General features: G+C 41.5%; 1 protein-coding gene across 1 annotated transcript; it reads right to left on the bottom strand.

Moving 5' to 3' along the window:
• Window positions 1–40384: 40384 nt before the first annotated feature.
• CACHD1 (cache domain containing 1) lies at window positions 40385–249864 on the bottom strand. The gene is made up of 27 exons (XM_042952006.1): window positions 249619–249864; window positions 162859–162921; window positions 136847–136995; window positions 115713–115819; window positions 98058–98184; window positions 95045–95189; window positions 93940–94156; window positions 87066–87215; window positions 82714–82947; window positions 78324–78473; window positions 77063–77186; window positions 76129–76246; window positions 71324–71492; window positions 68027–68169; window positions 67149–67330; window positions 66564–66674; window positions 61009–61131; window positions 59524–59623; window positions 59315–59431; window positions 56843–57003; window positions 56409–56495; window positions 55382–55498; window positions 53791–53942; window positions 52313–52474; window positions 50922–50999; window positions 50166–50267; window positions 40385–42134 (listed from the first exon to the last, which is right to left on the bottom strand). Exons 1-27 carry the CDS (start codon window positions 249862–249864, stop codon window positions 41896–41898), a joined length of 3873 nt encoding a protein of 1290 aa, XP_042807940.1. The 3' UTR covers window positions 40385–41895.
• Window positions 249865–283897: the final 34033 nt, after the last annotated feature.

Genomic DNA, 283897 nt, shown 5'->3' with positions numbered 1-283897 from the left:
ACCGAGAAAGCATGAAACAGGAAAAGGCAATGTGAGAGACAGAGAGAGAGAGTCAGTTTGAGCACTTTCTTGGAAAGTGGGATTTAGCACCATCGCAAGGACTACCCCCTACCTCATAGGATGGGGCAAACTCACTGTAGGGTGGCTCTTAGAAACCTAGAAAAGCTGATAACTCAGGCTGAAGTTGAACTGCCTGTGTTCCCATGGCAGATGGAAGAGGAAGGAATAAATGGGCTACAGGAAGGAGTCCGTTATAACAGCTGCATACTGTGAGACCAGAGGGTCCACCAGATTATGTTCCACAGCAGGGTCTGGAGAACACATACCCCACAGCTGTATACTGGTGACAGGGGCACCAGCACCAGTAAGAAGTCTTGTGGTGGCACTCCTTGTGGCCCAGAGATAAAGCTGTCACAGATTTGGGCTCCTTCATAACATCCGGGATGCTAGCACTACAAAATAATAGAAGCCCCATAATAAAACTTAACTATCAGAAGCCGGGGTCGGGGAGGGGGGCACCATCACTATAACTCCCAACAAGACTGGAATAGCTACTGTCAAAGGAGCAAGTCCCATAGAAAGCTGTGGAAATGGTTAATAGAATCTGGTGTCCCTAGGGGCAAAGTAAAAGGACAACCAATGAGAGTGCCATTTAACATCTATAATCAGAAACAGGCAAGAACAGAGAAGCAGGAAGATATGGGTAGTAGCCCCAATAAAAATTCATTCTCAGCTCTTGGACCTGAGACAAAATTTCAAATAATTACTGTAATTTATTAAGGGATATAATTTTGGATGTAATGATGGATATAATTTTTTTAATCTCTTGAGGTGACCACGAGGTGTCCCCCCTTTTTTTAACTCTACATTTTTCCACTTTGAGAAAGAATTGACATACATCACCCTTTAAGTTTAAGGCATACAGCATGGTGGTTTGATTTACATACATGAAATGTCTACCACAACAGGTTCAGCTGACATCCATCTTCTCATATGGATACAATAAAGAAGAAAAAAAAAAGAAAGAAAAAAAGGGAACCATTTTTTTCCTTGTGATGAGAACTCTTAGGATTTATTCTGTGAGTAACTTTCCTATAAATCCTACAGCAATTTTAGCTATGATCATCATGCTGTATGACACATCCCCAGTGCTCATTATCTTGTAACTGGAAGTTTGTATCTTTTGATCAACTTCCTGCAATTGCCCCTCCCCAACCCTCCACCTCTGATACCCACAAGTGTGATCTCTTTTTCTATGAGTTTGTTTTTCTTTTTACATTCCACATATAAGTGAGATCATACAGTATCATTTCACTTTGCATGATGTCTTCCAGGTCCATTGATGTCACAAATGGTAGGGCTTCCTCATTTTTTATGGCTGAATAATAGTCCGTTGTATATGTGTGTATAATACCACAACTTCTTCATCCACTTACCTATCGAAGGACATTTAGATCACTGCCATGTCTTGGTTATCGTATTTAATGCTGCTATGAACATGGGGGTGCAGATATCGTTTCAAGTTAGTGTTTTCATTTCCTATGGATATATTCCCAGGGTGCAATTGCTGGATTGTATGGTAACTCTATTTTTAATTTTTTGAAGATCCTCCATACTGCTTTCATAGTGGCTGCACCAATTTTGAAATGATTTTCAGATGGAGAATTCAGTGACTGAGAGATGGTTGTGTCCCATGGTGAAGGACCCCTGCCTACAACACCAGGATAGGTATTAACTGTGATGATTTCCCCAGTGCTGCCCCACAGGGATCTTCAGCCATTAAGTCAGGTGACTATGCACTGGACAAAGGAGGATAATGGTGCCTATTGAGCACTTCTGACATACTTCCAGAACTGACATTGATAACTGAAAACCTCAAGTGTCATCATGACCATCAAGGGCTTTGGGACCCAGTTAATAAATGTAGCCTGAGTCCACTGGGCTCATGAACCTAACTAGTGGACATTTCATTCCCCCTTGGTGAAGAATTTGGATTAACATTCATGTCAGTTCGACTCCTACTCCTGGTTAGTAGGATAAGAACCATCATATTGGGGAAGGCCAAGAGGAAGCCTCTGAAGCCACCACTTTCCCAAGCCATGGTAGTAAATGAAAAATAATAAGGATCCCAAAAATGATGGCAGAGATTAGTTCTGTTGTGATAGTTAACTTTATGTGTCAACTTGGCCAGGCCAGGGTGCCTGGATATTTAGTTACACATTATTTTTGATAATTCTGTGGGGTATTTTTGGATGAAATTTCCATTTAGACTGGTGGACTTAAGGGAAGCATATTGTTGTGAGCCTCACCCAATCAGCTGAGAGCCCAGATAGAACAAAAACCTTATCTCCCCTGAACAAGGGGTAATTATGTCTTCAGACTTCAGCTGTGACATCTGCTCTTCTTGGTTCACCAGCAGACTGCCTTTGGACTTGAGTTACAACTTGAGCCATCTGGTCTCCCTCATCAGATTTTTGGACTTGTCAAGCCTCCACAATCATATGAGCCAAATGAATATCTTTAAAAAAATGCTTTTATTTTTTAAAAATAAATTTATTTATTAAAACACACACACACACACACATCCTATTGGTTCTGTTATTTTGAAGAACCCACACTGATACAACCACCATTGAAGATTTAAAGGATGCATGGGTGGTGGTCTTTATCTTATTTCCATTCACTTCACCAGTCTGACACATATAGAAACCACAATGGACCCTGCACAATGATTAAAGATTTCTGCAGGCTCAACCAAGTAGTAGCCACCATTGCAGTTGCTATGCCAAACAGGATGTTGGTGGTAAAGCAGATCAGTAAGGCTTCAGCTCTGTAGCATGTAGACATTGATTTGATGATTCTATTCTATTCTATTCTATTCTATTCTATTCTATTCCAATCAGAAAAGAGGATCAGAAAAAAAAAGAACAGAAAATGAAAAGAGGATCAAAAACAGTTCACACTGACATGGAATGGATAACAAGATTCATTTACAGTTTCACCCCAGAGCTGTGTTAACTCTCCACACTCTGTCATAATATAGTTCAAAGAGTCTGAATCATCACATCAATCCAAAATGTTAATGATATAATGCTGATCAGGCAGGATAAGCAAGAGTTGGTCTGTATACTGGAGGCCTTGGCACATGAGCTCCAGAAGGTAGGAGATGAAACCTATGTAGCTTCAGGGACCTACCACTTCAAGAAAGTTTTTAGGAGTAAAAGACAAATTGATGCGTCTTGTATTTCCTGCCAAAAACAAAAAAGCATAATACCTGGTGAATTTCTTTGGGTTCTGGAGGCAACCAAATCTACACCTAATAGGGGAACTATAGTCCAGCCTATTAACCTGGTGACATGGAAACCTACCAGCTCTGAATACAAACTGGAGCTGAAAAGAGACTTGCAGGAGGTGTAAGCTGTAGCTCAAACAATCATACCACTGGAAGATGAGAGATGAGAAAGTCTGCATGTGGATAAACATATGGACATGAAGTGTGAAGATTTTTGTATAACATGTTAATGCCCACAAAAAAGCATCTACGTTGGAAAAGGCATTGAAAAAACAATTAGTCAAAATTACTCAATGAGTCAATGTTAGCTAGTTTTCATCATTGGTCATCCCAGAATTGCCACAAGAGGCACATAAATGACATGGCCATGGTGTCAAAAATGGCATCTATATATGGGCCCCACTGCATGAATAACTACTTACAGAGACCAATCTAACTACTGATGCCTCAGAATATCCAGCTTACCAGCAATAGAGACCAACACTGAGACCTGATAGGTACTTTTCCTCATGGGGACTAATAACCACTTGGTGTCATTGGGCTCTTCTGTCCTGGAAGGACCAGCAGTTCATTCTCACAGTGACAGATACCTACTCTAGGTCTGAATTTTCCTTTTCTGCCTAGAGAGCCTCAGTTAGCGTCACTATCCAGGAGTTTATACAATGGTTGATTCATGGACATGAAACACTGCATAGCATCTGACTAGAAATGCCATGTTACAGTGAAGGAGGTCCAAGATTGGGTCCTTGACCATGGAATCCAGTGATCCCTCACTATCCTAAGGTAGCCATCTAACAGAATGTTGGAACAGCTTACTATCCAGCTGAAATGCCATCTTGGAAGCAATACTCTGCAAGCACAGGATGACATCATTCAGGATACAGTATATACATTAACTCAAAGACCTCTTTATAGCACCCCGTCTCCAAATGAAAGAATACCTGGGCACAAAAACCCAAGGGTAGAAGCAGTTATGGCCCACTTACCATCACTGCTAATGATCCAATGGAGGACATTTTCCTTCTCATCCCTACAACTCTGAGCTCAGAGTGGGTGAGGTTCTCATCCCCAAAAGGAACATACTCTTGCTAGGGGTCAGCAAAGCTTCCATTTAACTCAAACTAGGGCTGCTGCTTGAGCATTCTGGACTCCTCGTATCCATAACCAGCAGCAGGAAGAGAAGTCACCATCATTGTTAGGGTAACAGACCCAGAACAGCAGGAGGAGGCAAGGTTGCATTTCCACACGTGATCCTTTGGGGTATCTCTTAGTACTCCCTCGACCAATTTAACCATGAATGGACCCATGTAGCAATGTTGGCCTGAAAAAGGATGAGTACCAAGGAATCTGGTCTGTCAGGAATGAAGGTTTGGGTCGTTACCTGGGTCGCACCACCCAGGTAAGCCAAGAGGTACAACAGAGGTGATTGGTAAGGGTGAGGGGAATTTAGAAGGGACAGAGCAGGAGGGAAACAATGCATACCCACCATTTATAGTTCTGAGACCAACTCTAGCATCTGGAGATGTAGTTTCGTTTCCCATTAATCCCCCTCTTTGAGGTTTCCTCTCAGCAACAGAGGCTCCCAGGAACTGTGGAAGAGCTGCTCCCCAGATGTATGTGGAGAAGTATATCTGTGTGGCATTAAGAGTGCACTGTAGCAGCCATACAGGTATGCTACTCAGATTTCTCTTCTAAAGAACTTGCTGTGAGAAGTATAGTTGGCTGACCATCTCCAACTGCTGCCTTTTGTGATCCAACACATCATTCATCACTGAGGCCAGGCTGCCCCCAAACTGCTTCCAGTTAATGACTGAGCACAGTGGTACTCTCAGAGCTGGGCCATTTCTCCCCAGTGCATAAGTGGTCCGGAGTGGAGGTGGGAGAGGGGGGGATCGTTCCTAGGGCACTTACCACTGACCTTGCTGCCATACAGTTCTTTATACAAGATTCCCCTTCCTTTCCTCTCTCTTTTCACAGAGGTCAGAGCTCTACTGTGGCCTGAGAGCCCACCTCACCCACTCCTGCCTCCTTCCCCCTTTATCCTTCATAGATATTTCCCTAAATGAATTTCTTGCCTATCTCATTCTATCTTGGTATCTTGCTTCTGAGAGGACCCAAAATGAGACAAATTGTTTTCTGAATTTTGATATTTAGAATTCCCCACAAGCTTTGACATATGCTCATTGTTCTCGTTTAGTCTTCTGCCATTTTGCATAATTCCCTCAGTCTCATCCCTTTAGTCTTCAGCCCCTGGCACATTTCCGTGTTATGTTTGTCAATCTTTACTAGAATCTGGCATTTGAGCACATTTTTAAGACCATATCTAATTAGCACAGTCCTGACAACAGTCTTATCACTAATTAGTAATGTATTGCAGTCCTTGGACAATTACTGCTTTTGAAGCCAAATTAACAGGTGCTTCACATCATCAATGCATAAATTATCTGATCTCACTTAGCAGACAGTTAAAAAAAACATATTAAACTCCCCTTCACAGATTCTACATTCCTACCTCTCCTCTGAGCCAACCGAGGTATGGGTTTTCAAGCTAATTCCCCTGGTTCCTTGGCAAATATATTGCTGGATCTAAATTCCTAGGATTCTCTAGTTAAAGGCTAAATTTCTTGTAGAATCATTAGCATTTGAGCGGCCCACTCAAAAGGAGCCTTCCTACAACTGCCTCTGTTTTCAGCTAATTTTACATCCCTCCATTTTGCTGTATTCCAATTCTCTTGCCAGGGCTTCCATTTCTTTTTCAGTTGCAATATTCCATCACCCCTTCTGCTTTTGCACTCAGTTGTCCATTTATGGGCGGAATTTTGCTTTTCTTCATCCAGTAACAGAAACCCAACCTTTGAAGTTGTACTATTCTAGAATAGTTTTCACATGAGCACAGATCTTTTTCCTAATGCACTTTGCAGCTGGTGAACTTATTCTTTACAAAGAAAAAGATCCCAAGATAAGGCATGCTAAAGAAAACCTTAGTAAAGTAGGTTAGTGCTAATTCCATTCATACTGTTGAACGCTTCCCAGGTACCCATAATCACAGGAACCTGTATGTTTGGTGCACATTTAATGCAATGATAAATACTTCACTTACAGAATGTCCATTCAGAAAGCTCATCAAGTGTCCGCTGAATTGTGTCTAACATAATACAGGTGTATCTATGCCAGCTTCACACTGACCATCTTACAGAGTCATACGCCTAAAGAAGTTTTACAAAGGGGCTCTGTTGTAGTCGGGCAGAATTGTTCATAAATAACCAAGATATGAATGACAAGCACCCAAGAAAGCGTTAATAACCAGTTAACTCTAGTTTAACAATGAGCAGTCAGGAGTTGCTTCTTTGAATACTAAAAATCTGTTATAGCTTAAATCCATTTTTTAATTATATGCCTTATATAGAGTTTAAAAAACACACATGATTTCTTTTTAAAGAATGAGTAATATATGCCCCAAGTTGTAATTGTTTATTTCTTGTAGTATACACTTTCATGTAAATGACCACTCTTTTTTTTAAATAGTGGGTTTTTTTTAAGTTTTTTTTTATTTATTTTGAGAAAGAGGGAGAGATGGAACGAAAGAGAGTAAGAGCAAGGGAGGGGCAGAGAGAGAGATAACTCTAATCAGGCTCCATGCTGTCAGCACAGAGCCCGCCATGGGGCTTGAACACACGAACCGTGAGATCACGACTTGAGTCAAAATCAAGAGTCGGATGCTTAAGCGACTGAGCCACCCAGGTACCCAGTAAATGACCACTTTCTATTTTAATCAAAGTACAACTCATTCATTCATTCAATAAATAAATACTTCTGAATCTCAAATCATCCTTTTGGCAATATTTTAAATCCCTTATGCCCTTTGTAAATTACCACAGACTCAGGTCTCCTTTGACAGACTCATCTTCCAATTATTGTGATCATTTTTTTTAAACATTTTTTTAAATTTTTTTTTAATGTTTATTTATTTTTGAGACAGAGAGAGACAGAGCATGACCGGGGGAGGGTCAGAGAGAGAGGGAGACACAGAATCTGAAACAGGCTCCAGGCTCTGAGCAGTCAGCACAGAGCCCGACGCGGGGCTCGAACTCACATACCGTGAGATCGTGACCTGAGCCGAAGTCGGACGCTTAACCGACTGAGCCACCCAGGCTCAGTGATCATTTTTAATGATCACTTTTGTGATCATTTTTAATATCAAATTTGTCACCTTTGTCCAGTGACTACTCTCCCTTGCCAGGACTGTATCTAACATTTATTTAGGCATTTGCAAAAACATCTTTAGTTTTTGGGGGGGCATCTGGCTAGCTCAGTCAGAAGAGCACATGACTCGATCTTGGGGTCATGAGTTTGAGCCCCACACTGGGTGTAGAGATCACTAAAAATAAATAAACTTAAAACACACTTTAGTTTCTGACTAAAGATGTCTCAGACTCTTCTTGCTTGCCTCTCCCCTAAGATGTATTACCACATACTTTCCAAGGAGCCCTACTTCTTTACTGAAGAATTTTATAAGGAGAGAAACTATGGACACCAGGGGCTCACGTTCTATTTTTCCTCATTACTAATGTAATCTGAGCTAAGACTGGTAGGATAAGTAGGAGTTCGCCAGAGGAAGTAGAGAGGCAAGTATGCTTTAGGCAGCAAGGAAAGATCTAATAACAACAATTAAACAAGAAGTAAAATCATGTATACTAGTTGAAATGAAAAAAGGTTGTATAGGCACAATGGAAGCATATCAAACCAACAGCTTACCTAGAAGTGGCAAGTGTTGTTGAAGAAAGGCTTTCTGAACAAAGCGACTTTGATTTATGTAGTAGACATTACCAATATCCACTTCTCCTTTCCTTCCTCAGCATATGGAAAGCTTCACTTAAAAAAAAAGAAAGGAAAAGCTTCACTTCCTGGATCTCCTTTAAATAATATAGGCCATCTGTGGGGTGGCTGGGTGGCTCAACTGGTTAAGTGCCCAACTTCGGCTCAGGTCATGATGTCACTGCTCATGGGTTCGAGCCCCACATCGGGCCCTGTGCTGACAGCTCAGAGCCTGGAGCCTGCTTCAGATTCTGTGTCTCCCTCTCTCTGCCCCTCCCCTGCTCACACTCTGTTTCTCTCTCTCAAAAATAAATAAACATTAAAAAAATTAAAAAAAAATAAATAATATAGTCCATCTAGCTAATATAAGCTAATGCAATGTGAGCAGAAGTAATGTTTGTCACTTCCTGGCTGAGGCAGCTGAAAATTCTCCAATAGCTTTCTCTTCCCGTGGCAAGCTGGCCAACAACATTCTAAATGGTGGAATCCCACTACCCGGGTCCGTGAATGACTATGTGGAACGGAACACCTCTTTCTCAGCCTACAACAGCATTGGTGTGAGTGACAAATAATCTGTTAAGTATTGAGTCACCGATATTTGGAGAATGTCGGCTGTTGGTTGCTGTACAGTGGCTAACACAACCTCGTATCTTCCTTACTTCCCTTGGGGAAGTTTGACACTTCTTGGGTTGCCACCAGCAGGCAGAGCAATCAGGCATCAAGATACAATTTACAAGTGAAGCTAATTCACAAAGCCATCAGGAATGTAAGGTTTTGTGTGACCTAATCCAAGGTTCCTTCTAGGAAGTGATGCTACTAGGCAAATCAGTAGATTTAAAAAACACCTAGTCTGTTTATACTAGTTATGATCAAATCTGCGGGAAACAAAATAGGTCTTCAATTCCCAGAAACTTCTGGAGATAACTCCACTCTAATTATATTCTAATTCATTTGAACGTGGCTCTTCTCACTATGATATCATTAATCTGAGGTAAGGAGAAGGGAGAAATATGAGGACTGTAACAGAGGCAAATGGAAACGGTCCCAACACCATCGAGCTTCAGCAGACTTCTCGTTCCACATTGTCAAATTCCCACTCTTAGTTTGTCTCCCTTGTGTGGTTGCCAAAGTGTGGACAATTGATAGTCTATTAATCTTGTCTGGTCCAAACATATTCTCCTAGACCCACTAAACTGTTATCATTCTCTTAGTGTAACACACACATAATATATAGACAAGTTCCTAGTATACTTAACTGCGTAATTACAGCTTTTAAAATCCTTTGTTGACCACTGTTATAGGTCACTTTGCTTGTTTAATATTTACCTTCCTCCCATGAAACATAAAGTCTCCACAAAGGAAAGACTCTGACTATATTGGGCTCTGCTGCTATCCCCAGAGCCTGGCACAGGTCCTGGCACATGGTAGACATGCAATACATAATTGTTGAATGAATGCCTTCTTTTGTAAGGATCATTTTAGCATGATAAAAAGAATACATTGGAATTCAATGAGACTAGAAGCAGGGAGGCCACATGGAGGCCACTGTGGCTCTTCAGATGAGAGGTGAAGATGCTTCAGACCGACACAGTTGCAGAGGACGTGGAAAGAAATGAACAGATTTAAGACATATTGAGAAGACAGAGAGGACAGGACTTGGTGGCGGATTGGATATTAGGAGCTGTGCGGGGGGAAAAGTCAAGCTTTCCACCATGGCAATGAAATGAGCAATGGAAACCTGAGGAGGAATGGGTTAGGAGAGCATAAGGCAGATGGTGATGAGGTCAGGTAGTATAGGTTCTTATAAGCTATCTGAGTGTCAGTGCCTAGTGAGCAATCATGTATCTCAGTTTTATAACTCAGGAGAGTAGCTTCTATCTGAAAAACAGGTTTGGGGAAAAAGCATAGCCATAGAATTTTTCAGCCATGTAAATATATGAAAGTAGAGTATGAGAACAGGACTTAGAATAAAACCCTGAGAATTACCCGCAATTAAGATCATTTAAGATTTTTTTAAAAAAGGAATCCGAGTGTGTTCAGGGAGCCTGGGTGGCTCAGTGGGTTGAGCATCTGACTTTGGCTCAGGTCATGATCTCACGGTTTGTGAGTTCGAGCCCTGCATTGGGCTCTGTGCTGACAGCTCAGAGCCTGTAGCCTGCTTTGGATTCTCTCTGCCTCTTCCCCTCTTGCTCTCTCTCTCTCTCTCTCTCTCTCTCAAAAATGAATAAACATTAAAAAAAATTTTTTAAGGAATCTGAGTGTTTATTGAATTAGTTGGACTGGGTAAAATGCACTCAGATAATAGCTTCATTTTCCCCCCATCATTACTTTTAAGCCATTCTACTCAGGGGCACCTGGGGGGCTCAGAGAGTTAGGCATCCAACTCTTAATTTTGTCTCAGGTCATGATTTCAAGGTTCTTGTGTTGGGTTCTGCCCCATGTTGGGTTCTGCATTGGCAGCATGGAGCCTGCTTGGGGTTCTCTCTCTCTCTCTCTCTCTCTCTCTCTCTCTCTCTCTCCCACCCCCCCTTCCCTTCTCCCACTCATGCTCTCTCTCAAAATAAACACTAAAAAAAACCCTGTTCTACTCTGGACAATATCTTGAGCATCTTCCATTAGTTTTTGTTAAATTCTTAGTATCCAAATAGTCCTATTTTCATATACTAAAATGCTCAGACCAATCTAAATGATAACTTCCATCTAAAAGCTTCCACCAGTTCAAGCTTGCCTCTTTCCTCCAATTCTAGCTTCACACAGGTTCCTAGTCATGGAGTTGAGAAAGAGTTTTGTCTGTTCTTTTGCTCTTTTTGTGCCATATTTGCCCTATTCCTTCTCTGGCTTTTGGTTCCTTCTAGGTTAATGTAATAAGGTGGAATAAGAACAAAAAGTGGCAAAAATATCTCTTTTGTAGTTGGCTGTCAAGTGCCCTCTCCCATGACAGGTGTTAAAATGCTCTTCCTGCTGCATGGAACTTTGTGAACTCTCTAAAGGCCATTATCCCTCATCTCCCCCCAAACATCTGGGGGCCTCTACAGAGTACTGTTCCTTGACTCAGAAAATGCATTATCCAACTAACCTCTCACAATTCCTCTTCATGTTCATCTTTTTTTCTGCTGGGATAATCAACCCACCACTTCTTGAGTTGGATCCTTGCAAGATCATGCTGCCCTCCCATATTAGTCAAGATAGGTAGTTTATGCTACAGCAGCTTCTAAATCTCAGTAGAAATGTGCTCCTACCCATGTGACGTGTCCATTGTGAGTTAGTAGGGGGCTCTGCTTGTCAGAGCCATTCAGGAGCCCAGAGTGATAAAGACTCCCTCTTGATTCATGCTTCTATGACCACCACAACAAGAGGAAAAAAACATGGCAAATTCTGGGCTGACTCTTCAAGCTCCCCCCTAGAAGGGACACCTCTCTTCTGTCCATATTTCTTGGGCCAAAGCAAGGTATATACCCAAGTCTCACTTGAAGGAGAATGAGGATATACAGTCCACATGCCCAGATGGAGAGAAGAACAGGAATATTTTTAACCAGCACTAATGACTACCACATCTTCACATGGTCCAGTTGGCCTGGTGGAAATATTCCAAACCCTGGTAGCGTAGGCTGCTCCCACTGTCTCTCCCCATCTTTCCCACTCCCTCTGCTGATGAAGTCTTTCTGCTAGCCAGCTCCTGTTTTATCATGTAGGATCTTAAACTCTTTGAAGCCTATGTCAGGCTCTCAAAAAAAAAAAAAAAAAAAAAAAAAAAAAAAGAAAGAAAAGAAAAGAAAAGAAAAGAAAACTGTGCTTGGCTCTGCTATTGAGACTGGAAGTGGAACATCCATTGAGCATCCAGTGGAGAACATGAGGCCAGTGTTCGTTTCTGGGAATATTCACTCTGCATTTCTCTCAGTGTTCACTTACTGCCTCCCCGCATGTCCCTCACCTCCTTCATGGGAGGAGAAAAACTGTTGCCACATTCTCCAGTTGGCCAGCAACTTCGAAGACATCCTCTTCCTCTAGTGAATCCCTAGATGAGTTAAGGGGCACAGGACAAGGTCTGTCCACTCTTAGCAGGTTATAATACTTGTGTTTTGAATAGGGGGTGCATGTCATTTGTTTTCAGCTTTGGGTTTCAGCTGAAATTTGAGACATTAAGGACAGTCCCATTTAGCATATTATTCCATCTGTAAGTGGACAAGGGACAAACCACCAAAGAGATAGGAGAAAACCAAGAGAATGTATAGTTCTGGTAGCCAAAGGTTGTTCAAAAAGGAAGAAGTGCTCAACGGTTTTGAATCTGTTGAGAAACCAAGAAAAATAAGGACATAAAAATGTCCATTGGATACGAGAGGAAGTGTGATGACCTCACCAAGGATGGTTTGTGAAGGGCGGGGAAGGAGTCACCTAACAGTGACTGAGGAAGGAGAGGGAAGTGAGGAGGTGGGAACAGTCCTCACAGCAAGCACACATCAAAAAGTGTGGCTGTGGGGTGCCTGGGTGGCTCAGTCGGTTAAGCGTCCGACTTCAGCTCAGGTCACGATCTCGCGGTCCGTGAGTTCGAGCCCCGCGTCAGGCTCTGGGCTGATGGCTCGGAGCCTGGAGCCTGCTTCTGATTCTGTGTCCCTCTCTCTCTGCCCCTCCCCCATTCATGCTCTGTCTCCCTCTGTCTCAAAAATAAATAAACGTTAAAAAAAATTAAAAAAAAAAAGTGTGGCTGTGGAGGGAAGAGAGGGGTAAGGTGGTGTTTGGTGGGGGAACACGGGTGTAGGAGGAAGGTTCATTTTCTAAAATGAAAGACTTGGTCATGTTTAAGTGCTAATAAAAAAGGAACTAGTTGAGAATGGAGAACGAGACATTAGGGGTCCCTGGGTGGCTCAGTGGTAAGTGCTGGACTCCTCATTTCAGCTCAGGTCATGATCCCAGGATCATGGGATCGATCCCCGTATCAGGTTCCATGCTGAGCGTGGAGCCTGCTTGAGATTTTCTCCCTCTCTCTACCTCTGCCCCTCCCTGGCTTGGGCGTGCATTCTACCTCTCAAAAACAAACAAACAAACCAGCACAATCTTTAAAAGAGAGAGAGAGAGAGAGTGAGAAACTAAATGGATGGTGAAATGGTTTTCGATCAGTAATTTTTCATCTTCAAAGGAAAATAAATCCGCATCACGGATATTATAATTCATTGTAGAGATGCTGAGAGGCAGTGGGATGCTGTTCTATGTCTTGGTGGTGGTGGCAGGGAAAAGACAAGAAGAACTGGAATGTTTTTTCAGGGTGAATAATAATGGTACTTGGGCAGCTGTAGTTTTTCATTCAACAGAATAGGTATGTTCACAGGGCTCTAAAATGTTTTAAACTTCTCTGCATCCTCAAATACATACTTTTATTCTCTTGGGGTTGAACAAGAGTCTTAACTTGCTCCTCTGGTGCTGTTTACACAACTCATTAAAGTAAATTTTTATTTATGTCATTGTTTATAATAGGAAACCCCCTTAAGGGTTAGCATTTGTAAGGAACTAATCTGCTAAGTGCTTTTATGTCTTCCAGCTCCCACTCAAGTACTTTGCTACAGCAACAACCATCTCTCCCTTCTGGATGTGTAAATCTTTTGATTTCTACACATTTTAAATTATTCATTTGGGATGAGTTAAAAAAAAAAAAACAACCAACTTCCTATGGTATGTGTAAAAAAGAAGTGTTTCCACAGCTCCGTTTCAAACGTTTCCAAATTTAGTTATGTGGATTACTAAGTTTTATGTGGAAGTGTTCATAGATCATAATTAAAAACCAGGTCATTACTTTCATCTCAGCCCCTGATATGCCTGTACCACAACCATCTAGTACCTTGCCTGGAAACAGGAGTTCAATCAGTGTCAGATGAAAGAACAAATGAATAGATGAGTGGAAGAATAGATGACAGAATAAGTGAATATTGTGCGAGCCACGGATAATGTAGACCATCTCACTTGATTCCATTCCAATCCCTTTGTAAAGTATCTTGATGGGCAATCGAGGCTAGGAAGCTCAAAACTACATGAACCAGACTTCCTCGCAGCTCATTTTCCACATATAACCTCACTTTCACCGTGTAGAAACTTCTATGTAAACATCAGGAGATGGAGGTGACCATTGTGAGATGGAAAGCATGTGTCTGCCAATTCTTTCTGAAGGCTTTAATTTTCCTATGGCAAAGGTACCTGAGGTTCTAATATCTGGTCCTTAACTCTGAGAGTATTTAGAGGTTAAGGATGTGCCTTGAAAGCCCAAGAAAGAGGGTGTTTCAAAAAGAGTCTGGCTGAGGGAGTGTGGTCCTAGAGTCAGCTGTCATGGATAAAGCTTCCCAATCTTGTCAGAGGCAACAGCACTCTCGACTGATAGGTTCTGCAGTGTTTTTCTGAGAGTCATTTGTGGAAGCTCACCTTAGATCCCCCTCCCCCAGTCCTTCCAGTGATTGAGCAATCAAGGAAGTCAGTGCTGTTTACCAAATACATTTCTAGTTTTCTGCTTTCTGGGCATGACTGTTCTACCCCACCCTCTTGGAGTTGGGTTTGACTGTGTGACTTGCTTGAGGTGATGCATTAAGAATATTCTTATTAGTATACGAAACTAATAACCATCCCATAATGTTTCACTAAATTATTAACTAATATATTTATAATGACAACAAGACCCTGAGAGGAAAGGCTGATTACTCGGGACCACCAAAACTTTTATTAAAATGCTTAATACAATTCTGATTTCTTATTCTAAGGTTTTAAACCTCAAATCCATCATATGTGAGAAGACAGATGGTGTACTTGCCAGGATTAGGTCCAGCTATCTGTAGCAGAGAAATCTCAAATAACATGGACTTATGCAAGACAGAAATTTGTTCCTCTTTTACACAAAAATTCAAAAAGAAATAGTCCAAAGTAGAGCAGCTTCATGAAACTGTCAGGGCTCTGGGCTCTTATCATCCTCCACATGAGTCCACCATGTTATAATCCAAAATGGCTGCTCTGATCAAGTCACCATGTCTACTTTCCAGGAAGCAAGAAGGAGAAACAGGGGAGAAGAACATGTTCCTGCCCTTTAACTTCACCCTGTACTTCTGATTATATCTTATTGGCCAGAACTCAGTCACAAGAGTAGACTCAGCTGTGAGACTAGGAAATGAAGCCTTTATTCTGGACAGTCCTGTGTCTAAAACTTGGATTTTATGTTAAGGAAGAAAGAAAGAAGAGATTTGGGGGATGTTTAGCAATCTATACAAAATCGGTATCAGAACCTCAGAATATGACCTTCTTTGGAAATATAGTCTCTGCAAATGCAGTTAGTTAAGAATCTTGGAATGAAATCATCCTGAGTTTAGGATGGGCCCTAAATCCAATGACTGGACAGAGACACACAGCGGAAGGCTACGTGAAGGCAGAGATTGGAGTTTTGCTACCACAAGCCAAGAAGCACCAGGAGACACCAGAAGCTCAAGGAAGCTCACCAAAAGGCATAGAAGATATCCCCCCGAGAGCTTTCAGAGGATGAGTGGCCCTGCAAACACCTTCATTTCAGATATCCAGCCTCCAGAACTGTGAGAGAATACATTTCTGTTGTTTCAAGAGAGTAAGTTTTCAGTAATTTGTTACGGCAGCCCTAGGAAACTAATTTGAAATGTTGTAGCTATTACTGAAGTCAAGGGCTAACAGAGCATAGCTGTAATAGTAATGGTAGTAGGTCCCAAGTGCTCCACAGTCAGGCTGGACTTGTGCTTTGGCAAACAATCCATGGTTCAGTAGGTGGTCTCTTGCTATTCACATCACAGAACCATGATTTTTAGCCCCACACAGAAGAAAATAAAGATGCAGGATAAGCAATTTACATTTATTTAGCACTTCCCATGTAGCAAGCACCTAAGACACATTTTTCTGATTTAATCCTCACAAATATCCTAGATGGTTGGTATCGTACCTATTTAACACATGAAGACACAGGATGCTAGATTTTGTATATATATTTATATATATATTATATATAATATGCATTATATAATATATATAATTTCTATATAATATACAATTATGTAAATATATAGATATATAGATAGATATATATAAAGAGCAGAGCCAATGCTTATACCCAGGTCTGTGTGCTTCTCACGGACAGGCTCAAAGCAGTGATGAGGCTGGGGAAGATCTGACTCACGTGCCTCACAGAACGTTTTGTGCCAAAGGCCAATTAATTTGTACAGGAGATAAAGCTTTCCAGTGACTATGTGTTCACTTCCAGGCATGAGTTCCCACGTCAAAGCAATTCAACTCAAACTCAACAAATCTCATGTGCTGGGGCACTGAAGGGGATATAATGATAGGTAAGACAATCCTTCTTCTCAAGTTGCCTACAATTTTAGCAGTGGCTAAGGACTGGGAGTCTATAATAGGACTATACGAATGTCTTTGTGCACTGCCTTTTATACATGGTTAAACATCAGAAGCAGTTGGGCGTACTTTTAGAAATCCAGATTCCTAGGTCCCACCCTGGCCTGTGGAAGCAGAATATTTGAGAGTAGGCCCTGGAACCCTACATTTAAAAAAAAAGCTCTTTGGGTTTATCTAGCCATTCCAGTCCTTGTTTTAGGAATAAATACTTTCCTTGTATAGTACCTTAAATACCAGTGGTAAATAAAAACACGAGCTATATCTAATATTAAATTTTTTTTAATGTTTATTTATTTATTTATAAAATTTTATTTATTTATTTTGAAAGAGCGAGAGATAGAGAACTCTGAAGGGGCAGAGAGAGAGAGAAAGAGACAGGGAAAGAGAGAGATTGCCAAGCAGTCTCTGCACCATCAGCACAGAGCCCGATGCGGGGCTCGAACTCACAAACTGTGAGATCATGACCTGAGCCGAAATCAAGAGTTGGTCGCTTAACCGACTGAGCCACCCAGGTGCCCCAATGTTCATTTATTTTTGAGAGAAAGAGAGAGAGAGACAGAGTATGAGCGGGGAAGGGGCAGAGAGAGAGGGAGACACAGAATCTGAAGCAGGCTCGAGGCTCTGAGCTGTCAGCACAGAGCCTGACACAGGGCTCGAACCCACAAATCGTGAGATCATGACCTGAGCCAAAGTCAGACACTCAACCGACTGAGCCACCCAGGTGCCCCTAATATATTTTATAATTGTCTTAGTAGTAATTGCATACCACTTATATATCTGAGGAACTCTAATATAGAAGCACTATTTAGGCAATTCCTACATACATGTACTGTGCCTCTCTGGAGAAAGAACAGTGTTTCTAACTACCTTGATAGATATGAAAATAGATTACAAAGAGGTTGTAGGATCTTATTTACATACCCTCAAAAACATCAAGCAATAACCTAGCTCTGTGACATCTAGATATTCCTCATGGATTAAGTATTGAAGTAAGGGAGTTTTTCACTTTCAGCCGGCCTGTGGTGAGTTCAGAATTTGGAGAGGCGCAAAGATCGGCACATCAACTGCTGTCTCACTTGGATTCTCCACAGAAGAAATTTGAATCACAAAGTTATAATTAGACTTGAAGTTCTTCCTTACTACAATAATATCTATTCACAATGACTCCACAGCATCTTAACTTTCACTTGAATATGTGTAACCTCCTCACTCCCCAGGAGGTTAGATTAGTTTTCTTTAAAATTCTTTCCACTTAGCAGTGAATGGAACGCTCTAAAGATGCACTCTATTTAATAGGCACAACAGCTGCCAAACAAGGCTACTGGCAAACTTATCTAAATTTTTAATCATCTTGGAAGATGAACGCAGAAGGAAAGAACTATATAAATTCTCCCACTTGTGTAGCAATGAAAATATCTGAACAGCACTGGAAAGACCAATTTCCATTTTGTGGAAATAAGTTTTGCTGGGCACACTGTACCCCTTTTTCCTCAAAGTCAAAAAATACTTCCAAGGCATATATATTCAATTAGGTATCACAGGATATATATTCAATTGGGTATTCTTATTAACAAAAATATCCATTTTCTTTTAAAAGCCATGTTCCCAGGGGTGCCTGGGTGGCTCAGTTGGTTAAGCCACTGACTCTTGATTTCAATTCAGCTCATGATCTCAAGGTTGTGACATCGAGCCCCATGTTAGGCTCCATGCTGAGCGTGGAACCTGCTTGGGATTTTCTCTCTCCCTCTCTTTCTGCTCCTCCCCAACTTGTATGTGCATGCTCTAAATAAAAAACAAACAAACAAACATAAAAAATCCATGTTCCAATTAATGCAAAAATTATTAAACTGAAGCAAGAATGGGGTGCCTGGGTGGCTCAGTTGGTTAAGTGTCCGAGTTCCGCTCAGGTCATGATCTCACAGCTCGTGAGTTCGAGCCCTGCGTCGGGCTCTGTGCTGACAGCTCAGAGTCTGGAGCCTGCTTCAGATTCTGTGTCTCCCTCTCTGAACGTCTCCAGCTTGCACTCTCTCTGTCTCTCCCAAACATAAATAAACATTAAAAAATTAAAAAAAACAAACTGAAGCAAAAATTTGACTTGGGAAAACAATATATTAAAGAAAATATGTGAATAATAGATGGATACTGAAAAAAATAGTTTCTCCCTTCCATCACTAAGATAAAGCAAGGAAATGTTAAAATATAGAAATAAATCTTTACTAACTTGATCTTTTAAAATTTTACAAATGGAAATAAATTCTGATCGATCTCTTAATATTTGGGGGCTGATTTCAAAAGGAGGCCATTTCCACCTTCAGCAAATATTGTTCATGCTACACCTAGCATCGAAAATCGTGGACAGGCTCTCTTCCCTCAATGCATGCATTCCTGAGAGATGTAGAGAAAAGCTGTGAAGACCACACATTCTGGTTCTAGATTCTTTGGGTTCAAGTGCTAACTCTTCCTCTCAGAAGCTGTGTCACACTAAACAGCATCCCTAACCCTCTGTTCCTCAGCTTCCTCCTCTATAATGAGGACAATGATACATCCACCCTAATGGGTTGAAGTGAGAATCCAATGATCTATTGCTGTGATGCCCTTAGAGCCATGTCTGACCCAGGGGTGCCTGGGTGGCTCAGTTGGTTAAGTGCCAACTCTTGGTTTTGGCTCAGGTCACGATCTCATGGTTTCATGGGTTTGAGCCCTGTGTTGGGCTCTGTGCTGGCACTGCTTTGGATTCTCTCTCTCCCTCTCTGCCTCTCCCCTACTTGCGCTGTCTCTCTCTCTCTCTCTCTCTCTCATAATAAATAAACTTAAAAAAATTCTTTTTGGGGCGCCTGGGTGGCTCAGTCGGTTAAACGTCTGACTTCAGCTCTGGTCACGATCTCGCGGTCTGTGAGTTCGAGTCCCGCGTCGGGCTCTGGGCTGATGGCTCAGAGCCTGGAGCCTGCTTCCGATTCTGTGTCTCCCTCTCTCTCTCTGCCCCTCCCCCATTCATGCTCTGTCTCTGTCTCAAAAATAGATAAAACGTTAAAAAAAAAAATTAAAAAAAATTCTTTTTTAAAAGAACAGTGTCTGGCCCAGAGTAAGCACTCAGTAAATCTTCGCTGTTATCGTTACCCTAACTTACTTGAGGGTTATTATCTTTTTCCGTGTACCAGAAGAACAGGGGTCAGCATGTCGTTGACAAGTTGCTAGGGGGTGTGTATAAAATGCACCCTATCGTAATGAGGTAATTCAACAATAGATATTTACTACAAGCTAGCACCATTCTACGTACCTGGAATATGTCAGCGAACAAAAATAAAAATCTCTGCCCTCACCGAGTTTATATTCCAAGAGGTGCAGGTAGAAAAGAAATAATAAACATAGCAAATAAAGAAATTACATAGTATGTTAGAAGATGACAGATGTTTGGTAAGACAAAATAGAGCAGGATACAGGGAATTAAGAGTTTGGAAGGAGGGGCCAGGTGCATTGAGAAGGTGATATGTGAGCAGACATGAAGTGCATAAGCAGAGTTGACATTGCCGGGTATCAGAAGGAAAGATGTTCAGCAGAGGGACCGGCCAGTGTCAAGACCCCAAGGTAGAAAGCATAGAGCATGCCTGGCGTGTTCAAGCCACAGCAAGGCCAGTATGGCTGAAGGAGAGTGAGTGAGACAGGGAGTAATTGGCCATGAATGATATCAAAGGCTTACCTGGGGGTAGGGTGGTAGCATGTGTGTGGGGAAATAGATTGTGTAGGGTCAGAAAGACACGTCAGGACTTTGCCTTTCGCTCAGTGTGATGGGAGTTACCACAGGGTTTGAGGCTGAAGAGGGCCCTCATCTGAGCTGTTTTACACACCCTGGATGCAACACAGGAAATCAACAGGGAAACAAGGAGAGCAGTGAGCAGTTTGTTCAAGTAATCCAGACCAGAAATGATGGTGACTTTGACTCAAGAGAGGGGAAGTGATGAGACGTGATCACATCTGGATGTGCTCTGAAAGCAGAGCCAACAGAACTTCCTGATGAAATGGAAATGGAATGTGAGAGAAAGAGAGAGCAAAGACTTATTTTTGGCCAGAAGATCAAGAAGACTGGAGTAGTCAGCACAGTAATGAAGAAGGACTCCTGATGAAGTAAGTTTTAGGTGGCAGATGAGTAGAAGTGCTGCATAATCAATTATTTCACAGTTTTGCTAGGGCAAGATTTGCCACCAAAAGTTCATGTTCAAAGAAAGACACATGCTTGATTTCATTAAAAGATCCACTATAGTGAATTATTGACAAATGATCTGTAAACACACTAAATTAACCCAGAGGTATCCTAGTTTATTTAAAAAATTGTTTAAGGGGCGCCTGGGTGGCTCAGTCAGTTAAGCGTCGGACTTCAGTTCAGGTCATGATCTCATGGTTCGTGGGTTTGAGCCCCGTGTCGGGCTCTGTGCTGACAGCTCAGAGCCTGGAGCCTGTTTCGGATTCTGTGTCTCCCTCTCTCTCTGCCCCTCCCCCACTCACGCTCTGTCTTTCTCTCTGTCTCAAAAATAAATAAACATTAAAAAAAGAAAAAAAATTTTAAAAAAATAAATAAAAAATTGTTTAAAAATATGGTTGCTATAGAAAAGTGACACTTTTATTACTTCTGAATATAAGAAAACATGATTTTTAAAACCTTTTCCCTGATTATAAATAGAATGTATATTCATGACAATAAACTAGGAAGTAGGGAGAGTAACCTGTAGTTTTACCACTCAGTTTTGTACATCTTTTCCCTTTCTCTTCCTCATAAATTCATCCACATAGCTATCGACAAATGCATATCTACACACCTATTACAACAATGGAGTCATATTTACACATAATTTTATATACTGCTTTGTTTCCGTGCCAGTAAACAATTCTTTTATATTCTGTGGGCTCTCAACATTTTTAGATGGGTTCATACTATCTCTTCACCTGGATAACCATGATTTCCTTGTTTCAATCACTTAATTTTCATCACAAATGAGGATTCTTCTCCCCAGCACTGAGTCCTTGATCATTTCTTCTTTATCTCCTGTTACTCTGAACTGCTCTCATGACTTTAATTATCTATGTGCTGACAGCACTCCAATTTATATTACCAACAGGAGCTTCTCTCTCCTGACCACACTGTACACCCAACTGTCTCCTCATCACAGTCTTTTTCATCTTGGTTGATGACAACTCCATCCTTCTAGTTGTTCAGCCAACATGTTGACACTCTTCTCTTTCACACTTCATGTCCAGTTTGCCAAGAAATTCTGTTGACTCAACCATTCAGATATATCCAAACTCTGATCACCTCTTGCCATCTTCACTGCCATCATCTTAGTCTGAGTGGCCATCATCTTTTGCCTGGATTATTAAATAGTTGTCCCAATGGCTCCCTTCTTCTACTCTTGTACTCTCTTATGTGTCCTCACCATGGATCCAGAGTTATCCTTTAAAAATCTAACTAAGGTCATGTCATTCCTCTGCTCAAAATCCTCCAATGGCTCTCCATTTCACTCACAATAAAAGCCAAAGTCCTTAAAATGGGGTGCAAGACCTGACACAGTCTGCCCTTCCCCCACCTCCAACTTCTTACCTTTCTGTCCTTGTCACTCCCTAAACTTATCAATCTTTCTCCTTCATTCTTCTGCTCCAGCTACACTATTCTAGTCTTGCTCTTTCTTGAACAGCTGCACAAGATCTCATCTTAGAGCCTTTCACTGGCTATACCTCCACCTAGAAGGTTCTTCCCTTAGATACCCACATAACCCTCCTTCACCTTCAAGTCTTAGATCAAATCTCACCTTCTCAATGAGTCCCACTGGACCAGCCCATTCTTGCAACATTTTTTCCCCTTCATACTATGTTTTTATATCTACATACTTCATGTTTAAAAAATTTTTTAATTACATTTATTTATTTTTGATAGAGAGAGACAGAGCACAAGTTGGGGAGGGGCAGAGAGAGAAGGAGACACAGAATCTGAAGCAGGCTCCAGGCTCTGAGCCATCAGCACAGAGCCCGACTCGGGGCTTGAACTCACAAACCGCGAGATCATGACCTGAGCCGAAGTCAGACGCTTAACCGACTGAGCCACCCAGGTGCCCCTATACTTCGCGGATTTAAAAAAAAAATTTTTTTTCTCTTTCCCACTAGAATATAAGCTCTACAGCTATAGAACTGAGATGTTTTGTTTACAATTGTATTCAAGTACCAGCACACTGCCTGACACATGGCATGCTCAACAAATGTGTGCCACTCTATTATGTATGACATTTTTACAAGAAACGTTTTTCAGTGTTTCAAAATATTTTAGACTGTTCTTTTTTCCTAATGCAGCCAAAATATTTTAGTAGCGTGTATATTAATATTTCTCTGGGCAGTATTTATCCTGCCCAAATTTTTAAATTTTGATTATTCCATGACATGTGAGTTAAGTGCTGCTTTAAAATGTACCGAAGATTTTGTTTTTATTCAGGTTTGGTGAGGCCAACAGATCAAGAGATGACTGCCATTTCAAAGGTAATTTGATGGATGTTAACATATTGTAGTAATCATTTTGCAATATGTACATATATCAAATCATCATTTAGTTGTATACCTAAAACTAATAACAGTGTTATTTGTCAATTATATCTCGGTAAAACGGGGGGAAGGAGGGGAGAAAGTCTGTTGCAGTTCCCAAGAGAGGGGGCTTGCCACAAGGTGACTTGGGGAAACACCAAGGTGGGTCAGGAGGCCAAAGGAATGTGGGGAAGAAATGGGCATGAATCTTTATTTTCGTTTCTGTGGAAAGGCAAGGAAAGGCAGGGTAAGCAGATTTAGGATTGGCTAGTTTGAATAATTTCACAGGCACTAGGCTACAGGGGTGATCCTCAATTGTTCCATGACCTTGGGGGGTTAGGCCAGGATGCCTGGACTGCAGGAGCCTCATAAAAGCAGGTGGGTGGAGATAAGGAAGGACTCAGGATTGGTGGTTTACATATGAAAAGTCATGTTTGCAATCTCTAGGAATTAGCTAATCCTGGGAGTGGCAGTCCCTTCCTGTGTCTGCAAGGCCTCAAGATACCAAAACATCATAAAATACAGAAAATAAATGGGGCACCTGGGTGGCTATGATGGGGCACCTGGGTGGCTCAGTCAATTAAGCGGTTAAGCAACTGACTCTTGGTTTCGGCTCAGGTCATGATCTCACGGTTTCATTGGTTTGAGCCTCCCATCAGGCTCTGCACTGTCAGCACTGAGCCTGCTTGGGATTCTCTGTCTTTCTCCCACTCTGCCCCTCCCCCACTTGCACTGTCTCTCACTCAAAATAAGTTTTAAAAAATCTACTCTAAAAAAAAACAATGAAAACTATGATTAATACAGGTACTTTTTTTTTTTAAACATTTTACTTCTAAGGAATCTCTACACCCAACATGGGGCTTGAACTCACAACCCTGAGACTAAGAGCCACATGCTCTACCAACTGAGTCAGCCAGGAGCCCCAACACAGGTACATTTTTAAAACTATAACTTCGGTTTCATTCAAGCCTTCTAATATGCTCCTTCCTTGCCTGAACACCTTCCCTTTCCTTGTTCACATGACTATTACTCACCCTTCAGATTCTAACTTGAAGGTCATTTGTCAGGTTGGCCTTATAAGAGCAGAAGTTGTTCTTTTCATTCCTCACCACATCCCCAGTGTTCAGCACAGTGCCTGGCATGTGGTGGAGGCTCCTTGAACATCTTCATGCTTCTAGAGAGGAATTTAACACAAAGTATTAGCCCTCAAATTATATAAGGCTCTGTTTGAGTGAAAATTACAAGTCTATTTCCCAAAGAGTCAAAGCAGAGGCATTTGAAATATTTGGATGGCTGGGATTCAGCTTCTTTTTTCTTGCTGTTGACCCTACCAACTCTTGCCTTCTGGGGTACCAGCCTATAGAAGCCACAGATGTGGAAGAGTTTTAAATTAGCATTTGAATACGTCAATTAACCGTCTGACGTTGCAATGTGAGGGTAGTGCGTTACACAATTTCCAGAACCTTTTAAACCTCCTGTTTAAATTTAGTAGGTCAGGCAACTTCTTAAAGACTTCACACTGGTAACAACATTCAGTAGGTGCTATTAATGCAAGTGCTTTCTCAGCTTTGAAACATATGCTCCTATTTCCAAAGTAAGATTTTGGAGTTGGTAGAAACTTCAGAAATTTGACCTGGTTTCATGATTTCAAAAAACCCCAAACTTTACAAGTCACACTATTTATATACCATACATATTTTGTCCTATTAACTTGGGAGAAAAGACTCAATTCAAATGATTCTGTACTTTCTCCCTCTAACTCACCATAATGTTTAAAATAGAGAATGGCCTGGCAGGAAGTTGCACACTGTGGCTGGTCTTAAATGTCTGTCCAAGGAATAATAAATTGTGAAAAGTGCCATTTGATTACATCATACATCAGTTTGCCTTCTTTTCCTTCGATGAGAAACTTTCTGTATTTTCCAAATGAAGCTTTTTGCCCCTGAGCAAGGAAGGAGAGGTTTTCACCTATGCCTAGCCTGGACTTACAAGTGACTTTGAATGCCAATAGAATTATTGTGGAATTTAATAAAAGATGACATTTCCTATACCACATATATTTAGCATTTTTCCCATAGAAAGGAGGGGAGGGGGACTCAGAAATGTCCTTTTCATGACCCCCAATACATTTTGCCAATTATTAAATAGGAATGTGGGGTGAGCGGGAGTAATGAAAGGCAGAGCACATCATTCATTCTTCTAGGCCGCCAGTCAGGAAGCACGCATGCCCAGTGGGCTCAGTGATGGAAACCTGAGCTGAGAAGTGCAGTCCCTGACCTCACAGAAGAGAAGCATCATGAAGCTCTCTTAGAAGCTTGGCTTCTCTTATGCTCTCAAAGATATTTGTTTAGACAGACCTCTAAGTTTCAAGAAACAAAAGATTAAGCAAAAAAGGAAAACATTCTTATAAAGCATATGGATATCTCATGGATATCTCATGGAATTTAAGGTACTGAGGACCTCAGGAAGGATGGGAAGTGGGACCAGCTCTGTCACGGGAATCAGACAACACCTCTTCCATCTCTTCCTTTCTGCACCTTGCCAAGGTTCTCTTTTTCTCTGAGACTATTTTTCTCTACTCCTGAGTACAAAAAGTTGAAAAGATGGTCACTTCCCCAGCTCTCAAGTTGATACTTTTTCCATTCAAAAGGACTTGATTTGGGAATCTTTTTAATCTCTAAATTTTTAGAGAATGTATTCTGATTGGACTAGCCTGGGCCAGATGCCCATCCATGGACCAATTGACTGTAGCCAAGAGGACAGGATTATTTTGTACACTCTTGTATGATAGGGAAAAATAGGACAAAATAGTCGGAGAGGGAAAAGTTAGGACCTGAGGTCCCTGTGTAGGGAAAAACACATATTTTGGAACAATGCTTTGAGTGTCTGACCACAGCAAACTCTCTTGGGGCGTAAGATTCCTCCTAAGAGGAGGTGTCCTAACAGACACCACCTACTCCCCCTCAGGTTTCCCTCAGGAATTTGACAAAATACTTGACTAAAAATAAGTAGTAGACCATAAAATGTAAGACCCACAAGGAAGAGTATGGCCACAGACCACCCCTCATACAATGGAATCTAGCCAGTCAGGAATAGACAACCTAGCACCTAGATTATCCAGCCAGTAAGGGTGGAGCCTGAGAAGGAACGAGGGGGAAGGGAAGGGAAGGACTGACCAGAACCTTATAAAACAAGGACCCTTGCTTATTGTCATCGGCATTCACTTTATAATGTCCCCTCTCTGCAAAGAGAGATTTCATACTGTTCTTACTTTATAATTTTATACTCTAATAAACTTTTGCCTGCTGTTCATTTTGTGTCCACCTCTTCATTCTTCAAAGCAGGGAGACAAGGAATCCTGGGTATTGAGGTAAAAAATCCTGCAATATAGAGTCACCTGTATATATAACTTTGTGGATTTAGAACAGGAGTTTGGGGACATTTCCCAGACAAGTATGGCTGTACAAATAACTCAATATGTGTCATAGAAACAGACACTCAGATCAAGGGAACAGAATAAAGAACCCAGAAATGGACCCACAAACATATGGCCAACTAATCTCTGAAAAAGCGGGAAAGATTATCCAATGGAATAAAGACAGTCTCTTCAGCAAATGGTGCTGGGAAAACTGGACAGCGACATGCAGAAGAATCAACCTGGACCACTTTGTTACACCAGACACAAAAATAAACAAAATGGATGAAAGACCTAAATGTAAGACAGGAAGCCATCAAAATCCTCGAGGAGAAAGCAGGCAACAACCTCTTTGACCTCGGCCACAGCAACTTCTTACTCAACACATCTCCAGATGCAAGGGAAACAAAAGCAAAAATGAACTATTGGGACCTCATCAAAATAAAAAGCTTCTGCACAGCAAAGGAAACAATCAACAAAACTAAAAGGCAACCAACAGAATGGGAGGAGATATTTGCAAATGACATATCAGATAAAGGGTTAGTATCCAAAGTCTATAAAGAACTTATCAAACTCAACACCCAAAAAACAAATAATCCAGTGAAGAAATGGGCAAAAGACATGAATAGACACTTCTCCAAAGAAAACATCCAGATGGCCAACTGACACATGAAAAAATGCTCAACATCACTCATCATCAGGGAATTACTCAAAACCACAATGAGATACCACCTTATACCTGTCAAAATGGCTAACATTAACAACTCAGGCAACAAAAGATGTTGGCGAGGATGCGGAGAAAGAGGATCTCTTTTGCATTGCTGGTGGGAATGCAAGCTGGTACAGCCACTCTGAAAAACAGTATGGAGGTTCCTCAAAATATTAAAAATAGAACTACCCTACGACCCAGCAATTGCACTACTAGGTATTTATCCAAGGGATTCAGGTATGCTGTTTCGAAGGGACACTGCACCTCAATGTTTATAGCAGCACTATCAACAATAGCCAAAGTATGGAAAGAGCCCAAATGTCATCAATGGATGAATGGATAAAGAAGATGTGGTATGTATATACAATGGGGTATTACTCAGCAATCAAAAAGAATGAAATCATGCCATTTGCAACTACGTGGATGGAACTGGAGGGTATTACTCTAAGTGAAATTAGTCACAGAAAGACAAACATCTCATGACTTCACTCATATGAGGACTTTAAGATACAGGACAGATGAACACAAGGGAAGGGAAGCAAAAATAATATAAAAACAGGGAGGGGGATGAAACATAAGAGACTCTTAAATATGGAGCACAAACAGAGGGCTACTGGAGGGGTTGTGGGAGGGGGGATGGGGTAAATGGGTAAGAGGCATTAAGGAATCTACTTCTGAAATCATTGTTGCACTATATGCTAACTAACTCGGATGTAAATTAAAAAAAAATTAAATGAAATGAAAAAAACACAACTCAATATGTATCCAAAATAACATTACAACCTAATTATTATTATTTTGTAGCCAAGAAAGTAGTAGTCATTGTTAAAAGTTTGGGAAATAAATACAGAGAAAAAATGTAAATATCTGTCATTGTGACATTAAAAAAATCCACAAATAATATCTTGGTATATTTACTTTAACTCTTTTGTCTATGCAAACTAATCTCTCTATTTTTAAATCTGGTATTAAACACACAATTTTGTATTTTTTCAAAACATAATACTATTACATTTTGTATATTTATCCACGAAATAATATATTCTTGGGGCACCTGGCTGGCTCAGTCAGTGGACCATGCACTCTTGATGTTGGGGTTGTGAGTTCAAGCCCCACGCTGGGTGTAGTCTACTTAAAAATAAAATCTTAAAAAAGAAATTATATATTGTTAAAATGATTTTAAATGACTGCAAGGTATTCTATTGCATAATGTCTTTGATTCTCTATGATTTTTTCACTTCCAATTTTTTTACTACTTAAAAAAAATGAGGTAATACAGTAGTAAATATCCTTGTAAATAAACTTTGATGTACTTCTATAGTTATTACTTTTAGTCATTAAAAAGGGGACACAACATAAGGTTTTAAAGATATCTGTAGTTTTAGGCAAGTGTAGTAAAAGGTTAATTGAGCAACGAGGCTCATCACCAATCCTGAGCAGCATTGCTAATATAGACAAGAGGAGGGTAGAATTGTAGAGTAATAATCATCATCTACCCAACCACTTCCTTCTTTTGCATCCTTTGTTTGTAATCTGTTACTGGTAAACTAGTTTTTTCTAGCACCTGTACCTTTCCCCTGAGCCTGTCAACACTCTCTGCCTGTGTCCTTGGGTTTCACTTGCACTCAGCACCATCCTTCCATAACAGTTACAACACTGTATTTTAGTTGTTGACATGAGCTTGTGAGCTCCTGGAGGTCAAAGGCTGTGTATTCCTATTCTTTGTACGTCCAATATCTAGCACAGAGCCTGGTACACAATACACAGCAATGAGTTTGTGAATCGGTAGGGCAATGAATAAGTAAAAACGTGATTTGATTGGTCAGTTTCCTAACTTCCCACAAAACACAAGAATTTTTTCTATAGGCTTTTCTTGAATATCTCCAGTGTTCTAGCCCGTGGAGAAAATGTGGTGGAGTGAATTCATTTATTCACATATTTATTCATGAATCCAATAAAAATCTATCCAGTGTCTATTACATGATCCTGGGGGCTCATATTTCTTGGTGATTCTTACACAGCACACCTGGATTTCTGGAAGTACAGAGGTCTGAATAATGACTATGGCTTCCAAACATATTTTTCCCCATATAATGTTAAGACATTTTACATACAAATTTAACTCTAAATCTAAAAACTGACAATCTCTATAGAAATAATGTTAAAGCTGGCTGCCTTAATTTAGATGGGAAGATTTATTAACTTCTTCAGGTTGTCAGATTTATTAATCTCCGTACCCAAGAAACACCTACTGAATGTTTATCTTGAGCCTATAGGTGATATTATGACCTCTGCAATAGACTAATCAGGGTAGCTAGAAATAATAGAAATAGAATAAATAGGGTGGATGGTAGTAACAACTCCCTGGGGACTGAGCTCCTAAGAATCAAGAAATTGGGTTTGAGTTCAAGCCCTGCCATCTTCTGGCTTTGCAGCCTTGAATAACACGTTTATCAGTGTTGATTTCCCCATCTATACAAATGAGACGATTGGAGATAATGCCCAAGGTCCTTCTAGCCCTAATATTGAATTATAGAATTATCATTTCACAATTCAGGGGAGGTAAAAAGTATCCACATACTGGTGTAATGAAAAGTTTTGGAAATAGATCATAGTGATGATGGTTGTACAACATTATAGATGTACTTAATGTCACTGAATTTTATGCTTACTGTGGTTAAAATGGCAGATTTTATATGTATTTTATCATAATAAAAATACCTTTACATAAAAATAGCCAAAAACATGTATATCAATTGGGCCCAGTCCTCCAATGTTGAAGATCAGCCAGTCCATCCATTAGTGTATGAGATTCATGAAGCATTGAGGAGTGGGGAGAAGAACCTGTAATTCAGCTTTGGCTTAACATTTAGATGGTTCTGGTGCAAAGGTGCTTTGGTCTCCATGCTTCCCTCAGCCTCTTCCCTCTGTGCTGCTTCACCATGTGCCCCAGTCTCCCGCACATCAGGGACTGGTTGAGTCTCCAGGCTGTCCACACCCTCCATTTCTAGCCCAAAGGAGGAAACTACCACATCCCCTGTCAATCTGGACCAACTTGTAAAAATGTTCTATTTTCTCTCTTGGCTTTTTTCTTCCAACTGAGATAGGTTGAAGTTCTTAAAACTAAAATTAACTAAGACATACTTGCAAAAAAGCCAAAATGGTCTGAATTTCAGTTTGCTTCATATTATTACTGCTGCAGCTGCTGCTGTTCTCTCTAGATAACATTTATGACTGCTCTTAATGCCAGGAATTGTTCCTGATGCAACCATTCATTTAATCCTCACAACAACTCCCAAGGATTTTACTTTTTAAATCTTTCATTCGTTCATTTTGTTGGAAGTATGCCTTCCTTGTCAGGAATCCCAGTCAGCAGCCTGGGAGGAGGGTCTGGCCCCCTCCTTCCCAACCTTCCAGCATAGAGTCCCCTCTTTGCTGCAATTCCACATTTGTGTCCCCCTGCTCATAAGATCTGAGGAGAAGGTCCTTTAGGGGCCAGCAGAGAACAGCCACTCTAACGCCACACCTTTCTCTCTCAGGAGCACATGCCCATTTGCTTTGTTTCTTTCCCCTTTCCAACGTTTCCATAATTAAAAGGCTGAACTGGTATCCTTTTCCTACTCATCTGTTCTGCTTCCCATCTCTTGTAAACTGATTCCCAAACACGAAACACATGCTGATCAGGTAGCACAGTAGATGGCTCGTGATTCTTCTCCTCTGTCCCCTCCATGGAGTGGCCACGCTGCACTCACAACACACATTCTTCACAAATAAAACACCTGCCCACTCCTACATGTCACAAATGGAACACATTCTTCTCCTCTTCAAACCAGGCTCCTATGGGGGGTCAGAGTCACCTGGCCATCCTCTTGTGGAGTCTGAGCTGAGCTTGGATGACATAACAGGAGGATGGCAGAGATGGGAAAGAGGATGAGTGTGTTTCAGGAAGAATGCATTAGTGTAACGTGGGGCAAGATGAAAATTTCAGACATTGTATCATGACAATTTTATTAACTTCATTACCTTGAGGTCAACACACACTGAAATGCACTGATCGCAACTGTCCAGTTTTAACAGTGGATTCACCCACATGAGCCCCATCTTTCCCTCATCCCACTACCCCTCACCAGTTTGTCTCCACCACCCTCAGAAGAACCACAGCATTGATTTTTTTCCACTGTAGAATAATTTTGCCTGTTCTTCATTTTCATGGATTTCATCCACGGAGAACTTCATCTCCCTGGATTTACTCAGAGCGCACTCTTTAGTGTCTGGCTTCTTTTGGTTAGTGTATCACTAGCTCCTTTCTTCTTATTGCCCAGTAGTGTCTTCCCATTAAGCATTTAATTTCAAATTATGGTAAAATACAAACAGTATGCAATTATATTTGTCTTGCAAAATTTGGGAACATTATACATAAGAAGTCTAATATTTTTGGGGCGCCTGGCTGGCTCAGTCAGTTAAGCATCTGACTTCGGCTTGGGTCATGATCTCGGGCTGGAGGGTTCGAGCCCTGCTTCCAGCTCTGTGCTGACAGCTCAGAGCCTGGGGCCTGCTTTGCATTCTGTGTCTCCCTCTCTCTCTGCCCCTCCCCTGCTCACACTCTTTCTTTCTCTCAAAAAGTAAAAAAAAAAAAAAAAAGGCTAATATTTTTTGGCCACTGTGCCACCCCTTTCTACTTCCAGCTGGAGATAATTTGTTGGAATCTGTTGTGGTTTTTAAACAGGTGTAACATTGTATGTATTTATCTGCAACTTGCCTTTTTTACTCAGTATGTCTTGTAGATACAACCATGTTCATGCACGGAGATCTACCTTATTTTTAAAAGAGCTTCCGGGGTGCCTGGGTGGCTCAGGCAGTTAAGTATTCAACTTCGTCTCAGGTCATGATCTTGTGGTCTGTGGGTTTGAGCCCCACATGGGGCTCTGTGCTGTGGGCTCAGAGCCTGGAGCCTGCTTCGAATACTGTGTCTCCCTCTCTCTCTGCCCCTGCCCCACCCACACTCTGTGTGTGTGTGTGTGTGTGTGTGTGTGTGTGTGTGTCTCTCTCTCTCAAAAATAAACATTAAAAAATTAAAAAAAAGAGCTGCATAGTATTTCATAATACACTTATTCCACACTTTATTTATTCATTCCTGAGATGCTTTCCAATTCTTTCCATTTTAACAAATGCTTCAGTAAACATATTTGTCATGTTTCTTTGTGCACACATGTTTCTGTAGGATATATGTGGAGAAGTGAAGTCAGAATGTACATTTAAATTTCAATAGATTTACCAAAGTGTCTATACCAATTTGCATGCTCCCACCAATGCTTCAGAGTGTTACACAACTTTGAAAGCTTTGCAATCTATGGATGAAAAAAACTTACCTCATTTTAATTTGTATTTTATTAATTCTAGAAACGTTGAACATTTCTTCATATGATTACTGGCTACTTGTACCTTTTTTTCACCGGAGAGGGTCTGGCTTAAGTTTGTACTGGGTTAATTTCTTATTTCATAGGTTATTCATTATTATTATTAATACATGAATTTTAATACATATTATTGTCAGAACCTTTTGTTCTATTTTCTTTTTTTAAGATTTTAAGTAATCTCTATACCCAACATGGGGCTTGAACTTACAACCCTGAGATCAAAAGTCACATGCCACACCGACTGAGCCAGCCAGGCGCCCCACCTTTGTTCTATTTTTGCAGTTAAGTTTTTTTGGTTATTTTTGTAGCATAGAGATTTTAAATTACATCAACCTTTGAGTTATGGCTTTTGCTTTTTTCAGCAGGTCCTATTTAAGAAAGTCTTCCCTACGGGGGCGCCTGGGTGGTTTAGTCACTTAAGCGTCTGACTCCAGATTTCAGCTTGGGTCATGGTCTTGCGGTGTGTGGAATTGAGCTCTGTGTTGTCAACAGGGAGCCCGCTTGGGATTCTCTCTCTCCCTCTCTCTGTCCCTCCCCTGCTTGTGCTCTCTCAAAATAAATAAATAAACTTAAAAACATGAAAAATCAAGAGAAAGTCTTCCTTACTCCAAGGTCATAAGCACAAGGTTTTATTTCCTTCTGATATTTTTATAGTTGGCAGGTTGATTTTGATGTGTGTATTGGACATTTTGATAAGGCAATTCCAATCTCTTCCAATCGTTTAGCAAGTAAACTTATTCCTATAATTTTAGGCATCTTAAATTTTCAACTATTTTTTCACTCTATTTCCAGTTCAGGGGAGAGAAATAAAAAATATGAAATTACCCCATTTTACTATATTTTGTTCCTTTCTTAATCCACCTCAAATTCTGGTCAGTACAAAGTTTATTCACTCAGCAAATATCTTTCTGTGCCTGCTTGAGAGAGGCACCAGGACGCAGTGCACAGACAGACGGATGCTCCCCGACAGCACCGGGCTCAGTGTGGTGGGAAGGCAGACATAAATAACTAGGCGTGATGACAGCAAAGAAGGACACGTCTCACGTGGGGCAATGTGATAGACCCCCGTGCCGCTGAGGTCAAACTGTGCTGGGGAATTGAAATAAAAGTGGCTTGGAGCTTTCATCCCATGCCCTGTAGTAAATCCAGTGACCTTCCCAAGACTCCTGTGAATTCCTTGGAGCTTTTGTGGCCTCCGGCCCAGGCATCTGCGTCCCTGGCCTCTTACCCTGGCAACATTACAGTCCTCATCTCTCTGCTCTGTCCTGGCCCATCGCCCTTGGTTTACTCCCCTTGATTGCCTCTGAAGTCACTCACCCAGGGCATGTGTTTGTGAATCTTCAGTTTGTGAAGCTGGGGGAGGCATGGCTGCACATGTAGCAGCCAGACAAGTGGATATCTGACACTCCTCTAGCCTCCTTGCCACCTGATGCCTGGCACATTCTCACTGGTCACCTTTCTCTGTGGGTCCAGGCCTTTATGTCTGGACTCTTCCTTTTGCCTGGAGACTCCCCACACAAGTCCCCAGCTGCCTGCTTTCCAAGCCCCTTCAGAAGCGTCATCTACCCCTGTTTCTTATGCAGATCAGTTTCACAGGATGAAAAGTCTTATCCTTTCATAGCACAGAAAAACTGGCAGGGGATTCAGAGTCTCAGTCTATTTTTCCCTCTGTGAGTATAAGGGCCAGTATAAAGATGGATTTTCCCATTAAGGATCATGCTACCTTCTCTGTTACCAGGCAGAAGCAGCTACAGCCAGTTTGGGGTGTAAATAACCCTGCAACAGTGGAATTTAATGCCAGTGGGTGGTCTCCGAGGAAGTGGAGTTGAAGTTGAGATCTGATGCAGGGGGGGCAGTAGTTACCCAGGGGAGGGATGGGGCTGGGAGGAGCAGGCTTGGAGGAGAAGTGCTCTAGGCAGTGAGCAGAGAATGCAAAGCATATTCGAAAAATGAAGAGAAGACGGCAGCAATGAAGAGAGGGGGGTAAAATGGAGTTAGGTTGACTTTATCCTAAGGGCAGAATGAGGGTGGGGCAATGGCAAAACATTAAAGTGTGTTAAGCAAGGAGCAGGGTTTTAATTTTACATTGAAAAAAAAAACTGCTCTGCTACCATGAGATATTACTTCATACCCATGGGGATGATTATACTTCTTTTTTGAAGGAAAATAAGTGTTGGAAGGAAATAGAGAAATTGGAACTCTTGCGCGCGGCTGGTAGGAATGTAAAATGGTGCAGCCACTCCAGAAAACAGTCTGGTGGTTCTTCAACACGTTTAACAGAAACACCATGTGACCGAGCAATACAACCCCCAGGGATATATCCAGAAGAATTAAAAATTAGTATTCCAACAAGCACTTGTACACAAACACTCAAAACAGCACTATATGCAATTGTCAGAAGATGGAAACTACCTAAATGTCCATCAAATGATGAATGATAAACACGATGCAGGGTATCCATATAATGGAACAGTACTCAGCCACACAAAGGGATCAATTACTCATTCTTGCTACAATACAGAAGGACCTCAAAAGCATTGTGTCAAGTGAAGGAAGCCACACACACAAGGTCATCTATTGTATTCATATGAAATGGCCATATTAGGTAAATTCACAGAAATCCATAGAAAGTAGATTGGTGGTTGCTAAGGGAAAGGGGAAATGGGGAATAAGGTTTCTCCTTGGCCGGCCAAAATACTTCAGAACTAAAGGGAGGTGATGGATGGTTGCATAACATTCTGAATGCACAAAACGTCACTGAACTGTCTACTACAAAATGACTCATTTTACAGTAGGTGACATTTCCCTCAAAGTGAGGAGTAGGTGGTCTTCTGCCTAGAGGACGAATTGGGTGGGGCAGAAGGGAGATGGGACAACAGCCCGGCAGCTGTCGCAGTAGCCCAGGGGAGAAAGGACAGGGAAGGGATGGTGGGTAACTGATGCTGGAATGGCCTGCGAAGCCCCCACGCAACTGGACAGGGGATCAAGATTTCAGGGAAAAGAGTGGGAGCGTGGAGGGTCGGTGCAGCCTGTGGGGAGGCGGGTGCCTTTGTAGCTTCTGGATGAAGTCACAGCAACTAATGAGTGCACGGTGTGGGGCGGGGTTGCAGCAGGGGCCCAGCAGGAGAGGCCGCTGAGGGCTTGAGTGAACACTGCAGCTTTGTAAGGTGGCCCAGAAAGACAGGGGGAATGTCTAAGAGTCATTGGAGGGGAGAGCCAGGGGAAGGTTTGCATTTGTAGGTGAGGGGGTAATGGAGTATGCTTCAGGCTCAGAGCAAAGGAGCACTCACTAGGGCAGTGGAGCTGAGGATATGCAGATGTGGTGCAGCTTGATTTCCCGCTGGCTCTGGGAAGGAGCTGGAACATTCCTTCCTCTGAGAACAGAGAGGGTGACGTCTGAGAGCCATTTTGACATGAAAGGTGTAAAAGTTGTGGGATTTCTACCCAAAATGCCAGGGCAGAATGCAGGCAGCTGCAGAGAGGCTGTGGCATGGGGTGAGAAGACTTTCTGGCACAGTTTTGAGGAGAATGTACTAGAGAACAAACTGGGTCTGGACAAAGGATTGCCAAGGAGCCCTGAAAGTCAGGGACATACTTTTGTACGAGAGCCAAGCTTCTTGTTACATAATTTTTTTTTCCCCAAAAGCACTAGGCTGAAGTAGGAACTAAGGCAGTAATCCTGGTGGGTATATTGTTACATAAAACACTTTAATCAAGTAGCACCCCAAAATAGAATGGGAATAGTGTGAAGGAAACACGAGAAGTCTTACAAGAAGTAGGATTTGGAAAACTTCCATATTTACGTGGCTCCTTCTTCAAAATAAATGCCATTTAAAACTATATTGGATATTGGATAACTATACATTTATTTTTGAGGGAGCCATCATTGATCTGGATAACTATATATTTAAGTTACGCAATAGTAATTTTTTTCCACGTAGATGTATGTATATGTCACACGAATTAAAATAGAGGTAGTATTTTAAAGGCATATATATATACACACACACACACACACACATATACAGAAACTGTTTCAGAAAATTGAGGATTTTTGTATCAGAGCTAACATTAAAAAGCTGTTAAACATGTAACATTGTGCTAATTCTTAGTACAATGTACTAAAAAGCTGTTGCACAAAAAAATTCGAAACAGAGTTCACGGTTATAGAGAACAGATTGGTGGTTGTCTGAGGAAGGTGGCAGGGTGGGCAAAATGAAGGTGGTCAAAAGGTACAAATTTCCAGTCACGAGAAAGTAATGTACAGTGTAACGACTATCGTTAACAATACTGTACTGTACATTTGAATGTAACTAGGAGACCAGATCTTTTAAGTTCTCATCATGAGAAAAAAACTTGCAACTGCGATGGTGATGAATATTCACGGGACTTACTGACGTGATCAGTTTGCAATTTATACAAATACTGAGTCATTACCTTATATACCTGAAATATGTTATGCCAATTATACCTCAATTTAAAAAAAAGTACTAATTGCTTAAGGAAGTATTTTGGAGAAATAAATTTGCTTCATCTACTACTTTAAGTCGTGTAATATTATCCATTGTAACTAATCACAGTTGACCCTTGAACACCAGTTTGAACTGCATGGGTCGGTCCACTTATACAGATTTTTAAAAAATACAGTACTATAAATGTATTTTCTCTTAAGGTTTTTAATATTTTTTCTCTAGCCTACTTTATTGTAATAACAGTAATACATACAAAAAATGTGTTCATCAACGGCTTACATTATTGGTAAGACTTCTTGGCCCACAATAGACTATTAGAAGTTTTGGGGGGAGTCAAAAGACTGTGGGGAGTCTGGGCCCTTTACCCCTGTGATTTTCAAGGGTCAGCTGTAATTATGACCGCAGCTGACACTCTAGACGTTTAATCTTTTCAACAAACATCGAAGGCCCTCCCTGCAAAGTACAGGGTATGGTACCATGAACACTACAAAGACAATAAGAAACAGTCCTTGCCTCAGGAAGGTAGGATCTAGTTAAGGCTATAAAAAAGCTCATATAGGGGCACCAGGGTGGCTCAGTCGGCTAAGCATCCGACTTCAGTTCAGGTCATGATCTCGAGGTTCGTGGGTTTGAGGCCCGGGTCGGGTTCTGTGCTAATGGCTGAGCCTGGATCCTGCTTCGGATTCTGTCTCCCTCTCTCTCTGCCCCTCCCCCGCTCACACTCACTGTCTCTCTCTCAAAAATAAACATTAAAATTTTTTTTAAAAAAACTCACACTCCTAGAAACAGAAAAGTGGCTGCCAGGGGCTACCAGGGAGGGAGAAAGGGAGACGTTGGTAAAAGGGGATAAACTTTCACTCTAAGATGAACAGGTCTGAGGATCCAAGGTTGACAGTACTATATTGTACAACTGAAATCTAAGAGAACTTAAATGTTCTTACCAAAGATAATTCAGTGAAGTGTTAATGGGGGATATCTTTTCACAATGAATACATGTATCAAATCACCATGACGTAAGTTTTAAATATCTTACAATGTATATGGCACTTAAACCTCAATAAACCACACACACACATCCAAAGCATGAATAAAAAGATATAGAAGAAACTGATTTTTGTGTAGCCCTCCAAAGCTCCAACCCATCTAACAAAATCTGATCTGCTAATATCTAACTTGTTAGGGTGAATATAAATCAAAATTTTCTCCTTAGGAGGGTAGTAATGAATTTTAAGAAGACGAGGAAACACTGTAATAAGGGATGGAGAGGCCCTAATTAGCAGTATAGGACAATGAGGGAGGTTAGAAGGAAGCCTAAAAAATGTCAGATGTGTATCTATCTATATATACTGTTATATACACCTTAGCTATTAGACTATCTATCTTATAATAGCCATAGAAACAGATCTTTCAACATAGTGTTCCTTACTGAAAAATCAGAAAAAAATTTGAATACAGCATTGTATTTCAGCCAGGAAAATCACTACTTCTGTGTTCAGAAATAGACCAAAGACAACACAGATGAGAATGCGCTGACGCATTTTGATTTGATTATTCTACCAGAAATAGGTTTTTTGTTTGTTTTTTCCTGAAAGTGTAACCATTACAGCAGTCCATCCCCACAGGGAAACGAGCTCAAGTGATCTTCCACAATTTCTCTCCACGTACCAGTCACGCTGACGTGCAAAATAAGCCTGAGTCAATTTGAAAACATTTTTCACATAAAAATATTAATAAGGCTTCGTTGAGCATTCAAATTAAATCAAGAAGCAGAGGAAAAATAAACAAACAACAACAACAACGTTTTCTGAAGTATCTATGGGGTGCCTGGGTGGCTCAGTCCCTGGTTAAGCGTCTGCCTTTATCTCAGGTCACGATATCACAGTTTGTGAGTTCAGGCCCTGAATCAGGCTCTGTGCTGATAGCTCGGAGCCTGGAGCCGGCTTCGGATTCTGTGTCTCCTTCTCTCTCTACCCCTCCTGGGCTCACGCTCTGTCTCCTTCTCTCTCAAAAATGAATAAACACACACACAAAAATCAAAATATCTAAAATAAACATATTAGAAACGCAGATGAATGTACTCAGAGCTACGTGGGTCTGAACCAGTGTTGTTTGGGCCCCAAATAGCAAACTCCCTTTCCTAGAGGTATCAAGTGACCTGGGACACCCTTAGCTGTTGAAACTTGTCAACACTGATGTAAGTATTTGTTATAAGCATTAAGAGGTCTTAGTGAATGGGAAGGCATTGCTAGGACCTCCCCCTCTAGGATTTCAGGGAAGACTCGTGTTTAACAAGCAATGGTATCTGAGGGACAAGAAGAACCAACATCGGTCACCAGGATAAAAAAGTTCCTAAGCACTTAATTTTCCTTTGAAACAAGAACACGAACAACAAATGTTCAAACAACACTATATGCAATGTCTAGGGAACAAAAGGGAGCTTAGAAGGGCAAAACCTCACAAACCTGTGTGCCATGTTCTACAGGGGGCGTAAAATAGTTCTGTGCTCTTATTCAGCTAGAAGGATTCAATCCCTGCCCCCCTCTCCACCTGTCCCCGTCCCCCCAAGTTCAGGACAGGGGAGATACTTAGCACAAAAGACACAAGGTGCATTTCTGTTTTTACCTTCGAGTAGGCTCTAACATGTTATTAAGCTGTTTTGTAATTCTTTCCCTGAAAATACCCAGGTTTTCTCCCATCTAGTAGGAATCCCACAAAGCTAGTGCCACCACACAAAGGTTCTCAACTTCGGCAAACAAAATGGAGAGGCTTAATTTTCTGGGAAGACAGGGAAGTCCCCATTCTCTCCAGCAGTTAGAGAATTATTTATTATTAATTGCATGAATGTAGATGCTCAGGAAGAGGGACCTATGTTCCGCACATTTTTTAATATTTGTTATGTTTTTTTTCAATTTTTTAAATTTTTGAGGGAGATGCAGAGCACGAGCAGGGGAGGGGCAAAGAGAGAGGGAGACACAGAATCAGAAGCAGGCTCCAGGCTGTGAGCTGTAAGCACAGAGCCCAATGAGGGGCTCGAACCCATGAGCTGTGAGATCATGACCTGAACCGAAGTTGGATGCTTAAGTGACTTGAGCCACCTAGGCACCCCTTAACATTTGTTCCTAATGTTATCCCCTTATATTCTTCAATTTTTTTTGCATCTTCAAGATGTCAAGAACCCCCTGACGTCGACAGTAGCACTGAGAGGAGGCCCACTAAGTTTGGTAACTGATCTGCTGGGTTACAAAGTGAACAGAATCTCCACGAGGCACAAGCAGCAGCACGTGAACACATCACTATAAACACTAAGACTGTCCGTTCATACAGTTTATTTCACTAGACTGCAAATTTATACACAGTACGAAGGGGTTTCCTGATAGCACGCATACAGTTTACTTTCTGTACTGCTGAAGAACCAATTGTTTTTTTTTTTTTTTACATTATGTCGTGATACCCTATCGTTAAAACGTTATTCAGTGAATTTTTTCCAACTACATATAAACGGAGATTTACCACACACACGGTGCAAGAATGTCTTTATAACATATTTGAATCACAAGATGTGAATCTAAAATACATCACTGTAATTAGAACACTACTTTAAAAATACAATGCCCCACGTTATATTAGCCAGATCGGATTAATCTCTGTATACGTCACAAAGCAGTTCAGTGGATAGCTTCTCGGATAACTGGCAGCAGCTTTGAACTAGGATATCAAAAGAAATCTTTAAGAATCAATTTTGAAGTTTAAAAACATCTTCCTTTATGTACTCAATATTTTCAGAATCAAAATGGGACACTTAAAAATTTATAGTCTCTAACACAAGAAGAAATCCATCCCTCCCTTAGCTGAAAGGCTGGGGTTGTAATACTAGGTTTTGTAAGACATCTGAGAAAAGCATCGTACGGGGAGTGGAAATGAGTGAAAAAGAGACATAACATTTCTTGGAAAGCATTTTGGATTCCTCTGTCTTCCCTGCCTCTGTCAAACATAAAGAATACTGCATTACAAAAAAAGATAGGTTTCCATAAGATGACGTTCTAAAGAAAATGTATGTAAACAAGTCAGAGAGAAGGATTTCTTCATTTTCCCATTTTGTAGAGTGGGGCAGTGGGAGGATATCAGTTAAATAATAGAACTCCGTAGTCAACCACTTCACACACAAAACAGCTAGGGATAATTGCTGACAATTTCTTATGTGTTTCCTTTTCTTTCCCCCAAAGTTTGAGAATGTTTGAAAGTTCAATAAATAGTAGAAAAATAATCCTTTACTTAGAAATTTTGAGATGCATCATTTAGAGCTTAACAGGAGTTCCATACAGCAACTGTGGTATCTAGGTACCGCCAGAAACAAAGCGAGATCTTCCGAAAGCACACATTTCTGTCTGGATGTGCCACATTCCCAGTCTCCGGCTGGGCACACTTGTCTCTCTTCCAGTTAAGGAGAGCCGAATGTTTCTGGCTCCTTGGGACATTCCTCTGGCTCAGCTTAACGAAGGTTCCCAATGTTTCGTTTATGGGTCTCGCCTCTGTGTTTGGAGGTTTGCCTTCTGCTCCATCCCATTGGTGTTATGGCAGGTTCGTTAATCAGGCTTACTTCCCCTCCATTTCAGAACCAGCTTCGCACTTTCACAAAAGTGATTTTGTTGTTGTTTCTCATTCCGAAACACATTTGACAGGCAGCAAGTGAGTTAAACCACTCTGGACAAAGCACGAACACAAGGGGTCTCTTGCTGTGGATTATCCGATGCTGGTTCTTCTTCCCTCCAGAACATTCTGTACCTCCCAGCTCCCATCTTCTCATGGAGGTCAGGAGAGTGTTAGCACTCTGCATCGACGGTGTGTACTGTCACGGCCGCCTGCAAGTGGTGGCTGTGGTGCGGCGTGGGGTGGTGGGAACGGTAGTGGTGGAATTTGTGACTTAGCAGGGCGGCCGTCTGGGGCGGGGCGTCCAGATCCAAGTCCTCGTCGTGGTTCCCCACATCCACCCCAGCTGACAAGGGGTCATTGTTGCATGGGGGGTTTTCACTATCTTCCTGTGGGCTCATGGTGCTGTAACCTAGAAAATGAACAGAACAAGCAGCTGAGAGCTTCCAGACACAGGGAGATGTGACTGAAGATTTCTAGGGCACGGGGAGATGTTCCTATCTTTGTGTTACATGGGTGCAAACGTCCGCAGGCTGCCAGCAGACGTCAAAGTGGCTTATTTTTGAAGAGATCTTTTGTTAGCTGTTTCTCCTCTGCGCCACCGCCCCCCCCAACAATTACACAATAAAAAATTTTACACACCTGAGAAAGTACAGATAAGAAAAAAAAAATATATATAGGAAGCTTTTTCCCAAATCCCCAAATCAACACAACAAAAACTAAAATCATCGCTCTTCCCACCTGATCCACAGATAACTACCATTGACATTTGGGACTATCCTCCTACACTTTTCCCTGAGGTAAGATTAACTTTATTTGAATGAATGAATGAATGAATGAATGAATGAAAGAAAAAAGAGAGAGAGAAAGAAAGAAGGGAGAAAGGGAGAAAAAGAAAAAGTAGGGAGAAAGAAAAATAAAAAAGGCAGCTTCAAAAAAAAAAGGAAGAAAAGAAAGAAAGAAAAGAAAAGAGAAAAGGAAAACAAAGTCCTAATAGGATTCAAGTCAAGTTGGGGGCTGGTGGAGAAAGCTGGGCTGCACGTGATCTCACAGCAAGGACAAAAACAAGCGTCTCCATTGTGTGTATATCTGTTCTACGACACACACTGGTGTCCTGGAATTCCTACACACAAATTATACAAGTGAGGGAAATGATGATCAGAGAGGTTAATGAACTTGCCCAAAGTTCCAGTACCTGATGAGATACGAACTCCACATATACCCATAGCAACTAGCAAAGGAATCAACTATTCTCTGTGTAAGCTGGCTCACTGTATTTAAAGATTAATTTCTTTTGGTATTCTAAGTAATACACGTTTCAAAAGAAAATGCCCTTGCTGATCAAAGGATTCCATTCCAAGAACTCTGGCATGTTTTTAAATATTGCAAAAATCCCCTTTAAAATTTTTGAGAAGTGACAGCTCATTAATATTTCCACTGCATCTACGGTTAGCATCAATCAGAGCTCACCCATGGGTAGTGCTAGTCACATTTGTGGTGCAAAATTGATGTGCTTGCATACAGCCAAGCAGGAATGGGATATGGTTGAAAATGTATGCTGGGTGCAAAAATTAGAAAGGCAATTCTCTGTCCTCAATGAACCATTTTGCAAATGACAGAATTATTTAAGTCAGTCTAACTCCAGAAATATTTATTGTGCACCTACTATGTACAAGATACTGTGTTAGGCATTGCAGGAGACACCAAGGTGAAAATCTCCCTGCACAAGGAGCTTAAAAGCTAGAGTTTGAGAAATAAAATGAATACAAGCATAGATCCGTTCAATTATTCATTCATTGAAGACCATTATGCAGCCAGAGGGGGAGGCTACAAAACATGAATAAGAGATGTCTCTTTTCCTTAAGGATTTCACAACCGAACAGGAGACTTATTTGTGAAGCTGGGTTTATTCTAATGCAGATGATGGTAAGTGCTATAGTTGAGGTATAACTGGTATCGAGAACATGGAATAACTAATTCCGGCTGGAAGAATGAGAAAGCTCCACAGAAAAACTCCTATTTCAGTTGGGCTTAAAAGGATATGTAGGAGTTTGGTAAGTGGATATGAGCAAGGGAACGGGAGCACAGCCTAGAGGTGTGGAAAGCCAAGGCCACTGCTGTACCACGTGGCTAGGACAGGTGCAGGTAGGCAGTTGGAGAACGTGGCAGGAGAGAGGTGGAAAGGTGAGTTACAGTCAGATTATAAAGGCCAAAGCAGAGAAAATGGAGGAACAATACATTTTGAACAGACTGGAAAAAAAAAATAGCATGACAGTTTCTGTGTTTCAGAGAGAGTTCTCGTGGCAGTTTGGAAGATGAATAAAAAGGAAATAGAGGGGACAGTTGGGAGGTTATTGCAACAGCCCAGATGACAGACTAAGAATTAAAACTAGGGGTATGGGATTAAGCGGATTTAAAAGTATCTCAGAGGTGGAAACAATAGAAGTTGGTAAGCAGTTAAAAGTTAGGGGGGTTTGGGGGTGATGACTTTGAGTCAGGATGAAAAGACTCGGAGATCCCAAGTGTCAGGGATGAAGGGGGCAGAAGAGGGTGAAGTTGATGGACATAGGCGTCTATCATCACTGAGAGTCTCCTTGGTGCCAGGTGGGGGGCTCAATCAAAAAAGGGGTAAGGGGGAAGCTCCAGCTCCCAAGAAGCCCACAGTCAAGAAGGGAAAACAAAGGTATTCAAACAGAGGCACATGGAGAGGGATACCAAAGCTGATTAACTTGGCTTAGGACACCTTACGAGGACACTTAAAGTGGCCCTCATGGGAGAGAAGGGGTTCATTAGGTAAAGAGCGGGTTGGAAAGGTACTGCAGGCTGGGAGATGAGCAAATGCCAAGACACAACAGCCCGAGAGCCTCTAGGGGCTTTGGGGATGATAACAAGCTCGGTATGGGGGAGAAAGCAGCAGGAGAGGAGACTGAATATGTGGGCTCAGACCAGATCAGGAAGGCTGGCTGAGCTAGGAGCTGGGATTTAGCAACAGGCCAGAGGTAGGGGAGGGTGCAAGGACGTAACATGTGCTTGAAGATGATCACTTGTGGCAGTGAGGCGGCTGGAAAGAAGGTGGGACTGAGGCTCAGAGGACAGGAGGCTGTGGTGCTGGCCCAAGGAGATGATGAGGACCTCAAGTGGGCCAGCGGCTGTGTTACGTAGGGCAAGCGGCCGGCTTCAAGACACTGTTCGAGCTCAGAGTAGGTTGCCTTTGGTGGCCCAACTGACTTCCCTGGGGGGAAGATCCAGGTTGACATCCTTGGATAAGGTTGAGGTTTCTAGGTTCAGGGCTGGGGAAACAGTGATGCCTTTCCTCAAGAATCAGGAGCCAGAATGGGATTCTCAGCGTCAGCAGGGCTCGGTCTGGAACGTGAGACTGGATGGTAGACGCTGAAGCCCCAGTTACAGAGTGCTGCGTGTGCTTAAGCTGCCATGTGCTTCACACGTAGGGGACTCAAGTAGAAGACACACTTTTAGCAAAATCTCAGCATCTATGTTGATGATTGTTGGCCAACCTTTAGTGCTAGGCTGTCTTTATCTTGCCTCCAAGTACCTCCTGAAGGGTTTCCCATCTCCACTCATTTACAAGCACCCACAGAAACTGTTAACTCATTTTCACATTCCTGGTGTAAAATTCATGACAGGCCTTCTGCCGGGCTCACCCTCCCACCTTCCATCATCCGGCTATTGTCCTTCATGCTTCAGTTTTTAAAGGTCTTCTCTGGGAAGCAACCCAAACCCCCAGCACCCCATCCTGCCAGCCCACGTGGGGTCTGTTGCCCCTTCTGTGAATTTAAATGGCATTCTGTACACATCTCTAGCTTAGATTTTTACTATGCAATAAAACTTAGGGCCGTCGTGGCCATTAGTGAATTTCCATTTATTTTTGTACTCCTAATATTCAACGCAATGCCTCACACAGAGCAGGCACTTCATTTTTCAAAATCACATTACTATGCTCCCAAAGCAATGTTATTAAGAGTTTTTTGGGTATCTGTGGTTTTATCTGGTGTGACATTCTCATCTAACAATGAAGACATTCCAGGATTCACTGGGCCCTGCCCAGGGGTTCTGACTTAACACGCCAGGGGTGCTCTGGACCTGGCTGATCATAGGCTCAAGGGTGGTTTTAATGATGGAGCTGTTCCCACAGCACCTCAGGGGCACCCCCATTTCTCCTGCTCTTGCTTTCTGATGAGAACCCAAGCACAGGGTCTTCCAAAGTGAACCCCTTGCTCTGGGACATTCTGTTTAATTTTCTCAGTGTGGCAGTATTGCTCAGCCCCTCTGTAACTTACTCAAGCTTCCTCTTATCTCAATAATTAATGAAAATCTGGAGAGAGGGATAGCAAGCTGTGGAGAAGAGGGAGAAAGCCAAACACATGCTCTCACTTAACAAATTGAGTGTTTACTTAGCACCAGACAATTCTGTTGGGTGCTGGGAACAGTGATGAATAAGACAGATTCAGTATGACTCAAGGCAGAAGAAGCACTATTGAAAACACAAAGCTATCAGCCAATACTTTCAAAGGAAAAGTTTCTTACTATCCAAAGGTGTGTGCAGTATAGTCTCTGAAAAGGCGACCTCAAGCAAAAAGTAGGCTCAGGAAGGAGACCAGGCGACCATTGAGAACAGGAGTCAAGATCAGGCTTTTTGGTATTGTGCTTACATATTTAGCTGATGGTTCCTGAAGAAACCTCTCTGGATGGGTGGGGAGGTTAGGTCACTCTGGGGACTCACTCTCCACCTTGTGGTCACAGAGAGTAACTGTGGGAGAATATCCACGCGCCTCCAAAAAACAATGGCCCTAAGTTACACTCTACAGTTTTTGACCAGGTTTTCAAGGCTCACCATTCACCTTTTAAGCTTTTTGGAATTTGCTTTACTAGGAGGAGGTCTCCCTTTTACAAAGAAAAAAATGTTGCTTAAATACATTTATATCCAGTTTCTAATGAGTTGGTAACTAACACGCAGATTCAAAAGGGACAAATACACATTGGTGGTTTTTAACCTAAAGATAAGCCAGTTGATGAATGGACAGAACATGAGATTTTCAGAAGAAAAAAATGGGCAGACATATAGAATTAAAGCATAAATAGGTAGTAATTGTTTTTAATTGCTACTTGCGAGTGTAACAGTAAATCGTCAAGGGCTGAAAAACAGTCATTCTAAGTGGTCTTAGAATATTGACGAAAATAATTCTACCTTTCAAAAACTATTCTTATTTTAGCATTTTTAAGGTGCAAAATTAAAATAAGATTCCTTTGAAATACAAAACTCTCTTGGCCACATGAAATACCACTGACCCCTGAGTAACCTTGAACTACATGGGTCTACTCGCAGGCTAGTTTTCCATAAATACAGGACAGGGCTGTAAATGTATTTTCTCTTATGATTTTAACATTTTCTTTTCTCTAGCTTCCTTTAAGAAAACATTATATAATACATGTAACATACAAAATGTAGACTAATCCACTGTTCATGTTCTTGGTAAGGCTTCCAGTCAACAGATTATTAGTAGTAAAGTTTTTCTTTTGGCGGGGGTGAGAAGTTATATGTGGATTTTTTTAAAATATTTTTTTTTAATGTTTTATTTTTGAGAGTGAGAGAGAGTGGGAGAGGGGCAGTGAGAGAGGGAGACACAGAATCTGAAGCAGGCTCTAGGCTCTGAGCTGTCAGCACAGAGCCCCGTGCAGGGCTCAAACCCACGAACCGTGAGATCATGACCTGGGCCGAAGTCAGCCGCTTAACCAACTGAGCCAACCAGGCACCCCTAGATGTGGATTTTTGATTGAGCAAGGGTGGGGGCTGGTGTCCCTAATGCCCATGATGTTCAAAGGTCAACTGTATTTCTAAATAAAAATACAGCTTTAAGTCTACAAGTTTGGCCTGGTGACATTCAGTTTTAATTCTAGGTATATCACAATTCTGAACCACATCCTGAAAATCTAATCTGTTCAGTACTCATATATTTATGTGTTTTATTCCTTTGAGTTTCCTTTTGTGGAACAGACCCAAGGTAAAAATGCTCACCGGGTTGCAAACAACCACGGTGCTACAATTTTACCCCGTCAAGGGCCAGCACCAACAGCACCAAGGCCACCTTCCCCCAGGGGACTTCCATGATTCTCATGCAGATAAAAGTGAACTAGCTCCCTATCTTCTTTGTTCTGGTCCTTTAAGGAAGCTGTCCTATTCAGTCTTTTATCAGTCTTATGAGTACATGCATTCATTTACAGTTTTCTGCTAGATTGTACATTCCTTGAGGGCAGAGTGGGTATGGAGGTGGATAAGTCACCCTGACCTCCCACCTGCCATATGCTATTTCATTTGGTGCTCACAACTTCACCAGGGAGACATTTCTAATCTCATTTTAATTATTAGGAAACTAAGGTCCAAAGTAGCTTCACTAAGATCTCATTACCTGTTGAGGGGGAGAGGTGGGTTCCAAGTGAGCTGTGCTTGGCCCTATCTTATAAGCTCTTCCATAATCACTCGGCCTCACAGAAATGAGGCTGCCCCTTCACAAGGTCCCCCCACTGTGCCTAGCAAACAGCATAAAAGAACACAGAGCTGAGAAAGAAGGGTACTGACAAAACAACGAGATTAGATTTCCTTGTTTTCATGCGAACCTACCCATGGCCTATTCTTGGCATCACAGGGACATTAACCTGATGCCACCACTTTTAGTGACCCACCATTCAGGTTCAGGGATATGACAACATGCAGTTAAATGCTATTGATTTTTGTGGTACATTTGGAATTATGTGGAATGTCAATGTCTTCCATTTCTTTTGGTGTTGCATTCTATCTGCACGAGGAACTATTTTTCATTCCTCGGGGATAACAGGGATCCAATTATTGTGAAAAATGAAAGAAAGCAAGCCCTTAGCTAGATTCCTTAGCTTTCAGATACTGACACTGCATTACTGCTTTCATCTAAGCTGTTGCTTCATACACCATTTTACTAAGACAATGGGAGAGCTAATGGAACATTGGAAATGTCACTCAGAATTCCAATTTCGTATTGAAGCAATTTCTATCCGGGGAGAAGGAAAGAGAGAGAAAGGATTCAGTATTTCTGCTGAATAAGAAATTATTTCTGTTGAACTTTAGTAGCCTCAAACCTGTTTTATTATTCAAAGGAGAAGAGGCACAGAACTGCCTGGCAGAATGAATTTATGCAGGTTCAAAGGTTTTTAGGGGGAAAAAACCCCAGAAAGTCAAACTGAAAAATTTAAGTTGTGCTTTGACTCTGCATAGAAACCTGAAGTTTCTACTTAGTTGGTGAGAACAATGTCATTCAAAGCTCAAATTAGGAACCTCCAATTTCAAATCAGAGTTTTGGCTTCTGTTTTCCAAAGGGAGTTTGAATACCTGGCTGTCATGTAAAAGGCAACACTGGTTGCCTTGACGAATATCCACTCCTTGCATGTTTTAGCACAGGGCTGGGAGCTCACTGTTTGTAGACTTCCTTTTTTTTTTTTTTTTTTTTTTTCCTAGGGTAGATGTGGAGAAAGAGTCAAAAAGGTATAAATGCATTATTTATGCATTAAAAAAAGATCTGATTCTGGGAAGAAAATAAAGTTTTCTAGCAAATTAAACAAGCACACGAAAAACAAAAAGATCTTACAATTACAAAAAGTTCTTACAAGGCCCCACACTCCTGTCATGTTGCGGAACACTGGCAGTGATGGCTACAGGGCGGGACATGTCTGCTCTTCCCTGTGACGACAAGCCATCCGGATGTTGGCAAGGTAAGAAGCTAGGTGGTGGCCAAGTCTTTGGTACAGCATGTGGACTTGATAATTCACAGCCCGCTCAGCCTTAGTGCCGACCCTTTTCTGAGCATCTTAGAGGCATCTTCTATAACCTCCGTGACTATATACACCAGTCCGCTTGCCTCTGAATCTCCTTTGCCCCAACTTTTCTTTCATCAGCCTTTAAGCCCAGTGCAAATGTTGTCTCTTTGGTGAAGGCTTCTCTGAACCTTCCAGGCAAGGCTGGAGGTCAGGATGGGGAATGCCAGAAGGAAGCATGAACTCTTGTCATGTCCAAAGTGTATACGTGGCTGAGAGAGCCCTTGAGGATGCTGGTGTTGGCCAGCTAACAACAGTGGGTAGCAGAACTGATGTGGATGCCAATTACCAAGGATCACGTGGAATGGTAAGCGGGTTCCATTCAGACAATGTGAACCTTTATGCATGGAGAACACTTAGATGCAATCTGTGTGCCCAAGGGTCATCTCTCTTATTCCTGCAAGTGCCGAGACAAAAATCAAAACTACCCTTGGGCTCCTAGAAATGTGCCATGTTGGAATATGTCCTTTGGAAAACTATGCCAAAGTAATGAATTTGAGCACAGAACAGGAGGGAGAAGAGGGGATGTGAACACTGGCCCACAGGGAGCCCACCAGACTCTTCAGAAGGAGCTAGACCTTACCATGATCACTTTCTGTTCCTGATCGACCCCAGTAGCGACGCCTCCTCTCTGGACTGTGTGCATGTCGTTCGATGACTGCAGCTATAAACCTAGTATTGCTGACTGTGGGGAGAAGACAGTTAATCACTCTTGTGCCATTATCCTTACTGTATAGAGTACATTTGCTCTGGGCAGGTTGATTCACACACTGGGGGGAGCTGTTCTTTGGAGAAATAGAAGAAGTAAATTATTATTATTATTATAATTTTTTTTTTAATTTTGAGGATTAAGGGCAGTGAGAAGTTCCTCATCACAGGTCTCCAACATGCATTAAGAAGACATGTTCTACACAGTTGTAGGCCAAGGTATGTATCTCACGCTAATTGAATTCTTTTTTGATAAAGAAATGCTCTTCCCCCCTGCAACTGAATTATATACATTTAATCCCCGGAGGGATTAAAACAATGTATATCACCTGATGATTCTCTTTCTGAAATACTATGCTGGAAAGCAATGAGGAGGAGAAAGAAAAGGTAGGGTGAGGTGTTAGGACAAAGCACTTAACGAGAAAAGGAACATCAAGACTCCTTTTAAGATTTTCTAAAACAAAGCAAACACCTACACTTATTTATTCCTAATGAAAATGGGGGAGGAAAAACCCTCGCCACATTAAGATTCTTAAATCGTAATATACGCCAAAAGGATAGAAGACAGAACATTTATTCTGGTTTAGCCTCCTGCTGACACGTTCCGCAACGAGGCAGCTTGAATACTCACTGATGCCTCTGTCCTCATGGCTGTCATCGTCCCTTTCATCTCTGTCATTCTCCAGGTTGGACATACGCACTGACATTTCTACCCATCATTAAAGAGAAAGAAACATGACTATTTAATCAAACAAAATCACCCACTTTAATACCCTGTGGAGGCCTCATTTTGATGGCTGGGTGACAGCATTCCATCAAGAACGAGTCCAAACTTGGAAAAGAATAAACTGATGTCCCATGTCCCATCCATTTTTTTTTTTTAAAGGAGGAGGTAGCAGGAATCAAAACAGGGAGGACCAGAAATGAATAATCAAGAGAGGCACCTGAAATTAACTTCTGAAGAAAGGAGAGCAAAGAAGTTGATAGAGGCTAATGGATCTTTAGTCCTCTACCAATGTACCTCAAACAGAAGGAAGGGGTCTAAAGCCATGGCTGAGTGTGCCAAGAAAATGGTGTCACAAAACCCTATAAAAGGCCAGGTATAAGGTAACACTGGATGACTGTCACATACTTACCAAGGGGAAATCTGGGTATCCAAATCTTACCACGGGGAAGGAGCTTTGTGATTAGTCCTGTTACTAAATCAGGCAGCATTATCCCAAGATGCCCCCCACACCCACCCCACTGCCCCATCAGGATTGCGGCCACAGTGAACTATTCCAGCATCACTCTGTCCTTACTGCTGCAAGGATGAGCAAAGTGGCCCTGACCAAGTCCAGAACGATGAGTGAACCTTATCTCCATAAAGGTCAGGTTAATAAATCCCTGGGGCCTTTTACAAAACATGGGGAAGCCCATTAAATGGTTTCGTCCTTGCAAACGAGCACCGATATCCCATTTAACTCTTGGTATGGAAGCCATGATTGCAGATTAATCATTTTGTATCTGGCTCCAATGAATTCTCCTCTTCAAGAGCTGTGATTATTGCTTTGCACGTGTTCCTTCACACCACGGGATAACAGCTGCAATAGAACAGACTCATGGTCTTGCCAACAGGGACCCAGGCTATCTTTGCCTCACCTGTCTGGAACAGCAAAGACAGCACATCTGAGTTGAGGGAAGAACGAAATTTCCCACTAAGCATCCCAGCTCCCCTGCCTGGCTTATTCAAGAGGCATGCCGTGGGCGGCTAATGTGTGTAAGATGAGAGAGCATTGGGGGATTTTCTGGGGAATCAAAATGAAGCTCACAGGGTTGAGACACTAAAGAATGAGCCACGGGCTAAAGGTAGCAAGTAGGCTTTGGGGACTTCCGAATCACACTCCATGAAAACGGAAAAGGTAGTGCTGTTCTTAGAATTACTTAGGGGCTTACACGACTGGCCACTGTCTTTTCAGCTCTGGAAGGATGCAAGGGAGGCTGCTGCCTCCCAGAGGAGCTTTGGATTCATTTGGGGCTCACCTTGGGCAGCAAGAGGAGACATGTGCTGGTGACTCCGGCGATGAATCTGATGGCGGTAGGCATACACTGCAAGGACGAGGACCATGATGCATCCCATGATGCCTCCGGCCACGGGGCCCACGGGGGCACTTTTAATCATGTTCAACGTGACCACCTCGTCACCTTTATTAAAGCAAACAAATAGATGTCCTTTGTCAAGATTTCCCAAGTGTGGTAGGAAGTAGGGATGGGGGTGGTAAGATGGAGGGACTAGAGTGGGGTGGGGTGTGTTGAAGAGAAGAGCAGGTGCTTTAAGTTTTGAAAACCTCAAAGGAGATCCACCAGAATGTGGGACGAGTGGCTTCTGTTAATCCCTGGTTCTCAAATTAAATGTCGGCTGCTCGGCAGAGCAAGAGTACATTTGGCAAGGACTACTAAAACAAGTGAGTAGATGAGAATCACTTAAATATATGCTGCCCAGTGCTAAGAGCCTAGCTCCCCGGGGTGTGGGCTACTCTTGGAAGAGAAGTCATGTAGCACAGAGGTAAGGGCAGCGTGGGCCTCTTGGCACAAATTTATTGTACCTGGTGTCCTTTATGGCAACGAGTGAGTTGCAGGACTCCTAAACAGGATCACACTTCAAAGCTTATAGGTTCCCTTTAAAACACTATTAGCACAGTCACGTAGGAAACTGCAGGTGGGTATATAAAGTGATGTTTTAGAACAAGGTCACTTCAACTACATCCTAAGCTGGTTCAGTAATAATATGTGAGCTCAGGATCCTTCCTCACATAGGAGGAGTTTTTCTTCTATAGACGGGCTAATGTGGGGAGGTGTTTAAAAAAATAAATAAGGGTTTAAATATCTCACCTCCCAGGGAAGCTTTGGGACCTTGTACTAGCTCCAGAAAGACACCAAGAAAATCTCAGAGGAGGGATGCAGGTAGTAAGTATATTTGAGGTCTTGGGGCCTGATCCCAGACACGTTCCTCCCTCCAGTGTCCCTGTCCCCGACCCTAAGCTACCCATTAGATAGCTCTGGCTTCTGCTGACTCCAGGACCTGAAGTACTGACTTGTAGCCACAGAACTTCTGCCTTGCAAATATCATGAGGCAACGTTGCAGCAGGAGAGACCAATGTGCAGTGGTCACTCCACCCATCGCTGGCCCTGTTCTCCCGACAGCTGGGACTCAAATTCAAACAAACTCCATGGTTCAGCCACGCAGAAACCAGGCCTGACATTTCTCAGAACTAGCTTTATGGGAATGAATTCCAGGCTTGTAAACTTTGGCAGGATACATGGCTGCTTACTCTGCATAGAATATCTAAGCCAGCTTTGAAGGTAATTATCTGCCTTGGATTTGTAACTAAAAAACTACTGGCAAAGGAAGGAAACGGGAAACTAGGGTAGAGGATCATTTGAAGATTTTTGTCCTCGCGTAGAGGCAAAAAAAATTCGTATTCAAGAATCCAAATATTCTGGGTTCCCAACAAACATACCTATTGCTCCCAGGTCATCCACATAAGGACTTTTGGCTCCCACGATCCCCCCAAAGCATTCTTTCTGGGGTGCACAGTAGGATTTGTCCAGGTGAGTCTTTCCATCGCTGTCTACCATGCACCATTCACAATCCAGCACACCGAAGCAGTCCCTGCCAGAGAGATGATGCTGAGTGTTCCGGGAAGCTGTGCTGGGCAGGGGACAGCATATGGACTTGGGCATCAGACAGCTCTCAGGAGCTCCATTACTTGCTGGTGCCGTAAGTCCTTGAGCTCTAGTTTCCTTTCCTTATACAAAGAAGAATAGCAACCATCTGCCAAGGCATAGCTGTTTTATGTCTCTCAACAACATGGAAATGAGAGAAATAAAACAGTTCTGTGGATCACACCATAAAATCCACACATCACAGATTAGAAGAGGATTATTCCAAATCATCTCAAAAGACCAAGTGGCCCCAAGGTTCATTAGATTTTGGCCTGACATCCCCCAAGTGTAGGGTCATTTAAAAAAAAAGGGTGGGGGAGGAAGGAAACCTGGTCAAATCAATTTGGGAAACATGAGGCAAGTTAAACAGCTTTCTTTCCTGCCAATTTCTCAGAACTGTTAATATGTTAAGTGCATTAAGACTCTCTAAGAGGATGTGTGCAGTGTTCCTCAAATTTAGTTTTGGGGGCACCTGGGTGGCTCAGTTGGTTGAGCGTCCAACTTCGGCTCAGGTCACGATTTTGCAGTTCGTGAGTTTGAGCCCTGTGTCGGGCTCTGTGCTGACAGCTCAGAGCCTGGAGCCTGCTTCAGATTCTCTGTCTCCTTCTCTCTCTCTGCCCCTTCCCTGCTCACACTCTGTCTCTCTCTGTCTCTCAAAAATGAATAAACGTTAAAAAAAAATTTAGTTTTGAGTTAGTGCCTAATATTCCAAATTAATCTATCTGATACCCTCTCATTCCTTTGCTAAAATATGCACTAAAAGCAGACTGGCTGCCTGTTCTACCCGCTGACCGTACAACCAAATGGCAATTGGCAGCTGTAATACACAGATCACCCCCACTCCCACCACCCCTACAGCCCACCACAGCCACTGCTCCCATGATGGCTAAGCCCAAACATCCTAGAGTGGAGGGAGACGCAGCAGGGGACATGTAGTTGTTGGTTTTTTGATTCTCAAAGCTACCATGAAACCTATCTGCTTTCTAAAAAAGCAGAACTGATCAGCTATAACCCATAGAGCTGGGTTCTGTTTCAGGAACCCAAAAGCCCCTGCCCCTTGCCCTTGGCTTCTGTGTGCCATGTCCCCTCTCATTCCTTTTATCTAAAGAGTAACTTTCCCATCCACAGAGGAGGTGACTAATATATGGTACCAATGCCAAGCAGCTATAAATAGTGAAAACTGGACAACATTACAACCAGTGGATAAAAGGCATACAGAAATCAATTTTGGGTCTGAAAAATTGGTACATATTTAGAAAACATCAAGAATGAGAGTAATAAATAACAGCTGGCAAAGCTCAATGAGGCTCCAGGTTGCCGTTCCTTACTAGACTCTACGCCTGCAGTATCGTGTTGATACCAAGGCAAGCAATGGGCAATGCTTACCCACTTTCCATCCTCTGACTGCACCTGCTGTTGACACACTGGTGAAGGGCATCTTGTAGGCCAGGGTCAATAGCTGTGTATGTTACCGGTTCCTGGTGGACCTCGCAGCTTGGGTTTCTATGTAGGAACAAGTCTGGAGGTTAGGACCAATACCACTCATGTTCTAAACTCATCATGCCTCTGGTCCCCGACTGCCTCAGACAGATCTGGGTTTGAATTCTCGCCACCTATATGTAACCACTCTGGGCTTCAATTTGTTTGTCTTTATGTACACTTAACCACTTAACCACTCTGGGCTTCAATTTGTTTGTCTTTATGTACACTTAACCACTTAACCACTCTGGGCTTCAATTTGTTTGTTTTTATGTACAATAGAAACAATATATGTATAAAAAGAAAATCATAAATATTCAACAAAACGGGAATGTATACAAGAGAAGTGAATGTTACCTCCCCTGACTCACCACTCTAAATCTTACTTTTCAGAGGTAACCACTATTAACAGTTTAATGAAGGTCCCTTTTGACATTTTCTCTATGACTAAACGAACATTTACTAGTATATCAGCATACACAGGATTCTTTCATTTAAGTTCTAGAGAAGGGACTTACCCCAGTTTATTTAGCTGTCGTCTTAAAACTTGTCGCTAATATAAATAATGCCATATTATGTGTAAGCACATGTGTGTATAAAAGGTACCTATAGATTTATCACAAGGTTAATTTGAAAACCAAGTGACTCAATGTGCATAAAGTATCTGACACATGGCAGACACTTCGCGAATGCTTGTTAACAGTCCCCTACTTTATATGTACAGAGCACATATACTTTGAACATTTTCACAGCGTTTAAATTTAAACCTGAAAGAGGACTTCATTGGAAGGCTTGAAATCTGGCTCAGTGAACAGTTACATCATCAGAATGAATCACTTCTTATACCACAACCCAAAACAAATCTATAAATGAGGCTCCCAGGGTGCATGTATCTGTGTATGCCACATACATTTATGTAATATGTATATTTTACCGGTTCTCTGCATTGGTGAGGTTGCCAGTGCACTCATTGACCTCTAGAGGGCACTCACAGGGACATTCACATTCATTTTGTTCCATTCTGAAAGGCAATAAGAAAATTACTATGCAGAGGGTCAATAACAAACTATATGCTGTACATGGACCAGAAGAAAATTAAAAAAAAAAAAAAATCTGAGCTAGTTAAAAGGGAGAGTTAAAAGGAAGTTATGACCAAAGGTTTACACTATGATTGGCTTCCATCCATTACTTTTGGACAAGGATGCTGCGAACCACACAGCTGTCGATGCCTCTGCTACCCGGCCTTTCCTTTTCTACATGACACGCCCCTGTGCTTTCTACTTTGCAGATACCACTTCAAAATGACTAGCACCAGTGAGGATATTTAACAGTGTAGTAAACAGAGAATAGGACCCATGGCATTTTTACCGGTGACAGTTGAGACAGAGACGATCGACCATGCTACAAGCACAGAAGGCAAGAGAGTCGCAGGTTTCGTTGACAATGCCAACAAACGCGTTGGTTCCTGGGATCCTCGCCAGTCTGTACTTAGAACAGTGGCTGCCGTGCACAAGGTTCGTCAAATCTCCCTGGAGACGATGCAGGGGTCAGAAGTGACAGACAACAATGCAAAGAGTCAGCCCTATCATGGTGAAAACAACCCTTCAACCACCTGCTGGAAACAGTGTACATTAAAACCTAATTTAAAAAAAAATTTATTTATTGTCTAATTTACATCTAAGTTAGCATATGGTGCAACAATGATTTCAGGAATAGATTCCTTAATGCCCCTTACCCGTTTAGCCCATCCCCCCTCCCACAACCCCTCCAGCAACCCTCTATTTGTTCTCTGTATTTAAGAGTCTCTTGTGTTTTGTCCCCCTCCCTGTTTTTATATTATTTTTGCTTTCCTTCCTTTATTAAAACTTTATCTGGCTACAAAATATATAGTTACTGTTGACAACTGGAAAAACAATTTTTTCCTTTTTTTTTTTTTTTTTTTAGTTTATTTATTTTGAGAGAGAGCAAGAGTGAAAGCCCGAGCAGTGGAGGGGCAGAGCGAGAGGGTGAGAGAGAATCCCGAGTAGGCTCCCTCGCATCAGCACAGAGCCTGACGCAGGGCTCCATCTCACGAACCATGGGATCATGACTTGAGCCGAAATCAAGAGTTGGGCACTTAACCTACTGAGCTACCCTGGCACCCCTAAACAGAATATTTAAATAACTAAAGCAAGCATCCTTTTCTTCATTCTTTACCAAGAAAATGTGATAGCCAGCTTCTTGAAATGCCAGATTTGTCTACCACATATAAAACCAAAGATTCAAAAGCAGCATTGTAAAGCATGCTCATTCTTTTTTGCATGTGTGTCCAATGTAGTAGGCCAACTATGAAATCCCTTGCTTGTTACTGTGCCAGTCGTCCCCCTCCATGTGTATGGTGAGGATAACCTACCTCTGAGACTTGTGGCACTGAATGGATTCTTAGGGGTCTGGATGGATTTTCCAGAGCCTGGAAGATGCCCAAGCAATAATATAAGCTTATCATCCCATTATAGCTCTAATACCCAGAAATGCTCCAGGTTCCATTTTGGAATAACTTGAGCTGTTAAGAAATTATCCTAATTCATATTCCACTAAAATTTGCGTTTCTGAAAAATTTCTCCCAGAGTATGCTGGCTTTGTCTGCCGAAGACTCAGGAAATCATCGTACAAGTGGTAGAAGACACACAGTAAATCAGATTTTCATAGAACAACCTTACCCAGCAGCTTCCTTTGGATTATACTCAAGTGTGTCATTATCTGCTTTAAAGAGAGTATTCCTCAGAAGGGTGTGAAGTCTAAAGAGAGTAATAATGACTTCTTTTGCTTTGAATATACTGTGCTATTAATGTATTCAATTTTAAACTCTTCTATTACCCAATTTTTTTTTTTGAGAGGATTTTCTTTTTTTAAAACATATTTGAGAGTGAGAGACAGAGAGAGAGAGAGAGAGAGAGAGAGAGAGAGAGAGAGAGAACATGTGAGTGTAGGAGTGTAGGAGGGGCAGAGAGACAGAATCCCAAGCAGGCTCCATGTTGTCAGTGAGGAGGCTGATGCAGGGCTCGAACTCGTGAACCATGAGATTGTGATCTGAGCCAAAATCAAGAGTCAGACAGATGCTTAACCACTGAGCACCCCCAGGCGCCCCGAGTAGGATTTTCAATCAACCAATACATCTTGAAAATTTTTAACTATACATTTAATGATATACGTAACTATTCTAAGTAAAAAGCTTACTTCTTGTGAATAACTTTTTCAACATTGGTTCTGTCACTACCCATTTGAGGTTTCCCAGCTAAGATTATTTACAATTTAATAAGAATATTAAGACCTTTGTTTTTTCTTAAGATCTTTAATCTTACCTAGGTAAGTTTGCAGTTAAATCAAATACTTAAGAGTATTCTAAGCTACAAAAAAAGAAATTATTTTTGGATGATCTACATGAAAGCTCCCATGTAACTGGGTGGATGACCAAGAAATGACCTAATTTGGCCTTAGGAATTTAAGGAGGCTGCAGGATCTCTAGAAGACAGGAAGAGGGGAACACAGGGCACCATGCGTATTTATATAAGACTGTGGGAAAGGACTTCAGCAGACATTTCAAAGGGTTTCGACTGGGTGAGTCTTTAAACAAACAAAACCAAAACAAAATACCAAGTGTGAGACCTTAAAACATTCACTGCTCCACTCTGGGCTTTATAGCCCACAATGGTCAGGCTGGTGAGCTGGACTAAAGTCCTGTCCTCTCATTCTATAATTCTCAGGCAATGAAAGAGCCAGGAATACCGTTCAGATATTAACTATTATTTCATTTCATATTCCACAGTGGGATGAGATATGAGAACGTAAGGATCCACTTACCACAAGGCTAGTGTTGAATTTATAAAACCTTTGGACTGTTCGGTCACTGAAGCTGTTGCACAGGTTTTTCTTTACAAAGTTGGGGTGGTTCAGGATATCGTTTGCTACCAAGGGCTCCTAACAAGGCCAAGTGGACAGAAAACATAGGCCACATAATTAATGAGGCATAGGCTGTGGGCGCACTGCGCTATTGGCTTTGCAACAAGTACCTTGTGGGTAATATGCTGTTGTTCCACAGGTGCATGTCCTTTGGGGTCAATGAGGGTTGGATGTGCCACCAGATAACCCCGGTCCTCCATTATGAAGCACCTGTGTCAAAACACGGGACATCCTTCAGTAATATGAGTGGTTTTTCTATACTGTCAGCATTTATCTTGCTAGCCTTGAAACAAATTGCATTTATCTCAGTGAATAGTCCCTGAGACAAATTCACTGAATCTCAGTAAACGGTCCCTGAGAAAATTCACTGAAGGCAGGCTGGCAAACAGGTAGATAGATCCGTTCTTCTTCTTCTAAGTTTATTTATTAATTTGAGAGCGAGCGAGCGGGACAGAGGCAGAGAAAGACAGAGAGGGAGAATCTCAAGAGGCTCGGCACCATCAGCAGCGCAGAGCCTGATGTGGGGCTCGAACCCACGAACCGTGAGATCATGACCTGAGCCGAAGTTGGGTACTTAACCAACCGAGCCACCCAGGCGCCCCAACAGATACATTATTCTTGAGGTGGTAGGTTATCTGGTATACAGTTTATGGTAAGAAAGTTACACCTGACTCTGAGGCTACCTACATAGTTCAGACGGAATGTGTCCACTTAGCCAAAGATGGACTCAAAAATCTTTTGCAAGGATATGTAAGGGGCAAGTTTATTCTTTCTTCAGAGGAGGGAGACTCTGAAGGAAGTGGCCTTGGCTATTTAGAGGCACAACGTTTAAGCAAACCATACGATTTCTTCTTTTCATGTTAAATATACATAAAATACAACCTGCAGGGACATACAAAAAATATATTTGATGGAAACACTAAATAAGCAAAGCTGGAATTGCTCTAATCAAGGCTATGTACTGCTCTATTTTACTCTGCATTTGTTGTAACAGTTTGCTATTACAACATTTCTCATTCCTCATTAAGGGCCAATGTGAAATTTAGCAGTGATGTGAAGCATGGACCATGAGAGTGAAATAAGAAAGCTATTTTTAAAAGTGGCCTGCATTAAATCAAGGGAATACCCTTGCTTTGATGAGACATGTTCTTTTGAAATTAGGAGGTGAAGGCTTTCTTTAGTTCCACGAGCCTCTTTCCGGGGAAATGTAAAAGGGAAAAGTCTAAGTGTCTGAAATCCCCACAAAGACTTTGGCTTAATAACTAAGTTAACATCAAAAGTACCCTCTGGTCTTTCTAGCACCCAAGATATGGGAAACCTTTAATTACGGACTCTGAGAGAAACAAGAGCTTTCAGGGAATTCTGTGCCACAGTCTTTCTCCTTGTTATGAGATGAATCTGTTTGTCTAAATCCTAAATGGCATGCATCTTAGAAAACAAAAAGAACAAAAACCTTCTTAATAGAACACCCAGGCGACGGAGTCCATTTCTGGTCTTGACCATGACAATGTGGTTGCCATTCAACTAGAGATGTCTGACAGCACTGTCTTTGTATTTTGTGGCTAAACAGGAAATGGTGTTCCCAAAGGGCTTACCTTATTTTGTTGCCACCATCTTGGTTACAGACTGGCAGTAAGTCCATCAGAACCTTGTAGAAGTATCTAAGTGTGAAGTCAATCCCCATCACAGCCACGGTGTGCCCGGAAGACAGCTGGGTACTTCACGTGAAGAGGATCAGTGAGAACAAGAGGCACACATCTTATTTAAAGGAAAGCTATGTTCCATCACGAGGACGTTGTATGATATTAGAAACATATGCCCACTGTCCTGCCACATTTTTCATCCCTATAAAAATGATCAACTAAATGGCTCATTTAGCATAATGGAGATTTGATAGGAGAAAACTTAAGGATAAAGGTATAACTTTCTAATAAGATGAGCCCCAAACCCAGGCAGCTGTGGAATATGGCTAGCCCTGGCTTTAGATGTTCAGACAGTGACTGGACTATTCTTTGGCAAGAATATGGGGATGGCAGGAAGAGGCATCAGGTGGGAGGTTGGAAGCATGACTACCATAGTTCCTCCCAACAAGGAACCTGAGTGATCCCTTTAATTATTTCCCTCATTTCATAGATAAGGAAAGTGAGATCTCATGAAAGTTAACTGACTAGTGTAAGGTCAGACAAAACTACGCCTCATTTTCTTTCTAGAAAACTAAGTTTGGCTCTATTCCAAACATAGCTCGGATTCTAGAACAAAACTCACTTGGTTCACAGGCCAGCTCCTTCTCCAGTCTAAAATGCTACTCTCAGAAAGAGGAGCACCCAAGAGGATACAGTTGGGTACTATATGGTGCTTGCTAACTCTTTAGCTCTGGAATCAGGCAGATCTGGAGTCAAATTCTGGCCCTCTTTGTTCCCATCTCTGTGGTTCCTGGGAGGCTACTTAACCTTTCCAAGACCCAGTTTTCTTATGTGAAAATGGGGATAGTCTTACCTACCTTGCAAAGGCTTAAATGAGACAGTGTTTACAATGCTTAGCAAGCTGCCCAACCTATCCAAAATACCCAATAAAAAGAAGTTACTCAAAAGAAAACCCATCAGGGCTTAAAGCTCAGGGCTGGACAGAGAGTGAACTTACTATTCTTCCAGACAAATGCTAGCTATAGAAGAAGCATGGACTTTTCACTTGAAGCCTAGGTTCTTTCTAATCTGTGATCATGGGCAGTTATGGGGTTTGGGTTACTTGGCCAATGAGCTCCGGGACCTTTGTGGCTGGGAATTGGGTTTACCCAACTTGGGACATTACAGGTGCCCATCATTACCATCATCCACCCATCCACCCAAACACTGATGTGTTTATAAAAGAAAAATGGTGTTGTTATTGACAAAAATCTTAGAAATTTTAAATGGAAAGCTCAGAAGAAAATTCCCAAAGTAAAATCACCTTTTGGAAAATCAAAACCTGGGAGTGAAATCAGCTTTGCTACGTAGGCAACTGTCCCCCTTCTGGTTACTGTCAACATTGATACTAACTTATATAATCTCCAACTCTCTCCCCCGAAAAAACCACTAGCAAAAGGGACAGTGAAATTTGTCAGAGCTTTGCTGTCAAAACTGTGTTTGGCATGAGATGAAGGAGGGCCATGCTGTGCGATTATTTGAGAGGCTACTGCCTCAGTAAGAGCCTGGAGTATTGTTACCGAAGTAACTTAAATTCTACCATGGGAGAAATCCAAGACTCAGTTGCCTTACACAGGATTTATGTTTTGTAGCAAATCATGTTTTGAAGTATCAGTCAAAAGAAGTTTAAGTCTCTCTTACTTTTCCAGGAGAGAGTGAGGGATCCAAACCATAGGTACCATTATGATAATATTTACTGAGTGGTCAGAACTGATAGGCACTCTGGTGGGCGTTTCAATACGTCATTTCAATTATTTCTCACAAAAACTTTATGAGGCATTATCATTTCCAGAGAACTGAAGCTTGGAAACAAAGTATTTGGCCAAAGTCACACAGTGAATAACTAGTGGAAGCAAGAATGGAAGCTCAGTGTCCTCAACTTCAGAGCACACGCTCCTAACTGGTGTGTTAATACTGCTTCCTTAGAGATGCAGTACATTCAAGAGTTTCCAAGCAATTTCACATGACGTACTCCATTTCCTGTGACAACATCAGAAAGGAATTACAGCTCCCATTCTATAAATGAAAAATTAAGCTTAGAATGGCTAAAAGACTTAAAAAGATTGACCACCGTTTACTTATGACACAGAGACCAGTATGCGATTCTGGTTCGTTCTACAATACTATACCTGACTCAGTGAAAAATACAACTCAGGTTTTTCGGGACAAGTTGATTTTGTTCCTAAACTTCCCCTATATGATTACCATCGGCTCCGACATGATCAACGTGCTGAAGGACAAGCAAGCATGTTGCCCATGTAAGTCTGGTATTCATATTTTTACCTGCATTTCAAAACTGTACAGTTACCATAGCAACACATAAAGAATGCCATAGAAAAATCAAACCAAGCCTACATTTCAAGGTTCAAAGGACCATGCTGTTTGCAGCACTTCCAGGAGATTTTCACTGCCAAAGACTCACCTGACCAGTCCTTTAATCCCTGACTATACTTCATCATCTCTGCTAGCATTACCATTCTCCAAAGAATGCACGAGTAGATTCTCAGGCCGCTAATAATGCTCATGGAAGAATCCCCAGTGCAGTTACTGTGAGTAACCGATGAGTGAACGCTGAGCTAGAAAAACCCCTCCCCAAATTATCAGCCAAACCAGTTCTGAAAACCAAGGCTGAAGGAGATTGCTTCCTGGCTAGTTGAATACTACCTTAAATTCTCTTTTCTGACCTATTAAAATGCCAGAAGTTTAAAGCTGGAAGAGGACATTACAAGTAACTGTCATTTATTTGGGACTGCCCATGGTCAAGTGCAGTGCTAGACAGTTCACAGTCATCAACTGCAATTTCTCATTATATCAGTTCAACCCTGGCATCATCACCCGTTTCATAAGTGAGGCTTTGAGAACTCATGGAACGTAGTAATATTACAAGTATTTAACATTTATTGAGGCCTTACCATGTGCCAGGCACCATTCTAAGGGCTTTACATATATTATTTCACATAATCCCTAATCATCTGAGATAGGCCTTAATATTCTTTTTATTTTTGTTATTTTTAAATCTTTTTTTTTAAGTTTATTTATTTTGAAAGAGAGAGAGACAGTGTGAGGGGGGAAAGGGGGCAGAGAGAGGGAGGGCAGAGAATCCCAAGCAGGCTCCATACTGTCAGTGCAGAGCCTGAGGCGGGGCTTGAACTCACGATCGTGAGATCGTGACCTGAGCAGAAACCAAGAGTCAGACACTTAACCAACTGAGTCACCCAGGCACCCCAACCTTAATAACCTTTTTAAAAATATATTTATCGAGAGTGAGCAAGAGACTATGCGTGTGCATGAACAGGGGACGGGCAGAGGGACAGGGAGAGAGAGAATCCCAAGCAGGTTCCAAAACGGGACTTGATTTACAACCACCAGATCATGACCTGAGCCGAAATGAAGAGTCTGATGCTTAACCAACTGCGACACCCAGGCTACCCTATCCTTCTTTCAGAAATGAGGGAACCAAGGCAAAAAGGAACTCGTTTATAGTCATAGAAGTAGTAAATGGCAAACACACATTACCAGAGTGGAATCACATCTTAGGAGGAGGTTAGGTTCTCAAGTTGGCCCATGAGACCAAAATCACCGGTAATCACCTGAACAAAGTACATCCATTAAAGCTACAGTTGCTTTAGTTGAGAACCAGAAGTGGTAGTTGCCCTGTGTTCTCAACTAGGCGGAGTGAAAAATACACAGCTTTAAGTCATAAAAGCATGCTCAGCTAAGGAAGATGTTCAAATGATCAAGTCCACGGGACTGCATATTGATCAAAGCAAGAGCAGATGCTCATTCCTGGAATACACTCTCAGTGAATGACTGGTGGGCAGGACCCAGGATTTCAATGGCCACTTTTCACTCTTGTTAAAGTCGAAGAACTAACCTTGGATAGGTTAAGCACATTGTGAAAAGTAGCCAATTAAGGGAATTGAAGGTTTTTCTAACTTGAAATCCCATCATATTTCCATCATGCTTCATTTGGGCTGACATCATAAATATTTATACATTAGCTAAATGAAGCTTCTTTAACCCATTCAAATTTCAACAAAAACATGTCCACAAATGTAAAAGAGCACTAAAATCTGCACCTCTCTGTGGCCACCCCCTCCCCCCGACACACACGAGAATACTGTATAGAAGAGATAATGGCATAACGAGCAGCAGGTAGCAGAGTCCGATGGAACAGATACCAAGAAAGACACACACAGGCAGTCATTCTCTTCCTGCCACCCCTACCCCCAACATCTGAAGCCCAGTGCTGGCCCATTGTCATTGTCATCAAAGACCAAGGTGATTGCTGTCTCCTCAAGCCACCTTGTTTACTTTTTCCCAACTGATTAGAATATATGGGAGATGTCAAGTCTCATTATTCAGACAATAGTAGGGTATGCCTGACAGATGGTCTGTTAAGGAAAACATTGAAAAGTTCTGTTCTAAATAGGTGTTTACTTGTTCATATGTGACAGAGCCAAAAAGATACCATGCCCTGCAAAACAATCACTGTTTGGCTGGCGGCAGGACCCTGCTTTCCATGGAGACACAGGTCATGATATTGAAATTCCAACACAGTACTGCTTTCCCAATTCTTGCTCCCAATGAACTTGCGTTAGAAGAATTCTCCTGAATGTCAATCATCTGATACATAATGAGCACCAGCGAAAAGCATAAAGTTAAGCAAGAAAAATCTGTCTCCCATAAATTTTAAGGCATCATTATAGGTACCAGTCAAAATATGGGCTTTCTTGGTTGCTAGGGAAAAACATCTATTTGTATAATGAAGGGATTAAAACAATGTATGTGACCTGCCTTTCTACCCAATGTTTCACTGACATTTGTCGCTTAAATACTGAAACCTCAAAAGTCTGAAATACAAAGCACCCGGAATGTATTTACAGTCATGCTGACATTTAATAGCACTGTTGGAAAGTCAGTTTTCAAAATGCTTTTTCATTTTTCAAGAGACAGTATAAGGACAAATTAACAATAACAAAAATAACAAACTCCTATATAATTCTAAGAAGTTAGAATAAAAGAGGTAATAAAATTGGGGTCTTGATACTTTTTTTTTCCTTCACTACACATGCTCCTTTGCTTGGGAAAGTATTCTCTGGTAATAACGGTCAGGCTCTTGTTGGGATTTCTTCAATTGGTTAAGATTGGTATTTCTACAAACTGCCCTACGGATTCTATCTTTTTCTTCTTCTAAAGGATCTTCTTCATAATAGGACTAAGAGCTTTTCATTGACTCAATCACATGATGATCTTGTGAAGTAGGTATTATCCCCATTTTACAGAGAACAGGAGGAAGCTCAGGAAATCCATGAGGACACTGCTAGAGAAGATATTCAAACCCCAGACTGCTCACATCAAAGATCATGCTTTTGCCACTAATCCTTGGTTGTCTACTCTACTTCCAAATTTTCAAAATATTCTTGAGGTGTTTAAAAAAATGACTAAAATATTAATTAAAATATTACCTGGATGAATGTATCGTGTGACTGATGGTTACTACATAACCAGCTCCTCCAACATCCAAATAAGGGCCAGTCAGAGAAATCAAGCCTGGATTAGCCACCGCATGGAGATACCTAACAGACAAGACAAAGTCGTGTTATCTTTAGGGTATGAAAAAACTCTCTAAATTTCAAAGAAAAGTGAACTTGTAAAAAAAAGTTTCTGAATTTATATATGTTCATTTTTTCATAGGTCATATATGAGCTATAATTTGATGCCATGATCATGTGCAGTGACATTAAATATCCCCACTATGGGCATATTACATACAAGGTAAGACTGAAACAAAATACCCAAAGGAATAGAAATGGCCAAGTATAAAACATCTCAGTCTCAAAATTTCAGTAAGAGATGAAAACACTGTAGACAGAGGAAACCCACAAATCTGTTAATACTGCATTAAAAAAAAAAGATTCAAAAACATGTTTTCACTGCCATAAAAGTATCTTCTTTAATGTGACTGCCTGAAGTTGCTTTATTGTATGTACTTATCATGTCTCTCCAGGATTTGGGGGGAACCTTTGATAATGGAAGCTCCTAAAACTCACCATTGTCTCCTAGTGGGATCAAATGCTTTGTCCATGAGGGAACCAGGATAAATTCTGAGGACGCCATTGGGTGTTGCTATGTAACGGCGGACAATGTACGTGTTCAGGCTACTCATTTCCATTTGTGTCATCCATTCATCTGTGACGTGGCTGGTGGCCATTACTTCATTCCTGACAGAGAACTGGGAAACAAAGGAAGACATGGCAGGGATCCTTTAAGACTCACATGAAAAGAGAGTGGGCTGCTGGCAGGGCTTCCTAAAGCTCTCTTGCAGAGAAGCCAAGCCCAATTACTTCTTAAAAATCTTTCCACAGCAGATGGATACAGCCAAACTTGGTGAAAACAAAAGCTCCCTGAAACATAGTCAGTGGATGTGTGATTTACTCAATTGTTCATCCTAGTGAGGCTTTCTGCATTTAAGAAGAAAGATCCTATAGTGAAGCATCAAACACACACACACACACACACACACACGCACACGCACGCGCACGCACACGCACATCCCAGCTAAATCTCTGCTCTTTAAACTTCGTCATGTTTATGTCAACAGACCATAGGGGAACTTTACTTCTTTCCCCTGGGAAAAATGGGGCTGGGAAAGTTCCACTGATCTCTAAGTCACACCCCCCTACCTAGAAAACTCCTAGTGCATCTAAGGCCTGAAAGAGATTCTTCATCTGGCCCACAGGGCTTCTTAATCCCTCGGTAGGGTCATCGCCGACCAGCCTCCCGGGGGCCACACGCTGTCTTTCTGGCTCTCCAGCTGAGAGGCACAGATCCAGAGCTGGGCTTCCCGCTTCAAAGGTTCACTGACAGTGCCCCCTCCCAGGCCTGTGGAGGGGGTACGGCAGAAGTGGGGCCCCAGGCCAGCACTCACTTTGAGCCCTGGGTTAGCAATGAGGCGGGTGTTGTCACTGAGATAGGCCGTGTAGTGTTCCACCATTCGCTTTGTCTCTGGCTGGCTGAGGTGTTCGTATGGGGAGGAAAAGCTGCCAGCAGACAGCATGACAGTTGGACTTTCTGAAAGAGAAGCAAACAAAGCCAGGCCTGAGAACACGGAGACTTCATCTCAGGCCCAAACAAAAGCATCGCTAAGGCTCTGCCAATCTGTTAGCTATGGTGGCCTCAAGTCTTCCACAGGGAGAGCAAACAACTCAACACTAAGAGCTTAGAAGGAAAAAGCCCTCATTCTCTCCCCTCAGGGAGTTTATAGTCATGAGTGAACCATAAGAGATACATGTACAAACAGATACAAGTGCCTAAAATGCAAATGCTCAAAATCTTTTAAGTCTACACATAGTATCTCACACTTACTAGGATTAAGGAACAGCATAGCACATGGAGCCAGACTAGGTTGAGTCTCAGCTCGACCATTTCCTGGCCACGTGATGGGGGGTAAGTTGTAATGTATGTGATGCTTTTGTCATCTGCAAAGTAGGCAATTATAGCACCAATACATCAGTGAATTTATGTAAAGCAAATGAGTTGATAAATGTAAAGCTTGTAGAATGGTGCCAGAGCATGTGACAAATGCCTTGTGAGTGTTAACTACGACTGTCCATATTGGTACTAATATTTCAAAGGAAGGAAAAATGGAATTGTGGAGTCAATGCAAAAAATCAAATAAAAAAATTCTTCGCACAGACAGGGATAGCCAAACTTGGCATAAACAAAAGTTTATAGACTGGTTACTGTAGGTATGATTTAATTGTTGGTCCTAAGAGGAAAACCCAGTTTGATCTATTTAAGCCCCAAATCCTCACAGTGAATTACATTATGAAACAAAAACTGACATTTCTGTGAAATTTCTTACTTCAATTTTACATTTTTAGACTCTTTAGGAAAGCACCAGTCATATGTCCAATCTCAAATCTGTAGGTCATTTTCCATTCTTTTTGTTAGTTCTCACTCATGGTATCTTGTTTCCTTGTGGCCTGGCTACCTCTGATGCAGGACATGGCATTTAAAAATAAATTTCTGGAAAGAGTTGAATCCTAACAGGATGAGGGAGTCCTTTCTACAGAGAGGACTGTTGTTTGATTCTGCCAGGTGCCACACCCCAAGATGAGGCAGGGTGGGTAGATGGAGACAGTTCTCAATAAGATGACAGGGTACCAGTCTAAGAGCTGCATTATGGAGCTTTGGTGTTCAACATTCAACTAGTCCATGACTAGTTAATGTGTGAGTTTCCTTAGACCACTCAGATGGTAGGAATCAAGTCAAGGGCTTCTTTAGTTTCAATTCACACATACCCTAAAGATGGAGGGTAACAGAGGAGGGGCAGAGAGAGAGAGGGAGACACAGAATCTGAAGCAGGCTTCAGGCTCTGAGCTGTCAGCACAGAGCCTGATGCAGGGTTTGAACTCACAAGCTGTGAGATCATGACCTGCACCGAAGTCAGATGCTTAACTAAGACACCCAGGCACCCCCCCCTAAAGCACAGCTTAATTTCACAGTTGTTTCTCCTGGATTGGTAAATAGGTGCATTGCAAATGTGGCTTTAACAGTGGCCTCCTTCTCTGGGTTCTTCTTTTCTCCTAGACTTGGATCCAATTCCTAGCTACCATGTTAGTTCTTTGATACTTTTCAGGAAGATTTTTTTTTCCCCTCAAGTTGCTATCCATTTTCGGTTATCCTCAGTAGGACAGGTCAGAATTATGTAGTCTGCTAATATCAAAAGATACTGCTTCCAGTAATGCTAATTCTCATGATACCACCATGGCATAGCCTGGGAGATTAGTGTTATATTCCTATCGAGGAGAAGAAAACAAAAGCTTAAAAAGGTAAGTCTGCCTAGCAGTGTGCTGTGGATTCATGTGCATATGCTCATGAGGTCTTCCGGGCACAGATGTGCCAGAGAGGGAGGACAGTCCTTGAACTCAAAGAACTTAGGAGCCGGTTGGAGAGACCAGAAATTTTTTTAAAAAAGAAAAACAACAAAATAAGAATTATACAATAATATAAAAAACACCAAAATGCTTCAGGGACAAAAGAGTAGGGCCAAAGGAGAGACAATGAAAGTGGGCCTTTCTTGTAGTGACAGAGACTGGCCATTTGCGCAAAGGCTGACGCACTTTGAGGGAGAAATGCGGATTGAGAGAGAAAACTTAAAAAAGTCCTCTTTGTGTACCGAGAAAGACAATGTCCCTCCTTCAGCCCTCTTGATGGGGGTTCTGACATATATTTAACACTTTGCCTCAAAATCCCTATCATCGATAGGGATTTGCCAGTTATCTAAGGAGTCTTAGTCACCTTTCTGAATCCAAACAATTTCCAACAGTGAAGAAGAGAGTGCTTGTTTCGCAGTACTAGGAGTCCTGCACGAATGTCCAGTATGTGCCTGGCACATGGTGGCATGCAATAAAAGGTGGCACCATGGCACAGAAGGAGCGGGAGTCACATTTCAGCCTTGCTACTTTCTGAGGGAGCTTGGGAAAATTTTGAATTCTGATAAATCCATATGTCCTCATCTACAGGAGCTAATCGCTTCCTTTGAATTATCTGCCTATTTCCTACGCTCTTTTGGAGACAGGGGCCCGCGACAGAAACAGGTATGCTATGTAGATATATGGGCGTGCTACCCTTGAATCCCATTTACTATTTCTCCACGTCTTACCCTGTAGCCCTATATCTCCTTGTCTCCATATCTTTGGGCTGGCCTCTAATGGGCCAGACTGGTGACTATCTGACGGACTGCCTTTGGGCTACGAAAACCTCTCTGCCTAGCATTAGCAGAAAGCTGAAAGATACAAAGGAATATGAAAGTCCAGCTCCCTCTCCTCAGTCTGGGCAAACTCTGCAGTGTAATTTACACTCCAAAGCCCCGCTACGGGATTAGGCTGAGGCTGGGACTTCACCGAAAATCCAACTCTTGCTTGCTTTCTCCTCCTTCGCTATCCTGTTTCCCTCACTTCTTCCCTAGTTTCTTCTTAGAGCCCATCCTTAATAAATCACCAACACACAAATCCTCATCTGCCAGAGAACCGGACCCAAGGCAAGGCCTCATACGGTTTTCACATTTGTATCCCCAAACTAGCACTGCTGCCATTCAACATCCAGGTGTTTTTTCGTTTTTGTTGTTTTAGTTTTTTTCCCTCTAAATTCAAGCAGGTATTTATCGTGAGCTGCTATGAGTAAGCCCACAAAGGAAACTGCAAAGTGCAAAGGGCCTCACCTAGAGTCGCCAGCTGTTTGAAGTGAAGGCAGGCGCTAGGCTGGCCCAGGAGGTCCAGCCGGTGGTAGAGCAGCTTGCTGCTGGGGACGGTGTTGAGGTTTTTCAGTTGTTTGACGGGTATTTCCGGTTGTATCACCACAATACAGAGAATAAAGGAAGTGTCTTGTACCTGGAAAAATCAGTAAAGAATTTCTAATCCAGAAAACACAGGTTCCTAGAGGTAGTGACTTCACCTACATTATTTTCTGCTATCTCTGTCTCTATCCCACACAGAAAAATATTTGATGAGTGAATGAAAGCTGCGAGGATGGGGTGAGAGAACATATCTCTGGCAAATGACTACATGTTCTATTTTCCTTTCTGATGGAGGGAAAAGAACGTATGTAACAGAAAATCATGGAGCTAATGAAGGGATTACAGAATAGTCCCTTTGGAACAGCAACCCTATGGCCTTTTTGCTTATTTAAGCTGACAAATACAAGTTGGAGCACGGCACGAAAATACAGCACTTACTTCTGTTTGGATTTGAAATGTATTTCAAAATATATAGTTGGTTTTGCAATGAGTATTCCAAGAATTGACTACTTCAAAAGCCAATTCTAAATTTATGTACACAGCCCATACAGAATCTGGTTTATTCATTGTATTCCTGACTAATGCTTTCTCCTTTCCTGGTTGGAGATGGACAGGATCTCAGACTCGTGAAAAGTACAAATCCCATGGCTGCCTCACAAAGCCTGCCTGACTTATCATTTCAGACCAGAATAGGCAAATGTACCGTAGCTCAGCCTAATTTATCAAGCTCCTATGTACAAATAGGAATACTTCCAAACCCATTTGGCTCTCAGAAATGGACACATAAGTAAAGTTCTTGGGAAAAACCGTCTACCAATGAATCAAAACCGAGGCAAGCTACTTAATTCTAGTTTCTTAAAGTTAAAAATACAAGACAGCCAAACTTCTGTAAGTCCATTAAAGAAGGAGCAGGCCGAATCTATCTGAAAGATGGTTTGTCAACAAATGGAAAGGGTAATAGCCAGAACTAAGTTAAAACCATAGGACAATGAGAAGTAATGCAGCCCAAAGGATTAATTTCATAATCAAGGAGAAATTTAAGTAGGCAGGTTAGAGTTAAGTATAATTTAGGGTTTACGAAGATGGCTGCAGAATCTCTTTAAACATGGGAGAAATTTGCATCTTCCTGGAACTGCTGTCAAGGATATTCAGTTAGATTAGCAAATTTAATTCTCTTCCTCCACCCACAAATTAGAAAATAATAGTGTTCTCAAGTGGCATTTACTATTTCCCCTCTTCCCAACGCACGCAGTCACCTTTGTGTGCTGTGTTACATGTTCCAAGGAACCAAAAGACAGAACACTTCGTCAGAAGGACCAGAATTGTAGGTTCGGGTCTGTTCTATAAGAGAACAATTGGAAGTTGCCCTAAGCATCTACACCTGGGTGGCTCAGTTGGTTGAGTGTCCAACTTTGGCTCAGGTCATGATCTCACGGCTCATGAGTTTGAGCCCCATGTCGGGCTCTGTGCTGACAGCTCAGAGCCTGGAGCTTGCTTCAGATTCTGTGTCTCCCTCTCTCTCTCTGCCCCTCTCCCACTCACTCTCTCTTTCAAAAATAAATAAAAATGTTTAAAAAAAATTTAAAAAGTTACCCTAAGCATCTAAAAGAAACACTTCAATAGTTCTTAGTTGGAAAGGAAAACTGATTCCAGTACAGGTCTTCTTATTGTGTTCTTAGCTGAAACAGTCTTTGCATTAAGGAACCATAATGTATCTAGAAGGGCTCTCCAGCACCGGGGAGTATTTTTTTTCACTGATTGCCCACGGGACTCACGTTTTAAAGTGAGCCATTCCTGTGTCACACAGGAACACTGTAATATCTTCTGAAGTCAGTACTTTCTTCTGTCTCGGTATGCAGTCTCCTCAAATGCTCAAAGATGGACTTGAGCTGCACAGTGACAGAGTAGTAATCTCTTAATGCTGCTAACATAATCTCTCACATTCTATTTAAATTAAGTCAGTGAAATATAATCCATAAGTATCTGCTGTATCTATGGATGCTAAGCAGTTCAAATAATTATTCTCAATATAAGCTGAATCTATTTGAATTACATTTAGTAGAAGGATCCATTTTATTCCTGAAGACGGGGGGAGTATATGTTCCCCCCCACCCCGCACAAAGATAACTTAAAATTATATGCTCTTTTGGCCGGGTAACCTGGCAAGCCTCTTTAACTTCAATCTCATTATTTATTATCTCTTTACTTTTTCACTTCATAGCGATGTTCTTGACAGTTTCAGAATTCTGAGAGAGCTAACACTTCTACCTGAAGTGATTACACGATTGTATCCATTTGGCTACATAGAATGGCCAGAATTTCTTGGTATCACTGAAGTAAAACTATCTTAAGATGATACTTCTTCCCAAAATGTTAACATTGGGTTTATCTACTGTGTAAAAAGGGTCTTAAAAATGCCTGTATCTCCTTTCTCTTTCTAATAAAAAATTCATTTTCTTAAAGATTTTGTTTGTAAGTAATACCCACACATGGGTCTTGAACTCATAATCCCAAGAGCAAGAGTCACACGCTCCACCGACTGAGATGGTCAGGTGCCCATCCACCTTTCTCTTAATGCCAGCAAAATAAGGTAGAGATTTTCTCAGGATGCAATGGAGCTGCTTTCGATTAGGATATATTAGTGGTACATAATCTCCGATTTCAAATATAAAAGTATTTTTCAGTGGAGTATTCTGGTGTATGGCTTACTCTTTCTTTTAAAAAAATTTTTTTTGATGTTTATTTATTTTTGAGAGAGACAGACACAGCACGAGCAGGGGAGGGACAGAGAGAGACACACACACACAGAACCTGAAGCAAGCTCCAGGCTCCGAGCTGTCAGCACAGAGCCCAGTACGGGACTGGAACTCATGAGCTGTGAGTTCATGACCTGAGCCAAAGTTGGATGCTTAACTGACTGAGCTATCCAGGTGCCCCATAACTTACCCTTTCTGATGTGAAAATTAAGCCATTCATTCTTATTTACAAATGATGTAACAATAAGGGCATGTGATGCAATCATTCTCAAAAAAAATCCTGAAAATGAGCTAAGAGAATTTCAAAATACTTTGACTATCCTGAACTCTGTATTATCAAACAGTAAAATACCAGAAGAGGGGCCTGGGTGGCTTAGTCAGTTAAGCATCCGACTTCGGCTCAGGTCATGATCTCACAGTTCAAGGGTTCAAGCCCCACATCGGGCTCTGTGCTGACAGCTCAGAGCTGGGAGCCTGCTTCATATTCTGTCTCCCTCTCTCTCTGTCCCCATCCCTGCTCATGCTCTTTCTCTCTCTCTCTCTCAAAAATAAACACTAAAACAAAAAAAACAAAAAACCAGTAGAATCAGGCTTGCAAACTGCGAGTTTCTCAAAAGATTTCATTTATTATTTTGTTTGCTTTTACTTCCGTCATAGAAATCATTGTTGCCACAATGATCCTTTAAGAACGGAACAAGAAGGTCGGAGGACAGTCCTGTCTAAAGGCATGTTGGCTACTTCCAATTCCTGTCATTCCTATACCAGACAGAGATGCTGGGTCAAGCTGTCTGTCTGCATCCACCACTGGGCTGGATGCTCTATGAGGGCAGAGAGAGGAGCATTCCTCTATTTCCTTCTTAGCTCACAGTTAGATATTCAGTAAGTCATTCTTAAAGAGATGAATATGTAGATCCATTTAGAGTCGATGGGTTAAACACCAGATATGGCCATGTAAGGGAATTAAAGGTGGTTAAAAAAATGAAAGTCCACTCTACTTTTGGCCAACTGCAATGTCAAGAACCCCATAACAGCATTGATTCTCTGCAGGGAAGAGGGAGTAAAGGGCAGTGACAAGAGTACTGTGGGCACTGTGTGCTTGAACGCCTGACTGAGGGCCTGCTATCTGAATGAAGCTAGTCAAAGGAAGCTGAAGTGGGGGCCACAGGCGATCACTTCACTGTCCATCTGCTGGTGGTGAACATTCTAATCCAAAAGTTTCTTTGCCTTGGAAAATGTCAGTAGAGGGCATTTATGCTTTCATATCTTTTCTAAGTTTATTTACTTATTTTGAGTGAGAGAGAGCATGCACAGGATGGGCAGAGAGAGAGAGAATCCCAAGCAGGATCCACAATGCCAGTGCAAGGAGCCCGATATGGGGCTCGAACCCACAAACCCATGACATCATGACCTAAGCCGAAATCAAGAGTCAGATGCTTAACCGACTGAGTCGCCTATATGCCCCTCATATCTCTTTTTCAACTCCTAACTTCCACAACCCGAGTTTAAAATGATTAAACACACACACACACACACACACACACACACACACACCTCACTGGATATAATCTAAATGTATATTGATGGACTTATTTAAAGAAATTTGGTCCATCAATTCAACATTACACTACACAGCCACTAAACGTGCATGCACATGCCCAGATATAGATGCCTGTATGTGAACATTTTCTGGAAGCTGATCAAAGTGGTGACTTCTGGGGGAATGGTAGGTCAAGGGCAGGAGAGAGGGAAGGGCAAAGTTTACTTTTTACTTTATATCCTTTTGTACGGTTTGAGTCATTCAACATGAAAAATGATTGCTTTTACAAACAAAAAAGAGGACACCTGTGGAATCTGCTCTTTTTCCAACCCCTTTAAAATTGGTGAGTAACATTATGGGATCTAAGTTCCCTGGAGTTGCTGCATCAGTAGCAATGTAACCCCCAGTTCCCCTGCCAAGACGTCCTGTTAACTCACCATCTTCCAGGCGTAGCTGACATTGTAGGCCTCCTTTCCGGTGGCTCGCAGCTTGTTTATGTGCCAGGACAGGGATGAGTTCACAGGGACAGTGATTATCTGGCTGCCCAGAGGGAGGCTGTGTTGGCAACAGAATGAAATACTTCAGGCAAAAGATAAAATTAAGCTCTTAATTAAAGGCAGAGAAGAAGCTGTGAGTCAATGACCACCTCCTGATTTTGAAAAGCAATGAAGCTCATCACTTTGGAAAGAGATAATGTGAAATTTTCAATTTTGTAAAAGCATGATGTCAGCTCAGCACTAAAAATATTCCTTATGCTCTACCCCTGCCGTCCCCGCTCCCATTCTAATTCTTTCCAGAGACAAACTTGTCTCGAATCACTCAGTCATTAATTTACAGCCAATGAGCACAAAGACCCGTTTCTCTATAGGTTACCATCTGCCAAAATAATGTATCACGGTTGGAAAAAATCCAATCTGTTCTTTATTTCAAAAGAAAATGTTGTATATGATTGTGCTGTCAATGGAATGGATGCTGCTTTGCCAAGCTATTTTTTGGCATGCTCTAAAGCTGGTCCTCAACTTAACCTTCTATTTTACCGTTTTTTTTTTTCATTTTAGTACAATTGGGAGTTTTTTTTTTTTAAATGAGATAACATACCTGATTTTATAAATTAATGGCAATGTGAACAAAGAATCTGATTTACAAGACATTTTCCCTAATAGTTTTAAGAGGCTATCTGTTGTTCTACAAAGTTTTACCTACTATTCTTATGAAAAATTCACGGAGGATACTTTTAATAACATTAATTTTTATACTTGTTTTATATCCTATAATACACACTCGTATTGGACCTCAAAAGGTCCTATTTTTTTTCAGGGAAAAAACCAAAAAACAAAAAAACAACTACTATAACTTTCACCTTTTCCTTACCTTAGGATATTCTGCCGAACCAGCTCAAATTTGGGGATATTTTCGTAATGAATGATGTCAGTATGAAGTGGGGGTTCTGAGAGTAAATATGGCCTGGTGAGAGATGGGTGCATAAGTGTATACCCTGAAATAAAAAAACAAAGACATGAGCTACGGGAAACATGCTGGAAGAAGTGCTGATTCTAATATAAGTGACTATCACACATTTGAAATGTGGGATACCCCGGGATGACTGCCAATACTCAACATCCCAGTGTGTAACTCGCCAGTCCAATAGAAACGGAACTTGTTTTACGTGTTCTTGCGTAAAACTTGAAGTGTAGAAAGATGCCTTAAGTTATGGAACAAGAGTCTAATCGAGAATATCTTGGAGGTACTAGTCACTGGGTTTTCGTTTTTATAAAGACAAAACTATCGGGGCGCTGATAGTTCTATCGGGGCGCCTGGGTGGCTCAGTCGGTTGAGCGTCCGACTTCAGCTCAGGTCACTATCTCGCGGTCCATGAGTTTGAGCCCTGTGTCGGGCTCTGGGCTGATGGCTCGGAGCCTGGAGCCTGCTTCTGATTCTGTGTCTCCCTCTCTCTCTGCCCCTCCCCCGTTCATGCTCTGTCTCTGTCTCACAAATAAATAAACGTTAAAAAAAAAAAAATAAAGATGTTCTATCACCTAAACCTTAACACGAGTGAATTTATTTTTTTTTTTAAACTTTTTTTTTTAACGTTTATTTATTTTTGAGACAGAGAGAGACAGAGCATGAACGGGGGAGGGGCAGAGAGAGAGGGAGACACAGAATCAGAAGCAGGCTCCAGGCTCTGAGCCATCAGCCCAGGGCCCGACGCGGGGCTTGAACTCACTGACCGCAAGATCGTGACCTGAGCTGAAGTCGGGCGCTTAACCGACTGAGCCACCCAGGCGCCCCAACACGAGTGAATTTAAAGATAAGGATATAGAAAAAATCCAAAGGATCACATTCTATGTGTTACTCAGTCCTGGAGTCTAATTTCCTGATGTTTCAAATAACTGTTACCTACCCCTCAGTGCAATATAGAAACAAATGTGTGTCATTTTCAGGTTCACTCTGCCATCTTCATGGTGTTCCACAAAGAATTTGTTCCACTACAAATGAGCAGTTCTAGGCACACTATTTTTCTGTAAATACTATGATTTTCCTACTTTGTTAGTATCAGAATATCTACAGATCATTTTCTTCAGGTTACAAAAAACAAATCATTCTTCCCTCTGATTAATTTTTAGCCGATTACCTTTGTCATCTATGAGAAAAGTATAGGAAGCCAAAGAATCTTGGTAATACGTCACGTCTTCGAGGATGTAAGCCAGGTTCACGTCCACACCTACAATTCCCAGAAGTAGGTTTCCAAAATAACAGGGTTTACTCACAGTCATTATCAAACCTATGGTTTAAAAACAAAACAAATCCAAGGGATAGCAGAGAATGTACCGAACAAAGACTGGAGTTGTGTGCTAGTGAATCCCAAAGGCTAATATCTGCCCTCTAGCATCTTCTCATCTTGAAGTGACCTGTGTGATCCAGTACCCAACCACTGCCTCCACAGATGGCATAAGTGAGCAAGACTTCAGGAGAAAGAGTCTTCTGTGGGGTTCAGACACCCCAAGTTAATTTCAGAGGCAATTTGTACATTTCCCATTATTTCCTCGCCTGACCAGCCATTCCAGATCAGTGCAAATTATCAGCAGCACTTACTACATCATTCTATTTCCTCAAGTGGGGAAGATTCAACTGTATGTGAAAGACCACTAGCCAAGGAACTGAAAAATGCAGGTTCTAGCCTAGCTGTGCCCCTTCTGCATTTTCCATATGACATCGGACATAACTTCTCTGGGTCCCGCTTTCCACATTTGCTTAAGTGACACAGTGGTAACTGCTTTACTGATTTTTAGGGATTGTTAGACGAAAAGAGATTACAAAGGAATGCTTATAAGGTACTTTATTTCATTAACATAACCTATCAAAAGACTAGAAAATGAGGTGAAAAACCTCAGAAAGATACAGAATCTAGTAAGATCTGACCACTGAGAACTCTGAGCAGCTAAAGAAGACAGTGGGTTTCCAAAGTAATATATTTCTAGTTGTTCGGGTTAGGAGCTCCTCTACTGTTATGTAAAGGGCTAGACAGTCAGTATTTTAGGCTTTGTGGGCCATAAGTTCTCTGTTGCATATTCTGTATTTATTTTTTTAAAAAAGTTTTGAGGGCACCTGGGTGGCTCAATTAAGTATCTGACTCTTGATTTCAGCTCAGGTGATGACCTAACAGTTTGTGAGTTTGAGCCCCATGTTGGGCTCCAAAACAGCATTGGGATTCTCCTTCTCTCTGCCCTTCCCCCACTCTCTCACTCAAAATAACAAACTTAAAAAAAGCTTTAGGGGTGCTTGGGTGGCTCAGTCAGCTGAGTGTCTGACTCTGGCTCAGGTCATGATCTTGCGGTTTGTGAGTTCGAGCCCCACATCAGCCTTGGAGCCTGGAGCCTACTTCAGATTCCATGTCTCTCTCTCTCTCTCTCTGCTCCTCCCCCACTCATGCTCTTTAATTATAAAAGCCACTCGCAGCTCCAGGCCATATAAAAGCAACAGGATAATCAGGAGAGGGAAAAGCAAAGGCAAAGACCACGTACACGTGTTGGGGGTCAGCGCGTGGCCCTGAGCATCGAACAGCCAGGAGAGCTCCTCCCAGCTCTCCTACTGAGCTGGGTTAAGTGGCGCCACCTCTGTTCATGTGTTGGAGACAAAATGATCTCTAGCACCCCTAGCAGTTCTACAATCCTATGGTTCCAAGTAAAACTCAAAACAAAAAGACGCATAGTGTCTCTCCATCTTACTCCTGTATTTTCCTGCACTTAATGGCAAGTTCATGCCTTAGCAGCACATCAAAAAACTATTCTTCTATAAACACCCAGGAAAGGGAATTGGATACTTCAAGTCTTCTACAAAGAATAGACTCCCACATATAGAAACCCGTGTGAGGTCCCTCAAAGTATTAGTGACTTACTTGTGGTCGCAAAGGCCAATTAAATGCATCACCTGGTAGGAGGAAGGGAACAGAACACTGAAAAATGTGAGAAGTTGTGCCCAGACGTAAGATAAATAAGTTCTGGGGATGTAATATATAGCATGGTGACTCTAGTTAACAATGCTGTATTGTAGATTTGAAAGTTGCTAAGAGAATAGATCTTTGAAGTTCTCACTACAAGAAAAAAGTCTTAACTATGTGGGGTGATGAATGTTAACTAAGCTTATTACAGTGGTCATTTCACAATATATACACACACACCAAATCATTTTGTTGTATACCTAAAATGAATGCAATGTTATATGTCAATTATAAATCAATAAAACAGGAAAAAAGAAAAGTTATGCACTATTATAATTTCCAAAGCAGTCAACAGAAGGTTTTAGCAATGTATCTTAAGGAGATTTTTTGCTTAGGGATCCCTGGACAAAGGGGTTATAAATGATGGGAGCAGTGCATGAGGGCTAGCATGGAGACACAGGTCATAACCTGCACGCCATGCTCCCCTGGGCTTGTGTCTAAGATTAAAAGCATCTTCATAGAGCAGCAAAGTGCAACAAATATTCTGAGACCATACGCTCCCTTCAGAATTCTATCCTCCTCTGGCTATGTTGAGAGCAAGCCTGAAAAAAGAAACACCATCTTACTTTTCAATTATCATCTTGGACAGAAGACTCTTCATCCCATTGTGGCAAATAAAGTATGCTAAGCTCTCGCTATACTTAATGAAATCCCCAAATGCCCTCTCTACTTTAACCTAAAGTACATAGATTTACTTGTTAAAAGAAATATGTCCAGTAACCGATATTTTAATCTGTGGAGGTTTTGAATTAGAGCCAAGTAAACATGGGATTTCCTAGGCTCAGCATCCCCATGTTGTGGAGTTAGCAGAGATGTCACCCAATAATTCTAGGGACTGAAAATATAAACATGAAAGGCACGTTCTAGGAGGGGAATGCAACAGACCAGTAACCCAGTCACTGAAACCCACGGTAGAGGATTCAGTAAACAGGCCCTGAGGACTAAACTTTGGAAAGCATCAGCCAGCACGGAACCAAAGAACTGCCCACAATTTGATTTACAGCCTTTGCATAGCTCTCTGGGTTGTACAGGTGAATTTTAGGAAGGGTCTTACTCTGCCTGATATCACTAACAGTCAAAGGATTTGACTGCATAAACCTCCGTGCTTGTTCAGGACTCGGTTTCCACATCTGTCTTTGTTCCTCTGACACAGTATTAAGATGATTCATCGATCTGTCTTTCTCTTATCAGACTTACATGCTTGCTGAGGGTGGGATGTGTGCCTTACCCATCACTGCCTGACACAAGGCTTGGCCAGCACTCAATACTGTGGGTTAGATGCATCAAAAGTCACTTGCATTTAACACTTGACATTTCCCTATAAAAGGAAATAACTTTATCTAAAGGTGGGAGTTTCTATAGTCTACATATCTGTGGGCCCTGCCAGAAAGAGGAAGGATTAAAAAAAACACAAAAAAACCTGATGTATAGCAGAGGCTACTACATTTCTTCCTTATAGAAAAAACATGTTTACCTAATTTCTAGAAAACATACTCTATTGGCCTGTTACTTTTTATACGTGGGTTTTCTCTAGATGTATTTGTGAGAGTTATTGGAACGTAAAAATAAGATCTCATGTGGTCATGGTGTCTGGCTAGTCATTAGATTCTTCTTCCATCCTCTCTGTCAGAGAAGAATGGGGGACAGGTGGGGGAAAGGATAAACAATATGCAGAGGGAATGAAAAAGGTTGTACTTTTAATGAGCATATACTGTCGGCTAGGCGTTATTCTAAGTGCTTCACATATATTAGTGCATGTAATCCTCACAACAGCCTTGACGGAAATATTTTTCCCATTTCGTAGACCAAGAAAGTTAATCATGTGAAGGTTAAACACTTTACCTAATATCACACTGTGGGTAACTTGAGACATCAGGATGATGACAACGATAATGGTAATAATAACAAAAGTAAAATAATAAAGCGACAAGAGCAGTAATTATTACTGAGAGGTACGCCAGGCACCAATAAATCTTCTAATCCTAACAACCTGAAAGATTTATTATGTGGAAGACATTATTACATTTTTAACAGGTGACCAAATGGGAACTAATGAGATTAAATAAATTGTCAAGGACAACAACTTAAGGGGTGGAGTGGGCCTAAAATCCTCTAATGCCAAACCTGTCTTTGTTTGACTATACCATGTTGCTTTACCTCTCAGGCTAAGTCCTAAACACATCTGAGATTTACCACCTGCTATGCAAAGTTACTCTTTTGTTCCAACTCAACATACTGGGGAATCCTTAGTAATCCTCCCCAATAGATCCATTATGCTGACTGAGGCTAGGGCAATGTGGAAAAAGTAGGGCTGGGATTTCTGTTTAAAATACAGTGCTACCAGACTGATGGAAGAGACCTACACCACCCTCTGACCAGAGAAAGGGAGGACCACTCCCTTGCCTGTCCAGACCTTCTAATGCTCACAGATGGGTGTTGGGTGACATTTAAAAGTGACTGTTTTGGTGGACCCATGTCTGTTTCTTTTCCCCTTCCTTTAGTAGGAAGTTGTCCCCAGACTCACCATCTCCCATCTCATCAGAGAAGGGAAGGCTAAAGACAGCTTCATCAATCATCCGGTTGGGAAGGTTGGTATAGAATCTGCCAACTGTGGTCTCTAGGTTACTCAGCTGGTTCAGCACCATCATGCTCCCTTTAATCACAGGCAATGCTGTCCGGTCCAGCACACCATACTTCCCGGAGTTCTGCTCAGCCAGATCTCTCAGAAAAGCTAGCTCTTTCAAACCAGTCACCCCATCTGAAACGGAAAGCCAAAGGTAGGCAGTGTAAACCAAAATGGTGTATAGCCATACAATAACCTTGCCATTTAGATTTAAGAAGGGCATGGATGAAATCTTGCCATGTCTAAGAGGTCTTGCAGAGACAACAGACCCAGGACACTGTTACCAACTCTTGCTGAGGAACAAAGCATGAGGCAGTGTCTTTCCTCAAACAGCCAAGAGGGCAAACGGATTCTTCAAAAGGCAGCTATGAGAAACACATGAGTAAATAAAGGAGCCCCATTTGGCTTGATGTTTTCCCCTAAAAGTTTAAGCTTTATGCATTTAATATTTGAAAACAAAAGTAATGATTAACAAGTCGGCATTTAAATAGTAGATAAAGCTTAAGAGTTTTAAAGGATAGTGATATACCATTTCATTTCTTACTTCTTTGCCTATTAAACACTTGCCAAAGTCTCATGCAACTCAATGGAAGCATTATGGACTACATTTAGTGATGCCTCCAAACCCGGTGTCTTTAAGCTCATTTTAATTACAAATGTTTTCATGCTTGATACTGTTAGGACAGTACTGGATTTGATTTATTGAATGTATATTTTGTACATCGAGAGGGTTTTAAAAATTTTGTAAAAGATTTAGACATACTGGGATGTACTGTTCTTTAACATCTGTAATCTATAGCATAAAAATAAATTTAATAAGCCTTTTTAAAAAAATTTTGGTTTGCTATTGTTGTTGGAACATAGTCAAAAGGATTAGTAACTGATCCCATATGGGTGCCATTGTAAACAAATTCAAATGATTTCAGTCACTACTGAGATTCAACCAATGAGTCTTAAAAAGGCTTTGCCTCATGTTCAGCTATTTCGTCTTAAACAACAACAACAACAGCTGAAAAGTTCATGGTTCATCTGTCTTATGTGACTTTATCACTTCTAACTAAAGAGTATGTATACTTCTAGCCTTGAAGTCCATTTCTAAAATCACACAAGGATCTAACGGATATAATTTTCTTAACACATTGTATTTAAATAACTTGGAGTTTGTTCTACTCGAGCAACAATAGTAAAAAGGCAGAAGCAAATTATTGTTATCTTTCCTTGACATCAAGTTGAGATAGGGGAGATGAGAGGTACGCTCCAAAGTGAAAAAATAACATGAAAGGCGTGATTAATCCCTGGCCTTACATCCTTGAGAAGCTCACAGAAATGAATGATAAAAGGAGACAAAGGCAAAAAATACATTTCCTTTCTTTGTCATGTACTGTTTGACTCAAACATAAAAGCAAAGTAACAAACAGGAGCATCTACTAGGCAAAAAAGAACAGTGTGGGCTGGAAGGTGATCCAAGCTTGGGTATTATATGTACTACATCATGAAATGAGAAGCTAAGGTAGCAGTAGAGTGACAGACTGGTAGGTATGGTAGACGGTTCTATCACCAACAATGGCCATCCTGGAGACTATATTTCCCAGAATCCTTTTCCTGTATGTTTCTAGGTTAATGGTGGCCCAAAAGTGAAGTGTTGCTGATTGGAGAGGTGGAACAGACACAGAGGGACCAGAATGTTGCAGTTTGTTGTAACCTTCCCTGATCTGCATTCAGTTCCCTTTCTCAGCTGCAGGCTAGCTTGCTCAACAAGGGCAACCCTAGGTTCAGTCCAGATGCTTCACTGAGAACTCACACGGGTAGAGCAGCCACAGAGGGCCAACAACCTCTCATAGGCTTCTATGCAGACCTCCCAAGTGATCTTCGATGTTCCTAGCTTTCAGACATCCCCACAAGCTCCAACCTATTCACCCACGCCAGGGCTGGTTACTAAACGCTGAGTTGTTCATTTCTCTTTCTGGATCTTTACTTTTCCAGGTTTCCCCTTAATTGCATATACTTTAATTCTGATGATAAATTCATTTTACCAAAATTCTCATAGCGGCTCTGCTTCCCTATCTGAAGCCTGATTGGTAGAGGAAGGGCATGTGTCAATCTTAATGAACAAAGCTCAGAGATGGCATTTGGAGGACGGAAACCTGGCAGTGACGATGTTGTGTCCAGTTAGATTACAGGGAGAAAAAAGAAGAGTTGAGGTTGATTAGAGGGAAGTAACCAGAGGTTTTTAAAGAGTGGGATTATCAGGGGTATAGCAGGTGCACAAAATACTCTAGTGGGAAGATTTAGCACCACTGAAGAGAAGGGTGATAGCGAGGAAGCTTCTTTACTCAGTATCTGCCTGGGCAGACCTTCGAATCTAATGGAAAGTAAGTGATCACTTCCTTGTAAGTTTTCTTACCATTGCATTTAATTCATCTGCCTTGTCTGTCGTCTTTCTCAAGAAGTCACAAGCTTCTTGAGGACAGGCACTTTGTACAATACATCTCCAAAACCTCAGTGCACTATGTTATATGTTGTAGGCCCAACCACCTTTATTCTCTTCCCTTCCTCTGTCTCTTCCTTCCTCGCACGAGTCAAGGAAGCTAAACCATAGGAAAAAAGAGTAAATGGCACCCAGAGATAACACTGAAAGATATGTGTCCCAGGCAAAAACAGGCCATCCTTGCCCACCTCGGCAGTGCCCAGCCCTGTGCCTGATGCTCAGAATACATAGAAAACTAAGACACGGCTCATGGCTGAGCAGCTCATTCTTCTGGAAAGTGGAAGGAGACAGGTGAGCACATCATTCAGCGTAATGGACAACATGTTTAACAGAAGCAAGCACAACACTCTGGTGACAAGGAATACTGAAATACTGAACAGAGAGCTGACCCTGAGCCAGAGTGAGACAGAGGCTCCTTGGCCTTTGAGCTATAACAAGCCAGAAAAAAAATTACACAAACTTTAATTCACTCCTACAACTGGCTTTGAGGACCTGTTATTTATCAGGTACCTGTGTCGGGAACTTTTAACACACTGTATCTTGTTTATTTATTATCACAGCACCTCTAGGCAGATCTTATTATTTTCATTTTACAGATATAACTGAAGCCTAAAAAGATTAAGTAACTTGCCACACGCCACCAGCTAATAAATGGAGACTGGAACTCAGAACCTTTAGACCTCACACCCTGAGTTCTTCCATGTAGAGTCCACAAAATATCTGGGAAGGAATCATGCTCACCCACACAGATTCCTGCATTCTGCCTAGGAGGGTCTGAATAAAAATCTGAGGGCACTGCCTGGGAATCTGCATTTAAACAGTAACCTCCAAGTAATCCTTAGCATGTTAAAATGAGAACCACTGTCCCTAAAGCCACGTGGTTCTGCACGGAAATCTGGAAATGGATGGGAGGGATGAAAGACCATATGGATCAAGACATGGCTTTGCGAATATGGTCGCCATGAACACTGAGGGTAAGGGGTCTGGAGAAGATACTCTGGGGGAAGGGCAATATGCATTAACAGGTGAAGAGACAGGACAGAGCAGAAAAGTTAGAAAACTGGGCTGAACTCAGACTGGAGGACGCGTTGGAGAGAAGGAAAAATATTATCTCCTCAGACTGGCCGATTTATGAAACCCTTTCACATACTGATCTAATAGCAACAAAATCAACCTTCATGAGTACCTGGAAAGTGACACTCTCCAGGTGTTTACTGTACATTAGAGCTAATCTTCCCAACAACCCTGTCACGTAGCTAATTCTTATCTCCATTATATAGTTAAGGAAGCCGCGGTGGAGAAAGTAGCAGAAGAGGCTGTAGGTGGGGATTCTGCAGGGAAACGTGATGCTCACTGACTTGGTTATAGAGATGAATCAAGGTCAGTATTTTGGCTTCCTGAAGCTTAAATCAATGAGCTCAGTTAATAACGCAGTATCAAAATCCAAGAATATGAAGGAGAACTGAAAAAAATGGAGCTATACAGAATCATTTGCAAGCCCACATAACTGGACAAGGTTTAGAAAGGAGCAGCTGGTTGGACAGAACGCTGAAGAGAGAGAGGGACATCCTAACACATGCCCTGAATACCAACGTTAGGGAGAGAAAGGCTTGTGCAGGAAGCTGCTTAGCTGTCTCTCCTCATACCCTTCATCAAAGTGCACGCTGTTAGGGCTCTTTTTTACTTTTTTTTTTTTTTTTTTTGAAAGCAGCATGCACTTAGAGAGAACTTTCATCTGAAAGAAAAATCTCGAAATACTACCTACCATTCATGAGGGCATAGGTGAGAATCATTACAGAGTTGTTTAGAAAGCTATTTTCTTCATTGATGACGCGGAGAGTTGCCTTTTTATCTTCTTCCGAAGAGTCCTTTGATGTGATGCCAGCTGACAGGTAAATTATGACCATGTCTGTATCTAAACAAAAACATACAAATTGAATGTTACGTTGGATTCTAGCTAAAGGCAGCAGTTCTGTTTCTTTTTCATTTCCTTTGGACTTTCCCACCTCAAGGACCTGCCTGGCCGGGTATTCAGCCTCCTTCCCTGCCTCTGCTTCCCTTCCATCCTGCCCTTTGTGGGCCAGGAGGCCTCATTTACCCAGTGTCAGCTGAAGAGAAGTTCCTAATAAATTTACCAGATAAAAGGTGATTTCCTTCAGGCATTCATGGTGTGGTAATTTAGCCATCCCAGATGGAGATCTCTCTTACCTTCTGAAACAGAGGATTCAGGACCCGATATATCCTTTCCTCAGTGACTCAGGGGCTTTACCAGGAACAGTTTAAGGGTGACGAGGCTTTAAAATGGATGGTAGTTCTTCCACAGGCTCTTAAAATGTAAGGTTATTTGTCCCTACACTAAGTAGCTCCAGAAAACATTTTTGTTTTTATTTTTATTTTATTTTTTTGAGACAGAGAAAGCACAGGTTGGGGAGGGGCAGAGAGACAGAGGGCGGGGGGGGGGGGGGGGGGGGGGGGGGGAGAGAGAGAGGGAATCCCAAGCAGGCTCCACACTGTCAGCGTAGAGCACAATCTGGGGCTTGAACCCATGTGATCTGAGCTGAAACCAAGAGTTGGACGCTTAACTGAGCCACCCAAGCGCCCCAAAACATTTTTGTTTTTTAAAACTTATCAGCGTAGAAGAGTAGTAGAAACATCAAGATGAGAGCCAGTAAAAACATTTCACCTGTGTTGAAATCCTAGCTCTGTAACTTATAAGTTGTGCCTGGGTAATTTTAGGCAGATTTTCTAACCTCTCTACACTCACTCTCTTAGCCTGTCTACAAAATGGGGATAATGATGGTACTTTCCTTGCAGGATTGTTGTGAGGACTAACTGGTTAATTCAAGAGACGATCGAACCAAAGGCTGATGGCAAACAGAGTAAAAGAGAAAGAAACCTTAACACCCCCCTCCCCCAAACAAAACCCTCCTATCAGTCTGAAGCAGCACCTATCACTCAAGATTAAATTACTCCCCAACTAGGGCTTGTGGGTAGAGTGGTTGAGGAGGTCATTTTAACTCAGTGTGAAGAATTTCCTTCAAGTGGATTTACTACAAAATAAAAGTAGTGAATTTCCTACCACTGGAGATAAGTAAACAGAGGCTGAATACTGAATGGAGGGAGGGAATTAAGTGAGCTGGACTTCTGCACAGTTTTTCCAATCTGAGATTCTTTGGCTCACTATACATTTTTTTTTTTAAACGTTTATTTATTTTTGAGACAGAGAGAGACAGAGCATGAACGGGGGAGGGTCAGAGAGAGAGGGAGACACAGAATCTGAAACAGGCTCCAGGCTCTGAGCAGTCAGCACAGAGCCCGACGCGGGGCTCGAACTCACGGACCGCGAGATCATAACCTGAGCCGAAGTCGGACGCTTAACCGACTGAGCCACCCAGGCGCCCCGGCTCACTATACATTTTTATTGAGATATCCTATGTGGGAGTTTACCTTTCTATTGAGAAATAAATATTTATATAGTATGTCATATGCTTATTTCTTCAGGTCCTTATTCTTGTCATTTAAGTGAGGTTACTTTATAGGTACTGTGGTAGGCAACCTCCAAGTTGGTCTGCCAGTGATCCTATTTCCTGATAGCCATACCCTCGTGTAACTGTCTCCCTCTGAGTGTGGGCTGCATTTCAAGACTTGCTTCTCGGGAATAGAATGCAGGAGAGGTAATGGGGGTGGGGAGGTATTAAGAAATCGATTCGGTTACAAAAAGCCAGTGGCTTCCACTGTGCAGGCTCTCTCACTCTGAGTCAGACACTATGCTATGGGCCATAGCATATGGCTCATAGAAGCCTCGTTAGAAGCCAGGCACCGAGGCCCTCAGAATTGAGTCCCTCCAGCAACCACGTGAATGAACTTGGAAGCTGGCCCTTCCCAAGTTGAACTCTGAAATGATATCAACTCTGGCCAACAGTGAGACTAACCTCATGAGATATCTTAAGCCAGAGGCACCCAACTATGATGTATCTAGATTCCTGACCTACAAACACTGAGATAGTAAATGTTTAATGTTTTTTAAGTGACTGAGTGTTGGGGGAATTTGTTACCCAGCAATAGGTAATTGAATACCGTTAGTTACCCTTTTAAAAAATTATCCTAACAATGATGAGGATACAAAGATTAGGTTTCCTTCAGTTTATAGATTTCCATTTTAAACTTGGAAGCATTCTTTTTTTTAAATATTTAAATCTTTTAAAGATTTAAAAATCTTTATTTTTAAGAGAGAGAGAGAGAGAGAGAGAGAGAGAACAAGCAGGGGAGGGGCAGAGAGAGAGGGAGACACAGAATCGGAAGCAGGCTTCAGGCTCTGAGCTGTCAGCACAGAGCCCAATGCGGGGCTCAAACTCACAGACTGTGAGATCACGACCTGAGACGAAGTCAGATGCTTAACTGACAGAGCCACCCAAGCGCCCTGCATTCTTTATTATACAGAATTGAATAATTAATGTTGTATCAATGTTGTACATTGAACTGAACGGAGTTTAATAAAATTGACTCAAAGAAGTAAATGCAATCTAAGTTGTTGTTTCTTATTTACTACCAAAACTTAATACACAAATAAGTGTATTATGATTGTTGAATAATTCTCTAATACTAACTGCAAGTTAAGAAAAAATTAATGTTTATTTATTTTTGAGAGACAGAGCGAGACAGAGCATGATAGGGGAGGGGCAGAGAGAGAGAGAGAGAGAGAGAGAGAGAGAGGGAGGGAGGGAGACACAGAATCTAAAGCAGGCTATAGGCTCTGAGCTGTCAGCACAGAGCCCGATGTGGGGCTTGAACCCGCCCAGGCGCCCCACTAACTGCAAATTTAATTGTACTATTTATTCATCAGAAATTAAGAAGTGAAGGCTGACACACACAAAAAAGATCTCTAAGCTTAGAAATATCCATCTTAAACTTGATGTCAATATTTTTCCAATGATGTAAATACTGTCCTATGAAATACTGTTAGTCCCCAAACTTCTCACTTAAACTTGAGACTGGAAAAAAAATACTACTTGATTCCCTAGTTGGGGGAGTATAGATATACCATGAGGCTGATCTGAAGTATGAGGCAAACAAACCATCACCCCACGGCAAAGGTACCATATGTGATAAATGCCTGGACACACGTAAGACGGACCTAAAAGAGAACTCTCTGAGTTTCCTTACTTAGTTAGCTTTATGACTCTAGATAAAATATGCTGTCACTGAGAGCTGGTGTTAAGGCACAGGCCCACATTTGGAAAGCCAGAAGGCCAGCAGCCTGCAGCCCCTCCTTTAGTAGTCAAGTATTTTTCCTTCCCATTCCAACAGTAAGACATCCACCCTATAAACATCCTCATTGTCTCTGCCCAGCCTCTCTCCTAGTCCTATCATTTTTAGATATCGGATCTGCCAAATTTGATATATTATGTTTTTACTTATTTGGATATTCCTTCCCTAGGCACTCAGAGGAATTAAACCTTATAATTAGTAATGTCATGGATGAGTAATTATAAGGGCTTGGGGCGGAGCAAAGACATAGCATGTGCCTGGAAGAAAACACAATAGCTTCCATTTGACAAGTCCCTGTCTGAGCCTTGATACAAGCATGTGTTGAGGTCAATATCAAAGAGGAAAGAGCAACTCAAATTTGGACTTCGCCCAAGCCATTGGATTCCCCACTCCTACCTCACCATTGTATTCCTTCTGCTACAAAATGACCTACCAACCAATCCCACCCTCAACAGGCAACCCAAATATGTCGATGGTATCAGTTACAGATTTGCCATGGGACTGAAAAAGAGCCAGCAATGGGTAAAAGTTTTGGATGTTCTGATTAGTGCAGAACAAATTGGTACAAAGCCACCATGATTTATGGCAGATAGCCTGTGTTCATATAGCTACTCACCTGGGGCAGATACTTTATTATCATGCACAGACTAATCCTTACAACAATCTTACAGGGTAGGTCTTACTCATTAGAACCACCCCCCCCCCCCCAACCCTGGGGCTTTAAAACAGTATTAGGCATTCAGCAGAAGCTAAATAATTATCTAGGAAGCAGAACAGAAGTAATGAGATAGAGCGAGCTCCTAAGATGAGTTCATCCCTCCCTATGCTGTAGCCAAGTCTATAAAGTGTAGTCCTCAGCCTAATCTAGGCTTGAGGTCAACTTAGATGTTTGAGGCGTCTGCTCTAGTTTAGCCAGAGCTAGAAGTCCTACGGGAAACTGAATATCATAATAACCACGGGTAATATTCATTTAATATTTATGATGGAATCCTCGATCTTATTATCACCCTCAGTTTGCAGAAGAGGAAATTAGGCCTGGAGAGATCAAATAATTTACACGAGTTCGCAAGTTTATAAAAATTTCAGAGTAGGAATTTGAACTCACATTGGTTAAAGTCCAAAACCCACATACTTAACCACTATGCTAAATTGCTTGAAAACACCTCAACTCTCTCCCTAATGAGCAGGACAATTCTAATTTCTGATGTGTTTCCTTATGCAATTCACTCTGAGTTCTTTTTCCTCTCAACTGCCAGTAGAAGCTGTCAAGTGAATGCCCGTGAGCAAAAATTTAGGAACATCCTACTTGGCTTAAAAAGGACTCCAGTGAGTATTTAAGTAACAGTGCCATCAAAATTCCTCCAAGGCTGTGATGGTCACTCTTCTTGCCATGTTTTTGTTTGCCAACATTAAGAAAAACCAAAAAACCCAGAGGAGAAATGCCTCCCATTAAAGCAGCCTTCTGTTAATGTGTAGTGCAGGGAAGTTTGTAAGAAGAGGTTTAATGAGGTCTCAGTTTTAAAGCTGAAACAAATGTCAACATTTGAAAACCAAGGGGGTTCACATAAAAATCCAGATTTCTGGCTTCTCTTAAAATAGGAGATCTGGCAACCCTGGGCAGGCCCTCCTACGTGGCAATCACAGGCTGCATAGAAAAACAGCTGCCTTCTCCATGGGCCATGTGCCCTCTAGTTTACCATGCTCCCCAAAATGATCCTAATTAACTTACTTTGGGCTCCCTTGACTCACAATCACTGCCAGGCCACAGCCGAATATTTCTCTCCATTATTTGAATACCATAATAATAAAAAATGGACTTAAACTCTGAACATGGCTTAATGACCGAGAAATCAAGTAGAAAAGTCTGGTGAGGAGTGTGGATAGGTAAACAGCAGCTGATAAATGGCATTGACCAACTAGCCAATCTGTCTTGAATACTTGGGAGTCAACCTTGTTCCACTGGCCTTACTGAATTGTGGGGAACTTTACTCTCAGCCGTCCTGTAATATTGGTCTGTGGCTAGTTGATGCTTGACAGGACTGCTAGGCAAAATTCTAAGATGATCCCAATGGCCCACACCCTCACTTCTGTGATTGTACTACATACAGTACATCCATCCAAAGATGGAGAGATTTTGCAGATGTAATTGAGGTTTCTAATAAGTTAATCACAAGGGAGAGAAAACGGATTAATTCAAAAGGGGATGGGTCTGATTAGAACAAATGAGCCCTTTAAAACAGGGTACAAGCCGTCCCTGAAGTCAGGGGCTCAAAGAAGAGACACTCTCCAGAAGAGACACTTGAAGAAACAAGTACATGGGAGTTTTACAGTTGCAAGGGAATGAATTCTGCCAACAGCTGAGCTTGGAAGAAGACTCCAAACTTCAGAGGAGACCACAGACCTAGGTGATGTCTAGACTGAGTCTTGTGCAACCCTAAATAAATCCTTTCAACTAGAACGCAGGTAAGCCATGTCTGAACTCCTGACCCACGGAATGATCTGTGTGATAATAAATGTACATTGTTTTAAGCTGTTATTAAATTCGTGGTAATTTGTTATATACAAACATAAACCAAATATGGCATCCGCCATCATTAGTTGTAATAATTCCAGTAGCCTCCACCTTTTAAGGGACCACCAGGTGCCAGTTACTATGCTTTGCATTTCTCAATACTATCTTAGTTTTAATGCAGACATACGGAACAACTTGAAAATATATTCTTTAAGTTTATCTCAATAGGATATATTCATTAAAAAAAATCCAACAAATAGATATTAGAATATAAAAGGGAAAATGACATAAGATTCCTTTCAGTAGTTTCAAAGCATGTGTCTTATTTCAAATATCTTTTCCTTCAGTTTAGCATGCATCCTAATTCCAGATTTTCTTTAATACATGAAAATTAAATTAGAGTGCCTTTGTACATTTGAAGGGCCGTGCTCATCTAAATGACAGCTGGTTACAAGAAGGAAGGATCAAGGCAAGAATCCTGCAGCCTGTTTATGTGCACATGCGCACAAGCAGACATCCACTCTTAAGTCCACGAGAGGCAAGGCTGACAATTAGCATTAAAAAGGACGTGGATATTCCCCTGGGAAATAAATGGGGCTGTGTTCTTAATAAAGGGGCAGGAAGAAGAGACTCTGTGAAGGAAGAAATCGTGCAGGCTGAGTACCTTTGATTGGAAAAGATGAGAAAACTGAATTAAGATCTTAGTCCTAGATGACAAATAGGACAACACATGAAAATTTTATCCCAGGTCGGTTTTTTAAAAATCCCTCTCGACACATCTGTGTGATCAATTTACAATGTATTCCTATTGCCATCCTTGATCTATTAGTTTCTAAGTCCTCTGAGAGAGCACACTTACTCGCTTGGAACTTTGTGTTATTGTTTGTGCTTCGAATCAGCTGAAATGCCTTTTGAAATCCCACTGCATGCTGGGTAGGACTGTCCAAAGACTTGACGCTGCTGACGAAGGTGGACATTTTCCTTTTTGTCTCACTGGTGGCTGGAGACAGGAATGTCTTATAGCACTGGTCGAGTGAGCACGTCCTGACCGTGTCGGCCACAGTCAGCACAGAGATCTGGAGGGCAGAAAAAGAAATCTTGTTATCTTATCATTTGAAAGTTTTTGTTTGTTTCTTTGTTTTTTTTTCCTAATTCTGGAAAAGCCCAAGAACTGAGAAGGCCTACAGAACAGTTTCTGAGAGTTTAAAAAATAAATGTTTGGAGGCATAAATCTATCCAATTTGAAAAGGATTAGTTAAGGATTGGTAATGGGGAGGGACTCTAGAGTTTGTTTTTTTGTTGGTTTGTTTGTTTCAAGATGAAGTCAGCAGTATGGTGTTGTCCTATAACATTAAGAATAAATGTTGCATGCAGGGAAAAATCTTAGCAAGTACTAACCGTCTTGGTTTTCCAATTGGAGGTGGGGTGAGGGTAAAGCCACAGAGTGTTTTAAGCAACTAGATTAGTCAGTAAAACCTTAGGAGCTGAAAAAGTCAAAATGATGAAGCACAAAATGTCCACACGCAACAGATTATCATTAGCTATAAACACACCTGTCTCTGAGGTATCCTAGAGATTAGGACACCTCTAGAAGCCTTCCCTTATCCCACACTTCTCATAAATGTTGAGATAAAGTTCAGCCATCCACCAGCATCAAGCCCTTGTCCTTTTCCCCCCTCAGCACACAACTTCCAGTGTGAAAGTCACAGCTTATTGGATATCTTACCAGAAGCCATGAAGGAAGAAGCACAAGACTTGGCTTGGTGGGGGCGATTGTAAAAGAGATTTGGAAACCAGAGTCGGTAGCTGCTTGCTCAAACAAGAATAAAAACCAAACCAACTCTCTTTTCCCAAAGTCATTTTAAATATGGATTTAAAAATATAGATCATAAAACATAAAGTACTTTTTGAAGGGCATTGAAGGAAGATTCAGTTGCCACAGGGGTCACTGGGGTAATGGTCACCTTATCATGTTCATCGATGGCGCTGAGGATGACCCGGGCAGCATCCTTGGCGATCTGAAGCTGGGTGTCCGTGACAGAAGCCCCATGGTCCAGGATCACTACTATGTGCTTTGACTGTGGCCGGACCGTGGAGACGTAGATAGGTCTAGAAGGGGGAGAAGCTCTCTGGGGTCAGTCCTGGTTTAGGTAAAAAGACCTCAACCTACACAGCTGTGAACACTACAGATGCGCAGGCATTTGATGTCCATGTGTTTTTCCAGGGATGGCACAAGGATGGAGAGATCAGCTGGCAAGGAGAAATGGTATTGGTGCACTGAAACACTACCTTGAGACAATAGTAAACATAGAACAGGGACTGGTAACTTAGGTCTTCCAAAGATTAAAGCAACTGGGAGGAGATCTTAAGAAGCAAATTCAGTTGGTGGAGCATGTGACTCTTGATCTTGGGGTTGTGGGTTCGAAGCCCACAATTGGGTATAGAGATTACATAAAAAATAAACTTGAAAAAAGGGGGGGCAGCAAATACTTTGGGGGCTGGCCTTTTCAACATACTTGAAAGGCAATGCTCTCAGCTGTGTGTGGTGATACTGCTCAAGGTTACCCAATAGTCAGCTACAGAAAATGGAACTGGTGGCCCTTCGGGCTGCAGAGACCGCCCAAGAGGGAGAGGACGGTCCACTCGCCCATGCCACGTCCTCCTCTGCAGACGTACAGAGTGGGGCTGTGCTAAAAGTGAGGCAGACTGGGATCCGTGAGCACACTGGGCAGCCTTCAATAGCAGGTTTGGTTTGTCTCCACCAGACAAAGCTAACCGCTTAAGAGGGCCCTTTCCTTTCTGTACTAAAGCAATTCACACAGGTCAGCCACCAAAAGGCCCCTTATCTGAGCATTTAAAACCATGCCATCAAATTTGTCCAAGCCTGTGATAGCAGCTCTCCTTGCCAGGTTTTTGTTTGCCAACATTAAGAAAAGGGGGTGGAGGGAGGGTGGGGAAGGTCCAAAGGAGAAATGCCTCCCATCAAAAGCAGGCTTCGGCTAATGTGCAGTACAGGAAGGCTTGTGAGAGAGGTTTAATGAGGTCTCTATTCACAGTTTTAAAGCTGGAACAAATTAGGGGGAGCTTAAGAAAGCAAGTCAGCCTCAAGAGAATTGTTTAGTGACACCCCTAAAACCTAGATTTTTCCATGAAATGTCAGATGCCAGTTGAGTCACAAAAGCCTGGGCACAAATTAAGAAATATAGGCAAAGTTCAAAAAAAAAAAAAAAAAAAAAAAAAAAGAATCTTTCAAAATCTGGCCAAGTTTACACTTTTGTTCTCAAGCCAAACGTCCTACATTAACCCTGAAGTACCACCGTACTTTCACTAGTCAGTAACATTAAGCCAGTAGGGAAACGGAATAAAAGAATCCAGGAGAGATGGCTACAGAAATGAAAGAGAAACCAGAAAGGAAGCAAATCTGACTATCCCAACACGGACAACCATGTCAAATACTGAACTCTGCACATCTTCCAGGCAAGGTGAGTGAATTAAAAAAACAAGAAACAAAAAACAAAAACAAAAACAAACCTAGCATATCTCCTTTCCAACTCAACCCATATGAAATGAAAAGCAGAATGTGTTCACACTGTCACAATAAGTTGTTAAAAAACTGTTTTAGAGGGATGTGTAAATAGTAACATTAAATGTAAAATCAGGGAATCAGTCCCCACAGCATGATTTGTATCCACGGGTTCCTTTCTTGTGAGCTCTGAAAACCCATTCCACATTTCAAAGGATGTAGAGAACTTGCAACAGTTAAGTCAAGTAAAGAGCTGGGAACAGCAATCTATGAGGGGAGGAACCTGGATTACTACTTGGCCAAGGGAAGACAGCCTTGAGGGTTGGTTTAATGCAGATTCAGAGTGGATATGCATGAAACCTTCCAAGTGGAGGTGAGTGCTGATGATTTGTGACAAGGCCCTGCTTGTCCTTCTGGACTTTCCCTCATGGGTGATTCATTAACAGCAGCATGCCAGTCAAACTATCTTCTTAGAAGTAAATGCAAATTAGATGGTTCATGGGGTCTCTGGCCTCTCCTTAGATGAGCCAGACTAGACCCAAGGTCATGGCTTCTGGTCTAGTCTCTAAGACACTGAAGTCTTCAATCAGGATGTCTAGAGAGGGAACAGAAGAGACCATACCAACAACACAAAGATCTTTCTAGGAAAAGCACAGGAGAGGTATTTTCCCTGGGGACAATTTTAGACACAATTTAAAGTAAAGATAAAGAGAGGCTAAAGGGATGGCTAATTCAGACTCCGAAAAATGGCATGAAAAACGAACATCTTGCACTAGCTCCCGATTTTCTGGCATCAAACATCTGACACTGTGAAGGGAAGCTGTAGGGATTCAAAAGGGAAGTACCTTTGCCTAAGGGGTTCTGTAAATTGATGAGTCTTGTCATACAAATGAGCTCACCATTACCACCCTTCTGGCTAAACGGTACACACTCCACTCATTTCCGTGAGAAGAGCAGGGATGTTAACCATCTTCAATCCAATGTGTTCTGGACAACCTTAAAACTTCTAGTAGCTCAGATTGCATGTAAATTTCAAAAAGATGGCTAAGCGCATTGTCACAGAAAGGAAGGCTGGGAATCACAAAGTCCACTCTGAGACAGGCTATGAAGTCATGTAGGGTGGCACTTTAGAGAAAGGATTATCATTTCTGTCTCATCAAAGATGCCTGAAGCTCAAAACAACCTGGGCGCCTCCAACAATTTAATTTCTTTAGTGAATATTTTGTTTTCTTTGGCTTGTTAGACAGCTTATAGACAAACTCTGGGCTTTATCATTTGCCCTTCCTAGCGTTTCCATAGCCACACATGCTCAGTGGTGAAATCATTTCAGAACAAGTTCCTGAAATCACAGCTTCGAGGCAGAACCATGTATGTAAATGAGGAGTCTCTATTTCACACAGATGACTCTTAAGTAGTAATTAAAACCTTAGCATTTAGCAAGCAAGTCAACATACCTACTCCGATGCTCATAGCTGCCCTTACACCGGAACTTGTGTGCTGGGAAAACAGTGAAAATTCCTTCTTCCGAACTGAAATATTGCCACTTAATTCCAGGGTTGGATTTCAGGTTGTCTGCAAGAACTGGAGTGGGGAAAATGAAATATAACCACCAAATCCACAGGTGCAGGCAGGCACTGCTCCTTGGGCATCTGTTTTGCATAAACTGCTTGTAGTATGAAGAAATCCCACTAGATCTAAGGCTGTAAATTTTCCACTAAACATTTTCTTTCTGCTCCTTAAAAAACACCCATGAATAGAAAAATGTAATGAATGCTTCAGTCAAGCGAAGCTATTATTCTTAACACTGCATGGTGACACTCTATGTCCTGGAATATTTTCCCAGCATGAATGATTCATTTGCACTAGCCTCTCCCCTCAGTAGGTTCGTCCCTGTTGGACCAGCATACACTTGCTGGCTTGGGGTACATTCTCTAATTGTGGAAAAGAGTGACATTAAAGGGCTAGTCTCTAGAGGGACTAGACCCATGACCTTGACCCCATTCACTCCACAATGAGGAAAATAGCACAGATGGTACTTGAAAGGTCAGAACCACCATCATTCAGTAATCGCTTATAGAGTGATTCTAATGTGCCAGTACTGGGATCCAGGCTTTCCTTCATGTTATCTCATTTAACCCCTAAAACAGCTGTATGATGAAGGCAGTATTATTATTCCCTACTTTGGACTTTAGAACATATGCCTAGAGGGGCGCCTGGGTGGCTCAGTTGGTTAAGCATCCAACTTTGGCTCAGGTCATGATCTTGAGGTTCATGTGTTTGAGCCCCGCATCGGGCTCTGCACTGGTGTTGCAGAGTCTGCTTGGGATTCTCCCTCTCTGCCCATTCCCCACTTGCACACTGTCTCTCCCTGTCTCAAAATAAATTAAAAAACTAAAAAGAAAAAAAAAAAGAAAATGCGCTTAGAGAGCTTAAGTGATTTGTCTAAAGTCTCATCAGTAAAGGATCATGTCGGGATTCAAGCCTGGGTGTCCTGGTTCCTATGTTCTTACCACGCGGTATCGCCTCCCTTCCTATGTACACTGTATCCCGCCGATGCCACTGACGTGCAGCAGGAATGACAGCTACCTTACCGCATGCAGACCTGTCCCCAAACCTCCATGAAGCCTTGCTTATCCTCTCCCTTCTCTGATGCCCTTCTGACTCTCTTCCCCACTAAATCAGTTACAAATTATACACTCACTATGTGTACGTTACTGCTTTATGTGCTGCAGGATACACACAGTTGAGCAAAAACCAAGCCCTGTTTCAGTAACTGATCCACCAGAAGACTTACATAGCAGGTCATGGGGCTGAAAGCAAGGGGAGGAGGAGTCTGGGCAAGGGCAAAGGCAAAGAGAAAGCGCGAGGCGCATTTGACAAGAATGTATAGAAGCTCTGACCGCCACGCGGCCACCCTGGAGTCTGGTTCAGAGGTCGGCAAACTCTTGCAAAGATTCGCAGAGTCAAGAACTCTGGCTTTGCAGACCGAGCAGTCTCTGTTGCAATGCATCCGACTCAGCAGCTGTAATGCCATAGCAGCCAGGACACGGACAGCCGTAAGTGTGAGGGTGTGCCAATTAGAGTTTATTTACAAACAATCAGCGGCGAGCTGGATTTGGTCAGTGGGCCTTCAGTTATAGTGCTGGTCCCCTGACTGCACTGTGTGTGATATGCACTCCACGGAGGGCCTAAAGCATGGTCAGTGCCTCACGCTTTCAGCGATTACCCCACCAAACATACACTGAGAAAGTGCAGCGTATTTTATCCTCACAAAAATTCTAGGAGTAACAAATTATTATCCTCAAGTTACAGACCAAGAAGCCCTCTCAGAGTTTCCTGGCCTCCCTGAGGGCTCCCCTCGGACAAGACGGCAGTCAAGCACGCGTGACCACAATGCCGGTGCCCGTCCTACTCTGCCAGGCAGAGGTCAAGGTCAACACCTGGACTCAGGCGACCACGCTCTCCCTGGAGACCCATGGCTGAGGTGAGTGCATGTCAACATGGAGGCGGCTCTTTCTCTGGGGGTCTGAAGCGTTCGCCTTGATCTCATGTTAGCACTGGTCTTGAGGCAGCCCTGCCGAGCCGGCAATAGAAAGGCAAACACTGCCTTTGGAAGTAAAGCTCAATGACCTCATTTAAAAGTAACATCTGTAACAATAAACAGGCTACAGTGAGACTATTAAAAGGGGAGCCAAGGAGAGCGAGAATGTTTTAAAAATAAATCAGAATTCATACAGTGCATGATACATTTAGTCTCCCCACAAAAGATCATTTTGGTTCCTTATAATCATTCCGCCACTAGAGCGTAAGTATCAGGCAAGGTTCCTCAAACCCTCCTGCTGAGAACTCCTTTGGCATCTGATTAAATTTCATCCATTATTCGGTACTAGCAGAAGATGATGGATATGATGGTAATGAGGACCCCAGGGCCCAGCAGCAATCTATCACTGTGGTGTGAACCCCAAATGGGCCCCTCTCTGACCTAGATGTGGAGGTGACTAGAGGCCTATTTTCCACACAGGCAACCCAGAGGCAGCTTCCCCCATTCCTAGAAGTTAGTGAGGTGTTGGGGCCACTGGATAACTTGGGCCGGGGTGCTGCATGCTCGCTCTTTCCTCAGAAATGCTGGACACTGTCCAGGAAAAGGCTGGGCATACGTCCAACCTGCCGGCCCACGATGCACAGTGTTAGGTTTTAGGCTATCAACGGGTAGGACCTGTATTCGTCTCAACTGCTCTGCACACCTAACTCAGACAGACACATGTGAAGGTGGCAGTAAATGGTTTCTTCTTCCCTGGAGCTTCTGCCCAATTGGAAGCTACTACAGTCTCTGAGATCCTCCCGCATCTTACCTCTCCCACCTTCTGGTTAGAGTAATTACTTTTCCGGGTAACTTTTCGCTCCTCCATCCCCAGAGTCGGAGATCCTTGAGGACAAGTTCTGTATCAGAGTCACCTCTGTGCCTTGAGCAGAGATGCCCAGTTCTCTTCACATCAAGGTGCTCCCTCCGTGAGAGCTGCAGGGTTGAAGTGTGCAGCATACAGGCTGGGAGCCTCTGCTCAGAAGTACTCTTTCTCAGCCATCTGTGACACGTTTGTTTTAACCAACTCTCTTCTAATGCCAAATCCAATTAAAGATCGATATCGTGACTCAATCAATATAGAGCAAGGATAACGATAACAGTGGACGCTCTGTTCTCCCAACACCACTGCCAGCGTGACAGGCACAGAAATAGGTAATTAGAGAGAGAAAAAGCCTGCTTGTCTGATGATTTCGGGAGATGATACATGTCAAAATATATCAATTGTATGTTCCACTTGTGAAGTTTATGGCCTGTCAATTATGTCTCAATAAGGCTGATTTGATAAGACAGTGAAAGTTTACTGAGCATCGTACAGACCAGTTTTACACACAGTGTGCCGATTTTCATAATTACTTTAGGAATTTGTTATCATATCCGTTTTACAGATGCTGAATGAACTTGCTCAAGGGCAGAGTCATGATTTGATCTAGGTGTGTCTGCCTCCAAAGCCACATGCTCTTTCCAGAGCACGACAGTGCCTCTACGAGGTCAGTGAATAGATGCTGAATGCATTGGCAATCAGCAGATTGAAAAGTCTCTTGAGAGGCAGAATATACAAATGTTGGTGTTTCTCAATCAAAATAACCAGCTGCATTAGTGTGTAAATATACAATGTGAATAAATTGCAATTAAGAAGGCACGTGACAGAAAGGATAGGACAATGGCAAGAAGACTTAAGCTAATGTGAGCATTTAATCTTGTGAGAAAAAAACAAATGGCTGAGCTGCTAAAACTGGCCCACGCCAGCTGAGCAGTCCAATGTCACGGGGTTCACCACTGACCCCACAGGCTGGCTTAGCTGGAAAAGGGCACAGACACATACTGTAGCTCAGAAGGCAGAGTCAAGCTAATTATAACACTCAGGACTCTGAGTGACACTAAGCCATTAAAAGCATATTTTAGAGAATAGAGTTTTTATGCAGCTGAGAAACTATATCACTGAGACCTCTTAATTATTCTGTAGGTGTTCAACAGATTGGAGGGGTCTTTCACTGTCAATTTGAATAAACATAAGAAAGCCCGTTGGACACAGGCCCAATGCTATTTTGCACTATTTAATTTGGGTTGGCACTTAGGAACTAGAAGAAAGATGCTGATAAATCAGAATGGACTGGGAATAGGAAGCCACGGATTTTGGTCCCATCTCTAAGACTGGCAAACTCTCTGACCTTAAATCTACTCAACTGTACAGCATCCAAAGGCATCTTTCTAAAATGCAAATCAAATCCCAACATGGCTTTGCTGAAAACCCTCCCAAGTTTCCAACTGTGCTACAACTCACATTGCACCCAAAACTGATAAGGCCCTGCACCATCTGGCCCCTTCCTACTCTCCATACTCACTTTATATATACATATATACACGTATATGTATATATATGGAGAGTACGTATATATATAAAGAGAGAGAGAGAGAGGAGAGAGAGAGAAAATGAATCTTAAGCAGGCTCCAGGCTCAGCGTGGCTTCAGTCCCATGACCCTGGGATCATGACCTTAGCCGAAATCAAGAGTCAGACACTCAACTGACCCCACTCCAGGCGCCCCGCTCTAACCTCACTTTTACCCTCTTCAACTCACTACACTGTATGTCAAGAGCTACATCTCTCAGTTCGGCAAATGTGCCAAACTCTCCACACAAGGTGATCCTTAGCCCGGAAGAACTCTTTTACCGTCTCAGAGAGACCTTCCCTGACCGCCCCCCGCCCCCGCCCCCCACCGCAATTATCCTCTCTCATAGCTCCCTGTATTTTCCTTATACCAAAAGTTAGTAATGGTCAGTGTACTGATTTTGTGGCTATGTTTCAGGTCTCTCAGGCAGACTTGCCATAAGCTCTGTGAGGGCAGGAGCAGAGTCTGGAGCCAAGTTCATCACAGAGCCTGGTGCCTGCCTCGTTTTAGGAAGCACTGAGTCGCTAACTGCTAGATGAACCAGTGAATGATGGCATTGGCCAAGGCTCTTCACCTCTGCCCCCAATGAACTCTCACAATGTCCTCTTCTCTAGTCTCTATGTGATGGATCTGGATGAGGTTATTTCCATAGATCCTTTAGAAACCAAAGAGAAGTAAGAAGGGTAACGAATGAGGGTCAATAGGAAGGAAGGAAGAGCAAAGATTTACAATTAGAAAGAGCAAATTTCTAACGGACTTTGATCAAGTTTATGCAAAAAAAAAAAAAAAAAGGAGGAAAAAATTAGTATTCTTACTTCCTAGTAACTTAGAATAACTTGGTAGTCAGTACTAAGAGATGATTATTATTGACCCAAGAGTAAGGAAAATGTCCAAATAGGACCAAGAAACATTTAGACAGAATGAGAGAGAAAATTCATATTGGCCTTTAACAAACGAGGGGGTTCCCGTGACAACTCCTTGTTCTTTAAAGGAAAGCTCTGTTCCCCAGGTCACTTTCTGCATAGCTTTCAACAAATTTACTGTTTTTCTCTCATAGTTCCTATGTTAATTCTAGCAAAGACAAATTCAAAATACCTAATGGCTTATTTTTCTTGAATCACAACACACAAATTGTTGTCGGAAAAGCAGCTAAAAAATGTTCCTTTCTGAGGTGTCTGGCAGGCTCAGTCGCACAGCACGCGATTCTTGATGTCAGGGTCGTGAGTTTGAGCCTCACGTTAGAGGTAGCGTTTACTTTAAGAAAAATGTGCCATTCCCCTTTATAGGCGTTCTTTATTTCCCATTTATTGAGTCTCAAGATTTGTCTGCATTCAGTGTAGTATGCTGTCTGTGGAGAATTCTAACATATGGGCTCCAGATCCCATGGCCCCCAAATATTTCCCTTCCAATTTCACCATCTACATCTGACCAATTCTTCCATCAGCTTCTCTAGTCAAAATGAAACCATGTCCCCAAACTCCTTGACTGCCCTTTTTACTGCTTAAACCACCAGGCTGATGAGAAATAGATGGATTACAAACTGCTTGTAGTTGGGCTGTGACTTTGGTTTTTCCTGATGGTATTATCCACCAAAGGTAGAAACACAAAGAAATTGCTCTGTAGTAGAAAGCTTGCCTCCCACCTCAAGGAACTCTGGCCTTTCTGATGCCCAGCCCAACACTACTCAGCTAAACACACAAAGCTATCTACCTCCCACAGCTTGCCAAATATAAGATACAAGAGCTGTCCTAAATACACAGAATGGCAGGCAGGCAGGCAGGCAGGCAGGCACGCACACACACACACACACACACACACACACACACACACACACACTTCCCCAAAAGACCAGAAATACAGAGCACATTTCAATAATATTCTGTGCAACAGCAATCATTTTGGAGGGGAATAAAACAAACATTTTTAGGACTCCAAACCAAATTTGTGGCATTATACCCTGTATCACACCTTCCAGTTCCTACTCCTAGCTCCCTTCTAGAGCATCATTTTACCACATATTCTGGAGGAGCCATATTTCATGGACCCTCAGACACTGTTTATATGTTCAGGAGTGGTAGGCATATTGAGTATTTGGTCATGTACCAGGCACTTTGCTAAGTCTTTTATACAGATTATCCCAGTTAATTCTCATTACAACCTTTTGAGGTAGGTTTAATTTAGCATTCAGGTAACCAAGGCATATAGAGGTTAATCTTTCAAGTGTCTGACAGCTAAGCAAGAGCCAAACAAGAGTTGAAGGCTTCCTGTGGAGCTTTACCAAAGAGATATTATTATTCCCATTTTAAGCTAAGCATATTCTGCCTCAGGAATGGAAGAGTGACCCTAAGCTCTGACCCCTGAATGGGCTCCAGGCCATGTAGCCCAGTGATTCTTCCACCACAATGACCATGCTAGTAAAAGGCCACTGCCAAACTTAATGACAGCTGACCCAGCTAATCCCACTGTATTTACTTCAGTCTAATATGAAGGAGAGAACATCCTCAAATCTCTGGTTCTGCTCCAAACTCACAGTTCCTTGTATCCATTCTAGGTTATCTACATAATGCAAAACTCACCATTCCATTCTGTCCTTGATTCGGTTAAGACAGCCTGGTCATGGGCTCAGAGAATCCAGAATAAACTTCTGGGGCAATCTAGGATCAGTGTAGGACTTACTACTCTATCCCCTTCCTTTTAATAGACCACACCCAGAGGACCCAAAGGACCAGGTGATCTCCAAACATTCATGGAAAGGGTAGGAGAAACTTTGAACAGAGTTCTCAAAGCCTAGCTGATTGTCACAATCAGCTCTTGCAACCTACGGATTCCCAAGCTTTACCAAGCACCATTTTGAGTGGCCAGGTCTGGGCTGGGTTTTTTGACAAAGCACTCCAGGTGACTCTGATGACTGGAACAAATGGACCAAGACATTTAACTCCATTGTCCCATCTGTTTCCTTAGTTCTACTTTCTTCCTAGACTGACTGTCCTCAGCATATAAACATTTTCAAGTTTCCCTAACTTAAATGATTAGCAATAGCAGAAACAATAGAACACTTCCTTCATGCTATCTCTTCCCTAAGTTATCAGGGACCTTTCCCCTTGTTCGCAGCCAAACAACTTGGAAGAGTGGTCTACAAAGATTCTCTGTTTCTTGCCATCTCATTTATCCCTCATCTAGCCATTTTGCTTATGCCATGGCCATCTCTCGACTGCCCCCTCCCACTTTTGGAAAACATGTAATAGTCTAGCCCGGTTTTTCTTTTTCTTCCAGGCTAACTACACTTCCGTCCACTCTCCACAAAGCTCTCTGGCTTATGCTGCTTAAAAGTCTGTCAGCTTGTTGACTCCAAGCTAAAAAACAAATCAAAACCAAACCCAACCAAAACCCAACTCCTCAGAGTAATATACAAGTGGTTAAAAATGAGCTTAGTGTTATCTTCATTTCCTGTTACTTACTCCCTCTTATACAAGGATACCGATTGTGCTGGCTGCACTTTTTATAGATTTCTAAATGGGAAATGTACTTACCACATGCATATCACCAGGATGATTCCCGTTGTCTTTTGAGACTCAGCTCAATCTTAGAATCTGGGCTCAAGTGCTCCAGGGTACCTTTATCATTATAGCACTTAGCTGTATGGTAACTGTATTGTCTGTTGATCTTCTCCTTCCCTTCACTCCCCTCAATAAATACATATATACAACTGTTTTTAAGCTTTGAGAGTAAAAATTCTGTCTTGATTATTTTGGTGTCTGCCACAGAAACTAGCATATATAGATGCTACCTGAGAGAAGCTCTTTAGGAGGAAGTACAAGGAATGAGTCATAGGTTGGTTCTGGATCTCACGCTTCAGTGACATGTAAAATGAAGCTGCTGTTAACTGACACAAGGAACATGGAGAGGGAAGAGGTTGGCTTGGAAGAGTCTAAGACTATGGGTTTGATTTTAGACATAAAGAGTTTGAAATGTCAGTAGGCAGATTACAGGGATGGAAAAATCTCATCTTAAGCTGTCTGTGGTAGGAAGCCCATTGGATTAGGAGTCAGGACACATAATGTTTAGTCATCTCAATACCAACAATTTGTTTGACTTTACGTAGATCAATTGGGCCTGTTTCTCATCTATAAAATGGACTGGATACTTGTCTTTGGTATCCATGGTAAGAATAAGATGAAAACATGAGATGGTTTATGAGGTACTAAGAAGCAGAGCAGATTGATTTTCTTGTGTACATTGTGTGTTTGGACTCACCATAGTTAGTATCATGCAAATGTAGGATGATATTATTCATGCCCATAGTCTGTGTCATTCTATATACCTGGGATATTTATGTCTGATTTGCTGTGAAGCTAAAGAAACCAGCGCTACCTTGCAAGCAAATTACAACCACATTCTTTTCTTCACTAAGGTTCTTCAAAAGGCTTGGCTCTTCCATTATAAAAACAAAAGCACAAAGCAAATCCTAGTCTCTCCCTCTCTCTTCCTTCCTTCCTTCCTTTCATTCATTCATTCATTCATCCATCAAAAAGCATTTACTGTGTACCTGCTATGGGCAGGTCACTAGATCGGGAACTCAACGAATAAAAACTAAATGAAAAGGAGCAGAGGATCAGGTAGATATTCAAGATAAAAAATTCAATTTCTAAGAATGTACTGTAGAGTAAAATAATAAAGAAGAGTTGTAGCTGGGCCAACATGACTCTGAATGACAGCCCCCCAGCCTGCAAGCTCCCCCTGAGGTGGCTGAGGACTCCACTGAGACTGTATCTCAGCCCAACTTCTCCCACCGCTCAATCCCACTTCTTTCCTTTTCCCGCAGGCTGCCAGTCTCCATGAAGCATGCCCCTAGTGAACCCAACCTGTACAACCGACAAGGAATTCTACCTATAAGAGTGAGGAAAGATGACAGAGAAGTTGGGCCCCGAGGAATGAGCAATATTTTACAAGTCAGAGAAGGCAGGCACTGTATTTTAGGATCAAAACAATAACATAAGCTAAAGTATGGAAGAGTGAGAGAGATTGGGGATTTGAAGAAATGAAAGTGATTCCCTGAGGGTAGAGGGAAGAGGAGGAGGAGAAAATGGAGATGAAAGGCCTCTACTTTATCTTACAGGTGAGTCATCAGAGGTTTTTGAGAAATGGAGTTACAGCGCAGATGTTTGCAAAATATCTATGGTGTACAGAATATATTGAAAAAGAGAATAAAAGCAGAGAAACCTAATGGGAGGTTTTTTATATTAATTCTGTATTTAATTCTATATTCTATATTAATTTCTATATTAACAGAAAGGTCTATGAAGATCTAAGTTTATTGTCATTAGCAGTGGAGAAGACAAAGGGATTCAAGACATATCTTTGAACTACGGATTCTGAGCCAGGTTGCCCCTTCAGTGCAAAGGGGACAATGAGAACTACATCACAAGTCAGCATAATACCCAGGAAGAAGCACACATAGTAAATGCCTAGTGAGGGGTCTTGTACATAGTAAATGCTTAACAATATCCACTCACTCACACTCTCATTTGATCACCAACTCAAGAGAAATCTGTTAAAACCTGGAGAAGTACTAGGGGGAAAAAGGTGAGGAAGAATTCCCAGTGTGACCAGGATGGAGGTGGAACTAATCGTGATAGTGAGCCCAGACTGGGGAGAAGTATAGAGAAAAGTGAGCGGTCTGTTTAATTTTTGAGGTAGCAGGGTGCCTGGGTGGCTCAGTTGGTTAAACATCTGACTCTGTTTCGGCTCAGGTCACAATCTCATGGTTTATGAGTTCGAGCCCCACGTCCGGCTCCAGGCTGACAGTGCAGAGTCTGCTTGAGGTTCTGTCTCTCCCTCTCCTTCTCTCTGCCCCTCCCCCTCTCACTCTGTCTCTCAAAAATAAATAAATAAACTTAAAAAAAAATAATTTTTGAGGTAGCTACAGAATAATCACAGAGACATGTGTGTCTTAAATTTGGTTACTCAGTAAAAAAAAAAAAACTCAAATAGGCCACAGCTGGAATGAGAGATTTGGAATATTTCATAGCATGTGGTAGGAGCCAAGGTGCTGGCTAAATTGAGAACATTTGGGGAGATAACATTTAGAAGTGAGGAAGGTGAGTAAGAGAGGACATGTGGGGAAAGGAGCTTAATAAGAAAAATGAAAAGGACTCAGAAGTAAACAGGTAAATGGTACAGAGTAATTTTATAGAAACCAAAGGATGACAGACCTTCAAAAAAGAAGTTTACCTGTCAACTACTACACAGGGGTCAAGGAAAACTGAAGAGGGGTCACCTGAAATCTCTCCAGGGGAACAATGATACAGTTAAAAAAAAATTGGGACATTCTAAATGTTAAACTGGGGCAGACTGGTTAATTCAGGGATTTTTTTTAAGTTTATTTATTTTATTTTGAGAGAGAGATAAAGAGGGGCAGAGAGGGAGAGAGAGAGGGAGAGAGAGAGGGAGAGAGAGGGAGGGAGAGAGAGAGAGAGAGAGAGAGAGAGAGAGAAAATCCCAAGCAGGCCCTGCACTGTCAACACAGATCCCAATGCGAAGCTTTATCTCACAAACCATGAGATCATGACTTGAGCCAAAATCAAGGGTTGGACACTTAACCGACTGAGCCACCCAGGTGTCCCTACTTCAAGGATGTTATACAATCATTACCACCATGATCTAGAAGTATATTTATTCACATATATACAAAGAAATGTTCAGGATATATTTGTTAACTAAAACAAAAACAAAACCAGGCTGTATCCATTATGATACGTATTATGAGAGAAGATGCATATGAGAATATATGCAACTAATAAAATCTTCTGCAATCAGTATAAAAGGGTTGCTGTGACAAACTATAAGAAAGACTATCTTTGCAGTAGCACCCATTATAGGGCTGGAACTTGAAGGGGAATCAGTGAAGAAAAGAGGCCTCTGTATACTTAATTTTGTATATACGTGTACACACACATGTAAACTGAATCGCATAGCCTCAACAATCTAGATTTCTAAGTGACTGAATAGTTTTTTAATAGTATTTAATTTTTAATGTTTGCTTACTTTTGAGAGAGAGATAGAGAGAGAGCGGGGTAGGGGCAGAGAGAGAGGGAGACAGATGATCCAAAGTGGGCTGTGCACTGACAGCAGTGAGCCCGATGCGGGGCTTGACCCCACGAACCATGAAATCAGGACCCGAGCTGAAACTGGACGCTCAACCGACTGAGCCACCCAGGCACCTCTAGATTTCTAAGTGACTGAATAGTTTTTAGATGTTATATGAATAATTATCACATCGCTTGTGACGCTAATGCAATCATGAAGCTCGGACAGTTAGGCATAAAAAGAAACGAGAAATTCCTAGTTTGATTTTTATTCTCTTATTTTAGGTTTTTAGATAGAACACAAGCTTTTCATTGCATTGGCATTAGCATACTGAACAGATAATTCCCATGACATTTTAAAGAAGAGAGAGAAGCCTACAACACACAATCTTTGGCATTCACAGAAGGATGCAGTGAAGCCCCTGAAAGTGGCAACACAGGCCCCGGTGCCCACCTGTGCCTCCGGCAGCATGTACCGCTGTAACCTGACTTACAGATGCCCTTACGCCCCGTGAATCCCGTTTCTCGATGGAGACTGCGACGCTACCAAGATCGAAGTTTGCAACTTCAAATGAGGTCTTTAAATCAAACACAATATAAAAAAAGTCCAGGCACTTTTTCTTTTGGCAAGAAAGACTAACTCCCCCTCTGCTCACACCTCAATTGCATAACTCAAGGGAGCAAGAGGCAACTTTCCTTGGACTCTTCAAATAAACTCTCTTTAGGGATCAGGCTACACACAAGAAAATAGCTCAGCAGGAATTTAAAAAAAGAGGGAGGGAGGGAGGGAGGGAGGGAAACTAGGGATAAAAGCAAGGAATCTGAGCAAAACATTACCAGCACCATAATGTAACGCATGAACTGTCAAATGCTGGTTGCCTGAATGGAATCAGGGACAAGGAGTCAGTTTAGAAAGCAGAGATCTGGCAGGGGTAGGTTTAAGAAAAAGAATATACATGTGTGTCGGATGGATGGACACATGACCTAGTTTTGGCTAAATAAAGCTAAGAATGGTTTACAATTTTTGCGAGTCTGTTTCCAGCTAGTCTGAAAGGCAATCTGAAACTGTGTTATCAATTAGGGACCCATTGATGGATTATATACAGTCTGAAAGGGCCCGAGGCTGGACATCTTACAGATGTAAATATCAGACATGCGATAGCCTATGAAGTCCATTAATTCTGCTCTGAAAAGGGGCATGAGCTGTAGAGGAGGAAAGGGGGGGCCTCTGAGGTCACCCTCCACCATCTACCACTCCTCTTAAATTACAAATGACTGCTCAAGAATGTGGACTTTGGGATGCAGCCACTGCTTGGTGGAATGTCACAAAACTTCAAATACAAGCAAGTCAGTTTTCAAATACCTGAATATTGCCAAAAACTGCTTGTAAATCTAGCTATGTCAACGGTGCCGAGAACAACTCTCCTTAGGGTAGTATGTTACACTTGAGTCATGCTTTTAGAAATATCAGAATTCAAGATCTGATCTTTAACCATACACCTCTGTCCTCACCATCTTCTTCCTCCCCTTCCTGATTTTTTAAACTCCCTCTCCCCTCACTAATAACTACTGTAATGAAACAGAACTCTGTCAGGATTCCCAATTATGTGTTCAGAGGAGTTCTACTCTAAAACCTCAGTTACAGAAGATAATCTCAACATAACGAAGAGGTCTTCAATACTGCTTCCTCTGGCCTTGCTCTTGGCCAATGATCTTGCTTCCTAAGTCTCTTGAGAAAACAATATCACGAAGAATGGAATGTCCACTACCTTGATCATTATAAGCATCTCTGCACACTTGCTCTTCCTTCCCTCCTCTTATTAAGAATAAACACTGTGCTTTTGGACCCTCTCCTTGGAATCCCACTATCTCTTGCCTAATCAAGGAAAAGGCTCCAGCAATTGTCACTCCTCTTGCTTCTGGGTCTTTAGCTTTCCTCTACTGGATCCTCCTCTTTGGCACACAACCATGCTATAACTCCTTTCAATTTAACACTCTCTTGACTCCACATGGCACTCCAGCTTTCCTTCCTTTCAGCAGACCCTGGCAGTTCATGTACTTACTGTTTCCAGCTCCTCTCCATTTTTAAGAGCTCGAACTAACCAGGATCATCCTATCATTCTAGTCTACTGATCTACCAAACAGCCCTCATTCAAGTTCATTGATGAGCCCCCCCCTCCGTTGCTAAATCCAAGGTCAGGTTTCTTAGCCTTCATCTTACGGGGCCTACTTAACCCAGTTGACCTCTCCTTGCTTCTTGAAATACTTTGTTCACTTGGCTTCAAGGAGATGGCTCTCTTGGTCTTCTACCAGATTGACTTCCTTTTCAAATTCCTTTACTGCTTCCTCTTCATTTCAGTGACCTTTAAGCAGTAAAGTATCCCAAGACTCAGTCCTGGACTTCTTTTCCATTTTATCCACGGCTTATTGCTAGATGACCTTTTTGGGTCTCATGATTTAAGTATTACCTATACACAATGAATCTCAAATTTCAGTCTCTAGTCTGACCCATTCCCCAGACTCCAGACTTGTATATCCAACTGCCTAGACAACATTTCTATGTGGATATTCTATTCTTTAATTAAAAAAAATTTTTTTTAGGGATGCCTGGGTGGCTCAGTCAGTTAAGTGGCCGACTTTGGCTCAGGTCATGCTTTTGCCATTTGTGGGTTCATGCCCTGCATCAGGCTCTGTGCTTACAGCTCAGAGCCTGGAACCTGCTTCAGATTCTGTGTCTCCCTCTCTCTGCTCCTCCTCTGCTTGCACTCTATCTCTCTCTCAAAAAATAAACACTAAAAATTTTCAAAAAAATAAAACGAAAAAATTTTAAAAATATTCGTTTTTGAGAGAGACAGAGAAAGAGAGAGAGAGAGAGAGAGAGAGAATCTGAAGTGAGCAGGAGAGATGCAGAAGAGAGAGGGAGACAAAGAATCTGAAGCAGGCTCCAAGTTCTGAGCTGTCAGCACAGAGCCCGATGCAAGGCTCAAACCCAGGAACTGTGAGATCGTGACCTGAGCCGAAGTTGGACGCTTGACTGAGCCACTCAGGCACCTCTCCATGTGGATATCTAATGCACATTTCAAACCCCACTTTTTTCAAACTGAAATGTTGATTTCTTGACTGTCACCAGTATTCTCTATCATAAAAAATGGCAACTGTCATTCTCATTGATAAGGCCAAATACCTTGGAAGTCCTTGCCAGCTCTTCTCTTACTCTCTCACACATTCCCCACCCCATCTAATTAATCAGCAAATCCTAATGGTTCTATCTGCAAAACACATTCAGAATCCAACCACTTCTCACCACCTTCACTGTTACTGCACTATTAATGCTATGGCCACCTGCCACCTGGATTTTGGGATAACCTCTTAAATGGTCTCCCTGCTTCCACTTTTGCCTTGCTATTATGTATTCTTGCCACAGCAGTGATAAACCTTTTAACCTAAGCCAAGTCATGACTCTGCATAAATCCTTTGTTCCTTGCCCTCACCTCTCTCCACCAGGACCTCCTATCTTATTCGCAGCAAAATCTGAAGTCCTTATAAGGGCCAGTAAAGTAAGGTCCTTGGTGATCTGGCCCCCAATTGCCTCTTTGGTCTCATCTTCTACTGTCAATCCTCACCCACTGAATCACACTTAGAGTGGCCTTCTTGCTGTTACTGAGCACACTAAACATTCTCCTAACTCACACCCTTTGCCTGGGATACGTTTCCTCCAGTTATTCTTATGGTTTTTCAAGCCCACTTATTCAGATCTCACTGATGAGCACTTTTATAAAATAAGAAGACTCCTCCCTCCTCCCCCCCTCCCCTCCCCTCCCCAGCCCAAAGTACCACTGTGTCTCATCCTTACATTGCTTTTCCTCCATAACATTCATCATCAGACATGTATATTTCCTTGTCCTTTTAAGATTTATGTCCCCCAGCTCCCAGAATATAAGCTTTTTGCTTCATTTATAGCTGACCTAATACAAAGGAAAAGTGTTTACCTATAGAAGGTGCTCAATAGGTACATACTAGGACTATTAATGATGGAGATACATCTTAACAATACACTCATTATTAGAAACAATGAAAACATATAAAATAAGGCAATGAGGATGGAGCCCTGGCTGCAGCAGCTTCCAGATCCTCCAAGGTCTGGCCCACTGAGGTGAGAGATCCTGGCAGAAGAGTGTTGTTCTGGCTCCCAAGTGAGCATGCACCACCCTCAGCCTGGCCCCAGCCTGCACTTTCTCAAGTCCCAGTCACCTAGTCAGGAGGGTAATGGAGTTTTGTTTAGAACCTTAGCACCATACTGAGGATCTACTATCAGATATGTATTATGAAAGGTACTCTCTACCAGAAAGGACTGAAAATAACACCGGAAAATAGTGTGTAATTCCTTATTGCTTTATTTTTTCCCTTGTTATACAAAGCAACGCATGCTTAATTTAAAATTAAGAAAATTAATAAGGAAGTAAACATATCCCACTATTCCAGCACTAAGAGGTAAGTATTAACATTTATGTGTGAGCCCTTCTGTATCTTATGTATATAAAGAAGTAATGGACTATATTTTTTCCTTATTAATTCAAACAGCCCACAAGTTAACATATATTGTAAAAATTTTTAACAAGATGTGTATTTCTGGGACACATTTATATCCGATCCTATTCAAAAAGTGCTAATTCAAACTCAAGTCTTCAGACCCAGCAACATGTCTTGTGTTACTGAGCATATGGGAGGTAAAGAGGTAAGGAGTGAATCTGGAAACTAGAAAATTCAAGTTCCAGCTCTGTGCCCTGTGCCAGCTATGGAATCTTCCATAATTCATTTTCTCTGTCCACACTATGCTCTTCCCTACTCTTTTTTTTTTTTATGGAAAATATTTTCAGTAAACTTTTCTAAGAATTAACCCCACTTGCTCCAAAAGGCCTCTGACCAAAAAAACCCAAAAAACCAAAAAACCAAAAAAATAAGACAAAAAACCCAAAAACAAAACAAAAAACAAAAACAAACAACAACAAAAACCAAATCCATTATATATTGCTCTAGACAATATGTGCTTAGCATATTTAGGTTGATCACTTAATTTAGCCAGAAGCTGGAGTTTTAATATCCTTAAGCAAGAGAAGGCTTATAGTTCTTCCTTTCCAGGCTTACTTAGATTACTTGGTTTGTGTATACAACAACTCCCAAAGACCACAACTCTCCCCACGGACCATGACTGGATGGGGTCCTAAAAGTAAATATTCTGTTCCTCTATCTTCTCTAGAGTTTTACATATCTGCAAGAGACCTGGAATTTCGGAAATACAGTTCTTCATGTTTAAGGATTAGATCCTTCATCTATCCAATAATAAGGGAAGTCTTAGGATCTCCTGAGCCTCAGATTTTTCTTTGGCAAAATCTGAGGATTGAAGCTGGTAGGTGATGTCTAAATTTTATTTCTAACTCTTAAAAGGGAAGCATTTAGGTTCTGAAGCCCATCAACAAATGTACATAACAAGACAAATAGGGTGAGAAATATAGACTGGAATGCCAGGACAAGATAGCAGAGACACTATGTGCCTTTGGAACTATATATAACTATATACGCACAGGTACCCTAATAGTTATTACCACTGCATTTGAACAAAGTGCAACTTCAGTATGTAACATCCTGGCACCATTTCTTAGAAATGCTTCCTCATCATCCTTTCCAAAACACCAAAACAAATTAAAAATTGTAAATAGGGAATATAAATTCAGCACGTTCTAATGCAAAGATGGGTCTCTAAAATAACCTTTAAAATAACGAGTGTAAAACTCCTAATAAATGAGACAATGGATTCAAGAGTCTAGCAAGGTATATGCCATATATATACTATACAGTAAACACTCAATACAGTTCAGCTGGATTTTCTTTTTCCTTTCCCTCTTCCAAGTGTCAACTTCCAGAAAGAAATATCCAATTTTAAGTATATGATATTTTCTGTTCAAATCTTAAGGGATAACATCTAAAGCAATACATTTATTCAATGTGAATGTGGTGAAATACAGTTCACCTTTATAAGCCAAGAGATTACTGACCTGAATTTAAATCTCGTCCTGGATTGAAGGCCCGGCTATTAACAGTAGTAGAAAGTCGATCACAACTAATTGTTCTAGATACATTGGTGTTAAAGTTCCCATCAAATCTGAAACAATAGAATTAGCAATATTTACTTAGTGGTTATTAAATTCAGAAAAACCAACAAGATAATTCATACTGCATATGAACAGTAATAAACAGTATATTGTTTATTGTATTGTATTTATTATATATATCCAGCTCATAAACAGTAAATTGTGATTTAGATTTTAAATATTAAAAAATATCATTTCAGAACAATATGGGAAAAAACATCTGCTTCTAGGAGGCTTTAGAAGTCAAGTTCAATTCTAAGGAGATTAAAAAATAACAATCCTTTGACCCAATTCTCTCCCTAATGAATTTGAGTGAGGCATTATTGATAAAATCATACAGAAAACAGATTTGACAAAATCAGACAATAATTTTAAAAATGCAGACTTAAGCTCTGATGTAATATATGAAACAATTCTTTAAATTATCTTATCTGAAAACCAGTGATCAAGAACAAAAATAGTGAGTAATGAAGGAGAAAGAACGTTTGGGGCTTAGGCAACATCTAGACCTGAATCCCTGCTCTGTTCAATTTTCCTGAACCTTGGTTTTCTTATCCAGGGAAGAAAATTAATAAAAAAAAAAAAAAAAAAAAAAAAAAAAAGAGAGAGAGAGAGAAAGAGAGAGAGAGAGAACGAGAACAAAGTTCCTCTCCTGGTATAGAACACATAGTTTGTACCTTCTGGACTATAATATAAATAAAGTCAAAGCCTTTTTGATTTCCAGTGGTAGTTCAATGTTAGGGTTAGAGCTAGAACAATGTAAGTACTCTGGCTAGTTGCTGATCAATAAACACTAGTGTAATCAATGACTCATTTGCTACAGCAAACAGCAATCTGCAAGAAAATAAGAGGAAAATGTACCATCTCATTCACATACACTCCCTACAAGTTTTTATTCCCCCCATGAGTATTTTTAAGTGAACTTAATCCAGAAGTAACAAAAGCAAAAAACTTTGAATTTCTAAATAACTCATTTAGGATTTCATATACTGATAAGACTCATGAAATTTCTAAGAGTCCCCCCTCCAAACTAACTTAATCTGAAATTAGAGTTTTTAAAATTAATGTTAAAATGTGTACGTACATCAATTTATAAATGCCATTAATGAAATTCCATGAACACAGGTAGAAAAACTATATGACCCGGAAGAAACACTCCTAAAAAATCAAGATCCACTCAATTATTCATGTGAACTTTGATGATCTGTCGATCCCATTTCACAATATATAAGAATTATTACGTTAAACTGATTGTATAAGCAAGGGGACTAGGTCTTCACATGGTGTGTTGGGTTCTAAAACAAAAGTTAAACAGTTTTGTTTGGATACATATCATCTCAAAGGAGAAAGTAACTGGATTTTAAGAGACCTTTAGTTCAGCCTCCAACCCAGTAAAGAATTATATCTTCTATCAACATTGTCAACTGTGGCTCCAAGGACACAGTTGCTTCACCAACGTGGTTGCTCTTCCTTGGACCTGCTCCAATTTGTCTAGACAAGAGATTGCTGCCTCAAAAGCCACAGATGGAGAGGAAAGAAGAAATTAATACATCGGCAGCTGTCTGTGTGCATGCGGGCAAAGCAACATAATCTCACTAGCCCTCTCTCGTAGCATTTCAACATCTGTGCCGCAGGAGTGGCACTATACAAGGAACTCACCTGCTTGCCTTGCTCTAGATAGCCACATAAAATCTATTCCCTCACAAACTTTTTAATAAAAGACACGATAACGTTTTGGGCTCATGGGCTGGCTATACAGTCTCCATCACAACTGCTAAAACTCTGTCACTGTAGTGTGAAAGCAGCCAAAGAGCATTCACAAAGAAGGAGTATGGCTGTGTTCCAAAATACCTTAATTTTCAAAAACAGGCAGGGTGCCAGACTTGTTTCACCCCTGGCCCAGATCAGGGCAGTCCAGGAGAATTCTCTGTAATGATGACAATGTATTATTTTTGCAGTGTCCCGTATGGTAGCTACATGCGGTTGCTGAGCATTTGAAATGTGCCTAATGTAACTTAAACACTAAATTTTTAAAGAGTTTTTTAATTCCAGTTAGCATATGAAATTTTCTATTGTATAATTTTAACTTAAATGTAAATCATCACTGAGTAGTGGCTACCATTTTGGACAAGTGCAATTATCGAAGTTTCTCTTGATTATTTACCCAGTCTTCCTTCAAGTCTTTATTCACTTATTATTTTCCCAGAAAGTCCTGTCCTAACTGTGGATGGTTTCTCATTCTATGCCAACTGCCTCCATCTTATCTCAAAGCATTTGCCATAATTTTAAAAAATATTTTATTTCAGAGAAAGAGAGAGGGCACAAGCTCATTATAACGAGCAAATTATCTTATTTTTAATTTTTATGTTTTTGCCTTTTCCATATATCAAATAAAGACAGGTCAAGTTAGAGGTGAGATGCCAAAGGTTTTGGTATGGAAGGCTTCTTGTGTAAATCCTACCACATGGCACTTGAACTCCCAATTCTTTCTAAAACCTTTTCACATATCTGAGAAGTCTTAGTTCCCCCAATGGGACTCTAAGTTACTTGAGGATTTGTATTTCTCTCTCAGGTCTAACACTCTGTTGGTAATGTGTGGTATTCCATAGATTCTTATTGGTGACAAATGAGGAAGGGCAGAGAGCTAGTCACTGGAAAGCTCTGGGTATTTTACCCAGTCATATTCATGGAACATCTATGATGAACAAGGCACTGCCACTGTGGCAAAGCATGGTTATGTCATGGTCAGTAGCATGGACTTGAGCAGTAACCAGACCTGCACTGGACTTTGCATTTAAATTCCATCTTGCATATAACTTACGTTTTCTAAGCCTCTGTTTTTCTCATCTGTAAAATGGTGATAACAATAGCACCTATTTCATAAGTTGTATTAAGAATTAAATCAGAAAATGGCTCTTAAAAGCCTGTCACATAGTAAGCATTTAATAAGTAATAAGAACTACGAATGGATGGGTTAGTAATGGTAACAGCAGCTACTAAGTGTTCATCATATGTCAGGCATATTCCAAGTATTTCACACGGATAAACTCAATGTGATCCTCACAAAGCCTAAGAAAAGTACTATTATCATCTCCATTTGAATGCCTGGAAACCGAGGCACGGCAATGTTAAATCAAGAAGCCCAAGGTCGCAGCTGGGAAGCAAACAGAACCAAGATGTAAACATACACTTGAGCTCTCCTTCATAATGAATACGTTACAACATATCTCAATAAATCAACAAATAAATCATCCTTAACATTATCTAAAATAGCTGAAGTAGAATTCAATTCTCTCAGAGGAAAAGGTTACTCTGAAAGATTGTAGGGCATAGGGGAAATCTTTGCTTTTTACTTAATAGAAAATGACAGTGGCTAAACATAAGGCTTCACAATGCATAGCTACAGAGAAAGAGTTCTCTACTCACAAAGATAAGGATTTAGAGGAAAAGGAAGAAAATATTAAAAGCAGGTGTTCTTTACTAATTGTTGATAAAGTGAATGCTCACTACTGGCATAGCTATGAAATTGGCCATTAGGGAGTTGTTTTTTATTATTTCATTCTAGAAAAGCCTCAAGTTCCCCTCCCAAATCCGAGGGGTTTCAAGAGAGTCAGTGGATAGGAGAGCCAGCATGTACATTCCTTGCACAGAGAAGAGATACAGCAGACCTGGTGCCAGCTCAAACCAGTTTTCTCCTTTTCCTGGTACTAAACTCCTCTGAAAGAAAGACCCTGGCATTCTGAGAACCTTGAACAAATGGCTTATGTACAACAAAGGTAATAGAATGAAGACAATACCAAGAAAAAAGACTGCACCAAATTCTGAAAATTCTCAGGGCAGTTAACATAGGATGCACAATGCCACAACTGTAGTTTTACTGTAAATGTGGACAAGATGTAACACTGAAACACAGCTCAGGAAAGCCCCAACTGATGTGTGCAAACACACAGGCTTCCAGAGACCAAACCTGATCCAGACCTGATCCAAAAATAAAATGTAAAATACCTGAAGAAGTTCTTTTCTCTGAAGGAATCCTTAGAACAATCCTGATGTCTTAGCATTAAATAACCACCTTGCAGGAGAACCCCAGCCAGAGGGCAATCTGACTTGTGTCTTGTTCACTCAAGGACAAGAGGGTTCTGAAAGTTTAGCAGGAAGGGATGAACAGGTTGTTACCTCATTTTGGAACGTGATTTAATTCTTGCTCCCTGGGTAACCTGAATGAAGTGAATGCTGGTGGTTTTAAGTTAATTTTCTCCTAGTAAGCCCCCATATTCTGATATTTAAAGAATTCAGAGACCTGTCAACCACTCTCTTTCCTCCTGCTTCCTGCTGGATGCTATTCTTTAAGTGGTAACAGTCTCTCAGTAGTCTCAGTTGTCTTGAGTTCCTTCACATGTGCTGAACCTCAGCCATAGAGCATGCACTCCCCAGCTGGGTTAACACTGAAGTGCCCAGAAATAAACCTCACTCTGCTTCTGTCTCTGCCTAGACTGCTGACCTGCCAGTCAGGTAAGGAAGCAGGTGTCAACAGGGGGCTTAGAGATGCAGGAGAACAGTGTGTCCCAAGCTGCTGAGCCAGCTAGGAGAAATCGTTACAAGAGCAAAAACCCTGTGATTATCTCTTCACCCTCCACTTGCCCACACTCACTAGTATCTTCTCTTCTGGACTCTAAACACAGGAGTAAAACATGCTTGGCCGTTATATTAGCCACCTCCAGATCCCAGAGAAACAGTTGCCTTGACTACGATGGGAATGCATTTTATGCACCTGTGACTCTTCTTTTTTTTTTTCAATGTTTTTTTTTTTTTTTTATTTATTTTTGGGACAGAGAGAGACAGAGCATGAACGGGGGAGGGTCAGAGAGAGAGGGAGACACAGAACCGGAAACAGGCTCCAGGCTCCGAGCCATCAGCCCAGAGCCTGACGCGGGGCTCGAACTCACGGACCGCGAGATCGTCGCGGGGCTCGAACTCACGGACCACGAGATCGTGACCTGGCTGAAGTCGGACGCTTAACCGACTGCGCCACCCAGGCGCCCCGCACCTGTGACTCTTCTAAATACTATTTATAAAAAGAAACATACTACTCACCCTGATTTGGGGACTATGAGAAACATAAAGTTACTGCTTACAATACTTTATAGAAACATGTCAGTTATGCTTAAGGGTTACCTACAAGATTTTTCATTGAGAAGTATATTAGCTGCCAGTCACATTTATAGTATTCCAGCTTTATGGAAAAGGTCAAGTACTGGTAAAATCATAGATTTTTGTATAAAATGAGCAGGGCAATTCAACTTTATATCTGTACTTTAAAAAAGGAATTTATAATAAGAGAATGATCCTATCTAAATCTCCTATACACCCTCACTTGAAAAAAAAGGAGATATTGGATTATGACTGCTTTCTATACTTATTTTCATAAGATAAAACCAGCGCCTGAAATTTAGTTTCAAATAATTCTATCTTTCCTATGCCTGTAAGTTTGAAAAGGGAAAAAAAAAAAAAAAAAAAACTTCCTTCTGGATTTACTTTCATGAACAACTGATCGAAACTGCATCCCGAGGGAGAAAACAGAACTGTGACTCCCACTTTGATCTCTTCCCCATGGAGAAATTCACTCCCTGCCTGGCTTGCAAGATGTTCATTTGATTGACGTTTGCTCTGATGTGCAAACTGCTTTGAACTTCAGACATTTAATTCCCATCAGGCTGCAGTCATTTTTATTCTCCTTCAACAGGATTTACAAGCAGGAGATCAGCAAATGTAGAAGATAAAATAAATTTGCAGAAGCTTTGAATCTTACATCAAAACAGTGTTCAAGTGAGTTCCAATTGGATTTCATTCAGCCACGATTCACAGTGTAAATCAACTTTTCAGTGGAGTCCCAGTTTAGAAAGAAAAAGATATAAAGGAGAGAGACACATACACCAGTTGGGATTTACTTCCTGAGTCTCTTTTTTGGTCTTTGTTTAAATTTCCTATGGAAGGTGATTTGCCAGGCAAATCACTCAGAACCCTGGGTTTTCCTCAACATTTCCAAGGAAGCCTGCCCAATTTATCACTTTGCACACAAAAACCACACCCACAGTGTGGATTCCCAGGGCGGTGGTGAAATGCGGTATTGCTCATGGACACATTTTTAAGGCAGTAATTGAAAAAGCAAATCCCCGAGGATCTCTCAGAAGAGCCAGGCTCAAACTGCCAGTTGAGTCCATTAACAAAGCAACTATGATGACAGCTAATGGGCTAGGGAATGTTTTTTACTTGTTTGCTTGTTTTTAATCACTGCTAAAATGCCGAGACAGGTGCAAAAGGTTAAAAACAAAAAATCCCACTATTTCTTCCTGAAGTAGAATCTGGTATTGGATCAGAAGCTGGTGGAACAGATGCAGTGAGGCCACCAATGAAATTGACAACACAAGGCTGGCCCTTGCTGCTAGGGCTGTTCAACTACCAAGCTCCACTTTAGGAAGAGCACACATCTTTCTGGTAAGCACGGGAGGCAAAATCCCTTGACCGGTAAGCAGCTGTCAGAGTCTCTCAAAGACTGTCTGGACCCTGGGAAGTGACCATCTCTGCCAGACCCCTTGGTCCTAGTAACAACCTAACAGTGTCTGGTCTGCCATGATAGGGAGACATCATTTCGCCTCCATCCAAACAGGTTCCTGCTCATTCTTTCTGGGAAGTGTCTGCTCTCCAAATATTTGAGCAACACCAGTTGAAAAGAATTAAACAAGAGCCCCCTTATCTTCCACTTAACCACCCATGAGAATAAAGTTAAACAAAGAGAGAGCTAAGATAAAAATCAAACATCTGCACTGGCAAATATTTAAACTCTATGAATGGTAGAAGAAAGGGGTAAGAGTAGGATCACTTCAAAAAGGAACTATCACATTTATAAAGTAAATGATACTTGAACGCCCCCAACCGAGTTTACTTATTCAAACACCTAAATTAATGGGCAAACTGAAAAGCTGTCAAATAACGTGTAATCATGGTCCGAGAAATGGTTTTTCCTTCCATCTCTGCAGAGATTGGGGAGATAAGTCACATTCTTTTTGTTCTTATCAGTATTAAGGATTAAACCTTCAGGTTTCAGCAACTCAGCCACAGCAGAAACATGGCCAGTGTCAAACACCCTTGCAAGGTAAGGCTTGCAGAGCAACAAAGTCTCTCTTTCTCTATGAAAGTCTAAGTATCATACAAACCAGGCCCATTTCTTTTTCACCATTTTCCCACCACAACAGATCGCTGAGAGAAGGCCCTGCTGTGATTGTATGTCTCATGGCTAGATTCAAAATGGCAGTATTATTCATTTAATCCACTTTCTCACGCAAGCTTGAAAAATTGCACAGGTGACATCTAGGGGAATTGGAAGTGGATCCATGACCACATTAAACATTTATCCTTATCTTCCTCATCACCAGGTTGTTGCAGGGGTGCATGAAGAAGAAAGAAGGGAACCTGGAGGAAAAAAAAAACAAACCCCCCCCCCAAAAAAAAACCCAAAACACAAGCAGGTGGACACAGGCCTGGTGGGACCCAAAGGTTCCCTTCGTGCTATTCTGTAGCCCATGTCCATCCTGCCAACTTGACCTCCAAGAAGGGCTTAAGTTGCTGTACATTTATTTATACACTTCCCTCCCTTGCTAAGAAAACACAAAGAGAGATCCTTTCCTGTGTTTATCCCCAGAGCCTGTGGCCCAGAGTTGGCTGTGAAGAGCAAGATATTAGTTAATAAATGTCTGCTGGATGAATAAATGCAGGAAACCTAAGAGGTGGAGACTTCCTGGGACTAGAGATTGGAAATTTGTGTGCTTTCTTCCTTCGTAAATAGCAGACAACTGTGAGTGGTAGGACACAGACATCAAAGAGAAGCACTAAGAATCTCCAAGTTAGCAGATGACCTTGTAGATGAACTGGCCTAATCTCGCAGGCACATGAGCCCTGAAGAGGGAAGAGGCCTGTCCAAATCTCCCTGTAAAAGAAACAGGAAATGTAAGATGTGGAATACTTAGGACTATGTCCTCAAAAAGAATTACTGCCATGATATCAATAAGTTAATAAAGCTATGTGTGTGCATCACCTTATTAGGAAAGTAGGGTCCCCCCAAACAGATTTTAGAATGGTTTTTAAATCTTGGCATTCTTTGAAGACACGGTGATATTTTTGCACAATAAACATATAAAAAGCCCAAGGAAAACTTCTAGTCCTTTGTTATCACAGGGTTGATTTCTTAAAGCTGGTAGAGTCCACTAGCTAGTTTCTTTTAGAGACGAGATTTTCTAAAAAGGAAGGAGAGAAGGAAGAAAAGAAAATCACAGGACCAACTCTCTCCCTAAAATCCGCAGAAGGCCACTGGTGAAGGTCAGTATTCTAAGCAGTGGCAGGTCTCCCTTCTTTTAGTAAAGGTCACACAAGGAAAACTCCAGAAAGCAGGACTTTCAGCAGACCCAGATGCAGGTGTGCTTTCTGCTGGGAGGATGTTCATCAATAGTCCTAAATGTACAGGTACCTATCCCCCTGCCGCCACCACCACCACCACACACATGGACGGAAAGGACATAAATTACTGCAGGAACACGGTTTTAACACTGAGAAATAAACTAACCAGACTATGGGAGATTTACATTCAGCCAATTTAGAAACTTCAGAGGGTCATACAACAGCCTCTAGTGAAATTCTAAGAAGGAAAACATAGTTTAGCATTTCAATTGGCAGCTAAGCCATTCCAATTTTACCACAGGTCAAAATATTGTCATTAAAAAAAATGATGTCAGGGGCGCCTGGGTGGCTCAGTCAGTTAAGCATCTGACTTTGGTTCAGGTCATGGTTTCACGGTTCCTGAGTTCGAGCCCTGCATTGGAGACTCTGCTGTCAGTGCAGAGCCCACTTTGGATCCTTGGTCTCTCTCTCTCTCTCAAAAATAAACATTTAAAAAAAATGATTTGAAATCAGGCAACCCAGATTCTAAATCCTGCTCCCTGAGCCTGGATACAACCTCTGAGGCTGCTTCTTCATGGGCACAATGGGGGTGGGGAGGAGCAGATAGCTGTTAAGAAGATCATTTGAATAATCTAAGTAAAATAACATTCATTTTTTAATGTTTATTTTTGAGAGAGAAAGAGACAGAATGCAAGTGGGGGAGGGGCGGAGAGAGACAGAGAGAGAGACACAGAATCTGAATCAGGCTCCAGGCTCTGAGCTGTCAGCATAGAGCCCGACTGACACAGGGTTCAAACCCATGAACTATAACATCATGACCTGTGAAGTCGGAAGCCCCACCTACTGAGCCACCCAGGCTCCCCAGTAGAACAACACTTATAAGAGTAAAACCCAAGAAAGTATTTTACTGAAGTATAAGCATATGTAACTCTTACATAAGTTAAATAGTGTCACTTAGTTGGCCTTCTGAAATGTAAAACATTCTGTAAAATCTTTGTTGAATTCTGAGCTCAAGTGAAGTCTTTCTGTGCTAATATTCATAAAGACAGTTATCTGTAACATTTCACCTGCCTGCAGGTAGTAATCATTTTTAAAAGGACTGGAGATGAAAGTTTGAGATAAGGGAGAACAACTTGAAAGGCTAAGATGGGTCATATAGCACTTTAAGGGCAAAAACACAAAACACACCTTCTTGGGGGAAAGAACAAGATCTGCAATAAAAATTAAACTCAGTTTGTTAAGGACCATGCTTGTCACGTTATTTGACCTTGTGACATGGAAAGAACAAAACAGCAAGAGTCATAAATGGAAAAGCACCTGGCTAAGTCACAATGTTTTATTTTTCTTAAGAACATAATAATTCTTATTATAAGAAAATGTGTACAGGGTTAGATACTTTACATCATTTTTTTTCATGTGTACTACCTTAAAACAAGTGGGGAAAAATAGGAGTTGCACACATGTGGTCAGCTACTATGCTTAATCTTATTTTAAACAAAACTTAACTATGTATCAGCACGACATTAAAACTATACAATTTGGAGCACCTGGGTGGCTCAGTCGCTTAAGCATCTGACTTCAGCTCAGGTCATGAAGCATCAGCTTCAGCTCATGAGTTTCAGTCCAGTGTCAGGCTCTGTGCCAACAGCTCAGAGCCTGGAGCCCGCTTCGGATTCTGTGTCTACCCCTCCTCCGGCCGGCTCTCTCCCCTTCCCTCACTCACGCTCTCTCTTTCCTTCAAAAATAAACATTAAAAAAAAATCACATACAACTACACATTTCAACCTGGCCCTCTCTCCTGAACTGCCATGGCATATAACATAGTTGTGGGTGGAGGGGGATATTTGTGGGATGAAAATAAAATGATGCTACAGGAGAATCTCAACTCCTCACCAAACACCTCCCCAGAATGATCTGTGTGCAACTCAAAAATCAAAATCAGCATGTTCCAACTGAATTCATCTTCCTCTTGAAAATCTTTTGCTGGGGCACCTGGCTGGCTCAGTCAGTAAAGCATGCTACACTTGATCTCAGGGTCTGGAGATCAAGCCCCACATTAGGCATAGAGCCTACCTATTAAAAAAAAAAATCTTTTGCTCTTATTTTCACTTTTTAATAACAGATTTCTATCCGCTGAGATGCTCGATTTAAAATTTAAAACCGTCTTTTAAAATCTTTCTCTGCACCTAAATCTCCAGTGAAATCTAGCTGACATCTTGAAGTGTCATTACTTTTCTCCTGGATTAGGATGGCCCAACTTGACCAGCAACTTACCTCTCCACCCCAACTTATCCTTCCTTTGCCAACTAATTAACCTGCCCAAGTCTCAGACTGACAATAGCCTTTCTTTTCTTTAAAATCTACTGTTTACAGAGAAAAAATTTGTCCAGTCAGCCAAGGATTTTGAGCCCAGCCCAGCACAGCTCTTATCCATTACTCCAGCTCTGTCCTCCACTTCTGCATGCTCGGTTCTTTATGATGCTTGCTCTTTTTTTCATCTGCAGCATTCTTTCCTAGATCTGTAGGAGTTCCACTCTTCAGGGCCTCAACTACCACCTCTCTACTGAGACTGAGTGCTCACAGGCCTCTGTTCATAATCTCTTTTTCTTCTAAAGGAGACTTTAGATTTTTCATGGCACTTGACACAGTCTGCTTAGCTTACTCTAATGGCCTGTGAGTTCCTGAAAGTACGGACTGTTTTTATTCATCTTTGTCTATCGGACAGTTTCTAGTACAATGTCTTGCACATTAGCTGCCTTGAACGGGATCCAGATGAGGTGAAAATGATATATATGGGTATTTGGAAAATTCACGTTTTTAAATTTACCTTACATACAACCAGTTATTTTTATATAATTATTCATATCCATTATTACTATATTAATGATTAACTCTAACTGGCCAACATCAACTTAAATTTTCTAACAGAGCTTCTAACAATCGAGTAACACTCAGATGAAAACAACTATTATAAATGGGCATAAAGGTACTTGAATTTCCTGTCTAGAGGTAAAGTAGCTCAATAACTCTGTTATCATCATTACTACCAGTACTCAAAAACTAAAGACGAAATCAGGCTTGCTGCCATGCACTAACTCCTTCAGCAGATATTTAATGGAGACTTGTTCAAGCAAGGTGTTGAATCTGACTGGGTCCCTGAACTCAAATGTAACTAAAAAGAAAGATGAGAGAGCATACGATGTACAAATATAACTTAGAATCTGGAATCAACCACTCTCACAGTTACTAGAATCAACTTCAGTTGATTGCCTTTAGTTCCTCCCTCTTTCAACGCCCAAGAGAGTGGGTGCCGATAGCCATATTCATGCCCCCACTTGTTCCTTGCCTATATAAATGCAATCAAACTAGGTCTTCTACTTGCTACATGGTCGACAGGTAAAATCCCCTTAAAGGGGATCTTCATTTCGTTCCCTTTCTCAAAAATACTTAATTCTCTTAAAAAACTGTTATTTACTGAGCATCTACCCTGTGTCAGACAGTAAAGATAAACACAAGAAGAATTGTCCTTGACTTCATTTACAGTGCCTATGGTCTCCTGAATAAAGTTTAATTCTTCAGTCTAGCCTTTGAGAATCTCTATTATCTGATACTAACCAACTTCTCAGATGGCCCTTGCATCACTTTCCAGACACTAGGTACTCTTCAGTGCTCTTGGCCATTTTCAGATGGTCCTTTCTTTCCTGGAAAGCTCTTCTTCCATATTCCTATATGTTCAAATCCCCTTCTTACTTCAATACTAGGCTGAAATGCTTCTTCCATAAATCATTCCATAAATGTTTATTTTTTAAATGATTTAATGAATGAATAATTTAACCTTTATAAGCCTGGCTACATAATACCACCTTATTTCCCCTAAGTAGTTCTCAAAAAGATGAAAACAAATTCTCTCATGAAATCTAGAATTTACTAATTTGGGCAGTAGGAAAAGTTGCCTATAATGTCAAATGGCTCCAGTTAAAAACAAACCTTCTAAGAAGGCTGAGGGAAATTAATCAATCTTGAGAGCGAGGCCTCTGGAGTATAGTCTGAACTGCTCCTTTTACAGCTGAGGAAAACTGTAAACTAAAAAAGTTACATGAACTTTGTAAGATGATACAGCAAAGAAGAGCAAAAGTCCATCCAGTCTTAGTACTGTACTACAGTGATATAACTGCCTCACAACTTAACTTTAAGGAAAACTGTCTTCACTGTTTAAGGTGTTTCAAGGCAGATTATTTTAAAAATTAACAATTTAAAAAGAGGCTTGCCTCCTTTTAAAAATTAAAAAGGCTCATGTCTGAGTTCAGCTTAAAAAAAAAAAAAAGGCAGGGGCGCCTGGGTGGCTCAGTTGGTTAAGCGGCCGACTTCAGCTCAGGTCATGATCTCACGGTCCATGGGTTTGAGCCCCGCGTCGGGCTCTGTGCTGACAGCTCAGAGCCTGAAGCCTGTTTCGGATTCTGTGTCTCCCTCTCTCTGACCCTCCCCCATCCATGCTCTGTCTCTGTCTCAAAAATAAATAAACGTTTTAAAAAAAATTAAAAAAAAAAAAGGCAAACACAAACCTTGACCTGAAACTAGTAAGTCCCTAAAGAATCCAAAGGATCCTAGCTTAGGAGTCTGAACATTATGGGTCAGCATGTTAACCATCAAAATTAAAAACAACTCTCTAAGTAGCTTATTTCTGGTTCCTATAGTGTCAACAATATTTGAACTTAACATATGAACATAGAAATTTGCATATCTAATCATACCGCAAGATATACAACCAATTTACATGAAAAAAGACTTACTCAGCTGCCTGCACTCCTTTCCAGGCAGCTATTAACATGAGCATTATTAACTTTTTAAAAGAAGCAGTCTAGTAGGACACAATATAACGTTTGAAGAGAGTAATAATCTGGCATCCTCCAATCTAAATGTGAGTGTTAACAAAAAATTTAACTTTGGTAGTAGGCTTTGCCATTCAATTTTCTATCCTTTCTCTAAAAGTGTGTGATAATTTTATGTGTCAATTTGGCTGGGCCAGGGTCCTCAGATATTTGGTCAAACATTATTCTGGATTTTTCTGTGAAGGGAGTTTTGGGATGAGATCAACATCTAAGTCAGTGGGCTGTGGGTCCAATTAGGTGAAAGTCCTAATAAAGACTGACCTCCCAAGCAAGAAGGAATTCTGCCAGCAGACTGGAACTGCAACTGTTCCTGGGTCTCCAGATTGCTGGGCTACCCTGCAGATTTTAGACTTGTATCTGCAAAATCAGGCCAGCCAATTCCTTAAAATAAATCTCGCCCCCTCTGCCTCTCTTTCACATATCTTCTCCTATCAGTTCTGTTTCTCTGGAGAACTCTAACAGGCTTACAGCAATGGCTATTCATGAGAAATGCAATCATGAGCTTGTACTTCTTATATCAGAACCTATGCTGGTTGCTTTACCTATAGCACAATATCCCCAACAGATTTGTGGTAAGGCCTGACTCTTGAAATCCTACTGCTCTAGTGGGTGGCAGCCAGAGATGCATTAAATTTGGGTTCTCAGAAAATGAGAGGAGTCTTACCCTGCCTTCCCCAGTGACTACATCAATCCCAGTGGATGCTCCAACTCAAAGAGCTCCTTGAAAAACAGCAGAAATCTAATTTGACAATATTTCCCAGAGTTTCTTCACTTTTTGGAATCAGTGAAGTTTTAAGTCTGCCCTGATAGGTAGGAGAGAATTCTCTATAGAGCTGAAGTCTAGCTGTAGGTGGCTGGCTTCCAAGAGGCTTAGAAACAATTGCTTGCTTATTCTAGCTCATTCTAGTATTGCTTTGCTCATCTCAAACCTGGCCTAGAGGCCTTAACAAGTCCCACCACAATTAACCAATTCACAAGCATTAATTCAGTGAGGTCAAAAGCACTGAACCCCACTTGGAGACACAGAAATAAAAATCTAAGTTCATCTTCCTAGCATTTACTTCCTAGTTTACCCTCACCATTGTTCCCTTCTTTTAAAAATAAGAGAAAAGAAAAGAAAAGAAAAGAAAAGAAAAGGAAAGAAAAGAAAAGAAAAGAAAAGAAAAGAAAAGAAAAGAAAAGAAAAGAAAAGAAACGAAACGAAACTGGGAGAGGGAGGAGAGAAATGGATTAAAAGACATGGAAGATAAAATTATTGATTGGTTTGTATAATAAAAGCCAAGGGTTGGTCGGTCCTGCTGAGTAAACAACAGGTTCAGATGTGCTCAAGAGAACCCCATCTCTGTGGTAAGCCAGATTTCAGGGACAGATATTCTAAATGTTATGCATAAAGGAGCTATATTCTTTAAATTTGACAGAACGAGTATGGACAGGATATTTTCTTAAGTCAAATTAATTAATATTATATGTTCGTTTTAGAGCAGGAGTTACAAACTCACATATTAGTGTGGGCCAAGCAGGTGATCAAAGTCAGGGGACTGGGTTGGGTGTAACCTACAGGGACCAGCGGGAACAGTATGTCAGGGAGATTGTGGGCCTTGTCCTCAAAGGGGAGCCATTCTTCATGCAAACGGATTGCTGCCCAGTGGGAATGTGGACCCACTATTGCCAGATCTTCTGATTTTAGAGAAGACAGCAATTTGGAGTTTCTAAATGTGTAATCTCCCCAAATTGAAGTGTTGGCAACAGATTTAAAAAATTATAAATTTAAAAACCTTTAAAACATCTTGTGGGGCTAAGGTAAACACATCTGTAGACAGATATTGTCCCTAAGGATAATTACGTGTTTGTGTGTCTGTGCACTCCTTGGGGGAGAGCCCAGTCTCTCCTGTGCCCTCATCAGCAACCCAACACAACACAAGGGGAGCTGTTAACTAAATTACATGAGTAACTGAACTCATTCTCAAAATTATTTTAAGTGATACCACTGAAAATGACTTTGTCTTACATTAAGACATAATTTAACTTTTCTCCATTTTAGAGGAGGTTAATTCTTCAGATCATTCCTTCAGCAAACACTTGACAAAGTACCTAATCTCTGTGCAAGGCCTTGTACAAAATAATTAACTTGTAGAACTCCTGAGTAGGAGGAGTTCAGTAGTCTGAGAAGCAAAGTATCAAAATTATCTGAAAAATCAATTTTCTGCTGCTTTGTAGATTCTCTCTGTTGTCAACATAGTATAAACCTTCAGAATCTATGATAGGACACTTTAAAGACCTTCTCTCTTCACAACTGGGCATTTTGTTAAAATATGCATTATCAAGCCTTTATGAGAAAAATAAATGGATTATAAGTCAGCAAAACTGAAATTCTAGGCTTGAAACAAAAAGTGAATATTAGCCATTCGTTAAAATCAGTTATAAAAAATATTGTCCTAATACTACCTTATTTTTGATGCCTTTAGAGAAGAAGCAAAGTCAATAGGCACAGGCCTTTAAAATGTTAGTAGCAAATACCTTGAGCACCACTGGCCAGTGCTAGGTGTCAAAAAATGTTTACAGAGCCCAGATGTTTAAGAATGGACAAGATCCAGGGGTGCCTGATGGCTCAGTTAGGTAAGCCTCCGACTTCTGCTCAGGTCATGATCTCACAGTTTAGGAGTTTGAGCCCCACGTCAGGCTCTGTGCTGACTGCTTAGAGCCTGGAGCCTGCTTTAGATTCTGTGATTCCCTCTCTCTCTGCCCCTCCCCCGCTTGCGCTCTGCCTCTCTCTCAAAAATAAACAAACATTTTAAAAAATTAAAAAAAAAAAAAAAAAAAAAAAGAATGGACAAAATCCAGATCTAAGACTGGAGGTCCTTTATCGCAAGTCAATTACTTAAACTTATAATAGCAGTATTAATACATTTGCACGTGGCCAGATATACATCAGGGGCATAAAAAGTCTACTTTATAGAACTGTAAAATCTCACAATTTGGAAGGACTTTGGAAATGACCTTGAATCCATTTTTCAGGAACTTCAGTCATTATCATATCTATCAGCTTCAAGATTTTGGTCACATTCACTTAATATTTTCATTTAGGTTAATTCAGTTTTTAAGTATATTATCTTAAAAAAGACTCTTTTGTTATTGCCATAAGGGAAAAAAGAGTATGTCCTGACATAGAGAATAATACCCATACTTATAAAATAAGCAAGTTACAACCTAAAAACATTTCCCTAAGTGACCCTGTGAGGTATGGACTATCCTTACTGTCAGCTCACTGATGAGGAAATTGAGGCTCAGAATTAAGTGACTCCCCAAAGTCAACTTATGAGTGAAAGAGGTAGGATTCAAAACCAAATCTGCCTACCATTAAAAAAAAAAATTGTTTAGTCATGTCCTCAAATGGCTTCTAAAGATTGGGAGTTCTTCCTGTCCGCACTTTACTCCAACATGAACTCCCTGAGATTCAAAATGGAGACATTTTTGGAGGGATTAAAATACACACTGAAAATGTGTTCAATAAGATACCAAAACAAAGTGGTGCATCAAAGTGTTTTATGAGGGACCGGAACAAAGGCACCAAAGGATTCCTATCATGGCTCACCCCAACAACTTCCTAGTAACTCTTTCCCGTTCTTGAATCTTCATTAAAAAGTTAAGTTTCATAACTTTATTTTTTATTTATTTTTGAGAGACAGAGAGAGACACAGTGCTAGCAGGGCAAAGGCAGAGAGAGAGGAAGTCAGAATCTGAAGCGGGCTCTAGGCTCTGAGCTGTCAGCACAGAGACTGACATGTGGCTCAAACTCACGAATCATGAGATCATGGCCTGAGGTGAAGTTGGCTGCTTAAGTGACTGAGCCACCCAGGCACCTTGAGTCTCATAATTTTAGTAAGTGTTTGTGTTTACCCAATTGCTAGAAAAGCATCAGCTCAGAGTTACTTCAAAAACTCCTAAACACAGATCCCTGGTAAGTGAGCTCTATTCAGAGCCAGGAAGATTCTACCCGGGGTAGTCATCCTCTGCCACTCCCGGCTGTGAAGAGTTTTGATCAGGTATCTCTTTAATATGCCTCTTTACTCATCTGTAAATCTTCTGATTACCCAGCTTTGTTGTCAGAACTGCCCTGGTTTTGCAAGATTCACCCCATAAAGAGGTTGGTCCTGTCAACTACCCCTAGTGAGGAGGTAAGATTGCATCATGGCTCTTCAGATTGCCCATGCAACATTCAACACACAAATCCAACCACGGAAGGAGGGAAAAGCCTCTCATCCTACCTATCCTGCTTACTCAGCACATACCCCGCCACGAGTACAACTGAAGTCCCTGATGGTAAACTGAACAAGATGAGAAATTCCAGGAGGGCAGAGACTACACTTTATGTGTTGTTGTATTCACCAAAAGGCAGACCACTGAATTTTGGCAAATATCTGCCTAGTCTGCATCTCAGACTTCAACCCTTATCGCTGCATATTCAAAATGGAAATTGCTATCTTTATTCCTATACATTTTGATGTGAGTCCTCCCAAACGTTTATTTTTTAGGTGTATTTTAATTAATTAATTAATTAATTTAAATGAGTGAGCAGGGGGAGGGGCAGAGACCGAGGGAGAGAGAGAATCCCAAGCAGGCTCTGCACTGACAGCACAGAGCCCGACACAGGGCTTGATCCCACAAACTGTAAGATCATGACCTGAGCCTAAATCAAGAGCCAGACACTTAACCAACTCAGCCACCGAGGTGCCCCGCCTCCCAAACTTTTAATGTGTGTATGTATGTATGGCCATTTTCACAAGTCACCAAATACTCTTCTCGTACAGTGTGGCTGTGTCTTACCAACTCACTTTTTTTTTTTTTTTAACATTTATTTATTATTGAGAGACAGATACAGAGTGTGAGCAGGGGAGGGGTAGAGAGAGGGGGGAGACACAGAATCTGAAGTAGGTTCCAGGCTCTGAGCCGTCAGCACAGAGCCTGACATGGGGCTTGGACTCACCATCTGTGAGATCATGACCTGAGCCAAAGTCAGTTGCCTAACCAACTGAGCCACCCAGGCGCCCACCATCTCACTTTTATGGATGGGATACAATTCTCTTGACTAATCCCCTATTAGAAATTTAGGATATTAGCAATATTCTCTATTCTAACTGGCAGTACAATGACTTTCTTTAAAAGCGTCTCTTTATGAACATGTCTTATTGGGGCACCTGGGTGGGTCAGTTGGTTAAGCATCCGACTTTGGCTCAGGTCATGATCTTATTATGGTCTGTGGGTTTGAGTCCTGTGTCAGGCTCTGTGCTGACAGCTCAGAGCCTGGAGCCTGCTTCAGATCCTGTGTCTTCCTCTCTCTCTGACCCTCCCCTGCTCATGCTCTGTCTCTCTTTCTCAAAAATAAACATTAAAATAATTATAAAAAAATGTCTTATTTTCTTGTGATATTCCCTCAAATGATATCAAATGACATGCATACTTCTAAAGTACATAAATTTTTTGTGATGCCATCCACCTGGTACATTTCTCTGCTCTGAGGAACCATAGGATCTCTCTGTGTCACATTTTGTGCTATTAATTATGTTCAGTATTCGCCCCCTCACCCCCAGAGTTTTAATACGTGGAGAGTGGACAGCCCCTTACTCAATTCAGATGTTGACAAGTAGTAATTAAATACAATTGCCAGGTGCCGGGGTAAAAAGGGATGAAGTGTAATCCCTGCCCAGAACAGCAGGGGAGGCAGAGTCACCACCAACAACCTGCCATAACATCAAGTTCTACACTGTAATAGAGGCATTTCAAACTTACTATGGGAACAGAGATGAGGGAGAAGTGAATCCCTCCAGGGGCAAAGAGAAATAAAAAGAGGGGGGGAAAAAGGAGGTATTTGAAAGCTATGGAAAGAGGCAAACTGTGGAGTTACTTCTTGAAACATTAATAGAAATTCACAAGGTGGGCCAGTAATGGGAAGAAGACATAGGGGATAGATTTCCAGGTAGAGGGCAATCAATTCCAGCTCGTTTCAACCAGAGCAATAGTTCCACTTAGGAATTTATGAAAACCTCCTATAGCCAGATAATTCTTTGTTCTGGAGGGTCTGTCCTGTGCATTACAGGCCGTATAGACGCATCCCTGACCTCTACACCCTAGATGCTAGTAACTGTTCCCCACCTTCCAAGGGTGACAACTGAAAATGTTTCCAGACATTGTCAAACATTCAAGGGGAAAGGGGGAGAAAAAAGGAGGATGGAAATCACCCCCGGTTGACAACCACGGTTTTAAGCATAATTCTAGCTTCAAGGATTTCTCCCTTACTATACCAGCTTTTCTCCCTGTTCTGAAAATGATGTTTTCTTTGGTTCAAAACCCAGGTGAGCCCTCCTTTTCTTTTAGGTAAGAGAGAAGTTGTCAAAAACACTAAGTTACTGATGTCCCAACTACAAAAAAGGACATCTTCTTTGATTACACCTAATGAAAAAAGAAATGTTCATGTGATATGGAAGCATGTAAGTAATAGGGCTAATATTTGTTCAGAACTACAGAGAATTTTTCACAATTGATCACACTGAATACTCAAAGCACTGTATGAAGTATTCATTATTGTTCCCTTTCTAGAGAGGAAGACAGGGTGGCTGAGACATCAAATACCCAAGACCATCTGAGTATTAGGTAAGATTCATAACCAGACAGTCCCATTCTACACTGTATACATTTTTCCATTTAGTTGAGTAAACAACTAGGAGCCTCTTTAGGCTGCAGAGAGAAAGGCTCATCTTAGTATCACAAAGAAGGAGAATAAAATGACTTAAGGATGTCCTGCTACCTCCATACCCCACCAAGAAACTGTAAGTAAAAAACTGCTGATGGAAGCAAGACATTTAACCACCAAAAACTGCTGTATCTATCCCTTGCACGGCTCCAAGAGCACTCACTGTACAAAGAGGGGAATAATACATACCAATTATGGTAACATTTATACTCATAATCTTTAAAGTATGTTAACAGCTTTTAGCCATTCGAAATAGCCCTAGAAAATAAAGATTATTATCCACTGACAGAAAAGGCACATAATTAATTAATTAAGGTCACACGGCTAGAGACCAAGTAAAAATTAAGTTCTCTTACCTTTAGTTAAGTGTTCTTTCCACTACAATTTCCAGCATCACATGATTCTACACACCCCTCCAAATATAAATACCACTAGGCCAATAAATAAAAATATCCCTAACCATATGGATACTAATTCTGTTTCATTATTATCTGAAGCCACATTTCCCGTTAGTGTAGACGTTACTTTTAAAACTACCAAAGAAAAAAGCGGGAATTTTTGTTACTCCTAATCAAAGACAAAAAGTACTCTCTTAAATTAGGCGAATTACTAGAAGCAAAGAGACTAGCTTATTCATGACCCATTAGTTGACACATGACGAAATGTAATTTTCTAGACTTCATCAACTTTGTACTCAAGTAATATTTGCTACTTCTGAAACTGAATTCCAACATGACAAAAAGGTGAGCAGGGAAGGTCTGGGAATTTCTTGGATACAGTATGTTGAGCCCCACTTCTTTAAAAATTACTCGTCTATTTAAAGACAAAAGGCTTATTTAAGATAGAAATACTATTCACTTTGCAATAAACAAGCACAGGCATTTTGAATATGAATGGAAAGCAATTCAATTCCTGGTTTAAACAAGAAAAAAATATTTTTAAAGTCTTACTCCATCATGGAAGGTGGGATCGTACAGCAGTCTTGAATTGCAGTTAGAGGAGAGGTTAGGTGAGCCGTATAAGAAGCTTCTACAACTTGCTTGTTCCGGTTGACCACATCCAAGTAACGATTGAACTTCTCTCGGATTTTTTTGGCTAGCTGGGGGACAAAGGGTAAGCAAAATAAATCGAAAGCCTAACACAATAACCAACTGTGTTTTTTTCTAATAAGCTCGTTAATTCGTGTCACAAGCTGCATGTATTAAACTTCAGGTAAAACTAACAACACATATGCACATCTCATTCCACTGTGTAAACTGAGGTAAAAATTGCAAAATGCCCAGAAGTCACAGAAGGATACTCAGACAACGAAACAATACCTGCCATCTTGTGATAGCTAATGACACATTATGAACTTCTCATGTGTTTGAATTCAACAGAAAAATACTGATCCATAAAATGTCTTATTAGACAAAGGAAAACAAAGTCTATTGATATTATTGTCAGCATGACAGTGGGCATTAGGTCTTACAAAGCAACAACAGTGACTGTAAGAAAACAATCCACTATTCATGGTTCTGGATTCACACAGATTTTCAAAGGGGAAAATACATGAAAAAGGGAAAGGACATTCAGTATCTTCTGCTACAAAACTCCAGGGGGCACCATTCACAGTCTTCCATGTGAATGGCAAATCCCTGGAGTTGTACAATGTAGACATCCCTATGAAACAAAATATATAGTTAGAAATATACTCCTGTTTGGTCTGTTACACCGTTAAGATGGACAAATGTCTTTCTTAACTGCTGTGAACAGAACACTTCATCATCATTTACTTTCATGTGGGAAAAACAAAAGCAAATTGATAAGCATACTGCTTTTTCCTCCATTGTTCCCATCAAATATCACAGCTTAATTATAGATCTCCAAGGAAAACAGTGTTGTTTTTCTTCCCCTTCAACAAAATGTTACCCAAATGAAATGACTGATAGAATTATAGCTAATTGGTTTTGTAGAGCTATTCATTATCAGCACACTAGAGGAGAACTAATCATCTCCTTTGGGTCATCAACTCACACAATCCAATAGCTTACAGGCTGAGAACATGAAGCCAAATCAGGATATCTTCATTTGTTATTTTCAAGCCAATTCCTCAATTCGATCTTGTCCCATCGATATTTGGGAGTTTTCAGAGTGTCAAATAATGTTCTCAGCCTTGCTATATATTGTACAAACTATAAGGTACAAACATTTCTACACGTAACAAGAGTATGAGTGTAACATTTAATTTGATAAAGGGCTGTCCCATTTTGTCTCCCCGTTTTCAGAGGAGGTATTGTATGCCCCCCTAAATTGACAAATCCACCTGCAATTCTAATCCCTGAGCTAGAATTTATTTTAAAAAATTATGTTTTTCTTGCTGAGGTCTTTGAAACAAAATGTATAGATGCAGTTTAACTTCCCATCTTAATTTAGACCACTGGTGATTCTGCCTCCGAGGGGATTTGGCAAAGCTTAGAGATGATTTTGGTCACTAAAATGTGCTACAAAGTGCTACCGACATGTGGTAGGTGGAGGCCAGGATTCTAAGTAACAATGTGCTTAGCAAATGTGCTATTTTTTTCATGTTTATTTATTCGAGAGAGTGAGAGTGTATGCACAAGCAGAGGAAGGGCAAAGAGAAAGGGAGAGAGAGAATCCCAAGCAGGCCTGTGCTGTCAGTGTGGACTGGACCAGGGGCTCAAACTCACGAACCATGAGATCATGACCCTAGCTGAAATCAGGAGTCCGACGCTCAACCGACTGAGGCACCCACTCGCCCCTGTGCTGGTTTTGAAACCACAGTGTGCTCTAATGGAATAATCCTTTTACCTGGACTCTTACAGTCAATGGATAGTTGAGGGTGAGAGACAGAGTAACAGATCCAGCTTGAAAACCTCAAGTATATTCTCACAGTGCCCGGCATTCCCCCCTCATAACATACTCTACACTTTAATGCTGTCATCTGTTTAATGTCCTGTTCCCACACTAGACTGTATGCTCTGTAAGAGCAGGTACTACATGTGTTTTTGTTCATCTCATTATCTTTAGCACCTGCCCGGCATTGCAGGCAGACAATAAATATTTAATGAATTAATAAAAATTAAAGAAAAAAAAAAAACAACCAGTCACCAACCTTATCTTTTGGTCTAACGACCAACAACCTCTTTCAAAACTTGGACTACTTATTTAAAAACAACAATATAGCAACAATATGTATTTCTGGGAACTCCATCAAGAAGAGCACATTTTATCTTTTCTCTTTAGGTTCTGAAATAAATATCATTCATTTCCCACCTACAATATCAAGAATATAGCCCTTCCTTGTCCTTGGCAACAAATGTTCTGTAACAAGATAAAGTGTGCTTGAAAAAATGTAAATTCTAGGGGCACCTGGGTGGCTAAGTTGGTTGAGCATCTGACTTCAGCTCAGGTCATGATCTCACAGTTCATGAGTTCAAGCCCCACATCAGGCTCATTGCTCTGTTAGCTCAGAGCCTGCTTTGGATCCCCTGTCTCCCTCTCTCTTCACCCTTCCCCAGCTCACATTCTCTCAAAAATAAAAAATAAAAAGAGGAAATTTTAAATAAGATCTTCACAAACTCACTTCTAAAATGCAATTTGTGATCAGTTTTGTCTTTCTTTCAAACATACACACACACACACACACACACACACACACACACACACACACACACACAAACATCTGAGAAATACCTGGTATTTCTTCTACATATTGGGAGAATTCTAACTTTGAACAAAGACAGATCTAATTAAACCTGATATTTTATTTAAAAAAATTTTTTTTTTTTAACGTATACTTATTTTTGAGAGGCTGGGGTAGAGAAAGAGAGTGAGCAGGAGAGGGGCAGAGAGCGAGAGCGAGAGAGGGAGATGTAGAATCCGAAGTAGGTTCCAGGCCTTGAGCTAGCAGCACAGAGCCCGACACGGGGCTCAAATTCATGAACCGTGAGATCATGACCTGAGCTGAAGTTGGATGCTTAACTAATTGAACGACCCAGGCTCCCCAATCAGGATATTTTAATTTGTCTCACTGTCTACTTTTATATGAGCTAAAAATGATTTTTATTTTTAAATGTCTTTTTTTTTTAAAAAGGTATTTTGTTATAGTTAATAATAACTACAGGAAATTCAAATTTCGATGTTCGTAAAGTTTTACTGAAACAGTCATTTGTTTACCTGTTTACGGCTGCTTTCATTCTACAGTGACAGAGTCGTTGCAATGGAGACTATGCAGCTTGCTTCCCTATAAGAAGTCAGAAGCCCTAACACATCCCAAGATAGAACCATAATCTTAGTAGTTTTACAAAAATTTGCAGCAATTTTTTTTTTTAACATTCTACTAAGAGGTGGGGGGTCCATGCTCTCTCTCCACCCACTCCTTGAATCTGGGTAGAGTTATGATGGCTTCTACCAGTCAAGTAAAGAGAAACTGACACCATGCAACTTCTGAGGCTAGGTCATAAGGGCCATGCAGCTTCCGCAGGTCTCCCTTGGAATGCTCTCAAGCTACCATGCTGTACCAAGACACATGAAAAGGCCACAGTTAAGTGCGTGGTTGGCAGCTCCAGTTGCTCAAGCCTTCAAGTCACCTCGGACCAGGTTCCAAAGAGGAGTCAAGAAGCCTCCAGAATATTCCAGCCCCCAGTCTCCTCTGATGAAGCTCCACACATCATGGAAGAGAGATAAGCCACCCTTGCTATGCCTGGCCCGAGCTCCTGACCCACAGAATACACAAGCATAAAGAGATTGTTTATGCCACTAAGTTTGGGGTATTTTTTTATGTAGCAACATGTAACTTGAACACCCAAGATAGGCTGAATTCCGTTCCAAGATAAACATATTGAGGCTGAGCTATACAAAGCCATTCAGATCCAACTGGTCCATCTATACCATCAGAACGATCAAGACTGTAGTATCTGTTGCAAAGAGATATTGGGGTTGTTCACAAAAGTCTAAGAGCTACTGCATAGTGGCAGTTACCACATATTATGCATAAGGATCCTACAATTTAGGTATCATTATTTTCTATCAATGAGGTTGTTTTGTGAAAGCCAGTCACCTAAACTCAGAACCATCCTGTCTATAAAGCCTGTGTGTATTCACTATCTGCTCCACACAAGCCAAACTTAAAAGAAGCTTCAGTAGTGACTTGACATTTAAAAATATGACAAATCACACCGATGTGAGGAATGAAACTCTCATTAACATAACCAGCCAAGGCACAGAGCCAGGGTGCAGAGTCCCCTACTACTGGGCTGTCTGTGGAACTAAACAGTTAGTTCCCTGCAGTGGGGTGTATGGTGAGGGAAGGAAAGAAGGAAAGGGACAGAGGGAGGCACTGCAAGAAGGATCGGGGCAGGAGCAAGTTGGGAATGTCTGCCTTCAGCCTCCTCGTTAGCATGGGCTGCATTTTAAATATATATATTTATGGGGGGTGGAGGGAGGAAGGGAGAGAGGGAGAGAGAGAGAGGCAGGCAGAGAGAAGCCCGTGCAGGCTCTGTGCCACCAGCACGGAGCCCGATGCAGGGCTCAAACTCACAAAATGTAAGATCATGACCTGACCCGAAGTCGGACAGACACTCAACCAACCTGAGCCACCCAAACGCCCCTCAAGCTGCATTTTTCCTCAGTGGACGCAGTAACTTGCACACAGAGCCCAGACACACATGACCCTTAACAAAAGGTCTCAAATGCAAGCCCCCCCCACTTTGGTCAGAAGTTCCTGCCTTTCACGTGGTGAAACCCCATCTTGCCTTGTTAAAAAAAAATCATAATTGCCGACGTTTGTTGAGTGCTAACTATGTGGGGGCACTGTTCTCAGCATTTCACAAGCACGTCTCCATTTAGTCTTTCAAAGAACCATGGGAGACACCCACATCTGCATTTTTTCCAGAAGCAGAAGCTGAATGTTCAGTAACTTGCTCAAGTTTACAAAGCTAGTAAGCAGTAGAGCTGGGATCCAAACACAGTCCTATTCTAACTTCAGGGCCAAAGGTGCAACCTGTGTGCAACACGGTTTCTCTCTGGAATACCCACAGACTAACAGCCCCCTCTTCCCACTTCTTTTCAAATCCATTTTAACAAATGCTATAAAATCTTGGCAGATTACTAAAAGCCATGCACAGTCTCATTACTTTATAATAAAAATTAGACTTCTGAAAATACTTACCTAGAATTCTACATAATTCGTACGAAAGTCAAGACTTTGTGAAGGTTTAGAATTGAATTCTACCACCAATATAAAAAAAAGAGGGTCAGGGCGCCTGGGTGGCTCAGTCGGTTAAGCGTCCGACTTCGGCTCAGGTCATGATCTGATGGTTCCTGAGTTTGAGCCCCATGTCGGGCTCTGTGCTGACAGCTCAGAGCCTGGAGCCTGCTTCGGATTCTGTGTCTCCTCTCTCTCTGTTCCTCCCCTGCTCATGCTCTGTCTCTCAAAAATAAATAAATTAAAAAAAGAAAAAAGAGGGCCAAGTTTGAAATAATGTATTCTCCAAAAACAAAACCGGTTATTACCTGTCACTATGAGGTCAGATACATCAAATGGTCTTAAATTGTTTCCAATTACTTAAAAAAAAATTGTTCCAATTACTTCATGGTGTTTAACTTTGTTCATAACCCGGAAAGAGAACAGAGTGGATGCCCTGCTCTTTTCCTTTCAGAAGCAAGTTTCATAATTCAATCTTATCTTCCACGCTGGATTTTCATTCAATTTATCTGCCATCATGAGGCAGTACCATGCAGTTGTTAATTCCCATTTTACAACGGAAGAAACTGAGGCATATGGAGCTTAAGGGTCCCTTGACTCCCATGTCGTGCTCCGGCCTCCCTTAACCCCACTGCCTGAGATGACCTCCCTGTGCCCTTCTGACAAGGAAAGGGGATAGTGGCTCACTGTGGAAACCTCAACTCATGCTCCACTGTGGGGCAGCTTTCTCTTTCTCACTCTAAAAGCAAGCTCTTTCAGCATACCAACCAAATCCAGGTTGCTCGGTGAGCACAACAATATCCATTTGAGTAAAGATAGCCCACAGAGAGATTAAATCCTGAATATCTCTGTTAAACTAAAGAGGACCAGCTACCAACACAGACCCTTCCAAGAGGCCAGACAGATTCTGGGTCTGTAGCCTGCCATGATCCCTGCAGACAGAAGAAAACAAAGGACTTCTTAACAAAAAGCTACAGGTGGACCCACAATCCTCCTCAGTGTAATTAAAAACATTTTTCTTTCCACAGCCCAGCTTTCATCTTTTATCCTTCTTTATCCTCTCCCCCTTCATCCCTAAGGGGTTCCTGAATGCTGATGAGGCAACGGGACTAAAACCATCTTGTCATCTTTTGGGTCAATTCTTTGGCTAGCCAACATTCAGCCATGGGTCAAATGATCAGTAGGTAGCACGCCGGTCCCCATGGGAACGGATTCTAATTTGTCATCATCTCCAGTGACAACGTTTCATCACAACATCAATGAATTTCTTTCTTGCTGAATTTCACTTCCCTTAATTTTCCCATAGACATTTCTGTCATTTGCATACTTCCCCAGAGCCCCCCATTTTTAAAGGTCTTTTTTTTTTTTTTACCTTGGCTTTAAACTTCTAAAGATTGGGGGTGGGGTAGGCACACAGTTCAAAAAAAGGTAAAAGAAAACAAAAATGCAAAGGCACAGTACACACTTTATTTATGTCTTTTCCCTAAAACTCAGAAGGAGTTTTGAATGTTAGGGAAAGCTTTATTTAAAATGCATAACAATGAAGCTGACAGGCACAGACAGGAAAGGTACCCTAGGGGACTGAAGATTCATAGCAAAATTCCTATTGAATGTAGAAGAGTTTAACATTTGACATTCAAAAACCTTTGTGCCGTGATAAGAATTTAATAGCTGATCCCCTTTTCTTTCAATTCCAGCCTTATTACTCAAGAATTATTATTTTTCCCAGCAGTTTCAGGATTTGGTTCTTTAAGCGTATGTGACATAGAAATAATTTTATGTATATGCAAGCACAAATATTTAACATCTCTGAACATCACACTGCCACATTCCAAAGTTCAAGTGGAAAGCATCCTCATTGCTGCATGTTGCACACCGTATGCAGGATATAAAAAAACGCTCTGCCCTTGCTAGCTATGAGTAATTAGCCATCACTACCAGTAATTATTAGTGACAGTTGTAAGAGCTCTCTCAATTTTCTGCTGGGAATTTGGGCGAGTTGACTCCCCCCTAGACTCAGTTTCCTCATGAGTAAAATGGGAACACTATTCCCCCTTTACAAGGGTTTACTGTGATGTTCAAATGAAACAGTGAACATAGAAAGCCCATGATAAGCACAAAGGATTGTTATTGTTATAGCTCCGTCTCGACAGCAGCAAATGCACGTGATAGTGATACAGAAATAGTGTGGGGTCTAAATTTTCCAATAATCGAGCTCTAAGTGAAGGGAGAAGGGCTACCTGAACATTAACCATTTTATTCACTTAACTCATCAGCATGCTTGATCCTCCATAGGAAACCTGGCACAGGGTCAGCAGGGGAAGGAGGGAACATTTCCCCCCCTTTAGATTAACAGCAAAATGGCACAAAGGGCTTAAGCTTTGGAGTCAAATAAATTGGAGTTAAATCCGGCTCTGTCGCTAACTAGCTAAAGGGAACAGGCACCTTATTTCTCTAAGCTTCAACTTAATTACCTCTGAACTGGGAATAATAACAGGTGCTTCATGATATTGTTTGAGAACTAAAAGGGCTCAGGTCTGTGAAGCAGTCAGCAGAGTAACAGACCGCAAGAGCCAAATACTGACTGTTGCTATTGTTACTTAACCATTATTGTAGTTGTTATTGTTTGGGGGACTTGATGTACTGACTCAGGTACTATGGAGAATCTTGAACAAAGAGTCAGGCTGGATGTGTTAACACTGGGCTATGACCTTGCTAGGGCTGTCAGTGCCTCGTTAAAAGCACTGTGTCCTGCAGGTTACATAATTACAGTCTGAAGTAACTCGGGATCCTTCTAGGATCTTCTCTCTTTCTAAACTTAAGGATCTAATGAGGACTTTTATTCTGGTCTTCTGCCTTTTTACGTGACTCGTCTTACGTGTGCCTTCCCACAACCCTAGGAGCTGGGCAGAGCAGGTATTCCCTGTCCTGTTTCTACAGTCAGGAAATCTAGTCTCAGTGGTGTGCCCGGGCTCACACTGAGTGAGTGGAGAAACCAGAGACCATTTCTTCTAATCTCTAGCTCTGTTCTCTCTGTGCTACAAACTCCCCAAATTGCAGAAAACTCAACTTTCCCAGATCAAATTCAATTCAATTCATTCTTTCAGTCCCAGCCTGATTTTTGTGTCTTTGAATCCTCCTCAGACCCTTCTTTTCCAAAATCGCCTTGAATTAACTGAGCTGGACCCCTAATATCCTGCTTCACATTGTTCATTTTTCCTAGGTAAGGATCCCGCTTTCCCCAACAAACCAGGAGCATCACAACTAGCATTTATCGATTGCTGACCATGTGTTAGGCATTTTGAAAGTGCAACATTATGTGAAGTCTTTTAATTCTTGTAACAGCTCTTAGTAATTGCTATATGCTATTTTTAGTAGATGGTGCTGATAATTTGTCCAAGGTCACTCAGCTAATACTCAAATCCATGTTCATGAACACTACACTGCATTTTTATCTAATGTAGTACCTAGCATCTAGAAGAGACTTAAAAGAGTTCACTCACTACTGTAATCATTTGCCCTCATATAATACGCCATTATTTGCCATATTGGAAAAATCTGCTTCCAGTTCTAGGAAAGGGCAGATAAACTGGGAATACTGTTCATATCTGGTTCAAGGCAATTAGAAACTCTGGGCCTGTCTAGTTCCCAATCCTGGGTAATATCAGCTGTTCTGGAGTAAGTCTTAATGAGAACAAGAACACCAGTTCATAGAAGGGATTCTGACGGCCAATAGCCATGGTTGTGATGTGGCTGCCCATTGACCACTAGGTTTGGGCTTCCTGCAATCACTCAGTAGAGCAAAGCCTGGGCATGGCAGACAATGATACAAGACAAGATAGATAAAGACCTATAGATGGAATAGGGTCAGTCTGACTCTCCAATGGCCCAAAGAGGCTTCAGGGTTGTCTGACGGATGTGTGGGAATAGCACATCCAGCGGAGAAGCAGGGCAGCCGCTGACAGACGAGCTGCAGGTGGACTAGGAAGATTTATTGCAAGGCTGTCTGGGCTCCAGGGTCACATACCCTGATCCTGTGAGAGGTGGGGCCCCTGTGGCTGAGCTGGGGAGGAGTGCAATGGAAAAAACAGAAGGCAAGTGCTGACATGCCAGAGAACCAGAGGCTGAGCTCTGGGAAACAGTTGAGAGTGGCAGCTTCTGTCTAAGCAAAATGCAGGTTTGCTTTAAAGGTTATAATGGGGTTTGCTTTGGGCAGCAATTTGTGTTAGGTATTTCAGGAGAGTCATGGAAACACACACCCAAGACTCCTGAAAGCCAAGGTTATCAACTCAAGGGCTTGTCAATGGGCTCTTGCCCTGTTTTTCACCCCACTCTGCCCTTAACAACCATATCATAAAAAAAGAAACAATGGGAAGGGTAGGCTTCAACCCACTTCTCACTTCATTCTGTAACAGGAGCCTCTGAGCTGAGGTTCCTTAAAACCAAAATAAGCACGTCCTCAGGCCTTCAAAGTTTACAGCCCGTTCCTTTACAAAGGAACAAGAAGTTCAGCCTACTCTTGACCTTAGAAAAAATTGAGAGGCTGAGAAATGGGGAGCAGGAGGGAGAAGCAGGAACCACAGCAGAGACTCACCTCTAATATTTAATTCATAACTTCTGAGATAAGTTTGCACAGGAAGTTAATTAGGGAAGAAAGGGGGAGAAAGATCTTGGGTTTGAGAACTCAGGAATTCTCTGGTGGCCTATGAAGGACACGCTCAATCGTGAAAATAAAAGAAAACTAGTCCCTTTACTCTTACTTTGTAAAGCCTGTATTTAGAGTACAAATATCTGTGTGTAACTTATCAACAGCAGGTGTAGCTTAGAAGCATTTCAGCTAATAGGAGGCCACCACTACTAGAGCCACTGGGGATCATCTGGGAGGGCTCTGGGACCGTGCGATTCTCCCCACACCCAATACAAACAGCATCTCCTCTCCAACCAACTCTGCAACCTGGGCCAGAGCCTGGCACGCTGCAGGGGCTCAGGAAGTCTTTCCCACATAAATGAAAGTCAAAACGTGAGCTAACTCCAGTAACAGGCCAACTGACCACAGTGTTTTAGGGTTTCTTCACAGCCCGTTGAGAGCAGATCGATCAAACACTTGCCAGCAAGTGTCAATTAGCTCAGCAACAAAGTAGAAAGAGGACACTGGCAGGGGAACAAAAATCTACCACCAAACACATTCTTACCCTTGACCTGCCAAGAACTTAGTAAATCCAAACCTTGGGAAGACAATCTTGAGACATAATGGCGGTGGGGGGAGGAGATATTTCTATTTCCTCCTTTATTAATATTAACTTGACTTCTCTTTCCAGTGGACTATGTAACATGCCATTTTTGGACTTAATACCTATTTCTTCTAATGACAGTAGAACTTAATAAAGTAGGAGGTCTCTCCTATTCCCCCATTACAAGGTAAGTCAGTGCAAGACCGAGCGAATGCACAGCATACTCCGTATTTGGAGTAACCAACTCCCACAACACAGATTCCGTTCAAAATCGAGGGGGGAAAAGCAGTACAGGAAAAAGCATCTTATAAACATTCGATTTCTTCAGCTGTTGAAGACTAGCCTTGAATATTCAAAATCATCGGAGTTTTGACTGCGGTGTGATAACTTTAGGAAGGAGGGCACACTCTCTGGGTCCTACCTTCCAACAGCGAAGCCAGTTTGTAACATACTTATCTCAATAGAGAAAAGGTACTTTCAGCTTTAGTTTCCAGATACGGGAGTAGTGGCAAAATAGCTTCTGAGATCTAGCGGCCTTTACAATGCAGGCGTATAGCTGTAATTATTGATACAGAGGCACAGGTTTTTTGCTTTTGCTGTTTTAATTAGGGAACAACCACGACACTCACACAAGACCACTTAAATGAGGTGTAAATCCTGGATGCTAGCGGGAAATGCTATGAGGACTTGCTAGAAACAACAAAAAGTAATGTTTCCCATGTGGGTTCCAAACCAGAGGAATGAGGATATTTGCCTCAACCACAACAATTTTATTAGATCCTTCTCTGAACTATTCTGTCTGTTCCCTTGCCAACCTGCATCTGATATCATTCTCCAACTCACAGTTGGATTTGGGAAGGTCTTCTCATCCCCTATCTGATGACAGGGAGGATTGCAAACAGAAGACTTGGGCCATGCCTTGCTCTCCACTGGCTGTTTATTTGCGTAGGATTCACTGCTAACACCTTCCCCCATGTGCCTGACCACGGTGTCAGACGATGTGACAGTGACCCTTCTCCATGACTTTGCAGAAGAACCAGCATGTACTTTGCAGCTTATAAAAGGACAAAAGACTGCTTAAGCAACAACCAGTAAGAATGCCCATGAAGAGCTATTTTAGTATGATCCTGACCTGACTGGTCTTCTAATATTAAAACAAAATTGTAGCTCTTGGTAAGATTCCATTTTCATCAATGTGTTATTTCATCAGTCCAGATTTTCAAAATGCTTAGCTTATTCAGAAGCTCTTGATATGAGCAGCAGTTAATTCCTTCACATCATTACAAGTATTTCCGATTGCACCAAGGAACAGATTAGGGATGAGGTGGTCCCTGCTCTTACGAGTCTCACCAGGTTTTCGAATATACTCTGGGTTGAGTTTCTGTGTGTGCATTCTGCCGGTGGAGATGATTTGAGGTTATTTTTCTAGTAGGAGCAGCAGTTTTGGGTGGATTCGGAGAAATCTTGGCTGCTACTTTTCTCCCCAGCATTTCTGAGTACTCTCCAACCTACAGATACTGGAAATGTGTGTATAAGGGGCTTAATTGTTTCCATTTTTAGTGCAATGTTCATTTCTCATGGTGAAGTCTTCCTGGCTTCTAGAATGAAGACTTTCACTCAGTCTATTCCCTTCTAATTAAAGGAAGTCTGAGTAAAAAGCCCAGGCTTATACTTTTCAAGGTTCTGCTTTACTGAAAGAAGGCATTTGCACACATACGGATTGCAGGGTTATGTGAAAAGCTGGGGCAGGGAGAGGTGCAGACATGGTGGGAGCTTCGATGTCTTTTCCTGCCCTGCCCCAAAGGCTTCACCCTCGTGCTCCTGGCGACAAAGTACTCTCTCCAGTGATGCCTGCCTGCAACACCTCCTCCCTGCCTTTGCTGCAGGAGAGAGGGTATCCACCCCTTCATTTGCTCTCTCTTCAACAGGGGGAACACAATGTGTGGGAATTAAGGGAACTGGGAAATGGATTATTCTGGGTTTTGCCAGAACTGCAACAAAAAACCTGGAATTAGAATTTTTAAGCCTTAAATATTAGTGTATGGTGGTGGTGGGGGGGGCGGAGAGAGATTTCTGTTTTCTATCACTGAGATACAAGTGTATGTACAAATGTAAACACGAACTATAAATATGTGCACAGAATATAATTCACATGTATAAACGATATAGCATTTTTAGGTGTTCAAAGAAAGCACATTATATAAGATGTGTGTGTACCCGTGAGGTGTGTATGTGTGCAAGCGGGATTATCTCAGCTTATCTCAACACCAGGCACATACATTGGCTAAGGTACAGTACGTATGCCTGAAGCCAGCTGCTCTATATTTGGTGCAGGAATTAAATCTTTCATGCATGCATACAGCCATATTTTAACTTCCAAGTATGTACAAGCATACGGAACATATGCTGCATATTTTCCTTAAAATGTAAACAAGATAAATAGTTCAAATTCCAAAATGTTGTTTATTAAGTACTGAGTTATGCAGCCATCAAGCTGCTTTCTCTCTCTGGGGCCATCTTGTTTTACCCTAATAAGCTGAGCAGTTCCCCAAGTATCCCTGATTATTGTCAGAACTTCACACCGGGGGAAAAGCCAGGAGTTCTGAGAGGTAGTGAAGGGCTTGCTACATTCTCCAGGGAAGCTATACTGACAAAAGCTTTACCAACCAAACTCTACACTGGGAAAGCCATAGAGGTAACCAAGTCCTACTTGTGCGTAACAGAAAAGAAGCTCACTCTGTTAGACTTTAATCCTGAGTGCTAACCTGACAGCTGCAGTTTTTCCACTTACTCCATTAGCTAAAAGGTCTTATTTAGGGGGTACTCATTTACAAAAAACACCACCAACAAAACAAAACAAAAAAAGCCAAAAGCCGAACAGAAATTCCATCATGACACAAATTATAACCAACGGTCTTAGGGTTATGTTCATAACAGAATAATGATGAATTGTGAACATGAAGAGTCAAAGCCTTCATTTATTTTTATATCCTGTTTATGTTCCTGCAGGATGATCCATTAGTAATATAATGCTCTTCCTCATAAGGCTCAAGTTACATCCTTATGATTTATTAGAGTTAAAGGAACTGTCACTAACCGCCCAGAAGGCACCCTGTTCATGGTTTTACTCGCATCAACTGAGCATTTAAACTCCATCTTTTCCTCGTTCAGCAGCTAAGTATTCATCATAGTCCTTACAATGTTTAGACATACTCCTTTCTTACTTTGCTTGATATGTAATACTTTCGGGAAAGTATTCCTTTTAAAATATTGAAGACCTACAGAAAACCAGCAGTGGAATTAGTATGAAAAGCAACATCAGAACACATTGATTAAAATCCTGGTCATATCACCTAATTCAAGATCGATTTGGGGAAATTACTTAATAGCTAAGTCTCAGTTTCCTCAAATCTACAACAGGAAGAGGAATTGTATTTGTATCACCAAGTTTTAGTAAAAATTTAATAAGATAACGCACATTAAGCAGTATTTGTTCAAGGAACATAAACTGTCGTGTCAAATAACCTTTTCCCGAAGGCAACAAAATCTAGGTACACACCAGTTCTTGCACCCACCCCTATTTATTAGAATTCTAGAAAAAATACATAATTTGAACGGAAAGTACTGCCACATTAGATGCGATCCATAATCTATTTAGACCACCGCTCAGTCTCTTATAAATACAATCAGAAAGATATTTCCCAAAGAGGGCATTTCTGTCCTTGGGGCCATCACCTGCAAGAGATTATCAAGATACACCAAATATATGAACACATGTCTCCTGTGATTTAACTGTGTCCTTGAGATAAGCTCTTTGTTTCTCTTCCTACAATGCCAAGGATATAGTAAGTCCTCAACAAATGTTTGCTGAATTCATTAACTGCCTACCACTTACCAGAGGTATGCTCAGAATCTCCCCTTCAAGAGATCATACTCTAGTTTATCCATTCATTTGCAGTATCTATAAAGCACTACACAATTATTCTGACAAGGTCCCTGCACTCAGTTTATTTTTAGAGGAGGTACAAATACCACAAAATTTTCTCTCTGCTATACGAACATTTATTTAATATTTTCTTACCTTTTCCAAAGTTTAGGGAGCATCTCCTAATCACAATATTTTTGCATTTCTTTTAAAACAAATTCAGACTCAACCTTGCACGATTATTTTTGGAAAGCAGAATGAAGTAGTTCAATCGTTTGTAGAGCTTTCCTTTTTTAAAAGGATAGACCATTTTTAAAAATACAACTGTATACTAAACTCCAATATATCAAACAAGGAGGGTGAATTGCTAGAGAAAGAAATGGAGAGAAAAAAGAACTTCATCCCTTACATTCTACAACAGCCTCTGCAGTACTTTTCCCATATCTTAGGAAAACAAAATTTGGAAAATACGTGGTGGAGCACTGGATCTAAATTTACGTGAATTCAAAATCAAGTTCTCTAACCTCTTAAGTGATGTTGGGCAAGGTATTTACCTGTGCATAATTTGCCTTGTCAGTAAACCCTATAGAGCTTGTTTTGAGGATTATTATTTCCCTGCAGCAATTATTACCGAGTACCTACCATATACTACATGTAGATACTTTTTCCTGGTACTGAGGGCACATCAAGGCATGAACTAGTTCTGCCCTCATAGGGTTTATATTCTATTAGGAAATATATACAATAAGGAAAAATAAACATATATAGAAGTCCTAGGTGATAAATTATAAGGAGATAAAACAGAGGTAAGAAGAGGGGTGCAATTAAAAAATTTATAAATGGGGCTCCTGGGTGGCTCAGTTGGTTAAGCGTCCAACCTCAGTTCAGGTCATGATCTCACGGTTTGTGAGTTTAAGCCCCACGTTGAGCTCTGCGCTGACAGCTCAGAGCTTGGAGCCTGCTTCAGATTCTGTACCCACCCCCCCCAGCCCCTCCCCCACTCATGCTCTGTCTCAAAAAATAATCAGACATTACAATTTTTTTAAATAAAGAAATAAATTTATAAGTGAATGGCCAAGGAGGGCCTCACTGAGAAGGAACACTGAGCCAAGACTGAAGGACGTAAGGGGGAAAAACCATGTGGCTATACAAAATTTAAGGGTAGTGCTTAATAATAAATATTCAGTAAGTGATGTCAATTATCATAACCAATATAAAGAAAACACGAAACTAGAAAAATTCTGTCATTGCCACTTTAACAAACCTCTCTGACACAGTTGTCTCATATGGGAAATGGGATAATGATACCTGTACTGTTTATGATGTCATTAAGAGGATAAAATGAGAAAATATACACGGATATACTAAAAAATACACACATAAATATTACAACTATCACATCCTCTCTTATACCATTTTTCCAAAATGACAGACCGCCATCCCATCTTATTAACAAGGCATAAGTAGCCCAGGAAGAGGGTTTCTAAGATAAAAATGAATTTGTCTTTTGGAAAGTCAGCCTAAGAACAGTAAGAGCTGAAACAGACCTAGATTAGTTTCCAATCAAGGAAACCTAAACAACCAGCTCAATTTGCTACAACTCTAGTTTGAGAGAGTATCATCTGTTTGCTCTGGGCTTTGGCTGATTCATTATAAATTCCCCATCTGTGTGGCTTCACTAGCTCTCCGCCTTTATTTTACCTTCCTACAAATTTAGTGCCTTCTGTTCACTCATTCAACAAAAATTTAGTGAACACTTACAGTAAACACAGAGCCAAGTGTAGATTTGGGTAAGTGGGTGAACTAAACCAGGGCTCAGCCTAAATAAATCTCTCGGGGACAGATGGGGGAAAGGTGAGGGGCAAAGAAAGGGTGGAATCCATCTACACCACCTCCAGGATTCCTCTACTCTAGACAAGTCTGAGCCTTGAACATACTTCACTAGGTAATGACAAACAAAATGAGAGCCTGCAGGCTACTACCACACTAGGTTACACTTGGCAGGGCAACCCCAAAACAAATCCAGATTCTGGGAATATGAATAATGAGGTGCAAGAGGATCTCTGGACACTTCTTTCAACAAATATTCATGAAACGCCTACCCAGTACCAGGCCCGGGAAGTCAGAATTCAAAGACAAGATTCCCAAGTGCTCAGCTCTTCCTTACCTCCTCTTCTTGTCTACCATTGTCCCCTTTCTCCCTGTGTGGTTCAGTGCACAGTTCAACAACATAATCAGATTCTCCTACAGTGGAGAGTTTTTGGCAAGAGAAATATAGAAGTAATACAAATGCAAAGCTGATAGAAACCCATTGTCCAGTCTCTCATTTCTCAACTAGCATGGCTTCTATTTAAGGCTCCCGCTAGTCCCCTTCCAGGGTCTTTCTGTGGTCATTCTCTCCTAGAAACTGACTTTCTAAAATTTACAGATCTTTTCTTACAGACCTTACCTAAGAAGATTAAGTAACACACCAAGAATAACAATCTTCCATTAGAGTACTCTTATATTCACACTCTACTTCCTTTTAGTATTCTGAAAAGAGAACACAAAATACTGAAATGGCTAGTCTGTGCCAGATGTGTAACTTTTTCAACAATTGTGCAGGACAGACTGCTACCCCCATTTTATAAATAAAGCTGATGCAGACACAGGAAAGGTTAAGTATCATGCCAAAAATCAAGCAGATCGTAAATAACAGAACCTGCTTGGAACTCAAGTTTTCCATATCAAAAGGCAAGACTCTTTAGCTTTCCATCCCAAGCAGCCCCATCCAAAAAAAAGTGGAAGAAAGTTTCCTAACCTTTCTGGCCTTGTACCCACAGTCTCTGAGGTCCCTTTCTACTCTAAAATTTGAAAACAGTACACTAGTTAGAACTGACTATTTACATTTTAGCACCTGGAGTGCCATCTGTCTAAGATTGACTACTTCTATTCATAATGACTTCGAAGAGCCATTGTGTGTTTGTCCTGCTACAGAGTATTTTTCTTCTCTAATGAGTAAAGGATATAATTTTGTGAATGATCTAGATCTTGCTTTTTAGATGGATTCTAATCAATTGCTTTCACCTAGTCCAAATTCTTCATGACTGGTGCCCTGAGTTTACACTTAGATAAAAGAATAATTTGGAGCAATGGCACCTGCTAAGTATCAATTTCTTACAGAACAAATGTGCTTCTCCTTTACTCCAATAAATTGTATCTGGTGAAATAAAACATCACATTTTAAGTCTTTCAGGTAAGGGGTGCCTGGGTGGTACAGTCAGTGGAGCGTCTGACTCTTGGTCTGAGCTAGGGTCATGATCTCACGGTTCATGAGTTCGGGCCCCACATCAGGCTCTGTGCTGATGGTGCAGAGCCTGCTTGTGATTCTGTCTCCCCTTCTCTCTGACCCTTACCCACTTGTACACTCACTTTCTCTCTCAAAATAAATGAACAAAAACTGAAAAAAAATTTTTAAATCTTTCAGGTAAAATTTTCAGTATCAAATAACAATTCATAAAAATAACTAAGAACTATAGACTTCTACCAGAATGTATGTTAAATGTTAAAATGTTTTGAAACACAAATAACAGACTAGTAGTGTGAGTCCAATCAACCTACTTGCCTGCTAAAACCAATACAAAGAAATCAACTGTCCTCACAGGAATATATCAGAATCCAAAGCTTTCCAGTTTCCAGGATACAATCCAAATTTTTTGACATCAGAAGGAAAACAAAACAAAAAGTGTGACCAAAATTCAAGAGAAAAGCGTCAACAAAAATCAAGTTCAAGTATTTGCAGATGTTAGAACCAGCAGACAGGATTCTAAAGCAGCTATTTTAAATATGCTCAAAGACAGAAAGGAGAATATGCTTGCAATGAGTGAAAAGAAAATCTCAGAAAAAAAATAGACTTTCTTAAAAAAGAAACAAATGGAGGGGTGCCTGGGTGGCTCAGTCAGTTAAGCATCTGACTTCAGCGCAGGTCATGATCTCACAGTTTGTGGGAGTCAAGTCCTGTCTTGGGCTCTGTGCTGAGGGCTCAGAATCTGGAGGCTGCTTCCAGTTCTCTCTCCCTCTCTCTTTGCCCCTTTCCCTCAAAAATAAACAAACCTTTAAAAAAAAAAAAAAAAGGAAAATGTAGAGTTTAAAAATCTGATATCTGAAGTTTTAAAAATCTATCTGTGGGGGCGCCTGGGTGGCTGAGTAGGCAGAGCATTTGACTTTGGTTCAGGTCATGATCTCATTGTTCATGAGTTTGAGCCCCACATCGGGCTCTGTGCTGTCAGTGCAGGGCCCCCTTGGGATCCTCTGTGCCCCCAACCCCCGTCTCTCCCCTGCTCACACTCTCTCTCTCAAAAATAAACCATTAAAAAAAAATCTGTGGTGGTCAATAGCAAATTGGGGATAATTGGAGTAAACGTAAAGATATATTAATAAAAGTTATCTAAAAATCAGAGGAGAAAAAAATTTAAAAAGGACGAGGAGGAGGCATTATCTGAGGAACTCGTGTAGTAAAATATCAAAAGATCTAGCATACATGTAATCAGAGTCCCAGCAGGAGAAAAGAGAATGAGGTAGAGAAAATATGTGAAGAGACAATGATCAAAAAGTCTCCAAAAGTGATGAAAACCATACATTTATAAGTTCAGAAAGCTCAAACATCACAGAGGATAAATAAATATAAAGACTACTATGTCTAGACAGCCATAGTAAAATTGCTGAAAACCAAAGACAGAGGGAAAAATCGTCAAAGCAGCTAGGGGATGTGAGTGGGGCAATATTACATACAAAAACAACTTTAACTGACTTCTCATCAGAAGTGCAGCCCAGTACACAGTGGAACATCATTAGTACACTAAAAGAAAAAAAACAACACTACCAAAAAACCCTGTCTATCTAGAATCCAGTCTCAAGCAAAAAACGTCTTTTAAGAATCAGGCAAAATAGATACACTTTCTGAGAACAAGAATAATAAGAAACAAAGAATGTCACCAGAAAATCTTCATTACGAGGCAATACTAAAAAAAAGTTCTCAGACTTAGTATCAGTTGATGATCTTCAGAAAGAAATGAAAACTAACTGGAAATGGTAAGTATACAAGATTTATTTTTCTCTTAATTATTAAACACATTGGACAGTTTAAAGCAAAAGATACAACATTCTCTTGTGAAGTTTGCAATAGATGTAACTCTAGCATGAAGGACAGCAGTGGGGAAATGGACCTATAAAGTTGTGAGAGTTCTAGATGTTACACGAAGTGACAGAATATTAACTCCAAATAGACTGTAGTAAGTATGTATATGGTAATTTATGGAGTATAAACTTAAAAATACCTAAAGAAATATAAATATAGCTTAAAAAACCTAAAATAGATTAATATGAAATTGAAAAAAAATTTAAAAGAGTGGAAAATGAAAAATCAAACAGTTGACCAAATTCAACAATCAAATTAAATGTTAATTGACTAAACACTCCCAATTAAAAGACAAGTTGTCAGATAAAAAAGAAATTTTCTGGGAGCCTGGGTGGCTCAGTTGGTTAAGCCTCTGACTCTTGGTTTCAGTTCAGGTCATGATCTCATGGTTTGTGAAATTGAGCCCTCCATGGGGTTCTATGCAGACAGCATGGAGCCTGCTTGGATATTCATTCATTCATTCATTCATTCATTCATTCTCTCCCTCTCTTTCTCTTTCTTTCTCTCTCTCTCCCCCCTCCCTCCACCTCAAAATAAACAAACATTTTTTAAGAAGCCTCAACTATATTCTGTTTAAAAAACACACTGTTAGCAACAGAGGCACTGAAAGTAGATGGTTGTGAAAAGACACGGTGCAAATCGTAAGCCAAGAAAGGCTGGAGTGGCCATATTAATATCAGGTTAAAGAGACAAGAAGAAGAAGCATTGTAACCAGAGATAAAGAACAACATTTCATAATGTCAAAACAACAACTCATCAGGAAGACCAAACAATTTTAAATGCATGTGCCCAATAATGAAGCCTCAAACTATAGAAGGCAAAAATGGGCAGAATTAAAGGAGAAAATATACAACTCCACCAAAACAGATATTAACAATCCTCTTGGCAATGATAGAATTAGAGAAAATAAAAATCAGCCCCAAAGTAAATGATCTGAAATATCAACCTGTTTATAAAGAATGTAACAGCAACTGCAGAACACACATTCTTTTCCAGTTTATGCAGTATATTTACCAAAACAAATCATACGCTGAGCCATAAAACCCAACCTTCAATAAATTAAGGAACATACAGAATATGTTCTCTGGCCACACTGAAATCAAATTAGAAATTAGTAACAGTTAAGATAGGTAAGAAAACCTTAAATGTTTTGGAAATTGAACAACACACTGTAAAGTAATCCATGGGTCCAAGAAGACATTAGAAAATATTTAAAAACTGAACGATAATGAAACCATGATATCAAACTTTGTGGGATGTAACAAAAGCAGTGCTCAGCGGAAAGTCTATAGTGTAAAATGGTTCTATTTGAAAAAAAGAAGGTATAAAAACCGATGACCTGAAATTCCAATTTAAGAAGAGAAAGACCAAAATTAACTCACAACACAAGGAAGGAAATAATAAAGAGCTCAAATCTGTGAAATAGAAAATGAAGAAGATTAATGAGGCCAAGTTCAAGTTTAAAAAACTTGGTCATCACCAATTTGCTTTGCCATTTGTTTTCTCTCTCATTCTCTGTTGGTCTAATTTATCCCACTTAATGGAGTTTTTTGTTTTTTTTTCAAAGAACGAGCATTTTGTTTTACTGATTTTTCTTTATGTTCTTTTAGCCTACAGATATTAAAAGGACAACACAATATTATACTTTTATGCCAACAAATTTGACAACCTAGATGAAAAAGATAAATTTCTTGAAAAAATCCAGTTGCTAAAATTGACACAAAAGGGAACAGAAAATCTGAAAAGGAAAAAAAAAAAAAAAAATCAAATCTCCTCACTAAATCCCGGCTGCAAAACCCAAAGACCTATAGCTATTAAAGAAACTGATGATCAAAACCCTGCCCACAAAGAGTGCTCCAAGCCCAGATGGTATTCTGGGTGTGTTGTACCAAACATCAAAGGAAGGAATACTACCAATGCTATATTCTTTTCAAAAGCAAAGGAGGAGGGAGTGTTTCCAAACTAGTTTTATAAAGCCAATATCCTAAAACCACAGTGATAAGTAATAAGGGGCTGCTGGGGCAAGGGGAGTAGAATCCAGGTAAAGGAAAATCAGGAGTTTGGCAGGCAGGGTGGGCTGAATTTTTAAATATGGTGGTCCTCTCTTTCAGCAAGTGACATCTGAGGAAGAAATACTTGAAGCAGGCCAAGGCCCTTGAGGAAGTATGTCTGCACAGCAAAGCCCTAAGGCAGAAATATGCCAAACAACATCAAGGAGGTAAGAGTGGGATCCTGTAGGCAAATGTGTAAGTTATCAACACAATGCAAAGGATGACCTCTTAGTACTGATGTTCATCAAATACAATGAGGACCCTGGATTTAGCAAAGTGGGCATCACCGGTGACCTTAAAGAGAGAGGTTTTGTGGGACTGGTTGGGCTGGAGAAGGTTTCAGAGAGAATGGGAAAACTGGATTTATGGAGTATATAGACATCTCTGGTGATGCTTTGTGCTTCAGAGGGAAAGAAAAAATGGGGCAGTACATGGAGAGAGAAGTGGGGTCAAGGGTTTTTTGTTTGTGTTTAAGACAGGAAAACAGCAGGTTTCTATGCTGAAGAAGATCCTGAAGAGTTAAACGGATACCCTGTAAGAAAAGAGTACTGCTAGAGGCAAGCTCTTGGCCCGAGGTCAGGTTCGTCTCACACAGAAGAGTTGCGCTTACCGTGATCTTGCCTGTTCCCTAAGAATTCTGAGGTCTTCTAAAATCAGCCAGTGACATCAATACTTTATGACATATGGCATTATGAAAATATGTTTGCTATTTCATTGAATGATTAACATAAATAATTACTAGAGCATTGGAGAAAGTTAGACCAAACTCCTGAAACATGTCCAAGGTGCCTGTGATTTCTTTAGTGATCCAAAGGAATGCTCCAAGAGACTTTCTCTTTTGTTTCTTCTTCACTGCTTTGTGTTTCATGGACCGTTTTTGCTCTCTTTGGGGCACTTGATCAAAAATTTCTTTTTCTTGATTCAGGTTCAATTTCATATAATGCCTTTATGTGCTCATACAACTTCAATTCTCAAAGTTTTAAAAAATGGAGTCTATGGCAAATGCTCCCTTTAAGAATGTGTGCATGGGATTTTTATTTTCCTGAGGCTGTTGCCACAGATTTTTGGCACTGATACTACAGATACTGAACTAATTAAAGATTTAAAACACATTGTTAGGCATTTAGAGCCACACTCTGAAGGTTAATTTAAAAGAAATAATTAGAAAACTCAAAGCAAATTCTGTACCGTAGAGAGAGTTTTGTGGTAAGAGTCAAGAATCACAAAATGTTTTTATTAGTTTTAATTACTTTGCTCTCCTAACCAGGAAGATATTAACAACACATGAGATTTACTGCCAACTTACATAGTATGCACAAGTCAGATCCAACACTCAATAAGAATTGATTAGTAAGGTAGGAGGGTAAGAACCCATGAGGCTCTAGTTTTCATTACCCCAATGGAGAAATGATGGATAGCAAACTCAAGTCAGGATTCAAGAGCCTACAAAATATACCAAAACATGCACTAAGAAGTGGTTCGCTAAAGACTGAGCTAAAATGGAGTGCAGAAGTTAATAATCTACTTTGAATTAACTAGCCTGTTTTTGGCTTATCAAACAAATCTTATAAGAAGTTATGATTCTTCTAACAATAATAATGACATGATAATTCTCTCCAAATACTGGATGCAAAAGAGGCATAAGATCTATATGCTCAGGGTTCTTCCAGAGGGCAGACTGGAGAGACTGGAGAAAAGTTAAAAGTACATTGTGGGTCAACATAAAAAAGAACTTTCTGAGAATCAGAGGAGACAAAGGACTAGGTGTTAATTCTTCATTTGAATTACTCAGAAACAAAGAAAAATTTAGCAGAGACTCCTATTTTGAACTGGAACTACAAATTTTAAATTTATTAAAGTTTTATTTAGTTTTTTTGAGAGAGAGTGAGCAAGCGAGCAGGTGAAGGGCAGAGAGAGTGAGAGAGAAAGAATCCCAAGCAGGCTCCACACTGTCAGCATGGAGCTCGATGCGGGACTTCAACCCACAAATGGTAAGATCATGACCTGAGCCGAATCAAGAGTCAGATGCTTAACTGAGCCACCAAGGTGCCCCTGAAAATACAGATCTTAAAAATAAACCCTTAAAATAAAAATACAGAATATATAACTTTGTGTCAAACTTATTTTGAAAACTAGCTGACTTAATAGTCTAATGACTACAAATAACTTATCTCCTAGAGCTTCACTCTGCTCATCTGTAATAAGGATAGCTTTCCTTCAAGGTTATTCAGGGAAAAAAATCAATGTGGTAAGCATCAGTGTTCCATAAGTGTTCAATCAATTGCTATAATTCTAAAAAGTTATTAAAGGCTTCCAAATTTGTTCTACAGTTAGATAAATAAAGCAATGACATCAGTCCAGGAAAACAAAACAAGTCTCGTGTTTGAAAAGAGCTGACGGAAGGACATGTATCTGTTACTTCAAGGAAAGCAGCAAAGCTGAGATCCCTGGTTCAGTTTCTTTAAAATGTTATCAAGTGGCCTTTGGTCTCCCAAAAAGTTCCCTCAGACATGCTTTGTGTAGAAATCTTTCCCCCCTAAAAACCCTTTTCAATGTCATGACCCTAAAAAGCACTTTTCAGTTTGCTGGAATAAAAACAAGACCGGAATGATAAAGATAAGACTTGATAGAGCAAACCACATTATATTCACTGTAACGCAGGGTCATTAGTCTTTAAAAATATCTAATGCTAAGAAAAAGAATATGTACAGAAGTGCTTATATCCTCTAAATTTAACCTGCAGAAACCAATAAAACATTTTAATGTCTAAACACAGGAAATGCTGAACTTCAAGATTAAACCACAGTAATTTATTATAAATAAATAACTATCCCATAAATAAGTTTACTCTAATGACACAAAGCTTTTTCTTCTTGCCTGGTGCTTCTAAAGTCATCAAGTCAAGCTGTTTTCCATGAAGAAAATAAAGGCAGAATCTCAGGAGTTTGAATTATTATGTGTTTTACTATAGTTGTCTTTTTAGTCTATGGAAGCACTCTGCTACACTTTGGTTTTTAGCTTGGTCGTGTTTTTTTACTTAAGTTTCCAACCTCGCTTCAAATTACCAGTTGACCGTCGCATAGTGTAATGAAGTTGGTGGATTAGTTGAAATTAAAACCCAGAATCCTCTTTACCACCCTTCTTTTCAAGCACAGATCAATTATTTATGACCAAGTTCACCAACACTATGTTTTAATTTACAAAGCAGTCCATTTGAAGGCAGCTATAAATAAAGTAAATAGAATCTGGCCTCAGAACTTTTTGACCCCACACAGCATTGAAAGGAGATGGAAGGAAAGAAGCAAAGGAAGAAATACAAGAGGAGGAAAGAAAAATAAAAGAACAAAAGAGACCAATATCCACTGAGCTGCATCTATGCCAGAATCTTCCACAGAAAAGATTTCATTTATTCTCCACTAACCTGACATTACTTCACTTAATTCTCACTAGCTCATAAAGCAGATACTGTATTCCCCTTATGTAAGACCAAGAAACTATAGATCAAAAAGGCTAAATTGCTTACTGGGGGTCATGGAATCAGTAAGAAAACCAGAATTTGACCTGGGTTATCGGTGTGATTCCAGCACCTGGGCACTTCTTCTATCAGATGAAACAATTTCTACTATTTCTAAATATGAGTAGTTCAGGAATTTTCAAAATAATGAAAATAAATTAAAAAAAAATTTTTAATGTTTATTTTTGAGAGAGAAACAGAGCGTGAACAGAGGATGGGGGGGAGGGAGGGAGAGAGGGAGAGAGAGAGAGAGAGAGAGAGAATTCGAAGCAGGCACCAGGCTCTGAGCTGTCAGCACAGAACCTGACACGGGGCTCCAACTCACAAACCACAAGATCATGACCTGAGCCAAAGTCGGATGCCCAACCGTCAGAGCCACACAGGTGCCCCATGATTTTTTTTTTTAATGTTTATTTTTGAAAGAGAGAGAGGAGAGAGCAAGCGAACATGGGGGAAGGGCAGAGACAGAGGGAGACACAGAAACTGAAGCAGGCTCCAGGGCTCTGAGCTGTCAGCACAGAGCCCGATGCAGGGCTCGAACCCACAAACCGTGAGATATGACCTGAGCCGAGGTCAGATGCTTAACCAACTGAGTCACCCAGGTGCTCCGAAACAATGAAAATGAATTAAATAATATTTCCAAAGTATAACCCAAATAGCAAAACACCATCCATAGAACCATTTTTTCAACTACCTGTAAGAAATGCAAGTGTAAGGCTGGCACTGTTATGCTTTAAGACGTATATGAAATCACATGGAAAACAGCTGGAACCTCACAAGGAAATGGCCTGCAGAGAATACTGAAGCCGTAACCAGAAGCAAGACAAAGAGAATGTCCAGTCCTAATAATCTCTTACCTGCTGTACTTCACTTTCTCCATTTGAGATTTTCTCAGTGTAAACAAAGGAGTTGAATATCCGCTGCAACAGAAAATAAACAAACATTAGTTCCTCTAAAGACAGCCATTTTCTTTTTCTTTTTAATTTTATTTATATCCAAGTTAATTAACATATAGTGTAATAATGGTTTCAGGAGTAGAACTTAGTGATACAACACTTAACATACAACACCCGGTGGTCATCCCAGCAAGTGCCCTCCTTAATGTCCATTCCCCCTGCCCCCATCTCCCTCCATCAACTCTCGATTTGTTCTCGGTATTTAAGAGTCTGTAATTGTTTGCCTCCCTATCATCTTTTTCCTTCCTTTCCCCTATGTTCATCTGTTTTGTTTCTTAAATTCCACATTAAAGACAGCCATTTTCTAATGACAGTGTGTGTGCACATGAATAATTTGTTTACAAAACAGAATCAAGCAGAAAAAAATTTAATTAAAATAGTTATTTTACACAAAGAGATCCAAATATCAGCCAAAGTCAATCACACTTACATGAGCAATACCCAGGCACTTCCGTAGTGAAATAAACCAGATGTTACACTATACTTTTCATTTTCAAAAATACATTTAATTATAGATTTCCGGAGCCCGTGCCATTTTATCCAAGTGGTATAATCCGACAAAGTTGTGTTTCTCATTTGAATTCTGCACTCCCTGAATGCTGTAATTGTTTACAGACACTAAACTCTAACGCAATAAAGCTCTTTAAAAGGAATTCTTTCCATATCTTCTCATGTCCCTGGGTCCCACCAGTACCTACCCAATATTATCTATCACCTTCGTTACCCAAGCACCCCCTTGGGAGGGTAACATAATAGGGCTTGCCAAATATGTGCAGCCTTAAGATCCAGTTCTTACATGCCAGGAAATGGGACAGCCGTGCCAGGACATTAGTCCAAACTATGACATACAAGCACACACGCTCTTCCACTGCTCTCTGCCTAGCTAGTACCCACCCCCTCCATACATGGCCTGCGTTTAAAACCTCTCTGCAGACTTAGGACTTTACCAGACCCTACCCATTACTGAGCAATCACTAGAGATTAATATATAACAAACTGAAGAAATTAGAATCCAAGATACGTATCTGTTAGAGGCAAAAAAAAAAAAAAAAAAAAAAAAAAAAAAAAAAAAAAAGGCAGCAGGCTCCTCATTTACCCTAAAACGTTAAAGATACCATTGAACTCTCCAGATGAGTAAGGAGTCAGACCTGGAGATATTAGCCAAAATTTCTCTTTTTCCTTTCTATCCTACGGCCAAGGGTTTGTCAGCATCTGGGACAGCTTCCCAGACAGCCTAACACACCTGCATGGTTGTGGTGAGGAAGACAAGTGCCAAGTTTACCAAGTGCTGTGCAAAAGAGGAAAGATAAGGTGCTGGGGAAGGGGGGTGGGGGTGGGGGTGGGGGGGCGGAGGACTGTGACCGAATGGGATGGAATTACAGTCTGCAAATGTCTAATTACGAATTATCATAATTTTACCAGGCACTACTCATTCATTCAACAGATGTCTCTTTTCCTTCCCTAAAAACGTCTCTATTGATAGGAAAGTTCTACTAGGTAATGAATGCTTACTATAGGCAGACACTATTCTAAGCATGTTATATCTATTTACTTATTTGAATCTCATAAAACACCTTTGTGACGAGCACTATTATTATCTCCATTACACAGAGAAAAGAAGCAGGTTTGTTGAGTGTCTAATGCAATGCACATATTGTACCTTATATGTGCATCCTATTTAATCTTTATAAGAAAATTCCTGCAGCTTTAAAGATGAAAAACTAACACCCTGGGAGGTTAAATAGCTTACCCAGAGTCCCTTGGCAAGGCTGGAATTTGAACCCAGGCAGAGTGACTCGAGATCTGGTGCTCCTAACTCTATGATCTCTTGAGAATTTGCCACATGGTTGCCTGACATATATTAAAAAACACTTCTGTCAGGAGCTGGTACCCAAATATATGTACCTTACATGTAATTCCATAACTCAAAAGGCTCTACAAATCAGAAGTTTCACATAACACCTTTGTTAGCAAAATATGACATGACCGGATTTTACTTGGCAACCAATGGGTACTTATAGTCTTTATTAAGCCTCTTAGTGTGAATGTTCATTAATTTTGATGCAGATATCTTAATGCATCTGAATACTGGGTTCTGTTAGAGACCTCACTGGCGGTGTTTTATCATGAAGGGGCATTAGGATTCTGAACCCTAAGATCCCGTTTTGGGAAAGGGATTAGAAACTTGTTAACCTCATTCCTACAACCTGAAGTTCTGTTTTCTGATTGCAACAGAAATTATTAGTTTAATAGATTATAACATTTTTAGAAGCTGAGTCTGTGTCACTGCTATCTACTTTCCCAGACCATCTTCCGTATTTTCATGCAATTTGATTTTCAAAACCTACCCAGCACCATGAGAACATTGACGAAAAATGAACACAATTCATGTTGTGTCTCCAGATCTTGATGAGTGTTGCCAGTTGTCTTATTTCATTTCTGGCTGTGATCTTCCAGTTGATACCTTATGTGGCCTGTCCGGGAAGGTGCCCCCCGCCCAAAAGGTGACTGATGGAAGAACGCACGAGACAGCCCTGGGAAGCACACCACATCCGCCCACCAACGGCCAAACCTAATGAAGAATAAGATCATATCCTTCTCTTTTTCTTTCTTTTTTTTTTTTTTTTTTGGTTAAAATAAAAATTCCTCACTTGTAAAAAGGCATATATGTCAGGAAGTGTTCACAAGGCTGTGTTTCCATCCCTGCTTCACTCACTTATCATTTTAACAATTATCGATAATGATCACTAATGCTTTCATACAGATCTTTTTATGCCATAGAAGCATTTTTATATTCTCTGCACTTAACGGCTGGAATGATAAAAGAAAATTTAAAAAGCAAGAAAGACGTTTTAGATATGAACAGCACTAATTCTGTAGACTACCTACTTTATACAACCCTCTAACCTGCAGAAAGTGAAATCACCTGCAAGGGTAATAGTTTGGGGCTATGACCAAAGCCAACAATTTTTGCCCCTCTTTTCTCCCAAGCAGGGGAGGGATGGTAGAGGCCAAAAGGACCTGGACAAGAAACTTACGACTCAACAGGTCAGCCAGCCATGTCTGGTGCAAGGTTAAAAGTTTGGACTTGTGTGTGTGCACAAGATCTCAAGGTACAGAGTTAAGTTTTCACTACTCTGTAGGTCAAGTTCTAGCTTAAAATGCAGGGCCTGCTAAGCCAAGCTCTCAAAGGCTTAGGCTTCATTCTTTTATAGTTTACCATTTCACATAAAGGATCACATTTGATCTCCACAGTAACCCTATGTGGCAGACAGGGCAAGGATGTGAATCCAGATCTTACAGACTGAAAGCTACAGCTCAAACATTAGAAAATGTATCACAGGTTAAAAAAGAAAAAAAAAAAATCTAGTGCTGAGGTCTGAACCCAGGGCTTGCATTAAAAACAAGCATTGATTTTAGTGAAGCTATGAAATTTGTTCCCATCACCTTTTCTTCAGAATAATCTAGGAATCCTATACTTGCATGTAGAAAAAATGAGTATTGGGTATTTTTTCCTACCATTTTAAGCAGGATATAATGTGCTGGAATAACAATACATGTATCTAATTATCTGATGTCTGTCTATACACACACACACACACACACACACACACACACAACCAGTGAGTGGAGTAACTAAGAGTCCCAGCCAAAGGTTTGTTTGGTTCCATGAAGTTGTGGAAGGAAGAGAATACAAAGTTGAGTTTCTTGATTGTTACAGGAACTTGAAAAATGAAAATGAAGTTGTCTTAAACCATGAAAATGGTGAGCAACCCTAACAGGTCAGATTGCCCAGTGCTCTTGGATGATTTGCTCACTGTAACAGGGTTAGGGTACGGCTGGGCAGGGTGGACATTCTGTCCTCTGTTTCCAAGGTATCTCCCAATTCCCTGGAGAACAATTCCAGAAATCTGAACTCTTAATTTGAGTACAAACTGGAGGGAGTCTGAAGAAACTCTCCCCAGTGTACAAATCTCTGGAAGGAAAGGCAAAGATGCTGCCTGCCTCTGCCCATTACGCTTTCTCATTCTCAGATATTGTAAGTAAAAACAGGTTTGACTGTAAGGTGAAAAGATCATTAAAAATGGGTGAGGAGTTTTAAAAAGTTATTTTAAGTAAAAATATTTCACTGAATCCTCTTTATCAATTTACTTCCACAATCAAAAGAAAACAAGATACCTCATTTTTATGCTCATGAGAACAGAATACTCTGGACAAAAATGACCTTTCTCTCATTAATACACACTTTGGCAAGCTAGCAGTATCTTCTAGACTTAATTATATGCATATCCCATGACCCAGCATTTCCCATCTTTGGCATACACTGAGGAGAAATGTGTTCATATATTTATCAAAAGAGAAGCAGAAGAATGCTCATTGCAGTACTACTCATGAGAGCTCCAACCTGGAAAATATCCAAATGCCTATCAGCACCAGAACAAACTGTGGTGTGTTCACACTATGAAATGTTCAGTGATAGCAACGAACACACAACTGCAAACATGCATCAACATGGTGATACTCACAAACATAATATTAAGTGAAAGCAGCCAAACACTACAATGCGAAGTGTACAATTCTATTTACGGCAAATTCAAAACCAAGCAAAGCTCATCTATCTTGTCAGAAGTCAGGAGAGTGGTTATCCTTTGTGGGAGAATGAACAGACCAGGGCACGAAGATGGCTTCTCGGATGCTGCAATATTCCATTTCTTGATCTGGGTGCCTGTTATAAGGATGTATTCACTTTTATGAAAATTCATCAGGCACCTCTGTGTGCTTTTCTGTACGTATGTTATACTAAAATAAATTTAAACATACGTTCTAGGCAGTCTCTTTAAAATAACCCTAGTCAAATGTTTTCCTACGTTTTCAAAATTATTTATGCATAGAAAAGGGAAAAGAATCTATTAACTGGATAGAATACTATAAATACTCAAAAATCTATACCCAATCAGTAATCTAGATGAAATTGGGATTGTACCAACTAGAATCACCTAGTAATTCACAGATAAGGTCTCCAATGAGCCTTCCCTGAGGCTACATATTAATTGCTCCCTCATATTCTAAGTATGTAACATTACTCAGTTCTTGGGCTTCCCATCCAGTGGCACTGTACTAACTTGAATTTTTAGCAAGGAAAAAAAAAGGTGTCTTTATCGGAGTTTCATCCAGCCTGCATATTCTAAACTTACAACACAATTTAATCAAATCTCCTCTTTGCATATTCTGTTCTTTTATTTCCTAAAGCACTGCCTTCCTCCTCCTCCCCCAGAGAGAAAGTTCAACTCATGAAGTTAGAAATGAAAAGAGTCATGTAACAATTGAATACAACTCCCCCTACCTCTGCTGTAAGAGAAGGAAAAATATCCTGGGATGGGCACGCGTGTGCGTCTATGTCCCCCCCCCACCTCTTAAGGGTTGCACCTCATTCTCTGTCCCCACTCCACCTACTCCTATCTGCCACCTCTTTTGCTCCCAAATGTATTTAATTGAGCCTGCTTAACAGATGGCAAGAGAACCTGCTTTGCTGGAACAGGAACAATTACATGAGTGTTTAATAAGATGGTCAGTCCAGACAGTTGGTTCCACCTTCACGCCTCCAACAGCTCTGCCAAATCTTAACTAGATATTTAAATGAATGGTATAGCACAACAGCACAGTGAAGAAATGAATACCTCTACAAGCCTAATGAAATTCTGTTGTCTCCCCTCCCTGATCTTTGCTAAGAAAACGCAGAACTGAGTTTTTATTCACAGGCTTATTCTCTTGATGTTTACAGGTCTCTGTTGCAAGCCAATTTGGCTGACAGTTAACTAATAACTTCATTCAGCTCTGGATCTCTTCCTAGGATTCTAGGAATTGTGGCCAAAGGGGAGGAAAATATAGATTACCACCATTATGTCAAGAAGCTGACCAACATTAGCCATTAAAAGACAAAGTGCTGTCGTTACAACAAACTCCAACAATCTCTGGGCAGGGAGTTAACAGCAACCTAATTTAAGTGTTGCAGGAAAAAAAAAAACCCAAAAAACAAAAAACATACAATGACTTTATTTTCCCCTACGCACACCTCATGCATAATCTTTCAGTAGGTTTTTAAGGGATCCCTCCTGCCCAGATTAGACATTGTCTGATTTTTACCAGATTGTTTAGCCTCACATTGTTAAACATATGGAAGGTCCAGAAAAATGACCTTATCTGTGGAAGCTCATCATTCTGCATTTTGAAGTCATGAATCGGGTGCTACAAATGTTGGTCATTTTCTCAAATCTCTAAACTTGTTCATTTTGGATGTAAGTGGCTCAAGAAAATAGTTTTCCAAGAGTACTGAAAAGGTTTCCGCTAAAAAGCACAATAAAAAATAACCTAGAGGCACCTGACTGGCTTAGTAGGTTGAGCATCTGACTTCGGCTCAGGTCATGATCTCATGGGTTGTGAGTTCAAACCCCGCATTGGGCTCTGTGCGGCCAGCTGGGAGCCTGGAGCCTACTTTAGATTCTGTGTCTCCCTCTTTCTCTACCCCTCCCCCACTTGCACTTTCTCTCTCTCTCTCTCTCAAAAATAAACATTAAATTTTTTTTTCAAATATACAAGTATTGTTCTAATTACATGTGTTAGGGGTGGGGGTATATTACATATAATTATGTTGTCATATTATCAAGGGCCCAGAATGGATTCAGGTGCTTTACAACATATTTCATTTAATACTTACAACAACCCTTCATATAAGTTACTATGTACTCATTTTACAGAGGAGGAAACTGAGCTTCTGAGACTCTAACTTGTCCACAATTGAACATTACTAAGAAAATGGCCAAGTCTAGATGTTAAATTTGCCTTACCCTAAAGTTTATGTATTGTCTTCTAAGTAAATACCATTTTTTTTAATGGTTATTTGTAAAAGAGAGAATGCAAGCAGGGGAATGGCAGAGAGGGAAGGGGATAGAGAATCTGAAGCAGGCTCTGTACTGAGAGCAGCAATCCCGATGCGGGGCTCAAACTCATGAACCATGAGACCGTGACCTGCACCTAAGTCGGACCCTCAACCAACTGAGCCACCCAGGTGCCCCTACGTAAATACCATCTTAATAGAGAAAAGTTATTCAAAATCTAGAAAGTGCCCAAAATAGGAATAGGGCTTCCCTGTGAATATTGAATTTAGAATATATCTTCTTTCCTCCCCACCCCACTCCCATCTCAAAATGGAGCATGTTTCCTTTATAATGGATAAGGATGAACATTCTTCAGAGTAACCACACTCATGAAAAGGGGCATACATTCAGTTACAACTAACTAAACTCTACAAAAAACTAGATCACTACCCTGAGAGCTTTCACTGAAAAAAAATAAATACAAGGGCTTATGCTTGATCCTCACCATAAAAATCAGATCCTGAACACCACAGCGACTTGGAAGAAATAGGGCTATTCCCATTTCATGACAAAGGGCAGTGCATAGGAAATGAAAAGCATGGCAAAGGAAGAGGCGGGGACTGGGAATTTAAAACTAATCAGCACACAACAGACAACCCTGTGCAAATGGTACACTGGGTACACATATCCCAGCCCAACAGATTTCCTTATTTTAAGGTTGTATATATAAAAAATGATAACAGCTACCGCTTACTATCTGTCTGGCACTAGGTACTTTTCACATATATTAACTCACTTAACCTCATGAACGTGAAAAGGCATTTCAATAGACTGCACTAGAGGCGCCTGGGTGGCTCAGTCAGTTGAGCATCTGGCCCTCGATTTTGGCTTAGGTGGTGATCCCAGGGTCATAGGATTGAGCCCTGCATCTGGCTCTGTGCTGAGCATGAGGCCTACTTGGGATCCCTGACCCCACCTACCGCCACTTCTCTCTCTGCCCCTCATCCACTCTCAAAAAAAAAAAAAAAAAAAAAAAGCACTAAAATCATTATGAATTTATTTCACATGCTATCTTGATATTCTATCATTACTCTATTGTTAATCTGTTAAGAATATTTTCTGAATGATAGTAATTCCATGACAGTTGGAGGTACAGGGGGACCAAAATTACCTGTATCAAACTGAAGTCCTAGCTCATTCTTAACAGCTTCCCACTGATGGTAATCTCTCCCTTCTCTGACCTTCTGCAGCAAAGACTCTACGCAACAATTTAAAGAATACGTTCACTGTCGAAAATTTGAAAATTTGCAAAGGAAGAAGAAGGGAAAAAAATCCATTGTCTGACTACTCAGTAAAAACTACTATTTACATTTTACTTTATTCTCTTCTACTCTTTTGGATTTCTAGGTTCTAACTTTGTTGTAAATTTTTGATAACTGGTCCATGCCATGATTTCTTAGCACAGGGCATTTTACCTAGTGAGCATGAATAAGCATTTGCTTATCCATTAATCTAGGCCTTAAATCATTCAGATGATTTTGGTTGCTTACTCAACCAGCTAGAATGAATGAATGTTTAAAAATTTAAACAAGGAGGAAGGTATCCTTCCAAGATAAAATATGTTCCTCTTCTTTCAACAATTAACAAAGTCTCCCTCGCCCCATCTCTGTTTTTCCTTCTTTGTCTTCTTTGGGCTCTAAATACATACACACACAGCCGTTTGCATACTTCAGGTTCAGGGTCGCAAAAGAACTCAACTTATGAATTTCTTAGTCTGATGCCATTTAACTTAACACCCTTCAAGCCAACATGAGCTCTGAATAGTAAAAAGCATGTGGGAAAGTCACAAGTCAGTGACAAGTGTCACCTTTACAAAGAGCTGCCTGTTTTGGTCAACTCTATCCCTCAAAAGAAATTACAGGGGAAAAGGAACAGCCTGTAGTCTGATTTAGCAGGGAAAATCTAAAGCAATAATGTTAGCAAGCAAAATTCCTGGTCTTGATCACTTGATTTCCTGTTGGAGCATTCAAAACCAAAAGAGTGGCTAAGTAAATATGAACCCAGAGAACAAAGACAGGCAAAAGAAGCCGGAAACACTTCCCCCTAAATACAATAAAACTTCTGAAGGGTTACTGGAGTTTTGTTGTTATTTGTTGTTGTTTTGGCTTTCAAAGAGACTAAGAGAAAAAGGCAAGCAAATGAGTTCCACATGTTGGAAAGACTCAGCCTTTAGCCAATGTAACTTGATTATAAGTAATATTCATGACAATGCATGGCAACCTCTCAGAAGCGGAAAGTTGAGTTGCCCAAACGCTTTGTAGATGGTGCCAAATTTCCACTCCCCTGCTTCCACTCTTCGAACTCCTAATTCCTCCACTCTCCACCTCCTAGATCTCCATTAAGCCTTTTACTTTTTTGTTTCACCTTGAAAGAAAAAAGAGGGGTTATGGAGTGGCCGTGCATTTATTCTTGGGAGCTGGTGGCACTTTAAGGGTATAGCTTCAATATTCAAGCGTTCTGCGTGTGCACAAACCCATTCAAATGCGCAGGTCTTTAGGAATCCAGCCCTCAAGGACAAGGGGAACTGGAAACACTGAAATGCTTAACCTTCCAGACCTAAGCAAAGATGTTTAATTAATAACACAATCAGTCATGTCCTTTCTGAAGGCGTCAGACACCATGTAAGACGTGGCCCCATACTCTTGAGGAGCTCACTCTCTAATCAGAAGGAGAAATTAAAAATAAAGAGTGGTCAACAATGCAACACAGACTTGGTGTGAATTTCGTGTTTGCCATAGGCCCAAGGTGCTGGAGTGGGGGGTTTAAGGGAGACAGACTCCAAAGAGATGGGGCTTGAGGTTGAGAGCTTGGGTGAGAGCATTTCAGAGCATTCACAGAGAAGGCCTGGCACATAGTACTAAGTACGTGGGGCCATGCAAGCGTTCTACAAGCTTGGGATGCAAGAATGAGTATAACAGACAAAATCCCTGCCCACGTGGACCCTACATTCTAGGTCCCTTGGCTTCAAGATAATCTTTCTGAAGAGCTTACTATCCACTGGCCCCATATACTTGGAAATGCAGTGTCCAAAGATAAAGACATTGCTTCTTTCCCAGAAAAGCTCGTATTCTAAAGAGGGACTCTGAAATCAGTAATTATGATACAAAGACAGTTTCACAAGGGGAGCTTTGGGAAATAAAACTGAACTAAATGGAATAGGAATGATAGGGCTATACTATGGAGGTTTTTCAAGCCAGAAAGAGAAGTTGGATTTTATGCATACGGTAGGCACTTAGTAAATAGTTTTTGAGTGAGTAAATGAATAAATGTATGTTGGCCAAGAAATAAAGAGCTGCTAAAAGGATTTTTAGCTGGGAAGTGACAATGATGAAATAGGTGATTTAAGAATGTTTATATTCCACGTGCTCAGAGCCATGCACCCACTTTCCTAACTTCTCACAAAGGCAAAAAATCTAGGCCATTTAGAAACCAGTTATTATCCCAAGGGTCTGTGACAATCCTAAGAGCCAAATGAACTGGATCATCTAGCATGACACTTGAGGGACCGTGACCTGAAGTTTCCCATGTGTCTTATCTCCTCCGTAAAGTTATAAAAATCCTCTGAGGGACAGTTTTATTCAATTGTGCAATCCCAATAGCACTTACAACAGAGCAATATTAAGGAAGGAGACTGAAAAATACTTGTTTAAAAAAATAATTTAAAAATAACTTAGTGCAAAACAACTGCTGGGGTTTAAAGCACAGTTGCAGTGTTACATCCTGAGATGAGGACGAGTTTTCGACATTTCAAAATACGCCACCATGGAGGCCATTTGGGCTGTCTCTCGCATAAGATGTTCACTGCTATCCTATCCAAATAAAGAGAATTTTCATAAATGCAATTCTGGCAGTCTTATTTAAAAGTGATACTTTTTCAGTACAATCATTAAGCACGGGAACTGTAAACTGAAATATCACAAAACCCGAATAATTAATAATGTCAAACTGCAGCTCTGTACAAACTAGTTCTATGGCAGGGGTGGGGGCGTGGGTGAGTCATTTAGCCTCCCTAGGTCTAGTGCCCCTCACCTAGAAAATGGAAAACTGAGTTGGATTATAGAAAACTCACTGATCCTAAAATTTCTATTCTACTATTGTGCTAGAATTTTCCTGAAATACCAATTTGAGAAGCAACTAATGCTAGGTATTTCTGCCATATGGATGGATGTTTCAAGAAAATTACATTTGCTGAGATCTGAATTGCTAAATATATATATATATATATATATATATATATATATGAACAAACCTATCCCTGAAACTTGCTACAGGAGTAGCCAAGTAGTCAAAGGATTTTTTTTTTTTAAGATGAAAATTTCAATAGACAAAACCAATCTTGAGAATGGTGAGTTTAAATGTGGATGTTTAAGACATGAATCAAAGCAGTTAGCCTTTTCAGAATAAATGTGATGCTAATATGATTACATAAATGTCTCCCAGGTCCAACTGCCTGTATCGTTTTTCAGGCTCTCCCAGCAAGGGTGCCTGTCACGCATATCGAATACCATGGTAACAACCCTAGCCTGTGAAGGCTCCTGCACCACATGCCAGGATTCTCAATAATTATTAACTAACATTTTGATGAATGATGGCTCTCTGGGCTCAGATTCACAATGTAATTTTAATGAATAAATAAATGCTGGTTAGAAATGTTCTTCAAATTTTAGGGCTACAAAAATAGTGAGAGGGGAATTAAAAAAAAAAACACACCAAAAATCCTGTTACCAACTGGGTGGTCTCAGAGTTTAGATTTGTCCTCATTTTCTAAGCTGTAAGAAGGAGGTAATAGTAATAGCTACCTCACAGGGGGTTTGTGAGGTTCAATGCAGATATAGCACTTATTCCATGCATACAATAACAGCTCAATGAATGGTTACTTTTTTAAATCCTCCAAAAGGAACAATTATTCCCAGGAATAATGAGTCATTTGAGGGGCACCCGGGTGGCTCAGTTGGTTAAGTGTCCGATTCTTGATTTTGTCTCAAGTCATGATCTCACGGTTCACGAGTTCAAGCCCCCATCAGGCTCCATGCTGACAGCGCAGAGTCTGGGTGGGATTCTCTCCTTCTCTCTCTCTGCCCCTCTCCTACTCGTTCTCGCTCTCAAAATAAATAAACTTAAAAAAAAAAAAGTCATTTGAGATTACCCACATCCCTATCCCAACGTCAGAAACTCTCCTACATCAGTTTTTTTGAAGCCTTATATTAAGACAAATTTAAAAGTCCCTATTTCCAGGAAATGTCTTTCACATTAGCTTGCAGTGCCTTTACAAGGTTGGCTCCCAGGCTCAACCTACTGGTTTCCTCAGATTGCTTTACGAATCCACATGCAAGAAGGGTCCTTGGGAAAATGACTTTTCCCCTTGATTACTGATGGTACCACCTAATGGGGTACACACCCGAGGGGCTGCAGGAGAGGAAGAAATGTACGAATTGGCTCTACCTTCAACAGAATCCAAGGGCTCACCTGAGACACCTTCCCAGGCCTACCCCAGAGGCAAAAACAATTAAATCCCCTTTAGTGCTATCACTGAACTTTCGTATTATATTACAGGTAATTGTTTATAGGCACTGGTAGTGACCTCACAGGAGGCCCATGCTCACCTGGAGAGGAATGTGGGGGTGAAGGTCTGGGCTGTGGAATCATCCAGGCCTCAACTCTCTCAGCTGCGTGACCAGCACAAGTTATTTAAACTTTCTGGGCCTTTTCCTCATGGAAATTTAAGCGACCTACCTCCAATCCTGCAGGGACAGGACAGATTGATAATCAGCACCTCCTAGGTGTGCTATTAGAATTAAATGGGACAGTGTCTGGCATGGTGTTTTTGCCCAATTAAGCATAAGCTGGTTGGAAAACTGTTATCATTTTCCCTAAATATCCAGCATAATCACCAATCGATGTCCAATAAATGCTTACTGAGTAAATAAAAAAAAAAAATGAATACAACGCACTCATTTGACAGAAGAGGAAACTAAGTCTCAAGGAAGTCATGTGATAGGTCGCCAAAGAGGGATAGGACACTGTTTGGACACTGGCTTCTCCTAGCTTGCAGTCTGCCGCTATTACATTTTTTTTTTTAATGTTTATTTATTTTTGAGACAGAGAGAGACAGAGCATGAACAGGGGAGGGTCAGAGAGAGGGAGACACAGAATCTGAAACAGGCTCCAGGCTCTGAGCTGTCAGCACAGAGCCCGACGCGGGGCTCGAACTCACGGACCGCGAGATCATGACCTGAGCCGAAGTCGGATGCTTAACCGACTGAGCCACCCAGGCGCCCCCGCTATTACATTTTTAATATGCTGATTTCTCATGTAATTTTAAAAATCTGGCTGTACTGCATATGTAACTAAAACACTAAACCCGACTTATTTACCCCAAAATGCCAGTTGGAACAGGAAGGAAAAATATGTTACCGAAAACTACTGAACAAGGACAAAACCAGAACATCACATTATTCTCCCCAAGTAAATATTTAATTTGGATTCAGTTCCTGGAAGGGAGCATGGTATAGTGGAAAGAGTATGGGATCTGGAAGCAAGGAGGTCAGACTCTGCTCCACTACTTTCTGTGGGGTTGGAGGCAGGTTGCTTGAAGTGTCCAGAGCCTCAATTTCCCCCTACCTAAAAAAGGGTGTTAGAATATCTACCTTGGGCAGAGACTGCTAATAGTTAATAAGATTTCTTTTATGGGAGGGTGAAAATGTTCCAAAATTAGATTATGCTGATGGATGCACAACTCTGGAAATATTCTAAAAACCATGTAATTTTACACTTTAAATGGGTGACATTATGGAATGTAAACTTATCTCACCAGTATCTGCCTCATCGTCAGAGCTACGAAGACTTACTATCTATGTGAGGGATGTGACAGCACATAGCAGGTGCTCCATATTACATAGATTGAATTCCTATCACTGGAACAGCGGTTATCCAACTTGAGAGGCACAACACAAATCCTGGTTTGCTTGTTATGAAATGCAGGTTCCTCGGCCCCACCTCCATAGACAAGGAGTCCACAGACCCAAGGGAGGCAAGTGTGAGTATCCTTGAGGTAGTTCTCATGGAGATGGCCTACTAATCACTGGGAAGTTCTACACCAGGGAAGCTTTCAGAACACAATACCTCTACTCTCTCTCTCTCTCTCTCTGAAATGTCAGCATGGTCTCTCTATACTGAATTTCTGTATAAACCCAAATTTCTGTGGAGTGTACTTTAAAGTATGATCTAGCTAAAAGAAATGTCTGTAAAAGAAGGAAAAACAGGGAGGGAGATGGAGAGAGAAATACCCACTACTGCTGGCCTCTTAAATGGGGACCGGGAGGGCATATTCCAAATCTTCAGACTATACAGCTGCTCTCCACCTGCAGTCACCACGTTCAGGATTAGAGATGAAGCAGCTTTGGATGGGGCTTCCCGAGGGGACAGGAGGAAGAAAAGCAGGAAAGCACTTTGATTTGTACCACCTCTGCCTTACCCCCACTCTGACAGGTATGTGAGTATCCTTGTTTTATAAAAGAGGAACTAAGGTTTGCCAGGACCAAGCAGTTTCCTCCAAAGTCACACATCCAACCCACAGCACAATGGAGCTGATCTTCCTACAACTCTGGACTTCCCTAGAGGCTAGGGTTCAAATATGGGGCCGAGATCTCTTAGTCCCCCAAACTTCTGTGGCAGTGAATAAGCTTCCTTTGTCCTAGCTTTAGCCTCCTTCAGCTAAATGTTCTGGAAATGCTCACCCTCCCCTCGTGGCCCAACTTCGTTTTCTGTTTAGTGAACACAGACTCTGGATTGACTCTGAGGTAGGCTCTAGAAGCCTTAGTATTAAGACTGTCCTATCCTAAAAGCTCCCAATGCCAGGGAGAAAAGGGAAGAATAAGCAGAAGTTGTGGGTAGTGGCCAGCAGGAAGAAGGGGACATCTGACCCAATGTGAGACAAAGTTACCTGGAGCCTCGGTCCCAGCAGGAGTTATTAAAGCCTCATGTGCAGAGCAGGGGAGATAGCAGGAAGGTTGGTAGGTTTGCCTGCTTTTGACCCGGTATTCACATTTGCCAATAGCCCCTCACCTGCACTTTTGATTTTCTCTACTAATGAGACTTTGTACAAAGTCACAGAGACGAAATGAAAGAGGGGAAAAACGTATCCTGTAACTCTCAACTATCTTTCATGAATAGATCACACCATGCATAGATAGTATTCTCTAGAGTAATGCTTTAAAAAACAAATATGGTGACTGGCTTACAAATGGCATGGTTAGACTGCATTCTTGAGCCAAGAGTTAATTTGCTAAATAAAACTATTTAAAATAGAACAGTGCTGGTAACTATTTGCCAATTCTTCACTTATTAATACACAGCTTCAAACCTAGAGGCAGGGTAGATGGTGCTGTATCAAGGGTCCAAGAGTTAGTTCGTGGAGCCTGGCTAACTAAGTATTTGCATTATTTTTCAATGGCTGCAAAGCCTCAGAACTCCAACTTCGCAGACTCAAGTAATTGCCTCCTCCCCTCCCCCCCCCCCCCCCCCCCGCCATATTCACCTCTTATTGACACCCTGCCTCTCTCTACAAGACACTGATAATAGAAACAAACCCTCTTCCTGTTACCTTCTGAAGCTGCTGTCTTAACCCTCCTCCTCCTGACACAGCCTTTCAAAGTAAAAATAATAAGCCTCCTTTATAGAGGAGGAATCAGAGCTAGTGAGTGGCAGGGCAAGATCTGAACTCAGACACATTTGACGTCAAGGCCAAGGCTCTTACCACTTGCAGGTCCAAACTCTCCAGCTGATTACCGATCAACTCAGAGTAAAAGCCCACCTCCATACCCTATGTCACGCATTCCCTTGACTGCTCTCCTGCCCTCTTCCTGCCTCAATCTGCTCCAGACGCATTGGCCTCCAGGCTGCTACTCAGACTGGCTGAGCACTTTTCAGCCACAGGTCCTTTGCACTTCCTGTTCCCTGTGCCTCGGCATGGACTTGCTCCCTCCTTGCTCAAATGCCATTTTATACAAAATAGCAACCCAGTGTCCCTTCTCATATCTGACGTGTCCTAGACTTTATTTAGGCCTTGCTGTCTGTCCCTCCATTTTGGTATGTATGACACATGAGCAAGACTCTGTTTTGTTCCAACGGTGACCCCAGTACCTAACACCACCCAATTAACGAACACATGAAAGAGGCACTGACTCATGGTATATATGCCATGCAAGAAACACCCTACTGGGAATTCTTAGAATCCTTCAAAAAGGCTTCTTCCGGGGTGCCTGGGTGGCTCAGTCGGTTAAGCGGCCGACTTCGGCTCAGGTCATGATCTCTCGGTCCATGAGTTCGAGCCCCGCATCAGGCTCTGTGCTGACAGCTCAGAGCCTGGAGCCTGTTTCGGATTCTGTGTCTCCCTCTCTCCGACCCTCCCCTGTTCATGCTCTGTCTCTCCCTGTCTCAAAAATAAATAAATTAAAAAAAAAAAAGGCTTCTTCCCCTGCCTAGAACATACTTTGCCTCTAGTTTTCCTGCTAAGTGCACCATTAAGACTCTTTGGAAAGTCTTTTCTGATTTCTCTGCAGTGCGGATATCACACTACTGTAACAGAATGCACTGCAATTTGTTTACATATCTACCTCCTAAGTCCACTACCTTGTGAGTTTCTAGAAGACAAAGACCGATTCTTATCTTTGAATTCTCAGTACGTCATAGGCACATCCTTGTTGACTACATGGTATAAAAGCTACCTTCTAATATGCTCTGCAGAAGTGGTCAGTATTTAGGTTGGCAGAAGAGTCTGGTATTAACCAGAACCATGACATGAAAGATTTTCCAGCCACAGAAATAGTATCATCAACCAAATCAGTCCATGTACAAACATACTAAGCCTGTACTGGTGTAGCAAACATTTTTTCTACGTTTGAGCAACAAAGAGACATCAGTGGGTAATAAGCAAATTAATAAGCGGAAATGCATTCTAAACACATTTCTAGAGATAGGAGTTCTGCCAGAGTTTATGTGCACGTTGGCCTTGTTTACCTTCCCCAAATAAGTTTCGGGCAGGCTTCTTTGTAACTGTTCTAGTCTGTCCCTCTCTCATGCCTGCATGTGCACACATACCTACGTGACTTTTTGTACCCTGTATATACACTCACATTTACCCTAGTCACTAATGAAAGCAAATGGACAGAAGGCAGAGATATTCACTAGGCATCTCAAGTCCTGGGACTCTGTTCATGACAAATTAAATGTCTGCCTGGATTCCTCCCTTCCCAATCTCTTTAACCCTAATTAAGAATTGGAAGAATCCATAAACACTATGAAAATGCAGGCAGGTGAACATTTTGCTTAATGTCAGCAGAATTGCATCAGACTGCAGTGAACTAGAGTCCCCACAGCTGTCTGATTTTTGGAGCCTGGGAGGATTTCCTTTTAAAAGGTTTTGGGGTGGCATTAAATAAGGGTGCTTTTTGCTTTGTCCACAATGCATTAATACCAAGTTTAAGGAATGAAGCCAGTGGAGAAACATTCCATGTGATGAACAGACTTGCTCTACATTACAGAAATAGTTCAATGTGATATACAATTAACTGCCAATAAGATTTCCTCAGACCATTTTTTTTTTTAACGAAATTCCTCCTAGAGAATAAGGCTCAAGGAAAAAATGTTTTATTTCATTCTTCCTCCTTTAAAAAAAAAAGGATGTAATATTGACACACATCTGAGCTCATTCTTGCCAATTAACTGTTCAAGGAAAGAGTTGACCCATTAACAGTATTGGGGAAAAACCTAGTACTACTCTTTGACTTAACCAGCTAAATAAAACTAAAAGGTATGTCTCAATATTTTCACTCTTTAAACGTGGTCTTTCCCTAATTAACTCTTCCCCCTACATGTATACATATGGACTTTTAAGATCTTGTCAATGACTTTGATTGTTCAAATGTCCTTTCTTAAAGCTAAGTTTTCCCATATCATTTCAAAGTTGCTAGCCTTCGGGGTGCCTGAGTGGCTCAGTTGGTTAAGTATCCCACTTCGGCTCAGGTCATGATCTTGCGGTTCGTGAGTTCAAGCCCCATGTCGGGCTCTGTGCTGACAGCTCAGAGCCTGGAACCTGTTTCAGATTCTGTGTCTCCCTCTCTCTCTCTCTCTGCCCCTCCCCCCCTTCACGCTCTCTCAAAAATGAGTAAATTTTTAAAAAATTAAACACACACACACACACACACACACACACTGCTAGTCTTCAACCTCTAGGAAGGAAGGTTGAGATGCATTGTGGAGGTGAGATGGGGAAAAAATCGAATGGCCCCAGAAAACGCTAAATTGTTCAGCTGCCAGAAACCCGCACAGAAGCACCCCCAGTTCTTCCAATTAAACTACAGGGTAAAATGCTGAGTGCAATTTTAAGTTCAAAAGTAAGATTCTGTGCTATCAGATCCTGACTACAAAGGATACCCGAATCTTTTCCTGCCAGGCACTGTGCTACTTCAGGGGACACCAAAGGACCCGAATTATAGAATCATATCAATGTTAGTCTCAAAGGCATCTTTTTCTCTTTCTGTTTTTATTCTAGCCCATCTTTATCAATCATAGACAACAAGATGAAAAAGATGATTGGGGTAAAATCATGGAGGATATAGAAGCAAGGCTGGGAAGAGTTACAGGTATGAGGGACCCTTTGAAGCAATGTTCTAGAGCAGAGAAATAAACTGATCTGATACAGACCTGAAGTAGGATAATTTGGCAGCGATAGAAGACCCATTATTAGCCAAGTAACACATAAGATACTGTTGAACATGAAGATTAGGGTCAAAGGCTGTTGTGGATTCAAATCCCAGCTCTGCCAATTAGTAGCTGAGTAGCCCAGAGCACATTACTTAACTCCAAGACTCCCCTCTGCCCACAACTTCTACCTTATAGGACTATTGTTAGTATTAATAAGATATTCCTTTATCTCAGTACTACAGTAGCCAATGTATGTAACTACTCAATAAATGACTTTTGTTTTGCTATTGTAATAAACCCAAGGGCGGGGGGGGGGGGGGGGGGAGATGGAAGGTCTACAGCTAAAAGAAAGGGACGGTTACAGGGGCATTTCTGATCTTTCAGTTGTTAATTGGTTGTGAGGGTATTGATAGATGTATCAAAAATGCCAAAGAAGTTTGAAAGCCGGGTAATTACAATTCTAGCAATGATAGATTCCATTTTCACGGCATTAGTTTTACCTAGTCAAAACGAAAAAAAAAAAAATAGGTAAGAGAGGGGCAATGTTCCCTACAGTTACTACAAAGGCAGAAAAAGATAAAAGCAAAGTTCTGAAAGTACCCCCATTCTTCTCAAGCAGATGGGGTACAGGCATTAATAAGCCATTTCTGTTACAAAAGGGATTTCTTAAAAAAAATCCACGGAATTAAAAACATTTTTTGGAACTACATGAAACTTATACTCTTACGAAAACAAGCACCAACACCCTAGACTCATGAATTCAAATCCCATTTTCCCAATTCAAAACTGATACCTGGGACAGCATGCAACTAGAACAGGATATAACCCAATGAAAGGGAGGAAAAATATAAGTAAGATTTCCGTTTTTATTTTTTTTTTTAATTTTTTTTTTAACGTTTATTTTTGAGACAGAGAGAGACAGAGCGTGAACAGGGGAGGGGCAGAGAGAGAGGGAGACACAGAATCTGAAACAGGCTCCAGGCTCTGAGCTGTCAGCACAGAGCCCAACACAGGGCTCGAACTCACAGACTGTGAGATCATGACCTGAGCCGAAGTCGGACGCTTAACCGACTGAGCCACCCAGGCGCCCCAAGATTTCCGTTTTTATTTTTTTTATGTTTTAGCGTTTATTTATTTTTGAGACAGAGACAAAGCATGAACGGGGGAGGGTCAGAGAGAGGGAGACACAGAATCCAAAACAGGCTCCAGGCTCCGAGCTGTCAGCACAGAGCCAGACGCGGGGCTCAAACCCACAGACCGCGAGATCATGACCTGGGCCGAAGTCAGCCGCTCAACCGACTGAGCCACCCAGGCGCCCCCAAGATTTCCGTTTTTAAATGTCAGATGTCAGCACTGTAGAACCATTTCCTTTCCATGCCATTAAATTAGGGGCATCCATCACTTCTTTTAGAATTTTTTTCAAGAAAAAATACAGATTAGATTAGAAATACCAAGGGCAACAAAATTATTTTTGAATACCAGTAATGATAACACTTCTTTAGAAATCCCACAAAAATTGTTTAAAGTACTCTAAATCTCATGACTCTACAAAAGTAAAGCACTAGTGTTACCAAAGCAATAAACCTAGGAAAATTTTTTTCCAACAAAGGAATTTTCTCTGGTCAGTTTACTTTACTCTTAGCTTTAAACAAAAAATTACAAGGGAATAGAGTGATCAGCCTCCAGAGACAAAACTAGTAATTTATCCAAAGTAAATCTCTGCTATGCTATTATTCACAAGGATGCCATTTATATTAACTTCATTATGTGGGATGTCCCCATGCTGATCAAACATATAATGTCATCTTCATTAAACATAATTAAGATTCCCTAGGCAGAGACACTTGAAATGGGGGGAAATCTCAATTTTTTATACCACTGCAAGGTTTTCTAAAACTCATTCATATTTAATTTTTAAGGATGCTTTGCAGCACATTAAATATTTAACAGTCAGAGGAATTTCAAACCAGAATGCTAAATGTCAACCTATTCCTCCAAAATACTTCTTATTTCATTTGCAGTAAATTAGCTGGACCTCCCTTCAGAAACAGGAAAGGAATAAAAAAAAAAAAAAAGGTCTTCAAACTTAACTCACATTAGACAATTGAGATGATAAAATCTACCTACATAATTAGACCATGTAAGAGATTTAGTATCAGGCTTACTGTAAGTATGGTAGAATTCTAAAGTAGTGTGGCTCACATTATAAATGGAGATAATCTTTCAGAAACTCATCCCCCTCTCCTTTCCAGAATTCATTCTGCATCGTGCAACACACATTAACATACAGAATGGATGTGATAAGTCAGCACTAGCAGAAGCATAGACAGTGAGATTCCACAGCACCGGGCCAATTAGTAGTACAAAATGACAACTGAGGGACGTGGCTCACTGTTGGACCCTAATTAAGGGAACTTAGAAAACCCATTTTGATTTTTGTAAGGAGTTAGTATTGTAGAGTCATAGAGCATGTGGTAATCAGTAGTCACTGACACCTCCCCTAACAAAAAAACATGCAGTCTTTTTTAGGTGTGTATACTCAATTCCAATACTGTAAAAGTGATAATAAAATCTGATTTTTGAATAGAGAAAGGAAATTGGTTTTAAGCCATGATGACTAGGGGAACAGAAAATGTATTTAAAAAAAAAAAACAACACTGAAGGACAGGGTGGCTCAGTCGTTTAAGGGTCAACTCTTGGTTTCAGCTCAGGTCATGATCTCGTGGTTCCTGAGTTCAAGCCCTGAAGTAGGCTCCACACTGCCATCGGGGTGCCTGCTTGGGATTCATTCATTCATTCTCTCTCTCCCCCTTTCCCGCTCATGCTCTCTCCCTACATAAATAAATAAACCTAAAAAAACCTAAAAATTAAATTTAAAAAAAAAGGGAAGAACTAAAAATCTCCAAGCCCCAGAGAATTCAGGAGACTGGACCACGTCAGGTCAAAATTCAGTTCTTCCAGACCTTAAAAACTCGGCAAATGCCATGACACAAAATGATTTCAGAACAGCACTGTGTGAAAGTGTGTTCCTACAGTGACTACGCAAAACCTGTGATCACAAGACCTCTGGAGGAAAGGCCTACTCTCTCATCTAAAGTCAGAATGAAGGGCTGTGCACTTGCTGTGATGGCTCAAATCAGGAGGAATCTCTTGGCTTCACAAGTTTCAGTGTTAAAAAGCCAATAGCGCACTTTAGAAATGCCAACAAGAGTACTGTCTAGCTGGCACATGGGTTGTACTCAAAGACTCCAACTTTTGGATAACCTTGATTTACAACAGTTTCTACAGAGTTAGAAGGATAGAAAGGGAAACTACTCCATGCCTTGCATGGAAGGAGATCTGCATCTGTTTCCCACCACCCCCACCCTACATCTCACTAATGCATTTTTTGCCATTTAATAAAAGAATCACACTGTGTTTCTAACTAATTTTGCCCAAGATGTCCTTTAAAAAAAAAAAAAAGGCCATCTCTAACTTCTTACATTGTTCTTCCCCTCTAACCAACAAGAAAAATCAGGCAGGATCTACAGATTCCAAATTGCTTGCTACACACCAAAGATGTACTAAGTACATAGAAACGTTCCAGTAGGGGCAGCTGGGTGGCTCCATCAGCCAATCATTGAACTCTTGATTTCAGCTTAGGTCATGATCTCACCATCATGAGATCAAGCCCCATGTCGGGCTCTGCACAAGCATGCTTGGTATTCCCTCTTCCTCTCTCTCTCTCTCTCTCTCTCTCTCTCTCTCTCTCTCTCTCGCCCCTTCCCCACTTGTGCTCCCTTTCTCTTAAATAAACTTAAAAAAAAAAGTTCACTAATTAATCCACTCACAGCCTTCTAAATGACTCACATGGCTGTCCTTTTCCTAGAGGTTTTATGAAAGAATTGTAGTCATAACACTAAGGCCTAGATTTTACCACTCTGAGATGTAAACTCAAACCAGAGGTTGTCAGATAAAGAAGGGTTCTGGAAGAAATGGTCTCTGCACCAAGGCTCCTGCCATCTACAGGGGAAAGAACAGTTTCTGACTTACATGGAAAAATTAAATCTGCTGACCTTCTTGCATTAGCAGGAATGGCAGATTGCTTCACTTCATCAGTTTTGAAACTTTAACTTAATTGCTCCTTTCCCTAATGCTCTCCTCCCACCCCCAGTCTCTTTCAACTTCAGAAGGGTAAAAGAATCCCTGTTACAGAGCAGTCAGCCCTCTCAGAACTGTTCAAATTCCAAAACAAGTCATAGCAGGCTGGAACTTTCTTCTGGGAATAACCTTGTTAATGTTATTAACTACTTTTGTTTGTCTCTCCTCAAACAGCTTAAAAACCAAAAAAAAAAAAAAAAAAAAAAAAAAACAGAGTCACTGGAGGACCTCATGGTCCCTCCCATGCACATGGGTAGCCATGAATCATTTCTTACAGTTTTTCACCACTGAAAGATGAATGAAAAAGAAAGGGGCAGCTGAGAGGACAGACCACTCATAACTTAGAATCCTGCACGCGTTCAAGTCTGGCTCAAGACCCTATGCCACGCAGACAGTCTTAAACACAAAGAACAGCTCACACCGTGAGAGATGGACACTATTCCAATTACACCCATTTTCACTAACCAACACTTGTGGGTTTTAAGGGGCTGTGGCTTGTCCAAAGTGAGATGAGCCGGAACTTCGGGTTCTAAATCCCAGGGAGATACACAGTTCATTAACCCAATAAAGCAGTGCTGGGCAGGTTTTTATTTGGCCCTAGTTATAGTACTTCATACTGATTCAATTCTTTCCAGTTCCTAGATCATCTGTCCATTTAAAAGCAATACTAATTTTAAAAGCAAGCACACACCCAGAACAAAAAACAAAAACAAACTGGTTGCTTACATTCCCTTAAGATTTTCGTAACTACATGAACACGGAGGAGGCAGTGTCCTTGTCCTCACCTACAGTCATCTGGGAGAGCGAGAGAATTAACATTGGTCAGTGGGCTTCTTAGAGAAGCTCTCCTTCCTCCACTTCCCTCCTGCATAGGGGATCTCTCCACATAACCGCACAGGCAGGCTGAAGCAAGCAGTGTTGCCATTACCCAGTGAAAACCCAGAGTGTCCAGAGTGATCTCACAAGTTAAAGCACACTGCACATGTGAGATCAATTAAGTAGGAATGACCTTTCTATTTAGGAAAATACTGAAATGCCAGCCAGCCCCCTTAATGTCTGACCTACATCTGAAACTAAAGAACAGCAATAATTCTAAAGATTTAAACACTTCAGACTACTGTATTTGGTCATCAGTAATACAGAAAAACCGCCAGGATAAGGAATTAATGGAGCTGCGTTGAGAACCAGCGCGTCAAAACTGGGCGAGATTTTTCAGAGCATTTAATTTGACACACTCACCTTAAAGAGGACATAAAGAATGCCCCACCAGGTTACTAGTTTTCAATTCTCAGATAAACATCTAGATGACATTCGTTGATTGTGTATTAATCATTGAGAGATTCTTCACAATCTCTTTCATTTAAAATCCTTGGAGGATCACATTTTTACTCTGTCTCTGGTCGTGAATACTAATTTCTCAATGCCATTCTTGACAGAAGACTGAATACCAAAGTTTGTCTAGATTTACAGGACTTTTAAGAGTTATAAAGCAGAATACCAACTAATGCTATCATTTGATAATAGGATATTTGTTTTTGCAAGAGAAATCAGTGGAGAGACGCTGAGACAGTCCACTTGTGATGGTATTATGGATGCACTATACCTCCATAAACACATGGAGGTATAGTTAAGGCTCTTAATTCACATAAAATTCTAATTATGACTTTCCACGTGCTAGCAATGCAAACTTGGTCTAGTTACTTGGCCATTCTTGCTCAATTTCCTCAGTTAAAAAATAGGAATAATATTCTCTAGCTCATGGGATTGCTGCATTAAAGAAGAACGACAGAAATAAGATATGGAAAGCGGTAAGTAGCCAGGGATAATAGTAAGCACAATAAATAAAGCTATAATCACCACTACCACAAGTGTCTTTGTTTCCAGAATTTTCCTGCATTGAACATACAATATTTTTGTACTTTAAAAATATTTTGTACTCTATTTCAAGGAGAATCCCCCACCTCCACCCCAATGCCCAAATAGCCCCAATTCAATTGTTCTTACAATATAGAAAGTCATCTCTGGAACCAGCCTTATTTTTAGAACTCCTCTTTGGATTTTGGTAATTAACTACTAGCTATCACTACTCTCAAAATCAGGTAGGCAAGGAAATATAGTGTACTTAAAAGTACTTTTTACACAGTTAGATTCTAAATAGTATATTATTCCTCTCCCCCTCCCATGAACTAGGAAACAGGCAAATAACTCGAGGAATTATCACACAGTCAAGGGTTAAAAACCCAACATATGATGCTATATGAGATCTTGAACCATGAAGCATAAAAGCAGACAAGGTACCAAATATGACAAAAAGCTACAATGGGCTATTTCTGGAAAAAGATGAGAATCTTCCTGTATACCAATTATTCACACAGTGGTCAATATTCTTATACTTATCATTATTCAAAAATAGGAAAATAGAGCTGCTCAAAGCTGCTTCTCCTTTCTGCTACAAGGGCACAGAGTTTCATTGCAAGTATGTAAAAACAAAAGCAAAAAAGTCAGCAAAACCTTTATAAGCCTTTTCAAAGCCTGGCACCATTTACATCACAAAGTTTAACAATTACGAGAAGTTGGAATGCTCATATTTCATTATGCTAGGAAAACCAAGAATAAAGCATAGAATAATTTCCAGATGGTGTCCCCTTTTTGTACGCATTATTCAATTCAACATTGTTCTGAAAGCGTTAGTTATCTGAATCAGAGAGCTGTAACAATTCTACGCAAGAATCTTGTTTTTGGTTAAATAAAGACTCATATACTCTGTTTATAAAGGTTTCTAGCCATTAGAAACAGAGAACAAAAGCGAGAGTAAAGCACGTAAAGTCTCTTGTACAAACAGCAGGACCGATAATTGGATAAGGATACAGTTCGACCCCCAAGTGACCAAAATTCTCTATGGACTATTTCAGACTTTTTTTCTAGTTATCAAACCTGTGTGTGCATGTGTATAAGCGTACATTGTATATACAAACTTCCACTTTAACAAGTGCAAAGATTTATAGAACCAGAAGTTTAAAAAGCTTCAGAAAAATAAACTTACATAACTATGAAACTAAGGGAATTACAGATTAGCATCTATCACCTACAGGGCAAAAAGGGCATTGTAAAAAAAACAGATGAATTCTGCCAGGGCTGTACCAGACCTCAGATGGGTCCAGAAAGCCTCTGTAAACCAAGGTTTGCCTCAGAGAAGTGTGTTCCAGTAATTAATTGTGTCTAAGTGCTCTTCCATACCAGTGCGGGCAGTGCATCCAAACATAGAAGACCCACATCTATGTAACACAAACACAGATCCAAGTGGAAATGCTGTATTAAAATGTTGTATTAAAAACAAACTCATCCAAAGCTGTTTTTATTACAGAGAAACCTATAAAAGACAAAACATTATAACAAATCTCCACATATGCATTACCTAGTTTCAACCATTACCAACTCCCAGTCTTATTCATCCTATGCCCACTTTTGCCAGCCTGAGTTATTTCTGAAGCCAATTAAAGATACCCTATAATGTCATCCACAAATAGTTTATATAAAACTCTAAAAGATAAAGATGCTTTTTGTTTAAAAAACAACAACAACAACAAAAAAAAAAAAAAAAAAAAAAAAAAAACAACCCACGAGGGGTGCCTGGGTGGCTCAGTTGGCTAAGCCCTACTCTTGATTTTTGGCCTCAGTCATGATCTCAGGGTTTGTGAGATGGAGCCCCACATTGGGCTCTGTGCTGACAGCGTGGGGCCTGTTTGGGATTCTCTCTGTTCCTCTCTGCCCCTCCCCCACTTGTGCTCTCTATCAAACTTTAGTAAGTTTTTGAAAACCCATGATACTATTTTCACAGTAATAATGATTCATGAATATCATGAAGTATCCAGTCAGGTTCAAATTCAATGGTAGGACTTCACAGATGCTCTGCTGGGAAGAAGGGAAGGAATACTGAGGGGCAGGACATCAGAGTAACTTATGCTTTTAACACTGTGCCGGCACTTAGTGCATAGCATGGTCTAGTGCTTTGGACTCAAATCATTCCAAAGTTTGCTAAGGCTCCTCTCTTGCTCTTGCAGCCAAGAGGCAATGTTCGTTCACTTAAAAAGGAGGCCACCCCAGAATAAACCACAGGAAGCCATTTTCCTCACCAGTATTTTCATAATTAAGAGGAAACTATCCAATAAGCTTAAGTCTCTTGAATGTTAACTATGTCTCATTTAAAAAAAATGTTTTCTTTTGAAAAAATTTCAGACTTACAAGCTTCAGATATAGTATAAAGAGCTCCCATGTACCATTCACCCCCACAATGACATCACTTTTCATAACTTTTAAGAAGCTGCACCCATCCGTAGATTTTCATGAACCTATATTTAACAAAAGAATCTTAGATATGAAACTAAAAACCTGAGCAAGAAAACAATATACTGGACTTCATCAAAATTAAAAACTTTTGTGCTTCAAATGACACCATCAAAGTGAAAAGACAGCCTACAGAATGGGAGAAAATATTTGCAGATCATACGTAATAAGGGACTTGTATCTAAAATATATAAAGGATTCCTACAACTCAATAAGAGAAATAATTTTAAAATAGGCAAAGGATCTTAATAGACATTTCTCCAAGGAAGATATACAAATCCTAAGAGCACATGAAGCGATGTTCAACATGGTTACTCAAGGAGGACATGAAAATCAAAACCACTGTGAGATACCACTTACCAACGACTAGGATAGCTAGACAGAAGTCAGGTAACCAGAAGTGTTGATGAGAATATGGAGAAATCAGAACCTTCATATACTGCTGGGCAGCATGTCAAATGGTAAAGCTACTGTGGAAAACAGTCTGATAGTTTCTCAAATGCTTACAGAGTTACCATAAGCCCAGCAATTCCCCTCATACGTATATAACAAAGAAAAATGAAAACATATGTCCACAAAAAAAAAAACAAAACTTGTACACAGATCGTTACAGCCAAGATTACTCACGGAAGCCCGAAGGCAGAAACAACCCAACTGCTCATCCACTGAAGAATGCATAAACAAAATGAGGTGGTATATCCATGCAATGGCGTATTATTCAATCACAAAAAGGAATCAAGTACTGATACATGACATAGCATGAATCAATCTTGAAACTATTGGGCTAAGTGAAAAAGTCCAGCCACAAAAGCTCACATATGATTCTATTCACATGGAATGTTCAGAAGAGGGAAATCTATAGAGAAAGTAGAGTACTGGTTGCTTAGGGCTGGAGGAGGGGGCCAGAGGAGGCAGGATGGAGAACAGCAAGGTGATAGTTAAACGGTACAGAGTTTCTTTGTGTGGGGACAAAAAAGTTCCAACATTAACTAGGATGATGGTTGCCAATATTAGTGCATGTACTAAAAGCGACTGGATTGCACACTTTAAATGGGTGATGTGAATTATATATCTCAATTATGGTATATGAATTATATATCTCAATAAAGCAGTTTTAAAAAAATAAAACCCATGGATACTTTTTTTGTAATAATAAGATGCCACACTACTGGCTTTTTTAATACTTAATTCTGTTGTTTTAAGTGGTCTTTCTTGGCTGTGGTCAGGCACACACATCACTTCCTTAAAAAAAAGAAGGACAAGGGAAGTACAGATGCTCTGGAGAGGTCAGTGCTTTTCACAATTTCTAAGGAGACAGCCAAAGGGCAACATCAAAACTCCTCATTCACTACATCTGACGTAAAGCGTCTGGAGCACAAAACACTTTATTCTTTAAATCCTGACCATCAGATATGACAAAAATGCTCTGCAGCAGGAAGAGACCATGCTTTCCCCACTTGCATCAAAATTTGTTTACAAATTATATATATTTGGGGGGAAATAGTTACATGTATTTGTATGTTAACCGGAATTTAAACACTTTTTTTTTAAGTTACATATATGATGGTACTCGATATGGACTCAATGTGTTAGATTTGCTTGATTTAGGAACAAAAAGGACTTGGGAGAGAAAATCACCAATGGGTGCTTCAGAGACTGGCACAAGAAGGCATTCTTGTACCTAGTCTTTAAGAAATGGTCTACTAGGAAGGTCTGGTCCAAGGGTACAGATCTTCTGGAAGCAAGAACACACAATCAGAAATCAGCAATCTGGGTTCTCTTGTCTGCACAGATTAGAAGTTACAAGATCTCCTTCCTCTCCATCTGCTTGTCTTTCTGTGAACAGTGGTACCTCTGGGAAGAGGGATTCACTGGGAAGGAGCACAAAGGAGCCCTCAGAGGTGTTGGAAATGTCCTTTATTCTACCTAGGGTGGCTTACACAAGGATAAACATATATAAAATTTCTTCAGGCTATAGGTTTCAGATTCATGCATCTGACTGTATCTTGTACCTCAAAAATAAAATCAGAAAAAAATATGGGTTCTGTGAAAACATCTGTCTGGTACTATGTAACAGAAAAATATTATCATTTGAAAAGATTGCTAAAGGGACATCTGGGTGGCTCAGTCAGTTAGGCATCCACCTCTTGACCTCTGCTTAGGTCATGATCTCATGATCCTGAGTTCGAGCCCCATGTCAGGCTCTGACAGTGTGGAGCCTGCTTGGGATCCTCTCTCCCCTTCTCTCTCTGCCCTTTCCCTACTCCCACATGTTCTCTTTCTTGCTCAAAAATACACTTTTTTTTTTTTTAAAAAAAGAGGTTGTTAAAAAAAAAAGTAGTAAAGGTTTCTAAGGTAGAACACATTGAATAAGGAATAAGTAGTCATGCATTCTCCAACAGTCCTCAATTCAATGGTATTTACTGTGAAAAACTGTGTTATGGGTACAGGAAGAGCACTAGAAATACAAAGCTACCATTCACTGTTCTTAGGCAGATACCCTCCTCATAGTATTAATGTTATGGAACAAAATCCATCTCATCTAACTAGGAAATTAAGCCCACTTCCCCAGTTAAGTCTCATTTGGTTCTTGTCTAGACCATATTCTAAGAGCTGTTACTGTGTGGTAATTTTTAGAATCAGCTCTAAACAAAAATGATAAAGCACAAAGAACTACCTTTGGGTCCCCATATCTAGGCACCCACAACCTCAGGTTGGTTCCTTCCATTCCTCATAATTAGAGCTCTCATGTAACTGTAACCCTGGGAATAGCATCAGCCCTTTCCCTCCTTCCTTCCTTCCAGATCAAATTTCTGAGCAGGGTTTGAGAAGCAAAAAAATCTAAGATGGTCCCCAAATTTCTGGCCCTTGTTTGTACATGCCCTGCATACTTTCTGAGACTGAGATTTTATTGCCATCACTAGGTTATATCATATGGTACAATGACTTTCAAAAAGGGAGATTAGCCAGTGGGCCTAACCTAATCACACAGACCCTTTCAGAGCACAGCTTTTCTCTGGCTAGTGCCACAAGGGGAATCAGAGACACTCCAGTTGGTCTAGAAGGCAACAACACTCATGTTGTGACTTGCACATGGAAACCATGCAGCAAGGTGCTGAGCGACCTCTAGGAACTAAAAGGTCCCCAGCCAGCGGTTAGAAGGAAAATGGGGATCTTGGACCTACAACCACAAGAAATTAATTTTACTTGTAACCAGTGATGTGGGAGGTAACTCCCAAACCCACATGATAATCATAGTCCCAGCTATTACCTTAATTTTAGTCCAGTGAGAACCCAGCCATGCCAAGCTCAGAGTTCCGCCCTCAACAAACTACTACACGCTAAACTGATGGTATTATGGGGTGCCTGGGTGGCTCAGTCGGTTAAGCGTCCGACTTCAGCTCAGGTCATGGTCTCACAGCGTGTGAGTTCAAGCCCCATATCAGGCTCTGTGCTGACAGCTCAGAGCCTGGAGCCTGCTTCAGATTCTGTGTCTTGCTCTCTCTCTGCCCATGTCCGGCTTGCTCCCTCTGTCTCAAAAATAAATAAACATTTAAAAAATAATAATTAAATTTAATAAAATGGTATTGTTTTAAGCCACAAAATTTGTAGTAATTTGTTATGCAGCATTAAGAAACCAATGCAGGGGCTATAGGACAGCCCCACCCATAGAGACTGACCTAGATTTCTATAAGGGCTCTATTCCATCTCCTTTTAAAAATTTTTTTTTTAATCTTTATTTTTGAGAGAGAGAGACAAAGCATGAGCAGGGGAGGGGCAGAGAGACAGGGAGACACAGAATCTGAAGCAGGCTCCAGGCTCTGAGCTATAAACACAGAGCCCAACATGGGGCTTGAACTCATGAACCACAAGATCCTGACCTGAGCTGAAGTCGGATGCTCAACCGACTCAGCCACCCAGGTGCCCCTACTCCAGTGCCCCTACTCTATCTCCTCCTATGAAATGAAGCCTAGTCTCTACTACACAGGTTGGATGGTAAGTAGAGACAATCTACAGAAATTACTTGACACATAGTAAGCACACAGTAAATGGTTAATATCATTTTCTACCCAGTGACAAGATACGAATATGCAGATGTTAAACACTTTTCGAACACAGAAATCCTGACAAATCATTTCCAAGTCTTAACTCCTATACAGTGCCATTAATAACAGTTGTTCCCACCATGGGGCTCCACAAAGGCAGTGTTAAGTAATGACTAATTAGGTTAGCAATAATTCAGTATAGGTAATGTGATATTGTGTGTGATTTAATTACGTTAAACTACAACTCAGTTGGCATTACATTCGGGAAGGGTCTCTCCAAGGATAGGCAGTTTGATTTCTAATCACGTAGACGTACTCCAAAAAGAGGCACTGCAAATGTTTCAGTTATCCATTTTAAATCAACACCAGATCCTTGGCCAAGTAGCAAAGTGAATAATGTCAGGTGTGCGTGTGCGTGTGCGTGTGTGTGTGTGTGTGTGTGTGAGAGAGAGAGAGAGAGAGAGAGAGACAGAGAGACAGAGAGACAGAGAGACAGAGACAAAAGGGAAGGGATGGCTTGTAAACAGCCATCATAAATGTTAGAAATGGGACTTCACTGGTGAAATTAAAGATAGACTTAAGTTATAAAAACTGACCAAAATATTTAGAGACACCCCTACTCTTGCATGAACAAGAATGTAACCTTCCGAAGTTTGTTCCCTAAATGGCCCCAAGACCAGCCATGATTGGAAGACTGCCAGTTGCTTGATGCCGATTATTAAGGATACCAGAACGCTCCTCTGGAATGCTGTCATGTCTAGGAGTGCAGTTTTCATGCAAGGCAGTGATCAGAGCAACAGAAGAGAGCTGGGACTTCCTCAAATATGCAGGGCAATCTTGCGTGAACTACTTTGTACCTGCTGGCTGATAATCAATGTCTGCACATGCAGCAACATCGTGTCTCAGACTTGCTTTAGTTATAACCCGGTGGCATAGTTGTGGGATAGTAGTTAAACATTACTGACCTCAAATAATTTGGCTGCTATCAAACCCCCAAACCCCCCTAGGAGTTGTGCATGACCAAACTGGGTTAGGTCAATTTGCAACAGGTGGCAATGACTGAGAACTGTTTGCAGTACAGAAAGTCAGAATTATGCTGGTCGTAAGACTAACCAAAATATCAAGTTTTGGAGTCTGCCCTGAAAAAACACCAACTTATAGCTCTGGTTAACTCAAGTTACTCGGAGTATCTGATAGTTAATGCAATGTCACTGATAACTATTTTGCTAGGAGGAAAAAACAAGTTAATTCAGACTTAAATAGTTTGATAGGTATTTTTAAAATTTTAGAAATAATGATGCACACCCTATTACTGAGTTAGTCAATCCTTTCATTTTAGAGATAAGGAAACCGAGGCCTGGAACAGGCCTATGTTTCCCTTTCTGAAATCAGCCCTCTTTAGAGTATCTGATGTGACTATCTCTTGTAGCAATTCCTGGCTGTGCCTCAAACAAAAAGCTCCATTGCCTCAACCTGCTGGCCCCAGATTACTTAGCATCAGGAACTTTCCCACATTTCCACTGCCGAAGGCAAAAAGTTTATCAGGCCCAAGAAGCTCTTAGTGGCTCTTTGAGACTTTTGAGCAAATTCTTCCATTAAGTCTATTATCAAATGGGTCACAAGGGGTTAATGAAATCCAAAAAAAAAAATAAAAATTGTTCCTGCTAATGAGTAACCCGTCAATTGTAAAGCTTTAACTCAATTAAGTGATGCCTATCTCCAAGATTACCTCAAATAATTAACAGAATGAGGGGAAAAAAACTGGGTCTTGTGAGGGGTGAAAAGATATTAGTAGGACCATTAGGTAGAGGACAAGTCTTGTTAGGATGTGAGTCTGAAGGCATAGGCTGATGGTCCTGGCAAGGCCCTTATCTATGGGGTTTTCAAACACAATAGGTTGTAGATAAGCGGAAAGGAAGACAAAAGCTTTACCTCCCAGAGAATGAGGCAGTGGAGAAATTAAAACCCTTGCTTGGCACGCTGGTGTTCTCTATAAAAGATTACACAAAAACCATCACGCAGTCTGTTCGCAAACATTAACTTCACTAGAAAAGTGGTTGCCCCTATTTGGGTCACAATACTAGTACATGGGGCTACCCGTATACCTTATTTTGTTCCTATCCTATAAGGCAGAAAAGACGGGTGTGACTTAACCCATTTCAGAGAGGAGAAAACCTGGGCTCAGAGGTCACAGCTACTTTGACAAAGGCAGACACGCAGCCTAGGTCCCCTGACTTCAATCTCCTCTGATCCTGTGTTAAATTTTTGCATCATGACCTGTTTCCGTCCCATTCATCATTCCCTCATATCACCATGTTCCTGAACATGAATTTAAAAACAAAGTATTTCAAATTAACATGGTTGAGAGGACCTGGACACAAATGAAACAGTGGAAAGACTATCCTGGATGCTGAAAGCCAGGTTTACAGGTCCTTCTTTCTTATTGGAGATACAGCACAGAAACATTTTCCATCCCTATGTGTGATGAGGGTGTATCTGCTGCTGCTACCTTGGCAGAAAGGTCATACGTTGACAAATTACCACACTTAAGCTCTTCCTCTTCCCCCATAATGGATCCTCCTCACTGTAAGGAGATACAAACATTTAAAAACCACTAAACCAACCAACACCTACGAGGATCCTCTACTAAAGGTTTCCTGGTTCAGTACGCGGAGCCTGGAAGACATCAAGTCATGTTCAAAGAGGATCACAAGCTGTGCTACCACAGGATTCTACTTTCCTTCCCTCTTAAGATCTAATCATTTCCTTTGTTTCCCAAGGAATACAGCCATTACAGCCACAGGACTACCAGGTTCAATCAATGACAGAGTAGGCAGGGCAGCTACCCTGGGGTGGTTGAATACACTTTCTTCCCCATTTAAAGTAAGCTGATGGGAGAGGGAGAGGAGCAAGGAGCTATACTGTCCAACTCCGTTCTCCTGATGAGAAGCAGCATGGTGGTGATGATCGAGTCACTCCTATGCTCAAGACCTGGCCCCCGTGACTCTTCGTTCCTCTCACAATGGCCACTGATCCCTCTTAGTCCTCTTGCTAACCCTGGCCTCTTTGCTGTTCATACCCAGGCTCTTCCCAGAGATCCTTACCTCCTTCAAGTCTTCTCTCAAGTATCATTTTCTCAATAAGGCCCAGAGTGAACACTCTATTTAATGGCCATCTCAAGGGCCACCCAGGTACCCTGCACATACTCTCTTGATCTTCCTTATCTCTCTCCCTTTACTCCTCTTTAATAACACTGGCCACTCTCCAACATGCAATTATTTCCTGATATTCATTATGTCTACTGTCTCTCTCCTCTGCTGGAATGCAACTAGGATGCAAATTCCATACAGAAAGCCATTTTTGTTGGATTAGTAGGACCTAAGAGTGCCTAGCATATATCATACACTCAGAAAATATTTCCTGAGTGGGTGAAATGTGCCTATGTGCTAATAGCAACAACAGCAGGTACCATTTACTGAGCACTTATTATATCTCAGACATATAGCAGGTGCTTTACCTGCATTATCTCATGTAATCTGCATCAGGCTATGGTCAGAATAGTATCCCCAATTTACACACGACAAAACTGAGGCTTAGATGAGTTATCCAAGGTCACAATGCTAATAAACAGAGAACCCAGAATGAAAAGCCGTGTCTTTGGGTTTACTCCAGTTAACTCCAATGCTGCGTTTTCCATTCCAGCAATGCTAGACACATTTTTGTGTTTTTGTTTTTGGTGGAACTCCACCAGCATTTGTTAGGGAGAAGGGTTTGAAATATGAAAAACTGCCCTGGCGAGTTCAGAGAGACAGGTCTCTAGAAAAAAAGTTTCCCTAGAAATATTTCTATACTATTAAAAAAAATAAAACAAATAAAAAAAAACAAAACCAAAAAGAACTATTTCTATATTATTTTAAAAAATAAATAACAAAAACAAAAACAACAAGAAAAAATTATCTCTATATTGCAGAAGGTCCTCCTGCGGCGTTGTGGTAAGAACAATTAACCAGAAGATAAAAACCTGGGTTCAAATCCAGACTCATTTTCCTAATCAGCTCTGAGATCCATGTGTGGGTAATAATCTATAAAACAGAGATAAGATCGATTGTGCAAGATTGTTTTAAGAATTAAATGAGATATATTCATGAAAGCATAAAAAATATATATGGCTTATTATTTGGTCCTTTTTTTGTTTTCAGTGTTGACAACTGCACTGACAGAACGTTGGTTTGTTGATGAATGAGCAAACTTACAAAGCACCCACAGTGTGCCAGGTGCCATGCTGGATATTGTGGTTACAAACCCAGTAAGATGGTCTATTACACAGTGAGGTTCCCAGTGTGGAGGTGAAGCAAGTCAGCATGAGAACTGCATGAGAAAGGATACAGCAGAGTTAGACACTGGACAACGAGACAATGCTGAAATGAACTCCTTTGGCTAAAATAAAAATGGAGACATACTGATAATTGACTGTAGAATTACCAGGAAAAAAAAAAAAGAACTGAAAGGATAGGCATATTACAGTAATTGGGACTACCTTGCTGAAGGAAGGATTCATGTTAGTTTAGAATTAATCTGAAAATGTTCAACATCGATGTCATGTACAAGCCACTGATCAAGAAAAAGACTACTTGAAAAACAATCATTTTCTCAGATATCTGTGGCCTGTCTGTGAGAATCTCATTAACTATCTCTGCCACTTCCTCTCCAATCCTATGAAGCACACCCTCAAATCCAAAACCTTAAAGATCTCAAAATCTCAAGCTTTATACATGCTTTAAGTTCATGAAGTAAAGCAAAGTAATGGAAGGCGTGGGGTAGGGGATTCAATACCCTCCTTAATTTTTTAAATTAAAACCAACAGAGTTGGAACCATGAATCCCAGCCATTTTTCGATAAACACAGATTGCCAGGTTAGTTTAATTTCTGTACACCATTTCAGACCACCTGCATCCCCAAATAGTGTCAGATAACAGGCCTTTCTTCATACATTAATTTTACATTACCCTCTCTCCCAGGCAGCGAGGGAGCTAACAAGAAGTCCCTGCGGCTCAATCTGAACAGAATTGGCGTGCATTCAGGCAATGCAACTACAGCTGTTGCATAATAGCATTTTTCATATGAGGAAGCCATATCACCACAAATACTAATCGTCAAAATGATTTAAGAAGGGAAAAAAAATGCTTTGAGATACTTTGAATTTGCAAGGATAGAAACATTTTAGTTTTTAATTGCATAAGCTTATATTCCAAAGGTCCTGGACGAATGTCAAACCAATCAGACTGGAAATGCATCTGGTTTGAGGAGACTGGTAGGGTAATTTAAATTCAGCCTCTTGCACAAATTGGGGAGATCTGTATTACTTCCTGTTTTCATTATTACCTGAAAGTCTAACTTCCATAGCATAGTATTTTCCAAAATACATACCAAAGAAATTATTTTTCAAAAGTAAACTGTTCGATCTAGGTAGACAGAAACTATAATTGGTAAGTAATCTGTACGAATGAGTTCAGGATTCACTAGGAAAAACAAAAAAATTTAAGAATTCCTACCATTCAGATATATAACTAGATCCCTAATTTTTATCCCTCTGGGTCATGTGTGTAGGTGTGTGTTCCTCCCAAATCATCCAATACTGTGGCAAAAATCACATGGATACCAACACGTCAATGAAGAGATCTGCAGAGCCTGAACACAGGAAATTTCTCCATTATGGCCAAAGGGGAACACAGGACCTCTGGAGCCTATGCACTAGTGCACTTCACCCTCTTTCTCAGCATAATTATAGAATAGATTAATTATCACTACTCAGAGTAAAGATTCTATAAAAACCAATCAGACCAACTTAAGCCATTTCCTTTACAAGTCAAAATTGTACAAACTTATATGTACGATGCCTTGAGAAAAATCAAAGAAGTGTTTTATACTTCATCCTTGACAACAAGATGGCACACTGAGCTAGACTGTCAGACATGGAACTTGGACACACCATAAAAAGGTTAACCATCACCAGAAACTTAAAAGAATATAAATCGGGGTCATCACATAGCTTTGCTGGTGAGGTAAATACCAATAATCCTATGGTCAATGATGAGATCTGCTGCCTATGAACACATTCCTGCCCCACCCCAGAGTTCAGTTTTTTAAAACCTAGAATTACTTCCTTACAATGTTAAAGCTAAAAGGCTTTTATGTAAAACTACAAAAAAAGAAAATTCACAGTCAAGCTGGCAAGAGTCATTTTTAGCTAGATAGCCATATGGACATCTCTTGAAAAATGCCATATGGTTATACTTGTTATTTTTGGCCCCTTTACCTTTAACTTCTTTCTTGTATATAGAGGCCTCCAGTTATTACCACCAAGTGATAAATCACTTTGAATTTCCAAGGCTACAAAAGGCATTTACTGGCAACCATTTCAGGTTTCACTTTTAGCGGAGGACCCTGGAGAATTCTTAAGTGAAAGATGTTCACATTTTCCAAAAATGTTATTTTTATTTAAGCTAGGTCAAAACTTTAGATCTACACTTTATCTCGATAGCTAAAGTTTAAATGGAGAAAGTAAAACATGGGAGGAAGTGAATAGTATACAGTGAGAAGGAACATACCGGTTTAACTTTTCCTCTAATAGTTTCTAAGAGAAAGGATAGGACAAGGGCCTCCCTAAAAAGATTACCTGGAAGAGGCTGCCAATTGGCAACCTAACTTGACCAGCACAAGGTTACTGCTGTTGTTGTTTAAATAAGAATATACACTGTTTTTAAATTTGAGAGAGAGAAAGAGAGAACGAAAGCAAGCAGGTGGGGGAGAGGGGAACGGGGGGGGGGGGAGAGAGAGAGAGAGAGAGAGAGAGAGAGAGAGAGAGAGAGAGAGAGAATCTAAAGCAAGCTCCATGCTTAGCATGGAGCCTAACATGCGGCTTGACATCATGACCTTGGGATCACGACCTGAGCCGAAATCAAGAGTTGGATGCTCAACCGACTGAGCCACCGAGGCACACCAAGGTTACTCCTGTTTTAAATTGAGCCAAGGTTTAAAATATGGGAAATTTCACATTTTACAAAAATCTGGATTTTCTACATCTTTCAAAGAACTGAAGGTCTAGCAACACCAGGTAACATTCCCACTGTCAACAATTGGCTTCCAACGGTCTCCTTTAGGCGGGTGATACAATCTCCAGTTTGCCACATGCACTTAAGACCTACTTCACAAATTTGTTTTTCCGAATGGCAACCTATCCAAAAGACTAGAAATGAAGTACTGGTTTCTTCTTGAATTTCTTTGCACCTCTATGGTTTCCTTTAAGGTGGGCCTCAAATGCCACCCTGCCTTTGAACCTTGCAGATTTATCGAATTCTCCCTGTGTCATCTCCCTCCCTCCCCCGCAACCACAGCTGCTCGGAAGCAGGAAGAGTAACTTACTTGTGGTTATTGCCCCTTCTCTCCACTGCACTTAGCACAGTGCTATGCTTGAAGTAGATATTCAATGAAATGTCTGGTAGTGATCGTACAGCTATTCAGCTTACAGACAGGCTTTTGCATACACAAGCGTTCTAAACTTAGGACAACAGCTCTCAATGGGGCAATTATGTTCCACACTCCCCACAGGCCATCTTTGGTTATCACACTGCTGTGGAGAGTAGAGAGGGCGGAGGAGGTGATGCTGGCATCTACTGGGTAGAAGCCAGAGATGTTAAATATTCCAAACTGCCAGGACAGACTCCCCTCCCCCAATAAATGTCATTAGTTTCAAGGTTAAGAACACCTGCCTCAGGGGCACCTGGGTGGCTCAGTCAGTTGAGTGTCCGACTTCAGCTCAGAGCATGATCTCACAGTTCATGGATTCAAGGCCCGCATCGGGCTCTGTGCTGACAGCTCAGAGCCTGGAGCCTATTTCGGATTCTGTCTCCCTCTCTCTGCCCCTCCCCCGCTCGCACTCTGTCTCTCAAAAATAAACATTAAAAACAAAAGAAAACCTACCTTAGAACATCCCTGATAAGAAATACTCCAACAAAATTGCAGGTAGAGAATCTCAGACTAGAAGTCAAGTGGCTTACTCAAGGTAAACCAGCTTGCAGTAGAATCAAGAATGGAACACTAGTGGGGCACCTGGGTGGCTCAGTTGGTGAAGCATAAGACTTCGGCTCATGACCTCATAGCTCATGAGTTTGAGCCCCATGTAGGGCTCTGTGCCGACAGCTCAGAACCTGGAGCCTGCTTTGGATTCTGTGTCTCCCTCTCTCTCTCTGCCCCTCTCCTGCCTGTGCTCTGTCTCTCTCTCAAAAATAAATTAAAACATTAAAAAAAATTAAAACAACAACAAAAAAAGAATGGAAAACTAGTGCCAGGAACTCAGAATCTGAGAATAGCAACTGATAACAGAAACACAGAAATGTCTTCATGATGCAAATGGGTGCCCGTTTGGCATAGACTGGTTACAAAATGTTCACAGGCTAGAGAAGAACATTCAATGAACAAAGTAGATCTTCACATTCATAAAAAGATGGCCTGATTATGATGGAGTCCAGGAGACGCTTAGTGGAAGAACACAACTTAACAAAATCTCCCGTCAAGTTTACACATACATAATCTGGAAAACAAAGTTCCACTCTCCAAAGAGACTTTTTATATAAGCTGTTCCTAACAAATACATGAAGCAACACCTAATCCATGGGCCGACGGGTAGAGTACAAACAACTGAAACAAGTTTCAAAAGGAAATTCTTCTTTAGGAGGAAGAAAAGAGCAAAGTACAGCAATCTGAAGCGTCCAAGTGTTAAATTCAGCCCAAGATGGTCGCATCTGCACGCTCATGAATTTTGTCTCAGCTACTGCAGTTTGGCCTACAGTAGCCTCCCTCCATTCAGAGCAGGGGAGTGGCAGGATGAGCAAAGATGGAAGGACCACAAATTGAATCATTTGCCTTTGAACCTCAGGCAGACTCCTTCAGGTCCAAGATCTGGAAAATGGGGGTAGTAACTTCTACCTCAAAGAGTTACAGAAAAAAATAATCACCAGTAACTCTATAAAACCTTACAAAAAGTCTCACTATGTACCAGTGACTGCCAAACTGCTATATTCCATTTGGTCCTCTTCAAACTATGAGGCAGTCACCGTTTACGGATGGGGAGCCAGGGCTTAGAAAGGGTGACTTGTCCAAGGCCACAGGTACTAAACAGAGGAGCTGGGATTCAAACCAAAGCAATTTCTAGAGTTGTGGTTCATAACCATTTTAAAGCTGGCTAGTGGACACAAAAATGTGAAGCCAAAGTAGTCCTGGGGTTTGTAGAAAATAATTTCCTAATGCCCAGAGCTGTCCATAGATGAAACAGGCCACCAGTGAAAGAAGAGGGTTCCCATCGCTGTTGCAGGAAGAGGCTGGGCAACCAAACCGATGGAGATTCCTTGTCCTTGGATTTCTCAATAATCTATCTCTGGAACCTGACAGTTGTTTATTTTCCTAGGGTACCTCTATTCCTTTCTCTGTTCTCTCTCTCTTCCACTTCCTTCCTTTTTCTCCTCTGGTCCTACCACGAATAGCACGTAAAGAGCCTGGGCTTTGAAGTCTAAGAGTTCTAGATGTGAAAGCTCAGTCTCCCATATAATAGCTAATCAAGCAAGGGCAAGTTACTATGACTTCCTCTCAAGGAGGATTTCCTCATCTATAAAATAACGGAAGGAACATCAAATAGAAAGAAAGATTGAAATATAGTGCCTGCTCTATAGAAGCTCAGTAAATAATAGTCTTCATTTGCAACATCCTCTCAGCCATACCTACCATACTGTCATACTCTATTCTGCTTTTGTGTGCTATAGAGATCTAAGTTACACTAAAAATAAGTACAGTCCCAAAATATCTGTACATTTTATCTACCACATAAGCAAAAGAAAAATGTCCTGCATCCTTTGGCTCAATATGGATTCTCCACTGCAAGGACAAGAACCATTGCCAAACCCTGTGCCCTTCTTTGACATTCTAAATCCCAACTGTACCCACAACCATACTAATCCCGTAGATCTTCCCCTCATCAGAACCTCTACAAATAACAAGTTATGAATGGATTGAACTTTCAAGGTCCCACAGCAGTATCTCATCTAGATCATACAACAATCCTGCAAGAAGACTTACAAGGACGCTTAGCATTATCTGAATTCATCTGTATCTTAGACCCAGTGGGCCAATGTGTCTGCCAACTGCTGGTTTTTATAGTTTAAAACATATGTAGAGTTGAATGAGGACTACCACCAGAAAAACAGTATATCAAGATAGAAATGAACATAATTGGAAAAGGAATTTGTTAGAAAGACATGAGAAACACGAGAGACAGAATCTTAGCAAGGATAGATAGCTCCCCAAGAGATCAAGTCACTAAAATAGCCTCGCTAGAAGGCCACAGTGGACAACTGGCTGTCCCTGTGACTGGAATCTCTTTTCTAGAATTTCAACATCATGAACTGTCCCTTGTCTATTGCTACCTAAATGTTTAAGATCTCTGGCAGGAGTCTGATCATCTAGTATAAGTAACACACCCATCACTCTAGCTGCTATAGAGCAAGGAGACAGATCATCTGCCCTTCTTCAAAAAGGGTACCTATGACACAGAGCAACCAAAACAGCAATAAATGTCCCAAGATCCACTGAAACTTCGTCGCAAGCCTGTGGGAGCAACTGTACCGTACCCCCTACTCCTTTGTGATAAGGTATTGACTTATTCAGATTCATGCAGCTGGCCAAGTGCCAGCACTAAGAATCCAACCAAGACTCCCGGTTTCTGACTCCCAGCAAAAATTTGTTTAGCAAGTAGATTTAAACAATATCCTAAATCATCCTAAATATAGTTTTTTTTGGTTTTTTAAGGAATGTGCCAGTCCCTCTTCACTATTCTGTAATAAACAGGACTTTATGTATGTAGAACATGTACTATCCGAGTTGTCAGTTTTTCAACAACTTTTTTTTTTGGGGGGAGTCTAGTTGACAGTGTTGCTTTCCGATCTAAGACTTATGATTTGACAAGTCAGCAACTTTTTAAAGAATGTATTTCTCTGAAACCTCTCTTTATGATCCTGAACTTAAAAATCTTCAACAATAGTTATATAAGACTAAATACATCCAGGAGTTTTTGAGAATCACAGTCTCTGACTTCATCTTTCCTATTATTAATAAACTGAGAAAGGATGTAAATGTCACTTATATTAAAACAGGTATATGTATATGCTGAGCTTTGAAAAGAAGATGACTTCATAAAATTCACCCGATAGCCTTAACTTCAGATTTATATATAATGTTGTAGTGTTTTTCTTCTATCCTTGTAGATTTAACCAAACTCCTCTACTTTAAGAAGTCCCCAAGGGCCAATTTCATGGTCAAAGAAAAATAAAGCCTTATAAAATAACTGAATAACTCCATGTTTTACCCTAAAGACCCATTTCCTTCCTCTTTTTTAAGCCAAGAAAGATAAATGAACTAAACCTATTCATCTTTAGTTGATTCAAATCTACCTTTTTAATAGCAAGTGGCTGATGCCAAAGAAATAATTAGAGATGCTGTTCTTTCAACAATTCCTTATTATGACCTGGGATTTGCTTTGCAATTACTGTCTCTCCTGGACACAGCTGAGGCCCAGTGAATTTATGTTACCCAGTCTGGGAGATACCTAAAAAATGAAAACTGCATTTGCCACAAAGGGCAGGTACCACAGGCATGAAAGGCGCCATGGCGGAGGAAGTTATGAGGCCTTTGCTAATGACAGTTCAAAGAGGTGATGAGCCCCAACCCTCAGGAATAAAAGCAAAGGGTATTTACCATCCGTACATAGAGTTAGGAATGAGGTAACAGAGAATGACGTATGAACTTCATTAAATTTTGAGTCCTCTCGAAGTTTCAAAGTAATCTCTGCAATGCCCTATTGCTTTCTCTTAAAATTAGCAAGAAAAAAAAAGATATTTTCCTTAGAACTTGTCTTCTGAGCAAAGATGGGGGAGGAGCTGCCAATCATGGAGAGAGAAGAACCTTGTAAGAGAGACCGAGGGAGGGGATCATAGGGGACACCAAAAGAAAGGCAAGTGGTTGGGAGTCCGGGGCTTTGTTCACAGAAAAAAGGAGAACCAGGGAGACAACCAGGTTGAAGAAGTGGTCTTGGGTTTAAGAGTTTAAAAACAAAAAGAGAAGGGGCACCCGGGTGGCTCAGTCAGGTAAGCATCAGGCTCTTGACTTTGGCTCAGGTCATGGTCTCAAGGTCCGTGGTTTTGAGCCTCACGTTGGACTCTGCGCTGGCAGTGCAGAGCCTGCTTGGGGTCCTCTCTCCCTCTCCCTCTCCCTCTCTCTCTCTGCCCCTCCCCTGCTGCTGTGCTCTGTCTCAAAATAAATAAATAAAATTCTAATGAAAACAAAAAAAGAAATCTGCAGAGGTAAACCAGTGTCAGACCCGAGTGTCAGAACACCAAGTATAGTTCTCTATATGAGTCACATCTATCTTACCCAGCACAGTATTTGATTAGTGAGAGAGGCAACCTAGTGGGACCACATCTTCATAAGAGTGACAGCTGTTGGATGTCAATCACTGAAACAGGTTCTCTAGGACAGTCCCAATGCGAGTATGTTCCTTGCCTGGCAGATCCATTAGCTGGAAGGCAGGCATCATCACACCCCTTTTCCACATGAGGAAACTGAGGCTTGGCGAGATTAATTTGCTAATGTGAGGTCACAATTCTAAAAAGTCTCTTGCTCACCCACCTCCACACTAGTATGTGTGTCGTGCTTCACACAGGAGACAAGAAAGCTTTTACAAGCATCCTTCTGTAATTCCTATCAAACATGTTAAGAAGGTGAGATGATAGATCACTTTGCCCATTGTAAACAGAGGCCCCTACTTTAAGTGACTTGGCCAGTCATATGCTAGCAAGAACTCAAGTCTTGAAGCATGATGTGCTCTTTCCTGTAAATAGCATATTTTTTTTTTTGACATATCAAACAAGTTATTTTTTTCTGTGCTATTTCCCATAGAGTTCAAGTTCCATTCTCACTCCCAGCTCCTGAAAGCTCACTCTTGTCTTATTTCTGGCTCATCTTCCTAATTCAACCTGAGTTTCCACATTCCCTATCTCGTAGGCTGTCAGCAGATTCCTGCCCAGTTCCCCCATACTCCTGCCCCGCCTCTCCCTCCACCCACCCCCCCCCCCCACAGGCCTGTGCTCTCCAAGTCTATGCAATGCGTTCCTTTACTCTCCACAGTGGAAAAAGAACAGCAACAAACACTGAAAACACCACCTTTCATCTTAACATTACCCAGGCAGCCCGTTAGCTTAATTCAATCGGCATGTGCCATGTGCAGTCTCAAACTCACAAGCAAAGATGAGCCAGGCAGTGCCCAGCCTGAGGAGCACCTCACCTGGGGGGCAGGCAGAAGCAGAGAAAGCAGACTGTAGTGCAAGAAGCTGGTAAGTGATATACAGAAGCATACAGAGTAGGCTGCAAAGGAATAGTTTCTGGCCAGGGACATTTAGAGAAGGCTCGGACACGAGAAGTCTGTCCCTGTCTGATCCTTGCGCATTGGTAACAACCTTCAAAACAGGATTCATGAAATACATACCAACTTATAAGTAAGGAGCTTCCAACACTTTACTGCCTAGGACCTCAAAATACTCACAGCTCACAAGAAGAGATAGTAGAGTTACTGTGAACCCCATTTTACAGAGGAGTAAGTTGAAATCCCTGCCTAACCACGGTCATACAAAGAACTGAAAAGCAAATTCAGTTCCTATCAATGGTTTTCAACCACTTTGGAACTAGAACTTTCCTAACTGCTCCAACAAAACATGCTGTGATAGGAGAAGCTATTTCCACAAAGAGCAGACAATTCAAGAAAACTCAAACGAAAATCCTGACCAGCTTTGAAATGTTTTCCGGGTGCCCTCTGAGCTTCGTCGATAAATAAGCACAGTGTGTACTGGGCAGGAACACAACCGTGATAAAGTTACACCAGACCCTCAGCATAATGGTCACCTCCTCTTCTTGACACATCACCCTCCACCAAGTAAAAAGAAAACAAAAACATTCCTTCCCACTACACCCATTCACACCCTGCCTGCCTTTGACTTCCAGCTCTGCAGGTGGCCCTGAAGAAAGTAGTACCATCCTCACCGCCCCCCCTCCCACACCCTCCTCCGTTTGAGTAACAGTACTATCTCACTGGTGGATGAGAAGAGTAAGAAAATTAATACACGTAAACCTTTTGGAACACTGCCCATCATAAGCACTGGGAACACTGTACCACTTTATTAGTTTCGTTTGGTGTGGTGGTTATGAGTACCTGGGTTTAAATGCTGGCTCTTGCATTCATTAACTGTAATTAGAGGATCAATCATAGCATCTACCCAGTAGCAAAGTTTTCAGGATTATATGAGATAAGGCAGATAAGAAGATTTAGCACTCAGGAAGCACTCAATAAATGATAATTACATGACCTATCTGCATCCACAAAGAGCTCTGGCTGTCTTTGTTTTGTTTTGAATTCCTAGAACCCAGGAGAAGGCACCGAGCACAGCCCCAAGTGCTTATTCTTCGCTGAATGAGTGGCAGGCTGCACTTTAGTTCGGACAGGTGAAGCGGGATCACTGGTTCCTCCTACGGCTTTGTTTGCCCACCAGGGAATCACCGCCACCCAGCACTTAATGCAGGCGAATGAAATAATGACACACCAGTGAGGCGCTGCAATTAGTTGCTGCTGCCTCAATCCACTGTCGCCTTTGGGGTGGAAAAACCCCTCCCCACTTAAAAGAACGACGATTCAAAAAAAAAAAAAATTTTTTTTTTCCCCAGTAACTTTGATTAAAAAAATAATAATAATGCATCCCAAAGCAGGCAGGAGTGAAAGGGGCTGGAGGTGCGCCCCAGGCCACGGCCCTCCAGAGGAGCAGTCCCGGGTTGGCCAGGTAAGGCTCGGCAGGCCCCTCTGGAGGAGCAGGCGAGGCCTCAGAGTGGAAGACAAAGATCAGAGCGTGGAAGGGAGGAGCAGGATGGCCCAGAGCACAGGGGGGATCCGACCAAGGAGGGGCACAACGCCCAAGGGAGGGGACAAAGAGCCAGAACGCGACAAGGCAGAATCCACGTGGCAGACGGGGGAGCGGGAGGGGAGAACCGACGCGGGGGGGGGGGAGGGGGGCCCCCAGAAGGAGACCACCAGTACCCGGGGAAGGGGTGCGGTCAAGAGAAGGCAGGGAAGAGGCCAGGAGTGGGTGAGCTGAGGCTTGGGGGAGGGGCGCGGGCAGGAGCGCGGTTAAGGAGCAAGGCTGGGTGCTTGCTACCCTGGAGCAGGGAATTCCCATCTCGCAGACCCAACCTTGGGCACCTGGTGAGACTTCTGAGATAAGGGACAGCCTTCCCCAGAGCTCCCCTCGGCCCAGGGCAGCTGAGTTTCTAGGGCAGCCACAAAGGAGGCAAGAGGAAGAATCTCCTATACCCTCCCCTCCAGACTCTGGGAACTGTTCGTCGTTGAGAAATAAAAGCTGTAGTAGTGTTGCCTAACTGGACTTTACCACCAGCCCACAAGAGAAAGAGGCAGCCTCCTGCTCTTCCAAAGAGGGGACGGACAGAAGCCCTTTTGAGTGGATTTAGGAAACAGTGTCAGAACCGTGCTTGGTCAAGGTTTACTCTCACATCTCATGGACACAGGGCAGCATGTGATGTCTGCCTGTGGCTCCCCCAGCTGAGCAGATACCTCCCTATGTTCCCAGTGGCTTTTGAATCTCTTCCTGTATCTTATCCTTTCCCTCTGCAGAGGGATGATGACCCTGAGAAGATAATGGCAATTCTTGCATGGACACCCAGAGCTTAAAACCGAGTGGCATTGTAATAAAAAGCTCTAGTTTTGCATCAGTGCAGGTCTAGAAGAAATCGGACCTACAATCAGAAAAGAAACCTTCTTCTGGGTGAACCAAAAACCCTTCCCCCCCACCCCCTGAAAATAACTTGATGGTTACTGTGTCAATACAAAGCACTAAGTTACTTTTTGAGACCAAAAAGACTCATGAAATACCAAATTATGGAAATGACCCTATAAATAAGAGCTCCTACCATTTATTGAACAACTGCCTTGTGCTCCTGATGCACATCTTACTTTGCCTTCACAATCCTTCCATTCAAATACTTAATGACGGTGTCTTTCATGAGACAGGCACTGTGTTAGGTGGCTGGGATTATAAAGGCATCCCAGGCCCCACAGAACTTGCAGTCCACTCAAAGGTGGGTACCATTTGGAAAAGAGAAAAATTACAATAGGGAACTTGCCCTTGGTTATGCCCAGATCAGTCAGTCTTTCCACTTACCACATCCAGCCTGCCTCCTAAACATAGGATTGCAGTGTTAACATCTGTTTTTACCCTTCTACTTAGGGAAAGCAAAATGAAACCAAGGACGAGGTACCTATGCACAAAATGAAAGAATTAGGCCCAACAGGGAAATCCAACAGCTATACAACTGGCAGAAATGGGAATCTCGTACACCCAGACAAGAGAGGTTGAGAATTACTAGAAAATTCGTTGACTCAACGACTGCATTCCTCAATATTCAAATATAAGGAAACAGTTCTAACATATACCATTAGTTTCCTGTGATAAGATGCACAGTATCTAAGTAAAATACATGTTTTCTCCATCCTTTTTTTTAAAAAAATTTTTAACATATTTTTGAGACAGAAAGCGCATGTGCCTGCGCAGGAGCAGGGAGGTGCAGAGAGACAGAGAGGGAGACAAAGAATCTGAAGCAGGCTCCAGGCACTGACCTGTCAAGCACAGAGCCCAGCAAGGGGCTCGAATATACGAACTGTGAGATCATGACCTGAGCTGAAGTCGGACCCTTAACCGACTGAGCCACCCAGGCACTCTATCTTTTAATTTTAACCTTTTAAGATACATTTCTATTACGCTCATCACTGTTACCTCTAGGTTTAGTTGTCGCAACTTGACCTACATTTCAAAAAACACGGACTGACAGAACTGTAAGGAAAGGAGAGAGTCCCAGAGAAAAACTCAGGTCACTGAGGGATGACTGGCAAGGCCGGCAATTAGAGCCCAAGTGTCCCAGCCAAGGATCTTTACGATAGTATACAAGAAATTCTACCTATGAGACTAACAAACCCCTGGCTTATTCACATTCTCCAGAGAAGCGCTTCAGCTGCAAAATATAACTGAAGGATGTTGTGGGGACTGGTCAATAACAACATTTCTAACTGAAGGTCTCAATCTGTTTAACAGAAGTGTATTTTTGATCCCCCCCAACAAAACTCATCAGCTTTACCCACTTCACTACACAAAAGCAGATTTAGAAAATGCGGACTGAAAAAGTAATCTAGCGGGCAGTCTCTTTCTTCGTATGCAAGAGTGCATGAAGACATCTCTTAACTATAAAATCGTTCCTTGAACGAACAAAGAGGATTCCTAAAAGGCATCACTTAGTATCTTGGCTCTGTAAAAACTGTTTTGGTTTTGTTTTTTGTTTTTGTTTTTTTCTTTTCCACATAAGTATATGCTGTATTTTCTCTAAAGTAAACCAGTGCTTTGACAGATTTTAGATTTTCCCCCTTAACTAAAGGCACTATTTAATTTCAATGTCCTTGGAGTGTTTTATCTGGGGATTAGACAACTGTACCAAAACACAGCTGTTCCAGTTTTTTCTCCTTTATTTTTCACATTAAAAAACTCCCACTATCAGCCAGTCCAATTAGTTACTCACTATCAAAAGCCGGCTTTGGGCTTTCATCTTCTGGAAAACTGGATCCAAGTGACAGGGTGTCATGGAAACTGTATCTCGGGTCATTTCCTGTTTCAATTGTTTAGCCACAAAAAAAGTTCAGCTCTATCAGATGGAAATTAATGAATACTTGCTGTTGCCTTTTGAAGAGCATGCAACTAAATAAAAAAAGTAATTATCCTTTTTGACCAAGTTTTCCCAACACGAAGGAATACGGGGAGATCAGTGAACCCAAAATGAGACAAGAAAAGTATTTGGACTGATATAATGAACCAAAGCCTTTTCCAGTTCAGTTTCCCTAAGTCAGTGGTCAGGTTGAAGGCTGTCACTTGGGTTTGGGAAGATTAACTGTAAGTTAAGTGGTTCTAATTGTAGTTAACTTTGTTCTTTTTCCCTTCCACTTCCGACACATTTTCACCTCTCCTCGTTTGGTGTACTTCACTCTAATTTTGACATTAACTGTACAGAGCAGGTATTCTCCTCTTTCCCCCCAAATCTCTTCAACATAAGGGAATGTGTAATAGAAATAAAAACTGTAATATAACCAAGATTTCTTACTGTACCTGTTCTCTGCAAACAAAACACACACACACACACACACACACACACACACACACACACACACACACCAGGGAAAAGTAGAGCTTAAGGCCTACAAGCAATACCAGGCAAGCACATGTGTTTAGGAAATGAAGTCCTGGCTGGAATTCAGTAATAATGAGCCCCTTAGTGATCTAATGTACACCAGGGCACAGTGTGGATGGAAACAAGAGTGCCAGAGAGGACAATGGGGAACTCAACCCGTGTTTAATATGTTTCAGCTCTGTCTAAATAACTGTTGGCAAAAAAACGTGGAAGCAATACAACAAATCAATTTTAGGGCTCAGGAGGATTTGCTCAAGTAAGACAGCTATGAAGTATACATTACAGGCTAAGTTCACAGCTCCATTGTGAGAAAGGCACCTCCTTGCGATGCTTTCTATCCTGCTTACGTTGTTATAGGTTTTCTCTATTCAAAACGAGGAAGTATCTGTGCTGCTTTCTCATAGATTTAAAACAGAAAAGCAACTGGGAAAACATCCAAAGACAAATTAACTTTATTATTCACGTAAGCTAAGCCTTTACTTACATTCAACATGCTATTTGGACAATTTCTATAGAAAAAGAACGTGACGGGGAAAAGGCACTGTTTACCAAGGACACCTGAGTTCCAGACCTTTAATCTGTCACTAAATCACTATTTATTCAGTCAGTGCCAGCAAAGAGGCAGCTAGGCCAAACTTGTGCATGACTTCTCCCCTAAGTTGTTTCATACATGCTGCCCCGTTTGTCTCTCAAAAACCTATACTTATGCCTCTAAGAAACTGGCTCCGTTTTATTAACACTAAGATGGAGCTGGGGTGCCTAGATGGCTTAGTTGGTAGAGCATGTGATTCTTCATCTCGGGGTTCTAAGTTTGAGCCCCATGTTGCGTGCAGAGATTACTTAGAAAAATCTTGAAAACAAGTAAGATGGAGCTGATGATTTCTAAATGGAAATCACTTCTATTTCTTTTATGTCAGCCTTTGAAGAAAGCAGAATATCCTTCCTTCTGTACCTTATAGGGAGAAACTTTTTAATTTAGGAGAAAGGTAGGCAATCGTTCAAAGTGTTTATTTATATGATACTTATCATCATTTGATGATTACTTCTACTTCTGGTGTCTTGAGCACATAATCTTACCAGAGGCAATTTTTGCCAGAAGTAGAAGTAATTTCTAGAAGCCACTCAGATAGTATTTTCTTACCGAAAAACTATTTAAAATATGGAATTAACTGCTGAAGGCATCAACACAAAAAGGCATAAGTCAGTTCAAAGAGGTACTGAACCTAAACGAAAATAAATTCAAGAATATAGCTACCAACCAGACTTGAAGGCCTCTGGTCATGATGAGTGAAGTTGGTTTTATCCCAAGAGAAACAACACATAAAATAAAGATGGAGCTGGGAGAAGGGGTTGTGAACTGTAAGAAAGGCAAGAAATACAATCGGTACATCAGGACAAATCATTTTTATATTCTGGTCATAACTCACTATTTTTCTTTTAATTTCTTTGTCCTAGAAAATGAAACGGTAGTGAGCTTGTTGCACTTTCTACCTGATTAAAAGGGAGGGGGAGGAAATAGAGAATCTTGATTTGTAAGTAGCAACTCAATTACAGAAAAATTCTAATAAACTCTATCTACATAGGGATAGGTTAATTCTCATAATTAGTGTATAGAATCATATTGGATTTTACAAAATTTCAATCATGGGTTTTGTTTGGTTTGTATGCCCAATCAAGAACACTCTTTAGAAGTAGGTATTTATTAGGCATCTTCAGTATTGAAGATACAATGCTTAACGCTTGTAGCCAATGAAAAGCACACCACTGTGAAACAGACACATATGCCCCTTGCTGTACACCCGAAGTGCTTGCCCACATACCCCGGCTCCCTTGAAGTTAGGTGGGGTCTTCTCACCAAGTATGTTCACTGGGTTGTGATCAGAAGTGACCTGTGACAGCAGACAGACACCCATGACTTCAAGATGGCATGAGTCATACCAGTGAAGGAACAAAAACTCATGGATGTCAAGTAAGGAAGCAGTCAAGCCAGATACTCATGCGGGATTTCATCCCTAAAGGCATTGTTGGAGCATTTCCAAACTGCTCTGATATTACAAGTATGCCAATGTGAAGAAAGGGAGCATCCTGAGTTTCTAGCATGCTGGCAGCTTCCATGTTTTAACTGCTGCCTTTCTTACAAGGAACTCCAGTGTGAATGGTCACAAAAGTACCACCCAAGAGGAAACCAGCTAAGAGGACTACTCTGGATTCCTGACCATGACCTTCTTGGCCTTGGCATCCCCTCCTTGAGGAACAATCATCAGTGAATCCTTTCCTATCCCAAGAATTACTGCCTCCTAAATAAAACTGAAATGTGTGAAACAAAGTCAGCTAAAGCCTACAAGAAGGGGAGTTCTCCCTGCCTGTCTTGCTTTGTTGAGGCCAACCTGGAAGTCACAAGTTGAGATGCTAACATCTCAAGAAAGGAGAGCCACATCAACGTCTAGAAGACATTAACAAGAAGTACCTTTACACAGAGATGAAGGGATGTGTTCATTACCACAGCCTATCCCAGGCCAGAGATTTTTAGCTTTTTTGCGTCATAGAGCCTAAGACCAATGCAGTGAAGTGTGGGACTCTCGGCTGAGAATCAAGTGCTTAAATGCATAAAATAAAATGTACAGGATTTTAAAGACCAACAATAAACATTTTTTAAAGTTATAGGAGAACAGGTACTTGTTTATTAATACATTAATCAATAAGATCCAGCAGTGTTCAAAACACTTATTTCAAAGGAGTACAGATCATATTATTTCAAGTTATTGGTGACACCTACAATAAGTTATGGAGTAACTTTGATTTGTTTTGGCAACAAAGTCCCAGGTACTGCTAATACTCAGGATTTATTGTCTATATCGTGATGAAAAAATGCTAGATTTCCATTAGAGGTGTTACAATTTCTTTGCTTCAAGTTCATGAATTCCCTAAATTCTGTGGGGCCCAGAATAAGAAACCCTGAGATCTACAATCTTCCAGCGCAACCATACTACAAAATTCTCAGCCAGCGTTCTACTGGACTCTCTAGAATTATGTGTGCTGTAGTGTGCATGGCATAGTCTTCTATGGCTTCTCTTCTGATTATTTTTTTGGCATTTTTTGTTCACACCAATTATTTGAATATGATGGCAACCAACTAAGGAAAAGTATCATTCAGGTTGCTAAAATGCAGTTTATTGGAGGCTTGGGTGCCTTGAAGGCAATGATCAAGAAAATAGGATAAAAATCAGCCCATAAGGGTCTACTCAAAGCTTTTGACATCATAAACAACACCCAATCTGGAAAAATTGACTAACAATTGTACAAAAGGCAGCTGCTCAAACACACTCTCTAGAGGTTTGTTATGACTTCCAGAAATATGAGGGTACCTAGGGTTGCTGGGTCACCGGGTCAGGATGTGGTCCAGTCCCGAACAGGACAGGACTGCCTCTGGCAGGGGGTGCCCCAAACTAATTGGGAAGTCAAGTCTATTTAAGAATCCTATGAAGGCTGGGTTAAGACAAGAAACAGAAATAATTCTTATTTTATAAGGTATGCCTCCATTCTGTAAGTACAAACATAAATGATCAATGTACATTAACATAAACCCTTACTGCCCTTTCTTTAATCAGCCTAGCACAGTCGTTGACACCTTAACTCAGGAATATGTGACAGAGTAGATAACCCAGCTGTAGCTCTCAGTTCAGTCAGGGAGACGTGGGATCAGAGAATCAAAAAAGTGTTTGAAATCAAGTAGTAAGTCTGCAGGCAAGACTTGAGAACCAAGAAGTTGAGTCTTGGGAATCCATCTTGTTTCACATTTCAAATACTAAGAGGCAGTGTAAGGTGGTGGAAATGCCACTGGATGGAAAGGCAACACAGGGCTATTAATCTAGATCCTATCACCAATTACCTGAGCAAATGTGGGCAAGAAGTCACAGCTCTCCAAGGTTTAGATTCCCCATTCTATTTATTATTTTTATTTTTTTTTTAGAGAGAAAGGGCACGTGCAAGAGTGGGGGAGATGGGTTGAGGGGGGTAGAGAGAATCTGAAGCAGGCTCCAAGCTCGGTGCAGAGCCTGATGCGAGGCTCAACCTCACAACCCTGGGATCATGACCTGAGCTAAAATCAAGAGTAAGATGCTCAACTGAGTCACCCAGGCACCTCTTCTTTAAAGGGGAACCCTAAGAAGGTTCCCCTACTCTAAAAGGAGGAAATTATCCTCAAAAGTCACCTTCCCACACAAAAATAAAGATTTGGTAACTTTTGAAATCTCAAGAATGATTTAAAAAAAAAAAGTATTAGTAAAAAAATAAAATACAGATTTAAATTGAACGTTTTGCACAACAAAGGACATTTCAGTTTCAAATGGAAAGAAAATAAAGAGGAGAAATGAAAAGTTCCCAATATACTGAACCACCATGCCAGGCCAGGCACTGTATTTGGTCCTGTACACACAGGAGTTCAAAGTTGCACTAGTTGGGGGGTAGGGGGTGGGGAGGGAGAATTGGAGGAAGGTGGTTAAAAAGGTACAAACTTCTGGTTATAAGATAATTAAGTCCTAGCTATGTAATGGACAACATGATGAATACTGCTGTATAGTATATTTGAAAGTTGTTATGAGAGTAAATCCCAAGAGTTCTCATCACAACGGAAAAAAAAAATTTTTTTGTAACTCTATGAGAGGATAGATGTTAACTGAATTTGCAGTCATTAAACTTCCATAGCATCATATGTCAATTATAGCTCAATAAGACCCAAAAAAGGTTGCAACTCATCAATGTCTAGATGCTGTTGTGAGTCCTCCATGCATTCTTTCTGGTAGCCCTCTCTGTGCTGCACCTAGCCACTGGTTTAATTGCCCATTATCTCCTTGAGGGTGTACTACTGTCTCCTTCAGAGCCATATTCCTCCAGCGTTAGAAGAATCAGACAAGGTTTTCTGGAGAAAAGAATGCCTGAAGACCTGTCAAAGGGTTTTGGATTTCTTCCATGCTCACTCTTGGCCCCTGTAATTTCCCCATGCCCCTTTTTGCTGCCCCTGTGCATCCTCTGTTGTTATTTTTATTATTTTCTCCCAAGGGGCTGACCCATTGACCAGGGGCAGAGGACTCTTCAGACTAGCAGGAGAGTAAGCCAGCATTTAATGTCTGTTGATTCCAGGATCTTTCCCAGGTATTTTTCTTCCTGAACCACCTGACTCTAAATAACTTCAGTTCTCATAACCATCACATTAATTTTACAACAGACTTTGAAACCTCTTTATTCTTCCTAGCTAAGGGTCTCCTTTTCCACCCTTCCCTAACCTCCTTGCCAAGCTGCTGACCAGAATTGTGGAAATGAAATTTCACAGCTGGGAAGGAGTCTAGCCCACTGACTCGTAACCAGATACAGGGCCTGGGTCCTTTTCTCGGTCTATCCCAGGGCCTCAAGGTACTATGGAGCACTTAGTAGGGGTAAAACATGTTGGCTGAATAAATGTATGATCAAAGGACCACTGCCAGCCCAAGCCCTTGCAGCACTGCAGGCTGACAGAAAAGAAAAAAAAGCTCTGCCTTTGTATTGAGAGCAGAGGCACTATAAAACCAGATCATTTTTCCTTCGCACTCTTTACTGCAGAGTTAATAACTAATCAGTAGCCAATGGGCTGATTGCTCCTTGACTCTCAGCATTTTTGGAAAAAGTAAACCTGCCCTGCCCCCACCCCCCACCCCCCAACGACTAGGAAAGGCTAAATTTCCACCCTGCTTTGAAACATAAATCTTAAGACCCCTCAGATTAAAAATGACAGCTAGAGTCCTTTAATCTTGAAAATTCGCTCTCCATGGAAACCTTAAGGACAGGAAACCACTTAGGCAAAGCTTTTTTTTTTTTCCTTTTTTTTTTTTTTTTTGAGGCAACTTCTAAGGAAAAGCTAGGTTTTAAAGAAATTGGACTTCCACGCACAACTATCCTGTAGGAAGGTAGTCCATGTCATGTGACTTCATTGATCCATAAATAAAGCCTTCACAGTTTGGTTCAGCTGGAAGAGATAGACTCACTTCACTTTTCTAACAGATTCTCGTTCTCAGTTCCCAGTGTACCATCTCCACCATTCAGATTCTTGTTAGGCAGAACAAGGATTCTGTATGATGGTCCACTCCATTTTTACCCAAATCAGTGAATTTTGCAAGCTGTAATTTTCCATTATGAGAAGCACCTAAATGTGATGCTTCTGGCTACAAAAGACTGGGAAAATTCAGGTTAGCACATAATTCTAGGAAATTAGACCTGGAAGGGTATCTAGTAAGTAGATTACAGGAGGAAACTATAGTGTTGAGAGCTTAAGCAATTAGCTCAAAGCCCTACCAAATGTAGAATATGGTTTCCTACCTCAAAGACTACTACATTTCTCCTGACTCCCTAGCACACCACCTCTTAGATATTCCATGCGGGCTAAACTTCAAAATAATAATAATTAGCTAAAAAGCAATAAAAATATTCTCAATAAAAATAGGGTGAAGCAACCAACCATGCAAATTCTCACATCACTTCTAGAATCTTGAGCCTGTTAGCAGGAGTGAAATACTCCACATATTTCAAAGGATGGGTTTAAATTAGTTCAAACAAGCACCAAACATCAAGTCACTTTCCCAACCACTCAAGCTCTAGGATGCACTGCCTGGGAAATCAGCCAGGTTGGCAAACAAATCATTACAAAATGCAAAGGTATTAAGTGCTCTCATGCCTTTGGCAGTACACTCAAAGCTATTCAAATGTATCATAGTGCAACTAAAATATAGCTACCAAGGTCTCAGCCAACAAAGAGGGAGAGAAGTACATACATGTTTTTTTTGAATTTCTTTTTCAATTTGTTTAGACATTCCAACTTTTGTTCTATTTCCTTGTGAAAGACAAATCTAGGGAAAAGTGGAGAAAGAGGAGATGCAACCCTAACCTTGTAGAAAAAAGAAGAAAAAAAAAAGTAGATTGAGATGATGAATTTGAGGACTTCAGTGCGAGGGGCCCGTTGAAAATTCATTATAGCAACTCAGGTTCAAAATAAGTTAAAAAAAAAAAAAAAAAAAAAAGGTGGGGGGGCGGAGGTGCTAATTCTCTTAGGTCTGAGTCAAATAAAAAAGAAATTGTATTGCCTCTCTTTCTGCCCATGTGTAGTTTTCCATTGCTCTCCCAATCAAAAGATGAGGGATAAAGTCCTTCCACCAACTTCAATCCAGGCAGACAGATCACGTACATTGGGAACACACTCTTTAGAAGGGGAAGTCACTTAGAAGACAATGGCGAAGTCTTTTAAGCATATGAAGAGAATGCGTGAACAATGACAGCAGCCACTTTGTCTATTTTAACAAAAGACCAAGAAGAAGTACATTTAAGATTTTATAAGGGAGCTTCCCCTAACAAATTAGGAAGGAATTCTAGAATATAGGATATTCATTGTATTGCATACATTCGGTTCTCAGGTTTCTTTTCCTCTCCTCTCCTCTCCTGCACCCCTCTCCCCACCCGTGATGAGGACTTTATGTTCACATCCATTTCCACTCTTCATTTTTTTTTTAATACTTTAAGTTTACTTATTTTGAGAGAAAGAATGAGCAGGGGGAGGGGCAGAGAGAGGGGGACAGGGGATCTGAAGCAGGCTCTATGCTGACAGCAGAGAGCCTGATGTGGTGGGGCTTGAACTCACGAACCAGGAGATCATGACCTGAGCTGAAATCAAGAGTTGGATGCTTAACCGACTAAGGCACCCAGACACCCCTGGTCTTCATTACTTCTATACACATTCCATTCTCTCTAGGCAGGGTAGGAAGGATTCCCATGCAAGCCTACTAGGGACAGAGTAATAAACAAATATGTCTTCCACTGCTGGATCTGTTAACTATTTCCTGTTGGTTGAGGTACAGTAATGCCAGCTTCTCCCTAATCCCGCTCTCTCATACACTCTAGAGCCCCCTACACAAAGGCACACGATTTATGCAGACAGCAAGTATTAAGGAGCTCATTAAATGCTGAATCAATTAATGTAATTAACCTAAGTCTCAGGCAGAAGCTGACATAGATTTGAATTCAACCTCTTTCACTTTTGACTTTGAACTCTTAAGTTGTTGACTCTCTAGTAACTGTCTGCATTAGAAATACAACTCTACCCCCTTGGCATATGTCTGGGACATAAAAGCGCCCCTCCAAAAAAGTATGCTATTTTAAGCCCTATTTACCATTTACCATTTTTTAAGTGGTTTTTTAATATTTTATTTATTTTTGAAAGAGAGAACACAAGCTGAGGAGGGGCAGAGAGAGAGAGTGGGGGGACAGAGGATCCAAAGCTGGCTCTGTGCTGACAGCAGCGAGCCCGATGCAGGGCTTGAACCCATGAACTGTTAGATCATGACCTGAGCTGAGCCAAAGTCGGACACTCAACCAACTGAGCCACTGAGGCACTCTGGTCCTTTTTGTTTTTTGGGTTTTTTTTTTTTTTTGAGACTTTTTCTGCCCCCCTTTCCTAGCAATTTAAGGAACCTTATCAGGCATAATCCTGGTAGTTTCACTGGTACATAACAGGTAGTGAATAAAAGCAGCTTCCACCTGGTTAAATTCTAGATTGGAGCTTACACAATAAATTCAAATAAAAAGTATAAATCCTTTAACAAGGCTTTGGGAGGTTGTTTGGGAACTCAAGAATTGCTGCCCTTTGTAAGTAAATCCTCTCTGTGACAACTGCTTATGATAGGTTGTTAGTATAGCTTGACTTGTCCACAGATGTGAATGTAAAAAATCCCTTCAGAAATTGAAGATACAAAGAAATGGAAAAACATTCCATGCTCATGGGTTGGAAGAATAAATATTGTTAAAATATCAATGCTACCCAAAGCAATCTACACATTCAATGCAATCCTAATCAAAATTGCACCAGCATTCTTCTCGAAGCTACAACAAGCAATCCTCAAATTTGTACGGAACCACAAAAGACCCTGAATAGCCAAAGTAATATTGAAGAAGAAAACCAAAGTGGGAGGCATCACAATCCCAGACTTTAGCATCTACTACAAAGCTGTAGTCATCAAACAGCATGGTATTGGCACAAAAACAGACACACAGACCAATGGAATAGAATAGAGACTCCAGAATTGGACCCACAAAAGTATGGCCAACTAATCTTTGACAAAGCAGGAAAGAATATCCAATGGAAAAAAGTCTCTTTAACAAATGGTGCTGGGAGAACTGGACAGCAACATGCAGAAGAATGAAACTAGACCACTTTCTTACACCATTCACAAAAATAAACTCAAAATAGATGAAGGATCTGAATGTAGGACAGGAAACCATCACAACCCTAGAGGAGAAAGCAGGAAAAAACCTCTTTGACCTCAGCCGCAGCAATTTCTTATTTGACACATCCCCAAAGGCAAGGGAATTAAAAGCAGAAATGAACTACTGGGACCTCATCAAGATAAAAAGCTTCTGCACTGCAAAGGAAACAATCAACAAAAGTAAAAGGCAACCGATGGAATGGGAAAACATATTTGCAAATGACATATCAGATAAAGGGCTAGTATCCAAAAATCTATAATGAACTCAGCAAACTCCATGTCCGAAAAACAAATAATCCAGTGAAGAAATGGGTAGAAGACATGAATAGAGACTTTTATAAAGACGACATCCAGATGGCCAACAGGCGCACGAAAAGATGCTCAACGTCACTCCTCATCAGGGAAATACAAATCAAAACCACACTGAGATACCACCTCACGCCAGTCAAGTGGCTAAAATGAACAAATCAGGAGATTATGGATGCTGGAGAGGATGTGGAGAAACGGGACCCCTCTTGCACTGTTGGTGGGAATGCAAACTGGTGTAGCCGCTCTGGAAAATAGTGTGGAGGTTCTTCAAAAAGTTAAAAATAGATCTACCCTATGACCCAGCAACAACACTGCTAGGAATCTACCCAAGGGATACAGGAGTGCTGATGCACAGGGGCACTTGTACCCCAATATTTATAGCAGCACTTTCAACAATAGCCAAATTATGGAAAGGGCCTAAATGTCCATCAACTGCTGAATGGATAAAGAAGATGTGGTTTGTATATACAATGGACTACTACTTGGCAATGAGAAAGAATGAAATCTGGCCATTTGTAGCAACGTGGATGGAACCGGAGAGTGTTATGCTAAGTGAAATAAGTCAGGCAGAGAAAGACAGATACCATATGTTTTCACTCTTATGTGGATCCTGAGAAACTTAACAGAAGACCAACGGGGAGCGGAAGTGGGGGGAAAAAAAGTTACAGAGAGGGAAGGAGGCAAACCATAAATACTGAGAACAAACTGAGGGTTGATGGGGGTGGGGAGAGGGGGAAATGGGTGATGGGCATTGAGGAGGGCACCTGTTGGGATGAGCACTGGGTGTTGTATGGAAACCAATCTGACAATAAATTACATATAAATATAAATAAAAATTAAACATCCCTTCAAGTTAAGAGACATAAGGGGAAAAAGTTAAGGAGAAAAAAAAAGAGATCGTTAGACAAGATGAGAAGGTGTCCTGTGTCTTACCAGGCAAAGCCATAGCCACAGCACCGCTTTAGAAACCCCCACCTGATCTAAAAGAAAAGTTATCTAAAAGCGTTAACTAAGAGGATAAGAAGCCACCATTGTTGCCGGCTTAAAGTGATCTACTTTCACTAGAGCTTAGAGTAGTGGGGCCCTCATTGAAAATGCAAAATCCCCAGCCGGGGGTAAGAAGAGGAGAAAATGTTAAGATGCTCAGCTCTGGAGTGCCAAGACCAAGGGTCTCCACATTCCAAAGCTCAGCCTCCTCCTTCCCTTGCTCCAGCTCTCCCTTCCTTTTATTCTGGAGCAGGTCCTTCCCAGCTCGGCCCTTTGGCGTCAGGGAGACTTGGGAAGAGCCTCAGGAACTGCTGAGAGATGGAGAAACACACACAGGCGCTCTGCCACAAAGCCTTCTTTCACAGAGGCAGTCGTGTCTATTAAATACACCCCCTTACATGCATATACTTGTGGAAGGAGAGGAGGAGAACCACGAGCTCACTGAAATGGGTTGGCCCCACAAAATGTGTTTAAACGTACTGCAGGGAGGAGAATAGGTGAGGGTGGCACGGGGAGGGAAGACTTAAAATTAGTGACAAGGGGGCCTCCCTCTCCTTAATAATTGGGGGTGGGGGTGGGAGAAGAACAAAGCTATCCAATAGGGCTGCTGCAGCCCCTGGGTGGAGCTAGTTCACATCTTCACAATCCCCTTCCCTCACTTACATATTCTCCTATTGCCTAGCTACAGGCCATAACACATTGGAAGTATGCCTTCCCATACACAAGCCACAAGACAACAAGCCTAAGAATTCCCTGCTTGGGAATATGCACTTTTCAAACTGCTCAACTCTTTGGAAATAGGAAGTACAAAGTAGAAAGAATTTTCCAATAAAACTTATACGGTTTAAGATTCTGAGAAAATGCATCATATGTGAGGTGCCCAACTATATATTTAAGTCATTAAACCACTCTTAGGCCATCACTGCCTTAACGAATGATTAAGCTTTCATTTCATTATTTCTTCATGATTACTGTTTCCTAGAGGAGAATGGAACAGTCACACAAAGAACAAGTCCACCCACAGGAATAAATGGCATCTTCTATTATTTACCTGGATATATAAAAGATGAAACAAGAAATCTTTCACTCGAAGGGTATTTTTGAACTCTTCTAAGATGTAAATTATTTTATAATTCACAAAGGGATTTTGGAGACAGCTCACATGATAGAACAACGGTTCTGTGAAGTATTATTCCCAGCCCTTCCCTTGCCATGTTATAAGGGAGGAGAGATTAAGGTGGAGCCTCGAATATTTGATTCCAAATCATTCATTCATTCAGAACTTACTGAGGGTCTATGCTTGTCCTGAGCACTATGCAAGGTATTGAGGACTCAGGGAAGGCAGACTTAATTTCTACCTACGAGTAGCACACAAGGGCAAATACAGAGTCCTAAGGGGTCACAAAGGAGCAATGCTCAACCCAAATTTAGGTGTTTAAAAAAAAAAAAAGACAACTTTCTAGGCAATTCTAGGCAATACCAGAGTTGAGCCCTCAAAGATAAGCCCAGTGTTCTCCTCACACCAGGATTCATCTAGGTAACAGAAAAGTGGTCCTGAGGATAGCATTTGTTCCAGAAGACAGATAACTGCACCATACGCCTAGGAAGTCCCAGTGGCAGTGAAGTCTTCTATACTTATGTTAACTCTAAAGATAAGGTACCACAGGGCTGTGTACTCCATAAAAGGTAGCTTGTTGCTCCCGTGTGGCTTATGATGGAGGATGTCAGAACAGAGGAAGGTACCTCCAAAAAGGGATGTAGTGAGCAGGAAACACTTATTTCTGCAAGATGAGCTTGGCAAGATCTGGAGCCAGGATCCACTTGGTGTTGTCCAAAGGCATTAGATGGATATATGGAGAAAGGCTGGAAAAGGGGACACAGGCCAGAGATGCTGGTCAAAAGCCCGTTCCAACGAAACTATGGGAGGACCCAACTCAATGCCATCAGGATAGAGGGCTACCTTTCCCTACATCTTTCTAAAGTTATAAAAATGCTTTCTTCCTCAAGCAACAAAGAATTTTAGTGGCCTTTCACTAAGGATAGAATACCCCCCACATATAGGCTATTTATACTGTAGCTATAGAATATCTTCAACCCTTCTCCCTCTCCCAAATGAATAATGTTACCCAGGTGAAAAACTTTTTTTTTTTTTTTAATTCCAGACTTCTAAAAAAAAGAGTCCCAGTCTTTTTAAATCATGGAGAAGTAATTTGAGAGTTTCAGAGTTTCAAACCATTTTCAGTCAAGAAAAGAAAACTAAGGGGGCACCTGAGTGGCTCAGTCCGTTAAGTGTCCAACTTCAGCTCAGGTCATGATCTCACAGATCATGGGGCCCAGCCCTGAGTCGGGCTCTGCGCTGACAGCCCAGAGCCTGGAGCCTGCTTCAGATTCTGTCTCCCCTTCTCTCTCTGCCCCTCGCTCTCTCATGCTCTCTCTCTCAAAAATAAACATTAAAAATTTTTTTTAAAAAGAAAACTAAGGAAAGATCTTTTAAGGAAATTGAACAGGTGATTTCAACACAACAAAGCTAATGTCTCACTATTAATGTTCATTAATAATAACACAAACAAAAGAGGGTACAGTCCTTGGGGACCTCATTTCCCACTGCCTTTGGTTACTATATACAGGACCTTCTCCTCCATGAACTGAACATTTACATTTTGGACATTTATTTGGAAGCCCTACCCAAGCCCTAGGGCAGAGTAATAAGGCAGTATTAGCATTATACAGTCATCTCCTACTGGTATCTAGACAATGACTTAAAAAGAAAACCTATCTTATTTAAGTAAAGTTTCTTCTGGATTCCATATTTACGCTTTTACATGAGGACCCCAGAGGGTTGAAGGTTCACTGAAAATTAACGGGCACAAGCTTTCCATCCTACATTTGAAAGAGAAAATGTTGCTCTGCACCTCTTTTCCCACTGCTGTTTTGCTGACCTCCCCTATGAATAAGAGGTCATGATGGAAAAGCAGAATACAAAGCACTTTTATTTACATGCTTCACGTGGTCTTCACCATAGTCCTTTGAGGTAGCTAGTATTCCCACTTTACAGATAAAGAAATTGAGGCTCCGGAGTCAAGTCACTCAGCCTTAGTACAGTTACTTTGTAATTGTTCTCGAAAAGCAAACTCTGAGACTCACTGAATGAGGCACATGATGTAAGGAAAGCACTGTTCCTCCCACCAAGTGCATTCCCTTCCCTCAGATGTCTGAAGGGCACACACATCTTCTGAGGAGATGGAAACTCATCAGCTTGAGGAGAAAATGCCAAGTTTAAAGTGAGCTTGTTAGAGAGGGAGCTATCACAGATTATTAATTTAGCCTGCTCTCCCAGCAAGTGTTTGATGTAAATGGCAAGGGTTCGAAGGTCAAAGAGGAAGAAGTATGTGCTTTAATTTTTCCCCCCTAGAGGTGCCGGAGTGTTTTCTATTAACAAAAACCCTGTAGCCAACAAATCCTGGGCTTGGATCAAACGGTCCTCCATCTTTTAAGTTATAACATCACAGGGAGACATTTCAAGAGGAAACCAGGCCCAGTCAGACCTGCGGTACCAGAGAGAGGGCCGTTGTGCCCTTTGGGAATTTGAAAAGCATCTTGCCTTTTGCAGAAACCGCTTAGCCACAGACAAAAATGTGCCTAAATAGTTATTCCTGATATATAGACAGGGGCTAAACTGGACGAAAGAAAGAAAGAAAGAAAGAAAGAAAGAAAGAAAGAAAGAAAGAAAAAGAAAGAAGAAAGAAAAAGAAAGAAAGAAAGAAAGAAAGAAAGAAAGAAAGAAAGAAAGAAAAAAGCAGCAGCACGCAGGGGCTGAGCTAGAGCCATGTGTACCTAGAAGACCAACTCCTCTGGCCAAAGTTCTTGGGAACAGACATTTTGGCAATAAGCTTGATCTACTGGGCTATGTCTGAGTTAAATGATAACAGCCAATACTTAACATGTGCTTGGCACAGTATGCAGTACATAGTAAGTGCTCAATAATGACAAATTTCCTTTCTCCCTGCCCTTAATAACAGAAGAGGTTCATCCTATTCAGTTCCTACCCCCACATAAACCCAGGACCCTCTCTGCTGCTCAAAACCTACAAAGTGAGAGGTGGAGCATTAAATTCTGAGGACCCAGCAAAAATTCCCTTCATAAAGAACAGACTAACACTTTGTAAGACCTCTGGCATTAAACATTACACCAGACATTCTTCCCAGACCTTCTCTTAGAACACTACAACCACCATAAGTACATCTCCAACTTTCACAGTAAGGAACTGGAGGCTCAGAAGGATAGGGAGGAAGCTTGGATTAAAACCCTAGTTCCTCTAAACAGGCTTTTGTGAGTTGGCCTGGGAACCGGGTCTGCTTTTATAATCCTTCTGGGTAAGTGTTGTTCCAAACAACAGACTTCGAAATGAGCTTTGGAAACCAGAGTGTTTGTAAACTGAGGATGGCTGGAACCACTCACATCTCTTGCCACCTTCAGGGACTGTCGCTGCGCTGCTTAAAAATGGCTTTTTCTTTGAAGCACATCCACAAAGCATGCAAGAAAATAGGCATCCCTTTCCTGACAGGACAGTCCCAGGAGACTGGAGAATGGAGTTAAGTCTCAGGCAGCTCAGTGATAAAAAAAGAAATAAAAATCCAAGTTAAGGGTTTAAAGGAAATACAGAGGAAGAGTAAAGCACAGTAATTGTTTATGGCCACTTGTGAATCTTCTAAAAATGTTGTAAGAAAGAACTGTGACTTGTAAGACACTAGCCTGTAAAGAGTTAATCCGTTAGACAATCCCCTGCAGGCCATGTGACCCATCCACATCCATCAAGGAAAAGTCTTGACCATTGCATTGGCATTAATTTCCCTGAACTAACGCTCATCCCCCTGCTGTTCCCAGGCTGCTTTTTAATCTACCCGGGAGAATGTCTGCTCCAGGGAAGCAGGATTGCATTTTGTTGACTATTTTCAGCATCTACGAGGACGCCTGGCAAGTAGTAGAAATTATATAGACATGAAATCATCTCCCTGATTTTCCTGGTTATATTGTTTAGACACCTAAGAACCCTCCCTCAAAGTTTTAAAGGTGCTATATAGTGATATGAATGTTTTGAGGAAAAAGGCATTTAGAGAATTCTAATATGGGTGACAAAACTATGAAGAATTAGTCCAGTGTCTGTCTATACCATCTTGATCTTAGGCTCATAACTAAGAGAACTCATGTTTAAAAATCAATTTCTAATCAATGGAAGATACTTCAAATGAAGGTGTAACACCACACTGCTTGGGATTCAAAGCACGTTCAAAGAACGGATGGAGGAACACTGGCAGTTACATTAGCAGGCTTCTGCTCTCTTCATTCAATGTCAGAGGGAGAAATGGCATCACATACCTTTACTTCCATAGTTTAGAAACTGCTCAAAGGAAACTCAACAAGAATTTCACTGTATTACTCCTGTAACTCTTGAATTAGATCAGACAGAAGACAAATTCTTGGAAGGTAAATTAAAAAAGGATACTGATGATACTTTACCTCCTCGATATTTAATGGTGTTGTAAGGAGATTCCCTAAACCATGAATTTGGTAACTCTGTCCAAAATAGATGGCAGTTGTCCTTATAGCCATACATCTCTCAAAAATCTTGTATTGAGGGATACCTGGGTGGCTCAGTCAGTTAAGCATCAGACTCTCGGTTTCGGCGCAGGTCATGATCCCGTGTTTTATGAGTTTGAGCACTGTCATTGCTGAGCCTGCTTGGGATTCTCTCTCTCTGCCCCTCCCCTGCTCGTTCTCACTCTCTCTCTCAAAATGAATAAACTTAAGATTTTTTTAATCCTGTATTGAAATCCAATAAAATCTGTATTTGTTTATTGAAATAGGTAATATTTTCAAATAAATGAATAAACTAAATGCAAGCTGTTTAATAACCACATGCTAAAGTAGCAATTTTCTTTTTGACTTATATCATCATGCAACAGACAAGAAGTTAGGGATGGGCAAAGAGAGACTGGTCAAAAACCTGAGATGTGCAAAACACAGGTTATAAATTATCTGCCCCCAGGTACTTAGAAACAGGGTTCTGTTCATAAAAGATGGGTTAATACGTATCTATAATACTAGGTTTACAAAATGTAAACCCCAACAGCATGGATAATTCCCAACCATCATCACCTCACACAAAACTAAAATTATTTTCTAATATATAAAGTATTCTAATGCATAAAGTATTGCCTTCTAAACTAATGGATTTGGATTCTTTTGCTAACCAAATCAATTAAGCAGTCCCAGGCTATAATGCTGGCATGAATCAAGTACATTCTATGTTTCACACAGATGCTCAGTGAAGAACTTTAAAGAGAGAGAGGAGAGTCCAGCATTAGGACTCTCAGCATTTGGCTAGTGAGCCAAAACGATCAAAATCACTCCCACATTCTACTGCCATTGGTATGATCACAGTGAATACAGTAGACATTTGTGTGATCTCTCTGCTACCCAAATCACTAGACTGAGCAGGAGTCATGAGATTCAGGTGGAATCAACCAAAACCAGCTCCAGGAGTAGGTCCTGATTAGCACAAACTAATGGAATCCCATTCTCTTGCATTCTATTAACCACAGGAAAGTCCCATCAGGGGAAGTCCAAGGCACTCTACAACACAGCCGAGGAGGGAGGTGCTGGAAGCCGAGCCATCCCAGCCTGATGGCAAGGCCCGGGCTGTGGATGGATTGGTGACTGCAAGGCGGCCCGCCGACAGTGAAGCTTCTTGGACTCCCGCTTTTAGGTAATTTGGCCTTAAAACTACCTGGGGTCTGGTCTGTTGGGGAATTGCCCACAGCAGGCCCCTTGGGAAAAGAACCATTTGGGAAGAAAATAAGGCTCCGCAAGAAATTGTGTGGCCTTACGTTTAGCTCTTGCCATCCCCTATGGAGACTCCTCTACTTACAGGAAGGATAGCCTCGTGCATTTGCCAGCAAAGAGGGCCTGTAAAGGAGAGACGTATGGATTTGAAAGCCTCATTCCGGCAACTAAGGAGTGTATTTATGGACACAGGTGGCTTCAACCCCTAGGCGCACCTGGCCCCCCGGAGGCATTCCAGATGATGACTGAACCTAGTCGGTTCATTGGTTCCTAGGTACATGGTCTCTGAAAATGTATGAGGCATGGGTTTCTAAGGCTTTTTCAGCCCCTTTCTGGCACCTCAGACCGAGGCAAACACATTGTTCTGGCCTCATGTGGTTAGGAGGTCATGTCCCTGTAACTGTTCCACTTGAGGTGTTGAGAAATGGAGGGCCTTTCACGAGAACAGCAAAGCAAATGCTTTGTAGATTATAGATAAACACAGATGCATAATGGAATAATGTAAGAAATTAATCAATAATCAAAGTGTATGTGGGAAACGGGAAAAATCACCATGTTATTTCTTAAAAGGTTGTTTACACATAGGAACATTTTCAAAATTAGGTAATGTTAGAAAAACACAGATGACATATGCTACAAGGAATTCACTAGCATATATAATGTCACGTTTGCTACAAATCAGCCAGTTCAACACAATGCTGTTGTCTGTGTCCATTTTTATTTTAGTTTTACTTTTTTATTTTTCAGTTTTTTATTTTAGTTTTGTTTTATTTTCACCGATGCCGTTCTTCCTTCGGGAACCCCTGGTTGCTGGAGCTGGTCTCCGGCAGGGAGGGGTCTTCTGAAGAGAAGGATGTGCGCCTGAGAACCTGGAATCCAGGTACTCATTTTCCTACACAGGTGAAACCACCCTGAGGATAAGCTAACACGAGGAGGATGACAGAGCCTGGAAAGAAAGGGGGTAGGCAAGATGAAGCCAGGGTTCTGATCAAACGGTGCCTGAAGCTCACTCTATAGAATCCACAGCAGGTTCCACACTTTCAGCGCAGAACCTGACACGAGGCTCAAACTCATGAACCATGAGATCGTGGTGGGAGCTGAAATCAAGGGTCTGATGGTCAACTGACTGAGCCACCCAGGCACCTGTTTTTTTTCCCCCAGCTATTTAAGCTGACAAGCTTGCTTTATCTTTAAAGGCAGTTTCAGTTAGGATGGGTCATTACTTGCAATTGAAAACATCCTAACAGAATCAGAGATGTTGAGTCTATTACGTATGTACATTGCCACCTTTACAACAATCCAGACTTAAGGCAGGTATTTTTCTCCTAATGAAGTGAGAAAATGGAGGCTGTGGAGAAAAAAGTCACATACTTGGGGCACCTGGCTGGCTCAATCAGTAGAACAGGAGACTCTTGATCTTGGGGTTTTGAGTTCGAGCCCTATGTTGGGTGGAGAGAGTACTTAAAAATAAAATGTTGGGGCGCCTGGGTGGCTCAGTTGGTTAAGCCTCCAACTTCGGCTCAGATCATGATCTCATGGTCTGGTAGTTTGAGCCCCGCCTCAGGCTGTTTGCTGACAGCTCAGAGCCTGGAGCCTGCTTCGGATTCTGTCTCCCTCTCCTGTGCCCCTCCCCCACTTGCACTCTATCTTGGTCTCTCTCACTCTCTCTCTCAAAAATAAAGATTAAAAATTTTTATTAAAATAAAATCTTTAAAAAATTGTTTTTTAAAACCACCCAGCTGGTAAGCTAAGGCCTCATGGCCTTTAATGATTAATCATTTGGCAGAGAGTATCTGTAAATATGAACGAGATTACTATGTTGTCTCATATTTTCTACATGATAAGTCTGATCTGCTTTCATATTCTCTTGCAGCTGTCCTACTTCCTTTTAAATCATAGTGTTGACCCAGTGGGCCTTTGTTGATACATACATCATTAACTACTACAATTTCATCTTATTTAAGTGAAATCACAAAAACAAACAGTACGATGTATTTCCAGGAAGAATAAATACGCTCACTTCTCCCACCTGCACCACATACACATAACCAGAGACCCAGCAGCCAGAGGGAGATTTCTAAAGCAAAAGTCAGCCATGTCACTGTCATGCCTAAAATCCTCCACACATTTCTGGCTTCCCATTTCAGCCAGAATAAAATGAAAACTCTCTGGTCTCCACAATGATCCTACCCTCGGTCATCTTCCAACACTATCTTCCTTCTAAGCCTTCTGTTAGCCTCTCAAGTTTGTTCTCCCCTCCATCCCTGAGCCTTCTCTTTCCCCCAGCTTCTGCCAGGCAGCCCCCAATACATCCATGCCACAGCTCAAATACCAGCTCCTCCAAGAGGCTGCCTTTGAACCCCACATTAACCAACCTTATCTTCACAGAACTAATCAGAGTCCAAGGTCACCTTTATTTGACTATTGCGTATTTAAATATCTATCTTCCTCTTCTAGAACATAAGGCTCTCAAAAGACAGGGACTCTGTTCTGTTCATCACTGTACCCCATAACTTAAGCAGTGCTGGAACACTACAGGAGTGCAATCAACAGTTACTAACCAATCGACTAAATCTAAGAATCTACATAGGCCACATTAATCAAAACTTTTCAGTAAGGCTTTGTTTCTAGCTGAGAACAAGAACTGCAAAATCCACAATTCTCTTTCAAAGATTTTTATCTATCCTGGATTATGGTTTATTCTTTCTAACCCTGGTCATCATTCTTTAATGAAAGCAAATACCTTGTGAGAACAATGTCACTTTAAAAAAAAAAAAAAAAAGAGAGAAGACTGGGGCACCTGGGTGGCTCAAGTCAGTTAAATGTCTGACTTCGGCTCAGGTCATGATCTCACAATTGGGAGTTCAAGCCCCGCATCAGGCTCTGCTGACAGCTTAGAGCCTGGAGCCTGCTTCAGATGCTGGGTCTCCCTCTCTCTCTGCCCCTCCCCTGCTCATGCTCTCTCAATAATAAAAACATTAAATTTTTTTTTTTAAAAGAGAAGATTTACAGAATTTGGCACTCATGAGGAAAATAAGAAGTATGCCTGAATAAAACACAACCTCAAAAGTCAATAACAAACAGGTACATAGGAACTTTTGTGAGTAATAGAAATGTTCTAAAACTAGACAGCAGTAATCACTTACAAATCTACCAAATTGATAAAACCAGTAAACTGTTTTTAAAATCAACAATAAGGAAACAATCCCATTTAAAAATGGTCAAATTTTTGGTATTTCAAATATATATTACACACACACGTATACACACACGTACACACATATATGTATACACACGTACACACGTGTACACACGTGTATGCACACGTGCATGCACATGCATGTATACACGCACATATATATGTATACACACACACTAATGGCAAATAGGCATATTGAAAAATGCTCAGCACCATTATTCATTAGGGAAATGTTCATTAAAACCACATGATTCATTACTTCACACATTTTAACCACGGCTAACATTAAAATGACTGAGCCAATCAGGTTCTGGTGAAGATTTGGAGTAACCAGGATGTTCACGAATTGCTAAGGAGACAATGAAATGACACGGACCCTCTGGAAAACAGACTGGCAGTTTCTTACAAAGTTTAATACAGGACACAGTAATCCTCCCCCCACCTCAGAAATGTGAATACTTATGTTCAAACATGAACTTGTACACAAATGTCTATAGCAGGAATGTTTATGGATTTATGACCTTAAGAAATCCAAATCTTGTCAGTTGGTAAACAGATAAACTGTGGTGTGTTGGTACACAAATGGAATTCTACTCAACAATAAAAAGGAAGGAGTTATTCATGTACACAACATGAATTTCAAATTATGCTGAATTTAAAAACTAAGACTCAAAATGCATATCATAGTGCATTTATAGGACATACTAGAGAAGACAAATCTACAGAGATGGAGAACACCCCAGTGGTTTGCAGGGGTTCCAGGTGGGGTGAAGAGAGGACTGACTGCAAAGGAGAGGCATCAGAGAGTTGTAGGGGGTGATGAAAGTGTTCTGTGTTTGGACTGTGGTGATAGTTGCAGGGCTGTTTGTTTATCAAAATTCATAGAACTCTACACCAAAAAGATTATATTTTCACACCCATTAGGATGACTATTTTACAAAAAAATAAGTAAGTCTTGGCAAGGATATAGAGAAATTAGAATTCTTGTGCATTGCTGGTAAGAATATAAAAACGTCAGCTACTATGGAAACTAATAGGACCATAAATAAACAGAGGGGGCGCCTCGGCGGGGCGGGGGGGTCACTTGGTTAGGCATCAGACTCTTGATTTCAGTTCTGGTCATGGTCTCACCATTCATGAGATCGAGCCCTGTGTCGGTTTCCATGCCGACAGCAGGAAGCCTGCTTGGGATTCTCACTCTCTCTGCTTTTCCCCTAGTCATGCACACACATGCTCACTCTCTATCAAAATAAATAAATAAAACTTAAAATATTAAACAGAAGTATCCTATGATCCAGCCATTCCACTTCTAGGTATATACTCAAAAGAACTGAAAGCAGGGACTCATTTGTACACCCATGTTTACAGAAGCATGATTTACAGCAGCCAAAAGGTAGAAATAACCCAAGGGTCCACTGGTGGATTAATGGACAAAATGTAGCATATACATACAATGGATAACCACTCAACCTTAAAAAGGATGCAAACTGTGATTCATGCTATAACATGGGTGAACCTGGAAGACATTATAGTAAATAAAGCCACTCACAAAAGGACAAATATTGTATGATTCCACCACTTACATGAGGTATCTAGAGCAGTCAAATTCATAGAGAAAGAAATTAATAGTGGTAGTGAGGGGCCAGGGGAGAGAGGAAAGGAGTTGTTAAATAGGTTACAGAGTTTCAGCCAGGGTAGATGGAAAAAGTTCTGGAGACTGATGACGGTCGGTAATAGTCACACAACAATGAAAGTACTTAATGTCCAGATCCAAACAATTAAAAATGGTTCAAATAGGAAATTTAATGTTATGTATGCTTTACCACATTTTTAAAAACAACATGAGAAAATACTTGATGTATCTGAAAGATCTGGTTGTAAAATGTCAAAGCCACACATTAAAAAACAATTATTACTAGGGTGCCTGGGTGGCTCAGTTGGTTAAATGTCCGACTCTAGATTTCAGTTCAGGTCATGATCTCACAGTTTGTGAGTTCAAAGCCCCACAATGGGCTCTGCACCAGCAGTGTGGAGCCTGCTTGAGATTCTCTCTCTCTCTCTCTCTCTCTCTCTCTCTTTCTCTCTCTGTCCCTTTCCAGCTCACTTTTTCCTCTGAGTAAATACACTTTTTATTTGTTTTAATGTTTATTTCTGGGCAAGAGAGAGAAAGAAAGAGAGCACAAGCAGGGCAGGGGTAGACAGAGAGGGGTACAGAGAATCTGAAGCAGTTTCCAGGCTCTGAGCTGTCAGCACAGAGCCTGACACAGAGCTTGAACTCCTGAACCATGAGATAATGACCTGAGCTGAAGCTGACACTTCAACTTAGCCACCCAGGTGCCCCTAAATACACTTTCTGAAAGAAATGATCATTACTGTTTGCAGGGAGAAAAGAAAACGATTACATTTTCCATATGTAACTAAACGGTAATGCAATTGGGGGTTAAAGTACATCTGCATCATTAATACGGTATTTCATTACTGTATTCAGAGAGGACTCTAAAGTTATTTGTTTTGGCCAAAAATATAGGAAGCATGCGTATTTTTTTAAATTATAAAGGACAACGAATTGACATTTAAATTTTTCTCCATGATGTATCTGGATAAAGCTGCCGTCTCCCTTCTCTCTCCTCTCCCTAAGTTGGAAAAAACAGATGGCCAACCACAGATTTTCCCATTTGCAGACCTCTACATATCCAGGGTCTTTTACCCTGCAACCCCACCCTTCCAATGGGTCCTTATCAGGAAAGCCATGACCAAAGAGTCAGTGGGAAACAACTACACTTGCGTTAATGAGGAATAAGAACCCAAATTATTCACTTGTATCACCCTTCTGCAAGCATGTGAAGTAGGCCCCTAGCTTGATTTCTTTCTTCAAGTAAGCCAAAGTCCTGCCTCTCAAGACCTAGATGTAGGCTCCTCCCTCCATTGGGATGCAAGTCTCCTCTACCCCCCTACCTTCCCACAACTGCATCAACCCCTCCTTTGATTCTCATTCTCCCTTCTGCAGCTCCCAACTCCTCCCCTGATTGGCTCCTTTTGCAAGCCTCCGATTGGCTCTCCCTCCTTTCTACTTGCCCTCCTCAGATTCTTTCCCATACCACCCAGCCCAGTTGTCATTCCCACTCACCCTTGTCCAGTAAGTATTTATTGAGTGATTCTAAGTACCAGGCACCGTTCCACATGAAAACAGAAGTGAACGATACAAAAAGCTACGTGTGGGAGGTTAGGTTACAATAAAGTAAACAAAGTTAGGAGACAGAGTGAGACGCAAGGCAGGGTACTGTTAAAGGTGACCAGGGAGAGCTTCCTGCAATTCCCAGGCAGAGGGAACAGGAACAGCAAGCTTAAAGGCTCTGGGGCAGGTGTGTGCTTGGAGGGCTGGAGGAACCTTGTTATGTGTATGGGGGGAGGGTGGGAGCTCAGTGGGGTGAGGGAAGACCACAAAGATACCAGGGACTAAGTCACATCTGGCTGTGAAGGCCACTATAATTGGGGTTTTAGGCGGAGTCAGACAGGAACCTTTAGAGGGTCTAAAGCAGAGAAGGAATATTCTAACTTTTTCCCCCCAAAAGATTTTCAGAAGACCTCCCTGGTAATTTTTGGAATAGCCCATGTTTTCTTCTAATGCTATTCAAAATTTTATAGTTTGTATTTACTTACATGATCATTTCCTTAATGTCTATTTCCCCTAGTAGGTGGTATACTCCATGAGAGTAGGGCTTGTGTGTCTTTTTTAGATCACAAACTGACATCCAAGCATAGTACCTGGCATATAATACATGCTCAATAAAAAGTTGTTAAGCGAATTAATAAACTCTAGCCTCTAGGATAAAGTAGCTCTAAGTACATAATCCACAAGTACGCATATTTTTCTATATATTCCTATTTTCAATGTATTCTCCACTTTCTCTCACATGAAGAAATTACACATCAGAATCAATCCATACTTAGAGTCCTAAAGTGCTTGATACTCACTAGACACTTTCACTAATCTCAAACATTTTGAGCCTTTAGAAAGTAAAGGCTCAAGACATTTCACTGTAAGCCTTAAGTAATGAAATTGACACATGAAACATAGTAGCTAAACATGAGAATGTTATGAAGTGTGTTTAAAGCTGGCTACTGAATTTCTGTAGTCCAGACATTTTTTGAGTCCTCACCATGTGCCAGAGACAGTGCTAACTCATACAAGGACTATACAGATGAATAGATCTGGGTGTTTTTTTATGGGAGTTCATGCTCTAATACTCACACCTGTACAAAGCTTTACTGCTTGCAATTCTTGCCCACATTTATTACCTCAATATACATGTATGCAAAAAAAAAAAATGTCCAGGCTTCCTTGATGGTCATAAATTTACACGATCTCCAGGGATCTTAACCCATAACAAATATGACTGACTGGTTCACAATCAGCACAAAGTCTGGTCGCCTGTCACATGTCCCCTACCTCCTGCCCCAAGACTACAGAGGGGCAAATATCCCCATTTCACTGGGGGGGGGGGGGGCGGTCAATGAAATCAACTCTGGATCCAAGAGCCAAGATTGCCAAAAACTTCAATTCTCCAGGCTTTCTTCAAAACCACCCAGGGCAGCAAAAACCCAGTGACACTCCCCTAGTGATAAAAGAGGATAAGAAGCAAAGAGCAAAAAATGGTCTGTCTCCCACAGTGGCCAGGGGTAGAACTCATTCAGGGGGGACACTATCCAAGCAGAACACAGCACATACCCCCACCTCAGTACCTCCTACTTCTGGGCTGCCAAGAGAGGCCTTGGCTTTGGAGAAAGCCAATCCAATAAAAGTGGGTGAAATTAGGACAAAAGGAGTTCAGTATCCTGGCAGGAGTGCAGGGAGCAATCCAAATGGACAAAAACATCCCATACAGTTTCACTCGAGTTAGCAAATAATCGAAGACGGACAAGAAAGCCAACAAAACTTTCTCTAGCTCTTATTTCCTAGGGAAGAATGTGATGATCACAGAAAAACTTTTATGAATATTTAAATACACTCACATATTCAACCAGTAAGGCAATATATCCTCAAATCACTTATAAATATTATAACCGTTTTAGTAGAGAGGTGATGGACTTCAAAATTTCTTCTTCAAATTATCTTTTCAGGGATAGACACAGCACAGTTACCGTCAAGGCTTTATGGCATCCCTGTGATTTTTTTTTTTTCCCCTGTATAGAATCCTCACTTTATTTTCAAGATACGGGAAAATACGGAGACTATTTTAAATTGGTTAACTATTTCATACATGGAGTCAGGACAGACTGAAGGTCCTGTACTTCACTGTATTTACGGATCATTCATTTCCAGCCATTCCTCTTTTAAATTGAAGAGAAAGAAAAGAAGTTGGCCACATCCTAGACTCAGTTTGTCTTGTTTCCTTAACATATGCCTTATCAGCTCTGCCACAGCTGAAGTGATTCCAAATTGCCTTATGACACACTTGGATTTTCTCCCACTAATAATTCCTTCTTCCTGCCCATGACTGGCAGGCTTCTTCCACACTGCAGTAATGTGGGACAGCTAATTATCTACCAATCCACCTTGCTATTCCGCACTTGGCAACTTTTATCTGCACAGGACAGCTGCACTCGCCACGTTTGAAGTAAAATGTCAGTCTCTGCTAACGCAACAAGACTTACATCACTAATGATGTCTCTACACTTTGAAGACACAACTCAAAGCCTAATTAAAAATTCAGATTCATTCTCACTGGCTTGCCGATTTTCACTGCCCTTCCACCAGGGCCTCAAAGTATTTTCTTTTTTAGTACTCCACACAAAAATAAAACTTAAAAAATATCCAAGGGGGAATCAAGGGGGAGGGTGGAAGTGCTATAGTCTTGGGCTTGCACAGAGTCTTTAAAATAACTGTTATGGTTGGAAGAGAATCAAGACGTTATCACACACAACAGATAACAATTTACCCACTGGCTTCTCCTCTACAATTACAATAAAACACACTATTTCCAGGGAAATATGGACCATACGTTGCTTTACAGTGGATCCACTCTGGTATTTAGGGATTGGAATTTTTCTAACTGTAAATTAACTCAGAAATCATTTGACTGTAAATCTGGAGAGGAAAACTCCTTTTGAACTCAGAACAAAGTGGGGGACGTGGGGGAGGGAGCTTCATACTCCTAATGACTAGGGAGATACAAGTTCTGGAGGTCCAAAATAGAATTCTGCCTGAAAATTACAGGTGGAATTTCCTTCTGTAGCCTTTACATAAACAAAAAACGAAGGGTTCTTCCCTTAAAGTTTGGTTTCCTTTTTATGCTTTATCTTTCTAATAAAAAGACTGGTGGTGGTACAGTTCACAATTATAAATAACTGACCATTTAAATTGGCTCTTAAAAAAACTAACAATATTATAGTAAGTCTCAGAATCTTTAGGTTTCATCTGTGGCTCACTGACTTCTAGGTATTTTAATAACAGCTTAACAACAAACAAAAAAAACAAAAACCCAGTCAGCTGTCAAAGTAGACTATCAACTTTACCTTCTCATCCATAAAGGAAAAAAACAAAACAAAACAAAACAAAACTAAGCCAAACCTTCTTTTCCCCAAAGAATATAAATATCTTTAAATTTCTTTTATATTTTAAGGCAAAGTCTCTTAGAAAAATGGAGCCCCCACAGGACAGTATTGTGCAAAGTGTCAAAAAAACAAGAGTCCTAAGACCAGCACTTGAGTTTTTTGTTTGGTTTTTATTTATTTATTTTTGAGAGAGAGAGAGAGAGAGAGAGAGAGAGAGAGAGCGTGCGCGCGCGCGCACAAACAGGGGAGGGGCAGAGAGAGAGGGAGACACAGAATCCGAAGCAGGCTCCAGGCTCTGAGCTGTCAGCACAGAGCCCAATGCGGGGCTCGAACCCACAAACCATGGGATCGTGACCTGAGCTGAAGTCGGACGCTTAACCAACTGAGCCACCCAGGCGCCCCCAGCACTTGAGTTTTAAGTCTACCACTTACTCCTGGGTCTGATCTCCAGAGAGCCACTTCTCCCACTGGGCCTCAGTTTCTCATCTGTAAAAGAAGGGATGTAGAGGTGATGCTCTCTCTGGTCCTTCCCAGTCCTCTTGGCGCCCAGTGATCTGAGGAGTTGAAAGGTCAGGGAGAAAAGGTATGCCAAGGGCAGGCCTTCTGAGCCTGGATTTGTACAACCCCTGAGGGCAGACCACAAGACCACAGTGGAAAGCCAGACAGCCTGCCTTCCAGCCAGAAGCAGGGAGACCACAAAGCAGGCTGTCCCTGAACCAGACTCAGGGAGGCAGAACCTAGCTATGGAGCAGGCCTCGGCAGCTGGTGTCTAAATCCGAAGTCACTTCAGCTGAGTTTTCTAGATAGCAAGCTTTCTCCAGGTTCCTAGTTCTTTTCCCCTAGAGACTCCAAATATAGGAGACTCAGGCACAAGCAGCAAGTTCCCAACTCAACTGCCCACCATGTTGAAACAAAGGGGAGAACCTATTTAAGAAAGTAAGCATGCATGGTGTATATATATACACATTGGAGTATTACTCGGCAATCAAAAAGAATGAAACGTTGCCATTTGCAACTATGTGGATGGAACTGGAGGGTATTATGCTAAGTGAAATTAGCCAGTCAGAGAAAGACAAATATCATATGACTTCACTCATATGAGGACTTTAAGAGACAAAACAGAGGAACATAAGGGAAGGGAAACAAAAATAATATAAAAACAGGAAGGGGGACAAAACAGACTCATAAATATGGAGAACAAGCTGAGGGTTACTGGAGGGGTTGTGGGAGGAGGGATGGGCTAAATGGGTAAAGGGCACTAAGGAATCTACTCCTGAAATCATTGTTGCACTATATGCTAACTAATTTGGATGTAAATTAAAAACAAAACAACAACAAAAAAAAAACGTAAGCATGCAGACAGAGAGATTCTACTGGCCACATGGTTTGAGTCTTAATCTAGCACTGCCCAAAGACTGCCCAGACTGTTCAATTGCTTAAGGCAGTAGCACCTTTCTTGTTCAGCCGATGTAACTGGGTGTTATCTGCCATATAAAAAGTCTTGACTGACATGAAGGATCCAAGGATCCCACAACCTGGCCTCTACTTCTCTGACCTCTTCCTGCACCCTTCCTTCCCTCTGGCTTTCCTAACTCCAAACCTTAGTGCCAGCTTTCCATTCCTCAAAAGGTGCCATCACAAAAGAGCCTTCTGAAAACTCCACTCTTTGACTAACCAACTCATTGATTCCACCTTTTCTGGGAAGCCTTCCAGAATCCCTCTCCACCCCCAAATACATTAACATCCCTGACATCCTTTCCCCAAGCATCTGGAAACCCCTTTCTCACTCACTGGATCAGAAATTAACTGATGGAGAGCTCAGATGTAACCCAGTACCTGACACCAAACATTCAATAACTACTTAATTATAACAGAGTTCACCTCCCAAAGCAATCCAATTTAGAACTTTTCTATCAGAAAGTTTTCCTTCCTTTTATTCGGAAAGTGGTTTCCCTATAACCTTTATATAAAGCACTGATTTTTACCTCCTGGAGCCCACTGAGTAATTTTAATCCAGGACTGCAAATCGGTGGCCTCTGGCCTAATCCAGCCCATAGACATGTTTCGTTTGGCCCACACAGTTTTTGTGTTTGTTTTGCTTACATCTGAATTAGTTGCCCACACTTTTAAGAATCTTGAGTTTCATCTGAAAACCAGATATCCACCCTCTCCTGAAAAGCAGTCATGTGGCAACACTGGACCCACACTACTACTGCCACTCGGGCAACAACTGGAGGAGAGTACTACCCTTCAGTTGACAAGGGCCAACACCATTCTCCATTCTCCACCCCAGGTGTGATCTAGATCCCATACTCCAACGTTTCTTTCTATCCTGTCTTGACCCATAGAAACCAGTTTAGTCTCAGATGAACATAAGGGAAGGGAAGCAAAAATAATATAAAAACAGGGAGGGGGACAAAACAGAAGAGACTCATAAATATGGAGAACAAACTGAGGGTTCCTGGAGGGGTTGTGGGAGGGGGGAATGGGCTAAATGGGTAAGGGGCATTAAGGAATCTACTCCTGAAATCATTGTTGCACTATATGCTAACTAATTTGGATGTAAACTAAAAAAGAAGGGAGAAGAGAAGAGAAAAGAGAAAAAAGAGGGGAGAGGGGAGAGGGGAGAGGGGAGAGGGGAGAGGGGAGAGGGGAGAGGGGAGAGGGGAGAGGGGAGAGGGGAGAGGGGAGAGGGGAGAGGGGAGAGGGGAGAGGGGAGAGGGGAGAGGGGAGAGGGGAGAGGGGAGAGGGGAGAGGGGAGAGGGGAGAGGGGAGAGGGGAGAGGGGAGAGGAGAGAGGAGAGAGGAGAGAGGAGAGAGGAGAGAGGAGAGAGGAGAGAGGAGAGAGGAGAGAAAAAAGAGAAAAGAAGAGAAGAGAAAAGAAGAGAAAAGAAGAGAAAAGAGAGAAGAGAAGAGAAAAGGAAGAAAAAAGGAAGAGAAAAGGAAGAGGAGAGGAGAGGAGAGAAAAAAGAAACAAACTGGTTTAGTCTCCCTGAAAAGACAGGAGCTTTCAGACAGAAAGCACTGGGTGTTCTTTGCCTCTCCTACACTCTCCCAGTCTCCAATTCTGCACCGAGACACCCAGTGAATATTTACAGACAGGCTCTTCAGAAGACAAATATGTATATAGTCCACCTTTTCCTCTTCAACTTTCCCCTCTCTCTCACAGCTTATCTTGGCTGTCCCTTTCTCACTCTGGCCTCCTCTGGAATGGGGAGAGAACAGGAGTAAGGAGAAGATGTGGTCCATAATCCATCAGTCAAATACATATGCATAGACAATATACAGAGGCCACAAAGAAAGCAAGGATCCTCACAGCCTTGTGCAGAAAGCCAGACAGGAAAAACGGGGGCCAAACAGCTTGTGTAAGAAAGGGGGGGGGAAAGGTCCCAGAGGAGTCCCCTCACCCCAAAAGAAGCTTGCACAGGACTTCCAGAAGACTATAGAGGTTGCCAGGGAAAGATACAGGCTATTTATAAAGAGCTAGGGGGACACAGCAATGGTTTTGGTCAAAAACTCAGGCATGTCACCATAAAATAAGTTTATACCCTCCAAATAGTTGTCTTTATTTGTAGATTATAAGCTCAATATACTAGTATACCATTATGCACATTACAAAACATTTTAAAATATAGAAATTAAGGATGCAATTTAAAATATTATGGATGAAATTAGGGGATATTTGGACTTTGCTTCAAAATATTCTCCAGTTATTTTGGCACAGGCAGAGATAAAAGTGGCCTGACCAGGAGCTGCTGTTTAAGCTGGTGTAAACCAGTGAAGGGTACATGAGTATTGTTATACTATTTTTTTTCCCCTCCAAATCTTTGTAATGAAAAATTTTAAAGTCAATATTGATGGGACATCTGGGTGGCTCATTTGGTTAAGCGTTCGACTTCGGCTTGGGTCATGATCTCGCGGTTCAGGAGTTCAAGCTCTGTGTGGGGCTCCTCACTGACCGTGCAGAGCCTGCTTGGGATTCTGTGTCTGCCGGTCTCTCTCCCTGCTTTCTCTCTCTCTCTCAAAATAAATAAATGTTAAAAAGAAAAGTAAACATTGACTATTATCGACAGGGTTAATATTTTCTCCTTAAACCCCAAAGGATGGTTTTGCACCATATCCCTAGGTCTGTGCACCCCACTTCAGTAAACCCCGGAACAAAGGACTGACCACACTGAAATCTGCAGGTTCTAAAGATTTGATTTTTATTTCATACAGGCTTCAGGAGCTGTTCACTGCCTTCTAGGTTCCGTGCCCTGGCACTAAAAAGATCGTCCCATACTTCTGCTTACTGACTACTGCTACATTGGACCTTGTGCTAGACACTTATCTTTTAAAATCTATTCCCCTTCATTAACACTGTCAAGCCCGAAAGACCCTAATGTTCAGAGCAATTTTAACAATATGCGGGAAGTTAACAGTTAATAACTTAGCTGTGTCAAAATTGTTGCCTCTGTTGTCCCTTCCTATTTTGAATTTCAGTATTCTTACACCCGGTCCAAGGAGTTCCAAAGTAAATCCCACTGCACATAATACCCAACTTCCAGAGTTCTTCCAGGTTCCTGTCTGCTCATCCACTTAAGCTCAAGGAAGGAACTCCTCAAGCAGCAACCAGAAATAGCACCAGGTTACAAAGTGTGAAACCATCTCCTTCCCCTCCCCCAGACACCTCCAGACTCCAGCAGGACTGGCAGAAAAAACAGAAGCACAGGCGCCAATGCCAACTAAGACAGGTATTAGTGGAGAGGAAGTGGAGGGAGTATGAAGCACAACAGGGAGAGTCCACCAGAAGTCATTCAACATGCTTTTCTTTGGCTCACTCTTACCAAGTTCAACTGAGAGTTATCCATCAATGGGCAATTTTCTTCTGCTCCAAATACTTTATTTCAGAAGAGAGCAAGGCAGCAATTTTTCCCACTAGGACTTACATTGTATACAGGGTACAGAATAAAATCACATTTTTTTGCAAATATGGGGGAGGGGGAATCACCCCTAACACATTCGATATTGCTTCAGTACACAAATTATCCTAAAACATGCCATTCCTAGTATGCTAGATCTGATTTAGGAGAAAATACAAACCTTACCTAAACCTAACTGCAAATCAGCATGCACTTACGACAGAGCCACCAAGATGTTGGTGTGCATAACCACAAAAGCCCCACAGTGATGGCCATGGAGAGAAGACTTGAGGCCATGTGAAGAAGTACAAGAGTCACAGCCACATCCCTACCAAGGGCTTGAAGATATACTATTTTGTCCAGTGCCACCAAAGGGGATTAGAAATGTTCAATGAACTACTGATTTGATCAGACTTTGGGTTTGAGGCTGCTGCTGCTTCCAGGATTGACCTCTCTGTGTTCCCAGTTCACTGAAAACACGGAGGAAGGAGTAACCAACTTCCAGGACAGACCTCCCCACATGGGCTTGGGCAGCCCTCCTTACCCTCCCATAATGCCCTGCTCCGGGTTCCACCACCACACCACCCACTGCATTCTACTGCTGCTTGCCAGCCCCCTGGGTTATACCTCTTTTTGTACCTGCTTCCATCAAAAGTTCAGAGCTTAAGGCCACAGACCAGGCTTTATTCACCTTGTATTCAGGCCAAATCTAACCAAAGCCCTTGGCCACAAAGAAGCACCCCCCTGCCCAACCCTTGCTGAATGTATGCAAAATGAACAATGAACTTCCAAGGCTGTTCTGGTGCATACAAAGGAGGCCTCCCCTCTCACTTTCAGCAGCAGCCACTCATTTACAACTTTGCTCTAGATTTGCAGCCAGCACCTCATCCCAGTTGAGCCCTTCAGTTCCTCAAGTCACATCTTTCCTGGCTGCTGCTCTTGCCTGACCTGGAGCTGAAGCTCTCGCTTGGGCTTCTGGTACTTCTTCTGCCTCTACTGGAAGGACCCTCCCCAGCCCCCTTCCGGGCCCCAAACAGCAGCTGTCTGACCAACCTGCTGGTGTGTCTGCCAAGTTCACAGTGACTATGCCCAGCCCGGCAGAGCTGTGTTAGAGCTAACATCAAGGCGGGCACACTGGCCATGTGCCAGGCCCTTGCTGTTAAAGAGCCTGTATTGTCATATAATGTTAAATGGGCCTTATAAGTGCTTGGTGAAATGGCTGCCAGACCCAGATATGCCTTCTAACAGGCAGACATGGTTATTTAAGCCATTTTACCTGTGCAATCTTCCCTCCTCTTCCAGATTATAAACTTGAGGGGCTATGCTGGAATACCTCCTTGTAAATCCCCTCAACACCTAGCAAAGGGTTCTGTGCACAGTAAGCTTTTCAATTACTATTTTTCCATTTAAGAACCACCATATCTACCAACATTTCCCCAGCCATAGTTTCACATTAACAAGTGCCTTCACATATACTATTTTCATCAAGTCCACAGAGCCAACCTCCAGGAAGAACCAGCACCCTCCAACTTGCAAATAAAGATCACTCAACCTGTAAGTGGCAGGGCTGGAACCCAGGTCTCCAAACACTCAATGTCAAAGTTCTTTCCACTCCACAAGGCTGCTTGATATTAAATAAATAAACAAACAAACCAAAACCAAAACAAACCAAAAAATAAACTTCTTGCACAAATGAAATAGGCAGAAACAAGTCTTCTGGCCACAGCTACTCTCTGCTCCCCACCTCTCAATGTTGTTGAAGGTTTCACTCTACCAGACCCCTGAGGAGACCATGATTAGATTTTTGACTTTTACGCATGAAGTAGGAGGTCGGCTGCCAGGTGGGGGAGGGGAGGGGATGGGGGAGGGGGGCAATATTCAGTGGCAGCTTTCCCAGGGCACTGGCAAAATTCATTGGTGCAAATCATTTAAAGATTTTTTTTTAAATTTTGTTACTAAAAACAAAGGACAAAAAAGAAAAAAAAAAACTACGAGGAGGAAGCCTCCATGAGAAAACCTTTGCAAGAAAATCTTTAGGAGAGCTTTTCACACCGTCTTGATTTCCAAGCACAGAAAACAAAACCTGTGCATGGGAAACGACAGTGCTGCAGGAAGGCCTGGTTTTTGTTTTTGTGAAATTAGCCCTTGCAACCTTCTGTGTGCCGCATGTGCTGCCATTTGAAATGCTGCAACAGGCAAATTGTCTTTGGAGAATTTCTGCAGCAGAAAGGATTTAGAAGTCTGAAAATGGGCTTTTTACGTATAAACTGACGTACACAAACTTTCTCATCAATAAGGTGCTCTCCTGAAAGCAGTGCTCTGCACAGAGCTCAAAATGCCAAGGTCAAATGAAGAGTCCATCCTTAACAGAGGGGGAATCTTTTTTTTCCTCTCAAAGAGACAGAACCTTTCCCTCAACCCCCTCACATCTGCATATGGAAGTCTGACCTTGCTCACCCTAACACCCACAAGGCTACCTACATCTGAATGGCAGGATAACTCTACAGCTATAAAATCCAATATTCCATAAGGGAGGACTATATAATCTGCACTTTAAATAACTAAACCCACATCATTTCAGACCCACTGAACAAATCCCAGAGGTTTGCAGAGGAAAATAGGAGGCTCGAAAGCTTTGTACTAAGGGCCAAAAATCTAGCCTGCCTTAGATTTTATTTTACAAGTATCCCCACCCCCCAAAAGCTGGCAGTGTAACAAAATTAAGAAGAGACTCTTTCCCCAATTTTCCCAGATGGAGGCAAGTGGCAGATCAATGTACAGCTCAAGGAGAGGAATTTAAATACAGTATGTGCTTCTCCTTTCAAAAAAGGAGAGAAGCCACTTCACATTTTGCCAGACAAAACCCTGTCCCCAGGAGGCCAGTTTCCACAATGAGATTGCAAAGGTGCTAGAAAGAGGCCAGTTGGGAGGAGATACAGGGCCATTTGGGCACAAACCCCCCACAGATCAGAGCTTTTTTTCCAAAGTGTCTCCTTTTCAACAGGGAAGCCTTTTAAAAACTACATTTGCTTTGGATCCCTACCTGAATGACAATGTGTTGGGATCCGATTTCACCTTTTGTCAAGGATCGGGTGAGAAACAGTAAAACTGCTGTCAGCATCTTAGAAAAAGCCAAGTCCTTAGCTTATATGGGGAAGGGGGTGGGGAAGAAACTTAAGATCTCTAGCCCAGCCCTTGTGATGGGGTGAAGGTGATAAATGCCTACTAATCTTACCAACACAGCCCAAAACTGCAACATCTTAAATGTCTCTATGCAAAAACACAATAGTTTGTGCTCTGAATTGAAACATTCACCACTGGTGGGGGGGGGGGGGAATCCTAGTTCCTTCCTAACATTTTAGTTCCATTTCCTCTAAAAGTCACTTCACTTCTAAGAACTCTGTCAACAACCATCAGAAATAAGAAAACGCATGCGGAAAAAGTATAACGGAATCTGAACCTGAAAGATCTGCACAGAAAGGACAACTAAATGATGTATCTTAAAAGCTTGTCTATTGTTAAGCAAATGAGGAAATATCCGACTCTATTGCACTTCATGGCCGGGTGTCTGCAAATAAATACAGAATTACCTTTCAAGCAAACCACCCACTTCTCAATCTCATCTAAAAAACCAAACCAAAACAACAAAATCCCAGCGTCTTTCCACTACAGTGTTAAAGGTCTGCGGGAGTGGCTGTAGGAAAACTATCATCCAGGGTGAAGACTTGGGGTTGGAAGGAGGCGTGGTAGGGCAGAAGATTTTCGGGAGGGGGTGGGGTGGGGGAGACGTCGGTAACCTGAATCCCAAAGTGACTCAAAACACCTCCCCACGGTGGGAGGTGGAAGGGTGGTCACAGTAGAATAGAAATCAGAAACCTATTCCAAGATCACATTCCTGGAAACTTCGCTCTTTCGAAAACCACATTTATCACCATTATTGCTAGAATGCATAAGGGAATGAGGTTATTTTACGGAAGAATGTTATAGCAAAGGTTTCAGACTCTTAATGTCACCTCAACCTCTCCTAACTGACTGGGCCTTTCTGACCAAGAAGATAAAATAATGGCAGGGTAGAATCTCCAGGTGGTTGCTGTTTAGCAATTTTTACTACTGTTATCAGGAACACCTTCGGGATTCCTTATACGCCGCCGGCAATCCTTCCATAAGCCCCTTCCTCCACTGAGGAGGACCAACACGGTAAACAATCTAGAGAAATGGGAACCTTATTCACGGTTTCCCCGTTTTTCTCCCCTAAAAAGGCATACACAAAACAAAAATACAGTGGACGGTGCGCTAAAGGACAACAGCAACAGCGGAAAGCAATAAAAAAGTCCCCCACGCCGGACCAGAGTCGGGAATCTACAAGGCCAGCCCCTCCCCCAATGCACCCTGGCGGGGAAAGGGAGCGCAGAGTCCACTCCTCCCGCCCCTCTCCGCCGGGACCCAGGTGGCCCAGGAGCAGCTGGGCACGCTGTGGTGGTGCCTTCCTTTCCGGCGCCCATCCGTGCGCCTCGGTCTGGGGGACACAGGGAGGTGGTCAAGGGGGTGGGGTAGGGGAGGAAAATCGTCCGAGCCAGGCGGGGCCGTCTGCCCCGGGATGGGTACACAAAGAGCAAAGGGGAGTTTGCCGGGGTGGCGGGGTGAAAACAAGACTGCGGGGGAAACTACGTGCAAATTAGGAAAGGAGATTCGAGGGAACCGCATATTCCTTGCTAAGATAAAGGAGCTGCGGGGGGGGGGGGGGGGGGGTAAAGGGGGGTAAAGAGGGTTCCGCGCAAGGGGCAGGAGCCTCTGCGGAGGAGAAAGGGAGAGTACCTGCGTGCATGGAAGAGTTGGTGTGTAGTCGGAGAAGGAGGGGGTCTGTGCAGAGGGCAGAGCTGTCTCGCGGAAAAGGGACTCCGTATATGCCAGAGAGGTCTGCCTGGCCAGTGGGACCTGTACTGGGGAACGGGACCGGGCTCTGCGCATAGGAGAGGGGCAGGATGCCTGCCAAGTTCGGGGGGGGGGGGGCGCAAAAGGGGCCACTTACCTGCATGGTGACGACCCCCAGTTCCTCGGCCGCCAGCCTCCGCATCTGGCTCGCCAGCACTTGCGCTTCGTCCAGGATGGAGAAGTCGGCGTCGGCCACGGCGCCCAGCAGCCAGCACGCGCCCAGGCAGAGCAGCCAGAGGGGCGGCCGCCGCGCCCCGGCCCCGGCCGGGCCGGACGAGTCCCGGCAGCGGCGGGCCAGGGCGGCCGCCCCCGCCGTCTCCTCCTCCTCCGGCTCGCGGGCCATGCTGCCTCCCCCCACTCCCCGCCGACGGGCTCAAGGCGCCGAGAAGCGGGGAGGGAGCAACGGGAGGTGCGCCCAGGGCCCGCTCGACGCACCCCGCAAAACTTTCTTGCCCTTCTTCAGGCGCCTCTGCGCGCCGCGGCGGCGGCGGCGACTCCCAAACTTAGGGGGCGCCCGGCTACAGCGCGGGAGCGCGGGCGGCCACCATCGCCGGGCTCCGGCGGCGGGCGGGAGAGGAAGCGGCCGCCCGTTCGCTCCCAGGGACCCCGGCGCCGGCGCGGCCCCCGCGGCGCGGCGGGCGTCTCGGAGGGTGGCGGCGCTCGCACCGGGTGCGCGGGCCGCGGGGCTGACAGTCGGAGCCGCGGAGCTTTCGCTTCTCCCAAGTCGCGGCGAGGCGGAGGCGGCGAGGGCGGGCGGGCGGCGGCACCGGCAGAGGAGGAGCGGCGCCCGGCTGCGAGGCTGCAGCAGCCACCCTAACGAGGAGGGAGAGAGGAAGGTTTAAAAAAAAAAAAAGAAAGAAAGAAAAAACGGAGGGGGGACTGAGTGAGAGAAAGAAAGAAAGCGGCGGGGGGAAAGGGAGGTGTCTGGTGCCACCACGCTGCGCTCCGGCTCCGTGCACTTCCCGGCGCGGCCGCCGCCGCGGCTGCGGTGATTTATGGAAGGAGGGAGAGAGGCGGGGAAATTCCCCCAGTCGCCCCTCCTCTTTTCCCCTCGCTCCCGCCTCGGAGTCGGCCCCCCCAGGCGCTGGGGGCTGGAGAGCAGGCTCTCTTTTCGGGTTCTAACCCTGCCGGGATTGGGGTCACTAGGACCTTCTCGTGGCCGGCGACAGCGACCCACCCCAGCTCTCCCCGCCTCCAACGCGACGGACCCCGGGATCCCACCCTTTCTAGGTTCCACCCATCCAATGTCCCTTTAAGTTCTGGGAGGCAGGCTTTCTGCCTGGCAGAGTTTGGGGGAGGAGGGGACCGCCGTTTGTGCGTCCACTGCTTCTCTTCGGTGTTATTAATAACAATAGCACTCGTAGGATCAACAGGTTTCTTTCATTAACCAGCTACTGTGTGCCCAGCACTGTGCTCTGGGACTTGTGTACATTATTATCCTTTAATCCCACCACATCCCTATGAGGTACGTATCTTTATCCTAAATTTTTAGGTAACAGACTGAGGCCTAGGTAGAATAAATTTTCGAAGGTCACCCAGGGGACAAGAGGCAGATCCGGAATTTAAGGCCCTTGCTCTTAAATGTGACATAGTTCTGTCTCTGTTTGGAAATGAACCATCTGATCCCATCAAAAGCAAAACAAAACCCACAAAACTACTGAACGGGAGTTCTCTCCACACATCTGCCAAGCATGGGGAGGCAAGGTTAACCTTCCTCTTTATTCCTGGCTTAGGGTCTCTGAGAAATCACCTGCTGGAAGCACCTCGAACAAGTGGATGGCTGGGGTGGGGGAGGGGTATGGTAAGGCCGCCCTTCGTCCTTCCAAGTGTTGTGAGGTTGCTACTCTAGGTTCCTAGAGAACAGAGCCATGCCCCAGAAGGTGAAGGGCCTTGCCTAGGGGTACCTAGCAGGGGTGGTAGTAGGACTGTGACCTGTACTTAGTGCTCTCTGGACTTTATAGTAAAACCTTCTGTTGTACTTCTTTGACTACACTGTGTTAAACACGCACCTCTTATAAGCTTTCCTTGGCCCAATTCCTCCTTGTGATTATTTCTCTGTTCTGAATTTCCCGATCAGTGTTGTCTCCTATACTATATGTTTTCATTTTGTGACATTCTGCACTCTATGTCCCCTTGAGACAGGCACATCAGACTCTTGCTGCTTCATCATACCTGTGATGTTTGTTGTATGTAACTCGCACAGGCTACAATGAAGGGAAGTTTGTTGAGGGTAGAGGCCAATCCACCTCCCCATCATCCACACGTAGCTCAGTACCAAGCCCAAAGTAGGTGCTGTAAAAATGAGGCTTTAATTAACGATGGGATAAAAAAAAAAATCTACCTGTTGTCTTCCATCCCCAGAGTTGGACTGACATTTGGCAGAGAGATGATCCTATAACTTCTTTTTAATTATATATTATTTCACATGACAGTGAAACAAAACATTTTAGCCCACTTGGTAAACAGAAGAGAAAAAAACAAAAATAATGGCAGCTAGCATTATTAATGTTTTGTACTGGATTCTTCAAGATTACCGTCATCAAAGTTGTCACACATCTTTAAGCCATCCTTCTGAAACTCCTTCAAAATGGCTTTTCTTTCCTTGCCCATCCTTTGTATATTGGTATTTCCTGGGTCCTGTTTCTTGAAATTCTAATCATATGTCCCCCCCTTTTTACTCTAAGGTTCTTCTTGAGGAGTCTCATGTATACTCATGCCTTCAATTATCTCCAAGACATCAGAATTTTGCAAACTTCTAAACAAAGCTTAATCTCTTTTTTGAGCTGGATTTCCATTTTCCCAACTGTTCACTAACTTTTCTAACAGCTATACCTAACTAAAACTCATTACTGATTTCTGTCATTCTCCATCTAAATCTGCATCTGATTGCATACTTGGGTGGATGTCACCTGCTCTGTGAGTTAGGCCTCTTACTCCCTACCTCCGCTGTAGCTCCCTGCACATGTCTGCTGTCCCCCCAACCCCGCTTTCCATCTGTATTACTGCATTATGACCACAGTCTCCTCCCCAGTCTCCGTGCAGTCCTTCTTACATCCCATCATTCTGTTCTCCAGGCTGAAACCAAAGTCATCTTTCTAAAAGTCAAATCTGAACTTGTCACTGTAACCTAATCATTTCTGTTGCCCCATCACAGAGAAATAAAGTTAACGCAATAAGCATGGCTCTTTGTGCTCTGGTATGTCTTTCTATGCTTATTGAAGCCACTCTGCTCCCTTCCCCCCAACATATGCCTCACCTCTTCTAGAAAACACCTTTGCTAGCAGTCTTGAAAGACTTCCCCTTCTTTCCACCTGGCAAGCCCTTATTCAACTGAGATGTCACCTCTGTGAAGCCTTCTCTCACCCCCAACAGAATTTATTGCTCCTTCTGTCCTGCTCCAAAGCTCTCTCCTGAAATGTCCTCCCACATTTAACAAGCAGCATCGTGATTATCCATTTGAAAGTCTTGTTTTCTCCATCCTAATGTTTCTCATTAGGTCCATGGCCACCTGTAGCCTTGGGGCACTCTTAAACTGTGAATCCTGTGCTCCACCCCAGGTCTACCGATACTGAAGCAGAATTAGGGGAGGGGGCTGTGTCCTGCAGTAAGCATTTTACAGACACCCCCCCCCCCACCACCACCAAATGAGTCTTAGGAACTGTTTGCTGTTAGACTGCAAACAGAGCTCCCCAGGATGGTAAGTTATTCATCCTGGAGCTCTAGCATTTAGCCCAGTGTCTACACCCAAGGGATGTTTTTTTAAGTTTATTTATTTATTTTGAGACAGCAGGGAAGATGCAGAGAGAGGGAGAGAGAGAGAATCCCAAGCAAGCTATGCATTGTCAGTGAGGAGCCCAATGCAGGGCTCGAACTCACAAACCTTAAGATCATGACCTGATCTGAAATCAAGAATCAGAAATTTAACTGACTGAGCCACCCAGGACCCCTCCCCGCCCCCCCCCAAGAGATTCTTAACACTCAGAAAGCATCACGTGATATATTCTACGTTGCCAATGGGGAAAAGTCTCAGAGAAATAAAGTCATTTGCCTAGGGTACTACAACTTTAAATAGTGGTACCAGTATGCAAACCTGGGTCTTTAAACACCGAATAGCAAGCTCTGAGGTACTAGTCTGGTGTCAGAGAGAATTTCACACATGTACACTTGTACGTGATAAACCAGTGAAAGGTTTTTTCCTGATAAACTACTAATCCTTAATGTCCCCAGCCCATATAAGTGAAATTGCCCCACCATTGACCCCTGCACAGCATTAGTTGACTGTCTTGGGGGGGGGGGAGGGGGGAGTAGGGGAGGGCGACTGATTGGACCAGGGTAGGTATGTGACATGAAGATAGCCAATGTATCACATGGCAAGGCATGACAAAAAGATTAGCTGGGTCAAACAAAGTTTTACTCTCAAAAATTTTAGGAAATACTAAGAGGAAAAAGCAGTTAAAACTAAAAGGACATAGGAGTCATAGAAGCCTTGAGTTCCATAATACATATTGCAGGGAAATATATAGCCATATATACGTACAGAACCGTGTGTGTGTGTGTGTGTGTGTGTGTGTGTGTGTGTGTGTGTGGAAGCGCACAACCATATAGCATGACAGCTAACAGCATGGGTCTTGGAATCAGAAAACCTGGGTTCAGATCCCAATGATAATACTTGCTAGTTTAGCTGTGTCATATCTGTAAAGCTTAACTTCTTTAAGCCTCAGTTTCTTCATTTGTACGATACAAACAATAATACCCCAAGTTTTCGTGAAAGGACACTTACCTAGCACCTAGTACTACCTACTAGTACTACCTTAGTACTTCACCCAATAAATAGTGGGTACGATTTTGCATACTGAAGCTAGGAAGGAGCAAACATCACAAATGAGTTAATGAAGCCAACCAGAGAGAAAAGAAAGTGGAGTACATAGAACACATGCCTTGTGAGAGACATCACCAAGAGCTAGAACTTTCTGGTTCCAATTCCAGTCCACATGTTCTATTAATAAGAGACTCCTTTTTCCTCCCCTTTGTCTTCTTTTTTAAATTTTATTTATTTACTTTTGAGAGAGAGACTGAGAGAGAGTGAGCATGCCCACTCGTGCAAGCAGGGGAGGCGCAGACAGAGGGGGGGAATCCCAAGCAGGGTCTGCACTGTCGCTTTCTCCCTCTCTCTGTTCCTCCCCCACTCATGTGTGCATGTGCTCTCTTGCTCTCTCAAAATAAATAAACTTAAAGGATACACTTAAAAAAAATCGGATGCTTAACGAGCTGAGTCACCCAGGCACTCCACCTCCCCTTTGTCTTGATGTAACTCTGAAGATCAAGTTCAATCATCTATATAGTGAAGACACTACTGACTGTGTAGCTATTTGAACTAAAAATGTGATGAAAAGAGTGGCCAGTGGGCCACAGCTGTCCCTAGAAGACCGTAGACCACCATGAAACTTGCCTGACGGCTTTACCTTCTCCCCAGAGCCCCCCTGTACTCTTTGCTTGTCACCAAGTTGGATACCTGTTCATTACCTGTTTCCTTCCTGGAAGTTCCAGCACTTAACATGTGACCTTCCAATCGCTCATTTGTAAGTCTGTATTCTTCATCTTAATGTTTCTCAAAGTGTGGTCTACAACCACCTAAAGCAGAATCATCTGTCAGGACTGTGTTGGCTTCATTCACGCCACAGAGTCTAGCATGAGTCCAGACCCAGAGTAGAAACCCAAATGATGTTGAAACAAAGAATTGGGGAAAGATTTTAAGGAAAATCCATGAATCATTAACTCTCTTCAAAGAGGGGCACAAACCATTTTGTTCTTTGCTGAAAAAGAACAGACCAAGACTCCTCACCAAACTTGCTGCTCTTTCACACTTGGGGAGGTACAAAGCCACTTCAGTGATAGACCAGCTCATGGTGCTCATTGGCCAAGATTCTCACCACAGAAAAACTCCATGTCAAACTGCTTTGAGGAACTCTTGGTCACATTTCCAAAACTGTGGCATGGAGTTTCTAAGCCACCACAATTCCCCTTTGCATGCTCTAAAGTGGAAACAAAACCCAACATAGCAATAAATTCTCAACCTAATGCTGCTGACACTCCTCCCACTCAAAACAATAATTGGCTGCAAACAGCATTGAACCTGTGAACTCAGGGGGCTCAGGAGAATAGGATAGGTAACTCCCAAGCGCAGATTCCAGCACTTGCTCATTAACGTCTACAGGACTTCAGATCTCGGCAAGTGTACTTTACTGTTAAATGAATGGGAATGGCTAATGGTCTAGGCAGAATCCTGGAATACAGAGCCTCCCTGTTTTTTTTCATATTCTTCCACTAATTTTAAAAATTGTCAGATTACCCATTCCTCTTCAAAGGAGGAGCTAGCTGGCAAAGTAGAATCACAGTAATAGATTTAAGTTTCCGAAAACCTACCCTGGGTGGGGGACTATATATGGCACAATGTATTTCTTGAACTCTTAGAATGTTTATGTTTTTTCAACTTCAGCATCAAAACAGAGAAGACAAGATTATTATTATGATTTCACACACAGGGAAACTGAGACTCAGAAAGTTTAAGTTGCCCAAGGTTATAGGCTAGTAAGCAGCAGAGCTGGGATAGAAACCCAGCTTGACACCAAATTCAATTCTTTTGCCTATCATGTGCCTTTCTCTGAATGAGAAAATAAAATAAGAAAGGAAATAATACCTGGCATTCAAAGATCCCTGCCAAGGAAACATTCTTATTCCAAAGGACAACTATTTTTTCCTATTAATTTCAGCAAACATTGATTGAGCATTTGCTAGGTCCTGGCAGTTTTACTAGGGATACAAAGATGAGTAAGATTGGCTGTCCTTTCCCCAAGTTACTGGGGAAGTCAGAGAATTTTAAGACAGATAATATCACATCCAGCAAGTGACTCAGGACCTTTCCACTTGCTGTTCCCTGTGTCTTACATGCTTTTCTTCCACATATCTGCATTTCACTGTCAAGAACTGTGAAGAGGCTGAGACTTTAACCTATTTGCAGGCCAACACGTCGGCCAACCATAATCGCAAGGATGCTGGCGGAAGACAAAAGACTTTGTTACTCAGCAACAGCCAGTAGCTGGAGGGTCAGCATTTGTGCCAGTTCTCCAAGCCTCAGTTCCCTGGAGACATGGAGAGCGCCAGGTGGCACCTGCACCCTTCAGGTGGCATTGAAGAGGAGGGACCCCAAGCTTAGATAACCCAAATCTTATTTATAAGGAAATGCAAACAGAGCTGCCCTTTGCCCCAGAGGGAGATATCTCTTAATGTATTGGACAGAAGGAAAACTTTCCCTTTGCTTCAAAGAGAAACATGATCTCTACCTGACAAAGCTGTTCACTAAACAAACATCATTGAAAATACAACAGAATAATAGGGCACTTAGTATCTTGCTCACAAAGCATGCAAAAGGCAAGAAACCCATGAAGAATTGTCTCCTCAAATCACCTTTATCTAGTCTAGATTCAAATATGAAGGGAGGCCTACCCTCACCCTTCCATTTAGGACTGTAACCCCTATATCCCTCCTTCCAGGAACTCCCTATACCTTACCTCTCTATTGCATTTACGCCCTCTAACATCATGTATGTTTGCTTACTTTCTGTGTCTACTGTCAGCTCCATGAAGGTGATGATCTTTTTTTTTTTTTTTTTTTTTGTCAACATATCCTCAGTATCTGAAATAATAGCTGGCACATAATAAGTACTCAAGAAACAGCTACTGAATTAATAAATGGAATATGGAATACTCTAGAGAAGGAGGTTATATATCAGGTACAATGGAAAAGGCACTTAATCTAACCTGGAAGGAATTCAGAGAAGGCTCCCTACAGATGTTGCCTAAGGAGTATCACCAAGGATAGGTACACGTTACTCAGGACAAAAGAAAGCATCCCTGGAAGAGAGATAACCATTTAAAAATGTACAAAGACCAGGGCGCCTGGGTGGCCAGTTGGTTAAGTGTACAACTTCGGCTCAGGTCATGATCTCACAGTTCATGGGTTTGAGCCCTACATCAGGCTCTGTGTTGACAGCTCAGAGCCTGGAGCCTGCTTTGGATTCTGTGTCTCCCTCTCTCTCTGCCCCTCCCCTGCTTGTGCTCTGTCTTTCTGTGTCTCTCAAAAATAAACAAATGTTAAAAAGATTTTTTAAAAAATGTAAAAAGACCAGGGGTGCCTGGGTGGCTCAGTCAGTTGAGCATCCGACTTTGGCTCAGGTCATCACCTGACAGTTTGTGAGTTCGAGCCCCACATCGGGCTCTGTGCTAAGAGCTCAGAGCCTGGAGCCTGCTTCAGATTCTGTTTCCTTCTCTTTACCCCTTCCCCGCTCACACTCTGTCTCTCTCTCTCTCTAAAAAATAAACATTAAAAAATAAATAAAATAAAAATGTACAACACCAAAACAAAATATAAGAAAAAAAGGAACATAGAAGTTGGGGGTTTCTTTTTTTTTTTTTTTTTTTTTAAGTAGGCTTCATGCCCAATGAGGAGCCCAATGCTGAGCTTAAACTCAGGATCCTGATATCAAAACCTGAGCTTAGATAAGACTCAGAGGCTTAAATGACTGAGCAACCCAGGCACCCCTAGAAGTTAGGGATTTCTATAGCATAGCAGCAAGTGGGAAGGGGCAGCAGACAACGCTGTTGGCAAAGACACAGGCCTTGATCCTTGGCCAAGGATTTGGACTTTCTCCCGTGAAGAATGAGGAATCACAAAAAATTTTTAAGTAGAGGAATCACATTTTAGGAAGATTACACTGGAGTCGTGTGGAGGATGGATTTAAAGCAGGGACACTTTACTCAGATTCATTGAACTAAGTAGCAACTGAAAAGTACCTAATATCTCTAATGAGGATGTTGAAATTTCTTAAGGAAAAGTGTGATCAAGGTTTTTAGTTTAAAAAACGAGAAGGGGTTGGGGCACCTGGGTGGCTCAGTCGGTTGAGCATCCGACTTTGGCTCAGGTCATGATCTCACAGCTCGTGAGTTCGAGCCCTGCGTCGGGCTCTGTGCTGACAGCCCAGAGCCTGGAGCCTGCTTCTGCTTCTGTGTCTCCCTCTCTCTCTGCCCCTAACCCACTCACATTCTGTCTCTGTCTCTCTCAAAAATAAATAAACATTAAAAAAAAAAAAAAAAACAAGAAGGGGCACCTGGGTGACTCGGTTGGTTAAGTATCCAACTCTTGGTTTTGGCTCAGGTCATGAGCTCACGGTTTGTGAGATTAAGCCCCTCAGGCATGGAGCCTGCTTGGGATTCTCAATCCCTTTCTCTGCCCCTCTCCTGCCTGTGCACTCTCTGTCTCTCAAAATAAATAAATATTTTTTAATTTAAAAAAATTTTAAAAAGACAAAAAAATAAAGAATATCCAGAGCCTTGGAGCACCTAGGTGGCTCAGTCAGTTAAGCGTCTGACTCTTGGTTTCAGCTCAGGCCAAGATCTTGTGGTTCATGAGCTTGAGCCCCACATCAGGCTCTGCACTGTCAGTGCATATCCTGCTTAGGATTCCCTCTCCCTCTCTCTCTGCCCCTCCATCACTCATGCTCTCTTTCTCTCAAAATAAATAAATAATTGAAAAAAAAAGAATATCTAGAGCTTTAACAAGATCCCTAATGGCTTTTTATAAGCATAATAGTAATAATATAAACTCAGGTAGTCTTAGAAAACAAGTAAGAGTTGATTCTTAGCCAGTCACTTCTGTGTGCTGAAATTGGATGACTCCATGGGCATGGTGACACTTTGATTGGACATAATAAGCAATTAGTTCTTTCCATCTTACCAAAAGTCTAACATTTTTTTAAAACCTATTTAAGAGTAATAGAATTATGTATAAACCAAATCAAAATAACTATAAGGCAAGCATCTTCTATATGCAAGGGACTGTGCTGCTGCTGAGTTTATACTCTGGCTAGGGAGCCAAGACTTGGAAATATACAAAGTGAAATAACAATGAGAGATTTAAACTCCAGATCAAGGCTACAGTAGAAGAAATGAATTGCACAAACAATAGGTTGCTTAGTGAAGCAATGACTATATATGGAGATGATATTAATAGCTGAAACTCTTTGTGTGCTTACAAGGTTCTAAGGATGGTGCTGTGTTTTAAATGGAATTATCTCATTTAATCCCTAAAGCTATAAGACAAAATAACAAGAACTAACATTTGAGCCCTCACTAGGTTCCAGGCACTGTCGCCTTTTCAATGGTTTATTTTATTTCGTTCTTATACCCTATTTAGTAGGTATAATCATCCCTGTATTACAGATTAGGAAACTGAGGTTTACCAAGATTGAGTTTCTTGCCAAAGGTTTCACAAGTATTACATGATGTCGTCATTAATTAAATCCAGGCCATCAGTCCTCATTACAGTGCTCACCTGCTTTGTAATAACAGGTGAGTATTATTATCCAATCCGTTTCACAGTGGAGGAAACTAATGCTCAGAAAAGTACAGCCATGAACACATGTCTTCATGAAAGCCAAAACATGGGAACTTAACCATAAAACATCTTTTTTTTTTTTTAATTTTTTTTTCAACGTTTTTTATTTATTTTTGGGACAGAGAGAGACAGAGCATGAATGGGGGAGGGGCAGAGAGAGAGGGAGACACAGAATCGGAAACAGGCTCCAGGCTCCGAGCCATCAGCCCAGAGCCTGACGCGGGGCTCGAACTCACAGACCGCGAGATCGTGACCTGGCTGAAGTCGGACGCTTAACCGACTGCGCCACCCAGGGGCCCCAACCATAAAACATCTTGAATGATCAGAAGTGTGAGTGGCAGAGATTTCATATTTTATCAACGTCATCCAGCTGACTTGCACTTGAACGACTCTATAAGCAACCTAGTGGTAAATGGGGCAAACCAGATTCTGATTTTTAAAATCTTTATCGTTCACTCACACCAGGCACTTCAGTATCTTTCAGAGAGAAGGGATGTGATGGGTATGCTTTATACCCTTATGAGTTTTTACAGCTTGGTGGCAAACACAGATACTGAACTAGCAACTGCAAGAACAAGTAACTGCAAGCGAGGAATTTTACAAAAGGCAGACCCCTTCAGATCGGTGCTCCTTTTGTACCGATGTTCTCACAAATTCTCCAGAATTTTAGGATTCCTACTGCAGTGGATGTGTGTGCTAAGCATTGTAACGTCACCCTCTAGCCCCAGGAGTCAGGAATAGGGGAAGGAAAGGAAAGTGCCTATTTGTACGTTATCCCCCCCTCAAATGCCCAAAAGGGCCCTCGCTAGCACTGTACTCAAAACTTGTAATGGAAACCTCTAAGAAAAGCTTGAAGACCTCTCTTTCACCTGCCACTGGTCACTCCAATGTCTCCTGGTCCATGTGAGTCCACTCTTGATCCCAGATTCTCACCTTCAGTGTCTCAGGGTTTGATAAGTTGTGTTGGACCCACTACTTCAGTATGCCACCTCAGTCACATTTGGATCATTCACTCTCTGGCACTAGGGCATCTTAAAGTTGGGTATCCTTGCCCTCAGCTCACAGCACTGACCAGGCAGACCTGCTTCCTGCCTGACCTTAAGGGAGAGGATCACACATGTACACCTGTGGGTGTCAAGGTTGAAATGAGAAAATCATCCTTGAAGCCTTCTTTTAATCTAGTTAAATCATTTCCTTCCCCCAATATGTGTTTATCAATGATCCCACATGAACTTCATTCAGGATGACGTGGAAATTCTTAGCACACAAGGACTTGCATGATCAGGATCTAGACATAGCTTCCTGCTCCCCCACTCCCAACGCACACCTATACACCCGCCAAAACAAGCCACTTATATCTCTGACTATAGTTCCTCACTGTTCTCCTCTTCTCGGCCTTTGCTCTTTTGATTTCATCTGCTTGGAATATCTTTCTTCACCAGTCCAACTGGCTAAGGGATTCTTATTTTTAGAAATTCAGTTGGAATCCCCTCCCCGTAGGAAACCTTTCTTGATCATTCTGTCCTCTACCCTAGGTGGAGGGAGATGTCTCTTTCCCTTGTTCCCCACCCAGCCTGTTGTAGTGATCGCCTTTGCATCACAACTGTTAGCTCTTGAAGGTCTTTCTCAGAGGGTGGTCACTTACTTGAAGGTGAAAGCAACTTGCCTTTAGCCTTTTAATTTCTTATTTCTGAGCAGCAAATGGCATATAGTGGGGACTTACTAAACATTTATTGAATTAATGAATACTCGGATTAACCACTTTCTACTTTGCCTTCTTACTGATTTGGAGAATATGAAGTGTTTGCAGAAATATCACATGCTTATAGTGACCAGGCAGGTAACATAAATGCATTAACTGGCCACGTGGGACACATTTCCTATCTATAGGGACCTCTGGTGTAGGCGCATGACGTTTCTTGGAGATGAAGAAGAAACCTTGGCAAGTTATCTACTTTCTCCTTCTGACAATACATGAAGCTTTATCTTTTTCCGTATTTCTAAATAAATAGGTTTCACAACTTTCTCTGAAAGTACTGTGTCAATAAGATTAATATTACACATCAAATTTACCTTCATCCTTCCTATTGGGTTGTCTGCCAAGTTTCTCTGCCCATCACCATGAGAGCAGAAACACTATTGCTCACGTGTGCTCTCTACCATTTAGCACATGGTGGGTGTTTAATTAGTGTTAGAAGAGTAATCATTGTGTGCAGAAGGTGAAAGAAAAAGTTCTGTATATTTAGTGAAAGAGTGTGACAATTATTTTCCTTTTGAAAATACGTTCAACCTAAATGTGATTTGTTATTTATATAATCTTGTCTTTTCTATGCCACATCAGCAACAGGAAAAAAAAAAAGTTTATGTGATAGTCAAAAAATTACTTAGCTCACATCTTCTCTATTTTGGTCATTCACTCATTCATTCATCCAACAAATAACCTAGGCCCATCATGTGCCAGGTGCTGTGCCTATTACTCCAATTCCACTTGAATCCGGAGAATTGTTTTTAGTTCACTCCAATTTTCTTCTGAGACATCCAAACGATAGCTGTTTGCCAGAATGTGGCTCTGAGTATGGAGAACAAGCTTGTTACAGAACAGTGGCTTTGGAAACATAAGATCTTGACGAAGGTCTTCCCTTACCAGGTCCCGGAGCCCTTCTTGGAGGATTCTAAGTACTAAAGCCTACCTCTTTTTGTGGGTGACAGTCTGCTGCTGGTCAGGGAAGAGCCCAAAGTCAAGTTCCAGATAGTTCTGCTGTTCTCTACTGTTTCTCATTGCTGGCTAATATCCCATTCCTGGGCCAGGTCCCATCCGCTGCTATGAACTAGAGGTGATTTACCATGAATTTAGCACCTGCTTCAACAGCAGAATGGATGTTGGCTGGAAACAGCTCACCACCACACCAATGCCCTCCCACATACTCTGCTTATGGGCTCCAGTGCTGATATCTACACCCAACGGCCCTGAGCTCTCTACAGGTACCACACACTCTGCCAAGCTGTTGATGCTCGTCCTTATTCAGTCTTTCCAAAAACTTAATGAGAGATACACATTATCATCCTCACTTTATAGATGAGAAACCTAATGACAAAGCAGGACTCACACACAAACTGTGAGGGTCCAGGCACTAAAACACGTCATCACTAAACTTCCAATAATCACCCTCTGAGCAAGATGGCTCTTTCAGTCAATAACAGTCAATATGGGGCACCCGGGTGGCTCAGTCGGTTAAGCGTCTGACTTTGGCTCAGGTCATGATCTTGCAGTCCGTGAGTTCGAGCCCAGCATCGGGCTCTGTGTTGACAGCTCAGAGCCTGGAGCCTGCTTCAGATTCTGTGTCTCCCTCTCTCTCTGCCCTCCATCCCCACCCCTGCTCGTGCTTTCTCTCTCTCTCTCTCTCTCTCTCTCTCAAAAATAAATAAACATTAAAAAAATTTTAAAAACAATAAGTCAATAGTAACAGTAATAGCAGACAGTAATAATAATGATTTTGTATGTGGTAGATTCCTAGCTGTCTCTATTCAAGCTCCCTTTCTTTTATAATAATAAAATCCTTAACTTTAGCCAGTACATTTTTGTACTAGCTAATAAGAAAGCATATATTTTGGGGTGCCTGGGTGGCTTAGTTGGTTAAGCATCTGACTCTTGATCTCAGCTCTGGTCTTGATCTCAGGGTCATGAGTTCAAGCCCCATGTTGGGCTCCATGCTAGGCGTGAAGCCTACTAAGAAAGAAAGAAAGGAAGAAAGAAAGAAAGAAAGAAAGAAAGAAAGAAAGAAAGAAAGAAAATTTTTCCAGTGCTTCTTGTGATTCTCTACAGCCATGTGACTAAGTTCTGGCCAATGAGATGAAACCAAAGTGGAGCAGGAACTTTATAAAAATGCTTTGAACTTTTTTAGCAGTATCCTACATAAGAAATACACTTTATATTTTATGTTATGTTTTGCTAGGTTATATGTATATAAACATATACACGCACATATATATTTCTGAAACAAAAGTTTTATGCGAGAAATACTAACTTTTACTGTGTAGTAAACATGATGATACCATTTATTCTATTTCGTCTTTAAAGTTATCCATTGTACTGATTCTATGACCCACTAGTGAGTCATGACCCACAGTTCAAAATACATTGCTCTGCCAGACAATGTGTATGGGTTCCTCTTTCTCTTTTTGTTTGTCCATTCTACCACCTTGATGCCTGAAACACAGATGCCTCCACTTTGGACCATGAGATCAAGGCCACACACAAAGGAGTATCAAGATCAAAGATGCAGAATACTGGGTCTCTGATGTTATAAAATGTCATAACAGCCCTAAATTACCTACCTGGGCTTTTACACGAGAGAGACACAAGCTTCTATCCTATTTAAGCCACGATTATTTTGAATCTTTTGTCCCTCATGGCCAAAACGGATCCTAACTGATTGTGGTAATGAATTGAGTGTTTGCTTTCAGACTCCTCTGTGTTTCCCTGCTTTGCTTTTTATTACAAAGGGGCTGGGTTCAGACAGTGGGGCGTGCTGGTGAGAGACAGGAGGGCAGAGAGAAAACAAGCCGGTATTTCTGCTCGGGCTCTCTGCCTTAGATGTGTCTTCTCCAGCAACAGCTGTGTCTCCTCCGTATTTCTGGTTCCTGTTGGACATGGTTTCATCTTCTGTTGGGTGACCTCAGCTCTTGGTCTCTGGTAACACTATCTTCTCCCTTTATCTCTGTGGCAGCTCCCTGCTGTGGTTGATCTCTGGATTTCCTCACCTTCCCTCTTTGGCTTTCAGCTCTTTCATTCCCCATTTAACTAAGTCTCTGCACTAAATTTCCTCTATTCTAAGTACTTGAAATAGTTGCAGTTTTCCTGGCCAGCCCTTGACTCGCACACTAATATATCACACAAAATACTTCAGGTAAAATTCCCTCACCCTGTAAGGTAGGTGCTGTTCAGGCCCCCAACCCCTGCTGTCTCCTTACAAATGATGAAACTAAGGGGGCGCCTGGGTGGCTCAGTCAGTTGAGCGTCCGACTTCAGCTCAGGTCATGATCTCACAGCTCATGGGTTCGAGCCCTGCATCGGGCTCTGTGCTGACAGCTCGGAGCCTGGAGCCTGCTTTGGATTCTGTGTCTTCCTCTCTCTCTGCCCCTAAGCCCCTTGCATTCTGTCTCTGTCTCTCTCAAAAATAAATAAACATTAAAAAATTAAAAAAAAATTTTAACAAATGATGAAACTAAGGCCCAGAAACATTATATGACCTGCTAAAGTCAGTCACATGGTAAATGGAGGGGTGTCGAAGTCCAAAGCCACTACCTACATGTCCAACACTTGATGAACTTGATATTCTTTTGGATTTTTCTGACTTGCAAGAAGTAATCACATTTTATCATGTTAGTTTTCAAAGGTCTAGACACAAACCTATTTGTATGACATCACTCCATGTTACCCAAGTAGGTGGTCTCCATTCTCCAAGCACCTCCCCAAAGCAGGCCAATGTCCTTTAACTTCTGTCTTAGAAAAAGGTTCCAGCCTTCCTCAAAGTTGTTTCCCAACCTGGGTTAGGGGAGGGCTCTCTGTCCCTTCACATCAAAGTCTTAATTATTATTCAGGAGTTGCATTTACCCATTCATAAAATGTTTATTGAGTGCTTAGTATGTGCCTAAGGGCTAGGGTCTGGGGCAGAGCAAACATGAATGAGACTCTGAATGGGACTCAGTTCCTGACTTAAAGAACTCATTGTCTCGGAGGAGAGACAGGTATGTAACATAATGAAAGCAGACATATAAGAAAGTTTTTAGTGAAATCCAGCACAATAGCAGCATAGTGGACATGTGGATCTCGAGCTGGTTTTTAAGGAATAAGTAGGAGTTTGAGAGGTGAAGGGGATTGAAGAAGCATTTCAAGCTGAAGGAACCAAACGCAGGCAGAGGTTCAAGGGCATGAACATTTCATATGCGTCAAATTTGTGTATGTAGCTTATACTTCAATATGAACCTTGGTATTTTATATTTACCCAAATGTATGTATGTATATATATGTTTGTGTATGTGTGTGTAATTTATATTTATATTTCTATATGTCCTTTGTACACACACTATATACCTATATTTTATATACATTAAATATGCTATGTGTTTGCATATAAATATACAGAGACACGTATATAATATATATATTCATATACTGTACTATATATGTAAATATAGACCTATATATCTGTTTTTTTTTTCTTTTCCTTTCTGCCACTGTATTAACCTAACACTGTATAAAAGAGTAGAGACAAACAGAAGAATTAATGTATTACTAAAATAAGGAAACCTTATTGCCTGGATTATATCTGTAACTGTATTCACCATGCTAACAAATACCCAAGGAAAAATGATTGAAATATAAGCCACGGACACAGAGCTTTGTACAAGGACATTCCTTCATAGGGAAAAGCTTAAATGGATCTTGTAGGCTCAAGTTCCTTTCTGGAATACTAGTAAAGAACGTGTCCTATACTTGTTATGTTTCAAGTGAAAGTAAGATGTGAGTAATAAGGGATATTTTTGACTGGGCTAGAGTTAGTTCACATTTATCAGTTTGCAAAATGACAGTCTGTCCAAAACTCTTCTTTGCTCAGGGCAGTATGCCTCAGGGAGAAAAAAGAAAAAAAAAGGAATTAACTTAATACAGTGCTGCCCAGAATTCTCTAAGAACCTTTTGCTAACCTACTGAATTCCCACCTAACACTTACCTGGCCCTCCATTATGACAATGTTTAGGGAGGGGGCTTCCCACGCTGCCCTCCCATCAGCCAAGCAGACCTCTGGAGAGACTATGGCCTCTGCAATGCTGGGGTAGATTTGGCATTATGTTATTTTTTACATATTGTCTTACCTTTCCAATGAGCTTGTAAGTTCCCTGAAGACAAGCAACCTCTCATAAACTCAGCTCTTTAGGAATAATTATATTGCTATTTAAAGAAATATCTCCCAATGGGTTTCCCCTCTTGGTTTTTCAGTTTTCCTTTGCCACTTTGGTCTCAGAAAACGGTACATATAATCACGTTGGGGAGGAGGAGAAAATGATGTATGTGAAGGCCCTTTTAGAGAGGAGGAAGAGAAAAATAGTCCTTTTGACACCAAGAGGAGAGTAGATAACAGTAAGGATGGGAAATGAGATACGTGTGGCTGCCATCTCTGTCCTAAAACCCCAGTGCGGGAGGGTGGAGAAGTAACTAGAGAATAAACAGATAGCTTTGACCCAAGTAGCCCTGCATTGATCTGAGTACCAGCAAGCTGCATGCGAGAGATAACATTGCAAGGTGGAAGAAGACAGATCTCCCTAGTTTCATAAGGAGCCCATGTTGCAAAGGAGAGAATTCCTAGATTTGCTGTATATACAGAGAAGGCTGTAGAAGACAGTAGGGGCATGAGCCATGTCTACCAGCTCCCTAAAAGAGGTTGCAGGATGCACCTGCCACTAGGAATCAGAAGGCCCATGGTTCTGCCTGTGTAGAATTCTTAATGCCTAGAAGTTGGGGAGGAACGTCCCAAGAAATGAAAATGGGCCACCTGATAGAGCTGGCAGCAAGATGGCACCAGCACCAGAGACATGACCATATGAGGAAAATAGCAGCTGGGGATACCATAGATGTTTCTTTTTTTTTTTTTTAATTTTTTAATGTTTATTTCTGAGACAGAGAGAGACAGAGCATGAGTGGGGGAGGAGCAGAGAGAGAGGGAGACACAGAATCGGAAGCAGGCTCCAGGCTCTGAGCTGTCAGCACAGAGCCCGACACGGGGCTTGAACTCATGGACGGCGAGATCATGACCTGAGCTGAAGTCGGTCGCTCAACTGACTAAGCCATCCAGGAGCCCCGCATAGATGTCTCTTTAGCTGAAAACTATAGCAGTAGGTGCCAGCCAGGTGACGGGGATGACAGCAATCACACTGTATCAGAGGATGACAAAGACCCAGAGGACAGGATAGGTACAAGAGCCCCCATCACCAGAACAGGCAAGTCCTCCAACTAGACTAAGCTTGGGCAAAGGGGGAATGGGGAACACCTCTGACAGGTGAGCAGTTACCCTGAAGAGCAGGTTTAAACCGAAGAAACACACTGAACTGAAAGGTATGTTGTGATTGATACATTTAAGCATGTTTTTCCTTTTACCCAATGGGATAAAGTCTACTGAGGAATTTCATTTTATTTTACTTTTAATTTTTTTAATGTTTATTTATTTTTGAGAGAGAGAGAGAGCACAATCAGGGGACAGGGACAGACAATCCAAAGCAGGCTGTGAGCTGACAGCAGAGACCCCGATGCGGGGCTCAAACTCATGAACTGTGAGATCATGACCTAAGCAGAAGCTGGATGCTCAACCGACTGAATCACCTAGGTGCCCTAACTGAGAAATTTTAAAATCATCAGAAACAATAAAAAAGTTATAGGTTTCTTGCATATTCTGTGTTTTGTGTCATGAAATATTTGAATTGGCTACATTTACTAGTGAGGATTGGCTCAGAGGACCTTATACACAATATGCATGCAATAATATGCTAGTAATTAACTCGAGTGGATAATTAGGAATCCATAATTCACTTTGCCTAAGTAATTGTTAGATGTATTATCAAATTTACTATCCATAGCGAATGGAAGTTTCTGTAGCTTCTTAAAAAATTTTTTTAGGGGCGCCTGGGTGGCTCAGTCAGTTAAGCGACCGACTTCAGCTCCAGTCATGATTTCACGGTCCGTGAGTTCGAGCCCCACGTGGGGCTCTGTGCTGACAGTTCAGAGCCTGGAGCCTGTTTCAGATTCTGTGTCTCCCTCTCTCTGCCCTCCCCCGTTTGTGCTCTCTCTCTGTCTCAAAAATAAATAAACGATAAAAAATTTAAAAAAAAATTTTTTTTTAATGTTTATTTTTTGAGAGACAGAGAGAGACAAAGAGACAGAGTGTGAACGGGGGAGGCGTAAAGAGAGAGGGAGACACAAAATCCGAAGCAGGCTCCAGGCTCTGAGCTGTCAGCACAGAGCCCAATGCGGGGCTTGAACTCACGGATTATGAGATCATGACCTGAGCAGATGTCACGTGCTTGACCAACTGAGCCACCCAGGTGCCCCAGTGTAGCTTCTTTTATTTTTATGTTTATTTATTTTTGAGAGAGAGAGAGAGAGAGAGCGCGCACAAGCGAGGGAGGTGCAACGAGAGAGGGGGACAGAGGATCCAAAGCAGCAACAGCACTGACAGCAGAGAGCCTGATACAGGGCTTGAACTCGTGAACAGTAAGATCATGACCTGAGTCAAGTTGGACGCTCAACCGACTGAGCCACTCAGGCGCCCCCCTATAACTTCTTAATTAACCACATTTTAATGTCTGAAGATAATGAATTATTGCATATGTCTGTACTCGAGCCTACAAATGTGCAAATTCTGCATTTTCTTATCCGTTTCAAAGATCTGCTTTACTTATGTTCACTGCACTTGTCAAAACTACCAGCCACTTCCTAATAAGGTACACAGACTTGGGCCAGAAGGGGAAAAAACAATTTGTTTTTGCAACCTTAATGTATCCTTAAGGTATGACTCTGTCATGATCTGCCTGTCATCAACAGACCATCTTCATCTACTGACCATTTACTTATCCACACCAACAAGCCTGAAGTATTCAGGTTAAGTACCTTTTACCATAATGGTCAGTTGTGACAAAATTATCGTATGTAAGCCACTTTACAGTTCACGGAACTCTTCTAACATTTCGTCTCTTCCAATTTTAACAACTCCAAATCTCGCTATAACCCATTCTAATCAAGTAGCTACTGCCCCACTGATAATGCTCTTGTCAAGGTGGTCAGTGACTTCCATCTTACAAAGTCTGGTGGTGAGTGTTCAGTCCTTATCTTACTGACCTCTTGACACTACTCAAAACACTGTCTGAAAGCATTTTCTTCACTTTGTTTTGGGTCATCTATTGCTTTGGATCATCTGTATCTTCCTGACATAGTGGCTTTTCCTATCACTTTCCTTTACTTTTTGAAAAGAAAAGTTGAAAGGCTCCACATTTCAGTCCTTGGCTTCTCTATATTTTCACTTTTCTAGAGGAGCTTACTCAGTGCTATGTCTTTCGATACTGTGCTGACAAGTCCTATATTCGTTTCTCCACTTCTAGCCTCTTCAGTCTTGAATATCCAAGTCTACTTGGCATTTCTGCTGGATATTCAAAAGGCATCACAAACTTATGTTCACCTTAGCCAGCCCTCCCAAATGTGTATATTTCAGCTTCCTTCTGTCTCCCTAGTTTTTGGCTTAATGACTATCTTGACTCTACTTCTTTTATGTGCCCTGATTTTGGCTTAATCACAGATTCTGACTCTGACCTTAAAATGACCTATGATCTTGTCCCTGCTTCAACCTGCTCTAGACCTTGCATTGCCCGTTGGCTCCCAGGTTCTGCCTCTTATTTGTTCCTCTGTCATGACAAGTAGCTTCAATTTTCCACAACCATACCAGCTCTTTGCCCTATGTTCAAGGCTCTGGTTGTCAGTAATTCTGGTGTTACTCTCTACCTGACAGCTTACTTTTAATGAAAACCTAATGCCTTTTAGTAACCAGTAAATCCTGGTTCCCTTATATGTTTTCCTTTAACAAGAACAAGGGCTGTTGTCGTGGCCTATAGAGTGCACATCATCAGAGCATCATCAGAGAATGTTTATCAAGTACCCATTTGCGTATTACCTTGTTCCTGCCCTTTAGGTGATTATAATCAGGATTGGCTGAGACGTTCATCTCCATTACCATTTCCAGTTGGTTGATATTAGCTGCCTGGGGTGTGTTTGGGAAGGATTTTGAAGTCAGTAAACTCAACAGAAAAGAATGCTATGATCAAATGGTAATGCTTACCATCTACACTGTGTGAAGTAAATTTATTTTATGTATTTGCCATCTGTATATAATCTAAGATATTCTTCTCTTTCTCAAACTCTATTGGAAACAATTCATTAATATAATTAATAATTCATTAATAATTATCAACCATACTAATACTACTGTTGATTAATAATAGTTCACTGATAACTGATTCATAGAGTCGTAGCAATAGCACTGCTAATAAAAAATATTTCTAGGGGCGCCTGGGTGGCTCAGTTGGTTAAGCATTCAACTTTTGGTTTTGGCTCAGGTCATGATCTCACGGTTTGTGAGTTCAAGCCCCATGTGCTGACAATGCAGAGCCTGCTTGGGATTCTCTCTTTCTCTCTCTCTCTTTCTGCCCCTCCCCTGCTCACTCTCTCTGTCTCTCAAAAATAAATAAATAAACTCAAAAAATTTTTTTTAAAAATCATTTCTAGAATAATTCACCCTTTGCCCAACAATGTACCACCAATTTGGCTCAACTAACTCATTTAATCCTTACAATTACCCCTTAAGCATTACTCTTATCTCCTTTTACATATAAGGAAACTGAGACTTAGAGATACAAAGCAATGGGTACAAGAACTCTTTGCTAGTAAGTGATAAAATTGTTCAAAACAAAGTTTCTCTGCCTCCAAAGCCACATTCTGAAAGACTCTGCTAAACCGTCAATAAAACATTTCTTTAAATTTTCTGAAGAGTTTGATGTAACATACATGCCGTGCCCAAATCTTTTCCCCTCAGTTTTATTGGATATAATTGACACACAGCATCATATAAGTTTAAGGTATATAGCACAATGACTTGACTTACATACATTGTGAAATGACCACCACAATAAGTTTAGTTAATATCTATCATCTCACCTTGGTTACAGAAAAAGAAAAAAACATTTTTTCCTTGTGCTGAGAGCCCTTAGGATTTACTCTTGTAACTTTCATATTTACCACACAGCAGTGTTGACATTATATCCTTAGTGCTTATTTATTGTACTATTGGAATTTTGTAACTTTTGACCACCTTCCTCCAGTTCACCTCAGGTAACCACTGCTCTGATCTCTTTTTCTGTGAGTTTGTTTGTTTGTTTGTTTGTTTGTTTGTTTAGATCCCCCATAAAAGTAAGATCATACAGTATTTGTCTTTCTTTGTTTTATTTAGCACAATGTCTTCAAGGTCCATCTGGGTTGTCATAAATGGCAGAATTTTCTCCTTTTCAATGGCTGGATAATATTCTATTGTATATATATAACACAACTTCTTTATCCATTTCATCCACTGATGGATACTTAGGTGGTTTCCATGGCTTGGATTTTGTAAATAATGCTGCTATGAACATGGGGGTACAGATATCTCTTCAATACAGTGTTTTTTTCCCCTTTGGGAAGAAAGGAATTAGAAGTGGAATTGCTGGATAATGTATGTTAGTTCTATTTTTAATTTCTTTAAATTTAAATTCAAGTTAGTTAACACACAGTGTAGTCTTGGCTTTAGGAGTAGAACCCAGTGATTCATCAGTTACATATAACACCCAGTGCTCATGACGACAAATGCTCTCCTTAATGGCCATCTCCCATTTAACCCATCCCCCCACCTACCTCCCCTGCAGCAACCCTCAGCTTATTCTCTGTATTTAAGAGTCTGTTATGGTTACCTCCCTCTTTGTTTTTATCTTATTTTTCCTTCCCTTCCCCTATGTTCATTGGTTGAGTTTCTCAAATTCTACATATGAGTGAAATCATGTACCTGCCTTTCTCTAACTTATTTAGCTTAGCATAATGCATTCTAGTTCCATCCACGTTGTTGCAAATGGCAAGATTTCATTCTTTTTCATTGCTGAGTAATATTGCATTGTATATATAGCATATCTTCTTTTAGAAACATCTACATAAAGTACCCAAATCTGAAGTATATAACTGACTGAATTTTCACCAACACTAACTCTCATGTGGCCACCATCCAAGTCAGGATCTAGAACATTTCCAGCTCCCCAGGAGTCTCCCTCATGTTCTTTCCCAGTTTCTGTCCTTCCCAGCAGCAGCAATTCTGACATCTATCACCAGGAAGTAGGTTTTGTCAGCTTTTGAACTTCACCTAAATGGAATGGTACTGTCTATAGTCTTTGTGTTAGGTTTTGATCGCTAATCACTATATCCGTGAGGTTCGTCTGTGGTGGACAGACCCTAAGGTGATTTCCAATGATCCCCACTAAATCCTGTGCCGATGAGATTTCTAAATGGCAGATATCATTCTGGCTGGCACAATCAGAGTTGTAACACTGCAGTTCAGTCTTGAATGCCAAGAAAGATGTGGAGAGGCAGAGCCAGGCAGGGCAACTTGATTTGGGCAGGGCAGGCCAGTTGTCCACAGCACGAAATAGCCACAGTTCTGGCTGAGGTGCAGAAAGCAGCATAAAAGTGTGGAGATACATTGCTTTGTCCCTAGAGATGCGGCTAACTACATACTGTAGGAGGCAGGCCTACTGCGTGTTCTGCAAAGAGCTTCTCTCCTCCAGCTGTTTCAGTGATTCCACTTTCTGGTTTGTGGAATCCAGCATTTGTTTTCATTAATTTTTGTTTGCCAGGTTTTAGGGTACTTTTTTGGCCAGTGTTTTGGTTATATTTCTCTTCTTGTCCAGAACACAATGTTTTCTAAGAAATTACCATTATTCTGGTATCTACTAAAGACATAATTTCAGTCACATTCAGCCAAGAAGGAAGCAGATGCCTTCCTCTCTGCCTACATTGTTTCCCTCATACTCTTAGCCCCCTGTCTTCACACATTTCCTCCCAAATTCATTTCTCTCTCTCTCTCTTTTTTAAAGTTTACTTATGTATTTTGCGAGAGACAGAGAGAAAGAGCATGTGCACACAAGCAGGGGAGGGGCAGAGAGAGAAGGAGAGAGAGAATCCCAAGCAGGCTCTGCGCTATCAATTCAGTGCAGAATCTGTCACGGGGCTCAAACCACAAATCTCACGATCATGGCCTGAGCCCGAATCAAGAGTCAGATGCTTAGCCAACTGAGCCACCCAGCCACGCCCCAGATTCATTTAGTTCTGATGGGCATGCGCAGTTGTCAGCAAATGTTGTATTAAAAATAGATTTCCGGAGCGCCTGGGTGGCTCAGTCGGTTCAGGGTCTGACTTTGTCTCAGGTCATGATCTCACGGTCCATGAGTTCGAGCCACTCATCGGGCTCTGTGGTGACAGCTCAGAGCCTGGAGCCTGCTTCGGATTCTGTGTCTTCCTCTCTCTCTGCCCCTCCCCTCTTGTGCCCTGTCTCTCTCTCTCTCTCTGTCTTTCAAAATAAATAAATAAATAAAAATAAAAATAAATAGATGCCTGTAGTTCCTAGGCGTACCTTGGGACTGCAGATGCAGCATCAAAGGTGTGTTTTTGTTGTTTTTTTTTTAATTTTTAATGTTTATTTATTTTTGACAGAGACAGAATGCGAGTGGGTTAGGGGCAGAGAGAGAGGGAGACACAGAAGCAGAAGCAGGCTCCAGGCTCTGAGCTGTCAGCACAGAGCCCGACGCGGGGCTCGAACTCACGAGCTGTGAGATCATGACCTGAGCCGAAGTCGGACGCTCAACCGACTGAGCCACCCAGGCGCCCCCAAAGGTGTGTTTTCAACACAATCTGCTACTGGGGGAGCTATGATACACACCAAGCTTTTCAGAAATTCAGGGGGAAAAATCTTTCCAATGGCAAAACTGACTTATAATAACAGAAATGATAAAAAGTGTGCTGAAAAACATGTTTGCGTTCATCATTAGTTTAATCAAGTATTTTCTCATTTATCCTAGTCCTAAGATGATCAGAATGCTCAAATCAGGTCCAGTGGAGAACTGGATTGAGCTGGCAAACTCTAACTTTCTGAAGAAAGGCAGTTTTAGAGAAAATGGCAAATGTTAGAAGGGAATAGAACTAAGTTTTATGGCCCAGACATGATGTACCAGATACTGTTTTAGCATTTTTGACCATGTTTTGGAAGATGACCTTTCTGCGGGTTGGGGATTCTTGCTACCTTACTTGTATAAATGTGCCTGCGGTCATATGGTACATGCTTCTGCTTCTCCATGCCTATCTCTCTTTCCTGTTCTCCTCCCTTCTCCAGTCTCCTGGGCCCACCTCCTCTACCCAATAGTATTCCTTCAGTCTTAAGCTCCTACTTGTACAACCTGCCTCATGCTGATCTCTTCACTAATCCCTTCTTCCTTCCCTGCTTCACTCCTGGCTTTACCTAAACCAGACCCCTGAAAGGAATTTATATATTCGATGGCCTCAATGTGTGTTGCCAGTTCTGGCTTCAAGCCAGGCCTTATCTGGGTGGGGTATGAGTTTAACGGCTATGCAGTGTGGGGGGAATCTATTTTTACTCTTAAAACGTGGACAGACTGACTTAAAGACTCATTTCCACCAGATGCATCTCATTGCCAATTTGCCAAAGTTAAAAAGAAAAATAATTGGGAAGAAAACAAACCTCGAAAGACAGAGCAGATAGATGACATTCACCTTTGAATATCACAGGCCCACTTCCACTGTCAGCAGTGCCTTGTCAATGGCACCCCATCCTAACTTTCCATCTACCTCAGGATCAGTTCCATGGGTAGACCCTCCAGCTCTTTACATCACTTTTATAATAGCAGGAGAAACATTTCTATCTTGCCATCAGTCTTCTGCTGCAGCCAGACCATTTGATTCTGACCGCCTCCTCAATAGTACGCATGTTCCAGTCTGTTTTTATTCATGTCTTCCTGGGATTCCCTCTCTCTCTTCTCCGTCTCTCCAAGTCCTTTCTATTTTTAAAAACTTGTTTGAATTCAAGTTTTCTACAGATCCTCCCCTGACCACCCAGCGAAAATGAGCTCTTCATCCTCTACCATTGCTTGTATAATTTGGCAAGTAAAATTTTTCAATGCAATAAACATTTATTGAGTGTTTACCATGTGCCAATCGCCATATAAGGTACCATATGGGACTCCAAGATAAATAGAACCCTTTTTCTGTAAATAGAGTATAAAACAAGTACTCAGACCATAACCAAATGCAGAACATGCTACATACTGTGAAGTACGGCAGACAGAGCTGTAGGGATTGGAGGAAGAAGGGGAGAAAGGAGTTAGCGTTTGCTGAATGGAGATCACAGGTTAGACTAACAATGCTGGACGCTTCATATTGTCATTTACAATATACTCATTTTATAGAGGCAGAAGCTAGGGTTCAGAAAACTTTAAAAAAATTAACCAGGATTGCATATTTGATTAAGTAGTAGCGTAGAGTCAGAATTCAAATCCAGGCTTGTTTGGCTTCTAAGTCCCACTCTTTCCACTACCTCTTATCTAGTTATACATTTAAGAAAGTTTTCATGAAGAAGGAGGCTCTTGAGATGAAGCTTGAATCGTAAGTAAAATTAGATGAATTAGAGAGAAGGAAGTACATCCCCCAGTGTTTAACATTCATAAGCAAGGTGCAGAGCCAAGGAAGAACAGGATGAATTTGGGTAATAGTAAATAGTCAAGTTAGACTGACTCATAGAATATGCGGAACGGGCTAATAATACAGTAGTAACTGTCTTTTATTGTGTCAGACACCATTTTACACACTGTGAGATGATATATTAGTTAAACTTTTACTGCTTAACATACCACCCCCAAAACAATACGGCTTCAATTAGCTCACAATTCTGTGGGTTAGTAGTTTGGGCTGGGCTCCCCTGGGGGAGTTCTCTGGCTAGTCTCACCTGGGCTCACTCATGCAGTTTGTAGTTAGCTTGTGGATTAGATGGAGCTTGATGTCTAAGATGGCCTCAATTATACGTCTAGGGCTTGGCAGTCAGTTGGAGGGCAAGCTGGGGAGCTGTGGTTCTCTTTCCCATGGCCACTCCAAAAAGCTTACTTGAGTTCATTCACCTGGTAATCCTAGGCTTGCAAGCATGAAGAGTGGAATTCTCAAGGCCTGTGGAAAACAAAGCTCATCAACTGCACAAGGTCTGTTATACATATTCTACTGACCAAAACAAGTCACAAAGCCAGACCAAGTTCACGGGGTAGAACAATAAGGAAGTGTAAAGGATTTTTTGTTATCTACAGTCTGCTTCAGATGAATATTGTTATTATTCCCATTTTTGTAGATTGAAAAAAAAAAGGAGTGTTGAGGAGATTAAACAATTTTCCCAAGGTTGCATGTCAAAACCAGTAATTGAATCCACACTTGTCATGGTATGAAACCCAAACTGAAAACGCATGTAGTAGCTGTATGATAGAGTCTAATGTGACTGACAAGGTGATGAGTTTTCATGGAGTTCAGAAAGACAGTAAACTACCACTGATAGGTTTTGAGTAGGAGAGTAAGGAAAATAGTCACACTGTCGGAAGATTTCTCTGGAAATGGGTAGATTGGTGAAGGAAAAGTTAGGGTGATGCCAACACAGGAACTCATGTAATGGTCAGAGTGAGAAGAAAATAGTTGTCAGAACTAGAGGGGCTGCTATTCAAATGGTAAAGCTGAAAATAAAGGCGTCTTCTCTTGGAAAAGAAGGAATGAATTCAAGAGACATTGTGGTATTAAAACTTACAGGATTTAGCAACTGACTGATATAATGGAGGAATGAGGGTGAAGAGGAAGAGGTGCTTCCAAAGTTACAATCCTAAGTGTCAGGAAAAAAAGCGATGCTGTTAACAGAGTTCAGAAAATCAGGAGAAGGTGCGCCTGGATGGCTCAGTGGGTTAAGTGTCCAATTCTTGATTTTGGCTCAAGTCATGATCTCATGGTTGTGACTTGGAGCCCTAGGTTGGGCTCTGCACTGGGTGTAGGGCCTGCATAAGAATCTCTCTCTCCCCTTCCCCTGCTCGTGCATGTGTGCCCTCTCTCTTTCTCTCTCTCTCTCTGAATCTCTCAAAAAAGAGAAGAAAATAAAATCAAGAGAAAGAATTGGATTGGGATTAATGAATGTTTTGGTTTGGGACTTGTTCAGTTAAAGTGTCAGCAGAATAGCCACATGAAATTGCTTAATAGGCAACTGTCAAAGGAGAGTTAGAAAGGGGGGAAAGACTATTTCTGCAGGGCAGGTTTGGAAGTTATCTACCATGAGGTAGGGCAGGAGCTATAAAAGCAGATGAGTTTGCCATAGGGAGAGATGGCCAAGAGAAGAGGCAGCTGGACTACAAAGATTCTAATGTTATCCACTTTCAGAGGCTATCCAGAGAAAACAAGACCAGATAGAGAGATAGAAGAATGGCCAAAGAAGTACATTGAGGACAAAGGCAAAGGAAAGAGAGAGTCTCAAGATGTCAAGGAAAGACAGGGTGTCAAGGTGGAAGAGGTAATCTGCATACAAATGCTACCAAAAAATCTGATTCTGTTTCTGGGGCAAATGGTTTATGTTATGATGATGATCAGAGTTGGAGGAGCGGTAGGGCAGGTAAGTGACTGGTTATTGGATATAAGACAGAAATTCTTAATAGTTTTTGGGTTGGGATCCAAATCAGAATCTGATTAAAACTATATATCCTTCCCCCAAGGAAATCTCCTTCCATAAAATGCTTCACATTCAGTTTCAGGAAGTTTATAAAGTCACACACAACTTCAGGCTGTTTACCAAGTAAATAGGCTACAATGAGCAAGAAATAGATTTCAGATTTTCAACACCTGATCTAAACAGTTGCATTCACATGGGAAGGAAAAGAATAGTAATTTATTGATTTGAAGAAATACTGGCATTAAACATAGTGTCTAACTCCTCTAGGTACACATATACCCAATTCAAAAAAGGGCACATGTGGGAGGAGTGGGGAGAGGGAGAGAGAAGGAGAAAGAGACAGAGAGACAGAGAGAGAGAGAGAGAGAGAATGAATTATGGTCAAATTAAAATAAGAACAATAATGACGATAGCTACCATTATTAAGGTTCTGCTATATACAGGGCATTTTATATATAATATTTGTTTAATATTCACAGAAGTCTTCTAAGGCAGGAATTATTACCTAAGAAGAGAAAACAGACTCAGATCAATTAAATGGCAAATTCAATGGGGTCACTGGCTGAAAAGGGATTCAGTGTAAAATCTCTCTGGCTCCAAGCCCATTCTTTCTCCAATATGCCATACTAGTCAGGAACATAGATTAAAAACAAACAAACAAAAATACCCAAAACTACAAAAACTCCCAGCAAAAATGTTAGGAAAAGAAAATAATTTATCTTAGTCATTATGTAATAGAACCATATAATGAAATAAAGTTTAAAATGCCAAAAGAAAACATGAGCCAAAGGAATGTTAACTGAAAATACCATTAGAATCATCTAAGAACCTCAATGTATGTTGAGAAGTCAGCCAGTAAACTTTACCCTTTATTCACGATGAAAACTTTAAAAACTGGGTTTGGAAAGTTTATTAAAGAGGTTGTGCAATCAATATGACATCTCCCAAATGCATCACCTTGGCAAAGATTTTTACTTTTTTTTTTTTTTAATTCAAGAGGGGTGGGGTGGAGGGGCAGAGGGAGAGAGAGAGAGAATCCCAAGCAGGTTCCAAGCTCAGTGCAGAGAGCCTGATGCGAGGTTCGATCCCATGACCCTGGGATCATGAGCTGAGCCGAAATCAAGAGTTGGTTGCTCAACTGACTGAGCCACCCAGGCACCCCTACATAGGTTTACTTCTTGTTCACATCACATTTAGCATAGTATGTGTGTGGTGTGGTGGGAAGAGGGATGGGCAGGGCTCTGTTCCACTTAGTCATTCAAGGGACCACTTCCATCCAGTGGTCTACCTTCCATAGGGCCTCAGATTCCTCTGCTGGATCTTTTGTAGTGAGCCAGCTGGCAAGCCAAGGGAGAGAACAAAAGGAGATCACACTAGCCCGGGTCACATTCTATTGGCTGGAGTGAGTCACATGGCTCAATCCAGATGCAAGAGAACTAAGAACTGTAGCTCAGTTGTTTGCTGAGAAAAAGGAAACTGATCTAGAAAGTTTGTGTCATTGAGCTTCTTGTTATACCCTTTAAATGAGACATATTTAAAACTGAGATCAACATTTATAGTTATTGTAGGCCTGACAGGCCTACAGACATGAATGTAAGAACAAATTCTATTTCTAGTCCTACTCAACAAACGATGAGACACTGATAATAATTATTTGAGAAGAAAAAAAATGAAAATACAGGAAAAAAAGAAATAAACACATATACAGGTGACATTTTTTATCCAAAGAATTAAAAAAAATGATAGTAAATTACAAATAATTCACAAATAATACCATCCTACATTTAGAGTATAAACTACACGTCTGTATCAGATCACACCTAGTGCACTTTTTCAGATGTCCTGGATGGCCTCCTTTTGATGATGATGCCCCCTGCTTCCTGCCTGTGCCACCTTTGCTAAACTCTCTAAGTTTACTACAATCAAATTGTAGCCCTCACCTGTCTCTGTCACATACTCCACACAGTGCATTACTGCCTTTAGTCAGTCACCATGTCTAGACTTGGATGTTATGCTGCTTGGTAGTGTCCATTGTAGCTTCCAAATAGGCTCCCACCCACGGGGCTGGATGACACAGCTCAGAAGTATAAGACAGTTACATTTCTGTGGGATAAACCTTGACCAACAGCGAATGGGAGACCAAAGAGATCTGTTCTAAGTAACTTTCTCCTTTTCTGCCCCTGTGAACCATCTAGAGGTAGGGTTCTTCCTTGCCTGTCTGGAAAGATCCTCAGTACTAAGCAACACTCTTTGCAGCCCATTGTGCAGTGCTGTATTGTATTGCATTACCTCTTTCCTATTCTATAGATACCATTATGATGAATACGTGTTATTATTGGGCAACACCAAGAGTGAATCTTCATTTTTTAAAAAATGTTTATTTATTTTTGAGAGAGAGAGAGAGACCACAAGCTGGGGAGGGACAGATAGTGAGACAGAGGATCCAAAGCGGGCTGCATACTGTCAGCACAGAGCCTGATAAGGGACTCAAACCCATGAGCGTGAGATCATGACCTGAGCCAATGTCAGACACTTAACTGACTGAGCCACCCAGCACCCCAAGAGTGAATCTTATTGTAAACTATGCTTTGGGTGGTAATGATGTGTCACTGGAGGTTCATCAGTTATAACAAATGTGCCACTCTTATGGGGGAAATTGATGAAGGAAGAGGCTATGGCTATGGAGGCATGGGGTAGATGTGAAATCTGTGTACTTTCTGCTCAATTTTGCTGTGAACCCAAAATTACTCTGAAACAAAAAATAAAAAGTAATTTAAAAAATTTTAAAATTATTAGAAGGAAAGTAAGCTATATATACATCAACCTCAAATGTAGAAGAAGGATTCATGGACATGATCAGAGACAAGGTGGGTTTGAACGTATGTCCATTTCAGCATTTGCACAACAAGATGTCTTCAGCCTTCAGTTTACCTCCCCTTACTAAATTCTCTCCAGTGGCAGAGGAGTTGCTAATCTTATTGGTTAGATTCTAGGACAGGCACCAAGCAGCATCCAGCCCATACTTACATCCAGCCACATTCCCTCATTTTCTTTTCTATTTCCTTTATGTAACAGGAGGGTCTGCCTTAGCCGGATACATCAGATTCTTCTCCAACTTGCTGCATCTCTATGCTAAGCTTTCAGTCTCCTGTTCAGGGTTTCAGGCACACTGTGACAGAGCCTGGCCCTTAGTGGCAGACCTAGCTATTTCCTTGCACCACTTCTTGCTTCCAAGATTATATAAAGCACAGGAACTTTTCTCTCCCCTCTTGTTTTTGAGGGGTCATGGCTTCATCTTTTCTGCCCTCCCTTCTCCCAGGTGGAAGCTGAAGCTCTGCTCTGATTCAGTTATGCAGGTGTGCACACATTTATTCAGACATGGATGTAGGAAGGGAATAAGAAGATGAGTTCTATGTGTGGAGACTGCCTCCACAGCCACATCTGTTCTATCTGTCCACTCTGTCATAGACCTTCCCCTGGACCAATAGGGTGGACACATGACTCATGCTTGAGTAATAACATGCCTTGGGCAATTTTCTAGGTGTTTTACATAAATTAGCTCATTTAATCTTCACAGTAACCCTATGAGAGAGGTATAGAGAGATTAAGTATCTTCCTCTATGTGGCACAGCTAATAAGTGAATGAATGTTCTGGGGTCTAAACCCAGGCAGCTTAGTTCTCAATTCTTCCTAGTTTCAGTAAATAAAGCTGGATCATTCAGATTTTTTCCTGGGATTTTTCCAGCTTGTGCTGGGGTAGGAAATACTGTTATATCCTCAAGATGTTAGGGAGTGCCTGGATGGCTCAGTAGATTAAGTGGCCCACTCTTGATCTCAGCTCAGGCCATGATTTCAAAGGTTTGTGACTTAGAGCCCCACATCAGCTATGCACTGTCAGTGTGGAGCCTGCTTGGGATCCTCCTCTCTCTCCCTCTCTCTCTGTCCCTCCCTTGCTCACGTGCTCTCTTTCCCTCTCAGAATAAATAAACAGACTTAAACAACAACAACAAAAAGATGTTAGGATGTGAATCTAGAGCCATTTGTAGCCATGTTCCCCATCATGTGTCTGCCATAGACGAGAATGACGTTAACAATTATGGACAAGGAGAATTGCTTGATAGGTCCCTATAAATGTCAAGACAGCTTCTAGTTATCTTCAGCTTTTCTCAGTTTCATTAGTACACGAAATGCATCAATTCACTTTTCTGCTTATGCTTTTTCAAGTTGTGTTTCTTTCATTTGGAACTGAAAGGGTTTTGACTATCAGAGAAATTGGAAACCTGATTCACCAGGTTCATGTGACAAAGTAAGCATGGTCATTAAAATGGGAATAAGGTGGGCTTATTAATAGTTCCTGGTAGAGAAATTGCTAATGGAAGATCTCAGATAAGGTTAATTTATCATTGACTCACAGAAATGAATTTAACAGAAGGCCCACTAAAGTCTTGATCTACATAACCCAAAACACATCAGCTTTGGTAAAAAGAGGCTTAATGTGAGCCCCTGCACTACAGAGTCACATCTTTTCATCCATTTCCAGACCTAAGTAATTATCCACACCCTCAGAACGCTTGAATGAAGAGGAGACAGAGTAAGGTAAGAATAAACAGTTAAGGACCCTACTGTGCCTGCTATGACTCTCCTTTCCTCAAAGTGATAAGGCCTATGTGACTATGCATTCAGGAGAGAGAAATATCCAAATTTGGGTGTGTGTGGGGGGGGCTGGGGGGTGGGTAGAGAACTATTGTATCTGGGCTTTAAATACACACTGCTTTGTGGCGACCTACAAACACCACCATAGGTATTATGGGGTCAGATGGTCTGAAGCTGAATTCTAATCTAAGTTCATCTCATAGATGGTCCGGTGGAACCTGAATACATTTATGAGGTAATTTCCCTAGTCCCTGATCTCAAATGAATATCCTTGGCCATTGAATCCCACCTTGGGTCCCTGACCTATGAAATAACACTCATGAGAAGAAAAGCCAAGTCGAAGATGTTAGAGATCTTCCTCCATAACAAAGTAAAAAACCAAAGCAATATGAGTCTCTTGGAGAGTTGCAAAGGGTAGTGACACATTAAAAGAAAAAAATTAGCCTTTGTCACTGGGCTGAAAGTTGATTACATATTTTTTGCTTCTCTACAATCATTCACTCCTTTTATTTTTTTACTTAGATCCTGGGTTTTGAAACCACATTAATTTGTCTTCATTTTGTTTTTGATATTGTTTTAGTGTGTTACTTATGTTTGGTATTTGTTTATGAATTAATGGTTTTAAGATTTCTCTTCTTTTAAACTATATTAAAAAAACAAACTAAACATGCAGGGCACCTGGCGGGCTCAGTTGGTAGAGCGTGCAACTCTTGATCTCAGGGTGGTGGGTTCAAGCCTCATGTTGGGTGTGGAGATTGCTTAAACATAAAATTAAAAAAAAAATAAATAAAAAAACTAAATATGCACGATAAAAATCTTACTCCCACATGTAAACAGAAGCCAGCCAAAGAGAAAATGTTAGGGGAAATAATTGTCTTGAATGTTTAATTTCATGAGTCAATACGGACAATG

Source organism: Panthera leo, chromosome C1 (assembly GCF_018350215.1).
Source record: "Panthera leo isolate Ple1 chromosome C1, P.leo_Ple1_pat1.1, whole genome shotgun sequence".
In the NCBI taxonomy this organism is placed as follows: domain Eukaryota; kingdom Metazoa; phylum Chordata; class Mammalia; order Carnivora; family Felidae; genus Panthera; species Panthera leo.
The sequence above is the reverse complement of the archived record's forward strand: the minus strand, read 5'-3'. Positions and strand labels throughout refer to the sequence as shown.

Coding starts and splice junctions, on each gene's coding strand:
- CACHD1 (XM_042952006.1), bottom strand. CDS start 249,864: ATGGCCCGCGAGCCGGAGGAGGAGGAGACGGCGGGGGCGGCCGCCCTG. Junction 87,216..93,939: donor TAACACAAAGTTCCAAGCGA/GTAAGTGTGCTC, acceptor GTTTTTGTTTAG/ATACAGACATGGTCATAATT. Junction 51,000..52,312: donor GTCTCCTCTTGCTGCCCAAG/GTGAGCCCCAAA, acceptor AATGATGGGTAG/AAATGTCAGTGCGTATGTCC.